The sequence below is a fragment of the Felis catus genome, chromosome B4 (genome assembly GCF_018350175.1).
Source record: "Felis catus isolate Fca126 chromosome B4, F.catus_Fca126_mat1.0, whole genome shotgun sequence".
NCBI classification, from domain to species: domain Eukaryota; kingdom Metazoa; phylum Chordata; class Mammalia; order Carnivora; family Felidae; genus Felis; species Felis catus.
This window is the reverse complement of record NC_058374.1, coordinates 38,209,052-38,442,969: the sequence shown is the minus strand read 5'-3', so window position 1 is coordinate 38,442,969 and position 233,918 is coordinate 38,209,052. Positions and strand designations below refer to the sequence as shown.

At 46.0% G+C, this 233,918-nt stretch overlaps 8 protein-coding genes, 4 long non-coding RNA genes and 1 other non-coding gene across 35 annotated transcripts; 6 read left to right on the top strand and 7 right to left on the bottom strand.

Annotated features, from left to right (window-relative positions):
* Positions 1-14,453: 14,453 nt before the first annotated feature.
* On the bottom strand, positions 14,454-79,039 carry TEAD4 (TEA domain transcription factor 4). 7 transcript variants are annotated; one of them, XM_023256677.2, is made up of 13 exons: positions 78,910-79,039; positions 56,437-56,565; positions 51,533-51,787; positions 37,830-37,894; positions 37,296-37,358; positions 33,444-33,572; positions 32,310-32,353; positions 31,736-31,791; positions 29,100-29,287; positions 27,828-28,001; positions 15,800-15,940; positions 14,870-15,022; positions 14,454-14,748 (listed from the first exon to the last, which is right to left on the bottom strand). In XM_023256677.2, the coding sequence occupies exons 2-13, from the start codon at positions 56,489-56,491 to the stop codon at positions 14,635-14,637; spliced, it is 1,437 nt and encodes a 478-aa protein (XP_023112445.1). In that variant the 5' UTR covers positions 56,492-56,565; positions 78,910-79,039; the 3' UTR covers positions 14,454-14,634. The 7 variants fall into 7 exon arrangements, with proteins under 7 accessions (XP_023112445.1, XP_006933476.1, XP_044917194.1 ...); XM_006933414.5 differs by lacking the exon at positions 78,910-79,039 and adding an exon at positions 78,099-78,293; XM_045061259.1 differs by lacking the exon at positions 78,910-79,039 and adding an exon at positions 61,735-62,119.
* On the bottom strand, positions 74,225-78,091 carry LOC109501426. Its single transcript, XR_002743755.2, has 2 exons — positions 75,326-78,091; positions 74,225-75,017 (listed from the first exon to the last, which is right to left on the bottom strand). It is a non-coding gene; the product is annotated as an uncharacterized LOC109501426 (long non-coding RNA).
* Positions 79,040-90,489: 11,450 nt separating the features above from the next.
* TRNAK-UUU lies at positions 90,490-90,562 on the top strand. The gene has a single exon. It is a non-coding gene; the product is annotated as a tRNA-Lys (tRNA).
* An 801-nt stretch (positions 90,563-91,363) lies between these two features.
* TULP3 (TUB like protein 3) lies at positions 91,364-157,837 on the bottom strand. 2 transcript variants are annotated; one of them, XM_023256667.1, is made up of 12 exons: positions 157,657-157,770; positions 140,528-140,594; positions 122,811-122,862; positions 113,179-113,338; positions 112,324-112,500; positions 100,069-100,196; positions 99,268-99,465; positions 96,562-96,674; positions 95,889-96,003; positions 93,017-93,115; positions 92,444-92,615; positions 91,364-91,531 (listed from the first exon to the last, which is right to left on the bottom strand). In XM_023256667.1, exons 3-12 carry the CDS (start codon positions 122,841-122,843, stop codon positions 91,398-91,400), a joined length of 1,329 nt encoding a protein of 442 aa, XP_023112435.1. In that variant the 5' UTR covers positions 122,844-122,862; positions 140,528-140,594; positions 157,657-157,770; the 3' UTR covers positions 91,364-91,397. The 2 variants fall into 2 exon arrangements, with proteins under 2 accessions (XP_023112435.1, XP_023112434.1); XM_023256666.2 differs by lacking the exon at positions 140,528-140,594 and having other exon boundaries at positions 157,657-157,837.
* Positions 157,838-157,902: 65 nt separating this feature from the next.
* On the top strand, positions 157,903-158,495 carry LOC111561315. The gene is made up of 2 exons (XR_002743753.2): positions 157,903-158,260; positions 158,405-158,495. It is a non-coding gene; the product is annotated as an uncharacterized LOC111561315 (long non-coding RNA).
* Positions 158,496-158,890: 395 nt separating this feature from the next.
* On the bottom strand, positions 158,891-166,355 carry RHNO1 (RAD9-HUS1-RAD1 interacting nuclear orphan 1). 3 transcript variants are annotated; one of them, XM_023256673.2, is made up of 3 exons: positions 166,224-166,355; positions 161,512-161,763; positions 158,891-160,235 (listed from the first exon to the last, which is right to left on the bottom strand). In XM_023256673.2, the coding sequence occupies exons 2-3, from the start codon at positions 161,677-161,679 to the stop codon at positions 159,639-159,641; spliced, it is 765 nt and encodes a 254-aa protein (XP_023112441.2). In that variant the 5' UTR covers positions 161,680-161,763; positions 166,224-166,355; the 3' UTR covers positions 158,891-159,638. The 3 variants fall into 3 exon arrangements, with proteins under 3 accessions (XP_023112441.2, XP_023112442.2, XP_003988326.3); XM_023256674.2 differs by having other exon boundaries at positions 161,512-161,783; positions 166,224-166,287; XM_003988277.5 differs by lacking the exon at positions 166,224-166,355 and adding an exon at positions 165,665-165,794.
* Positions 165,595-178,935, top strand: FOXM1 (forkhead box M1). Of its 4 annotated transcripts, XM_045061258.1 has the most exons (10): positions 165,595-165,669; positions 165,794-165,853; positions 168,639-169,187; positions 169,783-169,928; positions 171,029-171,220; positions 172,113-172,241; positions 173,143-173,187; positions 173,829-173,901; positions 174,049-174,224; positions 176,909-178,935. In XM_045061258.1, exons 3-10 carry the CDS (start codon positions 168,686-168,688, stop codon positions 177,932-177,934), a joined length of 2,289 nt encoding a protein of 762 aa, XP_044917193.1. In that variant the 5' UTR covers positions 165,595-165,669; positions 165,794-165,853; positions 168,639-168,685; the 3' UTR covers positions 177,935-178,935. The 4 variants fall into 4 exon arrangements, with proteins under 4 accessions (XP_044917193.1, XP_011282036.3, XP_019689916.3 ...); XM_011283734.4 differs by lacking the exons at positions 165,595-165,669; positions 165,794-165,853 and adding an exon at positions 166,400-166,589; XM_019834356.3 differs by lacking the exons at positions 165,595-165,669; positions 165,794-165,853 and adding an exon at positions 166,403-166,589 and having other exon boundaries at positions 173,832-173,901.
* Positions 178,936-179,506: 571 nt separating this feature from the next.
* TEX52 (testis expressed 52) lies at positions 179,507-185,155 on the top strand. Its single transcript, XM_011283735.4, has 3 exons — positions 179,507-179,641; positions 180,703-181,253; positions 184,690-185,155. The coding sequence occupies exons 1-3, from the start codon at positions 179,507-179,509 to the stop codon at positions 184,982-184,984; spliced, it is 981 nt and encodes a 326-aa protein (XP_011282037.4). The 3' UTR covers positions 184,985-185,155.
* On the bottom strand, positions 180,130-191,671 carry LOC111561314. Of its 5 annotated transcripts, XR_006600483.1 has the most exons (8): positions 190,711-191,631; positions 187,441-187,559; positions 186,035-186,113; positions 185,358-185,590; positions 181,633-181,760; positions 181,086-181,230; positions 180,529-180,651; positions 180,130-180,263 (listed from the first exon to the last, which is right to left on the bottom strand). It is a non-coding gene; the product is annotated as an uncharacterized LOC111561314 (long non-coding RNA). The 5 variants fall into 5 exon arrangements; XR_006600482.1 differs by having other exon boundaries at positions 180,529-181,230; positions 190,711-191,649; XR_002743752.2 differs by lacking the exon at positions 180,130-180,263 and having other exon boundaries at positions 180,515-180,651; positions 190,711-191,624.
* A 4,904-nt stretch (positions 191,672-196,575) lies between these two features.
* NRIP2 (nuclear receptor interacting protein 2) lies at positions 196,576-205,356 on the top strand. 4 transcript variants are annotated; one of them, XM_011283736.4, is made up of 7 exons: positions 196,578-197,578; positions 201,464-201,616; positions 202,717-202,799; positions 203,153-203,271; positions 203,502-203,519; positions 203,857-204,031; positions 204,125-205,356. In XM_011283736.4, the coding sequence occupies exons 1-7, from the start codon at positions 197,327-197,329 to the stop codon at positions 204,225-204,227; spliced, it is 903 nt and encodes a 300-aa protein (XP_011282038.2). In that variant the 5' UTR covers positions 196,578-197,326; the 3' UTR covers positions 204,228-205,356. The 4 variants fall into 4 exon arrangements, 3 of the variants coding, with proteins under 3 accessions (XP_044917192.1, XP_011282038.2, XP_004001561.1); XR_002159468.3 differs by having other exon boundaries at positions 196,582-197,578; positions 203,467-203,519; XM_004001512.6 differs by having other exon boundaries at positions 196,583-197,578; positions 203,467-203,519; positions 203,857-205,356.
* On the bottom strand, positions 200,798-217,889 carry ITFG2 (integrin alpha FG-GAP repeat containing 2). 3 transcript variants are annotated; one of them, XM_019834359.3, is made up of 13 exons: positions 217,652-217,888; positions 212,682-212,777; positions 212,084-212,125; positions 211,726-211,927; positions 210,876-211,015; positions 210,256-210,404; positions 209,767-209,864; positions 209,535-209,588; positions 209,351-209,442; positions 208,498-208,615; positions 206,693-206,866; positions 206,443-206,602; positions 200,798-201,047 (listed from the first exon to the last, which is right to left on the bottom strand). In XM_019834359.3, the coding sequence occupies exons 1-12, from the start codon at positions 217,745-217,747 to the stop codon at positions 206,499-206,501; spliced, it is 1,365 nt and encodes a 454-aa protein (XP_019689918.1). In that variant the 5' UTR covers positions 217,748-217,888; the 3' UTR covers positions 200,798-201,047; positions 206,443-206,498. The 3 variants fall into 3 exon arrangements, with proteins under 3 accessions (XP_019689918.1, XP_019689919.1, XP_044917191.1); XM_019834360.3 differs by having other exon boundaries at positions 211,726-211,897; positions 217,652-217,887; XM_045061256.1 differs by lacking the exon at positions 200,798-201,047 and having other exon boundaries at positions 205,636-206,602; positions 217,652-217,889.
* Positions 217,763-224,165, top strand: LOC123386511. 2 transcript variants are annotated; one of them, XR_006600479.1, is made up of 2 exons: positions 217,763-217,901; positions 221,723-224,165. It is a non-coding gene; the product is annotated as an uncharacterized LOC123386511 (long non-coding RNA). The 2 variants fall into 2 exon arrangements; XR_006600480.1 differs by lacking the exon at positions 217,763-217,901 and adding an exon at positions 217,908-218,294.
* FKBP4 (FKBP prolyl isomerase 4) lies at positions 223,905-233,160 on the bottom strand. Its single transcript, XM_011283738.4, has 10 exons — positions 232,856-233,160; positions 230,707-230,851; positions 230,085-230,227; positions 229,153-229,273; positions 228,486-228,642; positions 227,747-227,837; positions 227,571-227,654; positions 227,122-227,307; positions 226,328-226,567; positions 223,905-224,714 (listed from the first exon to the last, which is right to left on the bottom strand). Exons 1-10 carry the CDS (start codon positions 232,958-232,960, stop codon positions 224,607-224,609), a joined length of 1,380 nt encoding a protein of 459 aa, XP_011282040.1. The 5' UTR covers positions 232,961-233,160; the 3' UTR covers positions 223,905-224,606.
* Between the last annotated feature and the right edge of the window lie 758 nt (positions 233,161-233,918).

Here is a 233,918-nt window from a genome sequence, read left to right as displayed (position 1 = left end):
AAGAGCAGATGGTTGAGGCACACACACTGGGACAGCCTGAGAGGAGCCTTAAGATAACAGGGAGAAACAAAGTGACAACTCCATTTCCAGTATGAAAGGCAGAGGAGAGCCAGAAGGCAAAGATTGCTCCGGGAGAAAGGAGAGAGCTGAAGCTGACACTTTGAAATTGGAATCAAGCCTAGTGAATTCAATAGAGTTGGATGAAATGAAATTGTGTGACTGTCAATAAAATGACCAGAGGATGATGGTTGATAAGACACTCAAGGATCATAAAAGTGACAAGGAACACATTTGCAGCCCCGGACCAGGGCATCTGGGATCTAAGTCAATATACATTCATTTACAACATGGGAAGTTTCATTCATAGTATAATTAAAATATATATAGCATGACATATTAAGGTTGTTTTGAAAGAAGAAGCAGCAGCTGGTAGCTAAAAGCTGGTAGTTTAAAAGTGGGGGAATAAAATGAAAGCCTTTATAGAATATATATTTCTCAGGGACTTAGTAAGGTTGGCGTTAAATTGGATAAATAAGTGTGAACTCATTTTCTGGCTCTCTCACTATTGGACTGGAGGTGGAAACTCCTCCTCGCCTGTAGTCCTCATGTGGGTAATCTGATTTGCACAAGGAGTGCCCAGATATTGGCCCCTAATAACACTCACCACTTAAAGAATCCAGGGCTTCTTGGAAAGTAGCTGATAGTGTACCTTGTTGCAAGAAGAATCAAAGCAGGCCTAAATCCGCTAGATGATGCAAGAGCATGTTAGTTTCAAAAGATATTTCAGGAAAGGGACACAGCAAAGGAAGGAAGCATGGAAGCGAGGGAGGAAGGGGGGAAGGAAGGAAAGAAGAGAGGGAGGGAGGAAGGGAGGGAGGAAGGAAGGGAGGGAGGGAGGAAGGAAGGGAGGGAGGAAGGAAGGGAGGGAGGGAGGGAGGGAGGGAGGAAGGCAGGGAGGAAGGAAGGCAGGGAGGGAGGGAGGGAGGAAAAAGTGGGGAGGGATGGAGGAGAGGAAGGAGGGAGGGAAGGGAGGGAGGAAAGAGATGAAGGCAGGGAGGGAAAAAGCAAAGCTGCAACAGTCTGAGTATCAGAAAGGAAACGAACATCTTGTGAGAAGCCCAAGTCCATCTTGCTATTGAATGTGGGTTATACTAGGGCACCTGGGTGGCTCAGTCAGTCAAGTGCCGGTCTCTTGATTTCGGCTCAGGTCATGATCTCACGGGTTTGGGAGTTGGAGGCCCGTGTTAGGCTCCATGCTGACAGTGTGGAGCCTACTTGAGATTCTGTGTCTCTCTCTCTCTCTCTCTCTCTCTCTCTGCCCCTCTGCCACTCTTGTCTCTGTCAAAATAAATAAATGAACTTTAAAAAAAGAATATGGGTTATACTAAAAAAAAAAAAAAAAGGTCTATGTGAGTTCCCCAAAATGTCAACTATTCAATGTGCATACCATAGCCAAGTGGGTTAATAATTAAGCTGTGGATTTCTTGTACCTGTGTCAGGCAGTGAGACTTAAGGGACACCCAGGGATAAGAGATGCACTTTCTTTCTTTAAGTGAAGCTCTTACGGATGTTGTAATTGTGGCCAGCAAAATTTGACCACAGGAAGCCACTCCCACAGGTAATTGTCCAGCCCGGTGACATTCTTTAAGAAGGCACATCCAGACCCCGTCCCCAGACTGGTCCAATCTCCAGGTGGCTCTCCACATCTCTAACAGTACAGCAACTGCAAACATGAAGCTCACGACTCTAGTCCGTAAGTGTGTATGAGCCCTGCTTTCGCATCAGTTATCTCAACCCAACTGTGAGGCTCATTCTGCTTTCTTTGCCTGAGTAGAGGCTTGGAAATAAATATACAGATGGTGAATGACGCAGACATATATTAACACTTTTGTGAGAAGTGTAAGGGTGTGTGTGATAGTAACTGCAACAATCCTTGGAATAATCTGTGTTCTGTCTGTAATTTTATAACTTTAAATTTTTTTAAGGTTTTATTTATTTTTGAGAGTGAGAGTGAGAGCGGGGGAGGGACAGAGAGAAAGGGGAACAGAGATGACGCAGACTCCGTGCTGACAGCAAGCCCAATGCGATGCGATGCGGGCTCGGATTCACAAACAGGGAGATCACGACCTGAGCCAATGTCCAACATTCAACTAACTGAGTCACCCAGGCACCTGTATAGTTTTTGTAACTTTAAAAAATTAATTTAAAAATGTATTGCTTTATAAAAAATTCACAGAACATAAGTTAAGCATCAGCCATTTCAACGTTTACAATTCTTAACTGCTTTTTAAGGCGTGGGAAAAGTATAAAAGCATGTAACGTATTGGCGTTGTGATGTTGATTTAATAACTTAGGTGGATTAAATGATGATTAAATGCTTAAATAAATCTGATTAGATCTACAAGTTGAGACTTACTATGTTTAGTGTATGAATGTGAAACATGAATAGTGTTTAAGTTCTTAGTGTTAAAGTCTTAGTATCTAAGATTTGTTAGATTTGTAAGTCTGCCTTGTTAGATTTTTTTGAAGTGCTTAATTATAGCTTAAACAGTCTAAGCTAATTTAATCAATCGGGTTTGTAAGTGATATTAAATGTTACGAGAATTTATGAGCTAACTGAACATTAATTAAAGAATAAATGAAAGATTTAACATAAAACACTAGCTTTATGAACAAAATAGCAAGACTTGTAAGTTGAACTTGAGTTAATAAAATTAGGCCTCAAAATTTACAACTTTAATCAGTTGAAAAAAATTAAAATACACAAATAACCTTAAGTATTCTTTTCCATGCATAAAATGTCCCCTCCAACAATAAAAACTCAGTTGATAGTGGGTTAGTAGTTCACAAGCTAATATAAAGTATAGAATGATATTTATTTCTTGAAATGTTGACCATTGCAAATATTACAAGTCAAGTATTCTAAGTCAAATTAAAGAATTCACCCTTATTTGAACTTGTTTATTTTCTTTTATTCTTTTTTTTCCCGTATTTTATTTATAGCAACTAACTTTTGCAAAGAGTGGTGAGTATGTTACTCAAATGTATACATTTCCCAGGGAAGGAAGCCCTCCATATCCCACCCCACACTCCATCTGCAAGAGGAATTATTAGGAGTTGGTCACAGTCTGGTGTTTTTCTCTGCACCTGGTCAAAGTCCAGCCTGTTGCTTCTCCAACTTGAATGTGCACAGGAATCACCTGCAGACTTCAGAACAACTGGGGTGGGGCGTGTGGGGTGAGAATTTGCATTTTTACTGAGCTCCTGATGATGCCCTGCATCTAGGACCCATACACTAAAGCCCAGGAAGGGCATGCTCTGCACACGTGGACATGTGTGGATGTGGCTCTTTACAATGCTTACGGAGGGCACGCTATCCACCCCCCCCCCACCCCGCCTCTCTCAGGTAAGGCGTTTTCTCTGTAGATGGAACTGTATGCTACTACTCATACAGCAGCCGAGCCCCAGGGGCCCTCATCTACGGAGGCATTGAGGTAACTGCCCTCCCTTGTTCCTGACACTCCTGCTGCTCTCTGACATGTAGCCTGCCCTCCATCACAGAGACCAGATCCAAGACTGTTTGGGTATGGCCATGGAGGGGGTTCCGGGGTGGGAGGGGGAGTGGGGTGGGGGGGAATACAGAACAGGAGGCCTGATGTTATTTTCTTGATTTTTTTGTGTGATCTCCTCCTGTTAGCATGTAAGCTCTTCTAGGATTGGCACCAAGATTCTATTCAGCGTTGTATCCCCAGGAGCTGGAAGTGCCAGACACATCCTACGTGCTCAGTGAGTGTTTATGGGATGAACAAAGCCTTTTTTACCTCTAGGCCATTCAAGCCAGCCCTTCTAGAATTTGACATTAGGGCCCAAATCGTACCTGATGAAGACAGCTATAAGTGCCTTGTTTAGCCTCTTTTGTGGATACACCTCCCCCAATGAAGGGGAGCTGTGGCCAAGGGCAGGACTAGAATCTCTCAGACCCCTCTCCATAGTGCCACTTCGAGGCCACATCCATCTCTGGCCCAGACACGCGATCCGAAGAGCCCAGGCCAGAGGGTGAGCCCTCCTCGCCCCAGGCCAGGGGAGGACACTGAGTCGGAGGTGGACAGAGCAGAGGGCAAAAAGAAAAAACCCTGAGGCCCCCAAAGCTGCAAGGAGAATGTGAGGAGTTGCCAAACTCCAGACAGCAGAAGCAGATATCAAAGCCAGGGACTACAGCCAGGAACCCAAGGTCCAGGGAGATGAAGAGCCGGAGCAAGTGGGCCGCTTGGAAGTGGGGCGGGGCCGAGGCCTTTCCCTGGGGCAGGCATGTGAGGCTTGCTTTAATGTGCCTCCAGGAGCGGGGCCTCCAGGGTGGGTCAGTCAAGATTAAAGAGGGACGTGGGTGGGATGGACAGAATGCTATTTCCCCGAGGCCTCTTGGTTTTCTAGGGCCAAAGCTGGGGGAGCAGCATGTGACCTTAGAAGTCACAAAGCCAACTTCCAATCCCAGCTTCTACTTCCTGACTGCATAACCTTGAGCAACTTACTTAAAAGTAATCCCACCTTGCTGGTAGGAAGGTGCAAACCCTTAATCAGCTTAAAATCTGTGTATCCCCAGCAATCCCCAGATTGGTGGGGATTTACAGAAAGAAATTGGAAAGAAGTCAGCAAAGAAGTTACTGAAGAGGAAAAGCAGAAGGAGAGATTCATGCCAAACTTCAAAAGCTCCCAGACTGGCCTCTGAGGAAGGGAGACTGCAAAGAGAAGCAGATCCCTTTGATACCAAGAAAACATTTATATGGTCACAGGACACTCAGCAGACTTGGTCTGAACATCTGATTGCTACCTGATTACTTCCAAAATGGGATTGCTAGCATGCCACTGGCAGCCACACTTCCCCCGGGTGTTGATGCCTGTCTCATTTTTACCTCCTTTGTTCTCCACAGTCTCCTGTCCTCCACATCACCTTTCTAGAAATACAAGCATTTTCCTGAAAAGGCGACAAAGCTCTGATGCTCCACCAAATGACACCTTCTCCTGGCAACATGTTCTCAGGGACCTCTGGGGCCAGCTTCCAATTATCCCCCCCAGAATTGGGCAAACTCTGGGCCAGAACCTCCTGCACGCTCGTAACCTGCTCTCCACCTACGTTCATGAGCGCTGGGCAAGGAGTCAGATGACCCGGGTTAAAGTATAAGAGCTACAACCTAGTAACCTTGACTTAGTGGCTTCTCTGAGCTTCCGTTTCTTCATCTATAAAAAAAAGAAGTCTACAGAATCACAACGGAGCTGCAAACGTTGAGGAAGGCAGCATGTTTGAAAGTGCTTTGTAAACTGAAAAGTGCTATAGTCAGGGTGTTATTGTTGTCACAGCCATTCATACTTCAACCACTATGCCTCTATGTTTGTTGCCAAATCCAATGATACATCGGTTAGAATTAAGTTTGGCTGCAAATTGCAAACACACACACACACACACACACACACACACACACACACACAGTAAAAGTGATTTAAGGGGGATAGTTTATTTCTCTCTCATATGAAATCTGTCCAGGGCTGTTATGGTGCTCCATGGTATCAAAGACCCAAGATCCTTTTATCTTGTTGCCTTACCATACGTAACTTCCATTCCTCAGGTCATCTCATGGTCCAAAATGGCTGCAGGAAATCCAGCCATTACATGACAATCCAGTCAACTGAAAAGAAGAGGTAAGAAGAGCATGCTTCCTCCCTTTTAGGACACTTCTGGGAGGTGTAGTTCTCCTTACCTGCACTGGCCAGCCTAGACACATGGCCACATCTAGCTGCAAGAGAGACTAGAAAATACGGTACTTATTCTGAGTGACCAAGGGCCCAGCTATAACTCAGGAAGAAGGGGAAGCTAGGGAGTCTCTACCACAAATGGTCATTTCTCTAGTTTCATCCTAATCTACCTGCCAGTAGCATTTCAGCACTCCCCACAGAAACCCTTTCTTTCCTTCCCTACTGAGAAAACCATGCCCTCCTGGTTTTCCTCCTCCTCTCTTCTCAGTCCTGGGGACACCCCTTCCTTCTCCATCCACACGGTCCTCCTAGGTAATCTCATCTAGTCTCAAGGACCTAAATGCCAATCCAGGTGCCAGGAAATCCTAAATCCTGCCGTGGCCTCTCCCCTTAATTCCAGAATCATATATGTGGCTGCTACTTGCCCTCTCCACTTGGACGTCTAATAAATGTCTCAACCTCAACTCTTCATCTCCAACCACAGACTTACTCCTCCCCAAGTCTCTCCTGTCACATAAATGGCACCAGTGACTTAAGCCAGGAAATTTGGAGTTGATCGTAATTCCACTTTTCCCGTCCTGCCCACACCCCTGCCATCAGGAAGTCATAGTGACTATCTTCAAAACATCTCAAGGTCCACTTTCTTTGATGTGCGCCGCCATACTCTATGCTCTCCTCCAAAATACCACCAAGTCACCCCTGGATCTCCACAGCAACCTCCTAACTGGGTCTCCCTGCGTTCCCTCCTGCCTCCCATCACCTATCTTCACACAACAGAGTGATATTTTGAATAAGTCAATTGGGACAAAGGTGGTGATTCCACACCTGCATCTACTTTGTTCCCTGCAGAAACGTCTAAGACGACCATGAACGTATTTTTTTTAAAGCTGTATATCCTAAAGGACAAAGAGTACAGGAGAGGAGAGGACAGTAACAAAAATTCGGAAGCTGGAACACGGAAGGGCGAGCACCAACTGATTTAGCAAACCCAAGAAAGCTGAATCGTAGCCCAGAGAAAGCTAGCGAGGGGCATGATTTACAACCACCAAACTGCCCCAAAGTCCACACGTGATGGCACCAGCTTTCTCTGGAAGTGGAGGCTAGGAGAGGAGGGCTCAGGGTCAGTTCAAGAAGAGACAGAGCCCCCAGATGTTCTCCTCGGCTCCAGCCGCGGGACCACCACTTCGCAACCAGGCAGGGGCCGGGAGAGGGTAACGTGGAGGGGCTCTGGGGTGGGACACGAGGTCCGGCAGCAGAAAACAGGGATTGATGAATGAGTCCATACTGAGCCGTCCCGGCACTTTTCTCCCACTGGGTCCCCACACCGCTGCTGGCCAGACGGTCCTCCCCAGCAAGAAACTGTTGGAACCCTTCCCATGGGCCGGAGGAGGAAGAAATACCCTAGAGAAACCCACTTCCTCACACAAGAGCTGCCAGAGGGCACAGAGCGCAGCCCCGCCGGGACACGCGCCCTCCGGTGGGCTCCCGGAGCCGCTCGGAAGTATAGCCAGCCAGCCAGGGGTCACCGGCCCGTGAGGAAAGTCTCGAACGCGGACACCAAACACCGAAACACACCAAGAGAAACACAACCGGGAAGACGCGCGTCAGGCGGGGAGAGGAGCCACACCCCTGACCCTTGCGGCGCTGGGGGGGTGGGGGTGGGGGTGGAAACCGGTGAAGACCAGGCCCCCACACAACCCGGCAGGGAGGTGCTCCAGCGCGCATGCGCCGCCCCCCCCCCCCGCCCCCGCCGCTGCACACGCCCGCTTCCTTCCCGCCTCACCACCCTCGAGGTCAGGGTCTTCCCAGGTCCTCCTGTGTGTGTGTGTGTCCCACTGTCGCCCCAGAAGCCTAGTGCAGGAGAAGCAGGCTTTTCTGGAAAGGGCCAGATAGTATTTGGGCATCGCGAGCCGTGTACAGTCTCTGTGCCCCCCTCCTCCGCTCTAGGCGGTAGCGTGAGCCGCCACGGGCAGAGGCTGTGGCTGTGTCCCAACCAAATCCTGTTCGCACGCCGAACCTTGAATTGTGCAGATCATTCTCATGGGTCACAAATGTTGTTCCCCTTTTGATTTTCTTTCAACCATTTGAAACTGTAAAAACCATTCTTAGCTCCCCAGCTATCCAAAACCAGGCAGCCGGCCAGATACATCCAGACCGGTTCTAGTACATCATCCCGTTTTCTGGTCCTGAAAGCACTGACCACTTCCTGCCATTTTCTCGTTTATTTGCTTCTCCGTGTTCCCTGTTTCTTCTCCGCCCCACCCCACCCCCCAAGCCAAGATGGAAATTCCGTGAGAGCGCTGCCCCTCCCCCTCCCCTGCATTCTGCCTGGCGCCCTCGGCACCTAGGAAAGGGCCTGGCGCACCGCGTGTGCTGAAACGTGCCTGTCGCGGGCCAGGGTGACCATGGCGCCACAGCGGGACCAGGCGAGAGGACACGTCCCTGGGGTCCCTGGGACGGACGACGCTGCCCCGGCCCTGCCCTTCCCTCTCCCCCTTCTCCCTCTCCCCCTTCTCTCGCTTCCTGCTCCTGTTCCCCTTCCTTCCTTTCCTCTGGCCCAAGCTGCAAGCCCGTGTGTGAGGCCCAGGGGGACCCACAAACCTGGGAGCCAAGAACCGCTCTGCCTGTCCTCCGAGCCACCAGACCAAAGGACGGGGGAGCAGCGCCCAGACGCGGGGGCAGCCCACGGATCCAGAGGCTGACCAGCAGGCCCTGCCAGTGAGGCGAGGCCGCCCGCTTACCACCAAGAGGGCTTCAGAATGACCCCCGTGAGGAATGGCTGCACAAGCCCGCCAACTTTCAGCATGATGTAATGGGGCTCATGGTGACACAGAAGGAGCCATCTTGCACTAGTGTCCAGAGAAGAGGATTTCTTGGGAGAAGTCAGGTCCCCAAAGTGGAGATGGGGCACCAGACTCTCACATTGGTGCACACGTTCCTCGAAGCTCGCCCAGCTCCCTGCTTGAACATATGCACAAACCACCGTGTGCAAGTGGCCTCGTTTCCCGCCGAGGAAAGCATGCGCGACTAGCAGACAAGTAGTCCCATGACCTGGGCGTGGTGCTGCTCCAATGAAGTGGCACTCGGACCTATCAGTCACGCTGTTTCGATTTCGGTCAGCAAGCCGGTCCTGTGGGTCTGCATACTCTCGGGTCAAGGGCTAAAGTCACGTTCCTAACATGCCAAGCCAGGAACCACAGCCAGCCAGCCCCTGCCTGAAGCTCTCATTTTGACCACTCTTCAAATCCAGTGGTTTTTGTGTCCTTTTGTTGTTTATTAAGCACCTAACACTCTGCTTCTAAAACTGCAGTGCTCACAGAACCTGGCGCCAGAACCTCCTCACTTAGGCGGTGGTGAGGCATTTATGTAACGCGGCTGGCAGCCAAGGCTCTTGTGCTCTGCTAGCCCAACGGCACAGGCTTGAACTTTACCCCGTTTGCAGGCACCCCTAAGGGCTTTCTATTCTCTTGGGAGGGACTGGGCTGGCTGGAGGCGGCTCACGTGGGCTCTGAATTCCTGCTTCCACTGACACGGTTCAGTTTATGCTGCCTCTGTGGCCCCAACCTGCTGCTGCTGTTTTGGGGCTCTATTCACAGATGGGACTCTCTCAATTCCATAAAAAGAAATCACTCGCACAAAGGCCTTTGTGTATGTAGCAGACTTTACTGAAGATTTGGGGAGACAAAGGGGGGTTACATAGCAAAAATACAAAAAAAAACCTTAAAGTTGAATATTAGACATCCATGAGCTTAAAAATAAAAAGACCTTTAGCCATTTCCACCCATTGGACTCCAGCCTTCTGCAAAGGGGCCGGACCACCTCCCCCATCTTCTCTTGGGAAGTAAATCTAAATTCTGGACAGTCTCTTAGCCCACCATTTGTTCTGTGCTCCCTTTCCAGACCCTTCCCTGGGGTCTACTTCCCCTCATGGGCCACGAAGTTATTTTCCTCATTTAAGAACACTTCCTTGACCATTTCTGAGGCCTGAGGATGAAACTCTAAGCATTGTGTCTGTGCTGGACAGTTCCCACTAAACTAGGAGCCCGTGGCCTCCTTATGGGCTCTGGGAGACATTAGAACAGAGCTTTTTTTCCCCCCTAAACGCGAGTGCGCGCGCGTGTATGTGTGTGCGCGTGCGCGCTTTCCTGGTGGGAAGAACAGTCAGTGCAGGCTTTAATATACCTAAGTTATGACCACTCACTGAGTGCTCGCGTGAGCTAGGTACAGTGCTACTCCTTCACATATACTCTGTCACCTTTCTGCTGATAGCAACCTAAAGTCAGAGCCATTTTCTTCCCGTTTCACAAATAGGGTTATGAAGGCTCTGAGAGGGTAAGCTGTTTGCCCAAGATCACATAACTTAGAAGCAGTCAATTTGGCCCTCCAGCAACCTGGCTCTAGGGTTTTAGTTCTTAAGAACAACTTACATAGAGATTGAACTCTTTGGGGAAAAGCTCTTTGTTTTCATTTTTGGAGTGGACATAACAGACAATGTAAGAAAGAGTCAAACACAGTGGTCACTGGGCATAACTGCCCCTGGGGTAAAACACACCACTGCTCTTTCGCACATTCCCCCTCTGTGCAGACTCAGCCCAGGTGAGCACTGGTGAACCAGTGGAGCCCTGCACCAGGCCCAACGCTGAGGACTGTCAGGAGCTCCCTGCTGCCCCCACCCCTGCTTATATGAAATGCCTGCCCTCCTACTTCCAGCCCGTTCTCACCCTGCCCACTGTCCTCTGAAGCCTACAGCTGGTTAGAGGGCACAAGTGATGGATTAAGCACAAATAGTCTATGAGCAGCCTGATACAGCCGCCACTGATCCTTACTCCACTGGCTTTAGTCCCGAAAGGGCAGAGTTGATATCCACACGCACATGCATGCACATGCACCCTAAGGTCCTTCTGTGTGAGTTTCTCTCATTAGGAAGATCATCCCACTCTATGGAAGTTCACTGGGGGCCCCTGAGGCAATCTGCTCAGTCACTGTCAGACGCCAGGAGACAGGAGGTCTGTTTCCACGTCCCTATCTCAGTGACACTCCCTGCTAGCTCTGGATGTGTTGAGAGGGCAAAGGGGTCCACCCTAGAGGGCTCAGGGCCCTCACTCACCTCCCAGGCCCCAATGGCAAGGATCACATTGCCTTGTATGTGTGCACTCCTTCAGCACATGTTTACTGAGCACCTGCTATGTTCCAGATGTGGTGTTTGGTTTACAGAAAGCAACAGACCAAGGAAGCTACAGTCTCCACCCACAGAAGCTGAGTCTAAGAGGAAAGAGACTCAGAAGCAGACAATTACATGTGCTTCTCTGTGGTCCACAGCAGCTCCACCATTTATTTCTAAAAAAAAAAGCAAAGATTAAAGATCAAAAATATTTACTGCTTGTTTCAAACACTTCCAGGATCTCCCTTCACAAGGAGTAAAACCCAAAGACCTTGCCAAGCAAGGGGGTGTTGGGCTGCGGAGGAAGTTGGATTGCCTGGCCCCACCCTGGCCCCCACCCCAGTCTGGGCGGCTGGCCCGACCAGGATCTAGCCCCTGCTGCCTCCGTACCTTAGCCTGTGCAGCTCTTGCTCTCTGTACCTGGCACACACCTCCTCTCTGCACCTGCGCTGCACTCAAACCTCCCTGCCTCTACTCAGAATGCCTTCCCTCACCTTCCCCGGGCGGGAGAGGCTTTCCCAGTGACTCTCAGCACCCCTCACTGCCTTGAAAGCACTTGCCATGGTCTGCACATCCTGTTATGTGCTTTGTTTCCCTCCTCAATGAAATGTAAGCTCCCCAGGGACCGCATCTGTCTTGGTCAGTGATATGTTCCCAGTGCCTGGCACAGAGCAGAAATTAAGTAAATATTTGCTAACTGAATGAAAAAAATGCATTAATACTCTAAGCAAGTTAGTTTACTTCTCTGTGCCCCTTTCCTCATCTTTCAAAGGGGGACAGCACAATACCCACTGGGTGAGGATTAGAAGAGGTGACAGGGTGCCTGTGTTCTGGTACCATGTCACAGGTGTCCAAGGGGTCAGGAATGGAAGGCTTCTGCCGCATAAGGGCAGGTGTGGCTAACCCTTCTGCATGAGAAGGGGTGAGTGCACACCAGCTCCTGAAGAATGTAACAGTTCTCCAGTGGGAGAAGGGCAGGGCACAACTGGCCAGGGGAACATTTGGTGCCAAGACCGAAAGGCAGGGAAGGGCACCCACCTCGGGCCGCAGGGCAGTCAGTGTCAGAGATGCCTAGCAGGAGAGGCGGGCCAGGCCAGGGCTCCCACTTGCCCCCATGGCCGCAGTCTGCACTGCACCAGGGGAAAGGCACCTACGTCTGCATTCCTGTGGCTGACTAGCCTGGCACTTACGGCTGTAAGTACATGACTTTCCATTAAGCTACTGAGGTCAGGTCATAAAGAAAAGGGAAAATGCACAGCCAACACTTGGCCCCCACACCTGCACTGACTCCTTTCCACCCATAACACAAAAGATCATCTCCTTGACTCGTGCATTTGTGCCACGGCCAAGAGGCTGCTCACACATCCTTCCTGCGTATTTACCTAGAGGTTCACAGTCAAGCTAGAAGTGTAGGTATAAGGTGCCCCTTATCCAAATAGCCTGAGGGGAAAGGTGCGGGGAGAGGGCAAGGCTTGTGACAGTGACCAGGGGTGGGGTGGGACAGGCTCACACAAACCCGCACACGGACACGTGAGCACACATGGTCTGCTCAGACACTCCCGGACCCCAGGCCCCCCCCTCCACATCACATCTTTTGATGCGAGCCGGCCCCGGATAGAGTGCAGTTATGTAACTTGGCACGAGGTCTAGCAGCCATCCAGAGGCGTCTGCTTAAAGTTGCTTCTTGATGAGAAGAGGCAGTCCTGGCCTGTGAGGTAGGAAACTGGATAGCCAGCTTCTTTTCCCCATCTGGAGCACTGGCCAGCCCTCATCCTATCTGCTGATCTAAACATTGCTTATCTAAACCCTTTAAGGGGCAGCCCCTCTCAGTCGCAACCTCTTCCCTGGATCTTCCACACCCTGCTCTCTACCATCTCTGAACTCCAGTTTCTGTGAGGACCAGCCAACCCCACTTAAGAGTTATCCAATCTGGCTTTTTAGACTGCGAGCTCCTGCTAAGAATAATAATGTATATTTATCAAACACATTTATGTGCTCGGCACTATGCTAGGCACTCTACGTATACGAGGTAGGTACTCTTATTATACCCATTTTACAGATGGGGAAACTGAGGCACAGTGAAATTAAGTAACTTGCCCCCCAAGGTCACATAGCTAGTCAGTGGCTGAATGCCAGGATTTCAATCCTAGCTGTTTGACTCGAGCCCTTGATCCTAACCACCATAACACCTTCTAAATGCTATTTTACTCACTTTTGTATTCCCATAATATATCTCCCTGAGTGCTGGACACAAAGTAAACACTGGTAGTTTGAATCTTCTTCCCCTTCTGCTCCAGGTTGCTGGAATTGTGGTTCCTGCTGTGGATGATAACAGAGGGCCACTAGATGGCAGCAAAGAGCCAGGCCCAGGCCCCCCTGAGGGAAGGGAGGGATAAACTAATTAACACTTAATTAGTGCATCTTGCACCAGGCACTTTTATAGACATTAGCTCTCTTTCTCACTAAGGCCTTCTAAGGTAGGTACTATTGCCTTCCCTTTTAGAGAGAGCAAAGGACACTAAGGCTCAGACAGGTAGAGAAATTTACCCAAGGTCAGACAGCTAAAAAATACCAGGACTGAAGCCAGGACCACCAAAACCCTCAGCCCATGCACTTCTCAAAAGAGATGAACCAGGGAACCCTTCACTGGTTCCCTCAAGGCCCAGAGAGGGTTTCACCCCCCTCCTCCACCCACAGAGAGTACAGAAACTACTACTGTCTGGGGAGGGAGTGGACAGTCTGGACTGACTCCGAGGCAGTCACCACCCAGCAGGCACCCCGGCTGGGGGTGGAGGGGAGCCCAGGGAGGACTCACAGATCATCAGAACTGGGTGGTCTCAGAGACCACTGGTGCACTGCAGACCTCTGACCCATTTTCTTGGCCTTCACCCCCCACAAAGGATGCTGTGTGATACCAGCCTCACCACCTAAACTCTGCAGGCTGGCTTCCATGCCACCCCTCTCACCCTCCCTGTCTCAAGCTCCTATGATCTGCGACAGCTACTCCGAAGCAGCCAGCATGACCATAGAATCTATGCCCACTGGAGATGGACGGATAGAAATTATCTAGAGAGCTCTGGCTGTGTCCCCTTCCAACCTTTCCAACAACTGTCACCTCCACACCCCAAATCCAACCCCCGGGCTGGACCAAGCCTCCCTGCTAACTGTGCTGGGGAAGGGGCAACAGAGGTGGCCAGGGCCGTGCACAAGTCCCACACGTGCACACATGGATATGCACAGAACCCACAAGCCTATCCTCAGGCCTCCCAGGGTGGCCAGCAGCACAGTGCAGGGCTCGATGACAGCAGAGGAGGAACAGAGAACCCGCCAGCCTATCCTCGGGCCTCCCAGGGTGGCCAGCAGCACAGTGCAGGGCTCAATAGCAGCAGAGGAGCCATCCTATCTTGAGCTTCAGCATCTGGCGACGTTCCTGGCTGAGTCCACTGGGGATTTCGGGAACTGCTTCTGGCCTGCTTCCCAGTCGGTTCCCTTTCTCCCACAGTCCCTCCCGAGGCTCATACAGCCAGATCAGGTCCTCTGAAAATACACACCATCTTGGGTTTATTTGGGATTGGGCATTGCAGGTTCAGGCACAGTTTGTTCCTGGATAGGAAGAGTCATGACCTCTCAGCTCTCCTGGCACTTCAGGGGCCGCCCCCACAGATCCCCTCCCCATGTCCCTGCACACACGATGTCACTTCCCCCCTCCCTGCTCCCTGAGTCTCTTATTCTTTCACCAGCCGGTAGATATGGTGCTGAGCCCCGTGCTCGCTGGCTGACACCTCAAAGACATAAGCAACGCACAGCAAGGTCTCCTGCGTGTCTCTGTTGGTGACCACCTGCAAGTGATGAAAAAGATGAAAAAGGTGAGCCCCAAACGAGGGCATGCCATTTGCTCTACCTACCCATCCGCTCCCGCCCCACACGTGCGGGCCCCCCAGCCCCTCCACGCACACACACCTGCAGGATGGTGAAGTTCTCCAGCACGCTGTTCATCATGTATTTCTCGGGCAGGTGCTTCAGCTTATGGATGAAATTGATCATGTACTCGCAGAGTGGGGACCGATGAATGCGGTATGAGTAGTGGCCATTCTCATAGCGGGCATACTCGGTCTGCAGGACCCAGGGAGCAGCGGAGGCTTAGAATCTCTTTGGACCACCTCCAGCCCAGGCCCAACTCCACAGGGAAGTTCCATGACCCACTCACTCTCAAGTAGGAAGAAAAGGCAGGAGGCCTGGAGGCCCTTGAGAACAGAGCCCCCCTCCTCCCTCAGTGACAGGGAGGCCAGGTACGGGAGGAAGGAGCATTGAGTGTAGCGGCACTAGGCGAGATGGGACAGAGCAATGACTCAGTCCTGACTGCACACTAACACACGCTAACGTGCACAAATGACAGCATGTAAACAGGTGACACCCAAACCGGATTGCTGGGCTGCATCACTGTCAATTTTCTGGTGGCCAATATTATGCTCTAGTTATGCAAGATGTTGCCCGATGAAGGGTACATGGGGTTACAATTGCATTGCGTGTGGAACCATAATTATCTTAAAATAAAATTTTATTTAAAAATAACTGGAAGAGCATCTTATAAACTACTATTGCTGTGGAGTGGGGTTCAGGCACTGGTGTGTTTCCAAAGTCCCCAGATGACCAAAGGTGCAGCCAGGGCTGACAAGCCCTGGGATGGGGGGCACTGTCTCTTCCCTGGTGCCAGCCCGGCATCTGTGTTTGACATGAGGTGGGTTGCCAATAGGTAACAGACTTATTTATGAGGGGAAGAGCTCACTGACTCACACAAATCTGGGGAAAGAGGTGGGGGAGGGCAGGGATGAAGGCCAACCTGAAGCAGCAAGGGGCCTGGTTTAACAAACATATGGGGAGGGCTCCTACCTCCACTTTCTCTACCACCTGCTTGCCAAAGGAGCAGACCTTGGTGGAGCAAGTGATTATCATGTTCTCCGGACTCTCATATTGGCTGGAGACTCCGTAGAAGGAGCTGCCTTCATCCTCGATGTTGGTGTTGAGGTCTGCCTGGAGGAAGACACAGGGAAGACAAGCAGTGGACAGGTTAGTCAGCAGGGGCTCCACCAGGGGTGGAGTCAGAAAGAAGCCTGGGGCCACAGTCCAGGTTCTAGGGCCAGGGAAGACATCAGGAGGGCCTAAAAAGAACTTGAACAGTAGGATCTTGGAAAGCTTCCACCTTTCTCCATATCCAGGCCTGGTATAAGATCAGGTTGTGTTGTCTAAACGATGGAAAAAGAGAACACTGGCACCTGTGCTAGTTTCAGACCTCTGCTACCCATTTAGGCACCAACACGCCCAGCAGGTGGGGCCCCCAATTTTGTCCTTAGGACTTCAAGTCCTATAGTCTAAGGCTCTGCTCTTGTTAAACTGCAAACATCTGAATCTATATCAGTCATTTCTATTTTAGTATGAATTTATCAGATCCTCTCCAGAGTCCATCCTAATGGTGAAGTAAGCGTGGGAACAGAAAGCCAGAATGGGAGACTGGCAGAGCGGAGAGTGGGAGGGGGTGCTGGTACATGGAGGAGAAGCTGGGACTTGACTATGTCTCATCCTCCAGTCCAGCTGGCCACTGGACCCTGCCAATGCTCTTTTGGAAATGGCTCTGGGGGTTGGCCTCTCACCCATCTCTACAGCATTACTGAGTCTAGCTACCCTTGACCTTCTTACATCTCTGTTTCAGCCTCCAGACTAATCCCAACACCAGCCTTCTTCCCTCTGGTTCATTCTCTAACTTCTCAGAGTTCTCTCCGAAAAACAAGTCTGATTGCATCACCCCATAGTTAAAACCCTCTCACCGAGCCCCTTGCCATCAGAGAACACTGCTCTCACTCTCCAGCCTGGCTTGTGAGCCTCTGGTCCTCTAGATCAGCTTCTTGCTATTCTCCAACACACAGCTTTTCCTCCCCTCCTGAAAGCAGAGCCTGAAGCATCTGCTTGATGTTGGGGTGATTAGAAAAGGTGGAGTAAGATTCCTGATTTCACACACGGATCTCGGCCTCGGTGTGATCAGTGAGGCTCCCTGACCACAGGCCCTGCCCAACACCACACAGCTGACAAGAGATGGGTCCCAGGTCTTCAGACTCCAACTCCAGTGCTTACCCAAATCTGGCAGAGTTACAGGACAGGGAGGGAAACACTGGATGAGATAATTCAGTGCCTTGGAGACTCTGAGGCAGGAACTGTATTTCAGAAGCCCTGAACCACTTGGGGGTCCCTATCCCCAGAACTTAGGCCCCACATCAAATCATTCCATCCGAACCAGGGGTGCTAACAGAGCCACTTAAGACCCAGAACAAATGCACAGATTTAAAAAGGTTCATTCTGAGGGTGGAGCCTCTCGTCCCGCCTACACACTAATCTGAAATCACTGCCAAGCTGGACTCAGAGTGAGCCCTGCGGATGCAGTAGAAGCTCTAGACCCTTGGTGTCTAGATCCTGACACCAAGGACTCTTCCGCACAAAATAAGGGGATCCCCAGAACCCCAGGAAGCCTCTGGCACCATTTAGAGCCAGGCACAGGCAGTTCTGTTACTGGCCATTAGGGGAAGCTCAGTCATTATTTTTCTCTACTTTGGGGAAAGAAATTTTCCAAGAACAAGAACATTCTCTAGAATGGTGGAGGGCATTAAATGTCTTACGGCAGAATAGAAATATTATGTAGCCACAAAAACTGTTGAGAAGGACCTGTATTTACTATTGTGAATTGACTACAACAATTGTTAAGTGAAAAAAAAAAGCAGGTTATGGTTATGGAACAGAATGTGGATGTGTTCCTTTTATGATGAGAAAAAGAAAAAAGAGTGTTTTCATGTTGAATAAATGGCATATGTTTAGTGTAGTCTGTGATGGTTTTAATGAGGCCACTGGGAAGACAGGAAAAAAAGGAATTACGGCTACATTCAAGTCAATGCTCAGCCTCTGAAATAAACAGCAGTGTTGTGAACACCCCCCCCGTCCCACCCCCAGGCTGGCCTGTCTCAGTACTCTGTGGTGGGGATGGGGCCTGGCAAGAGAGAGGGCCCAAGTCCTGGCCGGGGTGGACCAGGCCTCGGTGGGCTGCACACTGACGGCAGCTGGGACTGGCCCAAAGCTTTACAGTTAAGTATAAGGTGAACTGGGCTCAAAATCCAGCTCTCTATTTTCCCTGCTAAGTCACATGCTCCTCCTGGGAGACGAAGTTTGCCAGACTTCTTTAAAAAGGAACAGTTTGCTCAAAGTATGCTGCAGCTTTTAGCGCAGGGCAGAAGTGTGAAAAAGAGCTGGCAGGAAGCCCGGCTGCCCAGGAGGGCAGGCACCCGAATACGGGATGATGGGTGCCAGCCAAGTGGCAAGGCCAGGGCATAAGATAGTAGCACTCAGACTATAGCCCCTGCCAGCCTCCTCTTGATTAACGGTGTATGTGTGTCCCACCTACCACAGGCCTTACCATGCCCCTACTGGTTTCTCTTAAATTGACTCGTTCCCTAACTCCATGCTAAGTAAGCAATAATACCCATGAAATCAGTCAGGGATTCTATTTTTTCTGATACGTGTAATAACAACAGCATGACTACTAAAGAAGAAATATTTATTCATATGTCACCTAAAAGAATACTGTGCACCACAGCTGGGCAGGACTGGTCCAATCCCTCCCTGGTTCTTCCCAGTACACAAAGGTCATGGCTGCCTAGCACCCCTGCAGTGTCCTGGACATGACATGCCCTTCATCACCTTGTGCTGGTAGGATCTGTTCAGATGGCCGTGGCCCCTTCCAGATGGTAGGCGCCCTGCCAGCAAGGACTAAGCTCTCCCAGGGTTTGGACCATACCTGGTGTGAGGTGCCTGTAACAAAGGCCACGTGTGGCTGTTCAACCTCTCACCTTTCGGTGGCACTGAGCGTGGAGAGAGATGAGCCCCACACCTCCCACCCCACCCCACCCCTGCCGACCTCCCCCTGCAACCTCCACACCCTCCTCCGCCCCAGGTCTTGGTCAGAGCCCCCCACTCACCTGGCCCTTCCATCTCTCAGTCACCCACTTTATCCTGCTCGCCGCCCCCAGCACAGCCAAGGGGGGTGGGGCTCAGAGAGGCTGAGACATTGTCTCTGCTGTCAAGGAATTTGGAACTCGTAGGACAGCAAGTAGGATAAATGCGATGGTGTTTTGAGTGGTAGAGAGGAGATAGAAAGAGGGAGAGAGCTAAGGAGGTAGTGGGAGAGAGATAAACATCCCACCAATGACCATCCAAAGTCTGCCCCGGGACCTGCCCTGTGATTATGCTGCACGGATCCTGGAGAGGCAGCCGGGGACACAGACAACCCACTCTCAGCACCCCCTCTAGCCCTCAGTGCCCCATCCTCCTAGTTACTACCCCACCCCCTCCTGCAGCCACACTTCAGGCACTTCCTGTCCACCCTTACATTCCCCCTTACTCTAATAAGCATGGCTTACCTTTCTCAGCCTAAGAGGAAGACTGCCCCCCCTCGCCCTCCTGCCCTCTGAGTGCCCCCATGCTCCCCTCCCTTCACCCTATTCATAGCTGTGATGCGGGTGGGCAGCCCAGGCGGGGCCTGGAACAGGTGTGGGGGATCGGGTGACTGACAGATGAGCCGAGACAGCCGCAGCCCAGGAGTGGGGGCCAGAGGGGCTCAGATTCATTGTCATGTGCTGGTATGTGCCTGAGAGAAATGTCAGGGCCCAAAGGGAGCAGCAGGCTGGGATGCGGACCAGTCTGGGGTACTCGCCTCCCTCCAAGGCCTCAGCTCACCTCTGCCCAACATTTTCAATTTACAGACTGGTGTTAACAACCATCCGTGTCTAAGAGTCCTCTCTCCCCCGCCCCAAGGACAGAGGTGGCCTCGGCTGGTCTCATGTGTTGTGGGGAAGGAGGGAGGGATTCAGCTTCTCAGTCCCTGCTCTAGACCGTGCATGTCACATCCAACAGAGCGCAGCCTCACAACTCAACCCCTCCTGCACCCAGATGCCAGCTCCAGCTGGAAATGATTTGTCCCGGCAGCCATGAGTAGGAACTAATACCGCAATCCCATCAAAGAACAGTAACTTTCAATGGGGGGTGGGCTAGGAGGCTGGGTTGGGGGTATTAAAGTCCTCCTCCAAGCAGACCCTGATCAGCTCCCCAGCATGCACAGTCAAGGCCTGGGCTGGACCAGAAGAACACTGCCAGGCTGGAGAAGAAAGGGAGGCTTTGGGGGAGGGGGCTTTGTTTCCTTGTCTGCTCAGCTCTCCTAACTGTGTGTGGTTGGTCTCACAGCAGCTCACAGCAGGGGAGGGAGCAGCCAGGCAAGTGGGCAGGAGAAGAGAGTTCCAGATGGCTGAGAACGCCAGAGCTGGCTGTGAGGACCCCATGGCTGACCAAAAGTCTCATGGTTAGCAAACAGGAGCATTTATTTTCCCCCATCACAGATTTGTACTCCCTGGTGGCTCTGCCCTCCCCACCCAGGAGGGACCAGATGGCTGCCAAGGTGCCCTGGCTGCCGCCATGCCCCCATCTCCGATTTCACCCATCCTCACCCTGACCAAGTGTCTGGCCTTCAGAGAGGGCCTGGCTCTAGGGGCTCAGGCAAGGGGCAGGGGCAAGGCAGGCACACAGCCTCCCTTCACTGCCAGCAGACCCCTCACACATCGGGGTCCTCAGAGAGACAGCCTCCTGCAGGCCCTCAAGAACAAAACTGCTGACTGTTCAGAGAAACAGGCCCAGGGAGGCTGAGATCTGCTTAGGTCATCACAGTTCTCAAGCGGCAGAACAGAGACAAGAGCCTCTACAGCCCAGCTGGGCCCCACTGCTGCCCCCCTGCTCTCCCATGGCACACTGGAAGGGCCCCACTGGTGGCCCACCATGCTCCCCTATATCCTGGTTACTGTCCCGGGACCCTGAGATCTGCTCTGGATTCTCCCACTTGGAAGGTGAGCTCTTGGAAGACAAGGTCCATGTCAGGTCCACACAGTGGGGGCTATGTGCACAGCCACAGGCACAGCGCAGAGGCCACAGGGGAACCTGCTGGATCAATTTCCACCCCTCCCTTCTCCCATCAATCCCTGCCTCCTACCTCCCCCAAAACATCAGAAGGAGGGGATGTGGGCCACAAGCCCATAAGGTTGGACAAGAACACTCTAATTCCTTTTCCCTACCCGCCTAACTCTCACCTCTGGCAGGACAATCTTCTTCATTTTCTGGAAGGGAAGTCTGGACTCTAGAAAACTCAAGAGGCCTAAGTGCCCAACTCTACAAGAAATGCGCAGTTAGGTCTGCCATCTCCACACCGCCATTCTCTGCTGTCCCTCAGGGCCTTGCGGATCCTTTCTTAGGCAATCCAGAGCCTTCTCCAATGGGAACAGGGGGAGCACAGGACCCTGAGCAGGGTACACCCCAGGCACTCTGTAAGGTCGGGCAGCTCAGTGTCATGGTTCCGAGCACACACCCTGGAGACACAGTGGGTGTGAATCCTCGTGACCCTGGCAAGCCATTTCACCTCTCTGTGCCTCGGCTTCCCCTCTATAGAGTAAGGCTGTCAACTGAACCTGCCTTTGGGGTTGCAGCCAGGATGGAACATGCTGATATATGTAAAGTGATGAATAGTGCCTGGTGTGATTGTCCACCGACTGCCCTGACCTACCTTACAACATGTAGATCACGAGAACGACCAAAGGAAAAGAGGCTCACCCTGGCTGGGTGTCTTAAAGCCAGGCCCCTGCTTACTCTATGCCTCAGTTCTCCCCTGCCTTTGTGAGATGGGAGGCTGAGGATGGTCCTCGTCTGGATGGTGGCTAGAAAAATACAGAATATTACGACTAAAAGACAGGAATTAGTGAAAAGGCCCCAAATATACCATTCATTCCTCCAGGATACTGTTCCCATAAATGCTTCCTGCCAACTAGGCCTTCCTCTTGATCCGAAATTGCAACCCCAGGGTGACTGAGCCAGTGCTGAGAAGGAGCCACAAATCACCTTCCCAAGCTCCTTCTTCCAAGTCAAGGCTAAGCCTGGACTGATGTGAGGGCCTGGGGGAGGAAGACTCAAGAGAGGGTGCAGCCTTCGCCAAAGAAAAGACCAGAAGCCTCCCTAGACACACAGCAAGAACAGGAGTTGCCTGTACAGTGACAGTGCTAATGGTAGCCCATGGCAAAGCCTCTTGGCCCCAATTTCCATGTCATAGCTGGAAAGGAGAGTAGGGAAAGGAAAAAGGGAAGTGAGGTGGACTAAGCCCCTCCTGAAAAAAAGGAGAACGGGTCCCTGGGTGGCTCAGTCAGTTGAGCATCTGACTTCACCTCACTCAGGTTATGATCTCACAGTTTGGAAGTTCAAGCCCTGCATCGGTGAGCACGAGCCCTACTCTGGGTGAGCCCTGCTTCTCTTTCTCCCACTCTCTGCCCCTCGTAGGATTCTCTGTCTCTCTCTGCCCCTTGCTCACTTGCACCCTCTCCCTCTCTCACAAAAGAAAAAAAAAAAGGGAGGACAACCTGCTATGTCAGCCTCTCTGGCTGAGGTCCTGAAGAGGCTGACACGCCTGCCTGACCTACCCTATTGGCTTCCAGTCTGGATGGCTAATTATTCAACTCAGGACAACTCTGGCCACTTCCCACCTGTTCAAAACCCTTCAATGATTCCTTATTACTAAAGAGAAGGGATAGCAAATCTTTCTCAAGTGTGCCACTATCTTCCCCCACTGCCTTCACCCATGGCAGTCGTTGCCCGTCAATCCAGAACCTTCTCCTTCTAGATCTTCTCAACCCAGCATGGAGGCGAGACCACACCACAAGAAAGTTCAGCAAACTCAAGACTAAAGGCTGGCCAGAGCTAGAAGGAGCCCTGGGGGGCAAAGGAAACAAAAGGAATTATAACCTAAAGCACCTCCAGAGGGCTTAGAGATAAGAAGTGAGCTGGTGTGCCTGAGAGAAGGCCTCTGTGGCTCTGGCCTGGAGGGACCAGGACAGTGGGGGCAGGGGAGGGACAGGCTTCTACACAAGGAACTGACTGAAAGGCAGTACCAAGGATGGTTAGGCCTCCGGGCCACCTCTCCCACCCTTCAGCAAAAGACCAGGGAATAATCATCTTCAGAAATTAAACAGGAGGGCTTTGGGCTTCAGGGACCCTGGGCAGGCCCGAACAGGGAAGACAGAATTAAGTGAAACCCGCATAAGAAATGTTTGGCGCCCCCCAGCCCTTCCTGCTGCCTCATGCCTCGGATGCAGTGACCACGTATACCCCTTCCAGGGGCACAACTCAAGGAGTCTTCTATGGAGAAACTGAGCCACCTCAAGAGAAAAAAGGTCTAACAAACATACTGACATTTATTGATTTCCTAAAAAAAAACAAAAAACAAACAAAAAAAACAGATGTCAAGTCCGACCTTGCACACAGAGCTCCCAATAACTATTAAATATGGGCATGGAGTAAACAACAAAAGAACTTCAGACTTCATCAAAATGAAAACCCTCTGTGCTCCAAAGGACACTATCAAGAATGTGAAAAGAGAGCTGACAGACTGGGAGACAAATCTCCAAACCGCACATCTAATAAGGGACTTCTATGTATAATATATAAATTCATGACTCCATAATAAAAGACAACCAATTTAAAAATGAGCAAAGGAGCTCAAAAAACATTTCTCCAAAGAAGATACAAAAATGACAAGCACAGAGAAATGCATATCAAAACCACAAGGAATCCCACTTCATACCCACTAGGATGAGTATAATCACAGAAAATATCAATTGTCAGCATGGGTCTGGAGGAACTGGGACCCTCATACAACTACTGGGGGGAATGTAAAATGGTGCAGCTGCTTTGGGGTACTGTCTGGCAGCTCCTCAAAAAGGCAAAGAGTTGCCATATGACTCAACAATTCCACAAGTGTCTACCCAAGAGAAATGAAAACCTACGGCCACACAAAAACTTGTCATGAAGTTCACAGCAGCATTATTCATAAAAGTTGGAAACAACACAAAAGTTCACCAACTGATGAACAGATAAACGAAATTTGGTATATCCATGCAATGGAGTCTAAGTGAGCCATAAAATGGAACCAAGTACTGATTCATGCTATAACACAGCTGAACCTTGAAAACATTATGTTAAGTGAAAGAAGCCAATCACAAAGGATCACATATTGTATGATTCCATTTACATGAAATGTCCAGAAAAGTCAAAGCTATAATGACAGCATTAGTGGTTGCCTAAGGCTGGGAGAATGAGCATAGGAGGTGGTAGCTAAAGGGTATGGGGCTTATTCTGGAGGTGATGAAAATGTTCTAAAATTGACTGGCAGCACAACTCCGTGAATATACTAGAAAACACTGAACTATACATTTTAAGTCAGTGAATTTTATGGCAGGTGAATTATATGACAAGAAAGCTATTAAAAAAATATGGACCAGGGGCACCTGGGTGGCTCAGTCGGTTGAGCATCCGACTTCGGCTCAGGTCACGATCTCCCTGTCTGTGGGTTCGAGCCCCGCGTCGGGCTCTGTGCTGACCGCTCAGAGCCTGGAGCCTGTTTCAGATTCTGTGTCTCCCTCTCTCTCTGACCCTCCCCCGTTCATGCTCTGTCTCTCTCTGTCTCAAAAATAAATAAATGTTAAAAAAAATTAAAAAAAAATATATGGACCAAAAAATATAACCATTTTAGGAAACTGTCCAACTTAAAATACAGACATCAAAACAGATATAAAAAGGGATTAAAAGGAAACAAAGAAAGGAGAAGAAACTTAAAAAATGATTCTAACTTTGTATCCCCAGAAAGGAAGAGAAAAACTGTAGTCATGAAACAAGATCAGGATGCACTCAAAGAACAAAAAGGAACTCTTAAAAATGTCATGGTCAAAGTTAAATATCTGACAGAAGGTGGTGCAGAGAATGCCACCATATTCCATTGATCTAATCCACCACTAACTGTGTGATGTGCCAAGATCTTTGGAATGACTAAGATAGGAAAATGCCACCAACTGAACTATGACACACTAGCAACTGAAAGACCCATCCATCTTCTTCTACAGTCACAGAACCCTAATTTTATTGAGAATGGCAGTTTACTCCACCAAAAGAGTACATTTCCCTGGCTCCTTTGCAGCTAGGTGCAACCATACAACATAATTAGGTGCTGTGTGGGACTTCCAAGAAGGCTCCATAGAGGGAACGAAGTTGGCTTCTTCCTTTCTGATGGCTGGAACTGGAAGATAAATATGATGGCTGGAACTCCAAAAGCCATGATCTTGAGGACAGAAGCCATGCACTGTGTATGGCAGACAGTTGGAAAGGAGACAGGCCCCAGTGATTTCAAGGAGCTGCTGGACCAGCCTAGACAGTCCATCTCGACTTACTTTACATGAAAGAAAAATAAACTACATCTTTATGCCACTGTTACTTTGGGTTTTATGAACTATACACTCAGATACACTCTTAACTAATTTAGAAGAATTAGAAGATAAAGTTAAGGAAATCTCCAAGAAGATGAATTGGAAAATCAACAAAAAAATTATAAAACTTATAGAGGATAGGTCCAAGAAATCCAACATTAGACTAACAGGGGTTCTTGGTAAAGAACACAGAGCAAACGGAGGGAAAGAAACAATATAAGTAAATTTCCCCAAATTGAGAAATACTAATGTCACAATTGAAAGTGCCTGGCTTAAAAATTAGAAAGTAAAAACACAGACAGCCCAAAGCTCATGAATGTGAAACTTAAGAACATAAGGGATAGAAAGGAAAATGCAAATTTTTCAGAGATAAAAAACAAAAACGAAACTCAGTGGCACAACAAAGGATAGAGAATTAGGATATAATGAAACTACTAGTGTTTGAAGACAATGGAGCAACACATTGAAAAATGATTCTTGCAAATCCTTTCTGGGAAAATGATTTATGACCTAGTTTCTCTACCCAAACTATTGATCTGGTCCCCAAAAACAGGCATTCAAACAGGCAAAGACTTAGAACATTTATCTATCACACATTTTTTTCTTAAGGAGGTACTAGAGAATGTTTTCCAGCAAAATAAGCGGGACACCAAACAGAGAGAAACAGGAGATCTGGAAAGCCATAGATTCAATACAGGAGAAAAGCGGAAGCAGTCTGGGTGTAGAGAATAACCAGTTCAGACTGGAGCAGAACAGAGGCACCCGGGAGGAAAATCTCCAGGAGAAAGGGTAAACTGATGAATGATCTGATAGGTTTGAGCATTTGGGGAAAAACTTAATAAAAAAAAAAAATTGTATGATGGTTATGATGGAACGATTTGTAAAATTTTAATAATAGGTTTATTTAGAAATATGCAAGTAAGAAAGCCATTTATTTGTAAGAAAAAAACAAGAAAGTTGTACAAAAAATAAAACGTGATCATAACACATAATTACATCATAAGCATTATTCTTGGCTCTCTGGTAGTCATTTTGCATGGTCAAAAATGTAAACATTTTATTGCTTTTATTAAGTTATACAACTTACTGTATATGATAGTACTGAGGTGATGAGGGGGAAAGTGATATAACATTGCTGATGCTTTTCTACAGTACTGGAATAAATACAAAATGTCTTAGTTGTGATATCAAGGTATAGCAATATAAAGGTAGGACTTTGAACTCAGGAGATAAAACCTAGAGTAAACAAGCGAAAATTTACATCAACTGCCTCTGGGAATCGGGATTGGGTTTGGGGAGGAGTGGGACAAAAATCTGACACTTTTCACTATAAGCCTTTGGTATTAGTTAATATTCACTGATTTAAAAATAAGATAAAGTGAAAGAAAATATAACCTATTTTTCATCCCAGGATAGCTTAAAACCCAGACCTTGTATGACCAAGACCTTCAGGATCCAACTCCCCTTTCCAGTCTTATTTTCTATTATTCCCTCTCACACACCTGTACCCATGATTTCCCCTCTAGAGCCCACTTCCTTATGCCTCCCCCAGGCTGTACCAGCCCTTGCCAGGCTCAGATCCTGATAGATCTGGCCCATCCCTAAAGGCCCAGGTCCAACTTCCATTCTGCTCATACAGCAAGCCTGCAGTGTGTAAAAGCCAAGCACCCTAAAGCTCAGGGGCCCCGAGTCTCAGTTCTAGCACTGTCTCTTCTGAAGATAGCCAGGCCCGTGGGTTTGATTATAGAAGCCCAGGCTGGAGATTCCCAGCCAGGGGCCTTTAAGCCACCTGGAATTATATGTAAAATACTCTGAAACTGTCCAAAGGCTCCAATCAGCATGCCTGAAGGACTTCTGCACTTCCTCACCACTGGCTTAGTGTGCACTTGTGTGACTCTCTTCCCTGCACCCCTTTTCTGCGTATACTGGGCCCCCAGAAGGTAAGCTCCCAGTGCAGGTACTACACCTCCTAGTCTTAGAGGAGATGTTTCAAAAGCAGGGGGCTCTCCCAACACAGAACCAGCAGAGAAGGCAGCAGAGGCAAAGCCTATGGGCTCAGCTGTTTGACAAGCTGGGTAGGTATTCCTCTTGGGGTGACCTATCCTAATCCTACGGCCTACTTCTCCAAGCCCTGCCCAGCCCAAGAGCTGCTCTGTTCCAGCCCTGAAACCAGCTCAGGAGTTGGCAAACATTCCACGTTGTCTCTTTGCCTATGCCCCCTTCAGTGTCTCCTGAAGTCTGTTTGCAGCACTATAGCCCCCTAGAGGCTGTATTTCCTGGCCAGACCCGGATGCCATCACCACCTCTCAGAAGAGGGACTGATTCTGCTAGCTCGGCCCTCCAGCACCACTGGCTGGCTCCCTGTCTCAGCCTCCCGCCACTGTGTGGCAGTTTTGTGCTTGCTTCCCCACTCTGCACTGGCCCTGCCTTCCCCGGGTTTCCACTCATGGAAAGGGCACCTTATGCTCACTCTTCCTCCATTCTCCTCATTATCATCAACGTACTAGGGACTGGAAGGAAGAGTTTATCAAAGGGCTTACCCAGAATTTCACAAGAAAAAAGGCATTGGAAGGTCCCCGTTCAAAGAGCTCCTTGAGTCCCCCCTTTTTCTCTGGGAATTTGTCATAGATCTGGCGGATGTCCACGGCTTCGAGGTAGGGGTCACTGTAGCTTGGGCTTGACTGGCCAATGTGTACAAACAGGTGCTTGTTATACTGTGGAGAGAACAGCTGGTTTCAGGGACAGGCAGAAGGTATCAGGGCAGACACAGCAGCCCAGAGCTCAGATCACAGCCATGCCACCTAGAGCACGTGACTTCACTTCTCTGGGCCTCAGTTTCCCAACTGGTAAAATGGAGACAGTAAAAGGATCAAATGTAAAGCAAAGTTAACGGGTATAAAGCATTTGGTGCTGTGCCTGCACCTAGTCAGTACTCAATAAATTGCAGTTATATGTATCATTCTTGCCCTGGCTATGTGGGCATTTTCTATCTTTGGGACTCTGTTACCTCATCTGTCACGTCAGACCACTGACCTAGATAAGCTGTTTTCAAACGGTGCTCCACCCTATAGATGGGGGCTAGGCTGCCTCTGTGTCCCTTACAGGCACCTGGCTACAACCAAAGTCTACTTCTTCTGTTGTACCCACTGGGCTTCTGAGTAAGAGTATGATTAATGGGTGCCTCAGCTGAAAAAACAAGTTTGAAAACATCAGTGTGAAATGGTCTGTGAAGTCCCCCAGGCTCTGGCACCCTGTCAGCCCAGCCTTCTCTAGCTCCTCCTCCTCCTCTGACCTTTGCAGGTAACGCTGGTCACCAGGGACACGGGACCCTGAAGGAGACAGGGTGGGGATGGGGCTCCTCTCTCTGCTACTGTCCCAAAGATATGGGTCAGACACAGGAGGCTCCTCAGAGCCACAGGGGAAAGGGGGGGTGGTGGTGGGTGGGAGGGCAGAGAGCATGGAGGGAAGAGTACAGATCAGAGAGGGAGCAGCAGAGGGAGAGGCCAGGAGAACCGGGATAGAAAAAGAAACCAGGGGACGGCTTTGGGGTGGGAGCATCAACAGTGTCAGGCAAAGAGGGAGGTGAAGTGAGGAAAGAAGAGGGAGGGAGGATGAAGGAAAGGGGGAGGGCCAATGGAAGGGAAGACTGGGAAGCAACAGGACATCTAAGTAAAACCCAGAAGTGGAGTGGGGCAGAAGGCCAGGGCAGGAAGCCAGAAGCAGGTGGAAAAAGAGCTGGAAAGACATGGGAGCAAGAACCTCCGGGAACAGGAGAGGGTGGGAGAGCCAGCCAGACCCAGGCCAGGACCTACCGTATCAGGGTCCTGCTGCTGCTCCAGGAAGGCAGAGAACTCCAACATCCAGAGCTTGGAGCTGGCCACACTGCGGCCCTGCCATGGGGGTGCCGGGGGCGCTGAGGGCGATGGGGCGGGTCCTGCAGGAGACTCAAACCCTGCATGCAGCAGGAAAGGCACATGGGGACGGGTCCACATCTCAGCCTCTGCGAGGATCCCAGGCCCAGCCATGAGACCCTGTGCTGGCAAGGGAATCATCTCCTGCCTCCCCTAAATGGGACCCCCTCCCCCCGGCAGGGGTGGTGGAGGGGAGTGCCTGGCCCGGTACAAGTTAGGCCCCTTGGGCCCCCCATACAGAACTGTCCTCAAGGGAAAATGGATGCCGCGTGGAGGGGCCGGGATGCCAGCTGGGCTGAGGGCTTCCGAGCAGCACAACTACGTTCTTGTGGAGGAGCTTCTGGTCCGGTCAAAGATAACCAGACACACTGACTGCTATAGTGATGGAAGCCCCGTGAGAACTGGAAGTTTCCGGATCTGTTCACTGCAGTCTCTCCAGCCCCTAGAACAGTGCCTGGCATTCCTTACAGGTTTGCTAATAACAGAAGTAATGAGTGTGATAAGAATTGACAAAGTATGCACTTGGGGGTGGGCAGGGAAGGTTTTTCCCAAGAAAGTGATGCTTGAAGGAAATAGTAAGTACAGGCAGGAGGGGAGAAAGGGGAAAGGGTGCTCCAAGCAGAGGACACGGCAGAGGCAAACTAGGGGCTGTGAGAAGCCCCGTCCTCAGAGGAACTGGAGAGTGGGTGGGTTTGTGCCAGTGGCAGGAAACGAAGACAAGAGATGAGCCGGACGGGGGAACTGAGCTAAGCAGCATGAATTTTAGCCTGAGAGTCTGAGAGGGACAGAGGATTTTAGGGAGGACAGTGAACTGATCAGACATGCATTTCTGAAAGATCCTACTCAGTGTGAGGGAAGGACTGGGCAGGGGTGAGGCGGTCAGAGGCTTGGTCCCAGGGATGTTTTCCCAATGGAAAAATGACGGCCTGAATGAAAGCGGTGTAGTGGAGGGAAGACTAAGGGATAGAGGAGGCACATCCTGGGCCTTAGTGACTGACGGGACGTGAGAAAGCAGTGAGACAGAACTCCAGACACCAGCTTTCCAGGCTGGGAAGTCCCACATGCTGAGGTGGGTAACTCGGGAGCATTCAAGGAAGGAGACAGGGAAGAAACACAGGGGTGGGAGGAGGGCCATGCTGGACACTGAACAAGTGCTATGTGCCAGACATGACTGGATACACAGAAGACACAGACCCGTCAGCCACAGACGTTGCCCCCCAACCCCAGATACTGGCAATAGAGTGTCAAGTGTCAGATGGGGGTGCAGAGCGCTCAGGATGCCTAAACTGAGTGGGGGCAGGGCAGAGGAGCTTCCAGGAGGCCTGAGCAACAGCCCAGAGGCAGGGCGGGGCTGGGGGCATGGAGGGAAGGAGGGAGAGGAGAGAAAGCTAAATTACCAAGGAGGTCCATGCAAGTCCTACTACAGAGTTTAGATTGTACCCAGAAGGCACCAGGGAGCCAGGATTGGAGTGAGTGAGTGAGTGAGTGAGTGAGTGAGTGAGTGATTATTTATTATTTATTTATTTATTTATTTATTTATTTATTTATTTATTTATTTATTTATTTATTTATTTATTTATTTATTTATTTATTTATTTATGGGTTGGAGTTTAAGCCTAGGAACCACATGGTGGGATTGATGCTTTATAAAGGTCCCTGGGGTAAATTACAGGGTGAAGAGGGGAAGCGAGATAAAACCGGTGTCAGGTTAAGAGGCTGCTGCAGTAATCCAGGCAAGAGTAGGTGGGCCTGAACCAAGACAGTGAGGCCAGGGAGAGGAGGGGACACACAGGAGGGTGGATCACTCGTGCTGGGAGAAAGTAGCAATAAGGACACCAGGAGGGTGGATCGCTTGTGCTGGGAGAAAGTAGCAATAGGAACACCAGGAGGGTGGTGGGCTGCTCTCAGAACAGAACCAGCCAGGCCAGAAGGTCAGCAGGGAGTCATTCCCCGAGCCAGAAAAGGTGGTTAAGGGGAAGGATCCTGTCTTGCCCTTCAGAGAGGAAGGAGGTAAGGGACCTCCATGAGAAAGAAGCAAAGACAGGGCAGGTTACCTGAGCAGTGAGAGGGAGGGGCCCTACCCATGCTCCAGGCCTCTGCCCAGGAGTGTTCCCTCTGCTAACAAGTGGCTCCAGGCAACAAAGCCACACTCTCCTTGGACCTCCCATTTTGAAGGAGACATATTAGCATCACCAAGAGGGAAGCCATCCCAGGAGCCAAGCTGCACAGGACACACATGCAGCATAGAAAGATGGCCGGGGGACAGCTGCCCTGGGGCGAAAGGACCGCCCCCTCTGACCCGTGTGCACCCCTGGAAGCCCTGAGTGTATCAAACAACCCGAGAGGCATGGCGGGCTTGGTGCACGGCAGAGGTGTGCGTGGCAGGAGTACAGAATGGGGTGGGGCCAGGAGACTGAGCACACGCCAGGGCAGCATCTAACAGGGGCATGAGGCATCCAGCTGTCGGGGGGCCGGGACCTGGAGGGCAGGAGCTGCAGGTGTGCGAGGTGCACGGGAGCTGTGCGCTGCCGACCCACCTGGCAGAGGCAGCGAAGTCTGGACAGCGTAGGTTTGTTGAGAGAAAGGTTTCACACTACGGAGACAGGAGAGAGGAGGTATAAGCCCTGGGCAGGTTGCAGCCCAGGAGTCTCTGGCAGTGTCCAACGCTGTGTGTGGCTGGCCCCAGTGGTCTGAGCATAAGTGGCCTTAATGGGCTCTGGCCACCTGCTCCCTCCCCTGCCAAGTCCCTCAAGTTTCATGGATGACCCACAGAAGCAGCATGTCTGTTGGGAAAATCCATTCCTCCCTCCTTCCTTCCCTCCCAAGCCAGCCAGAGGTCTGCTTCCTAGCCTCTCTCCCTCAGGGTCCCAAGCTCTGGCCTTGTTTCACCCTGGACAGACTGGAGTTTCAGCAAATGCCACCCCAGCGTGTCCACACCACAGACTGAGCTATTGCCTAAAAAGCAGGACAGCCTGATCCCAAAGCTCAAGCCCCTCCTGAAAGGCTGCCCCCAGACTGCTACCCTGTTCCATACTGGGAGCCAGGCTCAACAGCACAAGTTCACAGGCTCAAGTTCAGTTCAGAGAGCAACTGGTAGCAGGCCATACTCACTCATGGGATGTTCCAGCTTGGCCCGGCAAAGCTCCTTGCCAAAACTGAGGAGGCAAAAAGCACAGAGTCAGCACAGCCCCATGCACCAGGGCCGTGGTGTGGGAAGACCGAGCAGGGGCCTCATCTGGAAGGCAGGGTTGGGGGCCTAGACCCAGTGGGCAGTAAGGAGAGTCAGCACTGCTACACTGGGCTAGGTTACAGCAGTGTCCCAAAGTGTGTTTCAAGGAGCTCTAGTCTCTAGACACACTCTGCCAAGAAGGTGCTCCTTGAGAGAAACCCCAGGTTTAGAATTACAGCAACTGTATTCCTCCCTTAGAGGCCCACAGTGCTAGCAGCACATAAGGCCTGAACAGTCCAAGGTCAAGAAACCTATTTAGTTGTAAGCGTCCCAAACTTCCTTACGCACAGAATTATTTTGTTCCCTATCTATGCAATATTCTGACGGACTAGCAGTCTCTGGAGCACACTTTGAAAACTCCTAGATGAGAGGCTCACCGAGCATGGGGTGAGGTCCTTCCCTACACGCCTAGGGCAGTGCTATGGGTGCATGGTGAAGACCCATGTAGACCCTATAGCCAAGAAAACCTTGTGAGGACACAGCCCTAGAAAGGAGGAGCCTTTCTAGATCATTCTGAAAGGGTGACCAAGCTGGCCGTGGCCAAGAAATTTAAAACCCAAACAAGCGTTTGTTCCTGAACATCAGCTCTCCGACTGGAAAGAGAACAGTGCTGAGGAGCAGAGGGGAGGGGGGAGCCGGGACAGGGCCGAGTGGTGGAGAGCTGCTCAGGGGCATGCTGGTGTTACACCAAAGACTCAGGCATCAGCCCCCTCACCTGTCAATCAGGCCAACTCTGTAGAGCTCCTTGGTTGGTCAGCTAATGGGAGCTGCTTTGCCCCTTGTGGGAGGTCTGCTGTGTCACCGTCAAGGCCCCCAAGAAGGTGGGGCCGATGCCAGCAGAGCTGTGCCTCAGCGTGGCCCCTTGGCCCTTGGTCCCTCCTTCCCCCTGGCTCTCCTGGCCTTGGAGGACTCAAGTGAGAGAAATGTGGCCTGGCCAGTGCCTCTGGCTCCTCAGGAGGGGGAGGAGTGAGAAGGAGGGGCTGGTGTGGCCTCTGGCTCCAGGCAGCCCCACTTACCCCTGAGACTGCTGGGTGGCCTGGGCCCCGGGCGAGGGCCATTTTACTGTGGAAGGCTGTGGCGGAGATGGCCTGGGCGGGCGACATGGGAGCCATGCTCTGCAGGGCCTTGTCCTTAGCTGCCTGGTCCTGGGGAGACATTGGAAGGGAGGGCCTCAGCAGTGGTCACTAGGGCAGGCATGGGCAAGGCGGGGTCCGGGCTTGTGCTCAGGGAAGCTGTCCTATCACCAGTGGTCAGAGCCCTGGACAAGGCCCTGAGGGCTGAGGCTTACGCCCCTGCAGTGCTATTAACTTTGTTTGTGACTAAGTGCAGGTCACTTGGTTTCTCTGATCAGTTTCCTCATCTGTCAAAGGGGCAAAATACGTGTCCAGCCTATTTTATTAGAGCTTAAAGGGCCTTTTTGAGACCATCTGCCAGGCGGTGTCTCCACGGGGATACTCTGAGAACAGAAGCTTTTTAGTCCTTGCTCGCCTCCACACCACTGGCAGCTGGCATGGTACCTGGCTCATAATAGATGATACATAAATATGTCAGAGCCCTCCTCGAATGGACAGGAGGGGTCATCCTCGGTCACACAAACTGTCTAGAGGCATGGGGCGATCTCCTGTGGCCCCACCTGTCTCAGGCCTGCCCCAGGGGTCTCCCCTTGCACTGTGGACACCCAAGGCACCCCCAGACTTTTCCATGTCAGGATGTAAACACGTACGGTCTGCCCTCCCTGGGTCCAAAGGCCCCAAAAACGGGTTCACCCTGCACCGGCTCTGAACAAAGAAGTACTCAGGGAAGCATATGTGAGGAACAAACAGGCACTTAATGACATTAGTGATGATGATAATAATAGTAGTAACAATTTTTATATGTGTGTAAGCCAGCAGTTCCCATCCTGAGTGTCCTAATCCCACAGGTCTTCAAAAGTGATGAGACCGTATTTCAGTACTGAGATTTCTGTATTTCAAAAAGCCTGATGGGAACTGTGTTTTTGTCCAAAATAAGACCACATTTATAGACTGGAATGGCAAGTATTATTCAGCGTGTATAGCTTAATTGAGGCCAAAAGATTGGATTATGTCAACTCAGGAGCTCAGATTAGAAATTCTATCTTTACGATGAATATTTTTAAACAGAGAAAATAGATTAGCTGTTATTTGGTAATGAAGTTGGTAGACCCAGATCTGTCCTGAGTCATAACCGAGTCATCCCGGAGAAGTGATGGAGGTCCCTGCAGCCTACAGGTGCCGTTCTATGACAGTTTCACTGAGTCCCCACCGTAGCCCTGTGAGGCGGGCACCACCTTGGTGGCCCCCAACAGTATCCCAACACCTCGTGATTGTGGGGCAGGATTCCAAAGGCCCCTCCACTCAGCCTCTTCAGGACCATCTGCACTCACTTGGCACAAGGTGACCCACACGTGGACTCTGAACATCACAGCACTCCTGTGAGGCCAACAGGACCAGTAGGATCCCCATTTTAAGATGAAGAAACCGAGGCTCAGAGAATTTGTGTGACTACGGTGTTGACAGTGGTGATGGTTGGCCTGAGAGTTTGGCCCCGGTTGGCATTATCAATTTACCTCTGGGCCTCTGCAGGGCTGGGGCAGGGGGGTGGAGGACACTGGGGCAGGGAGCGAGGAGGATGGACACTGATATTTGCCAGCACCCAGCGCACACCACAGAACACACAGGAAACCCTTCTGAGTGGACGGGTCATCCTCAAACCACTGTCCTTTTGGGGTCAAACTTGGGCCTTGCTCTCAGAGGCTCCCTGATAACCAAAGAGGGAGCTAATCAGCATAAGGTGGCCTCTTCCCAAGGACACTTGCACTGTTCAGGAGGAAGAAGTCAAACACGCCCAGGCCAGCTGGCTCAGGCCTCTCCCTCCAGGAGGACATGTATGATGCAGCAGGCCACACCCTCCCAAAGCGTGCAGACCTCTGTGGTTAACAACTACATTATGAAGCCAGAGAGCTCCATCCGCTCAATGTCAGCCACTTACGTCCCTTCCCGGATAGCTGATCTAAACAAATGACTGGGACTCAGGAAACCACGTCCTTACCAGGGTGGGACAGGAATCAGGGGGAAGTAGGAAGGACATTATGAGGAGTGACATCAAATGGCCAGGCTATAAGGCCAGGGAGTCACTGAATTTTGGGGCTGGAGAGGACCTCAGATGTCAACTTGCTTAACTCTGTCATTTTACATTTTAAACCAAATGGAGCTTGAGGAAGGTCAGTGACTCATCCAAGTTCACATGGTACAAGGGCAGAGCATGCTACACCAAATCCCGGGTCCTGGAGGATTTCTATCTAATAGAAGTCTGTCCACCAGGGATTATGTTAGGTCACAGACCCCTTTGAGAATATAATATGACAAAATCCTCAAACCAATCTCTCCAAGAAAACTCATATAAAGATTTGCATATTATTTAAGGGGCTCATGGCTGCCTTGATGCCCATCGAGTGGTCTACGAAGGCTCTCCCTGGCCTCCAAGTTACAGCATGTGGACAAAGGTAGGTGCGATTCCTTGAAGCAAATGTGCCCATACAGATGGTCCCCAAGGGAATTAAAAGTTTCCCTGGATGGCTGTAAACAGAACACTGTGAAGTCTTGTCTCCATTCTGGCCCCCTGCCAGGGTCCCAGTGAGAGGCAGACTGGAGAGGGAAAGTGGGGCTCAAGTTGGACTCCAGGACCCAAGGGTGTCTGAGGGTACGTGTGCTGGCTTGAGAGGGAGTGACAGCTGAGGCCCAGCCAGCTGTCCCAGGGACAAAGGAACGAGGTGCCGGGCTGCAGCTGTGGGGGCTGGGGACAGCTGGGCTGAGTGGGCAGCGGGGTGCGGCTTCCTGGGAGTTCCCACCACTCATTTGGAGCCTCCCATGTCAGGATCACGGACAACTGAAGCCACACGGGACCTTCAAGCTCCTCTAGTTCAGGGGTTTTTAACTGGGTTATGAGCTACTTTGGGGTTCAAGAGCCACAGAGCATCAGAAGCAGATGGGAGCCGGGTCTCTGGCCTATTCCTCACTAACCTAGCTTTGACTGGAGTAGCCCCTTTGATAATACATTGGGGTGATATTTTGTTTGGGGGGGAAAGGGGGGACCCGGCTGCTTAAAAAAAAGTGTGTTAACTGCTGGACTCAGTCTGATTCCCTCAGATGTTAGCTCTTCCTGCCAAGTAGCTGGGCAAACTCTACTACAAGCGTGTCTATGGTGGGGTGGGGGCTCACTCCCTCTTGCCATTCACCAAAAGGGTCCCCTGGCTCCAGCGACCAGGAGGCCTAAGTCCTGTGGGGAACAGAGGGACAGGGGGAGTCCTGTGGGGCATGGCCCTGTAAGGTAGGGCTGACCTGGGGAGGGGAGAGAACTGTCCATCTCAGAGAGCAGAGTGCAGGAAGGAATTCCACCAGCTCCCACAGTACAACCCACCCCCACCCCACCACCCACAGCAGTGCCTCCCAAGCCTGACCACCCTGTAAGCTCAGCAGATGGCAAATAAGGGGCCAGTGGCTCAAGGATGTCCTCAAGGAAGGGGGTATGGAGGACAATCCCACTGTGATTCGGGAAGTACTCTGTCCAGGGAGGGGGGATGCTCTAGAGCCTGGTGGTCACACATACTTACACACACACACACACACACGGCTCTGAAGTCAAGTGTCATTCCCTATATAGACAGGAGCACGATTATAGGCTAAATCCCAGTCTTCTTAACACCAACAAGCATGCTGGCTCTGCACACAAACAGCCAGCCCCTGAACCCAAGGGAAGACTTTTCCTGCTGGAAAAGGAGCTCCAATTTCTAGGAAGCTGGCCCCACCCATGCCCTAGGTCCTCCCTCCCACTGCTGCTGTTTGCCTTACCTTTAGCTTGGCCTGGATCTCGCGGGCTTTGCGACGGGCCAGCACCTGGATGTGGCTGGAGACCTGCAGCAGGAAGAAAAGGCTCCTGTCCCTACCTCCCAGAAGGCCTGTGCTCCCCATTCTGGCTCCCTGACCCTCAGCACCGCCCTCCTCAGCCTCAATCCACATCTGTGGAATGAATGAATGAAAGGGCCAGTCAATGGTGGGCCTTTAGTCCCTCCATATCCAGCTAATCCAGACTTTGGCAATAAATACAAGTATAGTGCCAGTACTTTGTCCTCTGTTCTTCTGGTGTCCTGGAGAGGGGAGGGGGCTGCTGACTCCCCTGTAAGGTGAGGGATTTCCTCCCAGTTGATAGCAACAGGAACCACAGGGAAACTGAACTATCTGTGGCACACCAAAAAGACACAACCCCTCTGAACCAGCCCCACCAGGAATCCACACTGGGGCCTACAGAAGCCCTGGCCCACCATGGGAGCAGGCTGGAACTGGGGTACCTGCCCCTGGGACCCACACTCATCTTTCAGGGCCCACCTGCTTCCTGGTGCGGGTCTTGCCTGTCCGGAGCTTGATGTAGCGGGCAATCAGCTCATTCCGACCTACAGAGACACCAACAGCTTCTCAGCAGAAGAAGGACAAAAGGCAGGCACACAGGACGATCTGGGAGATCTCTTCCCTCATCCTCTGGCCACCTTGACTGGGTACTTGGGGTGAGGATTCTACAGGTTCCCTCCTGCCCTCCTTGGATCCCACAGATCTCCCAGCAGCAAGAGGAAGCTGAGGCCTTGGTGAGAGACTGGTAACCTGAGAGCAAGGAGGTGACAGCGCTGTGGGCCCCACATAAACTTGGGGAGCCCTCTCAGAGGCCACCTCCTCCCCTCCACTCTATAGCAGGCTGACAGTCCTGCCTCCTCCTGGGGCCTTCTGCACACTTGAGAGGCTGCAGGGAAGCGCTTGGGCTTTGGCCATCCCCCATGCAGTCCCCGCGGCTTCCACCACCTCCATATGAGCAGGGCCTTACAAGATGTCTTGTCTGGTCTGTGAGCAGCAGCAGGGATGGGGGACATACGTGCTGAGACACCGAGGGTCCCCAGAGAGGAGGTCTGAAGCGCTTAACTCAAAGAAAACCCAGACAGACCACAACTCCAGCTCCGTGGCTCTAACCAGTCAACAAGTAATACTGAGTGTGCGCCATGGGCCCACCCTGCTAGGGGCTAAAGCTGCATCTAAGGGATCTCAGAAAACTATGAGGAGCCACCTGTGTCCTCTACTACTATAAATGCAATTATGAAAAGAGGTTCCGTCTTCAAAGAAACTGCACCTAGCTGAGGAGAGACGTGTGCCCATGCTGTAACTCCAGTGCGTGCCACAGACAGGGAACACACAGTGTGTTCAGAGCACAAGGGGTCAGTTCAGGTTGGGTGGTCAGGTGAGCCTTCAGCTGGACCTTGACCACTGGGTAGGATTAAACCATAAAGAAGGACATTGGGCTGGGGAGAGGGAGGGCAAGGGGATTTCAGCAGGAGCTACCACCTCCCTGGTCCAGCTCTGGGGCCAGAGGGCACGGCCGACAGCCTGCCCTGTCCTGCTGGCCCTTGTTGAGCCTGGAGGACTGTGACTATGAGTAAGGAGACTGCTGGTGCAGGGGGTGGGGGTGGGGTGGTGGTGATGAATAGGCTATCCGCCACCCTGCTGTAAGCAGAGAACACAGCCAAGGCCAAGCCGGCCCCCCAGCTGACCTTTCCCCACTGCCAACGCTGAATTAAGAGGCCACCCTGAAGAGGTCTCATCTGCCAGAAAGACTAGCTGGCCTGAGCACTGGACTGTCTGTGTCAGGGAAAGAAGGGAGGGAGGATCAGACCCTGAGGATATCACCTGCCGGCTGGTCTGCACCTAAAACAGGGATCCAGCAAGATGGCTCTTCTCAAAGCTCTCCAGGGAGAGGTATTCCAAAGGCTCCTTTAAACAAATGTCTGAATAAAGTTCAACAGTCCTGCCCCCTGTCTAACTTGAGACACTCATGTTGCAGCTATGAAGTGCTATTATCACTTGCCAGAGAGTCTAAGTGATGTATAGTGGTGACTATACACGGGTCACAGAACTGGGATTTGGGGAGCCAGATGCTAGCCCAGTGGTTCCACAAATGAGCTATGGGACCGTGGCCAATGGGATTTTATTCCTCCATGGACCTTTACCCAGACTTCTCTTCTTAAAACAGGCCCTTTTAGGTGCGCCTGGGTGTCTCAGTCGGTTGAGCGTCCGACTTTGGCTCAGGTCATGATCTCGCAGTTTGTGGGTTTGAGCCCCGCATTGGGTTCTGTGCTGACAGCTCAGAGCCTGCAGCCTGCTTTGGATTCTGTGTCTCCCTCTCTCTCTGCCCCTCCCCCGCTCATATTCTGTCTCTCTCTCTCTCTCTCTCTCTCTCTGTCAAAAATAAACATTAAAAAATTTTAATAAAAATAAAATTAAATAAATAAATAAATAAATAAATAAATAAATAAATAAATAAAAAGAACAGGCCTTTTTAGGGTATTTTCTCAAGATTATTCCAACCAAATTTTTATAGACTTAGGAAACAGACCTTAACTTTGGCTCAGTTTTCTTTCCTGTAAAACAAACAGGCCTGTGGGAGTAGTGTAGTTCAGAGACCAGCCTGGGAGCAAGGAGAAGAGCAAGGGGAGAGAGAAGGTTCCTGAGAGCCAGGAAGCTGACTGCAGTGCTGGAGGACATGCTCTTGAGAAGGGCAAGTTGGAGAATCCCGGGTGGGTGGTGGGAAAGGCAGGGGGCACTCGTCTGAATGGCATCAGAGACCATTGTGTTCCCGTGCTGCTCCTCTAGCCCACACCTTGTGTGCAGGGAGCAACCTATCAGTTCTATCTGTCTTTTCTGTTAGATTCTCAACACCTCAGAGCAAGAGACTACACATCCCTTGGGGCGCCTGGGTGGCGCAGTCGGTTAAGCGTCCAACTTCAGCCAGGTCACGATCTCGCGGTCCGTGAGTTCGAGCCCCGCGTCGGGCTCTGGGCTGATGGCTCAGAGCCTGGAGCCTGTTTCCAATTCTGTGTCTCCCTCTCTCTCTGCCCCTCCCCCGTTCATGCTCTGTCTCTCTCTGTCCCAAAAATAAATAAACATTGAAAAAAAATTAAAAAAAAAAAAAAAAAAAAAGAGAGAGACTACACATCCCCATTCAGGTCGGCATCTCCAAAATCTGGCCCTGTTTGTCAAATAAAGGGTATATCAGCAAATCTTGACAGCCGACCCTTGAAGAACATGGGTTTGAACTGCACAAGTCCACTTACACATGAATTATTCTCAATAAATACAGCACAATACCGTATGTATTTTCTCTTCCTTAGGATTTTTTTAAATAACATTTTCCTTTCTCTAGCTTATTTTACTATAAGGATATAGTGAATAGATATAACATACAAAATATGTGTTAATCGACTGTTTATATTATTGATAAGGCTCTGATCAATAGCAGGCTGTTAGTAGTTAAGTTCTGGGGGAGTTCAAGTTATACATGGATTTTCTACTGTGTCTGGGGGGAGGGTAGCATCTCTAACCCCCACATTGTTCAAAGGTCAATTGTATAACTGGAATCTAGACACTTCTCACCACCTCACCCTCCGTGGTCCAAGCTCCCATCCTCCCTGGCCTCAACTATTAGAATAGCCTTCTACCTGGATCCCCTGATCAGCCTATTCTCAACACAGCAGCCACAGCAATCCTGTGGCTCAAACACCCTCCAGTGGCTTCCCATCTCCCTCAGATTATAAGTGTCCAAGCCCCTACAATGGCCTAGAGAGACCCACAGGATCTGTTCACTCCATCCCCAGCTCAGCCCCTCCCTGAACTTATGTCACCTGCTACTCGGTCTCCTGGCTGTTCCTAAGACCTGCCTGACCCATGCCCATCTGAAAGCCTTTGTGTGCCCTGTTCTCAGCCCAGTCACATGTGGCCCACAACCTCACCTTCACACCCTTGACACCTTCTTTGCTCAGATGCCATTGCCTTAGAGACCACTTCCCTGAACACTCCCCTGAAAACTGAGGTTAGCCCCCACCTACCCACCTTGGACTGCCTACTGTCTTTACTGTTCTCATAGCACCTTCTCACATGCCATGTGATCTGCCTACTTACTGAGCTGCCTGCCTACTCGGAGCACTGCCTACCTCCTCCCCACTCCCAGCAGAAGGAAAGCTCCGGAGAACAGGGATTCACACCCAACACCTAGAACACTGCCTGCAGTTTTCTATAGCAGGTTCCCACAAACATTGTTAAATGAATAAGGGATAATGTTAAATAGTGATATGATACTGGCCAAATGTCCCACAAGGCTCTTTAGCCTTCTATAGGTAAGGTACAAGTTATAGAAAAGCAAATACCCTTTTACTTCTGATTAGTCCAACATAATTTTTAAAGTGATTTCTTATCCCGGTCTCATTTGACCCTCTCCATGCAGGAACAAATCCAGATTTGGGGGGAGCCTAAAGCATCTAAAAATTGGAAGGCTCTCATTGAGAAAAAGAATTTAAAATATAAACCAAAATTAGGCTAAGATCATTTTAGGTTAGGATGGGTATGTTTATTCTCTTGATGATAGTAATTGGTTTCATAGGTGTATATGTCTGTCAAAACTCAACCAAATTATCCACTTCAAATATGTATGTATAGTTCACTATATGGCAATTATATTCCAATAAAACTACTTTACAAATTTAAATTAAAAATAAAAAGCTTAGAGGTGCGTGGGTGGCTCAGTTGGTTGAGCATCTCACTGGCTCAGGTCATGAATGATCTCACGGTTCATGAGTTCGAGCCCCTCATGAGTTCGAGCCCCTCATCAGGCTCTGTGCTCAGAGCTGGGAGCCTGGAACCTGCTTCGGATTCTGTGTCTCCCTCTCGCTCTCTGCCCCTCCCCCGTTCCCTCCCTCCCTCCCTCTCTCTCTCTCACCCTCAAAAATGAATAAATGTTAAAAAAAGAATAATAAAAGGTTTAGGGACATCCCATTACTAGTGATGGTCTTGAAGCATTAGCCCCATCAACTTCACGGTAAACCTCCCTACTGCCTGTAGAAAGGCCAGCAATTATACCTATTACCAAAGGAGAAAACTGAAGTCAGAAAATCTCACCCAGATTGTCTACCAGCAGATCTAGGACCAGCTGCCTGGGTTTGAGCACTGGTGCAGCCACTGTGGGCGGTACAGTGAACACCTGGCACCAAGAAGGTGCTGCTCAGTTAATGGGAACTCGCCTCCAACACCGGGCCAGCGTCCTGGCCCTTTACGCAGCGGCACATCCTCTACAGTACATGTCAAGCAGCAGCAGCAGCTAGGGAGGAGGCCTGTGTCCTCCATTGGCCAAGACCCTTACTCCAGACATTACAGATGGCTCGCCTCCTGTGAGAGCCCCAGGTCACGAAGACAGAGCCCCTCCTAGCCCCACAACTGCCTCTGCCCTCGGCTACAGAGTTCAGGAACGAGACAGGCCATCCTGGCCCTGGGCTAAGCAGTGGGGGCCATGGGAGCCAAATGCAAGGGGTCTGGGCTGGCTCAGCTGTCTTTTACCAACTTGTGCATCTTCCCTCTCTTTCTCTGGAACAGCATCCTCCCCTCCCTTACCAGCTCATCTCAGACCATTATTCCACCCGGCCTTGTTCTGCTTATCAGAGGCAATGCCAGGAGTCGAGAGCACTCCCTGGGTGGGAGTGAAGTGCTGGGCTTCTGTGGGTGTGTTGAGCCAAGAGGGGTCAAACAGCTTCCTTCCTGCCACTGGGGTGCTTTGGAGGTCACCCTGGCCATTCTGCCTCCAGGCCAGCTGGCATCTAATCCAGGCTCTACACATACATGGAGAGTTTCTACAGCTTCTTTCCCTCTTGTAACAAGAGCTACGATAGTGAACATTTACTTATTGAGCACTTATATGAGCTAGTACCTGTGCAAATACATGATGTGTACTGGGAGTTTTATTTGCATGCTCCTTGTCAATCCTCATGTCAACTCTAGGCAGCTGCTACTACTGTCACATTTAACAGACAGGGAAATCGAGGTACAGAGAGGTTTGGAAAGCTGTTCAGGGTCACAGGCCAACAGGTAGTTAAGACTGAAATCCATGCAATCTGGTTCTGTAGTCTGTCTCTTCAGTATTGCACAGAATTACTTCTATTTCACATGGGATCGAGGGCCGTCTCTCTGAAGGGTTGGACCTGGAGATCCCACAGGTCCAGTGTAGCCTAAGGAAGACAACTCTGTGGCCCAAGCAAGGGAAGTGATTTACTGAAAGTCACATAGTTTGTTAGTGTTCCAGGTGCCATGAGAACATACATTTCTAAGGCTTCATGACTATGATACAATGACTGCCCTCCCTTCGCCAAGCTGGGAGCTTCCTCTGCAAGACTACTGTGCTCCTCCCTCTGGATTGATCCCCCGATTCTCTGGGGCTCTGCATGAAATAAGTCCTTGATGATGTCTGACTGCCCGTCACCTGACCCAGGTGCTGGAGGAAGAGCCGACTATTTGAACCCAAAAGCCTGCCCACCTGTTTTCATTCTCTTATGGACAGTGGTACCCAAAGCTGATAGAAACCAATGTGCTTTGGATGATGTAGACGTCAGGAAGCCACAGAGTCAAAGGCAGAAGCGGAGAGAAGTAGGGAGCATGTGTTCAGAGGCAGAGCCCTGAAACTACAGCCAAGGTCAGCAAAGAGCAAGGGCCGAAAGAAACTAGTACAAAATCCAGATGAGTTAGTGGGAGAGAAAGAGACCTGCATCCTTGTCCCAGCTCTGCCACTTGCTGCTAAAACCCAGGCCTTTCTTCTCCCCTCCAGTTCAGAGACCACATGCTGGGGCAGCGGGAGGCCAGCCTGGAACTCGGTGGGGGCAGCTGGGCATTACAGTGTGGCAGGTGGCCTTGGCCAACCCAAGAGAGGGCCTGGGTGGGGCTGGAAAGGACACCTCCGCCAGACTGTGGCCCATCTGTCAGGGGACATGTGTCCAACAGCCCCCACCTCATGTCCACAGCCCCATCCCACCATGGGTGAGGACAGCCGATGGACAAAGGTCAGCCTTGGCCTAACTACAGGCTGAGGGTGGGGCGTTCTCGATGCAGGGTCCACATATCACCACCACTTCCTCCCAAACCCACATACCAGGTCACACGTACCTGCCAGCCACCCCAGGCTTTTCCTTGAACACACACTACCACTGAAATCGTTATCCCGTTTGCACAACCCTGTATGGAACAGGCCATTTCTGCATCTCATTTCCTCTGTATTGCCTCCTCTCTCTGCACCAGCCCTCTGGCTGGGTCATAAGGGTATTAAATGGCACAAAGGAAGTGAAGCACCTACCACCTAGCAGAAGGTCAGTAAGGTCAGTAAGGTCAGCTGTTGTTGTTCAGGTTGTTCATAAGGCCCATTATACTGAAAGCTATTAGTTTTCAAAATTGGAAAAGTTGAGAATCTGGGCACAGAGCCTCCCACCCAAGAGGAGACAGATCTGCACGTGTAGTGTTTTGGTTCACCAGAGGCCTCTCACAGGAGGGAGCCTCTTATGAGCTCTCCATTTCACCCTGGCAGCTTGGGACTGGCCGGGGGGGGGGGGGGGTGGTGCGGGGAGGCCAACCTTCCTCCACAACCAGCCCTAATCCCGATGGCCTGGGGGCCTCTCTGTCCAGGGATCGGCTGAAGCTATAAACACCTGCAGCTGGAGGAGGAGGCTATTTGTGGAGAAGAAACTTCTGCCCGAAGCCTGGAAGCCTGAGAAGGTAGTGATTAGGCCTGACATCGGAGCTATTACCACCGTTGTCCCTGGAGGGCTCTGAGGCTTCTGGTGAAATCCTACTCGGCCTTCAAGGCTGCCACCCCAAGAAGCCTTCCCTGATCCCCACCCAAGTGGGTGTGCCCACTCCCACCTCCAAGTCCGGGTGCACAGGGGTCTGTGCCTTTCTCTAAAGTCACTGGAGCGCCTGTCTTCCTCCCTCACTAACATCCAAGCTCCTTGAGGACAGAGGACATGTACCATTCAGATCTACACCCCACTGCTGCTCTCTGGGCACCTCCATGGGCTCCCATCCCTGCGGTAACACTAAAAGGTGATGTCTTCTTTCAATGAGCACACGAAAAGATGCTCAACATCACTAATCATTAGGGAAATGCAAATTAGAACAAGATGCCATTTCACACCCACAAGGATGACCATTAAAAAAACAAACAAACGGAAAGTAATAAGTGTTGGCAAAGACGTGAAGAAATTGGAGCCCCTGTGTACCACTGGAACGACATAAATGGTGCAGCCACTGGAAGACAGTTTGGCGCTTCCTCAACAAGTGACCTCCAATTACCATTCAATCCAGCAATTCCATCTCTAGGTCTATACCCACAAGAATTGGAAGTAGGGACTCAGATACCTGCACACCCATGTTCAGAGCAGCACTACTCACAACAGCTGAAAGGTGGAAACAACTTACTGTCCATCAAGAGGTAAATGGATATATAAAATGTGGTGTATCTGTGCAACGGAGTATCATTCAGCTATAAAAAAAATAATAGAGCTATGACACAGGCTACAACAAGGGTGAACCCTAAAGACACTGTGCTAAGCAGAATAAGCCAGTCACAACAGGACAAATATTGTATGATTGATTCTACTTCCATGAGGTACCAAGAATAGGCAAATTCATATGGACAGAAAACAGAACAGAGGTTACCTACGGCTGGGGGAGGGGGTTGGGGAGTTAGTGTTTAATGGCTGCAGTTTCAGTTTGGGATGGATGAGAAGGTTCTAGAGACAGATGACAGGGATGGCAGCAACAATGTGAATGAATTTAATGCCACTGAACTGTACCTTAAAATGGTCACAATGGTAAATTTTATGTAATATATATCTTCCCACAATAAAATAAATGAATGTAACCAAAACCAAACAAAAAGGTGGCTTTACTGTCATCACTCCTCGGTTGTACAAAATGAGGAACTGAGGCTGAGAAAGGTTAGACCACCAGTCCAAGGCCACACCAGTGCAAGTTTGAACTGAGGGTCACATCATCAGGCCTCCAAAAGCATGAAGTTAGCATTGTAAACCAGAGGTGGGGCGGGGGGGGGGGGGGGAACACATAGAAGGAGCCAGAAACCACAGAGCAACAGAGCAAAGGGCAGTGGAGGATCCAAGGAACATGATGGTGGCAGGGGGCAGAAGCTCGGATGAGGGCACTGACCGCTGTCCCATCACCTCAGTGACCAGAGCCTTGACCTGGGCCTAGTCCCTACTCTGCCTCTCCTTAGCTGTGTGAGTTATCCAAAACAGGGTCTCTTCACCTCTGACAGTGGTCATCGCAGCACCTGCCTACAACGCCCATCAAAACCACCACACAGAGTCCCTCCTCTGGGTGGATGCTCACTGTCTTCCCCCTTCCCTGAGCACCTCCCGCCTCTACCCTGCTCACGCTACACTTCCTTCCAGAAAACTTCTAAGATAGCCTAGCCCCCTGAGTAACACTATACACAACATAAGTGCCATGAGATTACTTTCTAAAGATGTTTCTCCTGACCCTCCACTGTCCCATACAGTTGTGGACAACAGAGGCTGCAGCCCTCAGCCCAGGCCTGGCTCAGGGCAGTGGGAGCTTGTTCAAGAGGAGCTGCCCAGGTAGTAACAAGAACAAGAAGCCTGGGCCACAGGGCACCCAGTGAGACAATGGAGAAAGCAAGGAGAGGAGAAGCAGAAAGAGGGAAGAGAGCTCGGAGATTCAAGAGCATGGTGGGCAGGAAGGAATGGACACACAGAGAAGACACAGCTGGCAAGCCAGCCCTCTTGCAGGCAAGGCAGAGACGGCAAGACAGCGGGGACCAGGGCAGAGCTGCGAGGGGGGAAAGACAGAGTGTGCGGGCAGATGGGGATGACAAGTTGCCCCACGCTCACCTCCCCACCACCTGCCCACGGGGCCAGAGGCCAGGCTGGCCAAAGGAGGTCAGAGTGACCAGCATGGGGATGCCAGGGCGAGGGTCACACAGTGACGGCGCACAAATGAAGGCAGTCGTGAGCGAAGGTGGCTAGCGGCCCCGGGAGCCTGTCTGCAAATGTGGGAGGCTCAGCTCAGAAGTCACAGGCGCTAATCTGTGCTGCAGCTCTGCATGCTATCCACATGTCTGCCTGGCCCTCTTCAGTGTCCTGCTCGGCTGCACTGGGGCCAGAGCTGGGAGCAGGCCTAATTCCTGTCCTCAGAGCCTCCAGCTCTAGATTCCTCCTCTGGGCGCCCTGGAATCACTCTGATGATCCTCAGCTCCCACCCTGTGCCCCACTGGGCTGGCCCACCTGGAAAACAACTGATGGCCTCTGAATGTGGGAAGCGGGGTGTGTATGCAGTGGGGCTCTCAGGGGCTCAGGCACTGAGGGATGGCAAGAGAGGGTCCCCAAGGGAAGATGAGAAGATGCAGGAGAGCAGCCAGAGTAAGGTGACGTCTGAGTCAGCCTGGCAGCCTGTCCCTCTTCCTCCACCTCCCGGGTCCCATCACACACACACACACACACACACACACACACACACACACACACACACACACGGCTGAGCTCAGAGCTATATATACCTCCCAGCTGGACGGCAGCCCCTGCTGAGTGAGGGCCCCTTCATCGACTCCCTGCGAGGTCCTGCCCTGGCTCAGCCCCCATGCCTGGTAAGAGGAGATGGGGATAAGCCAGCGTCTGGACCCCAGCAGGATCTGTAGTCAGGGAGGACAGGTGCTGTGGGGGCTGAGTGAGTCATCAGACTCATAGTGCCCCTGCCCAGAGCCTGACCCACCTGGAGCCCGGGCCAAGTAGAAGGGGGAGGTGGTGCAGGGAGGAGAGGAGCAGGCGGGGCAGGCTTCACAGAGCACACAAAGGCCGTTCAGGGTGATGGGGGAGCACTACGCTTGGGGGTAGGGGAACTGGTTCTACCCTTGGGGGTAGGGGAACTGGTTCTACCCGTGGCTCTCGCACTTACTACCTGAAAGACTCTGGGAGAAACTCTTGGCCTCTCTGAGGTTCTATCTATCTCTGCATCTGCAACCAGAGATTATAATTCCTCCCTCCTCTCCTTGAAAAGATTGAAGCGATAAAGGGTATCAGAGACCACTGAGAGCCTCTATCTTCCTTGGCACAACTACGAGGCTCCGGGACCCTGCACCCCTCCCCTCCCTCCCTCCCAGGTCCTCCCCTGTGTGATCCCCCTCCTGGTCTCTCTGCACAGGAGGGAACCACAAAAGGGACACCAACATGGCCAGGGCAGTTTGCCAAACACCATTTTCAGCCGTTTCCCCACCACTTAACAGCTCCCCTCCAGCCAAATAATTCCAACCCAAGGCCTGCCAGAGGCCCGCAGGCTTGCACTTCCCAAACTGGCTCAGTCACAATCTCAGGCTTGCACTTCCCAAACTGGCTCAGTTACAATCATCTGCTGACTGATAACAAAGTCTCTTAACCCAATTCCTTTACATGTGAAATGGGGAGAGAAATATCTACCCACAACCACTAAATAAAACTAAGCATCCCTCCCCAGACATCCACCACCAAGTGAACAGATAAATGAACTGTGGTCTATCCATACGGTGGAACGTTATCTGGCCTTGAAAAGGAAGTTCTGACATAGGCTGCAACGTGGAGGAGCCTTGAGGACATTACGCTGACTGAACTAAGGCAGTCACAAAAGGGCAAACAAACAACACCATATGATTCCACTTCTCAGAGGTGCCCAGAGCAGTAACATCCATAGAGACAGAGAGCAGAATGGTGGTTGTCAGGGGCTGGGGGGAGGAAGGGATGGGATGTAGTGTTTAGTGGGTACGAAGCTTCAGTTAGGAAGATGAAGTTCTGGGGATGGATGGGGCTGGTGGCCGCACCACAATGTGAATCCACTTTCTGCCACTGAACTGTACACTTACAAATGGTTAAAAGAATATACTTTATGTTATATATATTTTACCATACATGCACACACACACACACACACACACACACAAAGAAACATCTCAGCATTCAAAGTCTGGTCCACAGTGGCCCCCAAATAAATGTCTGCTGATTCTTCCACATTCTGCCATCTCCACAGGTACCCTCAGCTCTTGCCCTTTCTTGAATGCCTCTTAGCCGCTTGTGTTTGCCAGAAAACTTGTGCTTGTCCCGGGCACACATCACGGCTTCCCCACAAGAGACCCTGACAACTCTCAGGCTAAACAGTTTGCTCTCCCCTTCCCCCCAACCCCTTCATACCTTCACACCTCAGCTCTTGATCAATACTCATCCCATTCTCCACTAAAGTAGTAGAAAGAGCCTAGAACATCAGTTCTCCATTCCTCTCCAGCTCTATGGGAAGAAACTATGTAAAGTGCTTGATCCCACATCTAGCACCCAACAGGTGCTCCATACACATCCACCGTCTTCTCCATGAGGCTTCCCAAGGGGCCAAAAATAAGAAGCAACTACTAGAGCAGAAAGTGGTTAGAGCAGGGGTGGTACAGGGTGTGGGGAGGATGATGCAGGGCATGGACACCTACAGAGAAGTAAGACAGACTCTGTAGGGATCCAGCAAAGACACAGCGGTGGGGCTGGTGAGGAGGGATGAGCAGTTAGAACTTGTAACTGGTGCCCGAGGACAAGATCCAGGGTCCACCTTGCCCACCTTGCTTTCCCAACAAGTTAAAGAAAGAGAGGAATCACTCTGGCCTTGTAGGTAAAGCTGCAGGTAAAGAGTGAGTGCCAGGTGCTGTGAGAGCCCTATACTCCCCAAGGCAGTAACACACAGGACCCATGTTCAGTCCAGTTGAGCTCAGTTGAATAGTGTCCCCCCAGAATTCTTGTCCACCCAGAACCTCAGAATGTGACCTTATTTGGAAACAGGATCTTTACAGATGTACTAAGATGTACACTGGATTAGGTGTGACTAGTATCCTTACAAGAGGTCAGGACACACAGGGAAGACAGTCGTGGGACAACAGAGTCACGGACTGGAGTGATGCAGCTACAAGCTAAGGAAGGCCATGGATTGTGAGCGACCCAGGAGCTGAGAGAGAGGCTGGAACAGATCCTGCCTCAGAGCCTCCAAGAGGAACCAACCCTACAGACACCTTGACTTCAGACCTCTGGACCCCTTAACTGTGAGAGAATACATTTCTGCTGTGTTAAACCACCAGTTTGTGGTCGTTTTTCACAGCAGCCCTCTGAGGTGAATACAGCTAGCTCCCACGAACCCCTCACAGAGCGCCCTTTACTGTGTTGGAGGGAGGGGCACCAGCGTTGGGTGGGGGAGAGAGAACCTGAATGTAAACTTCTGGGGGTGGGTACCTGGCCTAGAACCATTTTGTTGGGAGCCAGGGCAGGGCCCTCTGTTGTCAAGGGTGCCAACCAGTTACAGAAATCCTCCCACCGCCTGCCCAAGACCAGTGTTTCAAGCTGGGGGTCCTGGGAGACTTTCCACTGGGAATGAAAGCCTGACCTGGGCCTTCCAACAGCTATTCAGTTTTTGGTTTTGTTTTACTTTTCCACATAACCTCTCTTCCATCCAAAAGTCAGCACAGCCCCAGGCAGACTGCTTGGTCCTTCCCACAGGGCTACTTGACATAAAGTATCTCTGAATGTTCTGAATCCTCAGCCACTCACAAAGATCAAGCCTTTCCAGATCACTCTGAGCTCAATGGGACCTTTCCTGAGGGAAAGGTCTACAGCACTCTGCTTGACTCTCTCCTGGAACACTCCACATCTGTCGTGTTGCACAGACATGTGTGTGCTCACCTCACCTACCCCCACCATATTGTGAGCAGGGTCCAGATCTTCCCCGCTTAGGCTTGGCACACAGAAGCCTCACGACTGAGTGCATGAATGAGGGAATGAGTGAGTCCAGTAACCACCTTCCTAACCTCCCTTCACAGTCAAGGTAGGGAGCTGGGAGCTCATGAAGCATTTGCCTGGGGAACAGCTTATGGGATTTTCCCAGCCTACTCTGGCGGGAGGGGGTTATTCTTCTCCTTTCCCAAGCCTTCTACCACAGCTTCCCTCCCACTCTAAGGCTTCTTCTCACACACCCTCCCACACTTTGGGAACCCAGGGCAGTGGAAGCAGCGTCCACCTGATAAATGCCTTAGCGGTCATTCCCCCGTGCGTTACTTGAAGAACCCCAAGGTTGCTGTGCCTGGCCCCTTGCCAGGCCCTATTTCCAGAGCTGGATCACGAGGGCAGGGGCCCACCACCCCACCCCAACAGGCTCCTTACCGTACATCTTGCCCTCATCCGAGAGGATGATTTTGCGGCGGCCGCAAGGCGGGTAGATGGCCAGGGCCTCCTGGAAGCTCTGCTCGATGTCCGGACTCCATACACCCTCTGCATCATTGTCGATGGGCTTGTCCAATGCCTGGCTGCCCCCAGAGACGTTGCTCCCCTCAGGGGAGTTAGGAGGGCTCCACTCGTTGGAGGTAATGGTGCCGGCCTTGCCCTCCAAGGCTCCGCTTGGAGGAGCGCCCGTTGGACCTGTTTAGGCAGAAACCTCCGCTTTGGTGGAAGAACACATGTCCGTGGGATGGGGCACCCAGGGGAGTGCCAAGCCCCAGGATCAGTTGCCCTTCCTTGCTTGGCCACCCACAGCACAGGAGCTCAGAGGGAATAAGGCCAGGGACCCAGGGGATAAGGAATGAACTGAAAGATCTGGGAGCATCAAGAGACCTGGAATCTGGGGCAGGTCATGTCCCCTCTGTAGACCTAAGCTTCCCACCCTGTTAAGCGAGCACAAACATCCCAGGCACCTGGGATGACCTGACAGATACAGGGAGGTTGGAACTCAGAACTAAATCTCAATCTTCAGCAAAAAGACAGAATACTGACAAAATATGACAAGACTGTCTGTCTGCCTAAACCCTAGGTTAAAAAGACAGTCTTAACCCATACTGCAGAAAATTCCCAAAGATAAAATCTTGCTAAAGAGGTTCTCAAAATCTAAAATTACAACACAGAAGAAAGAGGAAACAATCTACCATGATCAAAATTCAATAGAATTAGAGCCCCAAGAACTAGGGATAACTGGACTATCAGATAAAAACTATTATATAATGGTATTTCAAATAATTATCGACTTAAATAAGGAATTGGAAACATGAGAAAGAATTAGACACAATCAAAAAACACAAAGCAGACTGGAAAAAGAACCAAATAAATATTTTAGTCACTGAAGTTAAAACTCAATCGTTTGGGGCACCTGGATGGCTCAGTCGATTAATTGTCCTGCTACGGCTCAGGTCATGGTCTCACAGTTCGTAAGTTCAAGCCCCGCGTCGGGCTCTGTGCTGACAGCTCAGAGCCTGGATCCTGCTTTGGATTCTGTGCACCGCCCCCCCCCCTTCCCCACTCATGTCTGTCTCACTCTGTCTCTCAAAAATAAATAAATGTTAAAAAATATATATTAAAAAAACTCAATGGTTTAACTGAGATTAACAGCACATTAGATACAGCCGGAGAAAGAAGAACCTGGAAAAAATATCTTAAGATATTACTGGGAAATGTATTTTTGTAATGATGATAAAGAGCAAAGGAGAACAAAATAAGGCACTTCAACATACCTCCAATTAGCATTCCAGAAAGAGAGAATACAGAAAGTGAAGTAGAACAACATTTGAAAAGATAATGGCAAGGAAATTTTTCAGAAATAATGAAATACATGAATCCTCCAATTAAGGAACCATACTGAATCCTAACCAGGATAAATTAAAATAAAATGAACACATACTGTAAGGACACTGCAGAACACCAAAAACAAAGAATAGATCTTAAAAGCATCCAGAGTGAAAAAAGACAAATCACCTACAAAGGAAGGACTATAATGTTAATTGTATATACAGATAGTGGACTTCTCAACAGTAGCACAGGAGGACCCAAGTTAATGTCTCTAAACTGTTGACAGAAAAATAACTGTTAACCCAGAATTAAAAGCCCAACCAAAATATCATTCGAGAGTAAACATTTTTTAAAAAAAAGCATTTTTAGACAAAGATGGAGAGAATTTACTACTAACAGACCCTCACTTAAAAAAAAAAACAAAACAGTAAAGGAGGTATTTTTTTAAAGGGAGCTTCTAGGAAAAGAAGGCATGACACACATGGAAGAGGTGAGCAAAGTTATGGTAAAATAAAAATGAATCTAAACAATATTAACTATATAAAAACAATAACAATGATGGTGGCTACGTTTGGTCATGCAATACACACACGTGTATATATGTACATGCAAGAAAAACCATGTTTCTGAACCATACATTCTGAAGATGCATTTGCTAAAATTCCAGACCCAGTCACAATAAAAAATACTTATTAGCAAACTCTATAAACAAGGAAACTTCCTTAAATGTGACAAATGGCACCTTCCAAAACCCTACTGTGATGTTGTGATTTATAATAAGAAATGTGTATCTGGTCTTTGTCCCAGTTTCTAGCACAGAGCTTCTAAAACCCCTGGAATTTCCAAAGAGATGAGAATGATAAAGGTGTCTTATTATGTGAATGTGGTGACTTTTGGAATGCATCTATCTAAGGATGAAGGCTGGTGGTCAGGAGAACTAACCATGTAATTAGAGGGTTGGAACCTTCAGTCCCACACCACCACCCCTTTTGCAAAGTACAGGGAAGGGAAAGGGACTAGAGGTTGTATTAATTGCCAATGGCCAATAATTTAATCAATTGTGCCTATGTAATGAAGCCTCCATAAAAACAAAAAAGGAGGGGCTTCCGAGAGTTTGAGTTGGTGAACACATGGAGATTTGGGGAGAATGGCACATACTTGTAGAGGTTATGGAAGTTCTATGCCTTCCCCCCGACCTTGCCCTATGTATCTGTTTCACTTGACTCTTCCTGAGTTACATATTTTTTGTAATAAACCAGTAATCTAGTAAGTAAAGTGTTTCTCTGAATTCTATGAGCCACTCTAGCAAATCAGTTGAACTCAAAGAGGGGTTACTAGAACTTCCAATGTATAACTAGTGATAACCTGGGCTTGCCACTGGTATCTGGGGTTGGGGGGGCAGTCTTATGAGATAAGCCATTAACCTGTGGGATATGATGCTACCTCCAGGTAGACAGTGTCAGAATTGAATTGTAGGACACCCAACTGGTGCTAGAGACTTGTTGATTAGTGTAGGAATGTCCTCACCCCCAACCCCACTCACACACACGCACATTGGAACTGGTGACCAGAACTTTAACGTGCACAACACTTACTGATTAAACACTAGAAGCATTACCTTAAATTCAGAAATAAGATATCACTTTCAACATTTATACTCACACTGTACTAGAGTCCTAGCCAACACAGTAGGACAAGACAGATCTCAAGATTGGAAAAAAGGAAGTAAACTGTCGTTATTATAAGGAATTACAATAGAACCCTGAAGGGATTTCACAAATTACAATTACATTCTTTGATACCAGAAGTAAGATGGCATATCTTACTAATTTCTAAAAATATTCCGTCTAGAGGGGAGCCTGGGTGGCTCAGTCGGTTAAGCGTCTGACTTTGGCTCAGGTCAAGATCTCACAGTTCGTGAGTTCAAGCCCCACATGGGGCTCTGTGCTGACAGCTCAGAGCCCAGAGCCTGCTTTGGATTCTGTGTATGTCTCGCTCTCTGCCCCTCCCCAGCTTGTACTCTGTCTCTCTCTCTCTCAAAAATAATTTAAAAAATTTTTTTAAGAAAAATAAATAAATATTCCATTTAGAAACCAAAGTAGTAATTTACCTACTGATAAATCTAACAATAGGTGAGACAAAGGAAATCATAATGGTTTTGAAAGACATAAAATGCCTAAATAAATGGAGAGGAAAATTGTGCTCCTGGATGGGAAAATATCACAAAGATGTTGAATCTTTACCAAAAAAATAATTTCAATGAAATTATGATTAAAAATTCCACAAGGTCTCAGGGCACCTGGGTGGCTCAGTCGGTTGAGCATCCGACTTCAGCTCAGGTCATGATCTCACAGCTCGTGGGTTCAAGCCCCGTGTCGGGCTCTGTACTGACAGCTCAGAACCAGAGGCTTGCTTCGGATTCTGTGTCTCCCTCTCTCTTTACCCCTCCCCGCTTGTACTCTGCCTCTCTCTCTCTCTCTCAAAAGCAAATAAAACATTAAAAAAAAAAATTCCACAAGGTCTTCCACAAAATTTAACAAGCTGATCTCAAAATACATGGAAGAACGAAGACCATTCTCAAGTTGTCTTAACTCACTGTCTTCACCCTTCCTTTCTTCTCTTTGGTGTCATATTTTGCCAGACCCATTCCCTACATGTTTTCCTCAGGGTTCTGACCTGACCTCTCCTTTCAAAACCCCATACATTCCCCCCTGGGGGATCCCCACCCACAGCTTACATTCCCACCGTATATTTTTGATTCCCAAATCTGTACGTCCTTCCTGAGTTTGGGCATATATGGCAACTGCTTACCAGGCAGTCCTAATCAGCCTTCTCTGAAGCTCCTCAAACTCAGCATGTCCAAAACCAAATTTTCAGCTTGCCAGTGAGTCCTGGTCCTCCTCCTCCTCCTCTGTGTCTCTCAAGAAATGACACCGCCATCCACCCAGAGGCCAGAAATCTAAGAATGTATTGACTTTTCCCTCTTATCTCCATAAATAATTAACAACCACATCCTATCTCCTAAAAGTCTTCTTGAAGCCACATCTCTTTCTATCTCAAGCCCTAATCCAAGCTTCCACTAGTGCTCACCTGGATGACTGTGCCAACCCCATGTAGACTCCATAATCCGTCACTGCAGCCACAGTGATTCTTCTACAATACAAATCTGATCATGTGATTCCTCTACTTAAAATCTTTCAATGGCTTTCCCATAATCTTACATAAAATGATATGTCCCACAATAGGATTTTATAAGGCCCTTCATCAACTGATTCCTGCTCTCCTGCCATACCTTCCATGCACCTACACGGTCCTCTATACTCTCTTCTTTGCACCCGGCCCTAACCCCCACACTCAATTAACATAATAAGCTCTTTATACCTGGAAGGGCTGCCTGCAGCCTTCCTCCCCATCCCTCCCTCACCTAACTCCTGCGCATCTTTAAGGTCCAGCGAAAATGTCATTTCCTCTGGGAGGATGACCCAGACCTCAAGTCTGGATTAGGCACCCACCTCTGAGCTCCAACAGGTCCCCGTGCTTTACATATCTGACCCCTCCATCTCCCATGAATGATCGGCCTCCACCATACGTCAGACTCCACGAGGGTGGGGATGGTTGTCTTTCTCTAAGTCCTCAGCACACTGCACAATGCGGAGAACAAAAGAATGAATAAATGAGTAGAGATTTGCTAAGTGTTTCTTGTGAAGTAATGATTTCCCTGTGGGGAAAATGAACTGTTCTGTGTTTAGTGTCAGGAAACCAAAAAAATATCAGTAAATGTCCGGACTTTGGCACACCAGGGGGAGAGCTTCAGTTGTAGGTTAATCCCTTTGGGATTTATTTTGGAGGTTTGTAAAATGAAAGTGTGATGTCTGGGCATCAAGAGACTGGTTCTAGTTCCAGTGTTATAAGCAACCGTGTGGCCACTGTCAAATTCGTCCATTTCTTAGATTGGGATCTAAGGTCCTTTCTGTTCTACAGTGCCTGTGGCTCACATTCACTGCCCAGGTCCTCCACTTCTTCTGGGACTGCTCCTACCATGCAGACTTTCACCTGTGGCTTTGCTCAGAGAAGGCTGGAGAACTGACCTGCCACGGAGAGATATCCCATATGCTGGTCAACAAGATCTGATGTTAACTAGCATGGGGCATGACATAGAGTCAGTGCTCAGTAAGAGCTATATTAATTGTCACCATCATTATCTAAGCTACAAATAATGCCTCACGTGGAAGGTCTAAAGTCCTAAATGGACCTAACAGATACATATACCTTCAGCTAGTATTGATTAATGTTAATAAATAAATAATATTAATACTTAAAGTCTTGTATGTCCTAACTTCAGCCTGGATTCTCTTCTGGGACCTGGCACTAAACCCAAATGGTTACCCCAAGCCAGATGGAGGGTGCTATGAAGTCCAGAAAGGAGAGAAGGAAAGGAGGGAGGCCCAACCTCCCTGATACTATGTAAACCTTTCTGAGGAGTAGAGACCAGGGTTTCTGGGCCCTCTTTCACCACAGCTGAGCTAGACCAGCCAGGTGAAGTAAGCACGTTCAGCCCCTGTATTAGTTGGGCCCAGGGCAGCCCAGTGGACCACCAGACCTGGGGAAAACCAGAGAGTACTGTCAGATACTGCCCCACAAGTGAGGTTTCTGAGGACCTGCGCTTTGTGTTCCCAAGATTGGGTCCATCCCAGGGGAAGCAAGGCAGGGGGTCACCCAAGGCCCCAAGCCCTGGGATTTGTGACTGAAATGGAGTTGCTCCCAGCCCTGTGTGGCCCTGCTGCCCCCAGGCCATAGCTCTCATTGGCTGGCCTCTCCCAGCCTCACCGCCCACGGCCCCAGGCCTGGCAGCTGCCTTCCCTCACCAGGCAAACCTCCCACACAGCCTAGGCCCTGCAGCTAGTAGAATGGAGGGTAAGCCAACACCAGTCCAGAGAAGGAGCCCCACTCCCCCTCCTTCCCCAAACCCTCCACAATGACCCCATGAGCCTGCCAGGACGAGAGCAGGAGGGGAGGACAGATGGCACAGTTATGCCTGGGCCATGTGCCATGAACAGAGGAATAAAAATAATCCTTGGCTTAACTTCCAGGGCCCGGCCTGGAGGCCTCTGGTTCTGCCCCCAGCCCCACCCAAAAGCCCACCAGATGGCCCATCCAATGCCAGCTCTAGGCCCAAACAACACTCAGCTCCACCCTAGGGACCACAGATGCCAGTTACTCAGGAATTTTCAGGAGAATTAGAACTCACAAGCTTTTATTAAGATCTTTTTAATAATGAGAAGAATAAACTCCCCAAAAACACTTTCAGGAGAAGAAGGGGATCAGGATCCCCAGGTTACAAATGGAGAAACGAAGCCTCAGGGAGGGCAAATGGCTTGCCCTGAGAAAGTTGAAGAACCAGACCTCATCCCCTTTGGTCCTGTCCCCTGCCTGCTCCAGGGCCATATCCTCAATCAAAATCTCCATCTCCTGCTCAAAAGCCCACCCCTTCAGTACCCTTCCATGGCCATCAGGGACCACTAAGCTCTACCCTTCTCCCCCTAGCCTGCAGAACCCCCAAGATGCAACTCAACACAGGACAGTGCCTGATCTGTGTTCACCTACTTCCCCACTGGTCTGTGAGCTACCTGAGCACATAATTATTTCTTATACATTAGCACCTCCCCCAACTCTCCTGGCTCAGTGTTGGGAATTTAGATAGATGTCACCCTACTTTAGGTAGTACCAGTTATCCCACTGATTCCCTTTCCTCAGTCAAGAACAAATCTCCCACTCATTTCCTTTTATCATAGTATCTCTAACTTGTTGAGGGTCAAGGCATGTTATAACCTCCTCCCTGTGCTCCCGACCCCAAATCGGAAGTGATGGAGACTGAAACTCAAAGTTTATGACACTTGCCTGGTATCATCCAGAGTAAAGGAGAAACAATTCAGAGGGGCCCTGAGTTCCCTGCCCAATTATGAGGGTAGAAACGGTTCTCTCTGCCCCTTGTCTCCTGACTCAGATTCCAAGAGCTCTGGGATCCAGGCTAAAGGCTCCAGCTCCATCAGGGTCCTCATGACCCGTGGGCCCTGACATCCAGCACACCTGCCTCAGCTCTTACTCTGATGCTCTCCTGGGGCCCCTGGAAAGAATGGCCACTTTTATCCCAATGACTCTTTAAATAAGCTGAGAGGAAAGAGAAAATGGGATTTCTTTCCAGGAGAACCATCCCATCTCCCACTATATGAGTCTCAGAAGTATAAAGTTAGAGTAAGCAGAGGGAGCTGCTAAAGTAGTTAGCAGCTTCTCCCTCAATCTGAGAGCATGAGACCTTCTTCAGGCTGGTGGGCTTATCTGCAAGGCTTGGTAACCGAGGCCAGTGGAGTTATGTCTCTGAACCTCAGGTGCTTTGTTCAATCCACCATAGTTGTGGTTATAGAACATCTACGTTGGATGCAGTGTGGATCCTTTGTATCAATACATTTCAGAGCAGAGACAAGAATGAGCCCTCCCATCATTACGTTGGCTATTCCCACTGGACTAGACTCTGGAGACTGGGCCCAACCGTACGAGTGCCAAACAGTGCTACACACACTGAACCACAAGTACAAGATGCAGAGCTCTGTGCAAGCTCCCTGATTTGGGGGGTTGCAGTAGATCTCTAAGCCTTCACTGCCCTGACCTCATTTCTTAGTAAGAACAGGAAGGGAAATCAGGAACAGCGGATGCCAGACTCATCCCCTCTCCCCCCTCTAGCCCCCTTGGTCTCCTCAGCAACCCCTGAACCCCAAGTTTACTCACAATGACTTCCTGCTTAGGGTGGGCCTCCTTCCTGACACCAGTCCATTAACAACCATCTGCTGAGGGTAGAAGTGGGGGGAGGTGGTTCAACTACAAGCTGAATAAGGTCTGAGGATCTAGTGTAGAATGGGGTGACTACTGCCGATAACACTGTATCGTATCATTGAAAATTGCTGAGAATACAGCTTAAATGTTCTCACCAAAAAGAAAGACATGAGGTGACAGATGTGATAATTAAGCAGATGAGGGGGGATCCTTTCACAATGTGTATGAATATCAGGTCACCACAATGCACACTTAACATATCTTACAATTTTAAGTCACTTATACCTCAACAAAGGTGAATTTTTTAAAAAGAAAAATACATTTTTTAAAAACCACCTGCGTACCTATTTTGGGGACTCAACTCTGGAGAAATGGGTTCGGGCCCTCAGGGAACTTAGATGGGGGAGGGAGGCTGAGTGCTACAGAGGGTGAGTGGCTTCGGAGGAATCAGGTACAAGGCACACAGCTCAAGCCAGGGCCTGCCTTGGCCCCGGGCCCCACCCACAAAGTAGTTCAGGTCCGAACTACTCACTGGGCCTCCTCAGAGGTCTCTGTCCTGATTCTAGTTGATGTCTTCTTTACCAGTCAGCGATGTCTGAGGAGCAGGGCAAATTTACAGCCCCCAAGGTGCCTAGAAGACTGGCTGCTTAGTTGTAACTGCAGAGGCTGAGAGATGGAAGAAGAGAGAACCCAGCCTCCAGGCAGGGCTAGGCCATAGTGGGGACACACACAACACACAATGCTGCCTCCTCCCCTAGTGCACGGCCCCCATGCACTGGGCAGATAAACTGCAGGACAGGTTCAGGTGGCCCAACACTCGTGGCAGAGAGGGAGAGCAGTCAAGGAAGCACCGGGACACTGAGGGACTGACATTCTGCTCACCGAAGAGAGAACTATTTTCATATTAAGACTAGAAGGTACCATTTTTACATACCCATTCTGTGCCTGGCACGGGGCTAAGCACTTGACTATAATATCTCCTCCAATCCTCCCAACACCCCTTTGAGGAGGCTAGTACCGCTCATTTCAGATGATGATGCTGGGGCCCCCCAGGTGCAGTGCTATGCCCAAACCCCAAAGCTCCAAGTGGCAAGGCTCAGTCCCTTCCCCTCAGCAAACTGCCTCTTGCCCACTGCAATGCTGCTTGAACCTCTTTGCCAACAGTTCTGTGAACAACAGGATGCTGATTCTACACCATGCGGGATTTAAGTTAGTTGTAAAGCGTAACAGGGACAGGTACCAGCTCCAGGACTGACCAGGTAAGGGGAGCTGGAGGCATACGGGCCCCACAGCCCCCACAGCCTCTGACAAAGGTCCCAGGTGGGAGATGCAGGCATCCCAAGGTTTGTGTGTGTGAGAAAAACCCCAAAAGAGAAAGTTGCCCTCCATCTTACAGATATAGGGACTAAGGCCCTACGAGGTAAAACAACTTGCCAAAAGGCCCCATGGCTCATTAAAACGGGGACTAGAACCAAGCCTCAGCCCCATGCTTTCTTGCCACACAAGTAAAACTGCCATGCCCATCATCTGGATGCCTCTCAAAGAGGAGAAAGTTGGTTCCTAGGAAGGAGGGCAGCAGGTGACCCACATGTGGATAAGCAGGTTCCCCAGCCAAAAAGATCGTTCCCTCCTATTTTCATGCCCAACACCTCCCCATAAGGGATTTAGTCCTTTGAGTCTTTCATTCATTCATTTAAAACTATATATTGAACAACTACTATATGCCAGGCCTTGAGTACAAGGTCACAACTGACATGGTCCTGCCCTCAACATCCTTCAGCCTAGTGGGTGCAGGGGCCCAGAGTTCCCTGTGAAGCTCCTGATTATTCACAGAACATTCACAAATTCTGTATTGCAAATCCACCTACCTACTAAAATCTATAACTCCTACATCAATACTTGCAGCGCTTCTGTGGTTATTTGGAGAAATGTACACACTCTGCACAGCCAAAAATGTGAGTTACCATCATACACACTCCCACCTGAGGTCGACCAAGGCTGTACTCTGCTTTCCGGCTCCAGCTCTCACAGTGTACTCAAGTGTCCTTTTCACCGTCTATTCAGTGCCACTTTTTTCGCAATTTTATGCTTTTTGTTACTGATTTCGCAGTTTAAAATGGCCCCAAGAGCAGTGCTGCAGCGCTGGCTAGCGTTCCTATGTACAAGAAGGCTGCCATGTGCCCTATGGAGAAGACATGTGAGTCTGATAAGCTTCGTTCAGGTTGACTAATAATGCTGTTGGCTGTGACTTCAATGGTAGTAAATTGGTAACATATATTTTTTTATTGTTTATTTATTTTTGAGAAAGACAGCATGAGAAGGAGAGGGGCAGAAAGAAAGGGACACACAGAATCTGAAGCAGGCTCCAGCTCTGAGCTGTCAGTACAGAGCCCGACACCAGGCTCAAACTCACGAACCGTGAGATCATAACCTGGGCTAAAGTCAGACACTTAACTGACTGAGCCACCCAGGCTTCCCAAATCAGTGACACATATTCAATAAGGTGTCTTTGAACAGAAACACACATAAAACAAGGGTTATGAATTCATCAGTTGAAAACATTGCACTAGATGCTCATAGGGACCTAATAAGAATCAGGTGTACCCATGGAGGGTAACAGATTAAACAATTATAGATGAATATCTTAGGGGGTGGGGATAGGATTTTAATAGATGCTGAGCTCAAGGCCTTGGGAATACCACATCTAGTGGAGACAGAAACATCAAAAGGTAGAAACCACCCAAATGAGCATCAAAAGACAAAGGGACAAACAAAATGTGGCATATCCATACAATGGAATATTATTCAGCCTAAAAAGAGGAATGAAGTACTGACACAGGCTACAACATGGATGAACCCTGACATTATGTTAAGTCAAATAAGCCAATCACAGAATGACAATTCTATGCTTCCACTGATTTTACAACAATCCTTTTAAGCGCACCAGGAGACAGAAGGGAAAAAGATGAGGACAGAGAAGGGGATCAGGAGACACTTCAGGAGACGTGGGCCTAAAATATAGGAAACACAGGAAAAGGGCCTAGTTATAGCTAGAAATGAAAGAGACAAAGACAGCAGTATTTGGGTCATGGGTGGGGTGTCCCTGCGGATGAAAAGAAGGAGAAGGAACAGAAGAGGAGAAAACAATCCAGTGGACAAATGGGCCTACATGGCCTGAACTGAGCCATATACTCAGCTGAAAAAAACTGGTCCCAATGTGACTTTAGAAGGCTGGCTAGGGCTTACTGGATGTCCGAAGTAACACACACATATAATATTTTAATATTAATTTTAATTTTAATATTAATAATAAAATAATATTTTTATCATAAAAAAAATAAAACTGCACAAAACCTGGGTGTCCCAATTGCACCCCAGGAACAGCCTCCCTAGCTCTAAGGAATTCCTCTTCCTCTGCTGACACACACAAGGCCCTGGGGAAAGCATGACACGAGCCTGGTCCACTGTGAGCAGCTTCAGAGTGGTACAAGCTGAATGAAAATCCTACCAGCTGTGCAGCCGATCAGGAACTTCTTTAACCTCCCCAAAGCTTCTGTTTCCTAATCTCTCAAACAGGGATGAGAAGACTGGCCTGGCAGAGATGAAGGACTGAGACATAACAGGTAAAGAAGCTGAAACACAGCACACTGTGTGTGAACCACCACCACCCCCACTGACCTTTCAGTGTGAAGCTAACTGATCACACCTTGTTCCCTGACAGGACAGGAGTGGGGAGAGGTGAGAAAAAGGACAAAGGAGGACCCCACCACCCCAGCAGTGTAAGCATGCATCGGAAGGAACCAGTCACTGAGAGCCAACCCACCAGGCCAGGAGAGGGGTGCCTGCTTGGGCTCTGGAGTCAGAGGCCCAGCTCAGATCCTGGCTGGGCCTTGAGCAGGCCACTCAACTTCTCTGAGTCCGTCCCCCTGAATACATGCCAGAGGTAATAATGTCATCTCCTCATGGGACTGTTGTGAGGATTAAGTTCAATTGTATCCACAATGTGCAGGTACAGAAGCTGCTCTCGACAGGGCTCCTCAAACATTCGGGGTTCTTGGCAGGATGGTGGAGGGGGGCAAGAACCAGGGAGAAGGAATTTTCTCTGGGACACAGTGGACAGGAGAGAAGCAGGAGGAATGAGGGGTACAAGAAGAGGTAAGGGTGAAGAGGGAGCAGGTCGGTGGGAGGAGCCTCAACAGGGAGGGGCAGCGGTAAATATACGGATGTATCCCCAAGCCATCAGCCCCATTGGGCAGCACAGAGTCTGTGCTCAGAACCCTCAACCTCAGGAGGGGCAAGCAGGGTAAATGAGAACACGGATCCAGCTTCCCAGGAACTCAACCTGGGACACTGCCCCATCCATCCCTTCCAAGCAGCCAGGAATATGGGTGTCTATGGACCTGGCCCTAACACATCCACATCACAGCAAGTGGGTGTCCACGGCCCTCCACTCCCCACCCCACTCCACCCCAGCGCTGGCCCCAAAGCCACTAAAGACTCTGATGATGCAGTGATGGGGCTTTCGGTCCCGGCAACAGTGCCTGCACAGAAGCCCCCCCCCCCCCCCCGCCAAACAGGTCTCGAAGGAAGGTAAACCAACCTCGCTCCGAGCTCAGCCTTGCCACAGATTCACTTCCCCTATCTGGACCTCGGTGTCCCCACTCACACAAAGAAAAGGTGGGGAAAGAAAGTGGAATATCATTCAGCGATAAAAAGAAATGAACTATCAAGTGACTAAAAGACATGGAGGAACCTTAAAGGCGTATTGCTAAGCAAAAGCCAATCTGAAAAGGCTACACACATACTGCATGATCACAACCACATGACATTCTGGAAAAGGCAACACTGAGGGATATGCGGAGCACTGAAGTTTTTAGGGCAGTGAAACTCTTCTGTAGAATTCTATAATAGTGGAGAGAGGACATTCACCTGTCAAAACCCAGAGAAAGCACAACACAAACAGTGAGCCCCAATGTAAACTATGGACTTGAGGTAATAATAACATATCAGTACCGGTTCATCAACGTAAAAAATATGTTGCACCAGTGCAAGATGTCAATAATAGGAGTAAGTAGGAGAGAAGGGAAGAAACTGTACTTTCTGCTCAATTTTTCTGTAATCCTGAAACTGCTCAAAAAAAAAAAAAAAATACAGGGGCGCCTGTGTGGCTCAGTTGGTTGAGCATCCAACTCTTGGTTTCAGTTCATGTTATGATCTTGTCGTTGGCAAGTTCAAGCTCCGCACTGGGCTCTGTGCTGACGGCATGGAGCCTGCTTGGGATTCTCTCTCTCTGTCCCTCCCCTACTCTCTCTTTCTCTCTCAAAATAAATAAATAAACTTAAAAAAATTTTTAAATAATAATACTAATAAAGGAATGGGAGAGGTTAGGCTATTAATTTATTTTTTATTGTTTTCAGTATATTTATTTGAGAGAGAGAACGAGTAAGCAGAAGTGGGGCACACAGAGAGAGGGAGAGAGAGAATCCCAAGCAGGCTCTGCACTGTCAGCGTGGAACCTGACAAAGGGCTCAAACTCTCACAAACCATAAGATCGTGACCTGAGCCAAAATTAGGTCGGACCCTTAACCAACTGAGCCACCCAGGCACCCCCCCCCCTTTTTTTTTAAAGATAAGGAGAGTAAGGCTTGCACTTTTTTCTCCTTGGGGCCTTTCTTCAGGATTTTTTTTTTTTTTTAACGTTTATTTATTATTAAGAGACAGAGAAAGTCAGAGCATGAGCATGGGAGGGGCAGAGAGAGGAGGAGACACAGAATCCGAAGCGGGCTCCAGGCTCCAAGCTGTCAGCCCAGAGCCCGACACGGGGCTCAAACTCACAAACCGCGAGATCATGACCTGAACCGTTAAGTGGGACGCTTAACTGACTGAGCCACCCAGGCGCCCCTTCTGGATTCTAAAATAAAGCAAAGGTTATGAAAGTTCTGGAGAGGCAAAAGTACTGAACCAAACTAGCTGACTTCACCTTAGATAGGCCTACGAAAATTCAGATCAGGGTGCCTGGGTGGCTCGGGTTAAGGGTCCAGCTTCAGCTTAGGTCATGATCTCGCGGTTCATGAGTTTGAGCCCTGCGTTGGGCTCTGTGCTGACAGCTCAGAGTCTGGAGCCTGCTTCAGATTCTGTGTCTCCCTCTCTCTCTGCCCCTCCCCTGTTCATGCCCTATCTTTTTCTCTCTTTCTCTCTCAAAAATAAGTAAACAAGAAAGAAAGAAAGAAAGAAAGAAAGAAAGAAAGAAAGAAAGAAAGAAAGAAAGAAAGAAAGGATAGATTCAGATCTCAAAGTAGATCCCAGAGCTGGAGAGTCTTTGCCTAACAGACTGGCCACTGAATCCCATCAAACAGTGACTATCCCTGGGCACCGACAGAACCAATGTCTTTACATGAGCCCAGTGTGCTGCTCAACAAATGCTTGCTTTCCCCAGCCTTGGGTGGGTTTGCCCCAATCAGCTGCTTTGCCAAAGACAGACATGCCATACCTCACCCTGCCAGGACCGGAGGGTATGCCCACACTGGGCCCCCAAGCAGCACAAGGCACCATGGGTGGGGGCTCTAGGTGCACACCCCACCCACGCAGGAGCTCTCAGTGCTGAGGAACAGCCCTCCAAGGTCCAGAGCATCAGGGAGCCACGGGGAGCCTATAGGGCCATAGAGGTAACCAGGCAGCCAGCCTTAACAACCGCAAGAAAGCAGGACCCATCTTTAGCTCTGCCCCATTCTCCACCTGTAGGCCTCTGGAAAAGGCCTACCCCTGGGAAGAATGAAGGCTCTAGCATCTGGACAGTGCCATAGCTGCCAAGACACAAGAGCAGGGGACATGCTGGACTGGACTTGGCCAAGAGGCAGGAGGCAGCACCTATGCTACCATTGGTCATCTTTCACAGAAATGTTGTTCTGTCCCAGAGCTACCCCGCCTGGACAGGGACAGAGATGACAATCACAATGCTCTGGAGATTCTAATGGCCCAAAGCCCTCAGATCTTAGGCTGAGGTCACCATCACCGAGGACCCAGCCTGACCCAGAAAACTCACTGCACTGATTCTCTCTTGCACCAGCCACACAGCTACCTGGTGGCTTACCCCTGCAGGCCCAACAATCATTCCACCTCCCATTCCAGAATGCAGTGGTCATCCAGTTTGGAAACAAGGCCATGTAAATGGTTGGTACGCAGACTGGGCACAAGCAGTTGTTGTTCTGGATGGGGCCGGCCCAGCTTGAGCCAGGGGCAATGAGGAGTAGACCAGGCATAGCAGCCAGTCAGGGAAGGTCCTAGCAAATTAAGAAGCTACGTGCACCTCCTATTCAAAGTATACTCTACTGCAGGTGCTAAGCCAGGAACAGAACTTCATAGAAGGCCCTGTTCCTTCCTCCTTTCCTCTTCCTAAGTCATTCTGTAGGTGTTCCCCGCCCTCTATCCCCCTGGGCCCACCTTTGCCTCTGAAGAAAGGCCAAGGCTCAGGGCACCAAACTCTTTCCTTGCTTTCAGAGTCCCTAACACCCACCATCTTCTTTTGGAGATTCTCTCCTTAAATGAATTTTCTCCAAAAATTTGTAAGTCACACATCTGACAAGGGACTTGTATCCAGAATATTAAAGAGCTCTCAAAACATAACCATCAAGAGGAAAAATAGGCAAAAGATTTGGTAGACGTTTCATCAAAGAAGTTACATAAATGGCAAATTAAAAACACAAAAAAAGTTCAACATCATTAGTTATTAAGGAAATGCAAATTAAAACCATGCTGAGCTACCACTACACCTATCAGAATGTCAAAAAGACAAAAACAAAAAGAAAGCCAACAAGACCAAACGCTGTTGAAGATACAGAGAAACAGAACTCTCCTGCTTTGCTGATAGAAATGCAAAGGGTATATACACTTTGGCAGTTTGCCAGTTTCTTAAACCACTGCATGTATACTACCACGTGACCCAACAATCCCACTCCTAGGTGTTTAAGAAAGAGAAATGAAAGCCTGTGTTCACACAAAAACCTGTATAGAAATGTTGACAACAGCTTTACTCAAAATCAACAAAGGCTGGAAACAACCGAAAAGTCCTTCTGCCAGTGAATGGATAAACACACTGCAGTGTAGCTATAAAATGGAATACTACACAGCAATAAAAAGGAACAAACTATTGATACACACAACTGGATGAATCAAGGCATTATGCTGAGTGAAAGAAACAGACCCCAAAGCTCCATACTGTCTGGTTATCCATCTGATATTCTTGAAAAGGCACAATGACAGGAGTGGACAGATCCATGTTCTCAGGGGATGGGCATGGCGGGGGAGGGGGAGACAGATGGACAGCCCACAAAGGGTGGTAGCGTGAGGGCATCTTTTGGAGATGGAGCCCTTCTGTATCTTGACTGTGGTGGGGAATCCCATGCCTTGCATTTGTCAAAACCCACAGAACTGTATACCATAAAGAGTAAATTTTGCTGTATGTGAATTTAAAAATAAATTTTTAAAAAGTCCTCCTTACTCTGCCCAGAGGACCTGGCTCAAACCCACCTCACTTATAAAGCTCCACTGTCTCCTCTCCTCTGATTATTTCATGACCATGACCCTGAAATCACTACTTTTCCTGTCCTCTCACCTATATTTCTCCCTCTGTCCCTGTTTCTCTCTCTCTCACACACACACACACAGCGTGCAACCCTACCCATCCTTCAAAATCAGCTCAAGTGCCTCCTCCTCTGAGAAGCCTTCCCTGACTCCTCCCAGCCCCACCAGAATGAATCACCTTTACAAGACACCCCCTCAGCGCTAGTCTGTGCTTCTAACTAGCCCTTCTTTAATCTTGCAGGTGTTCAGTGTTTGCTATGCAGTCCGTCTCCCATGCAGATTGCAAGCCCCTTGAAGACACAGACCAGGTCTTCCATTCCACATTTCCCCCACTGCCCCTGGCACCGTGCCAGGCACACTGTGGGTGCTCTGTGACCACTGCGGGCTGGCTGGGGGCAGGTGCAGGCAGAGGGGGCTGATGCCAAGAGAGGCAAGCAGGCAGTGTTGGGGCTGGCAGAGTCCTGAGGAGGGTATCGGAAGCCACTAATACAGCTCTGCCTCCTCTCTTGCATAAGCAGCAAGACTACTGCTTCAACCTCCAAGTGCTGGAAGTGACCTCACCCCCCATTCCAACATGAGGTCACGCAATCTACGACGAAGCATTTCGGAGGATCCTTCTGTTTCTTCCATGTCACGCAGCACATTTCCAAGCCCCAAGCAGGACAGCTGCTCGGGACATACCTGTCAAAGGATTGGAGCCTATCTTATACGGGTGCTGCCATTTCTTCTCACTTCCAGAAGGCGGGCCCTCTCTTCAGCAATAGTAGATTAGGTCCATCTGATCTGAAGGCATTTCATTTTGTAGAACTACCAGATATAGGCACAGCCTACCAGTAACGTACAGGGACTCTCCACGACTGGGTTTTTCCCAGCGTATCACAGGCCTCTCCCTCCAGAGTTTAAGGACCATTTATGGGTCATTTATTTGATAAACACTTAGATGGTGTTTAGTATATGCCAGGCAAAAAAACTAAGTATATTACAAATATTAACTAATGTAATCTTCCCGTCAGCAAGAGGTTGGTCCTATTAATATTATTTTCCTCATTTTGCAGAAGAGGAGAATAAGCTACTGTGTAGTTAGATAACTTGTCCAAGGCCACATAGCTTGATAAGTGGCAGAAAAGGGATTCAAACCCAGGTAGGCTGGCTGTAATGCTATACTGTCTAAACATGAACCACTAGCCACACATGGCCATTCAGCACTTGAACAGCAGCTAGTCCAAATTGAGATGCACTATTAAGTGTAAAATGCATGCTGGAATCCAAACAGTTTGTATGAAAAAAATGTGAACTTCTCATGAACATTTTTTCACTATTGATGGTACATTTAAGCGATAGTATTTTAGATACAGCTGTTTAAATTTTTTTTTTTAATTAATGTTTATTTTTGAGAGAGAGAGAGACCAAGTGCAAGTAGGGGAGAACACAGAGAGGGAGACACAGAATCGGAAGCAGGCTGCAGGCTGAGCTGTCAGCACAGAGCCCGACACGGCACTCAAACCCACACACCATGAGATCATGACCTGAGCCAAAGTTGAGCACTTAACCAACTAAACCACCCAGCTGCCCCTAGACACAATTGTTTAATAAAATATATTAAAATTCATTTTACCAATTTCTTTTTACTTTGTAAAAGTGGCTCTAAGAGAACATAAAATGACATATCTGGCTTACATTGTATTTCTATCAGGCAGGATGGGTCTGGAGTCTGTGCTTATAGCCACTACCCCATGCTGTGCTCATCTTCCCCTGCCCCAGCCTCAGGGGTGCAGCCTGTCCCTAACACCTGCTCATTCAGCTTGTCCAAAGGTGATGGGGAGCCAGGCAATAACTTCCACATCTCCTCATTTGGTCTCCTCAAACTGCTGGGACTGGACATTCCCACCTCACATTTCTCAGCCTTGCTTCCAGCTTTGGAGACAGCTTATCTTTACCTCCCTCCAGCAGGGATCCCAGGTCAAGGTGGGAAAATATCTCCTTCATCGCCAGGGCAATCCCCACCTGCTGCATGCAGAGAAACTGAGGCCCAGGACCACATGGGGGAAACAGAAGCCCTAGAGGTCATCTGGTGCAATCTCCCACCCACTGGAGAAACTTCCTCCAAAGAAGCCCTAGCAAGTTCTACCTACATCGTTCTACATTATACAACTCCACATAGGTCTATGTAGTACTAGAGTGAAACCGACTTCCGATCCCTTGGACCTGATCTGCTATTACTGCAAAGAGGGACTAACTTCTGGCAATGAGAAATGACAGCACTCTGAGGACTGCACAGGTTCCAACCCCCCCTTCACCAAGACACTCACAATATCTACAAGCTCAACACTGAATAGATCGGGGTGTATCTACCCTCCAAAACCAGACATGGCTCTCAGTGTGACCAGAGCATCACAGAGCCTAGCAGACTATGGTTTTCCTTGATGCAGAGCCCCCGACCCCACTAGCCCACAGGCTCAGGGTTTAACGGGTGACAGGAAGAGTCAGGCTGACCTGGGTTCAAACTCCAACCCCAGCATTAATCTCTGGGTAACTTTTCTCCTCTTTTGTTAAAGCAAAGGTAAAAAAAAAAAAAAACAAGGGGCACCTGGGTGGCTCAGTCGGTTATGGGTCCGACTCTTGATTGTTGCTTAAATCATCATCTGACAGTTCATGAGTTCGAACCCCACCTCAGGCTCCAAGCTAACAATGTACAGCCTGCTTGGGATTCTCTCTCTTGCTCTCTCTCTGCCCCTCCCCTGCTCACGCTCTTTCTCTCTCTCTCTCAAAAATAAATAAACATTAAAAAAAAAAAAAAACAGGGGCGCCTGGGTGGCTCAGTCGGTTGAGCGTCCGACTTCAGCCAGGTCACGATCTCGCGGTCCGGGAGTTCGAGCCCCGCGTCAGGCTCTGGGCTGATGGCTCAGAGCCTGGAGCCTGCTTCCGATTCTGTGTCTCCCTCTCTCTCTGCCCCTCCCCCGTTCATGCTCTGTCTCTCTCTGTCTCAAAAATAAATAAAACGTTAAAAAAATTAAAAACAAACAAACAAAAAAAAACAAAACGGGGCACTCGGTTGGTTCAGTCAGTAGAGCCTGTGATTCTTGATCTCGGCGTTGTGAGTTCAAGCCTCATGTTGGGTGTAGAGATTACTTAAAAATAAAAATTTAAAAATTAAAAAAAAAAAACAAAAACAAATCAGCAAACCCTATCTCACAGGGCTGCCATGAAAATTAAATGAAGTGATGTAGACAGAAATGTCTAGAACAAAGCTTGGCACCTGGTAGGCACTTAATAAATGCTCATATCCCGGGGCACCTGGGTGATTCAGTCGGTTAAGCATCCAACTTTGGCTCAGGTCATGATCTCACGGTGCGTGGGTTCAAGCTTCATGTTGGGCTCTGTGTTGACAGCTCAGAGCCTGGAGCCTGGAGCCTGCTTTGGATTCTGTCTCCCTCTTTGCCCCTCCCCTGCTCACTGTCGGTCTCTCACTCAAAAATAAACATTAAAAAATTCTTTTTTTAACTTGTCAGAATGGCTAACATTAACAACTCAGGCAACAACAGATGTTGGCGAGAATGCAGAGAAAAAGGATCTCTTTTGCCCTGCTGGTGGGAATGCAAACTGGTGCAACCATTCTGGAAAACGGTAGGGAGGTTCCTCAAAAAATTAAAAATAGAACTACTCTACGACCCAACAATTGCACTACTAGGTATTTATCCAAGGGATACAGGTGTGCTGTTTCAAAGGGACACATGCACCCCAACGTTGATAGCAGCACTATCAACAATAGCCAAAGTATGGCAAGAGCCCAAATGTCCATCGATGGATGAATGGATAAAGAAGATGTGGTATATATGTATACAATGGACTATTATTCGGCAATCAAAAAGAATGAAATCTTGCCATTTGCAACTACGTGGATGGAACTAGAGGGTATTATGCTAAGCGAAATTAGTCAGAGAAAGACAAATATCATAGGACTTCACTCATATGAGGACTTTAAGATACAAAACAGATGAACATAAGGGAAGAGAAGCAAAAATAATAAAAAACAGGGAGGGAAACAAAAACATAAGAGACTCATAAATATGGAGAACAAATTGAGGGTTATGGGAGGGGTTGTGGGAGGGGGGATGGGCTAAATGGGTAAAGGGCATTAAGGAATCTACTCCTGAAATCACTGTTGCACTATACGCTAACTTGGATGTAAATTTAAAAAACCAATTAAATTAAAATTTAAAACAAAAAAAAACATTATTTTTAAATTTTTTTAAATCTTTATTTATTTTTGAGAGAGAGAGAGAGAGAGAGAGAGAGAGAGAGAGAGTACAAGCGGGGGGAGGAACAGAGAGAGAGGGAAACACAATCTGAAGCAGGCTCCAGGCTTCTCTGAGCTGTCAGCACAGAGCCCAACACGGGGCACAAACCCACAAACTGTGAGATCATGACCCCAGCCGAAGTCGGACACCCAACCAACTGAGCCATCCAGGCGCCCCTAAACAAAAAAATTTTTAATAAATAAAATAAATGCTCATTTTCCTTCCCCTGCTTCATCAACCAAAACCCCAAGTTTTTTTCCACAAGAATTGACAGTAAATTCCTATTCTATATATATCATATATTATATATATAATATATATATTAATATATATATATAGAATTGATGCTCTGACCTTAAATGCAGGATTTTACATTTATATCTATTAGAGTTCATCTTGAGATAAGTGTACCTATTTAACATCACTCAACATCAAGTAATTTTTACTGGCTAAAAATTGAACACAATTTTTAAAAATGTTCAGGAGTGTGCAGTTAAAGAAATTAAAGTGTATTCATATGAGGTAATATTATCCAGATCCTTACAATTACAGCTTTAAATTATTTATGATAGGGGATATTACTCACTACATAGTATTCAGTAGGAAAAAAACCAGGATAGAGTGTAACTGCAATTATGTTAAAATACACAGATTTATTTGCATGAACACAAATTTGAAGGGACATATACCAAAATATTAACTGTGCTCACCTGAGTTGTGGCATTATGTACCAGTTTTTCTTGTTTAATTTGTAAAAGTTGTCTACAATGAGTATGTGTTAATTTTAACAGAAAAAAACATGGTTCTTCATTTCCTATTTCTGCTTAATCTCAGCATTTAGTTAATTAAGATGACTTTGAATCCTGGTTCTGTCATCCAATACTCTTGCTATCCTAGACACGCACAGAACTGACAGGGGACAAAACCAAAACGAGAGCTCTGTGGCATATCACTAGAGACTGCCCACTCCATGGTGACAAGAGCTCAGTATGAGTAGCCTGGACAGCCTTGCAACCAGTTACAAATCCATCTTACTGCTGCATCAACCAGATCCTATTTATTTCTCTTGAACCCAAGAAACCTCATTAGACTCAAAGTCCTTACTAAACGTTCTTCCACCTAAACTAGATTGTTTTCCAAGACTTGGTAGGGTGACCCATGTGGGCTAGTAGTTATCTCAATGTCATTTTTGAAGGCCCCACATCAATAAGAAGCTTACCGGCCTGCCATTTCCTGGATCCCCATCTTGCCACATTGAAGAAATAAAACAGAACAACATTTATTATGTTGCTACCCTTACCTCCCCGCTCCCATTTGTCAGGGCTCCTCCCAGATCCTAGAGTGATTCTGTGGTCACTCCTGAAGCTGCTATCAGGACCCCAAAACCTGATCTGTAAGAACCTGGCCACCTGAATTCACAAAAGGCAACTCAGTGCAGTCTCTCACTTCTCCCAAAGCCTGCCTTAGCCCTCTTGCTTGCCAACTCTGTTCTTCCTTTACAGAGATAAAGGCAAGATAAGTGTGTTGTGCCTCCAAGAACATTCCACCACCTGCTTCAAGCAGGAATCTCCCCCTGCCTGTCCTGGTTGTCTTCTTGCTCTGAAGATGGCTTAAAAAAAAAAAAAAAAAAATCCCTTTATGTTGTCCAGCTGACCCAGGCCTGTTGCCTCCCCACCCAGAGCTCTGCCTACTGAACAAATTGCCTCCCTCGTCGACTATTACTCAAGGCTCAAAGCCAAGATGGAGACCAGCCAGGAAGAAACAAAACTAGCCTTTTATTCAAGCCAGGACAATTCACGCAGACCTCTGAAGGGCTTGAAGGGAAGGGGAATTCATGGTTCTGGCAGGGGTCAGCTTGGCATGAGCTGACACTGGCAGACACCACAATACCTTTGCTGGTAAGACACAAAGCAGACGGCTCCATCAAATAATGGGCTCTAAGCAGCTCAGGTTTCACTCTGAGTCAAGGGCCCCCTTGGAAGGAGAGGCCCACCCTATGTGTCATCGGCCCTACCCAGTGCCCTCTGCACTGCCCCCAACACCCTGCCTTTCCTTTCGGCCGGATATGCAACCCCATCCTGCAGGAGGGTCACCCTGCCTTAGCACAGCTCCTATTTCCTGCCCCTGGTGACTCCTCTGAAGTCCATTGTTCCCATGAAGTTTGGGTCAAAGGAAGCTGGGTCCCCACCCATGGGGGCCCGCCTACCCTCAGCTCAGCGAGGGCGCTGGCCCACACCACAGGGAGCCAGGACCCATCCTCCGGCCTTTCCAAGGGCCTGTATCTTAGGGACTGGAGTCCCAGTGGAAATGTTCCCAAAGATCCAGTGCTAGCAGCTGAAGGCTCCAGGACCGTATCACCCAGGAGATGACTCGAATCTCCCTAATATCTAAATGGAAAAACCAAAAGCAAGGGAAGAACTGTCATTTCAGAAGAGTTCAGGAAAAGCTCCAGAGTTGGAGACCGCACTGCCCAGTGACAAAGCCCTGCCCCCACCTCCACCTGGGCCCCTGAACTGGTTAAACCCCCGGGGGGGGAAGGGGGGGCAAGAGAGCAGCTGTTCAGCTCCAATTTCAGAGCTTTAAAGGGAGCTGTCCTCCAAACCCCTGCCAACAAAGGGTCATGGGGGGCAAAGCAAGACAGACAAGGTAAAGCCACCCTCACAAGCCCTGAATTTCCCACTGCCCCCAGACTGACCTCAACTACAGGAAAGGCAATGGAGCAGAGCTGGTGACCCGTGTCCTCCACTTCCACTGAGAAGGAGGAGAGGAGCCACGGATTAGGCAACAGGTATTGCTGTGTGACAGTCACCAGTACAAGACTCCAGAATGGAGGCAGAGGGAAGTTTCGACACTTGCATCCCAGAAGATCTAGAAAGATAAGAAGACCCTTCTCCACCTGGCTGAGTAATGTACAGACCAGAGAGGAAAAAGGAGGGTGCATTTAAAGACCCTCTGAGGGTCCCTTCCAAAGTTGGCATTCTCAGATTCTACAGTTCTGTGCTTTCTGCTGGGAAGGAGGGGAGAATTTCTGCTTCCTATCTGAGACACAGGATGGGAGACATTGCCAAGCCAGACTGTTCCAGCCTCCACACCTGTTAGATGAAGTGGCTAGGGGGTCTGAGCATTGGGAGCCACAGAGCAGGAGACAGAATGCAAAGTGGAAACAAAATGGACTCTAGTCCCAGCTCTGTGACTCACCAGTTGTGCAATCTTAGGCAAGTTACTGTCCCACTAGGGGCCTCGGTTTCCCCATCTTTAAAATGAGGGAGTTAGAGGCTAACACTAGAGTATCCAATAATGTTCAGCAGATTCACCCTGAGGTCAAGGCAAAACTGAAATTAGAACAAAGGTGTTGGAGGACTGCCTGGGTAGCTCAGCTGGTTAAGCATCTGACTTCTGCTCAGGTCATGATCTCACAGTTCATGAGTTCGAGCCCTGCATCAGGACCTGCACTGACAACTCCGAGCCTGGAGCTGCTTCAGAGTCTGTGTCTCCCTCTCTCTCTGCCCCTCCTCCCCCTTCTCAAAAATAAATAATCAAAAAAAAAAAAAAAAAAAGAACAATGGAGTTGGAGACCCTGTGCCCCTGTGACAAAGCCCTGCCCCCACCTCCACCTGGGCCACTAGCTACCTTGGTTCCTAAGGATGACGAACATCACACAGGGCCTGGTCTATGGTAAATGCTCAGTTCATGTTTGCTGAGTAAACACAAATGAACAGGGCAAGGTTTGTCAAAGGGTATTCAGAGAAGTTCTTGGGAAAAAAGAGGTTCCATGCTGAAATAAGCTTAGGAAACACTGGAGTCTGCAATATGCCATGCACTGTGCTAGATACTTGGCAAACAATGAATTTTCACAACAAACGTTTTAGATAGATATTAATTAACCCACCCTCCCATATTACTCATCAGGAAACTAAGCCCGAGGGCCTTAACAGTTGTGACTGTCGGGATTTGCACCCAGGTATGTCCAGCCCCAAGTCTGTACCCTTTCTATTCCATCAATGCTACCTTTAGACCCGGGGCCCTCAAAGCCCCAATTACACACCTGGTCAGGTGAGAGGGTGAGGTGGCTTCCACCAAAACATCTGCGTCCTCAAGGTGCATGGAGGAGCAGCAACCAGCCCCCACCCTTCTGAGAGGATCTTGTTCCTTCCTTCCAAGAAATCCTCAACATTATGCCCCCCATCACCTTGTTGTAGGAATGAAGAAAGAACTCTGATTCCAGGTGTGCCTGTGCCCCCCCCCCAAACACCATCACATGCTGTGTCACTTCTGCCAATCTCCCGGACATCTGTGGCTCCCTCCCCACCCAGCTCCCACCCCTAAGATATTTCAAATGGGTAAATCCCAACTGGAGTTGGGGGGCGGGGGGGGGGAAGCAAAGCATAAAAGAAGGGGTGGGGAAACTGAGACCCAGAAGGGTCTTCCCTAGCAAGTCAACTAGCAAGTCAGAGGCAGCCCTTCCCTCCCAGGTTGGTACCAAAGCATGCCTGCAGTTACCCCTCTCCCTTCCCACAGCCAAGTGCAGAGTGGTCTAGCAAGTTGTGAAGAACTAGGATTCTTCCATCTGACTGCTGGGGAGCTCCAAGGAGAGCTGGACCAGCAGAAAGTAGTTCAGGCTGGTATACATCCATTCTTCTTTGTCCTTGGGGCCAACTTGAAAAGCAGGGGCTACACACCCTTCAAGATTCAAAACTGTTTCCTCTGGGGGGGGGGGGGGGAATCCTCCCCCACGAACATCTCCAGTTCTGTCAACAACCTGTCCCATCAGGGAAAGACAAATATCTCCACTTCCTTTAGCCTTCTACCATCTTGCTCTGTGAAGTGTTTCAGGCAAGAACAGCACCCACTCTCCCTCAGAAAGACAGCTGCCTGGAAGAGGCGGGTGTGCACAGCTTCCTTCCAGCTCTGCCCAGTCCAGGGCGCATGCAGCCCGCGGACCGCACTCCCGAGCACCACGGTCCAATTATCCCTGCACACCTCACCAGAGACAAACTCTCTTGCCCACGGCCATGCAGGGAGGAAGAACAGTCATGCCCAGAACCAACATCCTCGCAGAAAAATACACACGCAGAGACGTAGCATTGCACAATGGCTCAGAGACACTCAGACTTCCAGATAGGCAGCACTGCTCTCAAGTGTAAATACACTCACGTTCAACACAAACAAGATGAGTCACATGTGAACAGATATCACCCTCACCTACACCCAAACCTAGGGAGACGGGACAGTCAGGCGGTCACATGAAATCATCAGACAGCCACCGTGTGTGCCCGGAATCCCCTCTCCACACGTGTGCACGGAGGCCGTGTCCCTGGGAAACGTGCGCTTCGGGTCTGGGAGCTCTCCTCCCTGGAGCTAGTCCCCACCACAGAATACAAGCTTCTCAAGTCCCGGGGAGCTGGGGACCCTGCGGAGGGCTCTCCTCTTTCGCAAAGCCTCAGCACTTAAACCGGCCAATACACTACCTCCAGGGCTCGCTCTTCCAAGTCGGAAAAGGGCCCGGCAGAAAAGAGGCATGGGTGCTGGGTCTCTCCGACCGCCGCTGCTCTCGGTTCTGCTTCTGGGCCTTTCGGCTTCCGGGACCCCCTTCCCGCGAGCCCCGAGCATCCACCCCCGGCCCGGCCCGAGGTCCGCGCCGCCTCCACGTGCCGGGAGAGCTCCTCACGCACCGCCGACGCCGGCCCTCGGGCGAGGTCCTGGAGTCCCCGCGCCGCGCCGCAGCCTTACCGGTCCCAAGGTGCGGGGGGGCGGGGGGGGGGGCGGAGGCGCTAAGCCGGCTCCACGGGGTCCGCGGCGCGCCAACTCCTCGCCGAGGTCCCGAGGGCGGCGACGGCGCTGCGGGACGACAGGGGTCAGCGCGCGCGGCCCCGCGGCGGCCCGGGCCACCGGCCGGGCAGGGAGGAGGGCGGGCGGCTGCCGGAGCCCACCCCGCGCCGGCCCGCACGCGCTTCGCCGCCGCCGGGGGGCTGGCGCGCCGAGCCGAGCTGAGCCGAGCGGAGCGGAGCGCGCCGAGGGAGGAGTTTTCCCAGAATGGGACTGACGGGAAAGCACGGGAGCTCCCTATTCCTGGAGGAGTGAGTCAACGGGAGAGAGGAAGGCAGCTCGGGGGCCGGCGGCGGAAGGGAGGGCAGCGGGGGCGCGGGCCGGGCCGGGAGGTCCGGGGCGGGAAGGGCGAGGGGGGGAAGAAAAGAGCGGCAGCGCACGCGGCCGAGGGGGCCGGCGGGGCGGAGGGGTGGGGGCGCGCGGCGGGGCGGCGGCGGGGCGGGCGCCACTCACCTGGGGGACGCGGCCGCGGGCGGCGGGAGCCGGGAGCTCGGGCCCTGCCCGCCCCCTGGCCTGGAGTTTGAAAGGAGGAAGCCTGGAATGTGCGGAATGAGGGCTGGTATGAGATGCGCGCAGCTGAGGGAGGGAGGGACCCGGAGGGAGGGGCGGCCCTGCCCCCGGCCCCTCGGGGAGGAGACTGGGTGGTGGGGGGGAGGGGGGAGCCAGGCGGGGGCGGGGCCGGCGGAGGAGGGGAGGGGCGCGCGCGGCAGGGCGGCGGGGCGGCTGCGGCGCGGACCCCTCCGCTGGGACCCGGCCCCCGCCGCTTCCCGGCACCCAGACTTTCCCTTGGATCTCTCCGCTGCGACTCTGTTCCTCCTCCCCGAGCCCCCCGGTTCCTGCCTTTCCTGGCCGAGTCTCCGACTGCCTTTCCCAGGAGCTGAAAACCTTCCCTGTAACCGGGATGGGGGGGTCCTGTAGGTGGCCCCGCCACCCTCGGCGTCCCCGGTTGCCGGCTGGCGCCTCTCCGCACAAGTCCCTGGGAGGCCGGGGGAGGGGCGGGCGCCCGACGCGCAGGAAGGGCTGCTCCCTTCCCCGCGGCTCCCACCAAAGGACACTCGCTCCGGGGAACCAGGAAGCAGGAACTCCCGGGCTGTAGTCCCAGATCCGCCGCCAGTGCCCCCACGCGCGCTCTCCCTTGCATTGGTCCTTTCGGCCGTTGTCCCGTAGCCCTGGCAGATCTGTCACTACCAAGAGCAAAGCACATGGGGAGAGGATATTCGATGTGAAGTACGTGTGGCGCGGGGAGCCACCTTTTGGGCTCAGTAACTGAATGAATCTTTATCCAACATGTATTATGTGGCCACCAGATGCTGTGAGAACAAAAATGAAAATACGACTTAAGCACCTGCCCTCGAAGAGCTTATAATTTAGCTGAGAAGACTCCCTATATAGAAGAGCATTACCACAAAGTGGGAGTCTGGGTTTGAAACAAACATGCCAAATAGTTTAGTCTCTTGTTGGGGAGAGGGGTACTGGAAACGAGTTGGGCTCCTGTTTGGCATTGGTTTAAGGCAGTGTGTTATCACATACCTCTGTCACTCACCTTGTTGGAAGGTTGAAACCAAAGGACTTTTGGCTTTTTCCAAAAATCAGATCCAACCTCTGGGGAACATTATCACTTAAGCTTGTATTGCAGTGTTTGCCCAGATCTTATCTCCCTTACCAAACAGAAACTTCTTTGAAGACAGAGTGAATGTCTGATTTATCTTATCTTTCACCCAGCACCAGTTTGGTGCCTGGGATAGATAAGCACATAATAAATGTTTAATAAGTGGAAACAAACAAAAAGCCACCACGGGGGAGATTGAAAAGAAAGTGCTACAAATGCCGAAGTTGTTTCCAAGAGAGGTGTTCCAGAGGTGTTTTGAACAATGAAAGCATGGCAGGACTAAGTATCCAGCCTCACAGGATGAAGACTTTGAAGGAAGCAGCTAAGCAGCTCTCATTTGGTTCCATAAATTCTGGTATGCTTATTAAGTAATGAGTCACATCACGGCTTGGTCACACCTCATATGTTTAAAAGGACTGCCATACAAGACAATATTAGGCACCAAGGGAAGTACAAACTGTAAACACTGGCTCTCTAATGGAATAATTATTTGTTGAATGTCTATTGACTTTGAGCACCATGCTAAGTGCAGATTCAGGTCCCTGCCCTCAAGAAGTTCACAGTCCAGGTAAGAAGGCAATTATACAGAGCTCAATGGAAGCCCAAGGGAAGGAACAGTGAATTCCAAGTTATAGGTGTTACATTTGCTCCAGCTCTTAAAGGGTAAATGAGAACGTACCAACTTGAGGGTGGAAAACCCACAAAGGTATAGGAGCATGTACACACGGGGTGTTTAGGAAAACTGGTGTGCTGGAAGAAGAGGTTACAAATAAGTGGGTGTCAGGTTGTGAAGATCATTATATACCATGCTGAAGAGTTTGGGCATCAGAAAGGCCCTTTACACAAAGGTGTGACACGATCAGTACCATTAGAAAGACCCCTCTGGCAACAATGTCCGGCCGGATTGGAGAGTCAGGATACCCTAAACTCAGGTAATGCTCCAGAGTTTAAGGATGAGGGAAAGGCTCTTAGAAACAGCCCAGAGGCAAAATCAACAAGAATTGGTAACTAGGCTGGCTGTGACGGTGAGAGAGGAAACCAGAATCACTAAGCTTTGTCAACTGAACAATTGGTGGTGCCATTCGCCGAGATAACAATTCAAACACAAGAAGAAATAGGTTAGTTGGGAGCTGAGTCCAGCCAAGGTTCAGAGGGTTTAGAGGAAGACAGGACAGAGTCCAGAATGGAGACAATAAAGCAACCTTGGAGTATCACATCCAACCCAGATTGCTGAGAGGAAATTCAGAGCTCAGACTGGCTTATTCCCCCCAAATCTTAACTACCCAAGACCCTAAGTGATCCAGGCTGGAATAGTGTACCTTCAGGACCTCAGCCTCCTGGTCCACACCCTTACAGGCTAGGGAGCTCTGTGTCTTCAGGAATCCCACTTCCCAAGCTTTTGTGGTCCCTTTAGGTAGAAGAAAGTTCTCAGACATGGAAATTCCGAAGATTCAAGACTAGCAGTGATTTTACATACATGCCCTGCCCTTACCAAGGGTATGTACATTTCTTAAGGGACAGGACCCTCTTTCACTGACCCTCAGGAATGAATCTGTTGGTGGAAGTATTGCATCTGTCTGGATCAAGCTAGAAGAGATGCATGTGACTCCCCTCAAACGACACCATATAATCCACAGCTCACCTCACTTCTTAGCAATCCAGGCCACTCTACCTGGTCCTACAAATGGCTCTCACCCAGGGCTTGATGTTCAGTAGCGCAGAAAGAGGAGGGCAGGGGTGTGGTCAGAGCTGGTTTTCACGTGGGAAGGCTATTTGTGTTGTCTGTACTCCAAAATTATAGTAAAAAATTTTATTAATTACTATTATCACATGTTTGGTATTATTTCCACTCCTTTAATAATTTTTGTTTTTCCAACCCACATGGTCATGGTTAAACAAATTATATGTGTTAAACAAATTCAACCACATCTATGTGATGGAATTCTTTTCAGTTATTAATAACAAGATTTTTAAAAATAATCCAGACAAACATTGGTCATGATATAATGAATGGAAACATGGATTCTAAGAGCAGTATATGTGGGATGATCCTGTCTTTGAAAACTAAATTGAAAAGTGTTGGAGAATGACAGGTTAAAGATAAACAGGATCTTTTTTTAATTTTCTCATTTTTATTCTTTATTTTTTTTTACTGAAGAAGACTTGACACACAATGTTACATTAGTTTCGAGCATTTTTTATTTTCTTCTTTATTCTATATTTTATTTTCTTTATTCTTCTTTCTTCTATATACAACAAATTTTGTAATCAGGGAGAAAAATGTGACTAGAACCCTTCCCTAGCTTCTCCACATCTTTTTTTTTAAAAAACACCCACTACTGGATTTAATGGCCTCATAAGAAGTTGACCAGGAAAAGATTGTTCCCGTGCCTTTAGGTAAGAGGCATCTCTACTGTTTTTCGGATATCTTCAAAGCATACCCTCACTCCCCTTCAACACTATCACGTGGCTGACCCCTACCGTGGTTGTGGTATCCATGACTCAGTTTCCTTTTCTTTTTTCACTTCTCCATACTACACCTCTATTTGCTTTCCCTGAAGAAGACTTTTCATTCCATGTCAGCTGGACTGCATCTTGTGTTTTGGAGAACAAAGCAGACCTTTAGCAAAGGTGTTTGGAGTCTTTCTCTTTCAATAGAATAAAAGTAGCCTATAATTTGATAAACATAATATTCGTTGCTATCTCTTGTCAAAGAGAAATGTGGAAGAGAATGGACTCTGGGTCTATCTAGGAAACAATGTACACTTATGGGCTGAATTGTGCCTCCCCCAGATTCACATGTTGAAGCCCTAATCCCCAGGATTCAAAATGTGAGTGGTTTGGAGATAATGTCTTTAAAGAGGTGATTAAGTTAAAAAAGAAGTCTTTAGGGTGGGCCCTAATCCCATCTGACTGGTGTCCTTATGAGAAGAGAGATTAGGAAGGACACAGACAAAGCACAGAGGGGGACCACGTGCAGACACAAGATGAAGATAGCCAACTGTAGGCCAAGGGCAGAGGCCTCAGGAAAAACCAAACATGCCAACCCCTTGATCTTTGTCTCCTAGCCTCCCTCCCAAACCTCGAGGAATAAATTTCTGTTTAAGCCACCCAGTCTGTGGTATTTTGCTATGGCAGTCTTGGCAAACCAATACAGTGTATTTACAGACCAAAACAAACCATTGGTTCCCAGAGACCAGAGGTTGGGGCCTTCCCCACCCAATTCTCAAGTGAGAGAGTTTCTCTGAGGTTCCCAAGGGATCTTTAGGATCAGATATCCAAAACTTCCAGGAAAAAAGGAAATAAAAGCTTTCTCCAGTGTTATTCAGCTAAAATTTTCATTTTCGGTAGCTATTGATTCAGTATCTTGAAATGAAAGTTAACATAAGTCATGTCTTATAACCTTACCCAGGGAGCTAAATAATCTGGGTTCAACAGCTGAGGCACATCCTGATTGTGACCTTGGGCATACTTAGACCAGGAGCCTCGGTGTCCTCGTCACTCATGTTTTCACTCCACATTTATTGAACATGGATGATGTCCTTGGCACTGTGCTAGGTAAGCACTAAGAAGAAACAGAGGAAAGTTCATCATCCCTTCAGATGATGACAGTCTAACGAGGGAGGTACAAGAGGAGCAACTTCACATGGCAGAAGGGTAGAGAGTGACCTTTAGACCTGAGGTTGAGATTTCTGTGCACCCGTGCTCTCCAACAGAACTTTCTGCAACAGTGAAGTGTTCTGTATGTGCCCTGTCTGATGGGGTGGTCACTAGCCACTTGCGGCCACTGAGAACTTGAAATGTAGCTAGTCTGACCAAAGAACTGACTTTTATTTTGATTATGTTAAATTTGAATAACTGAACAGGACAAGTGGCTATGGTGTTGGCCAGCATAGCCATGGACCACCCTCAAGGAGATGCTCAGCAAGCAGTCAGGGGACACTTGCAGAGCAAAGGGGAGTATTCAGGGCTGTGGGAGGCACCAGGTGTAAAGGGGTAACGTTGTGGTAGTTACTGAGTATGGAGAGTGAAAAAGAAGAAGATTACAATAGGTAACATGGTCCCTGGAACACTGCTTATGTTCAAAACACGTTGATAAAATTTCTTTTTTCACCTCCTCCCCTGATAAAATTTCTTAATGTGAAAATTGTCCATGTATAGGGGATTAGTTGAAAACACTGTGGTACTTCCCACAGTGAAATACTGTGGTGCACAAACAAGTATAAGGCCTGCATTTACTGATCTGGAATTATCTCCAGGGTTAAGTAAAAAAAAGCAAGCTATCGAACTGAGTGTATAGTATGCTACCTTTTGTGCACAAAGATCGGGGAATTACAAATGCGGGGTTTTAAAAAAATTTTTTTAATGTTCATTTATTTTTGGGAGAGAGAGACAGAGCATGAGCAGTGAACGGGCAGAGAGAGAGAGGGAGACACAGAATCTGAAGCAGGCTCCAGGCTCTGAGCTGTCAGCACAGAGCCTGACACAGGGCTTGAACTCATGAGCTGTGAGATCAGGACTTGAGCCGAAGTTGGATGCTCAACCAACTGAGCCACCCAGGCACCCACAAATGCATTTATTTTTGCATAAAGATACACTAGAGGGAAATTAAAAATAGTTAACTACAGGAGGAAGGCAGGGCAAGGGAAAAAGGGGACAGATATGGGAAGAGGTTTTAATTGTAATTTTTATTTTTTTTAACTATAGTGTTTAAAGTTTCTTTTGGACCATATGAAATTATTAATATTTAAAATTTGTGTCTCTATATATCTGATATAGAACATAAAATTGACTAAAGACAAGATCAGGACATATTTTTTAAGGTCCTATTTCTATCATATGTATGTATTTTGTCCTTAAGTGTATTTGTGTCCTAGAAATTGCATATTCACCTCATTTTTCTTAATTTTATTTTTTATTTTTTTAAATTTACATCCAAATTAGTTAGTATATAGTGCAACAATGATTTCAGGAGTAGATTCCTTAGTACCCCTTACCCATTTAGCCCGTCCCCCCTCCTATAACCCCTCCCATAACCCTCAGTTTGTTCTCCATATTTATGAGTCTCTTCTGTTTTGTCCCCTCCCTGTTTTTATATTATTTTTGTTTCCCTTCCCTTACGTTCATATGTTTTCCCTCTTAAGGTCCTCATATGAGTGAAGTCATATGATTTTTGTCTTTCTCTGACTAATTTCACTTAGCATAATACCCTCCAGTTCCACCCATGTAGCTGCGAATGGCAAGATTACCTTCTTTTTGATTGCCGAGTAATACTCCATTGTATGTATATACCACATCTTCTTTATCCATTCATCCCTCGATGGACATTTGGGCTCTTTCCATACTTTGGCTATTGTGGATAGTGCTGCTATAAACATGGGGGTGCATGTGTCCCTTCGAAACAGCACACCTGTATCCCATGGATAAATGCCTAGTAGTGCAATTGCTGGGTCGTAGGCTAGTTCTATTTTTGGTTTCTTGAGGAACCTACATACTGTTTTCCAGAGTGGCTGCACCAGCTTGCATTCCCATCACCTCATTTTTAAAATCTTAATCTAAATCCTAGCCCTCCTCTACCTGCCACTCTCTCTCGGACCATTCTTCCTCCCTAGTCTTACTGTCCCCAGACTACAGAATAAAGAGAACTACTGGATTATTCTTTGAATCTTTGAAAATCATGATAAGGGACAGAATCTAGGTAGATAGTAAGTACTTAACTCGATGTTAACACTCTGAGGCTTGAAAACCACTATATTAAACGAAAATGTTTGATAAAAGGTGGTAATAGGCCAGAAAAAACCCCACTCCCACATGGGCCCCCGCCACCTTTGTGCTTTCTGGGGCTTATTCTTTTCTTGCCCTCCAGATGCCTGGGCCATAGCCCTAGAAGGTAACATGCAAAGGAGCTTGGGCCCAATGGACCAAAAGACTAGGCAGAGCTGTAAAAAACGTTGGAGGCCCATTTCATATTTGAAGTGTTTCCAAAATTTCCATTAACATCAGGGTTTTTTGTTTGTTTGTTTGTTTGTTTGTTTGCCTAGGCTGTTCCTTCAAGTAGAAATGGAAAGATGGGTACAAAGAAAGGAATGTAAGGTAGGATCAGGGCTGAGACTTGAACCTGGATGTTTAGTTTCCCAGTTAAATCATGTTTTTCTTTCCTCTCCTCATAGTCCCTAGAAAACCATCTATAGTCTATGATGCATAGACTATATGCAATCTATGAGTGCATATAAACCATTTTGTATAACTGCATGGCTAGCAGAATTATCTGGAATGTATTGCTCCACTTTGAAAGGATATTAATAGAAGTGATATTGATACTTATGTGCCAAATCCTGGGCATTTAAAAAAAATTTTTTTTACACTTATTCATTTTTGAGAGACAGAGCACAAGCAGGGGAGGGGCAGAGAGAGAGGGAGACACAGGATCTGAAGCAGGCTCCAGGTTCTGAGCTGTCAGCACAGAGCCTGACATGGGGCTCAAACTCACAAACCACAAGATCATGACCTGAGCTTAAGTCAGACGCTTAACTGACTGAGCCACCCAGGCACCGGCCCACCCGCCCCACCCCGCTCCTGGGCATTTTACCTGGAATACCTCTACGGCTTCTAAACTCCGGAAATATTACTGTTCTCAAACCTTTAAAAGACTCACACCGTATCACAAGGGTGCTTAGTAAATATGTGGTAATAGGGACTAGTCGTTACAGTCACTGAGCCCTTTGTAATTTCCTCTTCTGGATTACAGAATCAGTTTTAGTCATTTTAATGTACTTGTAATGTACATCCTTGGTCAGTAGGTGGTGCCATGAACCCATCTGTGGTTTAAGGCTTGCCTAAGTTCTGAGCATCAATGGCAAATCCTCCATTTATTGTGGTTTCCCTGGCTTTTGGTGGATGAGAAGAGTGTGTGAGACTTTTAAGGAATGTACATTGACCAGAATAGCTAGGTGAAAAGCGGGAAGAAGAGGCAAAACAATCCATTATGCAATTGGTCAAGAAATGTGTCTGAGGGGGTGGGACAGGATCTGGCCAGTCCTTGGCAAGCCCCTAGCTGGGAAGATGAAAGGAGGGCTATAGATGGGAGTAAAGCAGCTATTAGACATATGGCATGAGTACACAGGCAGGAGCCATTCTATCTAGAGGGGGATCTGGAGGCTGAGGGAAAGGGCAACTTGCAACACCCCAGGTTTTCTCAGTGGAGCAAGATGTCTCCAGTGGCTAGGGAAAAGCAGTTCTGAGGTTTTGCACTTCCTTAGCACCCGACCCTGTCTCTCCCACATCATGTACCCCTGCCATTTCAGAATCTCTCACCAAAGACACATTGAGAATCTCCCCTCTCCAGTTCCTTAGTTTGAGCATCCATGGTCCTTTCCTGGGGTATCTGGCACTCCTCTCAGAAGTATCATCAGCTACGAAAGGCATAAAGCTGTCCAGGAGGTAACCAGAGTTCAATTCAAAACACAAGTAGATGGACCTCCACACTGTTGCCAGATGAGTGGGGGGAACCATACGCAAGAATTGAAGATCATATCAAAATCTCTCAATCTATAGATGAGGAAAGGGGCACATGGCAAATCATTGGCAGAAAGGGGGCCAGAACCCTGGGATTTGGCCTCAATCAAACCATCCCTTCATTTCTGTACCTGTAATGCTATCTAAAGGAAGTGAATTGATGCTAGTTGTGTGATCTACTAAACTTCTGATTAAAAAGAACCTTTTGGGGGCACCTGGGTGGCTCAGTCAGATAAGTGTCCAACTTCAGCTCAGTCAGGTCATGATCTCGTGGTTTGTGAGTTTGAGCCCTGCTTTGGGCCCTGTGCTGACAGTGCGGACCCTGCTTGGGATTCTCTCTTTTCCTCTCTCTCTCTCTAAATAAATACAACTTAAGAAAAAAGAACCTTTTAAAGGCCTGTTTTAGAGTTTTTAAAAACACTTGCTAATATCTTTCATGTCAGTGACCATTGATATTATTCCTGGTCACTGAAAAGTACACAAAATTGTGTCACAAATGATGTTTAGCTAGCCACGCACTTTAACCAAAAAGAACCACGTGAAAAGAAAAACCAAGCTCTAAGAATTAAATTCTGACTCCAGCTCTCCTCCTAATTTTTAGGCACTTCCTGCTTCCTTCCACATGACTCATTTTCACTATGACACTGATAAGATCAGGAAGGCCTGGTAAAGATTTGTGAGCACATTTTTTTTCAAATTGTCTCTATAAGGTGGCTCTAAAATGTGAACATGCAGAGGCAAGAGATAGGGTCTATTTCGGTTTTAGATATTTAATTTGTTTTGCTGCTGAATCAGTAAGCAGTACCAATGAAGAAGATCCAGGAGGCCGACTGGTGCAGGTTATCTACAACAATATAAAATCCCACCCTTCTGTGGCCCCCTCTTTGTTCAGTTCTTGGCTCCATCATCTATCTAGAAAATTCTTGGTGTCACGAATATGATGAGTCTAGACAGTCTCTAGAATACAAACTTCTGAGTCTGCAGACTCCTGCTGTCCTGGGATGAGCTGATTTACATGATGAAAACGATTATTACAGGGGCGCCTGGGTGGCTCAGTTGGTTAAGCATCCAAATCTTGATCTTGGCTCAGGTCACGATCTCATGGTTTGTGGGATCGAGCTCCACATCAGGTTCTGGGCTGAGTGTGGAACCTGCTTGGGAATCTCTGTCTCCCTCGCTCTCTGCCCCTCCCCCACCCATGCCTTCTCTCTCAAAATAAATAAACTTAAAAAAAAGAAAATGATCATTATAGAACATGGCTGCAAGAACTCTGTAAGGGATAGGACTTTGCAAAGAAGACGATGACACATTTTTATATAAATTATCTTTATTTCTGTAGCATACAAAAGGTATAAATATGATTTATGTAAAACCAATCAGGTGCACGCTTAAGCAGAAAGTACAAGGAGCTGGGGGATAGATGTCTCTGAGCTGAACAGAGAGGAGGAAGCAGGATTAGATCCAGTAGTCCCATCAGGCTCCCTTTCCCCAGACACTGTCATATACGCAACTGGAGAGAAGTGAACAGCTTTCTGTTTTCAACAAGGGTTGATCGGACAGCCCATCAGGACGGTGGTGCCAGAGGCCTGAAGGGCTTTAGGGCACTTCTATGAATGAGGCACTTGATAGGAAGAATGCCTGAGATGGAAACCAGCCATGTCAAAACCAAGCAGATAGGATTTGCCAGCGGGGGATGAGTAAAGAGTCTTTTCATCTCCCACATCTCTTTCCTTCCCATTGCTATTTGATGTGGAGAAAGGAACAACAGGAAGCAGGGACGAAAAGGAAGTCCACAGAAAGGAAATATGATGGATCAAGAGCCACTGATCCCTTGCCCCACGCTGGCCAACAGCTCAGTGCACACTGGGAGTTGAACAATGCTGAATGTAGAACTCACAAAGTTCTTGGATTCTCAAGATTCAGATGCATTCTGAGACTGGTGAACTGGTAGCAAGCAGAGTCATATGGTTTGTTGGGAGGTGCTAACAATCTGAAAGACTTGGCAAAACTTTTATGATCTGTGAGGAAAAGTGACAGGAGTGTGATCTCTACCAATGAGCCAGGCTTTAGGGAGCTGATAATATTTAGGTTAAGAAGAGAGGCCCAAAGCTCCACCTAACAAGGTCCACAGAGCTCAGAGTCAGCTAGCTGGTCCTCACCAAAGCCTCCCTGCCACCTCTCTGCACAATGACAACAACAAGTTTCGAGATATAATGTTCTCTTACCTCTTACGTGGTCTATAGGTGTGTGTGTGTCCCTTTATACTAATGGCTCCATGTAATAGAGCTGTAGGAAGCACTCCTGGATTGGAAATGAAGGCAACTGTCAAATCACCCTGTCTTAACTAGACTAAGTCACCCCTAGACTTTATGCTTTCAGCCTAAACTGAAATTAAGACAACTGCATACGTTTCTCACATCCCTAATCACAACAAGTTTGGCCACAGCCACTTTGAGATTGCTGCTGGCCGACCTACTCTGAGGGAAGAAAGGGAAGAGGGGGACTGTGACATCAGTGCCTTCCAAGCCCCAGGGGGAAAGTAAGCTAGCTCCACCAAAGAAATACCACACTCCCTCTGATAAAGGCAGTGCAATGCCCGATTTGTTTCCTAGTGAGCAGAACTTCTTCCCATAGGGAGGGTAAAGTGGCTGGCACTGGCTTCCCCCATGGGTACTTCAGGTAGGACAGCAGAATTAAGCCACCTGTGTGGACTCAAAATGATCACTGATGGGGGGTTTTCCCAGTTCTGAGGGTAAATGATGCTCTGGAAACCACTGTCACCAAAACAAGGTAAAAGCAAGGCTTACTTAATAACAACAACAAAAGGTAAAATAAAAAAAATTTTAAGTCCCACGTTGGGCATAATACTTATTTGAAAAAAAATTTTTTTAAATAAATTTTTAAGGGGTACCTGGCTGGCTTAGTCGGTAGAGCATGTGACTTTTGATCTCAGGGTCATGAGTTTAAGCCTCACGTTGGGCGTAAAACTTACTTAAAAAATAAAAAATAGAAAAATAAAAAACAGGTAAAAGCTATATGGATGTAGCCTTTTCAGATCCAATTTATGGGACCGTTGCTTCCCAGAGATATGCATTTCCCACTCATATGGCGTCATGACCACAGGCCCATTCTGGAAGATGCCCAGGTAACTTACAGAAATATACCTGGAGCAGGGGTCAGCAAACTATGGCCCACAGGCCAAATCTGGCCTGCTGCCTGTTTTTGTTAATGATGTTTCAGTGGAACACAGCTGCACTCATTCGTTTATGAGCTGGCCATGGCTGTGTTTGCAATACAACAACAGAACTGAGCAGCTGTGAGAGCCTCTCTGACCATTTACAAAAACAGTTTGCAGACTGAAGACCGAAGGCAATTTAGGGAACTATCCCACTCAGGAAAGGTCTTCAAGAAAAAAGACCCAAGTATTTACTCATTAGAACCTGATTCTAGCTGTACATTTCCAAGCACAGGAAATCGGACTCTTGAGGGCACAGAATCTGTTGGGCAATAACTTCCGGAGTCGCCAATGTGCCCTGAACAAGAAGCTCTCTGTGCTTTGAAAAGTCTGTCCCCCACGTTAAGCTGTGATCCCTGACCAGGTCCGTGAAACCCAGAGAAGTTGGGTGCATGTGTACATATACGCAAGTGTATGCACATGTACCTATGTACACTTGCACACGTGTATGTACACATACATACATACATACATACAGGGATTACTCCCAAAGGGGCAGGCAGTCACTCTTCAGTCCTGGGGCAAAAGCAAAGGAAGTGACTCAAAGCTGTGAGTGAGAAAACTCAGCCCTTTTTCTTTCTCTTATTCACATGCTAGCTTGCTGTCAAAGCTGGAAAGTCCAATGGCAAAGGCCTGAAGTGCACACAGTGGGTAGTTGTAGTCCAGGGTGAACACATCATCTGCCACACGTCCAAACTGCATGACTATGTAGTCAGCTAGGAAAAGAAAGAAATTAGGACATTAGAAAATAGTGGGGCTGTACTGGGGGAAAAGCCTATGAAAGATACAGGGAAAAAAATCCTTCAAATCGATAAGTTAATCACCAAGTCTCTTTAAAATGGGAAACTTTGAGAAGGATGGAAAGAGGCATTGACAAGAGTATCTGCTAACCATGAGCCAAGCTTCTATTACTATTCCTCTCAAATACAGAGAGCAGGAGACCACTCATGACTAGCATGACAGGACAAGAGGAGGGAACAGTACAAGCTCCACGGACCAGAGTTTGAATGAGGGTCATTTGCATCTGCTTCCCAAACAGTGGTTCAGAAGTTTTACTCTAAAGGGCTGCCTGGGTGGCTCCATCGGTTAAGCATCTTCTGACTGTTGATTTCAGCTCGGGTCATGACCTCAAGGTTCATGAGATTGAGCCCCACATAGGACTCCAAGCTGTCAGCATACAGAGCCTGCTTGAGATACTCTCTCGTGTGCTCTCTCTCAAAAATAAACTTTTTTTTTTAAAAAAGAAGTTTTATTTTAAACTACACTTCAATCTTTCCAAAGAAATCATTTCTTTCTTAAATAATTTTCCCCTGGGGGGGGGGCACCTGGGTGGCTCAGGCAGTTGAGCAACCAACTTTAGCTGAAGTTATGATCTCATGGGTTGTGAGTTTGAGCCCTGCATCAGGCTTGCTGCTGTCTGCACGGAGCCCACTTCAGATCCTCTGTCTCCCCTCTCTCTCTGCCCCTCCCCAGCTCATGCTATCTCTCTCAAAAATAAACATTTAACTAATAATAACAATAATTCTCCCCTGGGCAGAACTTCCTGTTAATGATAGGAAGTGCTCATTTCCCCACCGTGTAAGAGCATCTTTCCTCCTATTCCCACCCAACCCTTCCTGCAGGCTCACGGTCATTCTCGTGGACTATCTGAAAGTTCTTCACAGATGCCTGAGTGACCCGGCCGTGGAAGTTCAGGACATAAGACTGTGTGTCGTCATTCCAGACTGGGGACTTGTTGTGCAGTTCAATCAAGTTTTCCATGGTTTTGTTCTGCCATTTGGAAAGCAAGCTCTCGTGGTCCTGTTTGAAGAGAAAAATCACTGCTTTGTACTGAGAACCACAGGAAATCATTCACTTTCAGCTCTGTGAAGTAGAAGGTAGAGTAGGAGAGTATTTCCTCCATTGCAGAAAGGGTACAACAGAAACAAAGAAAGCCCACAGTGAAGGCAGCTTTTAAAAATTGTGGTAGATTATCTAGCATTGCTCTTGGCAGACCAAGCGGTTTCAAATCAACCACTTTCACAATTCTGCTGCAACGGCCCTCATCCTGAGGTTCGGGACTGATCACTCTTGTGAAGAACGGTATGAGCCACACTCCACTTTGGGATTCTGTAAGAATCAATACTTTTTTGTATTGATCTCATCTGTACTGTATTCTTGTCTTTGAGGTTCCTTTGTTGATTAAATACGTTCTTACTTACATTTCGTGGCCGAAATGGGATCCGTTCATGATTCATATTCATTCCTGGAATGATCACAGACATTTTCCTAGGACCTTTAAATCCAAGTACATTTGTTTCCTGGAAGACAGAATAAGGCAGGAATTTGAAAACGGAAAGGAAAAACACATGACTTTCTTGGGCATGTAAAATGTCCAGTGATGATGTCAAAAACACTAAAAACTATTTTATTACTTTACTGTAGGTGAACAAAGAGACAGAGTCAAAACAAGGAAGGTAATACTGTACTTCCTTTTAAACCTAATTTGAACACTTGAATTTAAAACAGATTCTATTGGCTTGAAACTTTATTCTCTTTACTCTTAAGTGAAACTTGAGACAACTGTGAGCACTTTCCAATTTTGTCCTCAACACAGGGGCGCCTGGGTGGCTCAGTCAGTTAAATGTCTGACTCTTGATTTCAGCTCCACTTATAATCTCACAGTAGTGAGATCCAGTGCAGAGCCAGCTAGGGATTCTCTCTCTCCCTCTCTCTCTGCCCCTCCCTCATTCATGAGCACATGCTCTCTCTCAAAATAAATAAATAAACTTAAAAAAACTAATTTTGGGGGCGCCTGAGTGGCTCAGTCAGTTAAGCATCCAGCCCTTGGTTTCAGCTAAGGTCATGATGTCACAGTTGTGAGTTCAGGCCCCACATCAAGCTCTGTGCTGACAGTGCAGAGCCTGTTTGGAATTCTCTCTCTCTGCCCCTAACCCACTTGCTCTCTCTCTCAAAATAAATAAACTAAAAAATATTTTATTTTTTAATTTTGTCATCATCAATAAATATTTATTTCCCAATGAGGACATATGATATACAATGAGAATTACAGCTTAAATTATATAGGAAATGTACCAGGAAGTAAAAACTTCAAATGCCTGTATCCACATTAGGAATATAATCAGTGGTATTGTAATAGCCATATATTCAGGACAGATGGTAGCCACATTTGTTGTGAACATAGCATAATGTATAAACTTGTCAATCACTAAGTTGTATACCTGAAATTAATGTAACATTATGTGTCACCTATATAAATAAAAAATAATGATCATAATACTATACTGTATATTTGCAAGTTCCTAAGAGAGTAGATCTTAAAAGTTCTTATAAGAAAAACAGCTGTAACCATGCGTGGTGATGGATATTAACTAAACTTAATAACTAAACTTATTAACTGAATGTGATGATCATTTTGCAATATATACATATATATAAAATCATTACATTATACTTATGAAACTAATATGCCAATTACACCTCAATTAAAAAAAAAACAATAAACTTAGGAGCACCTGGGTGGCTGAGGGTACAGCCTGCTTGGGATTCTTTCTCTCTCCCTCTAACTCTCTCTCCCGCTTTCTCTCTAAACACATACTTTCTCTCTAAAATAAATAAAACATGGGGCGCCTGGGTGGCGCAGTCGGTTAAGCGTCCGACTTCAGCCAGGTCACGATCTCACGGTCCGTGAGTTCGAGCCCCGCGTCGGGCTCTGGGCTGATGGCTCAGAGCCTGGAGCCTGTTTCTGATTCTGTGTCTCCCTCTCTCTCTGCCCCTCCCCTGTTCATGCTCTGTCTCTCTCTGTCCCCCAAAAAATAAATAAACGTTGAAAAAAAAATAAAAAAATAAAATAAATAAAATAAATAAAATGAAAACTAAAAATGAAAAAAAAAAACCTAAAAAACCTTAAATGCTGTCAGGCCAGGCAGATTATATATTAATAAAATAAGCACATTAAAAAGGTAAATATACACGTTTGTATGTATACCTATACATATATACATGTACACGTGTACATACATATATTTGGAAGTTATGCATAGTTAAAACATGTAATGGAGAAATGAAGCTAGGAGAAAAAAACACTATACATTATAAAAATATTAAGTTAGCCATTTAATTTCACAACATTTCATGGAAAATGATGAGATTAATTCCAATTTATGAAAAAGTTGTGACTTTGGGATCAAAGCAACAGGTTAAGTCAGGTTAATTGCTTCTTATTTTCTTTTACTCAATGACTTTTGAGTGCTTACCATGCACCGGGCCCTGTGCTAGTGGGGATGTAGCAGAGAATAAGAGTTTACAAGAGAAGGTTCGTGTGGCACAAGCAGTAACAAGTATAACGTGTAAGTTACTAGAGGAAGCACAGGGGCCATGGGGATGTATACATACAAAGGTCAACTCTATCAAATGGTCAGAAAAGACTTCTCCGATGGCATCAGTTGGTTAGACAAAGGACAAGGAGGGGGAAAGGAGAGGCTCTTGGGTAAGGAAAGATCACATGGTGCAGCAAGGCAATGACGGGGCTGTTATGTCTCCCATTATGGGAACAGGACAGGGCCAGGGCCGTTAGAAGAGTCTGGAGGAAAGGCCAAAGCATTAGGGCTTTATTCTGTATGCAGTGGGTAGTCACTAAATGCTGTGAAGCAAGAGAACCACAGGATTTACTGGCACTGTGTTTTAGAAAGATCCATCTGGCAGCAGTATAGAGTGAATCAGGGAAACACTAAAAGTAAGGAGAGATCAGTTTCTACTTTGTTGTAACCTCTGGCCAGTGGGTAAGAGATAATAAAGGACTGAGTTAATACAATGGCATTAGGAAATAAAAGAGCAGACAAGAAATGTTTTTAAAAAATTAAAAACAACCAAACTTGGTAATTCATAAATAATTAAAATGAATACACAGAAAAAACGATACCAGCAACAGAAAAGGGGGATCATAGAGATAGAAACAAGCTTGGGAGGGAAGATAGTGAGTTCAGTATTGGTTAGGTTTAAAGGGCCAGCAGGACACCCAGGAGATTAAGGAAAAGACTCAGGAAAAGACTGCGTTCCGAGACTGGCACGTACGTAACAGATGGCTGCCAGCTCCTGCCGGGTATAGGCCTTCTCTACCAGACCCTGGGCCTTGGCTGGGCTGACACCGTGATCGTAAACTGTAAACTTGGTCCCCATGAGGTTGGATCTAGAATCAAGAGGAAAAAGTCGCCATTAATGATCTATATTTTTGCTCCTACACAAATACAAATCTAGGACAGGTATGTAACAGAGTGGAAGCCCATTTGCCTGTTCTCCAAATGTTCATCACTACTTTTTCAAAGATAACTCATTAAATAAGGAAGGGACTTAGATTTTCTGTTAACTTCTATGTTTTTTTAAGATTACAACATCAGTACATGCTCATTGCAAAGAAGATATGGATTGTTTTGGGTCACCTGGGTGGCTCAGTCTCTTGAGTGTCCGACTTCGGCTCATGTCACAATCTCACAGTTCATTGAGTTCGAGCCCTGCATCAGGCTCTCTGCTGTCAGCTCAGAGCCTGCTTGGGATCCTCTGTCCCCTCTTTCTCTGCCCCTCCCCTGCTCATTCTCTCTCTCTCTCTCTCTCTCTCTCTCTCTCTCTCTCTCTCTCTCTCAAAAATGAATAAACATTTAAAAAAAAAAAAGAAAAAAAGAAATTGTTCTAAAACAACAGGAATAAAAGTATCAGAAAGAATAGATCAGTAAAACAAGGCTGCACTCACCTGAGTTTGCCAATGTAACTTTCCCCTTCACGAGATAAATCTGTTGGATCAGTGGAGATAAGATAGTTGGATGTTTTGCTCTTTTTCCGCTTTCTACCTGCAAGAAGAAATATCTGGAAAAAGAAAAAAATGTCAGTCAAAAATGTCAAGAGAACCACCGTGGCTTATTCCTTTTTTTTTTAAGTTTGTTTATTTTTGAGAGAGAGACAGCATGAGTGGGGAAGGGGCAGGGAGAGAGGGAGACAGAGGATTCCAAGCAGGCTCTGCATTGTCAGCACCAAACCTGATGCAGGGCTCGAGCTCATGAACCATGAGATCCTGACCTGGGCTGAAGTCAGGCACTTAACCGACTGAGCCACCCAGGTGCCCCATCCCATCCTTCCAATTCTTTACTGCAGCTGCTTTCCTCATATTCCTTTTTGTATCTTCAGTGATATGAATACTGTCGTATTTATGCATCCTTCCTAAATCCCACTAGACTTGGACAATGACAGGGAAGCAGGAGAATGGCAGTAGCTAAGGAAGGGACTTTGAAATCAAACAAAGGTTTGAGTCTGGCTCTGCCACTTATTAGTGTGACTTGAGGCGGGTATGTCACTCTCTATGCCCCAGTTACTCATCTATGAAGCAGGGATAATAAATCCTATCTCACAAGATTGTGATAAGGATTATAGGAGATATTATATACATGAAGCATTTAGCACATGCCTGGTACAGCATAAACAATAAATAGTGGTTATAACAACAATGATATAAATCATCATCTCATTTCTGTGCTGTTAAAATCATCCACTTAGACCTGGCAGCAGCAATACAAAATACATTGTTCATTAGCAAGTATTAAATTGCCTCAAATTTGTATTTAAAGTAAATTAGAATTCCTAAAGTGAGAAATAAGACATTTCACTTGCATGCTGTTCTGTATTTCCACTTCCTCCTATCCCCTAAAGCTTGCTCTTTCTTCCACAATGTCATGTTCTACCATAATTAAAATAAAAACCAAAGAGCACACAGTAACACCCTCCCCCTGCCAAAAAGTTGGATAGAGGTGCAAATAATTACATTCAAATATTCTCCTCTACTTTCTTATATTCTGAATAAAACTTTTTTCTTTGGGGTGGAACAGATTTTGCCTATGAGACTATGAGCTCTTTCTTTGAAGACAGAACACAGCACCTGGGAGTTAGGAAGTACAATCTGCTTCCAGATGACTTAGTCTGTTACCAGTGCTATTCCTCTATCCTAAGGCCCTTCAACAATCTATTCCCACAACATTCTTCCCCTCTATTTCAAGGTTTGTCTTAAGAATCAATTCTTAGGGTGGCTAAAATGAACAAATCAGGAGACTATAGATGCTGGAGAGGATGTGAAGAAATGGGAACCCTCTTGCACTGTTGGTGGGAATGCAAACTGGAAAACAGTGTGGAGGTTCCTCAAAAAATTAAAAATAGATCTACCCTATGACCCAGCAATAGCACTGCTAGGAATTTACCCAAGGGATACAGGAGTCCTGATGCATAGGGGCACATGTACCCCAATGTTTATAGCAGCACTCTCAACAATAGCCAAATTATGGAAAGGGCCTAAATGTCCATCAACTGGTGAATGGATAAAGAAATTATGGTTTATATACACAATGGAATACTACTTGGCAATGAGAAAGAATGAAATATGGCCTTTTGTAGCAACATGGATGGAACTGGAGAGTGTTATGCTAAGTGAAATAAGTCATACAGAGAAAGACAGATACCATATGTTTTCACTCTTATGTGGATCCTGAGAAACTTAACAGAAGACCATGGGGGAGAGGAAGGAAAAAAAAAATTAGAGAGGGAGGGAGGCAAACCATAAGAGACTCTTAAAAACTGAGAATAGGGGCGTCTGGGTGGCGCAGTCAGTTAAGCGTCCAACTTCAGCCAGGTCACGATCTCGCGGTCCGTGAGTTCGAGCCCCGCGTCGGGCTCTGGGCTGATGGCTCAGAGCCTGGAGCCTGTTTCCGATTCTGTGTCTCCCTCTCTCTCTGCCCCTCACCCGTTCATGCTCTGTCTCTCTCTGTCCCCAAAATAAATAAACGTTGAAAAAAAAAATTAAAAAAAAAAACTGAGAATAAACAGGGTTGATGGAGGGTGGGAGGGAGGGGAAAGTGAGTGATGGGCATTGAGGAGGGCACCTGTTGGGATGAGCGATGAGCACTGGGTGTTGTATGGAAACCAATTTGACAATAAATTTCATATTTAAAAAACAAAGAATCAATTCTCAGGGTGCCCAGGTGGCTAAGTAGGTTGAGCGTCCAGCTCTTGGTTTTGGCTCAGATCATGATCCTGGAGTCGTGGGATTGAGCCCATGTCAGGCTCTGTGCTGAGTATGGAGTCTGCTTGGGATTCTCTCTCTCTCTGTCTCTCTCTCTCTCACTCTCCCCCCTGTCCCTCTCTCCCACACTCACTCTCCCAAATAAATAAAAGAAAAATATTTTAAAAAATGTTTTTAGTGTTTTATTTATTTTTTGACAGCGTGAGCGGGGGAGGGGCAGAAAGAGAGGGGGACAGAGGATCCAAAGTGGGCTCCATGCTGACAGGCTGACAGCACCAAGTCTAATGCGGGACTCTGAGATCAGGACCTGAGCCAAAGTCATTCACTTAACCAACTAAGCCACCCAGGCACCCCTAAACAAAAAAAAAATTTTTTTTAAAGAATCATTTCTCATACCTTCCGATTTTCATCTTTTTCCAAGTGCATATAGTAAGTGGGGAAGAGACCCCGATCCATTCCTTTTTTATCCCTGGTTATCCGACACTTTACTGTAATACCCCGAGGGGCAGGACTATATGCAAAGTCCTCCAAATTCTCCACTTCTCCCAGCTGGTTATCACTTTGTTGGGCTGCAGTACCATAAGCTCCTGTATCCTGAAAGAACAGCCACACGTGAGCGATAGAGGTTGGATCAGAAAACTTGTTATTCTTGTCAAGAAACAACATACAAAATAATTTAGTGACTTATCCCTATGTCTCTAGTCTTCTGACAAAATAAAGGGAAACTCTGAGAAGTGAAATAGGCATATGAATATTGGGAATAATGAAGGAGCCAAGTACAAAAGTGGGATATAACTTCACAATAGCTGGCTTGAGACACAAGAAATTTAGGGGGGGGGTCATGAACTTTAAGACTAAATTTGAGCCTAAATCTTTTGAAAGAGGGGCACCTGGGTGGCTCAGTTGGTTAAACATCTGACAGGCTCATGTCATGATCTCATGGTTCATAAGTTCAAGCCCCGCATCAGGCTCTCCACTCTTAGCACAGAGCCCACTTTGAGTCCTCTGTCCCTCCCCTTCTCTGCCCATTTCCTACACGCGCATGTGCATGCACTCTCTCCTTCTCTCTCTCAAAAATAAAACATTTTTAAAAATCTTTTGAAGGAACCCTCATTCAGTAATCCTGTTTAAATATTAGAGATGCATTTGGGAAATAGTTAAATAAGTTCCAAAGGAAGAAGTTTCAGAACTACGTACTGTGGTTGATTTCTGGCTGGATGCAGAATTGGGTCTCTCTGCATCTGAATATGGCGAATGACATAATTTCTTTCCTTCTTCTTCCCCATCAGTCTCCTCTTCATCAAAGTTCAAACTACCTGAGATACCTGGAAGAAAGGAAGAACTGTCAAAACTGCCAACACTGGTTTAAAAACTAAATCTTCAAATCAAAATAATTTTAATTTTCTTGCTTAAAACATCCCAGCTATTCTGACTTAAAATGTAGCTATTTTATCCAAATTTTGACAGCTCGTTCTTCATATTCTCACTCAGATCTATCCCTTGTTTTCCGTTTCCACTGTTGTCATGTATCTGATACAGAATTAATATCCAGAATACATAAAGCACTCCTACAACAATAGCAAAACAAACAACCCAATTCAGAAATAGGTAAAGAACATGAATAGACATTTCTTCAAAGAAGATATGTAAGTGGCCAATAAGCCCATGAAAAGATGCTCACTGCTAAGTGAAATATGCCAGTCACAAAAGGACAAATATTAAAAAAAAAAAGGACAAATATTTTATGATTCCACTTATATGAGAAATCTAGAGTAGTCAAACTCATAGAGACAGAAAGTAGAATAGTGGTTACCTGGGATGCAGGGCATAGAAGAATGGGGAGTTATTATTTAATGATATAGAGTTTTATGGGAAGATGAAAAAGTTCTGGAGATGGATGGTGGTGATAGTTGCACAACAATGTGACTGTACTTAATGTCACTGACCTGTACACTTAAAAATGGGTAAAATAATAAATTTTACGTTATGTGTATTTTACCACAGTTTTAAAAATTCAATGATCTAGGGGCACCTGTGTGGCTCAGTTGGTTAAGTGTCCGACTTCAGCTCAGGTCATGATCTCGCAGTTTGTGAGTTCAAGCCCTGTGTTGGGCTCTGTGCTGACAGCTCAGAGCCTGGAGCCTGCTTCAGATTCTGTGTATCCCCCTCTCTCTGCCCCTCCCCTGCTCATGCTCTGTCTCTCTTTGTCTCTCAATAATAAATAAACGTTAAAAAGTAAATAAAAGAGGGGCATCTGGGTGGCTCAGTCAGTTAAGCGTCCGACTTTGGCTCAGGTCATGATCTCGCGGTCCATGGGTTCAAGCCCCATGTTGGGCTCTGTGCTGACAGCTGAGAGCCTGGAGCCTGCTTCAGGTTCTGTGTCTCCCTCTCTCCCTGCCCCTCTCCCGCTTGCCCTCTGTCTCTCTCTCAAAAATAAATAAACTTAAAAAAATTAAAATATAAATAAAAATATATATAAATAATCTATTGTTCTCTACTACACCAGTTACTTTTTCATTTTCCAGAATTTTGTTCATCTCTAAGTCTAGTTAACTAATTTGAGTTGGGAATGTTTGAAATGCCCTAGATTTATGAAGCATCTTTTTTTAATTTTAATTTTTTAATTTTATTTTTTGTTAAGATGAAATTTATTGTCAAATTGGTTTCCATACAACACTCAGTGCTCATCCCAACAGGTGCCCTCCTCAATACCCCTCACCCACCCTCCCCTCCCTCCCACCCCCCCATCAACCCTCAGTTTTTCTCTGTTTTTAAGAGTGTCTTATGTTTGGCTCCCTCCCTCTCTAACTTTTTTTTTTTTCTTCCTCTCCCCCATGGTCTTCAGTTAAGTTTCTCAGGATCCACATAAGAGTGAAAACACATGGTATCTGTCTTTCTCTGTATGACTTATTTCACTTAGCATAACACTCTTCAGTTCCACCCACGTTGCTACAAAAGGCCATATTTCATTCTTTCTCTTTGCCACGTAGTATTCCATTTATTTTTATTTTTTTATGAAGCATCTTTTATGAAAAATTAAAAACTATTTGATTAAAAACTATTTTCTCATTTTATCCTCACATTTATATGAGTTCAAAGAGGAGATACTGGTAGTCTTTCTTGTTTTGTTTCTTGTTTATGGATCATATCTAGGGAGGAACACAGACATAAAATAAAGTGTGATGTGTGTTGTAAGAGAAGTATAGTACTCAAATTTATATGTGATAATATCAGGCTGAGGAAGAATCATTTGCCCAAGAGAAAGACGCAGAGCCAAGACTGAAACTAAATTCCCTTTTCTCTTTAGGATAAATATCCCTCATATCCAAATTATGAATTTACAAGTAGACTTAAAAATAAGCAGTGTGGCTTTTTTCTCAAACCATTTCTGCTTACATTCAACCATCTCAGAGGACGGACAACTATGATCTATTCAGTTCGCATTATGACTTTCAGTGGCATGTTGAATAAAAGTGGTGAGAGTGGATATCCTTGTCTTGTTCCTGACCTTAGGGGAAAAGCTCTCAGTTTTTCCCCATTAAAGATGATGTTAGCTATAGGTTTTTCATATATGGCCTTTATTATGTTTAGGTATGTTCCCTCTAAACCTACTTTGTTGAGAGTTTTTATCATGTTGAGAGTTTTCTGCATCTATTGAAATGATCATATGGTTCTTATTGTTTCTCTTACTGATGTGATGTGGATTGATTTGCAAATATTGAGCCACCCTTGCAACCTAGGAATAAATTCCACTTGATTGTGGTGGATCATTTTTTAAGGTGTTGTTGGATTTGGTTTGCTAGTATTTTGTTGAGGATCTTTGCACCCATGTTCATTGGAGATACTGGCCTGTAGTTTCTTTTTTTGTGATATCTTTATCTGGTTTTGGAACCAGGGTAATGCTGGTCTCATAGAATGAATTTGTAAGTTTTCCTTCCTCTTCTGTTTTTTGGAATAGTTTGAGAAGAATAGGCATTAACTCTTCTTTAAATGTTTGGTAGAATTCGCTTCTGAAACCATCTGGTCCTGGACTTTTGTTTGTTGGGGAGTTTTTTTAAATTACTGATTCTATTTTCTGGTAACCAATCTGTTCAAATTTTCTATTTCTTCCTGTTTCAGTTTTGGTAGGTTATATGTTTCTAGGAATGTACCCACTTTTCTGTCCAATTAGTTGGCATATAGTTTTTCATAATATTCTAATTGTATTTCTGTGGGGTTGGTTGCTATTTCTCCTCTCATTTATTTGAAATCTTTGTCTTTTTTTTCTTGATAAGTCTGGCTAGAGGTTTATCAATTTTATTGACTTTTTTCAAAGAACCAGCTCCTGGTTTCATTGATCTGTTCTATTATTTTTTTTAGTTTCTGTATCATTTATTTCTGCTCTAATCTTTATTATTTCTTTCCTTGTGATGGTTATTAGGCTTTGTTTGTTGTTCTTTTTCTAGCTCCTTTAGGTATAAGGTTAGGTTATTTGATACTTTTCTTGCTTCTTGAGGTAGTCCTGTATTGCTATATACTTCTCTCTTGGAATGGTTTTTGCTGCATTCCAAAGGTTTTGAACCTCTCCCTCTCTAAAAAAAAGAAATGCACGGTATGACTTCAATCTTTTTGAATTTGTTGGGGTTTGTTTTGTGGCCTAATATGTGATCTGTTCTGGAGAATATTCTATGTACACTTGAAAAGAATGTGTATTCTGCTGTTTTAGGATGGAATGTTTTGAATACATCTGTGAAAGCCATCTGGTACATTGTGTCATTCAAAGTCACTGTTTCCTTATTGATTTTGTTTGGATGATCTGTCTATTGATATAAGTGGGGTGTTAAAGTCCCCTACTAGTATTGTATTACTATTGATTAGTTCCTCTATGTTTGTTGTTAACTGTTTTATATATTTGGGTACTCCAATGTGGGTGCATATTTACAACTGTTATATCCTTTTTTTTTTTTAATTTTACAGAGAGGGAGCACAAGCAGGGGACGGGGAGAGGGAGATAGAATCTTAAGCAGGCTCTACGCTCAGCATGGAGCCCAACATAGGGCTCAATCACACGACCCTAGGATCATGACCTAAGCTGAATTCAAGAGTTGGACACTCAACTGACTGAGCCACCCAGGCACCCCTACAATTGTTATTCTTTTCTTGTTGTACTGTCCCCTTTATGATTATATAGTGTCCTTCTTTTGTCTTGTTACAGTCTTTTTTTAAAAGGATTTTTTAAAAATGTATTTATTTGAGAGAGCACATATGAGTGGGGGAGGGACAGAGACAGAGAGAGGGAGAGTGAGAGAGGGAGAATGAATCCCAAGCAGGCTCTGCACTGTTAGCACAAAGCTTGATGCAGCACTTGATCTCATGAAAAGTGAGGTCATGACCTGGGCTGAAATCAAGATTCAGATGCTTAACCAACTGAGCCACCCAGGCCCTTATAGCCTTTATTTTGTCTAAATAAGTATTGCTACTCTGGCTTTCTTTTGACATCCATTTGCATGATAAATGTTTCTCCATTCCCTCACTTTCAATCTGCAGGTACCTTTAGGTATAAAACGAGTCTCTTTAAACAGCATATGGATAGGCCTTTTTTTTTTTTTTTAATCTATTCTGTCACCCTGTCTTTTGATTGGAGTGTTTACTATTTATATTCGAAGTAATTATTGATAGATTTGTCTTCATTGCCATTTTATTACTTGCTGTGTAGTTGTTCCTGAAGATTTTCTCTGATCCTTTCTTGTCTTTCTTTCATGGTGCTGGGGTTTTTAATAATATATTTGGATTTCTTTCTCTTTATTCTTTGCATATTTATTAGTGGTTTTTGATTTGTGGTTAGTATTAGGTTTGCATATAACCTCTTCTGCATGTAGCAGCCTATATAGTCTATATTTAAAGTTGATGATCATTTAAGTTTGAACCCATTCCTTACTCCTCTCTTCCCCACTCTAGGTATATGATGTTATATTTTACATCATTTTATTTTGTGAGTTCCTTGAATAATTTTTTTTCCAGAAAAATTCATCTTTACTGCTTTTAAATGTTTCCTACCTTAATATTGTCATTTTTGGTCTTTCCTTTCCATTCAAGGAGTCCTCTTTAATATTTCTTGCATGGCTGGTTTAGTGGTCATGAGCTATTTTAGTTTTTGTTTTTCTGGGAAACTCTATCTCTCCTTCTATTCTGAATGATAGCCTTGCTGGATAGAGTATTCTTGGCTGTAGGTTTTTCCCATTCATGCCACTCTTTTCTGGCTTGGAAAGTTTCTGCTGAAAAATTCACTGAATATCCTTATGGGGTTTCCTTTGTATGCAACTGTTTTTGTCTTGTGGCTTTTAACATATTTTTGTTATCACTATATTTGCCATTTTTTAATTAAAAAAAATTTTTTTAACGTTTATTTATTTTTGAGACAGAGAGAGACAGAGCATGAACAGGGGAGGAGCAGAGAGAGAGGGAGACACAGAATCTGACACAGGCTCCAGGCTCTGAGCTGTCAGCACAGAGCCCGACGCGGGGCTCGAACTCACGGACCATGAGATCATGACCTGAGCCAAAGTCGGACGCTTAACCAACCAAGCCACCCAGGCGCCCCAATATATTTGCCATTTTAATTACAACATATCTTGGTGTGGATCTGCTTTTTGTTGGGGGATCTTTGTGCTTCCTGGGTCTAGATATTTGTTTCCTTCCCCAGATTAGGGAAGTTTTCAGCCATTATTTCTTCAGATAAATTCTCTGCCCCTTTCCCTCTTTCTTCTTCTTCTGGGACTCCTATAATACAAATGTTATTATGTTTGATGGAGTCACTGAGTTCCAAAGCCTATTCTCATTCTGCATAATTCTTTTTTCTCTCTTTTGTTTATTCTGTCTTCTAGGTCATTAATTTGTTCCTCTGCTTCTTCTAGCCTGCTTTTCATTCCAACAAGCATGTTTCTCATTTCATTTATTGAACCCTTTATATCTGCTATGCTATTCCTTATCTCTGTGTTAATGGTCTCACTGATGTCCTCCACTCTTTTCTCAAGTCCAGTGAATATTCTTATGATCATTGCTTTAAATTCTCCATCAGGCATGTTACTTACACCTATTTCACTTAGATCTCTTGCTTGGCCTTGTTCTGTTCTTTCATTTGGGACAAATTCCTGTCTTCTCATTTTGTCTAAATCTCTGTGCCTGTTTCTCTGTGTTAGGAAAGTCATTGATGTCTCCTGTTCTTGAAGGTAATGGCTTTATGAAGAAGAGATCCTCTAGTGCCCTGCAGTGTACCGCCCCCTCTTCCCCAGGGCCTGGTGCCTCTAGGAGTGTCTCAAATGTGTCCTACATGTGCCCCACTGTTGTGTCTTAGCCATTTTATCCTCTGGCCAGTCCTCTGAAGAGGCTCCTGTTGTGGGCAGTTTGGTCCCTGGCCTGAACGAGATGCATCTTAACTAGATATGCTCTGGTCTGCTTGTGAAATGAGTCCTGTTGCCACCACTACTGGAATCAAAGCCTCACCAAACTTCTGGTCAGGGAGGTATGGTGTGGGCAGGGTTTGGGCTGGTCTTCTGGGGGAGGAGGCTTGTCATGCCAGGACTGAGGCATGCATGACTGAGAAAGGCAATGCCACCCAAGCATGGGGGCAGGTGGGGCTTAGTGTAAGCAAGTTAGGTAGTGAGTGTCAGCGCTGCACTGGTTCCTGCAGGTGGCTGTGTGCTTTTGCTGAGGGACGGGGGAGAGAATTGGTGCCTGCCAGTTCCTTTGTTCCTGGAGGGGGTCTCTCTGTGAATGCTGTCTCTCTGGGGCATGCTCCAAGATGAGCAACTAACCTCCCCACTGTGTGTCCTAGGCTCTCTTCAGATCACTGCTTCCATACTCTATGTCCACAGGTTGTTTGCCTGCCTTCTCTCCAAGAACAGTGCAGTGCCCTCTGGGCTCTCCCTGAGCCAAGCCCGCTGACATTTAGAACTCTAGGCTTTAAGCCCCACTGGTTGCAAAAACACGCAATTCAGCCCCTCTCACTTTCTAAATCAATCACTATGGGGATTTATTTTCTCCATGCGCTTCCCTCTGTGTTAGTCTGTCTCTCACCCTTCTCTGCAACTGCAGCTCCCTCCCCACTGTAGCAGCCATGATTCATTTTCTTCCCAAACTTTATCTCCATACTTCCTAACTTCTTCAATATGGCCTCTTCTCTACCTTTAGTTGTGAAGTATGTTCTGCCAGTCTTCAGGTCCATTTCTGGAGTATTCAGGATGATTTCATAGTTATCTAGTTGTGTTCAAAGGGCGAAGTGAGCCTAGGGTACTCCAAATCCACTGCCATCTTCCCCCTCCATACCCACTGTTCACTTTAAATGGGCCAATAGTATGGCATGTTAAGTATATCTCAATAAGGCTATTATTTAAAAAAATTCTTCAGTTTGTGAAGGGGATTTTTTCTTTTGTTTTCTAAAATGTTAACCCTTTTTCTCTTTTGTAGCAAAAAGGCGTAAAACTCTTCAGATCTCACCATCATATGGATGTCTTCCATTAGTACTATGTTTGCAAATTCCATTTTTATAGAAAGAACTCAGCTTATATGAACATAAGTCTGGTCTATATGATCAGAGCCCACTTACCCCTCCTCCAGGCTCACCTCTCTAATCCCTCTGCCCACATCTTATCCCCTCATACTCTGCTCTAGCCATTCTGAACTGGCCAGTACCTCTTCCTGCATCATGCTCTAGCTTGGACATCATTTTCTCTGGGAAGCTTTCCAAACCTTCAGCTCTGGGTTAGGTACCCCTCTCAATGCTCCGTTGGCTATTTATGTACATGATGCCTCAATTAGAATACACACTTCAGGAGGACAGGAACCTTGTTTACTATTGTAGCCCAAGTGTCTAGAACAATGCCTAATATATAGTATATACTCAATACATGTTTCTTAGATGAGTATGTGAATTTGTTTGCGTGTACATCTGTTCTACTACTGTGTGGTAGAATCTCCTGCTTCACACATCCCAGGACCTACGATGTCCATCTATTACAAAATAGGGACCTGATAAACATGTATTCATACCGATTTCAGTCTTCTTAGCAGAAAAAAGGACACTTAATTCCTTCCACTATAAAATTATTTTTCTAAGAAGGAAAATAAACTACAAGAGATCTCCAAAATGTATGGGAATATCCATGGAAATGATAACTCCAACTAGCAGAAAGTAGCCTCTAGTAAAAGTATTGGCTCTAGTAAGGTATTAGCTTAAGGATATTTTTTTTTTAATTTTTTTTTTCAACGTTTATTTATTTTTGGGACAGAGAGAGACAGAGCATGAACGGGGGAGGGGCAGAGAGAGAGGGAGACACAGAATCGGAAACAGGCTCCAGGCTCCGAGCCATCAGCCCAGAGCCTGATGCGGGGCTCGAACTCACGGACCGCGAGATCGTGACCTGGCTGAAGTCGGACGCTTAACCGACTGCGCCACCCAGGCGCCCCTTAAGGATATTTTGATACAATTTGTATTTCTGCTCAGCTGTTACTTGTTTTTCCCCTTATCACTAGATCAATATAAACTGAAATGGAGGCCAAGTAGGGGTGCTGAGTGGCAACTTTGTCAAAAGAAGGGAGTGGGAACTACAAATAAAATGTCATGTTGCCTGGCTGGCTCAGTCAGTAGAGCATGCAATTCTTGATCTCGGGGTTGTGAGTTCAATCCCAACACTGGGTGTAGAGATTACTTAAAAATAATATCTTAAAGGGAGCCAGGTGGCTCAGCTGGCTAAGTGTCTAGCTTCAGCTGGCTAAGTGTCCAGCAAGATCAAGGTCATGATCTTGCAGTTCGTGGGCTCAAGTCCTGCATCCGGCTCTGTGTTGACAGCTCAGAGCCTTGATCCTGCTTCGGATTCTGTGTGTGTGTGTGTGTGTGTGTGTGTGTGTGTGTGTGTGTCTGCCCCTCTTCCACTCATATTCTGTCTCTCTCTTTCAAAAATAAATATTAAAAAAAAATTTAAAAGGGGCACCTGGGTGGCTCAGTTGGTTAAGTGTCCGACTTCAGCTCAGGTCATGATCCTACAGTTTGTGAGTTCAAGCCCTGTGTAGGGCTCTGTGCTGACAGCTCAGAGCCTGAAGCCTGCTTCAGATTCTGTGTCTCCTTCTCTCTCTGCCCCTCCCCCGCTCACACTCTGTCTCTCAAAAATAAATAAACGAAAAAAAATTCCACACTTCCAAAACTCAAACAGGAATAAATAGAAAATTTGAACAGACCCATAACTAGTGAAGAAATTGAATCAGTTATCAACAATCTCCCAACAAATAAGAGTCCAGAACCAGATGGCTTCCCTGGGGAATTCTACCAGACATTTAAAGCAGAGATAATACCTATCCTTCTCAAGCTGTTCCAAAAAATAGAAAGGGAATGAAAACTTCCAGACTCATTCTATGAAGCCAGCATTACTTTTATTCCCAAACCAGAGACCCAGCAAAAAAAGAGAACTACAGGCCAATCTCCCTGATGAATATGAATGCAAAAATTCTCAACAAGATACTAGCAAATCGAATTCAACACATATAAGAATTATGCACCATGATCAAATGGGATTCATTCCTGGGCTGCAGGGCTGGTTCAACATTCACAAATCAATCAATGTGATACATCACATGAATAAAACAAAAGATAAGAACCATATGATCCTGTCAATTGATACAGAAAAAGCATTTAACAAAATACAGCATCCTTTCTTAATAAAGACCCTCAAGAAAGTCGGGATAGAAGGAACATACTTAAACATCATAAAAGCCATTTATGAAAAGCCCACAGCTAATATCATCCTCAATGGGGAAAAACTGAGAGCTTTCCCCCTGAGATCAGGAACACGACAGGGATGCCCACTCTCACCGCTGCTGTTTAACATAGTGCTGGAAGTTCTAGCATCAGCAATCAGACAACAAAATGAAATCAAAGGCATCAAAATTGACAAAGATGAAGTCAAGCTTTCACTTTTTGCAGATGACATGATATTATACATGGAAAACCCGACAGACTCCACCAAAAGTCTGCTAGAACTGATACATGCATTCAGCAAAGTCGCAGGATACAAAATTAATGTACAGAAATCAGTTGCATTTTTATACACTGATAATGAAGCAACAGAAAGACAAATAAAGAAACTGATCCCATTCACAATTGCACCAGAAATCATAAAATATCTAGGAATAAACCTAACCAAAGATGTAAAAGATCTGTATGCTGAAAACTATAGAAAGCTTATGAAGGAAATTGAAAAAGATACAAAGAAATGGAAAAACATTCCATACTCATGGATTGGAAGAATAAATATTGTTAAAATGTCAATACTACCCAAAGCAATCTACACATTCAATGCAATCCCAATCAAAATTGCACTGGCATTCTTCTCGAAGCTAGAACAGCAATCCTAAAATTTGTATGGAACCACAAAAGACCCCGAATAGCCAAAGTAATATTGAAAAAGAAAATGAAAGCAGGAGGCATCACAATCCCAGCCTTTAGCCTCTACTACAAAGCTGTAATCATCAAGACAGTATGGTTTTGACACAAAGACAGACACATAGACCAATGGAATAGAATAGAGACTCCAGAATTGGACCCACAAATGTATGGCCAACTAATCTTTGACAAAGCAGGAAAGAATATCCAATGGAAAAAAGACAGCCTCTTTAACAAATGGTGCTGGGAGAACTTGACAGCAACATGCAGAAGAGTGAAACTAGACCACTTTCTTACACCATACACAAAAATAAACTCAAAATGGATGAAGGACCTGAATGTGAGACAGGAAACCATCAAAACCCTAGAGGAGAAAGCAGGAAAAAACCTGTGTGACCTCAGCCACATCAATTTCTTACTCGATACATCTCTAAAGGCAAGGGAATTAAAAGCAAAAATGAACTATTGGGATCTCATCAAGACAAAAAGCTTCTGCACTGCAAAGGAAACAATCAACAAAAATAAAAGGCAACTGATGGAATGGGAAAAGATATTTGCAAATGACATAACAGATAAAGGGTTATTATCCAAAATCTATAAAGAACTCACCAAACTCCACACCCAAAAAACAATCCAGTGAAGAAATGGGCAGAAGACATGAATAGACACTTTTCTAAAGACATCCAGATGGCCAACGGGCTCATGAAAAGATGCTCAACGTCACTACTCATCAGGGAAATACAAATCAAAACCATAATGAGATACCACCTCACACCCGTCAGAGTGGTTAAAATGAACAAATCAGGAGACTATAGATGCTGAAGAGGATGTGGAGAAATGGGAACCCTCTTGTACTGTTGGTGGGAATAAAAACTGGTGCAGCCACTCTGGAAAACAATGTGGAGGTTCCTCAAAAAATTAAAAATAGATCTACCCTATGACCCGGCAATAGCACTGCTAGGAATTTACCCAAGGGATACAAGAGTGCTGATGCATAGGGGCACTTGTACCCCAATGTTTATAGCAGCACTTTCAACAATAGCCAAATTATGGAAAGAGCCTAAATGTCCATCAACTGATGAATGGATAAAGAAGATGTGGTTTATATATATAATGGAATACTACTTGGCAATGAGAAAGAATGAAATCTGGCCATTTGTAGCAATGTGGATGGAACTGGAGAGTATTATGCTAAGTGAAATAAGTCAGGCAGAGAAAGATTTAACATATGTTTTCACTCTTATGTGGATCCTGAGAAATTTAACAGAAGACCATGGGGGATGGGGGAGGGGAGGGGAGGGGGGAAAAATAGTTACAGAGAGGGAAGGAGGCAATCCATAAGAGACTCTTAAATACTGAGAACAAACTGAGGGTTAATGAGGGGTGGGGGAGAGGGGAAAGTGGGTGATGGGCATTGAGGAGGGCACCTGTTGGGTGTTGTATGGAAACCAACACTGGGTGTTGCATGGAAACCAATTTGACAATAAATTATATATGAAAAAAAAATTTTTTTAATAAATTTTTGTCACTACTCTAAAAATAAATAAAATCTTAAAAATAAAATATCAAAAAGAAATAGTCACATATAGTAGCTAATGCTTCTAATATATATTTAATTATTTTATTTTTCTCAAGCAACAGGATAAATACTATGGTTGACAATGGTCAGTTCTCAGAAATTACCTCTGTAAAGCCAGAAGCCACATTCCAAGCAATTTTGTTTTTTGTTTTTTAAAAAAATGTTTATTTATTTATTTTGAGAGAGAGAGTGAGAGAGCATAAGCAGGGGAGGGGCAGAAAGGATCCCAAGCAGGCTGATGACCATCAGCACAGAACCCAACGTGGGGCTTGATCCCATGGCCCTGGGATCATGACCTGAGCTGAAATCAAGAGTCAGACACTTAACCAACTGAGCCACCCATTCGCCCCCCAAGCAGTTTTGAATCATGTAGATTGTTAACCAACAATGAAAAAAAGGAAAGGAAAAGTTATACGTGGCTAAGGTGATTGACTGCCTTACAATCATTACCAATCCTCACCATGTTTTTGGAGAATCTCCTGGAGATCTGGCTTAGGCGCAGTATCCATAGTGCTTTCCCCATCAACACTTCCTTCGGTATCCTCTTCTGTAGCAGAAGAGCCTACTGAAAGAACATGAAGTTTGGTTTCCAAATCTTGAGCATCTGGCTTCAAAAAGGCAGCTGGACCATCAATGCCTATGGTCCAAAAGAAAGGAAAAAAGAGGAAAATAGTATCCATTATTCAGCTGGTGGTTTTGGTGTATGTGATCGAATTAAGAACCACCAAACCATTTTGCTTCTCCTTCCTTAACATTCACACAGATATTTGTTAATAAAGTAACTCAGGCCTGGTGTTCAAGTTATTAACATTGTGACTGTCACTAAATAAAATGTACTTGGTTGTATGCTTTAGAAACTAAAGAACGAGACCATGAAAACAAAGTAGGTCCTCCAAAGTTCAGATCCTGTCCAAGTCACCATCTCACCATCTCACCAGCTCACCATCTCACATGGTCCGTTGAGTCCTATCTATTGGAAGAATGGATGGTCTCTACTACTCCTGGCTTCATGGTTAACTCTGTCATGATGCAACAATCAAGACAATCCCTTCCTCAAATAGGCCATTCTGGACTAATTCATTTGGCAATGAAAGCAACAGTTCTAGGGTAGACACGAACTTCAACATATCTTCCACTGATTAATCTATGGCTTTTATTTTAACTCAAAGATCCAGAATGTAATTAAAAGATTTATGAAGGTACCTAGTAACGATGCTAATAATTGTCCCTCTGGTCCATCTGAAAATCCTCCTGCCTTCTCCTAGGTTTGTGAAAACTATACCCTAGTGGGAAGAGGTGCTGCCTAAACACACACCATGTAGGATGACATCATTCTGTGGGGTATGAGGTTCCACCAAAGGAGTTTGCTCCTCGCTACCTCTTGGCTTTGATCGACGTAGCCTTGCTTCTGGATTTGGCTGTACCATGAGTGGCTCAAGGCGCTTTTTTCTCTGCTTCTTCTCCAGCAGTGCTCTCTAGGAAAAAATTGTGATATTATAGCCAGAAGAGTTATGACAGGACCTAGCTGCTTCGAACATTTACAGTTTTTCACTAATCCTCACAAACCTCTTGTGAATTAATTTCTCCTGCTTGAGACATGGCAACACTGAGGCACAGAGAAGGACAATGAGTCACTCATTTTGTTTACTATATATTTACCAAACACCTTTAAAGATCTATTTAAAATGATACAAATGCATTTCTAGCCAAGCTGAGGTGGTGATCCAAGTCTATTTAAAATATTTATAGTAATTATGGGGCACCTGGGTGACAGTTGGTTGAGCATCCGACTTCAGCTCAGGTCATGATCTCACAGTTTGTGGGTTCGAGCCCCGCATCAGGCTCTGTGCTGACCACTTGCTCAGAGCCCGGAGCCTACTTCAGATTCTGTGTCTCCTTCTCTCTCTGCCCCTCCCCCACTCATACTTTGTCTCACTCTGTTTCTCAAAAATAAATAAATATAGGGGGCGCCTGGGTGGCGCAGTCGGTTAAGCGTCCGACTTCAGCCAGGTCACGATCTCGCGGTCCGTGAGCTCGAGCCCCGCGTCGGGCTCTGGGCTGATGGCTCAGAGCCTGGAGCCTGTTTCCGATTCTGTGTCTCTCTCTCTCTCGGCCCCTCCCCCGTTCATGCTCTGTCTCTCTCTGTCCAAAAAAAAAAAAAAAAAAAAAAAGTTGAAAAAAAAAATAAATATAAAATATTTACAGTAATTATCATATTATTATCAAAGCACGATCACAAGTTTAAAATACATAAACGTGCATAGGAGAAAAGATAAAGAAACATAGTAATGGTGATTTCTTTGGGTGGTAGATTATGGATTTTTTTTTCCTTTTTCTAGTTTTTGTATTTTCTAAATTTTCTAACTTTTATAATTGAAAAAACATAAAACTTCGTATCCTCTAAACTTCAAATTATTTCCATATTTTAATCAACTACGGAGCAGTGGCTTTTCCTTTCTTGCTCATTTTTACATAATTAGAAATAAAACAAATCAGAACCAAGGATAAAGAGGGGGAAGAAAACTTTCAGTCGGGACATTCTAAATAGAAAGCAATCAATTTTATGGATAAAAGTGATAGAGAATATGGTAGCAAGGAAAGTCAGGAAAAAAGTATGAGAAACTCTGAGAAAAAAAAACCCAACATGATGAAAAGGAAGATACTAGCACATATATTATTTTTAAGCTTTGACAAATAAGAGATTATAATACCTGGAAATTATTATGGATCTGGGATATCTCAGAATAGGAAAGTGCTAAGCCCCAAGCTAAAAAAAAGTAAACCATGATTTTAAAGCAAAGATATTATAACCTACTTTATTGTTTCTTAGGCAGAAAGCTGTCTATTTACTTTTTTTCACTGATACGCTTTTAAAAAGTGCCACGAGGGGCGCCTGGGTGGCGCAGTCGGTTAAGCGTCCAACTTCAGCCAGGTCACGATCTCGCGGTCTGTGAGTTCGAGCCCCGCGTCAGGCTCTGGGCTGATGGCTCAGAGCCTGGAGCCTGTTTCCGATTCTGTGTCTCCCTCTCTCTCTTCCCCTCCCCCGTTCATGCTCTGTCTCTCTCTGTCCCAAAAATAAATAAACGTTGAAAAAAAAATTAAAAAAAAAAATAAAAAGTGCCACCAGAAGAAGAGTTACTCCACGGGGTGAGACAATCAGTAGAAAAGGATGTATGTTTTCCCTCAACTGGGCTGATGAAAGCTTGTAGATAAATTCAGAGGACACAGAAGAAACAGAACTACTCTTTACCCAACCCCGTGAATAAGAAAAAAGACTAGGGAGCGAAGATAATGTGCCAAAATGGACTATTCCATCAAGAATGAATAAAGGTTAGAGCAAGCTGGGAAGGAATAACTGAAGTTTCTCAGATTATTTTGAGACTCATGAATTGATATGAATAGATGGACCTTAATGTAAAAGGAACACTAAATACATAAAAGGCCCTAATGAGCTGCTTCTAGCAACTGAGAAGTCTTACGTAGTGGATCGGAAGTAAGCCGGCTGAAGAAATGGGACATGAAACATAACAGACATGAGAAAGTGCCGCATCTATGTGGCCACAGTTATCTAGTCTCATATAGTCTCATAACTGGCAACAATTGATGAAGCAAAGATGCAAGCCACAGCCAATCCATTCTGTTAACATATGTAAAGAAAAAATGCTCTACAGGAAAGGGGTATTCTGCTGGTGGTCCAGAAAAGAGCAGCCAAAGACCAAGAATTTGAAAGAGGTTATCCAACCTGTCCCAAGACAGAGAAATGTTGAATCTGGTAGACAAGAGTATCCAATTTCCTGGGAGACCTTAGTCTGTTTGTGGACAGGAAACCATATAAGGGCTTCTTCATGGCCTTGATGAAATGTCCCTTGGGACTACTAATTTCATTTCCTCAAATTCCCTTCTTACCAACCAGCATTCTAATTTTCAATTAATTTCTTAGGTATCATGTTCCCAGAGCAGGGAAGCATGAGCAGCAGAGATGAATATACACTGGAAGAGCTGGAGTTCCCATTGTATATTAATAAATTGGTGTCTGGTTTCATACCTGACTGTTGCGAGTTTGACCAGTGTGAGTTTGTGCCAAAGGACCTGGTTATATTAGGTTCACTGACAAAACCCAGTTTTTAGACCTGTAAAGGGCAGACCAGACTCCTGGCCACAGTGATCCTACCAGTGTATCTGGTGAAGCCTTTCTCTATCAACTTCAACACAAGTCACACTTATTTAGATCAGCAACTTGAGGGAAATACACCAACTGTAGATTGTAGTAGCCACCACTACTACATTATAGCACTGAATATAACCTACTATTGTCCAAATTTTTAGTATATGTGCTGCCGAAGCGAGCACTTGTCCAAATTTTTAAACGAGAAAAAAATCATAAAATATTGGCGGGCAAATTGCTATTTTGGTGAAAAGTGTCTCCTGATTTAGCATTCTAATCATCCTCACACAGTTTGGAGGAGGGAGACAGGTGTTAATTGAGCTTCAATGCAACAATGTCAACTCATATTTCATTTGTTTTACCTTCCCTAAAAAGCTGTAAATGAGGCTGCATAAACAAAGGATTCTTTACAATATTAAAAGAAGGATGGGTAGTCAGGAAGAGAGCCACAGGTGACTGATTGATACCCTATATGCAATTAAAATACGTTGCTTTCAGGACCTTCAGTGTCACATAAGCCAAACCTTTAAATTTCCCAATTCCCTTGGAAACTGAAGAATAACTCAAAGAATCCATCTTTTCCAGAATGCAGTGGTATGTCCTATTATCACTCCCTGGGAGCAAAATATTGGATGGTAATTCCAAAATAAATGAGGAAATAAAGGAGATTAGATGGAGGGGGGATTCCGTCAAATGGCTTCATGCAATAAAATAATAAAGCTCAGGCAAGCCTCAAATTAGTAAGAGTCTGACTTCACTGATGCTCAATTTTCCAGAAAGACTCCCTAGAAGTGATGGGCTGGTTACAGTATGACACTTCTGGAACAGACCAGCTGACCACAAGGGGCAACCAGCAATATCAGAATGGTTGCCTGCAATCTAACAGTTTGGCTAAACATAACTAATCTCCCTAGCACACAAAGTGAGATCAAAAGAAGACGAGACTAAAATTTTTAAATCACACTTCTTTCTTTTTTTTATTTTAAAGAGAGAGAGAGAGAGAGAGAGAGAGAGAGAGAGTAGGGCTAAGGGGGAGAGTGAAAGAATCCTAAGAAGGCTCCATGCTGAGCACAGAGCCCAATGCAGAACTAAATCCCATGACCCTGGGATCATGACCTGAGCCAAAATCAAGAGTCAGGTGCTCAACCAACTGAACCACCCAGGAATCCCTAAATCACACTTCTTAAAATATCAATTCAGTGTGCGAATGACCACCTCTGTTATAATGATAGGAACAAACAGATGAGCAACCTGACCAAAAGGGACTATGTTGTACTTCAATCCCTTGTCCACCAGATGGCATAAATGTTCTCCACCTAATGTGCATCCGTGGCTGAGTAACATCCCCGGAAGAATCTAAAAATCTTTACAATCTGTAGCCAGCTAAGGAGTTCACATACCCTGAAAAAAAAAGTGAGTACCCTAGAGAAACAAGTAAAAATAAAAACAAAATATACTCAATGAGAAAGAATACCTTTTCAATAAATGGTACTGGGACAACTGGATATCCACATGCAAAAGAATAAAGTTGGACTCTCATCTTACACCATATATAAAAATTATCTCAAAGCAAATCATAGGAAGTGTAAGACTCTTAGAAGAAAACATAGGAGCAAATCTTGGTAACCTTGGGTAAGCAATGGTTTCTTAGATATGACACCAAAAGTGTAAGAGACAGGAGAAAAAATAAATGAAAACTTTATGCTGAAACCAATACCATTAAGAAAGTAAAAATTGCAGACAGTATTCACAAATGATACTTCTGATAAAGAACTTGGATCTAGACTATATAAAGAACTCTTATAATTTAACAACAAAAAGACAATAACCCAATTTAAAAATGGGTTTTCTCCATGTCTCCAAATGGACATACGAAGAGCCACTAAGTACATTTTAATGCTCAACATCATTAGTCATTAGGGAAATGCAACTCAAATGGCTGTAATCAAAGACAGAAAATAATAAGTGCTGACAAGGATGTGGAGATGCTGGAGGCCCCAGACATTGCTGGTGGGAATGTGTAAAATGGTTCAGTGACTTTTGAAGACAGTCTGGCAGTTCCTTAACATGTTAAACAGAGTTACCATATGACCCAGGAATTCTCTCACTCCTATTACCTGAGGTATATCAGACAAGAGAGATGAAAGTATGTCTGTACAGAAACTTAGACACAGGTTCAGAGCAGCATTATTTGTAATAGCCCAAGAGTGAAAACAATGCAAATGTCCATCATCTGATGAATAGATAAATGAAATGTGGAGTATCCACAACTAGGAATGTTATTCAACAATAAAAAGGACTGCAGCAGTGATACATGTGACAACATGGATGAACATTTTCCTAAGTAAAGGGGCCAGACACAAATGACTACATATTATATGATTCCATTTTATATGAGGTCTAAAAATCATTTGTACACTTTTTTCTCAAAGTTTATTTATTTTGAGAGAGAGAGGGTGTGTGTGAGTGGGGGAAGGGCAGAGAGAGCAGGAGAGAAAGAGAACCCAAGCAGCTCCATACCACCAACACAGAGCTCGACACGGGGCTTGAACCCACAAACCGTGAGCTCATGACCTGAGCCAAGATCAAGAGCCAGATGATCAACTGAGCCACCCAGGCAACCTTCATGTGTACACTTTAACTGGGTGTATATTTACCGTGTGTGAATTAGACCTCAATAAAGCTGTTCAAAAACCTATATAGGACAAAAACAGCCATGTGTAAATTATCTGTGAATCTAGGATTTTCAAACATTAAATACTAAGATTATACTATCAGGGAAAAAAGACAGATATGAAAGAAGCAAACCTGCTCAGTACTACTGAAACATGGATGATGAAAGAATGAGTTAAGAGAAGGAAAATGGTCAGTGTGGAAATAAGGTAGGATAAAACTTAGAGCAAGAGTTACCTTGTTTCTCTCGTACTATACAAGGCAGCGAGTGGCCTGGCCAGATACTCACATATCTCATTCTGTTGGCAGGTGTATCCCTTTAGTAGAGATGAATTAATTATACCTTCACACAATGATATTTACTGTAGATATCATTTTACAGACTCCACTTGCTCTGATTTCAAACTTACCAGGCCACTTTAATAATTGCAAACCTCCCGCAGATAGGAATGTGATGACCAGCTGATTCTGGTATATAGTTCATTAGAAATTAATAAATTAATCCCCTGGCTTAGGTTCATCACTTATGAAATTGGTTAGTATGAACCAATCCTCATGAGACTTATGACCTCTGGCTGCTCTTATCAAACTATCTCTCATCCTACAAAATTCATGACCAATGACTCAACCATGGGAACATTCCCAAAGCAGGACTCCTAAGAGGTTAATCTACTGTATACTTCAGGCAGGTGTGGGGAGAATAAGGTTCCCTAGGCTCTCCCACCTCCACTGATAATCACTGCCACAGTAAGCCACTCTCATGGATGGGAGCACATGGTACACCTCAGGTAGGTTGGCAGGCCCTGGACTGTGAGCCATCAAGATCCTACCAGCCTGTGAGGCCCAGACCGAGCAGCAACCTAGCCTTCCTCAATGTACTTCCATCTCAGCTCTAACTTAGTCTAAGATCCTATCTAACATTCTGTTATCCAGTCTGACCCCACTCTACAGATAAAATAGTGGGCCCCAGAGTTTAAGAATCTTACCTAAAATCAGGAGCACCTGGGTGGCTCAGTCGGTTAAGGGTCCGACTTCAGCTCAGGTCATGATCTCACAGTTCGTGAGTTTGAGCCCCGTGTCAAGCTCTGTGCTGACGGCTCAGAGCCTGGAGCCTGCTTCAGATTCTGTGTCTCCCTCTTTCTGCCCCTCCCCTGCTCATGCTCTGTCTCTCTCTTTCTCTCTCTCAAAAATAAACACTAAAAAAGTATTAAAAAGAATCTTCTCTAAGATTACATAGCTAATTAATGGCAGACTAAAAACTAGAACCAAAGGCTTCTGATTCCCAGCCCTATGTTTTATTCATTCTGTAGTGCTGCCTTTGTTACAGGCCATTTGAACACTCAGTTTGCATTTGTGGAAATTCCCTTGCCCCCTGCTGAGCAACCTCCTTCTTATGCCCAAGGCAGCATTTCAGGCCCCTTACAGTATTCTCGCACACTATTTAACACCATTTGTACATCAGGCCTGGACATTTTTGAATTTTAAAATACTTCTACAAAATTTTATGTCTTGATATTCATTGACCACCTCTGGAAAGATACATTAGAAGTTAGTGACAGCCTCTGGTAAAGAACTAAGCCATATAGAGAGGGAGAGACTGTTCATGAAATATCTTTTCTGTATTACCGGAATCCATGCTTTTAAAATAAAAGAAAATATATCTCTATACAAAATTCAAAAACTTCAAAATTCAAAAACTTACATCTACTATGTTATTTCATAGATGACCATAGATTTTAGATGCTAGCACAGTATGTACCAGTTAGCCTTATAAAAATAAATCAAACAAAGATCTACAATTTTATGGGCACATCTCCCTAAATAGAGTTTGCTACGCAATGGAATATAGAAAATAAAGGGCCCATCTCAAGTATTTCAATCTCTTTTGTGTGTGGTGGGGAGGTAAGTATAAGTAGAAATATATATATATAATCAGAATTTTCCCCATGATCCCAGTTAGATTAGTTTCCTTCCTAGTTTTAGTTTATGTTTTCCCAGTATTTGAAAGGATTGTTTATTTCACACCCTTTACCCGGCAACTTTACAGATGTGTGCACAACACTCGATGGGTCTCTGTTTAGAGGCAGCCTGCCTCGCAAAGGAAAATGCTGAGACAACCACCTGTAATTGCTGAGAAGTTTTTTTTGCCATTTTCCTGCTTGGCTGTGCAACACTAGACTTGCTTAAGATGTCCCTGTGTCTCTTTAAAGGAAGCAGGTTGGAGGGAGGATACAGCTGGTATATTAACCTCAGCAGAGGTTTCAAGGAAGCCTACTTATAAAAAGTGCTACAGCCAGGCTCCCCCAGGACAGGTCACTCATGTTGGGGTCCCCAGCCTTCCAAGCCCACGTGCCCTGGGGATCCCTAAGCCCCAAAGTGGATTTCACCGACACATGCCAAGATACAGGTGCCAGGCTGTTGGGGTTCACTTGGCCCTCCCCACGTGGAGGGTGGGCTTGAATATCAGGCTGCACAAGCACTCCCACAATGGCCCAGGGACAGGCAAGCTCTGTCGTGTGTTCACCTGGGTGCAGGGAGAGCCCAGGACAGCTGGGGCCCAGAGCGCTAGGCCCAGTGGTACTTGTCCCTGCCAGCCAGCCCTCTGGGGCCCTTGCCAGGGGTGGAGAAGCTGTGGTTGTCCTGTGCCTAGCCAGGTGGCTCCAGACAGGCCTCTGTTGCTATTTAGACCTTGAAGGTGACAGAACTAGATGGGTGGAGCCACAGCCGGGCCACCCTGTCCAAGAACCGTGGCTGCTCCTCTCTGCATACTTCACGATGCAGCATGTGAAGAGGGCTAGGGCCTAAGCAGGATGATGGCACAGCTGATGATGGAGGCCACCACGGCCACCTAGAAGCCAAATGTCTCCTATGGTGGCACAGGCTTGCATACAGGGGGTCTCTGAAGACCACTGGGCAACATTTCCCTTCCAGCTGCACGTGAGGAGACTAGACCCCAACATTTGGTGACTTGAGTGTCAGTGGAATGTGATGACAGTTTCTGCCATCACCATGAAGACTCAGAAGGTGCCATTCAGGGGTGGCCACACATGAGCACAAGCACCAGTGCCGTTCCTGGGGCCAGCGTGGCGTTCCAACCCACAGGGGCCTTGCCCTATGGAGAGTAGGCCTGCACATCCCCACATGCCCCAAAGAGACCTCTTCCCCAGTTTTTAATGAGTCCACCTTTAAAGCAACTTATTACACTAGAAGTCCCATTATTAATTCCAACATTAACATAAATAGGCAAAATTTTAGAGGTATGTTTAGTCACCTAGAGTCTAGACACTACATGGGAAGACTAGAGCTATAGAATGTCCTAAATTAGAAAACATGCTCAAATGAAAGCAAAATATGTTGGGCATAGGTTCTAAGCTGACTAACAATGATGATCATAGCATATAACGACACACAAGTGTCCATTTATTCCTTCCTTCCTTCAAATATTTAACGAAGGATTATTATGTGCCCAGCCCTATGCTGGGAACTTCTGGTCATCATAAACAGACTTGACTCCTATTCTCATGGAGCTTAGCGTAGTGGAGGAAACAAACATAAATCAAATCACTGAAGAAAAGAATGAATGTGTAACTGAACACTGGGACCAGTGCTGTGAAGAAAACTGTGCTGTAAGCAATCGGGGTTTTAAGCAGGCACAGCAGCATGCTCAGATCTGTATTTGAGAATGAGAAAAACATTGTAGTTCAATGAAATTGAATAAAATTCCGTGAAATTGTAGTTCATTCTTGTAGTTCAATGAAAGTACAATGTAGAGACATATTTAAGGCAGCAGGACCAAATTACTATACAGAAATACAATGTTAACATTCTTCTAATTCTTAGGAAAGGTGCCAAGGAATTTCCAGTGACTATAAATCCAAGGCCAGTTTTATCACTGTGCTCCTGAAGGCAGTTGGGTCTTGCCAGAGCCCAGGGCCTTGGTTCAGCACTGCTTAGTTACAACATCAGAACCTTTCCCTTTCCTGTCTTCTTTCCATGACCCTGCCAAGACTTCAGAGTTCAAGACTCTGCATCAGCAGATGCATCATCATCATAGTCAGTATAGTTGTTCACTTATTTCAAAACAGGAGGGAGACTCCTGATTTGCTCACCTGATTATCTAGTTTCAGCTGTCGAAGCTTCATTGTCTCATCTTCAAAGGCACTATTTAAAAAGGAAAAAAAAAAGCATGTAAAGAGAAAATTCTGTTAAAAACATGTCAATTTCGTATTCTCCATGTATCTACTCCCCTGGGCTATTTTCAGCCAAATGATTCTGCCTTAGGGAAAGTTTCTAGATGTTACCTGACACTGGCTTCAGGAGGACTTGCCAGGCTTATTCTATGGAAAACCTCAGGAGACTGAAGTACCCAAAGAGTAAAAAGAGAAAAAAAAAAAAAAAAGATGTAGAACATAGACTCACATGCATGCAGGAATTTTTTTTTTTTAAACCGTATGTTGGGTACTAACTATAGCCCAGACACAGTGCTAAGTATCTGACATGCATTATTTTATTTATTCCTCAAAACAATCCTACAAATTAGGCACTATTATTCTTCACACTTTGAACATGGAGAAACAGACTTAGAGGGCTATGCATAAGGTTAAACAGAAACAGACTCTAATCCAGGTCTCTTTCCAGAGTCTAAATTCCACCTAAAAATCCAATATATTTTTCTTCTTTTTTGGAGCTAGTTTTAGGAAATAGAGAATTAGACTAGATGGGGATTGTGGCAGGCTGCCCCCAAATACGTCAAAGTAGCACACTGATAATTCTGAATTAAAGTTTACTTGAGAAACAGCCAATGCAAGCACATTCTGACCCTCCTTTCTGTCCCCCAGAAGCAGGAAGTCAATTTCCCATGTGAAAGGTACTCTTCCTGTACCAGGAGGTAAAAAAAACATTTATCACCAGAGATAGAGAATTCAAGGCCTAGAAGTCAATGTACACAAACTCTGCTTAAGTTCTTCACTAATTAGTAGCCAAGACTAAGGTTCTTTGTCTTGTCATTTCTTCACAAATTTATTGTTTCTTTCTCTAAAAGGTATATAAACTGCCTGCTTTGGTCATTTCTTAGGTTCCATATCTATGAGACCTCCATATGTACAAAATTAATTTTTCTTCCCATTAATCTATTTTGGGTCATTTTAATTGTTAGACCAGCCCAAAGAACCAAGATTAGTAGGGGGAATTTTCCCCCACCCCCAACAACTGTGTATAGCATCTGACTACAGCCTACTGATTTCCTTAAGATCTAGGCAAGTTGGGCACCTGGGTGGCTCAGCTGGTTGAGTGTCCGACTTTGGCACAGGTCATGATCTCATGGTTCGTAAGTTCAAGCCCCACATCGAGCCCTGCATTGGGCTCCTCCAGGCTCACTGCTATTAGAGCAGAGCCCACTTCGGATCCTCTGTCCACAACCCACCCCCCCCACCCCCGCCCCCGCCACCCCTTCCCAGCTTGCACTTTTTCTTACTCAAAAATAAAAATAAACATAAAAAGATTTAGGCAAGTCATTTAACTTACTTTGCAAGTTTGCCATTAATAAAATATGATGCCAGTCATGGAAGGAGACTATAAGTACAGTTGAACAGACAAGACTTAACACCACTAGGAGTCAGATTTGTTTGATGGAAGAAAACAACAACAAAAATGGAATCCAATGACTGTTTTCAACTGATAAACCAAATGCTTTTGAACTTTAAAAAAAACTCTCTCTGAAGCCATTTCTATTTTTGAAAATTTTCTAACTTAAGATTTTATTTTGGGGCGCCTGGGTGGCGCAGTCGGTTAAGCGTCCGACTTCAGCCAGGTCACGATCTCGCGGTCCGTGAGTTCGAGCCCCGCGTCAGGCTCTGGGCGGATGGCTCGGAGCCTGGAGCCTGTTTCCGATTCTGTGTCTCCCTCTCTCTCTGCCCCTCCCCCATTCATACTCTGTCTCTCTCTCTGTCCCCCCCAAAAAAGAAATAAACGTTGAAAAAAAATAAAAAAAATAAAAAGATTTTTTTTTGTGACTCAGAATTCTTGGAAACAGTAGAGAATGAAACAAGGCAGAAATGGTTTTCAGTTATTATTATTTATAATAATAGTAATTATTATTTAATTATAATTTTTTCTGGAGCTTACTATCAGAATCTATTTGAGAAGATAAATTCCATGGTTACCAAGGGAAGCATGGCTTTTCCTACATTTGAGGTAAAAATACCAAAGCATCTACCCACACCTTAGTGGTTTACCACTACCTTCACACATTTTAGGTTTCATGCATTTTATTATTTATTTATTTTTTTTTTAATTTTTTTTTTCAACGTTTATTTTATTTTTGGGACAGAGAGAGACAGAGCATGAATGGGGGAGGGGCAGAGAGAGAGGGAGACACAGAATCGGAAACAGGCTCCAGGCTCTGAGCCATCAGCCCAGAGCCTGACGCGGGGCTTGAACTCACAGACTGCGAGATCGTGACCTGGCTGAAGTCGGACGCTTAACGACTGCGCCACCCAGGCGCCCCGGTTTCATGCATTTTAATAATGCATAACAACTTGGAATTTGTGTACTATCTCCAAGACTCCTCCTGCCTACTAACCTGTAAGCAGATTTTTTTTTAATGTTTATTTTTGAGAGAGAAAGAGAGAGAGCACATGCGTGAGCAGGGAAGGGGCAGAGACAGAAGGAGACAGAGGATCTCAAGCAGGCTCTGCGCTGGCGCAGGGCTGGAGCCCAACAGTGAGATCACGACCTGAGCTGAAGCCGGACACTTAATCGACTGAGCCACCCAAGCTTACAGCCTGAACCTGTAAGCATATTTCATAACCCCTAAGATATAGATGACATCCTGGTTCTCTGACAGTTTCCCTCTATTAATTTCCTTCTAAACTATATGCTTAAAAACCTGTTGGGTATTTAAAATAAATCATCTCCTTTATCCCCGTTCAAAAGAGGGAGGGACAAGCAAACAAACAAAAATGTCAGATATGATGTATTCAGGCCTTGACTTTGTAGGTCCCTAACAGTTCTCCTAGACATGTTCCTGTTTTCCTTAATATTTTTAATATTCATTCACATATTTTTAAATCCTAGCTTTATGAGTACAGTACTAGAATATTATTAGTATTTAGTGGATATTAGCATAAATTTGAAAAACTCTATAAAGCAACTAAGACAAAAAATTAAGAATATTAGGATATATAGGGAAAAAAGTATGAATACACAGGAACAGGTAACATGGTAAAAAAAATGCACTGTTACGTGCTGGTATTTTCAACAGCTACTGCTATGAATCCTGCTTCTCCTCTAACTCACTTTGCCTTCAACACTAAACTAGAATTGCAAAACCCCCTGGCATAGAAAATAAATCATCCTATCCCACCCCCAACCCCACCTCTACACACACACACACACACACACACACACACACACACACACACACAGCTAAAATCTCGCTCATGCTAAATTCTCACACACATCTAAAGTCCTCAAACACTTCTGTTAAAGACGCTAAGAGTGAGGAAACCAGGTGTATCTTCAATGCCAATCTCGACACCACGTAATTCCTTTCATCAAGCCTGAGCAAGCTGAACAGGTTTTGTTTTGACCTTAACAAAAGAAGCACTAAAAATATGCTATATAATTATAACATTTAGATACCTCCTATACATCAAGAGCTATGCTTCCTTTGAGCTCTAGTTTTAAATTGTAATTTACCAGAAATAACATATTTTATATACTTACATTAATCTGAACTAGAATTTCTGGTCTAAACTGGAACATGATCTTACTAAATTTGCATTTTTCCTTCAATACTCTCGCCTTCCTTTAAAACAAAGTTGTTTAATGGCAGGCCTAACCAAGCCTGGTTCATAAATCAACATAAAACAAGAAGAATTCCTACAGTGTAAAAGAAATGGAATTACGTACTATATTTCCTCCCATTTTTCTCATGGAAAATTTCCTATTTACTGGATACAAACAGGGAAAACCCTAAATATACATCTTATAAAAACAACATAGATCCAACATTGAAGTGCAATATAGAATAATACCCACAGACCGCCATTCTCTTGAACTACTCTCCATTATATATATGTGCATTATACACACACACAATGCTCCCACAATAAGTGTAGTCACCATATCTGTCACCTTGAAACATGATTACAATATTATTGACTATATTCCCTGTGCCATACTTTTCATCCTCATGACTTATTTTATAACTGGAAGCTTAATGCCCCTTAATGCCCTTCACCTATTCACCCTATTATTTCTTTAATTGAAAGAATTTTTGAGATAATATATGTGTTACAAGAAGATTGCTGGTAACAAACTCTTTTTGTATGATTTTTTTCTTTCTAGTTTTTTTCTTCATTGGTTGTAAAAATAAAGCATATTCATCTTATAGATTTTGTAAAAATTTATAAAGAAAAAGAAATAGTCTCTTCATAATCCTACCATCATGAGATAATAATCCCTGCTAACAAGAAAATATCTTTACAAATATTTCTAGTAATTTTTATATATTTGAAATAAAATTTATGATTTTTATATCATTTTAACTCAAGATTATATCATAAGCATCTTTTATGTTATATAGATTTTTGAAATATAATATTAAATGGCTGGTATTCTAAAATATGGACATTCCATAAATTTTTTATTGTGGTAAAAACATGTATCATAAAATGTAATACCTTAACCATTTTTAAGTGGACAGTTCAGCAGTGTTAAGTATATTTACATGGCTGTTTGCATACAATTTTTTATAGCAGCATTATTCACAAGGGCCCAAAAGTAGAAACATCTCAAGGGTCCATCAACTAATAAATAGGTAAACAAAATCTGATTTATCTATACAATGGGATTTATTCCGCCATAAGTAGAAGAGCTTGAAAGCATTGTGCTACATGAAAGAAGCCAATCAACAAAAGACCACATATTATATAATGCTGTTTTTATGAAATGTCCAGAATAGGCAAATGCATAGAGGCAGAAAGTACGTAAGTGATCGCTTAGGGCCTTGTGGGGATCAAAGCTGAGGGATGATAGCTAAAGGGCATGGGATGAAAACGTCCTAAAATTCACTGTGGTGATGATTGCACATTTCTATGAATATACCAATAAGCACTGAAGTGTGTATAATTTAAATGGCTGTATTGTATGGTATATGAATTATATTTCATTCAATAAAGCTGTTATTATTAAAAAATTCATGAGTCTATACTAATTCTAAATAAATGGCACAACAAAGATCTTTACAGAATAACCAACTAATAAATATAGAATGAATAATGGAAGTAGAATGTCACCATTTTATAATCACCATATTAATAATTGACTCTTGCAAGAAACATTGATGGATCCTACAACCATTGAGTAAAATAAGATATTCAACACAATCTCAAGTATCTCCCCACAGATTATATTAGTTACAAAGAGGGAAAGGTAACCTTACAATGAGAAAATCTAGCAGATATCACCTTAACCAAATGAACAGATTCAGCAATGATAGGACAGACTGACATAAGGTATTTCCTGATGTGATGTATCGAGAAGAAAACAATATCACGTATGCAATATTCCTGCCAACAATGTTTGTCTTAAATCTATTCAAGAGGAAACAAACCAAATGGAGGGAAATTCTGCAAGACAACTCTCAGAATTCTTGAGAAAAACATCCTTATTGAGAGACCAAAAAAAATTTTTTTCTAGATTAAAGTGGAGAGACTTAAGAGATTTCTGGCAAGAAAATATAACACATAATCTTTGAATATTAATCATAACATACACACAGTAAAGACTATTATGGGTGCACTAAGGATATTTGACTCTGAACTGTGCTTTAAATAAGTATTAGCATATTAATGTGATAATAGTATTGTGGCCATGTAGGCGTGGGAATAAGGTGGAAATAATAATGGAACAGGGTAGTATGGATGGGGGGAGCCACATTTCTCTGAGTATCCATGAGTCCATAATGATATGAATCAATGAATGAATGAATAAATAAATGAAGAAGGTACACCTCTTCCTTGCAGAAAAAAAATCCAATTAAAAAAGATAAAAGGGAGGCACCTGGGTGGCTCAGTGGGTTAAGCATCCGACTTCAGCTCAGGTCATGATCTCCTGGTTTGTGAGTTCGAGCCCTGCGTCAGGCTCTGTGCTGACAGCTCAGAGCCTGGAGCCTGCTTTGGATTCTGTGTCTCCTTCTCTCTCTGCCCCTCCCATGCTCATGCTCTGTCTCTCTCTGTCTCTCAATAATAAATAGATGTTAAAAATTTTTCTAATAAAAAAAAGATAAAAGGAATGATGGAAATAGAAAGTCACCAAAGGCAAACACAGTAATAACCATTGCAGACAAGAACCATAAATGGACACTAAAATTAGTAGCTCTAAGTATGATGGGAACTAGATATTTGCATAGTCTCAAAGTATCTGTCCACAGGATAATTACTGATTGCAAAGGGAAAAAGAGTAACTTTATAATGGAGAAACCTGGAAGACAGCACGTTAACTAAATGATTAAGATTAACATCAGCAGTAAGAAGACACAGCAACATCACGCTCCTCCTGATATGATGTGCTGAGAAAGGTACAGCATCATTTTTTTGTGGCACTCTCGCCAGAAGTGCACAGCCTTAATTTAATCATGAGGAAACAACAGAGGAGCCCAAACTGAGAAACACACTACAAAATAAAAGGCCAGTACTCTTCGAAACTGTCAAGATCAGAAGGGATGAAGGAGAATGGGAGGTTTGAGCTTCCAATTATGTGATGAATAAGTCACAAAGATAAAAGGTACAGCATAGGGCATGTAATCAATGATACTAGAATAGCCTTGTATGCCAACATATGGTAGGTACACTTATGGTGAGCATGGCATAAAGTATAGACTTGCTGAATCACTATGTTGAACACCTGAAACTAATGTAACACTGTATGTCAACTATACTTTGATTTTTAAAAAAGGAAAGGCAAAGGGGCACCTGGGTGGCTCAGTCAGTTGAGTGTTTGACTCTTGATTTCAGCTCAGGTCATGATCTTGCAGTTCATGGGATGAAGTCCCACATCGGGGCTCCACTGTCAGTGCAGATCCTGCTTGAGATTCTCTCTCCCTCTTTCTCTGCCCCACCCCCACTCGCTTGCTTACCATCTCTTTCTCAAAATAAATAAACATTAAAAAAAAAAAAAAGGAAAGGCAAAGAAAGACTGAGATACTAAGCAAGTTGGAGAACACTAAAGAGATATGATGACTAAGTAGACTACAGGATCCTGGATTTGGATCCCAAATTATTAAGAGACATTAGTGGGAAAACTGGTAAAACTCCAAGAAGACCTGTGGATTAGCTAATGGTACTGAATCAGTATTAATGTCCTGGTTTTGATAATTTACTATGATTATGTAAGATATTAACATTAGGGGAAGCTCAGCCAGGGAATTCTCTTACGTTTTTACAACTGTTTTTTAAGTCTCATTCAAAAGATTTTTAAAAGTGAGATATTAAGAGATAATGTTAGTAAGTAATGACTCTAGGTGAAAGTCATAGGTTATCGGTTTATTTTCCTTGCTTGATTTCAGTATATTAAAATTTTTTCAAAATAAGAAACTTGAGGGGAAAAAACAAAAAACCAGACATTTTCCTAAATGTGTACACTTAAAAATCCACATGCCCCGGGGCATGTGGTGGCTCAGCCAGTTGAGTGTCTGACTCTTGATTTCAGCTCAGGTTAGGATCTCATCATGGTTTGTGAGTTTGAGCCCCACATTGAGCCCCGCATTGGCCTCCATGCTGACAGTGAGGAGCTTGCTTGGGATTCTCTCTCCCTTTGTCTCTGCCCCTCCTCCTCCCTCAAAATAATTCAAAAAAAAAATCCACATGCCCCTTAGTCGAGGGTCTAATTTACATGCACAGTATTTCTAAGGAATGGAGATGGTATGAACAATAAAGAAATTTGCCCAAGATCAAATATCTGAGACACTCAAGAGCCCACCTTAAAATGTTATTCACTGAATTGCTAGTCTAGAGCTGTACCCAAAGACCATGTTGCCAAATAGTTTGAAGCATTTAATAATGTATCAATGACATGCTAGATTCTATGATTACACTTTTAGCATTCCTGTCAAGTTCTCTACGCATACAAAAAAAAAAAAGGATAATTTTTTCTACGCATACAAAAAAAAAAAGGATAATTTTTTCTAACACAAAATCCATTGCTGCAATACAGTCAGGGAGTGCTTCTTGCCGCCTCCTACACGGTGCCAGATAATAAGGATGCTGTAATCAGCACTTCGCTGCAACTTGGCCAGGGATGCAGGTGGCTAAACAGCTCCTTCTGTGGTGCCGGAGGGAGTAAACACCATTCTTGCCAGGAGCACAGCAGGCTAAGACTTGCAAAAATGAAGGCTATGAACAGTCCATGGCTCTTCTAATAGTAACTTGAGTGAGTACTTCCTTTACTGATTGCAATATTGCTTCATAACATCACAAATGATCATTTTTAGTCTCAGGAATTAGTTAAGAAACAAGGAAAGGCTTACCCTGCTTTATTACATAAATTCAATAAATGCCAATGGGGATTGATAAAGGAGACAACTTCGAAGGCAATTTATTCATTTTAGTTAGAGGAATTCATAATTGTAAATTGTTAGTAATTAGCTGCCTGTGTGAAGTTACAATAAAGCAATTTATGAAAATCTGGTTCAACTCAATCAGAAATAAATGTACTATGTGTGACAACGAACTATTAGATGATATTACAGGAAAAATGAAGGAAAAAAGGTTTACCTGAAGACAAATAACTACATAAAGCAATGTAATTTTTTAATTCTTAAATCTAGTCCATTATTCATACTTAATAAAAGATCTGACTCCTACTTCTGGGAGAAAAACTGTACATATTATTATGCCTTTCACTTAAATACACATACTAAAAATCAATAAAATCAACAAATTAGACTTCATCAAAAAGAAACTTCTAGGGGCGCCTGGGTGGCTCAGTCGGTTAAGCGTTTGACTTCGGTTCAGGTCATGATCTCACAGTTTGTGAGTTCGAGCCCCGCACTGGGTGCTGTGCTGACAGCTCAGAGCCTGGAGCCTGCTTCGGATTCTGTGTCTCCCTCTCTCTCTGCTCCTCCCCCACTTGTGCTCTGTCTCTCTCTCTAAAAATAAATAAAATGTAAAAAAAAAATATTTTTTAAAAGGAATCTTTTAGAGTGAGTACATCAAACTAAAAAATTTCTGCACAGAGAGGAAACTATAAACCAAATCAACAGGTAACCTACTAAATGGGAGAAAATATTTGCAAATCATATATCTGATAAGGCGTTAAAATCCAAAATATATAAAGAACTCATACAAATCAATAGCAACCTCCCCCCAACAATCCAATTTGAAAATAGGCAGAGGATCTGAATAGACACTTTTCCAAAGACAGATGACCAACAGATACATAAAAAGGTGCTCAATATCACTAACCATCAGGGAAATGCAAATCAAAACCACAATGAGATATCAGAATGGCTATTATCAAAAAAAACTAGTGTCGTTGAGGATGTGGAGAAAAGGGAACTTGTACACTGTTAGTGAGAATGTAAATTGATACAGCCACTATGGAAGACAGTATGGAGGTTCCTCAAAAAAATTAAAAATAGAGCTTCCATATGATCCAGTAAAGTCTATTTCTAGCATTTATCTGAAGAAAACGAAAACCCTAACTTGAAAAGATATCTGCACCCCCATGTTCACTGCAGCATTATTTACAACAGCCGAGACATGGAAGTAACATAAGTATCCATCAATGGATGAATGAATAAAGATGTAATATGGAATATTATCCAACCACAATAAGAATGAAATCTTGCCACTTGCAACAACATAGATGAACCTTGAGGGCATTATGCTAAGTGAAGTAAATCAGAGAAAAGACAAATATTGTATCTCACTTATCTGTGGAACCAAGCTTACAGATTGGTGGTCACCAGAAGCGGGTGGGGGCTAGGCAAAATGGGTGAAGGAGGTCAAAAGGTTATAAAATAAACCAGTTACAAAATAAGTGATGGAGATTTAGGGTATAGTTAATAATAAAGTATTGAGTATTTGAAAGTTGCCAAGGGAGATCGTTAAAGCTTTCATCACAAGAAAAAACAAATTTTATAACTATAGTTATGAACATTAACTAGACTCACTGTGGTGTTCATTTCACAATATATACAAATATTGAATCATTATGTTGTACACCTGAAACTAATATAATGTTATATGTCAATTATACCTCAATAAAAAATATGTTCTCTTCATCTGTGGCTTTTGTTGTACAAAAAGATATTGTTATGAAAATTAAAGGACAAGGCTCAGATGAGGAGAAAATTTTTGCAAAATACATATCCAACAAAGGATTTATATTTAAAATCAAAGGTAGTCTTACCAGTTTACTCAGAAGACAACCCAATTAAAAATTGGACAAATGTTTCAACATTCATTTCATAAAATAAGATCTACAAATGGTCAATAAGTATTTGGAAAGATGATCAATATGAATAGTCATTAGGAAAATGCATATTCAAACCACAATGAGATTGGGGCGCCTGGGTGGTTCAGTTGGTTAAGTCCCCAACTCTTGGTTTCAGCTTGGGTCATGATCTTGTGATCTCACGGTTCATGAGCTGGAGGCCCACAATGGGCTTCGCACTGACAGCATGGAGCCTGCTTGGGATTCTCTCTCTCCCTCTCTCTTTCTGTTCCTCTGCTGCTCACTCTCACTGTCTCTCTCTCAGAAATAAACTTAAAAAAAAAAAACCCAAAATGAGATATCAATACATAACCACTGGAAAAGCTAAAAATTAAAAGACAGACCATACCACGCGTTGGTGAAGATGTAGAGCACCTTGAAGTCACATTGCTGGTCAACCAGTATTTGTGTGCAAAATGTGCAACCACTTCCAGGTAATTTTTTAAAACAGCAAATGCCAAACTGGGTGGCTCAGTCAGTTAAGTATTCGACTTCGGCTCAGGTCCTGATATCCTGGCTCATGAGTTCAAGCCCCATATCAGTCTCTATGCTATCAGCACAGAGTCTGCTTCGGATCCTCTGTCCCCCTCTCTCTCTGTCCCTCCCCTGCTTGCACTCTCTCTTTCTCTCTCAAAAATAAATAAACATTAAAAACAAAAGTCAAATTATACCAAGTATTTAATCCAACCACTCCACTCTGAAATCTACCTAAGAAATGAAAGCATATGTCCACAAAAAATATCTACATATGCGTGTTCATAGCAGCTTTATTTGCAATAGCCAAAAAGTGTAAACAACTCAAATGTCCCTCATCAGATGAACAGATACACAAATTTAATGTGGGATGCCGTTTGGAAATAAATAGGAAAAAGCTATTGACACACAAACAAAATGGATGAGTATCAACATCATTCTGCTAAGTACAAAGAAGAGAATATACTATAAGATGACATTTACATAAAATTCTAAAAGATACTAGATCAGTAGTGACAAAAAGGAGTGGGTTTCTGAGAGTGAGAAAAATTGGATTATAACAGGGCAAAAGGAAACTTTTGGGGTTCATTATCTTGACTGTAGTGATGGTTTCACAGGTGTATACATATGTCAAAACTCATCAACACATACAGTTTAAATGCGGGGTTTGACGTATATCAATTATACCTCAATAAAGCTATTTTTTAAACCCACCTACAAAGGGAATTAAACAAGTAAATAATTCACAATCCAGTTCCAACTACAGTATGAGTATCAATAGAGTGTTAAATCAATGCAAACCATATATTTTAAGCTTTTGCAAACTATCATGATGAAAAATCTCCAACATATTAAATATATCTCCAATATATTAAATGTGTTCCCATGCACATACTTCAGACATTTTATAAATATTTGGACATAAAGATCTAAGGTCAGGCTTGCCACAAAAATTCACACAATAAATAAGCATGTAAATTGGAGGCACGCCTGGCTGTCTCAGTTGGAAAAGCAAGCAATTCTTGATTTCAGGGTCAGGAATCGAAGCCCCACGTTGGGTGTAGAGATTACTTAAATAAATAAACTTAAAAAAATTTTTTTTTAAAGCATGTAAGTTGGAGAATGAAACATACCATGTGAATTAGGTTTCAGCCATTCTGTTATTCTTCTCCCAAGAGGGCCCAAGGGCCACATAGCTCCTCTTTACTTAGGTGAGGTAACAATTTGAGAAGCAAATTTTCATCATCTTCTCCAACCTTACTCATAAAAACACACTTTCTCTTCCTATCACAGAGGAAGATGTTCTTCTCCCTAAAGTGAACTCTGATACTGGTGAATTGATTCTGTCCCGTTTCCCCAGAATTAACAATGCATATTGCTCCTGTATCCTCCGTCTTTCGATCTCTAGTAGTGCCTTTCCTCAGCTCACAATCTTTCTTTAAAAAGGTACCTTCCTAGACCTTATATATCTATAAAGCTATGAATCTATCTCCACTTCCCATCATCATTAAATAACTTCAGGATTATCAACACTCACTGTCACTTTTTTAACTATAATTCATTTCTCAACTCGCTGCAGCCTGGCTCTATTCTCTCATTTTCCTGAAACTCTTTCTCTGATTGCCAAAAATAACACTTTGTTTTCACCCTTCATTCCTCCTTGATTTGCCTAAAGTATTTGACAAAAATAACCACAGGCTCCTTACTGAAACATGTTCCTCCCTTGTTTTCTTGAAAACTCCTTGGTTCCACCCTTACCTAGCTGCTGCTTAGTCTCCTTTCATTAAATTCAGTCAGCAAATATTAAGCATGTCCTACGTATCAGGCACTGAGAGGTAGGCACTAAGGATACAGGAATGAACAAGGACTTCACCTCAGCCTTCACAATACTTTCACACCTGTATTTTTCGTCCTCTTCCACTGACCATTATTGTAGTCAGGATTACATGCTGATCTACACCAATCTATTCTCCACTGTTGGATAGTTATGTTGTTTTAAATTTAATAACAATAAGTGTTACAGGTATGTATCCAGGAGAAATTAGCAGATACGTCCTCAAAACGACCTATACATGAATGTTCATAAAGCCAAAAACTAGAATCATGTATCTATGAACAGGAGAACAAATAAGCAAATTGTAGCATATTCATTTAATGGAACACTAATCAGCAATAAAAAGAACAAACTGGTAATATACACAACAACATCGTTAAATCTCAAAAACATTATGGCTGATTGAAAACAGTCCTGCACAAAAGAGTATACACTGCATGGTTTCACTTATATTAAGTTCAAGAACCAGCAAAAGCATATATGGTGATAGAAGTCAGAGCAGTGGTTACCATTGTGGGGTGACAGGTAGAGTATAACCAGAAAGAGGGCAAAGGAAACTTTCTGGGTGACAGAAATGTTCTATATCTACATAGGTAAAATAGTCATTGAGCTGTACACTTAAAATGTGTATTTTACTGTATATAGATTATACTTCAATAATAAATAAATAAATAAATAAATAAATAAATAAATAAAACGTACAGTTTACCTCTGCATTTCAAAATTTCTTTCTCCTTTTTAAAGTAGGCTTCATGCCCAAAACAGAGCCCAAGGCAGGGCTTGAACTCACAACCTTGAGATCAAGACCTGAGCTGAGACCAAGAGTCGGATGCTCAACCGACTGAGCCACCCAGGCACCCCTCAAGGTTTCTTCTTTTTTTTTCTTCCTCAAGGTTTTTTCTTGACACAGATTCCAAGAAATAGGCTTACTAAGTTACAGGGTGGATCTAAATCCTTTGTGGAATGAGAAGACTGGTCAAAAGCTATGACTAGTTTTATTGCCAAATAGCTTCCCAAACAAACTACATCAATTCACGCTCCACCAGCAGTGCACTGCGGATCACACATAAAGTGAAAATTATCTTTCTTGGTAGTCCACATTTAGATAACCTGTTTACAGGTATAAAAAAAAAAAATACCTTGACCATATGTATCCTAACACCATAGATATTTTAACTTTACCTTTAAAAATAGTTTTAAATTTACTTAGCCATCTGGTTCTTATTAAGTCTACTATAACTTCACAATTCTCCTTAAAATAAAAGTAAAAAAAACCTGTCTATAATTTTAACCAATGCCCAACCAATGCCAAGTATAACAAAAGCCTATCAACAACAGAAATACAATAATAATAATCACATGTCACTGGGGTAAAGGGTAAGACAGAGATTCTACTATTTGCTAGGGAGAGTGCTAAGGGGCTTTATACATATAAACCTTATTTACTATTCATCTGAACCATGAAGGTTGATATTATTTTATAGGTGAAAAAACGGTGGCCCAGGAGATTAAGTTACTCACTAAGCCAAGCTTAAGGTCATATAAATTAGAAAAAACAAAGCAAATTTTAATGCAAATATGTCAGACACCAAATTCCATGTTCTTTCCATCACCCTGCTTTTCAAAAACAGGCACACATCAATAAAGTAAAAAAAAAAAATTGATGTATAAAAAGCATTTGACAAAATTCAAGATCCTTTCAAGATAAAAACACTCAACAGAATAAAAATAGAAGGAAACTACCTCCATATACTAAAAGCCATACATGAAAATCTACAGCAAACAATACACAATGGTGAAAGCATTTCCTCTAAGATCTGGGACAAGGCAAGGATGCCCCTTTCATCACTTTTATTCAACATGGTACTGAAAGTTCTAACCAAAGCAATTAGGCAAGAAAAAGAAATAAAAGGCATCCAAACTGTAATGAAATAAGTAAAATTACTTCTGTTTGCAGATGATATGATCTTACACACCGAGTATTCTAAAGACTTCACACAAAAGAGACCCTGTTAGACCTAATAAGTGAACTCAGCAAAGTAGCAGGATACAAAGTCAGCACACACAAATCAATTACATTTCTATACACAAACAATAAGCAACCTAAAAGGAAATTATAAAAATAATTCCATTTACAACAGCATCAAAAAGAATAAAATATTTAGGAATTAACTTAACCAAAGAGGTGAAAGATTTGTACAAATAAAACTACAAAACATTGCTGAAAGAAATTAAAGGAGACATAAATAAATGGAAATGCATCCCATGTTCATTGGTTGGAAGACAGTATAGTTCAAATGTCAATATTACCCAAAGTAATCCCTGTCAAAATCACAATGATGTTTTTTGCAGAAATAGAAAAACCCATTCTAAAATTCATAAAGAATCTCAAGAGGCTCTGAATAGTCAAAATAATCCTGAAAAAGAAGAACAAAACTGAAGGATTCACATTTCCTGGTTTCAAAACTTACTACACAAAGCTAACTAGTGTGGTATTGCTAGAAGACACATACAGACCAAAGGAATAGAATAGAGACCCCAGAAATAAACCCTCAAATATATAGTCAAATGATTCTGACAAGGGTGTCAAGACCATTCTAGTGGAGAAAGGATAGTCTTTCAACAAATGGTGCTGGAAAACTTAATATCCAAATGCAAATAATAATAATAATAATAATAATAATAATAATAATAATAATAAATTTGGACTTACCTAACACCACATACAAATATTAACTTAAAAAGATCAAGAGCCTTGGGGCGCCTGGGTGGCGCAGTCGGTTAAGTGTCTGACTTCAGCCAGGTCACGATCTCGCAGTCCGTGAGTTCGAGCCCCGCATCAGGCTCTGGGCTGATGGCTCAGAGCCTGGAGCCTGTTTCCGATTCTGTGTCTCCCTCTCTCTCTGCCCCTCCCCCGTTCATGCTCTGTCTCTCTCTGTCCCAAAAATGAATAAAAAACGTCGAAGAAAAAAAAAAAAAAGATCAAGAGCCTAAACATAAGACCTAAAACAATAATTCTTAGAACAGGACAAAATCTTCACAACATTGGACTTGGCAATGATTCCTTGGATGTGACACCAAGGGCACAGGTAACAAAAGAATAGACAAAATAGACTTCACGACAAATTTTTTAATTTGTGTATCAAAAGAGACTATACACAGAATAAAAAGTCATCCCACAGAATAGGAGATAACATTGGCAAATTATATATCTGATAAGGGATTAATACCAAAAATATATAGAGAACTCCTAAATGTCAACAATTACCAACAACAACTCAACAGTCTAATTCAAAACTGGGCAAGACATTTCTCCAAAGATATACAAATGGCCAATAAGCACATGAAAAGATCTTCAACAGCACAGATCATTAGGGAAATTCAAATCAAAACTACAATGAGATACCACTTCCTACATATGAGGAGGACTACTATCCAAAAAGCAGAAAACAAAAGTTGGCAAGGATGTGAAAAACTCAGAACCCTTGTACACCACTTGTAGAAATGTAAAATGGTACAGACATGGTGGGAAACAGTACAGACATTCCTCAAAACATTAAAAACAGAATTACCATGTAAACCAGCAATTCCACTTCTCAGTATTTACCCTAAAGAAGCAGGGTCTTAAAGAGATATTTGTACATTCATGTTCACAGCAGTATTATTCACAATAGCTGAAGTGCAGATGCAACCCAAGTGGTCATCAACATTCGAACGGATAAGCAAAATGTGGCATATACAAACAGTGGGATATTATACAGCCTTAAAAAGGAAGGAAATTCTGACACATGCTACACAAAGTTATAGAAAGACAAATACTATATGACTCCATTTATAGCAGTTATCTAGAATAGTCTAAATTATAGAGACAGAAAGAATAGTGGTTGCCAGGGGCTGGGGGTGGGGTGTGTGGGGGGAGGGGAGAATGAGAAGGTACTGTCTTACAGGTAGAGTTTCATTCAGTTTTACAAGATGAACAGCGTTCTGGTGATGGAGGGCGGCCGGGGGTGGCTGCACAAGAACGTGAATGAATATAATTCCAGTGAACAGCACACTTAAAAATGGTTAATGGCAAAAAAAGAGAAAAGCTTAATGGTAAATTTTATGCTATATATATATTAACACAATAAAAAAAGAAAAAAACACTAAACATAAATTTGAGAAAATATAGGCTAATGTTTTTATAGTGTGAACTATAGAAAAGTCACAGCAAGACATAAAGCCCAGAAAGTATCAAGGAAACACCTGATAGATTTTATTACATAAAAATTTTAAACCTGAATGCTAAAAATTAGTAAATAAAATAAAAGCCAAGGACTACTGTAGGGGGAAAAAATGTAACAGGTACAACCAGCAGCTCTTTAAAGTGTCATTATTTTCTCATTTTCAAAATAATACTGCATTGCTTTTTAATTCAAGCAATGCTCCATGACACCACAATGGCCAAATAGCCCAGATTATCCAAAATAATCCTGATGCTTTCCACATCTTATATTTGAGGAGAATAAAAATCAATGGTTTTGAAGGATAATAGTAGTAGTAAAAGCTTAGTGTCTGAAGTCTGAAAATCTGGGTTCAAATTCTGATTCTGGTACTTCCTCACTGTTTAATCTTCAACAATCAGTTCATACACCTAAGTCCTAGTTGCCTCCATTATGAAATGTGGACAGTAATATCTACCTCACGTTGTTTGTAAGTATCAGATAGTTATGTGTGAAAGTATATGCAGACATACATAAAAGTGCTTTGGAAATTGGCTGCTAAAGCATCCACTTTGTTCACTGCTATGAAGGTAGGCCACAGGCCAGTACAGTGAATTCACTCTTTAATTCTGACAATACTGAGCATAATATAAAAAAAGACCATAGAGTACCCTGGTGATACAGAGGAAAGAAGACCAGTGAGTCTGGTGAGACCAGTCTACTGAGTACTGACTAGTCAAAGTCTGATGAGAGTACCAAATATAGTTGGATGGTTGCAATACCCTGTGAAAAATACATTAACATAGGTACAACCTACCCAGTAGAAGTTTAGTGGCATTTCCTCCCCTTAGGCGATTAGACAGGCATCCTCAACTTTGGAACATCTATACATACAAATGACAAAATCATTCTCAGAGTAGGTAATCCTAGATGAGTAATGTAAAAAATGAACAATATGCCTTTATCTACCATGATCTAAGTCAATTATAGAACAATTTTCTCCATAAAAATTCTCAAAAAAAATTTTTTTTAATGTTTGTTTATTTTTGAGAGAGACAAACAGACAGAGAATCCAAAGCAGACTCCAGGTTCCAAGCTGTCAGCACAGAGCCGACGCAGGGCCCGAACCCAGGAACCATGAGATCATGACCTGAGCTGAAGTTGGACACTTAACCGACTGAGCCACTCAGGTGCCCCTCTATAAAAATTCTTGTAATTAATGTTTAGGTTTCCAGTCAAGCTCAGAAAGGCCTCAAACCATGGTAAATAAATAATCAATTGGGTTTTTAAGTTTATTTATTTCGAGAGAGACAGAGCAAGTGGGGAAAGAGGAGAGAGAGAGGGAGACAGAGAATCCCAAGCAGGCTCCGTGCTGCCAGCACAGAGCCTGATGTGGGGCTTGAACCCACAGAACCATGAGATCATGACCTGAGCTGAAACCAAGAGTCAAAAGCTTAACCAACTGAGCCACCCAGGTGCCCCAATCACGTAATTGTTTCATAAACTTGAGTTGAGTTATATTTACTTTTATGTATTGCTCTGGAAATCCAATTTCATTTGAAAGATTTTTCTATAGGAAAACATCCTAAATGCCAAACAACCAATTCATGCTAACATTTGGAACATAAATACGGCTATAAATTGGGGAACTATCCGTATATCCTTTTTTTTTTTTTAATTTATTTATTTATTCTGAGAGAGACGGAGAGAGCATGAGCAGGGGAGAGACAGAGAGAGAGAGAATCCCAAGCAGGCTCTGCAGGGTCAGCACAAAGCCCAATGCAGGACTTGAACGTGTGAAACTGTGAGATCATGACCTGAGCCGAAATCAAAAGTCGAATGCTTAACCAACTGAGTCACCCAGACAACCCTACCCGTGTATCTTTATAAACTCACCTGAAGTACCAAAGTTCATGCTTAAAAAAAGTACCAGAGGCTACAATGGCAATACAGTCCACTCCAGACAGCATCAGCATTTACAGCAAGGACAGGGTGTTAATATAACAGTAACAGTAATTCTAATGGATGTGACAACAGAATAGTGAGTAGAGAGAAGAGAGAGAAGAGAGCCTCTTTTCTACTCTGCTATTGACAAAGTGAGTTGTTTCCCACAATCTTTCAAAACCTCCATCTTACTAATAAAAGAAACACAAAAATATGGATTTCTTATTTAACTAGCTAAGAATATATGAAAATAAATTTTAAAGGTGGCAAATTGTTGTGGTAGCCTCAAAAGATCATCAAGTTTACTACTTCCCATATGGAAAAATGAAGAGAATGCAGGAAAAAGAGGAGATATTAGAATTGGGAGTAACCTTTCCTTTTTTCTTGTTCTTCTGTTATATCGGGGAGGGGGTGGATATTAGAAAAAGGAAGTTTACAACTTCCTATATATCCTGTGATACATATGTGAGGATTTTGCTAGGAAGCCTAATGTTAGTATCACCACTTGCTGGTGATATGGAGCCTCGCTAACCAACAGTATAAGGCATTGTGTAGCCCTGCCAACTAGGAAATCACCATAGAAAAGCAGAGGCCAGGAGAGGTGAAAAATAATGCCAACTGAGAGAAAATATTTACAAAACACATATCTGATAAAGGAGTCATATCCAAAATATACAGAGAACTCTTAAAACTCATCAATAAGAAAACAACCCAATTAAAAAATGGGCAAATGATCTAAACAGACTCCTTGCCGAAGAAGATATACAGATGTCAAATAAGCATATGAAAAGATGTTCCACATCTTATGCCGTTAGGGAATGGCAAATTAACAAAAACAAAACAATGAGTTGCCACTGCATCCCTATTTTGTAATGGCTAAAATCCAAAACACTGACAACACCAAATGCTGGCAAAGATGTGGGGCAATGAGAAATCTCGTTTATTGCTGGTGGGCATACGAAATGGCACAGCAGCGTTGGAAGACAGTTTGGTAGTTTCTAACAAAACTAAACCTACTCTCATCATACGATCCAGCAATTGTGCTCTTAGTATTTACCCAAATGAGTGGAAAACTTTTGTCCACACAAAAACTTGCACATGAATATTTTCATTGTGGTTACAGTAGCTTTATTCATAATTGCCAAAAACTGGAAGCAACCAAGATGTCCTTCAATAGGTGAATGGACAAACTGTGGTATATCCACACAATAGATTATTATTCAGTGATAAAAGGAAATGAGCTATCAAGCCACAGAAAAAAAAAGACATGGAGGTCTAGTGATAAGTGAAAGACACCAATATTTTTTTTTGTTATTACATTTCTTTATTTTTGAGAGGCACAGAGAGATAGAGAGCAAGCAGGGGAGGGGTAGAGAGAGATGGAAACACAGAATCCAAAGCAGGCTCCAGGCTCTGAGCTGTCAGCACAGAGCCCAACACGGGGTTCGAACCCACAAACTGTGAGATCATGACCTGAGCTGAAGTCGGATGCTTAACCAACTGAGCCACCCAGGCACCGCTAAAAGACACGAATCTAAAAAAACTGTATATACTTTATGATTCCAACCACATGAAATTCTGGAAAAGGCAACACTACAGAGATAGTAAAAACAGACCTAGAGGGTATAACGCTAAGTGAAGTCAGCCAGAGAAAGACAAATACCATATGATCCCATTCTTATGTGGAATTTAAGAATCAAAACAAATGAACAACAACAACAACAAAAGAAACAAACAAAAAAACCAGACTCTTAAATGCAGAGAACCAACTGGTGGTTGCCAGAGGGGAGATGAGTAGGGGTATGGATGAAAAAAAATAAGGAGATTAAGTATACATATCTTGATGAGCACTGAGAAATGTATAGAATTGTTGAATCAGTATATTGTATATCTGAAACTAACACAACACTGTATGTTAACTATACTTGAATTTTAAAAAATAAAATAAATAACAACAAAAAGATCAGTGGAGAGATGAATAAGTAGAGCACAGAGGATTTTTAGGGCAGTGAAACTATTCTTACGATACTGTAATGGTAGATACATGCCATTATACGTTTGTCAAAACTCACAGGATGCACAATACAAAGAGTGAACCCTAATGTAAACTACAGACTTTAGTTAATAATAACATATCAATATTGGCTCATCAATTATAAAAAATGTATCACACTAATGCAAAATGTTAATAACAGTGGAAATGGGGTGAGTGGGTGAGGGGCTATATGGGAACTCTCTGTACTTCCATTTATTTTTCTATAAATATAAAACTGCACTAAAAAGTAAAATCTATTAATTAAAAAAAATGATAGTATCAATACTGTGCTTTTAAGTTCCTGCCTTGCCCAAAATAATCCCCTATTTCTGACAAGACTGGACGTCTGGAACATGTTTATACGGCTTATTATTCTGTATAGGCCTGTTTCCACAGCCATAAACTGACAGACTGGAATACACACAACTGATAAAGGCTGAAGTAATCAGCCTCTCCTGGGATTTTTAATTGGCTCTGAGAGATCTGAGATCTGAGTTCAGTATAGGCTATTTTGTTGTAATTCAACCTTTCAAAAAGTAATTCAACCTTTATTTTACAGTTGGAGAAACTGAGGCACAGCTAAATTATGTGGTCCCACAATCAGTAAATGAGAGTGCCAGGATCCAAACCCAGGAAGCCTAGTTCCAAAGCTTATGCTCTCAACCCTTATATGAAAGAATATTTTACTTTACATTTTATTTGTAACCAAGAATACTAGGACACCTAAAACTGGATCTGACACAAATTGATAGGTCAGTTACAACTGCCATCTCTAATTCAAACTTTCTTTTAGAAAGGACACAGAATTGAGATCTAAGAAAAAATATGGATATATATAAACATTCATAAACAGGTAATTTTCTTTAGGAGAATTTATACTGCCTTTTACCCTCTTGGCATTACCTTCAATGATACCATCAACCAATGCAAAGTAAGGTTTTGTACTCCATATTTTTAGACCCTTTCAAAATACAATTCTCTCTAAATTTTTTTTCCTTTAGAACTCCTTTGAAAAGTCTAAATTTCCCATATGCCTTTCAAATGAAAGCACCTGATATTTTAATACATTTATTCCCAATCACTGAGTCATAATATTTTGTCATATTGTGACATCCTTCGCTTCCTTATTTCCCACTGCCAAGGAATTTTGGCATGTGTACCTGTGAGATTATACACAGCATTTGTAACAAAGAAATCAGAATAATTTTAATGAACTACATATAAGTTATTTTCATTGTTTTATATGCATATGATAAACATTTTTAAATGTGAATATGGATGTGAATTGATAAACTTCTGAAAAGATGTAGATGAATCAGGGACTAGGAAAGTCAATGAAAAGGGAACAAGGAAGCATTCCCTCCCCGCTGCCGTATCCACCCCCAAGTCCCCATTTTACCCACATCCCTAGAGTTGCTCCTCAAACATTTCCTTTAATAAATATCAGACCTTTACTAACACCAATGAAGAGATCCCTTTTTCCCCCAAATGTAGTGCCTGGTCTTTGTTTCTTGAGGCTTCCTTCTCTTTTTTTCCTGACCAATTCTTTCTTTTTTTTTTTTTTTTAATTTTTATGTTTATTTATTTTTGAGAGACAGCGCAGGGGAGGGGCAGAGAGAGGGACGGAGGGCGGGGAGACACCCAGAATCTGAAGGCTCCAGGCTCTGAGATGCCAGCACAGAGCCCAATGTGGGGCTCGAACTCACCAACCACTGAGATCATGACCTGAGCCAAAGTCAGATGTTTAACTGACTGAGCCACCCAGGTGCCCCTTGACCAATTCTTTCAATGATCAACATCATACTGAATTTTACCCCTTTGTATGGGACATCAAATGACAAAATACCAAAGAGAAAGGGCATTTCAAGACTGCAATATATTTACAAGAATCCCAAAGTTGAATTTAAAAACCAGTGAAATTCACAGACCATAATTCTCATGACTCCTGGAAAGTTCCTTCTGGAGCTGTCATAGAAACATAAAACAATTCCTCTCTACAGAGCAGAGCGAATGATCATTTCTTGTTTCCCGCTACCTCAATTCTATTATATTTTTAAGCCACACACCCTTCCTTGTGAATTGTTTTGTTAGTGTAAATATAAAAAAGCTTCTTAGTTGACAGATAAACAGAAAGGACAAGAACAATCTGTTTAAACATATAAATTGCTGTCTTAGCCATAGTCAAACCAGTGATTGCTCAACAGCTATGCTATTCAAAGTCCAGGAGGAAAAACCTATCATCTTCCCCCTAGGATCTTTACCTATCAATACTCTTCTTTTTTTTAATTTTTTGAACATTTATTTATTTTTGAGATACAAGGAGACAGAGCACGAGCAGAGAAGGGGCACAAAGAGACAGGGAGGCACAGAATCCAAAGCAGGCCCCAGGCTCTGAGGTGTCAGCTGAGCCTAACGTGGGGTTTGAACTCAGAACTGTGACATCATGACCTGAGTCGAAGTCAGATGCTCAACCAGATGCTCAACTGACTGAGCACCCAGGTGCCCCACCTATCAATACTCTTAAATTGAAAGCACTAACCTTAGGCCTTCCATAAACATGGAAGCAAACAATCTTACTTTTCTACATTTTCTTTCCCTAATAAAAGGGATAATAATAACGATCTCATAAAACATTTAAGAATGAAAGTAAAGTCAATCAGCTTTACAGAAGAATACACTAAGGACAGGCTCCGGATCCAGACTCCAGATTCCCTGGCTTTTTAATATCATGGCTCCTTACTACCTCTGATATTATTTCACCTCTGCCCACCTCATGCACACCATAAGGATAATAATAATTTTTATCTCATATGACTATATAAAATTTAGACAAAATAATAAATAGAAAATGATTAGAATAGTGTCAGGTACATAGGAAGCACGCATTAAATCTGTATTATTTTCTGAATCTCTAACTTGCCTATGTGTTTTGTTAAGAGTTAAAGATATAGTTAATGACACTAACATTATTAAATGTTAAAGAAAATTTTTGTGTTAAAATAAAATGGCCTACTACTTATAAAAGAATAATGGGCACTCAATAAATTCAAGCAGCTACAAATAAAATGTGTGGCCTCTGTTAATATAATGCATCAAAGAGGGAGCAGTGATTTTTACTCTGAACCTTCCATAAGGAATTATCATAGTGTCAATGAAGTAATTTTTTTTTAATGTTTATTTATTTTTGAGACAGAGAGACACAGAGCATGAATGGGGGAGGGTCAGAGAGAGAGGGAGACACAGAATCTGAAGCAGGCTCCAGGCTCTGAGCCTCAGCACAGAGCCCGACGCGGGGCTCGAACACACAGACCACGAGATCATGACCTGAGCCGAAGTCGGACGCTCAACGACTGAGCTACCCCGGAGCCCCTAGTGTCAATGAAGTAAGAAAAAAAAAGTAACAGACACAAGTTCCCACTCTTTCCCTCCCCCCACTCGAACCTTCCAATAGCTCCCACAGTTCCATTATTTCTTTAACAAATAAGCTCAACAAATAAGCTCAGCTGTGGATAATGATTACATATTTGTTCTAACATTAGTTTTTGAAATATTAAAAAATATGTTGGTATGAAATGTAAAATTTCTGATCACTAATGAATTCAACTTATACTCTTAGAGAAACTCATCTTTAGGGAAATATATGCTCCTTATTAACTTATTATTTCCCAACTTTAGCCAACTGTCCAGTATGATTATAAACTTTACATGACTTTGCAGCACTATTTGTAACAGCAAAAGATAGCACAATCTAATGTTCATCTGTAGGGACTAATTAGATAAAGTATACCATATCCATACAATCAATACCATGCAGCTGTTTAAAAAAAAAAAAGCACTGATATAAATAAAATATGGAAATATATAGAAACATAGGGATTCTAACTTGGAACAATTTCCAAGAATGTTTTATTAATTGAAAAGGCAAGGTGCAGAAAATTGGGGAGTATTTACCATCATTTATGAAAGAAAAATATATATACAGATATTTCATCTGAAATGCAGAAAATATCTGTGGAAGGATACACAGTAAGCTGGTTTCGGTGTTGCCTTCAGGGAGGAAAACTAAATAGGCAGGGGATGGGAAGTATTCTTACTTTTCATTATGTGCTCTTTTCCTCCTTTTGAATTTTGTACCTGTGAAGGGCAGATCACCTGGTAAGAAGCTTGGAAAGATCAAGCCCTTATAAGAAGCTTGAAATTTTCAGCTCGGCTACTCATTCTCTTGAAGAGGAAGGGCTGAGAATGGAATTCATGACTGATAATGCCTATCTGATGAAGCCTCCATTAAATTCCACAAGTAGAGAGTTTGGAGAGCTTCCAGGTTGGCAAACACATCCACACTGGGAGGGTGATATACCCCAACTTCATGGGGACAGAAGTTCCTGCGCTTGGGACCCTCCCAGGCCTTGCCCTACGTATCTCTTGATCTGGCTGTTCTTCCACATCCTTTATCATATCCTTTAATAAGCCGGTAAATGTTAAGTGTTTCCCTGAGTTCTGTGAGCTGTTCTAGAAAATTAATTGAACCCAAGGAAGAGGTCTTTGGAACATACAGTCTACAGCCAGTTGGTCAGAAGCACAGGTGATAACCGGGGCTTGTGAATGACATCTGAAACTAGGGGTGGGGGGGACAGTCCTGTGGGACCCAGCCCTTAAATCTGTGGGATCAGACACTACCTTGGGTAGACAGTGTCAGAATTTAGTTGAATTGTAGGGAACCCACCTGGTATCACAGGGAAATTGCTTGTTGTACGGACAAAACCCCCCACATTTGGGGATCAGAAATGTCAGAAGTGTTCTGTGTGAGTAGCTGAGGAGACACAACAGGGAAGAAACACACAGTAGGAAAGGACTGGGTTTTCCCCTACCTGGAAAGGAAAAAGCTGAATTTTTCTGTAACAGTACCATGTAAAGGCATTTTAAAAATATATATTGTCAACTTTTTTTTTTTAATGTTTATTTACTTTTGAGAGAGCACGTGTATGCACAAGCGAGGAAGATGCAGAGAAAGAGGCGGACACAGGATCTGAAGCAAGTTCCCTACTAACAGCAGAGAGCCTGACGCAGGGCTTGAACTCACAAACCGTGAGATCACAACCTGACTAAGCCACCGAGGTAACCCTATTAAGTCAACTTCTTAGCTCATTAGGTGTAACTAAGAATAAAACAATTTGAAACTATAAATGGTTGAAATTAATATAGGATCCAGCAATGTTCTGCTATGTATTACTCAACCCCATGTCTCAATTATAAGCACACTGGTCTGATCTCCACTAATTGCTACATGTGTTCACTCAAAATATGCCTGAAGGCTCTTAAATGGCTGCATTTTAAAATGAAAGAAAAAAAAGGCTGTAAATGTTGTTATTTATTTTTATTTTTTAAGTAATCTCTACATTCAATGTGGGTCTTAAATTCACAACCCCAAGATAAAGAGTTGCATGCCGGGGCGCCTGGGTGGCGCAGTCGGTTAAGCGTCCGACTTCAGCCAGGTCACGATCTCGCGGTTGGTGAGTTCGAGCCCCGCATCGGGCTCTGGGCTGATGGCTTAGAGCCTGGAGCCTGTTTCCGATTCTGTGTCTCCCTCTCTCTCTGCCCCTCCCCTGTTCATGCTCTGTCTCTCTCTGTCCCAAAAATAAATAAACGTTGAAAAAAAAAATTTTTTTTAAAGAGTTGCATGCTTTACTGACTGAGCCAGCCAGTCAGCCCTAATTTTTTTTTTTTTTTTAAAGTAAGCTCTATGCCCAATGTGGGACTTGAACTCATGACCTTGAGAATTTTTGTTGATTATTTTTCAACTAGAAATCAAAACTGATGCCATTATCCCAGTTAGCAACATGAACCCCCAGAACAACCACAGGAGCACCGTGCTCTGTTAGCAATACAGTTGACGCTTTTAGGAGAGATCTGTTAAGGGAATGTGTGCATACTTCTGGTTCAAGTGCAAGCTTGTGAGTACTGAAGCTAAATTTATCCACATCAGTGTCAATTATAGGGTGTTTATGCTATGGCTGTGCTGTCAGGAGACGCACTCTACACTTCCCTGGGAATTCTCTTGTTTTCACCACAACAGAGCAACTGCCAAAACAGTGCCTCTGCTAAGCTAAGTGACACCCACAGTAATTTCTTTTATGACTTTTGAGAGACCACTTCGAACACTCAAAAGAAAAGCAAAATTACAAAAGAAACTTAATGAACACCAGTACTTTCTAACATTACTCAACATTGGCAATGGCACATGATGTCTAGAACATGGAAGGCGTGAAACAGATGTTTATAAATAATTTTAAAGTTAGATGAAAAAACTCCTTTTAAGTATGCCTTAAAGAAATATTCTAATTCATTATCTCTTACTTTTGGACTTTCCAAAGTAGGTAAAAATTAGATACTACTGTCCCCATTTTATAGTTGTATGGCTATGGAAAATAATTAAGAAACTGAGAAAGGATCACTAAGTTACCCTGCCTAACCATGAGAAATATTCTGAACAGAAGTTACTGTAAACTTAAAATCATTTTTAATGAAAAAAAAAACCTTTATTTTTAGTTTAAAACTGTGTATGAACTTTTCACAGACTTAATAAAATAGTACCTACCCTATTGGCTTTACACATTACCAGAGATGATAAAGACTTCTGCTCTATCCTTTGGTTTTCTCATTTAAATTTCCTCTTAGTTATGTGCTTAAATAGGACAATATGTCTAGCACATAGCAGACCAAGATTACTCAGTCTGAGATCATTATTCTATATCAGAAAAGCTGGAAGCAGTTATTTTTTTTTAATTTTTTAAAAATCTTTTATTTCTGAGGGAGGGAGAGAGACAGAGAGAGAGACAGAGAGAGAGAGAGAGAGAGAGAGAGAGAGAGCGAGCGAGCGAGCATGAGCGGGGGAGGGGCAGAGAAAGAGGGAGAATGAGAATCTAAAGCAGGATCCAGGCTCCGAGCTGTCAGCACAGAGCCTGATGCGGGGCTTGAACTCACGAACTGTGACACCACGACCTGGGCCGAAGTCAGATGCTTAACTGACTGAGCCACCCAGGCGCCCCTAAAAAATTTTTTTAAAAAAGAAAGTGAAAAGGCAATCCACTGACCAAGAGGTAATATCTGTAAATCATTTATTTGATAGGGAATCACATCCAGAATACATATAAAGAACTCTTACAACTAAGTAATAAAAAGACAACCCAATTTAAAAGTTTACAAAGTAAATGAACAGATATTTCTCTAAAAATATAGGAATGACCAATAAGCACATGAAAAAATGCTCAACATTATTCATCATTAGAGAAATGCAAATCCAAAAAAGCACAATGAGATGCTACTTCACATCCACTAGGATAGCTATAATCAAAAAGATAGCAATAACAAGCAATGCTGAGGATGTAGAGACATTGGAACCCTAACACACTGCTGGTGGGAATGTAAAATGTTGCAGCCTTTTGGGAAAACAAGTCTGATAGCCCCTCAAGTTATAGAACATAGAGTTACCATATAACCCAATAACTCGACTTAGGTATATATGCAGAAGAAATAAAAATATATGTCCACACAAAGACTTGGACACTAATGTTCATAGCAGTATCATTCAAAACGGTCAAAAAGTGGAACAACTCAGCATGCTAACCCACACCCCGACCACATACACTCAAACGGTCGAGTCTGGAATTTCACTACCATGGTATTTCAATAAGTCTGCCAAGAATCTTTTCAGTCAAAATGCCAGTTCATTTGAATTGTTAGGTAGCAGAATTTCCAACCCAGTGTATGCACGCTGAAGAAACCCATGGGAGGAATGGATTATAGTATATACAAGTGAAAAAGAGTCATCAGATTTCATGGTCTGAACTGATTACGGTGACAGGTAGTTGGGGCAAGAGCTATCAATAAAGTAATTTTCTCTAAGTCAACTGACAAATAGATTCGCCTTGTCCAAATCCCAAATGTTAATATTGGAAGGCCATATTTTCACATGTACTGAGACACCAAGAATACCTCTGGCTCTAACAAAACATTGCTTCCGGGGAAAGGTATGTAAAGGTCAAATTAGAACTGCTAGAAAAGACTCCTTTGAAAGCTATCCTTCCTCCTCTGAGGACGAATGTTAGTATTCTAGTCTCAGCTGTCTTCTACTTGAATGACTGCCACAATCTGGAACTAACTTAATTGAACCTAGGGAATGAAAATCCATTTCCTAAGAGGCCCATTTAGTGGGGCCCATTTCTTTCCTTCAGAAAGAAGGGGGAATTGTTTGGGGATAGAGGCAACGAGAAGGAAAAGTTGGCAGCTGATTAAATCATCAGTTTGTCCCCAAATAATGCAGCAAGGAAAATTACTTCAGAATGAACCCTCTCCGTTTGCATGTTCCACAGAACAAAAGCAACAACATTCTTTCGAGTGAACCAATCAGAAAGGTTATTTTATTTTTTTTTTTAATTTTTTTTTCAACGTTTATTTATTTTGGGGACAGAGAGAGACAGAGCATGAACGGGCGAGGGGCAGAGAGAGAGGGAGACACAGAATTGGAAACAGGCTCCAGGCTCTGAGCCATCAGCCCAGAGCCCGACGCCGGGCTCGAACTCACAGACCGCGAGATCGTGACCTGGCTGAAGTCGGACGCTTAACCGACTGCGCCACCCAGGCGCCCCCAGAAAGGTTATTTTAAATGCATAATTTGATTCAGAAGTCAAAAAACTTCATTTCTTCTTTCTAGATTTAAAAAGGCATGTTACTCAGAATCTAAGTTCATTCTACCTTTTGCCTGATTCTCCTTTCCTCGGGGGTTACATTTCTCTCTTCAGGAATGTTACTTATTTCCCTTCTATTTCTTGGGTAGAGATGAAAGTGCATTCGTGTGTGTGTGTGTGTGTGTGTGTGTGTGTGTGTGTGTGTCTAACAATACCAAAGAAGTATTTCTATTTACAATGGATGAAATTAATACTCATTTGTACTTCACTAAAACATCTGATTTCAACTGTTCATCCTAAAAATAATCAGAATGTAGGGAGGCCTGGGTGGCGCAGTCGGTTAAGCGTCCGACTTCAGCCAGGTCACGATCTCGCGGTCCGTGAGTTCGAGCCCCGCGTCGGGCTCTGGGCTGATGGCTCGGAGCCTGGAGCCTGTTTCCGATTCTGTGTCTCCCTCTCTCTCTGCCCCTCCCCCATTCATGCTCTGTCTCTCTCTGTCCCCAAAAATAAACGTTGAAAAAAAAATTTAAAAAAAAAATAATCAGAATGTAATCAGTATCTGTTGTTATCATTTATATGTAAAAATGGTATCCAGAATATTTGGAATAGATATTTTGAAAAGTGGTGGGGGATGGAGGGTGGGGAGGGAAGAGGAGACTTCCCTCAGGGGCACCTGGGTGGCTCAGATTGAGTGGCTGACTTCAGCTCAAGTCATGATCTCACAGTTCATGGGTTCCAGCCCTGCATCAGGCTTGCTGCTGTCAGCACAGAGCCTGCTTCTGATCCTTTCTCCCCCTCTCTCTGTCCCTTCCATGCTTGCTCTCTCTCAAAAATAAATTAAAATATAAAAAAAAAAAAGAAGAAGAAATCAAAAGCCTGGATTTTACTTCTGAATTTTACCTTTGACTACATCATTTACTGGTCATGTGACCTTAGGTACATCACATCCTTTCTGAGCCTAAACTTCCCCATCTATAAAATGAAGATAACGACAGCCCTGCTTTCTTCAGGGCTATGAAGCTCAAAAGAGATCAAATGAGTGAAACACTATGAAGGCTGCAAAGGCTACCCAAATGTAAGCCCTTATTACTGATAATTTTATCTTGACAGATCTTCCCTTAATGCACAGCTTAAGAACTTTACTCAGCCAAAACACTCTTTTCTACTTTGTCTCTGGCTCATATGGCATTGCTGTAACAAAATTAAACTGTTAGAATAAGGAAACAGGTCAATCCTCTATTAGTTTCATTCTAAAACCTAAAATCAAAGGCAAACTGCAGATTTATTGAAGTTTCTTCCTGAAAAGCTGAATAGCAATGATTTATTCTTCCTGAAGACTGAAAAATAATCTTTGTTTTCTTCTTACAGTTCTATTTTCCATACTTTAATTACTACAGGAAAAAAATTAAAACTTGCAGTAACTATATAGTTCATATTCTTTTTTTTTAATGTGGTCATTTTTTTAAATTTTATTTTAGTGTTTTCATTTATTTATTTTGAGAGAGAGAGAGTGTGTGTGTGTGTGTGTGCAAGCAGGGGAGGGGCAGAGAGAGAGGGAGAGAGAATTCCAAGCAGGCTCCACCAACTCGGGGCTCAATCCCACAAACTGTGAGATCATGACCTGAGCTGAAATCAAGAATCAGATGCTTAACCGACTGAGCCACCCAGGTGCCCTGCTATAGTTCATATTCTAAAAATACATCTTGCCCATGATGAAAGTAGAAATCTGAGTTTAGTTAATTATATTTTACCCTAAAACTCAAAATCATCCAGTATTAGCAGTGGGGAAAGAATATTTGAAGATTTTTTAATATAATATCTTTGAAAGGTCCCATAAGACGCCCATCAATGAACTAGGTGACATGAAGACAATAAGAAAAGACACATTTTTCACTGAAAATCATTTTGTACCTTTTGAAATTTGAGCCATGTGCTGTTAAATATATGTATATTTGCTATTTATTAATTCGTTATAAATCACTTAGGGCATCCAAGGAAGCCCTCATTTTCCAGAGGAGAAAACTGAAGCCAAAGAAGGAGATGTGCGGCTCAACATCACACTGCTAGAGAGGGAAAAGGCTGGGATTAGAACTCAGGAACACAGAGGAAGTTTCCAGTGCCTCCCACAATACCATGCGGTCAAACAGCAAATGCCATCTTATAAAAAATAAAAGCATTACTCTAACCCTCTTCAGAACTGTGGTCTTCCAGGGGGTTCTGGTGACGCATATGACACAATGCTAATCATTCGTGTTTTCACAGAAGTTCTAAGGCAGAGACAGACATGGCAATCTTCATTATCAAGCCTCATACCAGGGATTAAAGTAAGTGAATAAAGACAGCACATCAATCGGCATGTGGATAGGGCGTCTTTTCTCAAGCATAAGTGGATTTAAGTTGTAACCAGGCCAGGAAAATTTTGCAGCTTTCATTATTACTAACAGTAAGGATGTCTGATGAGGCAGAACAGATTCAGTAGAACAAAGAGCTTATTTCTAGTGAATTGATTCAGAGAAAATAAAGCAAAAGCAGACTGCAAGAAATTCTAGTTTTAAAGAAGCCATAATAATTCCACTATTCTCAAACAGGAGATCTAGGGGAATTATCAAGTCCCCTTCTAGTCCTAAAATCCTCAAGCAAGCAACTTCAACTCCTCCTCTGAGTAATTTCAAGCATACTTTTCCCCTTAGTAAGCAGAAACGTTACCATTTTCTTTCAACAGGCACAAATGCAGGGAAAACAGCAGAGTTTCCATAGGAAAAAATAAGAGAAATCAGAAATAAAAACTATTCCAAAAACTGTCTGAATTGTTTGCTTGGAACAGAAGGATCTTAGAAAAAAGAGAATTTACTGCAGGGATTATTCTCTCCTTTCTAAGTCTGTATTTAGCTTTCACATTTGGAAAAATACATTCATGATTGATATCGGGAGCTTTTAATATTTACCAAACATACTGCAGTCCTGTATTAGATAATCTGAGTATCTTTAAGCCCTGAGTAAGTCTCTTTATTTGTCAACAAGTAGTTGATCCGATGAAACATTTACAAAAGAAAGAACATGAGAGAGGATACCAAGCCTGGATGATACATCACCTCCAGCTACTACTGTTCATATTTCTAAAGAGAAAGCATGGCGTGTGGATAAACCACAGATGACTTTCTAAATCAACAGGGCAGCAACGTCACATCACACCAAGAAATCTCTTGCCATACCTTCAATTATCTATCAGGAATAAAAGGCCAGAAAGAGCTCAAGTTCTAGCACCAACCAACCACAAGCATCTCCAAGGAATCTAGACTATAAAATGCCTCGCTTCACCAAAGGTCCTGAGTGTTGTTTCAAATTCCATCTCCAATTTTCACTAAATATTTCAGAAATAGGAAATATTTGGGGTTAGTAATTTTTCCATTTTGTTGGAAAGAAATCTTTAAAAAATTTTAAAAATAAAAGAGGGGGGGGGCCTGGGTGGCTTGGTTAGTTGGGCATCCAACTTCAGCTCAGGTCATGATCTCACAGCTCGTGGGTTCCAGCCCTGCATTGGGCTCTGTGCTAACAGCTTGGAGCCTGGAGCGTGCTTCAGATTCTGTGTCTCCCTGTCTCTCTGCTCCTCCCCTGCTCACACTGTGTGTCTCTCTCTCTTTTCAAAAATAAATGAACATTAAAAAAAATTAGAAAAAAAAATCTGTTTCATGGGAAAACAGTCACATAATTCAAAGAAAAAAAAAAAAACACAGGAAACTTAAAAGTCAGATGTTATACTTCACACTGAAATGTATTAATACCAAAAACTCATTGAAACCATTAAACACACAACCTGAAGCCAAAATAGAAGAGATGTTCCACTCCCTCTCAGCAACAACTGAGTTAAGTAGTGATAGAAACTGCACTTAAAATTACCTAGGGCAGGAGACACATTTGGTGACTCACTCTCCTTTGATGTCTGCTTTTAAATTAAAGAGCTGTTTTCTTTGGGAAGAAAAAGGAGGGAAACTTTAAAATTATCCCTTTAAACTTCAGGTCCAATAAATTAAAAACCATTTTGCCTCATGGTCTCGGTTTCTAAGTCAATTCCTTTTTTCCCCCCAAAATCATGAGTCATATATCAACATCTGGTACCCATGAAATTTATTTCCGTAAATTCATTTAACTAATTTATTGAATGCCCACAAGTGAACAAATACCATCTGAATTCGACGAAGACGCTGATTTTTAGCTCTACCTCCTCCTAGCACTTCCATATTTATGTCGGAAAACGTGGGTTATTTTTCTCTCATCTTGAAAAAAAGAAAGCGTAGCAAAGAAATTTCTCAGAGAGCAGCTATCACGTAAATAAAAAGATAAAAGAGGAAAATGGGCGTTCTCTATCCCCAACGCCTCCTTCGTGACTTTTTAAATGATTTAGAATTGCTTAAATATCTACTAATCTAAACATCAGACTAAATCATTACACGCTACATCTTTATTTGCTTTGGTAATGGAATAAAAAGCAGGGAATACAGTTGGCGTGTATGATTTCAATCCTCAGACAATACCAAAGTTTGAAGCCAATGATTTCATGCCGCTCCCTGTTAACTTTTCATTAACCTAGCTAACAAGAAATTGACAGACTGAGATTTCAGATTGTTGTATTTCCCAGGCTCTCCCTCTGGCGGAGGCAGGAAAAAAGGGCACCGCAGAGAAAAAAGCACAAACAAGGGGTATGGTAGATGACAAATAAGACGAACAATCCTAAATAAGAATTACTGTAAAGCAGATAGATAAAAGCTAAAGAACAGTTTTGCACTTTCAGTTCTCGGACTCTGTTCTAGAATTCAGCACCGCCTGCCAAAAACAATGGCATTACAGCAAATGATTAAATATCACCCACAGTCTTCCCCTGCGACACCCCGAGAAAAGACTTCATCCACTTCAATTATGATGACACTGCTCGGCAGTGCGTGAGAAGCAATAATACCGAACATTTTGAGTAAGCGAGGCCCACAGAGAGCAAGGCGAGCTCGTAACCAAAACTCAAAGAGTTTCCCAAGCAGGGACCAGAACACAAAGTCTTTGCTCTCAGTACCGGCTGCAGAACCGCTGCCTCCTACCGCCCACCGATAAAAAGGGGATCCTCCACCGTCGAGTAGAGGATAGGGGATTCGCCTCCTGCCGCCAAATCTGTCCCTACCTCCCCAACCCAAGCCCACCGCCTTCTCTCTTCAGAGCTCCCAGAGAGGAGCGCCACAGTCTCACTCCATTCTTCCGCCCCGCTCGAGACGAAACCAGCCACCACCCCTCTCGGACCTGTCCCCGCGGGGTCCGAGTCGGCAGCGCGACGCCTCCATCCCCGCAGCTCAGGAAGTGGCGACCACGTCCACAATCCCCGACTCCGCTGCTAGGGTGGCAAGCCTGGCAGGCATCCGGGCCCCGCCCCCTGGCAACCACACTCTGCACTGTCGCCACCGCCTATTGGCCCTCGTGTCCACCGCTCTTCTCTCATTGGCTATTGCTGCCGCCCTAAGATGCGGGAGGGTTTCTAAGGGGCGGAGGCGCTAGGAGTTAAAGACGCCTGCGCGGGAGCTCTGGTGACGCGCCAGTAGGGCTGGGTCCATGGACCGCGGCACGGGGAAGGGGCCGAGGGCGGAGGGATGTGTTCGCTTCAGCAGTGTTGGCTTCCAGCTGCGAAGTCACTTCGTCGGAGGAGCGGCCCATCCCCCTAACCGCCACCCACGGAGCGGCTTCCCCACATCCCAGCAGTGTCTACCCAAAGACCACCCAGAGCGCTTCCAGAGGTCTATGTAATGTTAGGACTCATAGACCTCCGCCGACTCCGTCACAGTCCGGCCCCTCCCTGACACCAGAGCCTTCCGGGAACCACACTTGTACCCACTACGGCAGTCATTCCCGGGTAAATGCATCTTTCATAGTTACCTGGTCTCTCGCTCCAATTGAACAAAACTTCAGCCCCCCTTCCTCCAGCCCAAACTTTTAGAGCATTGCTAGACCGACTCTACAGACTCTAGGAACCTTTCCCATTTATCTTTCTCTACAGCCTATGAACGATCTTCAAACATTCACATCCCGTGAGATCCGCTATCTAAATATGTACTCTCGTTTCCAATAAACGTTGTCGCCAACCGTCACCTCCTTCTCACCACCAACTTATACATATCATTATAGCCTCTACAAAAATATCCTGGCAAAAGTTATCGCATTTTATAGCATTGCGAGGTCAGCTGTTTCCACATCGGGTTCGCTTAAGAGGCACAGGACTTGGCACAAGCCGGGAGAGCAGAGCATCGCCTTGATGTGTCAGCCTCCACTCACTGTGTGACCCTAAACACAGTTCATTATCTGGGCTTCAGATCCCCATCTATAAAATAAAACGAAATAATCCCTGCTTGTTTAGCTCGGGCTGAACAGAGTAGGTTCTTAAAGCTGAATGGCTGCAGTTGAAGGAGACGCTATCTGTGTTGGCGAAAGGGCAATGGAGGCAGTTTTTGACTGGGTAGTTTCGCATTAGTTATGGTAAGCAGTCTTCTCTGAAAAGTTTCCATATTTAATTACATATTTTAAACAATCATTACAAGAAATCATTTTCCCACCCTGTGTGGTATTTTCAGATTTGTTTGAATGGAAATATAACCAAAACACAGCAAGCTTAAGTAACATTTCTGTCCCCTTTTTTTGCCCCTGATCCCACTGTATTCACTAACACAGGGCTTGGCACCTTTCCTCATCCTGACTTTTTAGCAGATGAGCAAGGTTGCAGAGGTCTAAAAAGGTTGCTCAGCTCTAAAACGGTTGCTTTGATTTTTCTATCCACCATGCCACAAAGGAAGCTGCCGCTGGGCCTGACACAAGAGTTGGTACTCAAAAATGTGGAATGAATTAGGTTGAATGGGGTGATTAGAGGATTAATTAGTGGCTTAAAAAAACAATGAAGACCTTTTGTGGAGAAGGCAGTATTGCTGCATGATCAGTAATCAGGAGCAGGGTTCTCTAAAACCTTTCTGCAACCATTTATTTACAAACATTTTAAACAGTTACTATAAGATACTTTAAAATTTTAAACAGTTAATAGAATAAAAATTTGAAGAGAACTGTTTATGACACTAAAAACTTTTTAGGAAAAGACATTTTAAAAAGCAAAGCTGGGAATCAAATTCCCTTATGACTCCAAGTCTCTAGTTAAACTATCTTTTTTCTGTTGATGTTACTGGCAGTATTTGCATTTTATTCTTCTGACATACACTTCTGTGAGCCAGAAAAGTAATTTAGCAACTCTATGAAAATTTCTTGAGATTGCTGCTGTCTGAGAAATCCAGTGAACTTTTCACAAGGAATTGGTTTTTATTCAGCTTCCCTCTCTCCCTGAGGTAAGTAAACAAGTGGCGTCGTCTCCTCCATGTGACCTTGATCCCATACTTCTCCTCAGGAGTGTCTTTAACTAGAACAGGCCCAGGCCCTGGGGTCTTGGGAGTACTGGTGTGAAAGGAGCCACTTGGAAGGCTATCTTCCCTCTGATCTGGGGGAATGGGCCCCTCCTTCACAAACGAAGACTCTGGGGTCTGAATATCAGGTGGAATGAACACGTAAGGTAAGTTTTGAAGTGTATGTGTGGACAGCTCCCCACAGCTTTGAGGACTGAGCATTGGAACTAAGGGCCTTCCAGAAATGTACTTTTCTGACTGATTGGCGCACTCCCTGGTTAAGGAGATCCCAAGTGTGGCTGAACTGGAAGACGGGGGGCTCTCAAATGTTAGATGTGGAAACTTGGAGGTGATGGATTTTCGACTTGAAAGTCTTGCCTGGTTTCGGCGATGGTGTTTCTGGTTCATTGGGAACCAGCTTTCTCCTGTTGTATCAAACTGAGGTGAAACCTAAGTAAGAATCAAAAACAAAAAACAAAAAGAAGTGAGGAGGGCTAGGTACCAGGTATGAACCTGAAGGAGGAAACTACATCCAAAGACCAGAATCTAAATGGGGGCCCATGATAGTAATGGACACAAAACAAAACATCTGTCTAATGGGACATTAAGAGAAAGGGATAGGAGCTGTGGGCAAGTTACTCAATCTGGTTTTCCATTTCCTCATGTGTAAGAAAGGGGACAATGCCACCTTCACGTTATCACACCACATGGCTGCAATTTGCTTAATTATCTTTAAACCTTGAGGGCAGAGACAGGCAGTGTTCTTCGCCTTTGATCCCCAGCACCCAGCAGAGTGCCTGGCACCAAGAAGGCCCCCAGGAAAGTGAATGGATGGATGCAAGAATAGGGAGTAGATCACATATGGACAGCAACTGGCCTAAGACCTGGCACGTGATGAGTTCTCCATAAATGCTCACTCCTCTTCTCATCCACAAGATTCTAGCATTTCAGTTTCTTCTACAATTCCGAAGCAAGTATTATGGTTCTTCCTAGCAATCCTGAACAAGTTTTATTAATCAAGCACTCTTACGTGGAGATTTTTGCTTTTGTCTGGCCCTTGGCTATACCACCTCCCTGAAATATAGTAGTTCTGTTCTCTTCCCAGCGCTTCGAAACTGTCAAAACACAACATGCCATGGTGCACCTGGGTGGCTCAGTCGGTTGAGCATCCAACTTTGGGTCAGGATAGGATTTCACAGTTTGTGAGTCTGAGCCCCAATCAGGCTCACTGCTGTCAGCACAGTGCCGGCTTCAGATTCTCTGTCCCCCTCTCTCTCTGCCCCTCCCCTACTCATACTCTCTCTCTCTCTCAAAAATAAACAAATATTTAAAAACAAAAAATAGGGCACGCCATTTTCTATGAAACAGTAAACATAGTGCCTAGCTAAATATTTTACCTCTCACACGAAGCTCAGGGAATAATCTCATTGTTTACTCATTCTGCCATTTGTCTGGCTTTTTCACCCAGCTACTGGTTAATGAAACTTTTATACTGAACTCTTTAAGAAGAATGTGGGGGGAAAGACTCCAATTCCAACCAGCCCTCAGCTTGAACTTAGCAAAGATATATACCAGAGAAGATGGCTGATGACAAAAAGAGTACATTGCCTCCTTGTCCCTGCCCCATAAATCTTATTCTTTGGAGGCCCTGGTTCAAGGGGCAGAAGAGTCAGCATCCTGAGAAGCCTAAATGAGCAAAAGTCAAAGTTAGAATCCCATGGCCTACCCAGGAAGTGATGGTGTTGTGGTCAATGGGCTTGCTGGCCACCTGTCTAGTGTGAGTGATGGGAAGCTGTGCAGATCCATAGTGGTGTTTGGGGCCCTCCAGTGGTAGTTGTTGGAATAGCAGCTGGGCTTTCTGGAACCCTTGGCAGCGTTTTTTTCTGGGAGGCATCAATAGGTGAATGAAGAGCGGTTAATAACCACATCATGCTAGCTGTAGTCAGGTCGGGGTACAGGCTCCGATTCCAACCCATGCCTGCAGAGAAGAAACAAAAGCTGGGAAAAAATAATTCCGATGATTCCGTCCCCAGCTCTTCCTCATACTCTGCCAGCCAGTTCTATCAACCACCATTCCTACCTCAATACTTTGGGAGGCACAGCTTCCTATTCCTACACCAAGTAAAAACACGGTAGTTCACATTCAACAACATTCAGTCAATGAACAATTGACCAAGCACGTATTGAGTGCCATGCTGGGTGCTGAGAATTTAAAGATGAAGAACCATTGATTCTACAGGCACTTATCAAGTGCCAAGTACTTGTAGGGACTCATAGGTGAGACTGTCCCTTTCTTCAATGAGCTGAGAGTCCAGCAGGGGGAGAGAGACAATTACAATAATGAGGAGAATGCTTCCACTCATCCCAGAGGAGGCTTTTAGACTTTCTAGAGAGGATGATATCTGACCTAGTATGAAAGGGCTACAGAAAGCCAAAAAGCAGAGAGGGCAAGGCCCTCTGGGCTGCAGAGCAGCACATACAAAGGCCCAGAGACTTGAAAGGGCACTGTGAATTCAGGGTATTGCAGACTATGTAGCCAGACACAGGGTATGAAAAGATGAATATAGGAACTGAGAGGCTAGACCTGGTGTCAGGGTCAGATAAGAAAAGCCAGGAGTGCCACAGGAGTTTGGACGTTAGCCTAAGGAATCACCGGAGATTTTCAAGCTGATCACACCTGGATTTTTTTCTTTAACTTTTTACTCCAGATAATTCTGAACATACACAAAAGCAGAATGAATAATATAATGAGCCTCCAACAACCATTAAGCCATAGCCAATCTGGATGCATCCACACCCTTTATCCACCTCCCTACACCTGTATTATTTTGAAGAAAATATGACATTCCCAGTCTTTGTACCATTCCCATGAATAAACCTTACATATATGTATTCTTTAACATTATTACATATCCAGACATGTTCAATTTTTTCAGCAGTTTCATAAATGTCACAGTTGGTTGTTGTCTTTTAGACAGGTCATCCTGGCAACTGTGGGAAAGGAGAGAAGTACCCTGGAAATACAGGGACCAGTTTAGGAGGTTTTGCTATGTTACTTAAGTGAGAAACAATGAGGCCTGAATCTGGGCTGTGTCAGTGGAGATGGGAGGCTAGAGACAGAGGCAGGATCAAGGATCAAGAGGACCCACAGAGTAATAAAAAGTCTAAAAAAAGTGTCCACGGACTCTAGTAACCAGATCAACTTTAATAAGAACTTCATCAGTGGAAGAGTGGGAAAGATGTTTGAATTCAACAGAGCAGTGAATGGGAGGAACAGCCGGGCATCCTAGAAAGTCTGGCAATAGGGCAGACTGGCCATTCGTGATGCATTCATACAGCCAACAATCAAAAGTAACCTGCTCTGATTTATGTCACTAGGCCGTGGAAATATAGGGAAAGAAAAAAGGAAGGACAAACTCTCTACCTCAGCAGCTAAACATTTTTAGGGAGAACACAGGTAATACACACATCTACTTGTTCATTCATTCAGCCACTCAACAAATATTTACTGAGTACCAACAGTGCTCCTGGTGCTGGACATATATGCCAGAGAACAAAATGAAATCCCGCCCTCATGGTGCTTACATCCTAGTTGGGAAGTGACTATGGAGAAAAGTCAAACAGGATAAGGGGTTGAGCCTACTTAGTGCTCCTTTAGACAGGGTTGTCAGGGAAGGAACTGAAAAGGCGATATTTGAGAGGTGCCTGGGTGGCTCAGTCAGTTAAGCGTGCAACTCTTGGTTTCAGCTCAGGTCATGACCTCACAGCTTAGTGAGTTCAAGCCCTGCATCGGGTTCTGTGGTGACGGTGCGGAACCTGCTTAGGATTCTCTCTCTCCCCATCTCTCTCTGTCCCTCCCCTATTTGCACTGTCTGTTTCTCTCAAAATAAATAAACTTTAAAAAAAAAAAAGGTGATATTTGAGCAAATGCCTGAAATGAAAAAAGGAGAATAAGCAATCAATAGAAAGGCAGAGTGAAGAATACTGCAGGCTTCGAGAACAGTAAATCCAAAAATCACAAGGTGAGAATATGTCTGATTTGTTCAAGAAACAGTAAGGTCAGCATGGCTGAACTGGAGAGCAGTAACAGATGTGAATGGGTTCACAGGCAAGGTTAAGGACTCCAGATTGAATTATTCCTAGAGTGATAGGAAGCCACCACAAGGCCCTGGACAGGTAAGGGACATAATGTGATTTATACTTTTCAAAGATAACGTGAGGTGGTTTGTGAGAAAAGGTGTGTTGGGGAGTGCGGGCATGGAGAAAGGCAGCAGGACAACCTAAAGAGTTGCTACAGGAGTTCAGGGGAGAGTTGACAGCAATAGCAACGGCTCCAGTCAAAAGTGGTAACATTAGCCAGCCTGCAATGGACACTACGGTGCTCAACAGCAACCCTATTATGTTTCCTTCATCAGCTCATTATCCGCAATGATTATCCTAAGATGTTTCCACTTTCAGGGGCACTTAGGTGGCTCAGTCGGTTGAACATCCTACTTTGGCTCAGGTCATGATCTCGCGGTCTGTGAGTTCGAGCCCCGCATCAGACTCTGTGCTAACAGCTTGGAGCCTGGAGCCTGCTTCGATTCTGTGTCTCCCTCTCTCTCTGCCCCTCCCCTGCTCATGCTCTTTCTCTGTTAAAAATTAAAATAAACATTAAAAAAAAAAAAGATGTTTCCACTTTCTTAAAACTTCAGAACTCCCATTCTCTTTAAAAAAAAAATTAATGCTTATTTATTTTGAGAGAGAGAGGACGAGAGGGGGTAGGGGCAGAGAGAGAGGAGAGAGAGAGTCCTCAAGGAGGCTCTGCACTCAAGGGCCCCATCAGGGGGTTTAATCCCAGGAACCATGAGATCATGACCTGAGCCAAAATCAAGAGTCGGGTGCTTAACTGAGCCACCCAAGTGGCATTTCCCTTCTCTCTTAACAAATGACCTTACTTCCTACTTCCAAGGAAGCCGGGAGACACCAAAGAAAATATTCTCACTTTCCAGAAACCAAACATACAAACCTATATAGATCCGTATCCATCCTCTTTATGTGACAATCACAGATCAGTCCCTTCACTATCTAACACCTTGCCCTCTGGCTGTGCCTCAGAGCATTCCTTACTCTACACCTTTCTTAGGCAATCAGTTCACACCTAAAAGTAGGTGACTTAAGTATTTATATATTCAGCCTAGAGTTCTCCACGCTCAGGACCCATATACCTGCTGCCTACTTGACAGCAACCAGAGGACTCAAATGCACCTCAAAACCCAATACGTTTAAAACTGAATTCGTGATCATTTCCCCTGCACCCGCTCCACAGGTGATTACCTTCCAAGGCCCTTGCTCAGGGAATGGTATCACCGTTCATGTAGTGATGCAGCCAGAAACCTTGACATTTCCCTCCTGTCTCCCCATGCAACAGCACCAAGCCCTGACGATTTTACCTCTTAAGTAGGTCTTCAATAATGCCCCTTTCTCCCCTGTCACTCTTTCTCTCCCCACCACCCTTCAATTCCAACAATTCGGATCCGGAGTATTGTAATAGCCTAAGTGGTCTACCCTAATCCACTCCAAAATGCCCTGAAAATGCGTCATCTGATCTTGACTCACTTCTGCTTAAAATGTTTGATTTCTGGATAAGGACCAAATTCCCCTAGTTACAGCTAAGGTCCTACTTCCTGTGGCTCCAGCTTCATCTCACACCACACTCCACTCAGGCCTCTTAGCTCAGACTCCTCAGATGGTCTTCAGCCTTTGTACCTACCAATCTTCCTCCCACCACCTCCTTGCACACCTTAATCCTTTTGCTTTGAGGGTTTCACTCCTTTCTTTGCACAAAGACATCAGATCTCCCAACAAGCTTCAGTTCGGAAAAGCCTTTCCTGACCTACCTAAGGTAAGATCTTATTGTAGATACTCAGTTATCAGTGACCTCTAATTTATCCCTTCACAGCTGTAATTCTCCTTTGGCTTATTTGATTCTTCACAACCGTCTGTTCTGTCCTCTCTTCCCATTACAGGTACCCAGAGTAAGAAAAGAATCTCCGCGGCCACTGTATCCTAGCAGGTCCTGGCACATAGTAGGTGCTCAACAAAATTTCTTGACTACATTAGTCAAAGAGCTTTATGGTGTGGAATTTAAGATGTTGGAAGCTGAAACGAGATGATAGGCTAGGCGACTAGTCGAGATAGCTAGCCGATCGTTAGGTGGAGTACGGTGTCCCCTGACACCGCGGAAGCCAAGGCCTCAGAGATTTTGGAAAAGGCCAAAGGGAGGCGGGAGGAGCGGCGTCGGGGGCGGGATCAGGGTAGGGACCGGGAACACGAGAGGGAGCGCAGGCCGAGGGCCCCGGCCGTCGCCGCCCGCCCCACGCCGCGGGAGCCCCCCTGAGCCCTCCGGGCCTCCCACGGCCGCTCCCTCCCCACGAGCCGGTAGCCGTGCCGCCTTACCCGCCCGGCGGCTTCCCGGCCTCAGCTCCCCTCCGCCGCCGCGACGTTCGAGCCCGGAACGCGGAGACAAGGGCGGCCGCCGATTGGCGACGCTCCGTCACGTGACCGCAACGCTCCGCCGGCGCCAATTTCAAACAGCGGAACAAACTGAAAGCTCCGGTGCCCGACCCCACCCCCGGCCCCCCGGCCCGGGACCCCTCCCCTCCCGGGATCCCCCGGGATTCCCCACCCCTCCCGCACCGCCGGGGACCCGGCCGGCCTGGCGCGAGTCCCTGTCCGGGCCCCTGGCTCGGCCCCCAGGTTGGAGGAGCCCGGAGCCCGCCCTTGGAGCCACAGCCCAGCAGCGGCGGCGGCTGCAGTCGGGAGGTGAGCGGGGGACGGAGGAATGGAGTCTGAGGCCCGGCCCGGGCAGAGGCACGGAGCCCGGGCCCGGGCGCCGAGGTCAGGGGGTCTAGTAGCAGGGCACGCGACCCGAGTGGAGGTTTGGGGCCACACGGAAACCAGGGCTGAGAAAGGGTGCAAACTTTTTCTGCATCCAACCTCCTGGCCTAGTCCTCACTCCTTTCTCAAAGCACCTTTTGGCCTTCCCTGGAAGTTTGACCTCTGCACCCTGCCCACAACCTTGAGAGGGCTGCTGGGGTGGCCTACCTTTCTAGGCAGACTGGCTGGGATGAAGACTGGCTTTATTCTGCATTAAGTCAAAGACAAACCTGTCCACACCCTCCCCTGCTCCCAGGCGCTCTCACCACTAAGCAACACTGCCTCCGCTCCACCCTTTTCCAGGGCCCTTCTCCTGGATCCTGAGAACCTGCAAGATTTCTCTGGTCCGGATGGGCAGTGGTGTCGGAGGGGTCACTCTGGAAGTCCCCTAGGTTAGATAAAGTGTTGGCAATGATAAGAAAAGACTGGTCAGAGAGTAGGAAGCAAAATTAAGCCTTAGACCAGGAAGATATCTTTTGGGGATGGGGAAGGAATAATAATATCTACTGTTTGGCAGGGGGAAGAGGGAGGCCTGAAGAGATAGGAGGTAGAAGTAAAACTGAGATTTTAAAGTAGAGGAAACCTGGTTATAAAGGAAAGGGAGGGGGGCAGAGCGGAGAGGGCCTATGAGCTCTAAGCAGACAGCAAATGTCATAGGGGTGTCACAGTCATTTTCAGGGAGATAGATGTCCTAAAACAACCCATTCCTCTGTCAAAGTGCCTGTAAATAGGATTGCACAATGTTACATGATAGCAGAGTATCCTGTGTATCTATCTATTTTCCTTAACATTGCAAAATCACCTTAGCATATTGATGATAGCGCATTCTATCGGTCAGGAGATAATGGATTATAGTCTTAGTTCTGGAAGAGAAATTAAGCAATACAGTTAACATGCTTAGAAAGTTAAAATATGAATAAGCACATGCAAGTACTAAAATGTCACTATATAAATAATTTGTAAATTGGTACAACATGGTGGTTATATGCTTAATAATACTATATTGTATATTTGAAAGTTGCTAAGAGAGTAGACCTTAAAATTTCTCATCACAAGGAAAAAAAATTGTAACTGTGTGTGGTGATGGATGTTAACTAGACTTACTGTGGTGATCATTTCAGAATACACACAAATATCGAATCATTATGTTGTGCACCTGAAACTAATATGTTATGTGTCAATTCTATCTCAATAAAAAATAAAAGTACAATAAATAAATAAATAAATAAATAAATCGTAAATTGTGAAAGAGAGATGAACTTTTTATAAATGCAAGGATAATGGCCTGGGAAATGAATAACACCATGGGCCTTGAATAGAGCAGTTTCGTCTTGAGGTTTTGTGAAGGAGGTGATGGCATGAGAGCAAGATTACAATCTGCCTTTCTCTCCCCTCCCCTCCCCTCCCCTCCCCTCGCTTCCCCTCCTTTCCTCTATGGGCACTGATCCTTTTATTTATAACTAAGATACTATAAACATATACCGGCTTTATCAACCCTAAAATAGATTATGGGAGCAGAGTTTTGTCAGGACTCCTAAAATTGCCAATGTCCTCCTATTCCAGCATTCCTGTCCCTACAGTCGCTACAAGTGATCTGTATTATAGGAGGCAGTGATAGAAACTTCCACATTTTTGTAACTGTCCCACTTGTTTCTGTAGCCAAACATTCTTAAGCTTCCAGAAGACTTTTGGCCATGTTGACCTACATTCAACCCAATCCCACTTTCCCCTTTTGAAATGCTTCAGTTTTAGCCTTGTTTTGTCGTATAACTCATCTCCTCGTTGTCTGAGGTCTTTATGAGGCCCAGAGATCATTAACCTGGGCACATGGGCTCATGTTTTTCATCATGGAAAGAGGAAAACGCCTTTCTCTAACAGAACCTCCTTCTCAGCCTAACAAATCTCTGACATCCTGCTGTTCCTTGCACTTTCCAGGGTCTATACTTGTGATTCTCAATGGAGAGTGAAAGCACAGATTCATAATGAAAACCAGCCCCCGTCGGCCACTGATTCTGAAAAGACGGAGGCTGCCCCTTCCTGTTCAGAATGCCCCAGGTGAAACATCAGGAGAGGAACCTAAGAGGCCCCCTGCCCAGCAAGAGCCTGGTCAAGCACAGGCCTCCAAGGGGGCGGCAGACTCCAACTCTTGCAAGTTTCCAGCTGGGATCAAGATTATTAACCACCCCACCATGCCCAACACCCAAGTGGTGGCCATCCCTAACAATGCCAATATCCAGAGCATCATCACAGCATTGACCGCCAAAGGAAAAGAGAGTGGCAGCAGTGGGCCCAACAAATTCATCCTCATCAGCTTTGGGGGAGCCCCCACGCACCCTTCAGGACACCAGCCTCAAGCCCAAACCAGCAATGATCCCAGGAGGACAGAAGTGGTCACTGAGACCCTGGGACCAAAGCCTGCAACTAGGGATGTGAATCTACCTAGACCACCTGGAGCCCTACCTGGGCAGAGATGGGAGAGCTGTGGTACGTGTCCTGCAAGGCAAAGGAGTGAGGAGCCCAGCCTTTCCTTTCTGGTAGCAAGGACCGCAGTCCGTCACATTGATACCTAACAGGCACCTAGCCTGAACCAGGGGACTGTCTTGTCTTTCTTCATCTCGAATCCTTGACCCAGATCCTTTGGGCGCCATTGAAAGTGCCCCCAGTATAATTTAGCATTTCTACTACTTTCTTCATATTAGAAAAGGATGTTTATTTTTGCTAGTTATCTTTCCCGTTGACCATATAAGGAAATAAGAATCTTTCTCCATTTTAATAAAGGAGAAAACTGAAGCATGAGGAGGAAAAGTGACTTTCTTTGTGCCAATACCCAGTAACTCTTTTGTAAGGTTACCTTGACTGATCGTAAGGCTCACTGAAATGCAGCTGGAGCAATGCTCCTGAATTTCTCCTGAAATCCATAATGGGGCAGAGTATCTGAGGGCCACATTAGATTGAGCATGTGTTCCCTGTCCCTAAGGATAGAGGTTTTAGAGAGCTGCTCCCTAACCACCGATTTCAGTGGGCCTGCCAGGCAGTGGACCGGGCAGCTAAGTGGCATTTCGGATTGTTTCCCCTCTAGCTGGCGGTGAGGCAGCAGGCTGCACTCTCGACAACAGCTTGACCAACATCCAGTGGCTCAGAAAGGTGAGTTCTGATGGACTGGGCTCCAGCAGCATCAAGCAAGAGACGGAGGAAAAGGAGAATCGTCACCTGGAACAGAGTCAGGTAAAGGTGAACAGTTCTGTCACTCACTAGGGAAGTCAGGGCCAGTGCAGGAAATTTCTAAGAAGGGAAATGGATCAAGTGGCCTGTGGAGGAGAATTTCCAGGTTCCGGTATTAGCACTTCACTTACTGTGATTCTGCATAACTTTTCAGCTACCTACCTTTCTGCCTGGAATCTTTTTTTTTTTTTTGCCCGGTCTCTGAAATTTCCTTGAGGGCAGATTCCCCTGGCTCACTCTGTATTCCATTAACACGAAGTTTAGTACTCTGCCCTTAGCAGGTACTTAGTAGGTATTCAGGAAATGATGAAGAGATCTTAGTGTGGAAAGCCACTTGAACTTTAAAGAGACACCCCCAACAGCATGAAAGGAATGGAGCCATTTTTAACAAGATAGATTTATTCAAAGATACAGTAAATAGCAAATAAAGTGACTGAGGTGTGAATTTTAAATACTTCCCCAGCAATCAAATTTGATTTGGCCCAGGCTTGTTTTTCACAGTTACCACATTGTTGCATACATCCTTAAATCATTCATTCAACAACCTTTATGAAAGTGAAAATTTGCATGGATGTGTGCATAAGTAAAAACTCAGCTGTTTGCTTCAAACTTGTGCACTTTCTAAAGTTAGAGCTCCATTTTTTAAAATGTAAATGATCAGCTCTTTGCCTAAGACTTAGCCAGATGTGTGTTTTGCAGACGTTTGTCTGTCCCATGCTCTTGGGAATATGTCTCTCATAGAAACACTGAAAAGAGACAGTTTTATTCACATCACATTAGTAGAATGCAGATGAAGACCTTGGTCTCCTGACCCCCCAGGTCTGAAAGATGGGTACTGGGCTTCCACTTATTATTGGACAGTATGTTCGACAAAATGAACAGTGACAGAGAAATGGCTCCACATTGTCTAGGGACATCGCTACCGTTCCTAATCCTAAAATTTGATTCTATGGAATAGTGGTCTCAGATGAGTTGGTTTCTAGTATAATTCTGCAGGTTAAAGTTTTCTCTAGGGAATGTTCTTAAGGGGCCCCGGGGAGGTCTTATGAACTCTTCCATGTCATTCCTTTTTCTCCTTGCCTTTGGCTTCTCATAACCCTCAGGTTGAGGAGCCCCCGGGAGCATCAACTTCCTGGCAGGACTCTGTGTCTGAGCGGCCACCGTATTCTTACATGGCCATGATACAATTCGCCATCAATAGCACCGAGAGGAAACGCATGACCTTGAAAGACATCTATACTTGGATTGAGGACCACTTCCCCTATTTTAAGCACATTGCCAAGCCAGGCTGGAAGGTACATAACAACCCATGACAACCCATAGCAACCAAAGTCAAGGTCACTCTGACCCCGCAGTTTGTCTACACAGATGTGCAGCAGTTCTGTGTCTGGTACTCTGAGGAAGCAGTTAAATGCAAAGGAAGCTGGAATTATAAACAATTGCATCTTTTAGACTGTGACTTGATCCTGCTGAATCCAGGCAAAAAATGGTCAACAACAGCTCTGCAAAGCACTTCATTGGTCCCTACCTAAATGGAGTCTCTCCAGTGTAACACTAAGCCTACTTTTGGGCTACATTGAAAGGCAGCTGGAGTGACTAAGTAGCAATGAAAAAATGCTGTCTTTGAGCCTCGTGACCTGAGATTCACCTCCTATAATGTCACATGTCATCTCCAGAAGGCAGGGACTTTCTCTTCATTGTACTTGTGGGAACACTGAGGTCCTTTGGAGTTGCTGTAGCTCACTCCACACTGTCAGAGCTACAGTGTTGATTTTCTGACAGGTGGGCAACTCCAAGCAAGGGTTTTTTGTTTTGTTTCCTCCACAGTAGAATTCTTAACTGCACTGTCTTACCTCAAAGAAATTTCCTAGTTTCTTAGTTGCTTTACTTACCTATCTTGCTACTGATTGCTTCATAGCCTCCGTACCCTTTCCTTGCTGCTGACAGCCATCCAGTTCTTTCCTTTATCACCAGCTGATGGCTTTATGGACTGATGGCTTGATGGCCCAGCTTGCCAGCTCTGCAGTGTGGAGCGGCAGGGGAGAGAGTTGCCAATAGGCGAGATCATGAGGATCCTGCTGGCCACAGTGGGGGAGGCCTGAGGCTGCTCTCAGCCTCAGGAAACATCAAAGGTGATAATTCAGAAGCTGAAGTAGCTGGTAACTAGTTGCCTTTCTCTCCTTCCAGAATTCCATCCGCCACAACCTTTCTCTCCATGACATGTTTGTTCGGGAGACATCTGCCAATGGCAAAGTCTCCTTTTGGACTATCCACCCCAGTGCCAATCGCTATTTGACATTGGACCAGGTATTTAAGGTGAGTGTCCTGGCTTCCTCTCAATAGGGCCAGAGTTGGTCATCATAATATCCATCTCAAAAGGAAACAAGTCCTCCTTGTGATGATCTTACCCGGCCAGGGCCGAGTTAAAAGCCAGCCAGCCCAGAGATGAGCTGTATAAAACTAGCTGAATTCAGTACAGTTGACAGATACCAAATGACACACTTCTGTGCCAGACCAGGCCGTAGAGGAGACCGCTTTGATCCAAACAGAGGACTACTCTGGGCAGTGTTTCCCTAACTGCCTTGCAGATAAGAATTGCCTGCCGCCTGTTAAAAAAATACAGCTTCCCAGGTCCCTCCCTGGGGGTTTCTGACTCAGTGGGTCTGGAACGGGGCCAGGAATACATATTTTTAACAGGCATCTTGGGTGATTCTTACAGAGAAAGTCTGGAAAACCATTTTTTTTTTTTTCAACGTTTATTTATTTTTGGGACAGAGAGAGACAGAGCATGAACGGGGGAGGGGCAGAGAGAGAGGGAGACACAGAATCGGAAACAGGCTCCAGGCTCTGAGCCATCAGCCCAGAGCCTGACGCGGGGCTCGAACTCCCGGACCGTGAGATCGTGACCTGGCTAAAGTCGGACGCTTAACCGACTGCGCCACCCAGGCGCCCCTGGAAAACCATTTTAAAAGAGCCCTTCTTTAGCCTGGAGACCAGAAATTGAGCCATCAGAACCTCTTTTCAGAAATGATTGTTTGGGGATTTCAGGGTGCCCATAAGGCCGCTATCAGCTGTAACTGTTCTCCTGGGAGGGGAAGTTGTCCCGGGTGGCCCTCAGCATCAAACAGAAATAGTTGTTTTTCCCGACCTGGTCAGATTGGCCACGCTGGTGGTAACTTCATTTCATTTCTTTCCCACAATGCCTGACCGCCACCAGCCACTGGACCCAGGGTCTCCACAATCGCCTGAGCACTTGGAATCAGTAAGATTCTTTTCCTCCTGGCTCGGGGCTTGGCCTTGTTTTCCTTTCACTGCTCAGCATGACTTTAGTGGACAGGGGAAGGGAGCCTGGGGCTGTGTGACTTCCAGCCCTGAAGGCAGAGCACCCCTGAGCTTCTGGGAGTAAGGAAATTTATACTGCCACCTCATTTCCCCACCAGCTTCTGCCCACTTCCCTCCCCTCCCCGCACCCCACGCTCTGGGCATGACGAAGGTTCACTGAGCAGAGCGGGGTGTGGCAGCAGGACATGCCACGGGCTTCGTGCGAGATGGCAACCACAAGTGCATGGCATGGGCCTGGCAGGTGGCAGTTTTCTCTCTTCCTTTTCTACCTAGCTTTTCTTTGTCGCTCCTAGAACAACACGCGTTAGCATCCCCTGGGGGTGGTGAGGACACCCAGATGAGGTGGTAGGACTGTCCTGCCATCACAGATCTGTGTGCCGTCCACCTCTTCCCACTAACCAGGCTTTGGAGACAGTGCTCACCTGCATCTGCCCCAGACGGCCTTTTCTTTCTGGGCCATCGGTTAGCTCGGTGCACAGTCCCAGAGCAGCTGGTGGGTTCTCCTGCCTTCTCCCCCTGCCTTATTAACCCAGGTTTCTTTCTCTCCCCATCTGCCACAAGCAGCAGCAGAAACGACCCAATCCTGAGCTCCGCCGGAACGTGACCATCAAAACTGAACTCCCACTGGGCGCACGTTAGTATGGGAGAGTGGGCATCAGGCTAGTCCTTGCTCTGGGGGCGTGTTTTGAGTCTGAGCCCAGAGAAGGAGAGCAAAGCTCCTGGGATTGAGAAGGGGTTTATCCCTGGACCCCTGCTCCTGATCTCCCCTGTTTCCTCTTAGGGCGGAAGATGAAACCACTGCTGCCACGGGTCAGCTCATACCTGGTACCTATCCAGTTCCCGGTGAACCAGTCGCTGGTGTTGCAGCCCTCAGTAAAGGTGCCATTGCCCCTGGCAGCTTCACTCATGAGCTCAGAGCTTGCCCGCCATAGCAAGCGGGTCCGTATTGCCCCCAAGGTGAGTGGCTTCGGTTTTTCTCCAAGGAGAGACCGCAGTCAATTAAAAGTGTTGGACCTCTAGTTTGCAAAGCACTCTGCTAAGTGTTCTTTGAGAAGTTTATAAATCTATATGGGTAGACAAGGCATAAATACAAAGGAAAATTCAAGAGCATTAGAAGAGCTAAAAAAGAACTTGGATTATAATATGAGTGGTGTCAGAAGACCCATGAATACCTAATGAGTTTATAAGAATTCAGACCAGGGGGATGATGATAGATGGGCTGGGATGGGTAAGGAAGAGTTCACACAGGAAGTAGGTTTTAGAAAGACGTACATTTGGATAAACAGGTGTAGCAAGAGCATTCTCATTGGCAGTGCCATGGAGGCAGGAGATGCCAGTTTATACCTAGTAACAGCAGAGTGATTGGGTCAGGTTTTCATCCTTGGTACTATTGACATTTAGGTATGGATCATTCTTTGTTGGGGGTGGACAGGCGTGGTCCTGTGTGCTGAGGGATCTTTAGCAGCACCCCGTGTCTCTCCCCACTAAAATGTGTCTGGACATTGCCAAATATCCCATAGGGAGTGGAAGAGTGCAGATATGGCCCCTGGCTGAGCATCAGTGGACTAGCTTGAGGAGAAGGTGAGGAGCCATATCTTGATGGGCTATCAAGTGTGGACATAGAGAAGGATTTGTGAGCAAGAGCTCTCCTTTAATAGAGCAGAAGAAAAGGCTCTCCCTGCCTCCTCCACTGAGATGGCAACAGCATGGGCTCTGGAGTTCAGAGGGACTTGGCTTTGCTTTAGTTTTGTTTTTGCTTTTTTATTTTTTTTTAACTTTATTGTGAGAAAGAGAGAGAGAGGAGAGAGAGAGAGAGAGAGAGAGAATGCATGTGCGAGCGTGGGAGGAACAGAGAGAGAGGGAGACTGAGGATCCCAAGCAGGCTCTGTGCTGTCAGCGTGGATGGAGCCTGACTCAGGGCTTGATCTCACAAACCGTGAGATCGTGACCTGACCTGAAATCAAGAGTCAGACTCCACCAACTGAGCCACGCAGGTGCCCCTATTTTTTTTTATTTAAAAAATGCTTTTTAAATATACATAAAATTATACATACTACCATAAGTCATTTTACCTAAATGTATCCATATGACTGTAGCACATAAACTGTTCTTGTTTTTTTTTTTTTAATTTTTTTTTTCCAATGTTTATTTATTTTTGGGACAGAGAGAGACAGAGCATGAATGGGCGAGGGGCAGAGAGAGAGGGAGACACAGAATCGGAAACAGGCTCCAGGCTCTGAGCCATCAGCCCAGAGCCCAACGCGGGGCTCGAACTCACGGATCGCGAGATCGTGACCTGGCTGAAGTCGGACGCTTAACCGACTGCGCCACCCAGGCGCCCCAAACTGTTCTTGTTTTAATGCAGTCTTTTTTTCTTCACCCACATCCCCCCTGCTGACATCCCCCCCGTTGACAATTTAGTATGCTTGCTTTTATAATTTATCCGTGCTCTTAGTGTACCATACATACATCTTGCCATAGCCATTTTATATAGGCACATACAACACGCAGAACATTAAAAACGGGACCTCATTGCACTTTTCTGCCACATGGAAATTCTTCCAATTCACTTGGCATTGGCTCTAATTCATTATTTTTTAATGGCCACCTAACATTCCACTGTGTGGCTATGCCAAAAATTTTCCAGCCATTCCACTTTTATGGGTACATTTTGCTTCTAGTTTTTTTTTTGCCCTATGGACAACACTGCAGTAAATATCTTTGCAAGTATCTTTCTTACAAGTGCTTGTATTTCCATGGGATAGAAAACCAGGCACAAAATTCCTGAGTGGAAATGTGTTACCAATTTTATTAAATATTGCTAGATATTGGTTTCCAAAATCATATACAGTATTTTACATTTCTACCAGCAATATATGACAAGAGCTATATCTTTGCCAGCAGTCGGTATAGTCTTTTAAATATTTGCCCATCTGCTATATATAAATGATATCTCCTTGTTTCATTTTATCTTTTGTTGCTTATCGGTAAGTGTGAGTACCTTCTTATTATGTTGGGTCACTTGGAATTGTTCTCTATCAGATACTTATTTATGGGCTTGGCCCATCTTTCTATGGGGTTTTGATAATATGTGAAAATTCTTTGTTATTAAAATACTAACTTCAGTCTTTTATGCTGAAGATACTTCTTTTACTTCTGTTGTTTGTTTCTTTGTTTATGGAATCTCTTGCCACAGTAAGATTTTAAGTTTTTATGTAGTCAAATATGTCTCTCTTCTCTTTTACAGCTTCTGGGTTTCCAGTCTTGCTTAAGAAGGTCGCACCCACCCTCAGATTGTACATGTAGTCTCCTAGATTCTCTTTCAGGATTTGTATGGTTTTACTTCTTCTGTTTAAGTCTTTGTACATGGTATGAAACAGGCATCCAATTTTATTTTCTCTCCGATGGGTACTTATTATACCAGCACCATATTAAATGCACTTTTACTCCCCGGAATTGAACCACCGCCTTCATCCTATATTCTCCTATTTAATAGTCTGTAAAACTTTAAAAAGACAAAAAAGAGGAACAGCACCAGCATGTGGCTTGCTTTAGCCAGGATCTTGTGTCCCGCCTGGTGACCGGGTTGAATCTCAAGGCCTGGAGAGCTCTGTCTCACCATATCCCTGCTTCGCTTGCAGGTGCTGCTAGCTGATGATGGGGTGGCCCCTCTGCCCACCGCAGGACCTGTGCAAGAAGACAAATTCCTGCTTGGAGAAAGGCTGTCTCCTCTGCTTCCAGTTCAGTCCATCAAGGAGGAAGAAATCCAGCCCGGGGAGGAAATGCCACTCTTGGGGAGACCCATCAAAGTAGAGAGCCCGCCCTTGGAGGAGTGGCCTTCACCATGCCCATCTGTCAAAGAGGAACTGTCGCACTCCTGGAAGGGTTCGTCCCACTCTCCCACCCCGAGGCCCAAGAAGTCCTACAGTGGGCTCAAGTCCCCAGCCCGATGTGTCTCGGAAATGCTCGTGATCAAACGCAGGGAGGGACGGGAGATGAGTCGGTCTCGCAGAAAACAGCACCTCCTGCCTCCCTGTCTGGATGAGCCTGAGCTACTCTTCTCCGAGGGCCCTGGGGCTTCCCAGCGAGCCACAGAGCTCACTTTGCCCGCAGTGTCCTCCGAGCCCACCTCCCGGCTTGGCTCCTGCCAGGAGGAGGGAGGACCCTTTAAGACACCCATTAAGGAGACACCGCCCATCTCCTCCACCCCGAGCAAGTCTGCCCTCCCTGTGACCCCTGAATCCTGGAGGCTCACACCCCCAGCCAAAGTAGAGGGCCTGGATTTCAGTCCGGTACAAGCCCCCCAGGCTGCCTTTGGCCCCCTGCCTGATTCCCTGGGGCTAACGGATTTTAGCACCACCCCGCTGAAAAGTATCCCACTCTTTGACTCACCCAGAGAGCTCCTCAATTCAGAGCCCTTTGACCTCACCTCTGACCCCTTCAGCAGCCCTTCCCCCTCAGATATGGAAGTCCCCAAGCCGGGCTCCCCCGGGTCACAGGTTGCCAGCCTTTCAGCCAACCGTTCTCTGACGGAAGGCCTGGTTCTGGACACAATGAATGACAGCCTCAGCAAGGTCCTCCTGGACATCAGCTTCCCTGGCCTGGAGGAGGACCCTCTGGGCCCTGACAGCATCAACTGGGCTCAGTTCATTCCCGAGCTGCGGTAGAGGCCTGACCTTACCCTTGCTGCCCAAGCCCTCCGCACTTCCAGGAGCTCGTGCACCTGGGCCATCCAAGCCCTCTGAGTGAGGACAGCAGGCAGGGACTGTCTGCTCCTCTAGCTCCACTTTGCCTGCTTATGCCAAGGCAGATGTCACGCCGTGGCCGCCACTGGGCCCTCTGCAAGCCGCGAGGGCCTGGTGACTGGTCCCTGGGCCACCTGATGCTCCCCAAGAAAATCTGACTCCTCACTCTCCCTGCTAGGAGCTGAAGGGTGAGAACAGCAAAAGAAAGGGTGAAAGAGATTAGGAACCCCACCCAAACTGTGCCTGTGCCCAGCAGTCCCCCACCTTCCCTGCTCCTTGTAAATAGTGTATATTCTCCAAATTAACCTCTAATTATAAATATAAGCTTATTTCCTTAGATCATTATCTAGAGACTGCCAGAAGGTGGGTAAAGTGACAAGGGGTTTCAGTTTGCTTCTGTTCCTTGCTTTTAATTCCCAGAGAAGGGAGGACCTGCAGTGCATGGTTTCTTCCGGGCCTGGGGTACTTGCTTCAAGGGCTCTTTACTGTAGGCACCCAGACAAGCAGATCTGCTTCCTAGGGTCCCTCTTATTGCCCCTCCCTCCCACCTTCCCACATTTCCAAGTCAGCTTTCCTGCACAAAGAAATCCTGGTAAAAGGTAAAAAGGTCTCGTAATGGGTCAAGAGTTGAACTGGGGGTGGGGGAATGGATGCATTTGAAGCAAAGAATGGGTGTCCAGAAGTGCTCCCAAGAGATGTTTCTCTGATAATATCCCTAATCACGCCAGAGAGACTAGCATTGCCAAGAACTTGGCCCAAGGCTTGAGAAGACTAAAAGGGCCCTGTCCTGCCCTGCCTAGCTTCCTTAGCTCACTCACACCTCAGCTTTGCAAAGAGCCACCCTAGGCCCCAGCTTGACCACATGCATGTGAGCCAGCTCAAGAACACTACCATAACTCAATAAAATCCAGGGTGGAAGTGTGGTCTCTGGTGCATCGGTGTCTGGTCCCTGAGGTGTAAGGAGGGGTTGGAGAACGTGAGAAATATTGGACATGGTGGTGACAAAGAAGAGGTAAGGCCTGAAGCTGAGAAGAAGCAGGTGAAGGAGAGTGCTAAGGGCTTTGGCCTGGACTGCCTCCCACACTGCACAGGCACACATTTTTAGCACAGAAACTGCCAGCTTTCTCTTTAGAACCCCTGAAACTGATGGTTAACTTAGGCCTTTTAGAGATCCCTGTAAGGGAAAGGCCTGCAGGATTAGGGAAGGATGAGCACAGTTTTAGATGCCTCATGGCCACCTCCACCCTAATCCAGGGCCTGGAAATCAGCCGGCTCTGCTTCTTTTCTCTTCCTGCCCTTCTAGGCAAGCCCTTCCCAGAAGCCCCTCTGGTTACCATCTTTTGCAATCAAAACTTAGGAGTCCTTTCCCATGCCTGTCTCGCCTGAAAGGCAGCCAGGGCCCAGGGGACTGATGAGTGCTCCCAGGGAGAGGTAAGGGCCTCCTCCTGCAACACCATCCAAGAAACATCACCATAGCAACCCCAACAGCAAACAATGCTGCCAGGAAAGTCTTCCCTTACCAAGCTGCTCCTCCTGGCAGTCAGGCCCAGAAGAGGAATGGCCAGTAGCCCACAGAGACAACCCAGAGGGCGGAATAATCCACTCCATGTCCAAGAACCTTTCTTGCAGGTAGGAGGTGGGGCCCCATCTCCACAGCCTATCTGTTTGCACCCTGCTGGACTAAGGCTTCCCCCTGGGATGGGCCATACTTTCCTCTGGTCAGTAGATTGGCCCAGAGCTCTCCACTTCCTCTCTTAATCCTGTACTACTGTGAACACAGAGCTCAGAACAGAGGAAAGGAGGTGCCTGGTTATTACACCTCCCAGCCCCACCTACTAGGGTGATGCTGTGGAAATGACAGAGGAGTGGGCCCAAGAGACAGGTGAGCTTTTAGGATCAATAAAGTCCTAGGGTGGAAAGGAGGGAGAAGCACTTTAGAACATATATGATAAGCAGTGCAGACAGATGGCTCAGGTCCCAGCTCTGCCACTTGGGTGAGCTATTTGCCCTCATTGTGTCTTGCTTTTTGCATCTTTGAGATAGGACAGTAACAACGCTTGCTCACAGGGTTATAGGGTTAACTGAGTTGTAGATGTATTTAGCACAGTGTCAATACATATTTGCTACTGTTTATTTCACGGGAGGTGGGACACAGAAAAGGGAAGGAGGCAGCCTTCTAGATGTTTTCCATACTTGCTTGCATTTGGATGAGAAGTGAGGGAAATGCACCAATGACAGTAACAGGTCAAGTCTGGGAGAGAAGAGCACCTGGGCTGCATTCTCCCGAGAAAGCTTTTCCTTCTATGCGCGTTGCCCGGTAATGGGCACTACCTCTCACTCCACCCCCCCCCCCACCCCACCCCCACCCCCACCCCTCAGTATCCTCAGGCTTAGGAGCACCAGCTCCAGGCAGGGGCGCGGGAGAGCCAGAGCGCGGAGGATGTGGAGTAAAGAGTGGAGAGGAGGGAAATCAAAACCCAACAGACGGAGAGAGAGCGAAAGCTGAGGAATCCTACAGAGCGGACATAACTTCTGACGGCAGGGCAGGCGCGGAGAGAAGGGTTCCGGCCAGGCCACCGTGTCCTGATGAGAGTCCGGGGTCCGAGGAGGCCGGCAGCTTGTTGTCTCTGCGGCTGCTCCTGGAAAGAGAGGCCGAGCGGTCCCCCCGGCACCCTTTTGTCTCTCTCTAGATGGCCCACGCCCGAGAGCCCCTCCTGACCCACCAACCGCTGGCCCGGCGTGAGTTCCTCCTCCCCAGTGAGCCCGGGGAGTGGCCCGGCTTCACCCGGCAGGCCTACCACCGGCTGGCCCTGAAGCCGCCGCCTTGCACCGAAACGAAATCCGAGGTGCGCCGCCGACTGATCCGCCCTTGGAAGGACGCGGCGCCGCACACGTGGGGCTTTCACACGTGGCTCGATGTGGGCCGTTTGCCAGCCACCTTTCCCACCAGGCCCGACAGGCCCTACGACAGCAACGTGTGGCGCTGGCTGACGGACTCCGGGGCCCACGGCCGCCCCCCAGCGGAGCCTCCCATCCCTCCTCCCTCCTGGATGGGTCCCAACAGCTTTCTGACCTTCATCTGCTGTACTCCCATCTTCGCGGACGACAACAGGAAGAACCAGGTGACCGTCAGGACGGTGCAGGAACTGAGGGAGCTGGAGAAACTCAAGCTGAGGAGTGAAGCAAGGGCACCTCCCCTCGACGCCAAGGGCAACATCCTGCCCTCGAAGAAGTTCAAGAAGTAAGAGGAGCTCCTTCCTCTCTCTGATTCCTGTTTTCTGATGACGCCTACCTTGGTACTCTGACCTTCATGCCTTTGGGCATCTGACAATTAAACTCTGTTCTGAGTGTAGCTGGAAGGAAGGTGTGGGAGCAAGAGAGGGGACAGCCAGGGGAGAGGCTTAACCGTTTAACTAGAATGCAGGGGATACAACTAGGTGCTTAACACCTGCTAGGCCCTGGCAGTACAGAGAGATGTCATCCAGTCCCTTCCTACAGGGAGCTTATGAAAGGCAGAGACCTACCTACATGCATGGAAAGGCAGCTGACCATTCAAGCCCACGCATGCTACGTGCCCAAAATGTGACACGGATAGAGAGTGTGGTAAGAACATCAATTACCAGTGGAAAGTCCTGAGATCTGGAGTCAGAGGTTTAGGTTAAAGTCCAGACTAGGCAACTTGTTTCGTTTTTCCAGACTCAATTCCATCCTTGATAAAATGGGGACAGTAAACACCATGTCTTCCAACCTCGGTGAAGAGAAAATGGGTAATGAATATATGAGAGCACTATACAAAAAAACATGTTACTACAGAAATTCAGAAGAAGGAGGGGGTGCTGTGGGCTGGAGCATTCCCCCAGGAAGGCTTTGTGGGGAAACCAGGTAAAGGCTGGAAGGGTAGGAAGCCCTCAGAAAGGTAGAAAGAAGGGGGTAGAGGATTGACTGGTCTGAGAAGAGACAGCAGTGTGGAAGGAGTTACTGGAGTACCCAACAGCCCTCCCTCCCTGCCACTGTGGGAGCACACACAAATCTCCAGTCTAGTCAAGGGGATAAGAGTCAGGAAATGGGGTGGGGAATAAGGACAGAATATCTCAAATTCCAATCCCAAGGGCATTAACAGAAGCACTAAAGGGTTGGAGGGGAGGCTGTGGAGATTTTTGATTTTTTTTTTTTTTTAATGCCAACAGTTGGTGATTTTGAGAGAAGATTATTCAGTACCTTGGCTTCTCTCTGCAGCCCTCGCAGTACAGATTATTGGTTGCTAGTATGTGCTAACACTAGGGATACAAAGGTGATAAGACTTAGATCACTCCTCAAAAAATAAAAATAAACTTCAGTGAAATAATAGCGCCAGATGTTCTAATCACTTGAGTTATATTACTTATACCCTCCCACTACCCCAGATAGAAACTATTACTATCAACTCCATTTTACAGAGGGGGCATCTGAAATGGAAAGGTCACTTATTTCACCCAAGTTCATATGGCCAGTAAGTGCCAGAGCTGGGATTGGAACCTAGAGAGCTCAGTTTCAGAACTGTGTTCTTAACCTCTGTGCTCCACTTCCCCTCCTGTCTACCTGGGGAATCAAACAAGTTCACAGCTACTCCTGATGTGATATAATGTTCTATAAAGACAGCATAAGAGAAATACAATTATCCATATAAAGAGCTTAGCACAATGCTCAGCAAACAGGAAACCTGTGTGTGATGGTGGAAGCCTTGTGGGTTCAAGAGCCAAACACATCTTAGGTTGCAGTCTGCCAGCTCAATCCCAAACTTACTATACAACAAAGAAACTTGACTTTCTTTAAGCCTGACTTCCTCAAGTCTGGATTGGAGATGTACCTGGTACCTTGCAGGATTGTTAGAAGACAAAAAGGCACAGTGCCTGGTGTAGAGAAGGGGGCTCAGTAAATCGTGTCATTAGTACACTGTCCCCGTGAGAGAAGGATCCTTGTTTCCCTCTGTTTGCTGCTGGAGGCCCAGTCCCTGGAGCCAGGAATGAAAGAGTCCCAGGCAAGGTTTTGCTGTTCACGGAGGACATGGTACCTGAGCTACGTGGACCTTGAAGAATGTGTACAAATTCACCAGGTGGGAACCAGACAGGATGGTGGTAAGAAAGGCCCATCCAGTCCTGTTATTCCTTTCGAGCAGTTCTCTAAGGCATTAAAATATGGTTAAAAATGTCTCTAGATCAGCGACCTAGCACATTTTGAACATGAGAGACCCAGAAAGGACTTCAGACTAAGCTTCAAGAAGTCCATGATATTGGTGAGAAATAGAACATTTATACATAAACTCATGATGTTGCTGAGAAATAGAACATTTATACATAAACCCATGATGTTGAGAAATAAAACATTTATACATAAATAGAACATTTGTACATATACATAAACCCATTTATACATACATCAACTCTGGTTAATGGTACATACAATCACCTGGGTCTTTTAAAAAAATGTGTGAGACCCACCCATGAGATTCTAATTTACTTGGCCTGGGGGGTGTGCAGCTTGAGCACCGGAATTTGCAAAAGGCTCCTAGGAGTGATTCTAATGTGCAGCCGGGCCTGAGAATGTCTGATGTAAACCAAAGACAGTAAACAGGAGGACATCTACTGGACGAGGTGCAAAGCATGTTGAAACAGGAAATTTGCCACTATTCAACTATGTTTTTTAAAAGGTCCATTTCTCTCAGTTGAACCTAACACTACAGGCCTGTAGAAGAGGGAGCCATCAGATCAGGTGTCATATGGCAGCAGGTCAGAGCAGGAAGGGCTCTGAGACATCATCAAGTTCACCAGATGAGAAGGGGCCCTTGTGTTTCATTCTCTCTTCCTGCTGGCACTGTGTTAGCAGAGGAAGTGGGACTGAAAGACAGAATCTGGATAATGAGATACAATATGTAAAAAGGATAGGAGACTGACCATCTAAACAACATAATTTCACCATCTTAACACCAAACACACACACAGGGTGCATGCTATCTGGATAGGCCAATATCCAATCAGGAGGAGAGACAGAAGTGATTCCCTACAACCTGATCATTCGTTAGCTTGTGTTAGCTTAATAGAAACATATTGGCAAAACATGGCTTTATACCTCAGTCTCAGGATGCGCACGACAAATATACTTTCAGAATACAAATGCATTATTTTCTTGTGGCACTCACATCAATGACAACAGTTGGTCACCCTTTGCCACCATCAAAAATCTAACAGGATCCCAATGATGATTCTTTCTTATTTTGAATGATTTCAGTTTGGGATCATGATTGGTTAGCATTTTATCATTGTCGTAAGTTGAAATGATTCAGATTTTTTAAAAAGCCTACGGAATTTTTAAAAGTATTCTCTACATCCAGTGTAAGGCTCGAACTCACAACCCTGAGATCAAAAGTCGGATGCTCTACCGGCTGAGCCAGCCAGGCTTCCCAAGTCCATAGAATTTTTAAGCATGATTTGATATTTAATACTAAGGCTTTTCAAAAATATTTTTTTTTCAAGAGGAACATGAAGAATTATAAATTTGGGGGCTTACCTTTGTAGCATTGTGAAAATAAACTTTGAGTAAGCTATGAAAAAAGCATCAAACTTTTCCTTCTTACTCCTTCCACCATGCCTGCATCCCTCTTTTGACCTCTTTGTTCTCTCCACACCCCTTTCCCCCAACAGGTACCGGCACATCTCAGCTGGTGGAAGGTTTGAGCCTGGAGGCCTCCAGCTCATGCCCAACCCACTTCCCAATGCTTTCGCCAGGGGCTGGCCCTGCCCAAACCCTCTGCCTCATTACCAGGAGAAGGCGCTAAAACTGGCCTTCCTGCCTAGTGCACCCCTGAGCCAGGACCTCCTAAGGAATTACCAAACCCTGTTAGAGAACCGGGTTGCCTTGCCCCTCTATCAACTCTCCAAGGCACAACCTGGTAAAACCTTAGTGCGGAAGACCAAGAGAAGACCTGGACAGAGCTAGAAAAGCCTCCAGCTGGGCAGGGACCACTGTGGGCTACAGCGTTCTCAACCAATGCACCTTCAACAAGAAGCTTCTGCAGAACAGAACCTCTGCACCATCCCTCCAGCTGCAGGCCACCTCTGTCCCCCAGGCTCCTAGAGACTCTACTTAAACTCTAAATGATTATCTGTCTTCCTTGGAGGATGCTCTCATAGCAGGTGGGAGGATTGAATCAGGTAGAGCAGAGAGAACAGAGGAGAATACAGTTTTTAGGGACAGAATGAGGAGTGGGGAGGAAGAAGGTGTGTGTGTGTGTGTGTGTGTGTGTGTGTGTGTGTGTGTGTGTGTTGGGGTGGGGGGAAAGGCACTGTAAGAAATGTGAATAAGAAATTACCTTTACTCCCATAATCCATTTGGAAAAAAACTGGGATTGGTCAGGGTACAGGAAGCTTCTTAGACAAAATAACCTCAATTCCACACCTCCCTAGACCATTTTAATGTTGGACAGAGACCAGAAGCAACTCTGCTGGGTTGCAGTTCCCATGCAGGGTCTGGGGGAGCAGAGGTCAGGCCAAGGCTGGTGCTGGAAGATGGAAAAGTCAGGTCTGAGGAAGGCTGACCAGGTCTCTGTGGAGGAACAAGAGTACAACAAAGTGGAGATTCAAGGCAAAATAGTAGTCACCCCAGAGCATAATGTCAGGGCCTTGGGCCTATGTTGTGGTTGACCCCAAATGCCTCAGCTTTTGTCATGGGGGGCCAGAGACAAAAGGCCTAGAGTAGAGACAGGCAAATCGGGTTGGTCAGAAATGTGCTGACCCCAGCTGGGGTGGAGATTGGGTATGGGAAACCCAGTAGAAGGGGCAGCAGGGAGGTGGCTGGAAGGGGAGAAGTTGTATGGTGGGGGCCTACCTCACCTCCTCTTGCCCCTGTGACACCCCAAGTTGGTCGTCTTCCTTGGCTGGGATTCTCCTAGCCTTCTGGCCACTGCCCTCTCACCCACTTTTCTCAAGCCCCCTAGGTACCTGGGAATCAAAACCCCACCAGGGTTCTTGCCCTGGTTTAACAACTGACCAGCTATATGACCTCAGGCTTTCAGTTTCTTCTTCAGCATCGTGGGAGCCATGGCACAGTGGGAGTTACGAGGGTACAACTAAGGGGAATAAATAAAATAAGTGAAGTACCCGCGAAGTGTCTGAACATTGGAGACCCTCCATAAACGAAGTTATCAACCAATCATTACTCATGGGATGAAAACAATGGATGGGCTATTATTCAGTCATAAAAAGGAATGAAGTACTCATACCTGCTATAGTGTAGATGAACCTCGACAATATCACACTGAGGGAAAGGAGCCAGACACAAAAAGCTGTATATGGTATGATTCTATTTACATGAAATATCTAGAATCAGCAAATCCATAAAGACAGAAGGTAAATTGCCAAGTGCTGGGGGTGGGGGAAATGGGGACTGACTGCTCAGTGGGTACAGGGTTTTCTTTTAGGGTGGTGAAAATATTTCAGAACTAAATAGAAGTGGTGGTTGCGCAACATCACAAATGAACAAAATGCCACTGGATTGTATACTTTAAAAATGGTAATTGCTCAGGGAGCCTGGGTGGCTCAGTCAGTTAAGCATCCGACTTCTGCTCAGGTCATGATCTCACAGCTCCTGTGAGTTCGAGCCCCGTGTCAGGTTCTGTGCTGACAGCTCAGAGCCTGGAGCCTGCTTCTAATTCTGTGTCTCCCTCTATCTCTGCCCCTCCCCCACTTGTACTCTCTCTCTCTCTTTCTCTCTCTCTCTCAAAAGTAAATAAATATTAAAAATAAAATTAAAATGATTACAATAAATAGGGTGTGATATAGTGAGTTTCCAAATTTTCTTCTAGTTCCAAATCTAAAGTTCTATTAATAGTTCTTCTCCTTAACACTTCTCCCCCTGATATGTATGGGGGATGGGTGGGGGCGACCAGAGCCAAAGGGTGAAGGAGAATTCTCTCAGTACTCCAGGGGCTTGCCAGAGCTCTGGGAATGTGCCCATTCTCCCCACTCTGGGTTAGGAATAATGGTGGAAAGCAGGAGGTCCCCTCACCTAGGATCCTAACATGTCAGAGCTGGGCAGGCCATGAGGACACAAGTCGAATCCCCTCAGTGTTTAGGTGGCCAACCGAGGCCCATGGGCAAGTGACTTGCTCGGGGCCACAAAGCCAAGCAGTCCCTGCCCCTCCTGGCAGTAGAAAGGAGGCTGGTTGCTAGGACTCGGGGGCTTGTTTTCTCATCCAGCCTCTCTTCCGTTATTCTACTTCTGCCCATGATGCATGGATTTTGTCACCTCCACAATGAAAGGCCCTGGGGAAACTTAGAATGTTGGTATGAAGGTTTGGGGGGTGGGAGGAAGTAGGCCATTGGCATTCTTCAGAGAAGGCTACCTACCCCCTGGCCTGGAAGGTGCAGGAAAACAGAATGGTAAGGTGCACTTACACAGACTCCTGCCTTGGCCGACCAAGACCACTCAAGAGGTTGCTAGCCTCATGTGAGAAGGACTTCCACCCTTCCCATCAGCTGTTTGCTCTGTTCTCTGGATAGCAGTCTTTTTCCTGCTGGCAGGGAGACCACAGCATTATCAGAGGCCTTCTTGTCCACTGGCCACCCTAAACTGCAGAAGCAACACCCTGGAAATTCCTGATGCGGTGGGCTGTGGAGATCTGAGGGACAATGATAGCATCCATACACCCTCCTGGTCCTGGGGTCTCTTCCAAGGCAAGCCCCAGCTCAACCTGCTGGCAACCATGAACATCCCTCATCCCCCAACCCCACATTCACCAATAAATATGGCATCCTCGAAAGCCTCTGTTGGGGTGGAGTGGGGGATTCCTGTAACCCAGACCTGCCTTAGAGATCTACTGTCCTACCACAACTTTTGACGGGAAGCAGGGTGAGCATCCCTCCCTCGACATATCACCAACCCCATGGGACACCTTAAGACCTGCTGAATGCCACCAGCCTCATGGAAACTGATTAATCTCACCCAGCACAGAGGCCTCAGAGCCGCTTCTGGGTCAACACCTCCCCTTCCTCAACCACCCTATCCGTAAGCCAGGTATAGTCTCATGAGCTGGATGGCCAAGGCCAGTTCAGGTCCCTGAGTTACCAGGGCCTGAGGGATGGTTGGAGGTCAGTGAGTGCTGGAGGCTGTGGGGCTGGGAACCCCTGAAGGAGATGCAGGGGTTTTGCCAACCATGGTCTTCAGTCTTCATTCTTCATCTGGCTCTCTGCCATTGTTGTCCTGTCTAATTGCCATCCCTCAAAAAGCCCCATTGCTGCTCCCCAATGTGACACATCGGACATCCTCTCTCCAGGCTTCCCCAGATTCACTTCCCACCTTCCTCAGGGTCCTCTGCCCTGTCATTTCTACTCATCACTGACTTGCTTACTCCAAGCCCTTTGTCTTCTTGCTTCTCTTCCACCTCCAAGCCCTCTCCTATTTGTACTGTCTGCTGAACCACATATATGTATTTATTTACAATGTAAATAATTGCTTCTTCCTATTTATCATATTTAGTGGTTTTCTGTGGCCACTCATACAGTTCCCCATCTCATGGTAGTCTCAAGCCAACACACACTCTGTAGGTCCCAGGACAGAACCTCACAAATGCCTCCATGCTTGTAAGCTAATGCTATTGCATCTTGCCATTGTTCAGAGGCAAAGGTTTTGCTGGGTGGGTCCCCTCGGCCCACCATCACTCCCACTGGATGTCCACTGAACACTGACACTAGGTATCATATATGGTTCTTAGAGAATAGTCGCTGACTTCGTTAGCATGAATGTCACTAGGAAATGGAGGTCATGTCTAGGGGTGCCAAGGGCAGGCCCAAAGCTTAGGCAAGGAGGAAGGGGGAAATGGAGGGAAATGGAAGCAAGAAAGGAAGCAGATAAACACAAGAGGGAGGAAGAGAAATATTGAAGCCAGAGGAAAGGCAAAACAGGAGTCTCTGAAGCTCAGAGGTCCAGAATATTTGGTGGCTTTGGGCAGCTTGGTCAGATTCTCTGAGGTTATTTGCAGGATCCAGATTTTGGCAAAGACCCCCGTGGTGAGAAGAGTTGGCAAATAAATTCTATGGGTGCAAAGGAAAAAGGGGATGAGTAGAATAGGGTTTTGAATGATCCCCTAGGGCATTAGTTGGATTCTGCGGCTGAAAAATTCAGGTGGGGAACTCGACAGGCTGTTCTGGTGTCTCATCACCTGCGTAGATGGGGTAATAACAACATGTTTCCTCCTGTGTCCACTGGAGTCCTGCTGCCCAATGCATTCAACTAATGTCTTAGCCTGGTAGTTTTTGGGGTGGAGGTAGGGTGATATATTTCAAAACTGGTATGACCTCCTGGGACCTTTGCTGGACAGGAGAATTCTGGAAAACAGCTTCATTCCTGTCCTCAGCAGATCTGACAGGGCCAGAGGATAAAGACTGAAATAGAACTGGCTGCCTTTAACCTTCCACGGGCTCAAGGGAGCTGTTTGTCTAGCTCTGAATAACCCATTCTATGAAGAATATTCTGGGAATTTCCTTATGTGGCAGAGCAATGTCTGGGTGATTTCACTGTGCCAAATGAGCTCTCCTCCCCATCCCTACCATCAGAGATAAGAATTGGTACTAGTCAGCCTTGAAGAAAAAAGGTTACAAGAAGAGGTATAAAGATATTCAGAGGCATGAAAGTGTATCACAAGGAAGGTGGGAACCAGTTCATCTCCATCTGTACTAAGGCTTGGACAGGAAGGCAGGGATTCTGAATATAGGTACAGGGATTTAGATTAGATATAAAGAACTTCCTGAGTCAGTGAGGAGTTGCTGGCATAGATTAGATCAGGTTCAAGGAACCAGCTGTGAATCTATTTGGGCCAGTGCCATCCAATAGAAATATAATAGACCAGTATATGTAACTTTAAATTTGTTAGTTGCCATATTTAAAAAAGTAAAAATAAACCAGTGAAGTTGATTTTTATAATGTACTATATTTTATTTAATATGATAGATCTGAAATATTATGAATATAAAATAATGTAATCCATGTAAAAATAGTTGAGATATTTCACATTGTTATCTTGTATTGTTTTCAAAATCTGGTGTATATTTTACACTTACAGCAAAGCTCTCTTCAGCCTAACCACACCTCAAGTGCTCAATAACTGTATGTAGCTGGTGACTGCTATATTGGTCAGCACAAATCTAGACTTGCTAAGGGTTGTCTGACACCCAATGGCAAGTATAAGGTGTGATCTGGTTTTATCTGAAGGCAGAAAGTTCTCTAGAGACCTGAGAGCCTCTGAGGGTAAAAGTCAAGAAAGCCTTAACTTAGGAGCCCCTCTCAGCCTTCCTCATTGCCAGAAATACAAAGACCCATCGCCCTCTGGCTGTTCTTAGAACCCACACAGCAGTGTTCTGGGTTCTCTTTCAGTAGAGGGAATCCCAACTTCCTCAGGTCTGTTGGACTTGGGGTTTGGCGGCTAGTCAACCCAAATGGGAAGAGCACTGCGCCAAGCAGGGCAAGGAAAAGGGTTCATCCTGGGGTAGACAAGGTAGCTCTATTCTCTCCATGGCCGGAGACAATGCTCCATACCTCAGTCAGTCTTCCTGGTGCAAGTGACTGGTCACCAGAGGAGCCAGGCTGGACAGAAAGGATGGACAGGTGTAAATCTACCCTGTCTGGGGTGTATGTGGGGACAAGCAATGTCTCAGCCTACCTTATCTTACCTGCAATATTCTGAGTTCTCTGTCTGAGACACCCTTCCTCCAGGTATGTGCACAGCCTTCTTCACCTTGTTCTCATCTCGGCACAGTGTCATCCACCCACCACCCTACCCCCATCACTCTCTCTCCTCTCATCCTGCTCTAGTTTTGTTCAGCATTTACCACAACCTGACATCATAAATGTCATTGTTCCTTGTCTGCCTTCCACGTTACAATGTGAACCCCATGAGGGTGGGGCCTTCATTTGGTTCACCATCCTAGGCCCAGAGCCTACCTCGGTGTCTGACACATAGTAGGTGCTCAATAAATATTTTTTGACTGACTGAAAGGAAAACTTGCTATAATTCAGAGGAGAACCAGTGCAGTGAGGGAGCCAAATCTCACACTTCCATTTTTCTCCTCATGAAATTTCTGAATCTGGATCCATTCACTTCAACATCTATGTGAACCACAAGATGAAATAAATGAGAGAAATTACAGATATTTCCCAAGTATCTTGGAAGGGAATATCTCCACTTCCTCTGTTCCTCACTGTAGAAGACTGGTTTAATCTTCCTGAATAGTGCTCCTGGAAGTTTTCTCCCCCTGTGTCTCATCATTAGAGCTCAATGTAGTTATCCCTTGTTAATGAATTGGTTTGTTGAAGTCTATAATCTTTAGGTTAAAAAAATGACCAGGGGATGAGCATCTGGCTGGCTCATTGGAAGAGTGTGTGACTCTTGATTGTGGGTTCAGGCCCCATGTTGGATGTAGAGATTACTTAAAATAAATAAGCTAAAAAAATGACCAGGGGAGGGGAGTGAGGTAAATTATTGGCAAAGACACAGACCACCCAGCTGAGGATACAAACTGCCTTCAGAGGTAAGTTATTGGCAAAGACACAGAACACCCAGCTAAGGATACAAAGTGACCTCAGAACATTCCCTGGCACTCTCCACCATCATTTTTTTTTTAGAGTTAGACGAGGCTAGATTTTTTAAGCCAAAGTATAGTTGACATATACTATTAGTTCCAGGTGTACTACATAGTGATTTGACAATTATATACATTATGCAGTGCTTGCTATTGTGAGTGTGGTTACCATCAGTCACCCTACAAAGTCTTAAAATATTATGGACTATATTCCCTAGGAGATAATTTTCACCCTCATGAATTATTTTTTATAGTTAGAAGTGTATCTCTTGGGGTGACTGGGTGGCTCAGTCTGCTGAGCGTCTGACTTCAACTCAGGTCATTGTCTCATGGTTTGTGAGTTCAAGCCCCATACTGGGCTTGCTGCTGTCAGCACAGAGCCCGCTTCAGATCCTCTGTCCCCCTCTCCTTCAGCCCCTTCCCCCTTGTACTCTCTCTCCCCAAAAAATAAATAAAACATTTAAAAAAAGTTTGCACCTCTTAATCCCCTGTACCTGTTTTGCCTATCCCCCTAATTCCTTTCCTCTGGCAACCATCAGTTTGTTCTCTGTATTTATGGGTCTGTTCCTGCTTTTTGTTTATTCACTTGTTTTGTTTTTTAGATTCCACATACAGATGAAATCATGTGACATTTGCCTTTGACTTAATTCATTTAGCACACTACCCTCTTGGTCCATCCATGTGGCTGAAAATGGCAAGATCTCATCCTTTTTATGGCTGAGTAGTATTCCAGTGTGTGTGTGTGTGTGTGTGTGTGTGTGTGTGTGTGTGTGTGTGTACTACATCTTTATTCATCTATGGGTAGACACTTGGATTGCTTCCATATCTTGGCTATTGTAGTTAGTGTTGTAATATGTATAAGGGTATATATATCTTTTCAAATTAGTGTTTTCATTTTCTGTGCATAAATACCCAGTAGTGAGATTTTATACCACATCTTTATCCATACATCTATTGATGGACATTTAGGTTGCTTCCATATCTTGGCTATTATAAATAACACTGCAATAAACATAGAGTGCATATGTCTTTTTGAGTTAGTGGTTTTTTTAAAGTTTATTTATTTACTTTGAGAGAGAGGGAGAGAGTGAACATGCAAGTGGTGGAGAGGCAGAGAGAGACAGGGAGAGACAAATCCCAAGCAGGCTCCACACTGTCAGCACAGAGCCCGATGCAGGGCTCAAACTCATGAATGGTATCATGACCTGAGCTGAAATCAAGAGTCAGGCGCTTAACTGATGCCCCTTGAGTTAGTGTTTTTATTTTCTTTGGGTAAATACCTAAAAGTAGGATTACTGGATCATATGATAGGTCTATTTTTAGTTTTTTGAGGAGACGCCATACTGTTTTCAGACTGGCTGCACCAGTTTGCATTCCCACAAACAGTGCAAGAGGGTTCCCCTTTCTCCACATCCTCACAACATCTGTTGTTCTCGTACTGTTGATTTTAGCCATTCTGACAGGTGTGAGGTGATATCTCATTATAGTTCTTATTTGCATTTCCCTGATAATAAGTGATGTTAAGCACCTTTTCATGTGTCTGTTGGCCATCTGTATGTCTCTGGAAAAATGTCTATTCGGTAGGTTGCCTTTTTGTTTTATTGATGGTTTCCTTTGCTATGCAGAAGCTTTTTATTTTGGTGTATTCCTAATTGTTTATTTTTGCTTTTGTTGCCATTACCTTTGGAGTCAGATCCATAAAAGTGTTGTTAAGGTCGATGTCCATGAGTTTACTGCCTTGTCTTCTTTTAAAATTTTAATGGTTTCAAGTCTTACATTTATGTCATTAATCCATTTTGAGTTTATTTTTGTGGATGGTGTGAGAAAGTGGTCCAGTTTCATTGTTTTGTGTGTGGCTGTCCAGTTTTCCTAGCACCATTTGTTGAAGAGACTGTCTTTTCCCCATTGTGTGTTGTTTCCTTTGTTGTAGATTCACTGACCATGGGTTTATTTCTGGGCTCTCTCTATTCTGTTCCATTTATCTATGTGTCTATTTTTGTGCCAGTACCATACTGTTTTGTTTACTACAGCTTTGCAGTATAACTTGAAATCTGGAATTGTGATGCCTCCAGCTTTGGTTTTCTTTTTCAAGCTTGCTTTGGCTATTCAGTGTCTTTTGTGGTTCCATACAAATTTTAGGATTGCTTGTTCTAGTTCTGTGAAAAATACTACTGGTGTTTTGATACGAATTTCACTGGATCTGTGGATTGCATTGGGTTCATCATCTTACCAAAGGGAGTTCTTTAGCTCCTTAAAAAACTCGGCTTTCCATTGCCAAAACATTCTCATTCTCCCTACAATTTGAGGAAAAGCAAATTTACAAAGAAAGAAAACAAAGAATACAAAAAAGGCAAAAGAGAGTTTTTTTTACCCCTTAGCCCCACTCAAAGATGGTGTGCTAGATAATGAATGAGACAGTATTAGTTTTGGTCACAGAACACAGGGACCAATTTGACTCTTTTTGCACAAGTATATTCCAAAGAATGGCATTTCCTGAGCACTAGTGGTTCTGAGCGCCAGGCAACAAAAGCCTTGTCAGAACTGGAAAAGAGGTGATGCCGTCCCCAACCTCACTGCATCCAAACTGTAAACTCCAAAGGCTCCATTCTACACCACAGTTATGTTTACTCCTCCCTTGGGTTTTGTCTGCAGACCTAAGTGCACTGATGAGTTTGGAGACATCCCATCCATGTCATCAGCCTGGCCCAACGCAACTTTGCTAAGTGCTCTGGAATCATCTCATTCTTGTTCATCGATAGCATTACTTTTCCAAGAAATGGATTAATGAAGGACTCTTGAAGATGTTGAAGGATTTTTCAAACCTAAAGAATGAATTGCCAAGAATAAAGTTGAAGGAGATACCTTTTAGTGTTGGCCTGCCCAGCATCATAGTATGTAGGCCACTCACTCATCTATCAATGCGTACAGTTGATCCTATCAAAACAATCACAGGAACCAGTGCAACATGTCAGTGGCCCCTCCTCGATCTCTATCCCAGGCAAACGTGTGGTGGTAAAGGATGCCAAGGCATGGGAAGGGGCTGGAATAGTCCACTGAAACTGTGTTTAAACGAAGCCAGGTTGTGGGTGGTCCAGAACTCAATCAACGGAATCATACTATAGCTTAGTTTTCATTCCATGATTTTCACCTCTGTCAGTCTTCTCTTTACGGCATAGTGGACACTGAGCAGGACTTGGGAGACAGAACATAAGGGGCTGATTCCTGGCTCTGCCATATAGTAACTGAATGTTAGGTGAGATTTCTAAGTCTCAGTATTAGCTTCCCAGGGGTGCCATAACAAAGTATAACAAACTGGATGGCTTTAACAATAGAAGATTATTGTCTCACAGTTCTGGGGATTAGAAGTCCAAGATCAAGGTGCTGGCAAGGTTGGTTCTTTCTGAGGGGGCTGAGGAAGAATTTGGCCTAGGCCCTTCTCCCAGCTTCTGGTGGTGCTGGCAACCTTCGGTGTCCCTTAGCTTATATATGCATCACTCACACTCGGCCTTCATGTTTACATGGCGTTCTTCCTGTGTGTACCTCTGTGTCCAAATTTCCCCTTTTAGCAAGGATACGGTCATATTGGATTAGGGTCCACCCTAGTGACCTTATCTTAGCTTGATTATGTCTTTAAAGACCCTGTCTCCAAATAAGGTCACATTCTGAGGTGCTGGGAGTTGGGACTTTAACATACAGATTTATGGGGGACACAATTTAACCTGTACACCTTAACTACTTTTCCCATCTGTAAACAGGGATCACAACGCAATTCTTCCTCATATAATTGTCATGGCTGTGAAAATACCTGAAAAAGGCTGGGTCTGCAGGAGGCCAGAGGACATCTTGCCTGTCTGAACGTGTGTGTGCCTCGTGGATGTCTGGATCAGACTATGCCTCTAAGGAGCAGGGCTCAGTCGGGGCTCCCAGCCTGTAAGTGTCCAACACAAGTAAACAGGTGCTTGACCAATGCCTTTTGATGATGGTGAAGATAAAAGGCTGGAGAGAAATATCTGACGACAGGTGAGCCCGGGCTATAAAAAAGTTTGATTCCAAGTGCTGGTGAGGAAGGGGAGGGCGTGGAACCCCTGGACACTGCTGCCTGGGGAGCAACCCTGGTATAAATCCTCTGGAGGGCAAGGTGGCATTATGCCAAAGGGGGAAAGCTGTGAGCTGATGCCCTGGGCATTCCACACCTAGGTATGTCCTCTAGAGAAATGCTCATATGTGTGCCCGGGACACAAGTGTAAAAATGTTCAAAACACCATTGTTTGTAGAAAAATAATCTAAATTTCCTAAGTGTGATGTATTCATATAAAGGAAAAACATACAGCTGTTAAAGAGAATGCATAGCTCAGGGATGAATCTCACGAATAAAGTATTGAGCAAAAAAGAACAAGCTGCAGAAGGTCATATATAATGTGTCAGGCAAAACTAAATGATATGTTGCTTCGGATACACATATACGTACATGCATAAAGAGTGAACAAATGTGGGAATGCTAAAATGCCAAATTGAGAAAAGGATGTTATCTGGGGAGAAGGAGTGGTGCAAGGGGCGTTTCGATTATATTTACAATAGTTTGGTTATTTTTTTTAACTGGGGTGGCCAGCAAAAGGTAAAGGTTATTCTTTACAACTTTCTGCATGTTTGAATTGTAATACTTTTTAAAGAGCCAGGACTCCAGAAGCCTTAAATAAAGAAGAGGGAGGGGCGCCTGGGTGGCTCAGTCACTTAAGCAAGGGCTCTTGACTTCAGCTAGGGCCTTGATCTCACGGTTGGTGGGTTCGGGCCCCACATGGCAGTGCAGAGCCCGTTTGGAATTCTCTCCCTTTCTCTCTGCCCCTCCCCCGCTTGTGTGCTCTGTCTCTGTCTCCCAAAATAAATAAATAAATAAATAAATAAATAAATAAATAAATAAACTTTAAAAAAGAAGAAGAAGAAGAAGAGGGAGATGCTGGGGCGCTGCTTGTGGGGAGATTCAGAGCTGCTCTTGCTGCCCCCCTGGAATCCAGAACCCAGAATAAACAAGACTCTGAATCTGCCACATCCGAAAGGTCGAGACCCAGAAGGGTGAAGCCTCTCCTGTTGACAAGAAGGAGAGGGGGGAAGACCATTTTGAGGCCCCCCTCTCTGTTCTGAACCTGGCTGTTGGCCTGCCCCCAAGCCCAAACTGCAGAGGGCCCCAGGGGAGAAAAGAGCGGGGCAGCCCAAGAGGAGACGGGAGGGCACACGCACAGGGCCGCACGTGCCCGCATCCCACACGCAGGCTGACTCCCTCCCAACACCCACGCACTGCCTTTCAAACAAGCTGGCACGGACACCCCGACAGTTTACAACACCGTCACACCCCTCGTGCTTGCAGGCGCCCGCGCGCGCGCGCGCGCACACACACACACACACACACACACACACACACACCCCTTCCACCGACCGCTCCCACCAGGACCCTAGAGTTGGACGCGCTGCAGAACCTACCACCAACCCCCCCCCCCATCCCCGCCCCTCCTCCTGGAGTGCTGGGTTTTTCCAGCCGGAGGCTCACTCCCTCTACTGCAATCTCGGGGAAATTGGTGTCTGACGCGGCTGCTCCAGCACGTTATTTATTGATTTACTCTGTCCCCCGGGGAGACCCTCCTGTCAGGAGAGCTGCGACCCGGAACTGAGGGAGGCGGGAAGCGGCGGGGCCACGGGTGGCGGGGCAGAGGGGATGGAGACGAGGACGGTTCAGCAGCCCCCGCCCTGCTCATCAAGCTCCGGGAGCCCCGCAGGGGCCACCCGGCAGGAGGCCAGAAGAGTGGAGGGAGACTCCAGGAGGAGGGGACAGGAGGCAGCGCTTCGCGACCGAGCCCCCCTGAGCCAGCAGCGCCGGCTCAGACAGGCCACCCAGTTCCTGCACAAGGACTCTGCCGACCTGCTCCCCCTGGACAGCCTCAAGAGGCTCGGCACCTCCAAGGACTTGGTGAGGCAGCCCTCTCCCCACCCTTCCCCTCTCTCTTCCTATATCCTGGGGAGGGGGCGGAGGGCCGGAAACTGCAGACCCTAACCTTCAGATCCCCCCTCCCTTGCTGAGAGTGGGGCAGAGGTAGTCCCAGGTGGAGGGGCCCCACCCCAACCATCCTCAGACTCTTCACTGGGGGTGCTCCCGTGGCTCGGTGGCTCTGGGGGGGCCTAGTCTCCTTGCTCAGTCAGCTTCTCTCACACAGCCCAAGACTTATCTTGGGGGTGATGAGGAACTGTGCTCTCTAGGAGAAGAGGCTTACAAGGACACAGGAACCTTCTGGAGCAGTCATTTACTGCTGGGAGGGCCTGGAGGCCTGGCCAATTTAGGGTTATGGTTTCTCTCCTGTCCCTAAACAACCGATTCCTTCCTACCAGCTCTGATCATCCATTTGCCTTTTCCCTCCAGAATGGAAGCACTAAGGGCCTCTGTCCTTTCCAGAGCCTCAGGGTTTCATATGGCTCTTGCCTGGGCCACCAGCCCCCTGAGTGCCCCCTTACTTCCTCGTAGGGGCAATGGCCCTTCCAGGCTTCTTTCTTTCCATCTCCCTGCAGCAGGGCCTCTGTGGCCTCCAGAGGGAATGGGGTGGGGGTGTAACAAGGAGGTGAGTGGGTCAGGGGCAGCTGCGAACACTCATCCCTCCCCCGCCCCCACCGAGACAGTGGTGAAGAGCATGGGCTTTGGAGCCACGCTGCTTGGGTTCAGATCCTGGCCCTGCCACTTACTACCTTAGGCAAATTGCTTGATGTCTCTGAACCTGTTTCTTCATCTGCTAAATGAAGACGAAATTAGTAGTATCTCCCTCATGGCGTTGCTGTGGGAGTTGCACGAACTAATGCCTATAAGGGGCTTAGAAAAGAGCCTGGAAAATAGAAAGCATTATCTAAGGTCTGAGTATGATTGTTCCTCCAGCTACGACTCCATTTAGCTTGAGGGAGAAAATAAGCTCTGTAGGGCCCAGAGAAAATGGAACCCTCTGTGGCCTGTGGCTCTTCTAGAAGAAAGGAAGGCTTTTGCTTGGAAGCACTCTGTTCCCTCACCCATTTCCTCATCAGAAGGTCTGAGAGGAGGACACTCTTCCAACCTGAAGGGCACGAAGTCAACTCTAGGGGCCTCAGCCAATGCAGCCCCTCATTCCCTTTCCTGACCCAGCCCTACCAGATTCCTCTCAGACGAAATGTTCCTCCTCCAGGAACCCAACCCAGAGGCCAGCAGATTCCCAGCCTCATCCCAGCAGCTCCCAAACAGGAAAAGTGACCAGACCGAGATCTCAGTTCAGGGAACTTCGGGGCTGCTCTTGCACACACACAGAGAGCACAGCTGAGAAACAGGGAGAAACGGGACAGCAGGGAAGCTGGTGCTTTGGCTCCCGGTGGCTAGGACCTCTGAGCCTCTATGGTTTGGAGACCACCCTACATCCATCTGGCCCTGGATTAGAGGCTCTGTTAACATTACCATCCCAGCGTGGCAGGTCCAGCCTTCTGATAAGTCCTGAGCTTTTCACCTCACCCCACTGCCTCAGGACGTCCCAAATTGATCTCAAGCAGTTACCTTGTGTGGCTTTGGCAGTGAAGACACAACAGGTTGGGGGGACCCCACCGTCTCCCTCCTTAGGATAACTCTGGAGCAAACCTCACAGCAGTGGGGACCTGAAGGCTGTGTCCATCGTGGGAAAGGTGGGAGGAGAGCTGGGAACCGCAGAGCTGCTCTTTCCGGCCTGCCCTGGAGTTCACTGCCCTTTTCCCAGACCTGGGTCTCCTGCTGGCAGCCTTGCTGGCGGGAGCAGCAAGTCTCAAGGGGCTCATTAAACCAAGGGTAGAAAAACAATCCCACGTTCCCAAGAAGAAAGGGCAGGTGGAGAAGGATGTGTGGAGCCTGGACAGATAGAGTCATTCTTCAACAAGCATTTATTGAGTGCCTACTATATGTTAAGCTAAGCCTTGGGGTATAAAGATCTGATGTCACAGGCTCTCCAGGCTAATGGGAGAGTAAAAGCCACAAATAACAACTGTGAGAAGCATGACAAAGGGAGCTAAGAGAAGGGATGCTGGCCCCAGCCTGGCGTGTGGAATGAAGAGTACAAAGAGGTCAGAGAGGGCTTCCTGGAGGAGGTAAACCCTGTGTTAATTACAGGACACACATGGAATTCCAGACTTAGATAAAAACCTCTCTCCCAAATAAAGAGTAGCTCCGGAACAAAGTACGTTGAACCAGTCATCCAGTCTGGCCCACAGAAGAATGAGAGTCGTCTCAGGAAGGGGGTTGAACAGGAGCAAATGTGTGGAGGCCAGGAGCAAGCAGCCTGGTACAAGCGGTACAAGTAGGGTCAATGGGGGCAGATAGGCAGGCGAAAGACAAGGCTGAGGACGAGGCCGTGACCAGGTCATCTGGGCTGTGCATCCCCTGAAAGTTTGGGCTTTATCATGCAACAGGAAGCAGGCATGCTTTGATGGGAGTTTAAACAGGAGTAATATGGTTAGTTTTGTTTTCCTTTTCTGCTTCTCAGACTCTAACATGCACACGAATCATCAGGGCATCTTATTAGAATGAAGCTTCTGATTCAGTAGGTCATGATTCTGCATTTCTAACAAGCTTCCAAGTGATGGCAAGTGATGTTCAAGCTACATATCTGAGGACCACACTTTGAGTAGCAAGGGCTTTATTTTTCTTTTTTTTTTTTTTTTTCTTTTTTAAATTTTTTTTTCAACATTTATTTTTTGGGACAGAGAGAGACAGAGCATGAGCGGGGGAGGGGCAGAGAGAGAGGGAGACACAGAATCGGAAACAGGTTCCAGGCTCTGAGCCATCAGCCCAGAGCCCGATGCGGGGCTCGAACTCACGGGCCGCGAGATCGTGACCTGGCTGAAGTCGGACGCTTAACCGACTGCGCCACCCAGGCGCCCCAGGGCTTTATTTTTCTTAAGTTTATTCATTTATTCTGAGAGAGAGCGTGAGCTTGAGCTGGGGAGGGGTAGAGGGAGGGGGAGAGAAAGAATCCCAAGCAGGCTCCACATCGTCAGTGCAGAGTCTGACATGGGGCTCGAACTCACGAACTGTGAGATCACGACCTGAGCTGAAATCCAGAGTTGGACCCTTAACCGACTAAGCCACTCAAGCACCCGAGAAGCAAGGGTTTTAGATAATCACTGGCTACAAGCAGGTGTATCTGAGAGACAGCAGTACTGGAGGCCAGTTCTTAGGAACTTCGGGAGGTGGTCCAGTGATCCAGGACAGCTGAGGTGAGGCTCGAATAAAGGCAGTAGTACAAAGCAGGGTTGGACTCTATAAATACAGGAGACAAAGCTGGCAGAACTTAGTAAATTGACCAGATGGAGTGAAGGTGGTTTCAGGCGAGAGATGGTTCAAGCATCCTAGTTTTGAAGATGTGACTTTTTTTCTCTGACTTCCATCACAACATCAACTCTGGGATCTGCAGCCCATTGAAGGATGAGGTCAGAAGGGGAAACAAAGGGGAAAAAAATGTTAAAAATGTGTTGTAGACCTGAGACAAAAAGTTCCCCAAGCATAATACTAGCTCCTGAGAGGTCTTGGCAGTCAATAGGTTGGTCTAAACCTAGAATGGACTGTTCTTTTCTCATTTCTTCATTGCTGAGCAATCTATTGGGGTCTCAGCAAAATGGTATGATTTGATACGAGGGTTCACTCTGCTATAAAGATGTGACGGCTGGGACTTGGGTAAGATACTGCCCCTTTCTTACTCCCATGAGACGCGGGACTGGGGTGGGGTTAGGTTGAACATCGTGGGAGATCTAAGGTGGGAGAGCTGAGTGGCCTGGATACTTGGGTTTAGACCTGTCTGCCTTCTTTGTTTTGTGACGGAGCCAGCAGCCGCACAGTGTGATCCAAAGACGCCTGGTGGAGGGAAACCAGAGTCGGTTTCAGGGGGAGTCTCCCCCCGCGCAGGCCCCGATTCACAGCCAGGAGAGCAGGAGGAAGACCAGCAAGACACAGATTCCTGCTCTTCTGGTGAACTGCAAGGTGAGAGGCCTCCCAGGGCACTGGCTTTCATGAATGATCCTGTGAACGGCTCACTTCCGCCACTCTCCTTCCTCCCCTGGGTGGTGAGGGAAGGAGGGAGGGAGAAAAAGCACCTCTCCCCCGAGGCTGGACCTAAAAATGGGATCCTGTACATTCTCTACTTTCTACCTCAACCCATCTTCCCTCCGTGCAATTCCACGTGTCCGTGCCAACCCTTTTATCAAATGTAATCTCCAAATGCGCATGTGTAAATACTTGCCAGTGTTTCCCGATGACAGCATGGTCCTCTCTGGAGCCATTTGACCACCCCAGCGGTACTGAACACCCACCACTCCTCTGCCACCACTTTTGTGTGGCATTTCCTCTTCCTGCTCTCCAGTCTCTGGCCACATTCTAGAGCCTTTTAAAGCCTCAAATGTTACCTCCTCTTTGAAACCTTTTCTGATTTCCCCAGGGGAGAAAGAGCCTCCCCTCCCTCTCAATATCCAGGACACTTTATTGACAACCCTTTCATAGACCTTAAAACTTTCTACCATGCATTAGTTACATGTCACTTCCCTACACCCGAGCACAGCATTCATTGATGTGCCTTCCAGCAACATCTCTGGCACATAGCAGGTGCTCAGCAGAAGTCTGGATTGAGAAAATGGCATGCATTTGGGATGTCCAAGTGTACCCACAAATGTCTGTATATATCCAGAAGAAAGTGAACCCGTCTGTTTCCGTGGTAAACCTGTCGCTTACCCCCATCTGAACTTCCTGGCGAGACAGCCTGGTCTTCTCACCCCTCCTGTATCCCTCACCTAGACCTCTCTAACCTAAGCCCCTGGCGTCCCAAGAATTCCTCTACACAAACAGATCTCCATTTCTGGTCAAGTGGTTCCCAAGTGTATGATCTCCCCATAGACAGCTCTACTTCCTTTTTTGATTCCTCCATCTAAGAGCCAGTTTTGCCTCGATTGCATGAGTGCCATAAAGATCACTCTGAAAGGCTTGGTTCATTCCCTTCACACGTTTTTGAGAGGGAGTCATCAAAGGGCTGGGAAAGGTGAAGGATCCAAGCCCAATCCATTCTGACTCCCCGCGACCCTCTTTCTCAGTGCCGAGACCAGGAGCTTCGGGTGGCCGTGGACACAGGCACCCAACACAACCAGATCTCAGCTGGGTGCCTCAGCCGCCTGGGGTAAGAGTGTGGCCTAAAAGAATGGATGGGGGATGGGGTTTCTTTAGGGGGGGTGATGAAAATATTCTGATATTAGATAGTAGTGGTAGTTGCATAACTCTATGAATATACTAAAAGCCTCTGCATTTATAAAAGGGTAGCTTTTGCGGTATATGAACTATATACCAATAGAGCTATAATTGGAAAAAAAAAAAAAGATTGGATGGGGGCTCTGGTAGAGAAGACAAGGATTCAGACCCCACGTGGGGGCAAGGGATTGGATGAGAACCCACGTGTAGGGGGAGGGGCGTCAGCTGACAAAGGCATTGGGGTTGGGGGCTGTGGTGGCCATAACCCTTACTTCCCAACCACAGGTTAGGGAAGGTCCTCAAAGCCCCAGGTGGGGACGTGGCACCTGGGCCCCCCACGCAGGTGGAGCAGCTGGAGCTACAGCTGGGCCAGGAGACAGTGGCCTGCTCAGCCCAGGTTGTGGGTGAGTCCTCCCTTCATTCACAGCCTCTTCTTCCTCTTCCGCCTTCCTCTCCTGGCACCATATGAGGTGCCCCCAATCTCTGGGCCCAGATCCTCAGAGCTGGGGGTGGGGAGGCAGACAAGGAGTGAGTGCTCACAGGGCACCGTGACCCCTGGGTGCCCTCCAGCCTCTTCTGTTTTCAAACGATTCCTGCAGATGTTGAGAGTCCTGAATTCTGTCTTGGACTGCAGACTCTGCTTTCTCTCAAGGTAAGAAGGATGCGGGCGCTTGACCCACATTTGGGGCCTGACCCAAAGGGCTGGGATAAAGAGGTAAAAGGCACAGGTGAGGAAGCGTGGGCCAGCTTCTGATGAGAATGACTCAGAGTTGTGGGATTTCACCTTGCTTCCTTGGAGGTTCCTTATTTGCCCACAAGTGAAGCATAAGAACCAGGTCCCACTGCCCACAACCCCAGAGTTCCAGGTGAATGGAAACAGGGGGATGAGCAAGGAGCAGGGGGCTGGGGGCTGTGGAAAGTGGGGGGGGGAGGGCTGAGGGAGAGGCTACCTGCTGAGAGAAGCACACATTTCCCCCCACCCCCCACAGTGCTGCATCGACCTCGAGCATGGAGTGCTGCGGCTGAGGGCCCCCTTCTCAGAGCTGCCCTTCCTGCCTCTGTACCAAGAGCCTGGCCAGTGACTGATGAACCAGCCAGTCCCCGGGGGAAGGACCTTGCCTCGGGGAAGAGCCATGTTGGGGAATGGGGCATTACTAGAGCCAGGTACCTGGGACTACCACGTCTGTCCCTTCTGTCACCACCCTGACCCTGCCGTCCCATTGGCCTCAGTCAGCCACATTCCTCTCTGCTTCTCAGCAACTGCTCAATCCTCCAGAAGACTTCCAGAAAGAGGGCCCATGATCTCAGGGGACTGGCCTCCCCGTTCCCCTCCAAATCAGGACTGTGGAAAAGGATGTAAGCGTGGCGTGGTAGGAACTGGCCCAAGTCAAAGGCTGCAGCCCATACTGTCCTTTACCTGCCTCCAGATCCACCCCACACACCCCTCGGTGGCCTTCACTCCCATGCCTCTCCCTTCCCCTCCTGGGGCTTAGTACCTCTTGCAACTAGACTGCCACATCTCACCCACCAGGGGTCCTGTCCCTGCTGCCGCCTGCCTTTCTGATTCTGCGCACATCTGCTCACAGCTGAGTGGGGGAAGAAACAGGAAACAGAATACTCCGGTACAGTAGAAAGGCGAGTTGGCAGAGGAGCTTCAGAAGCTTTCTCAGTTACCTTTCCTGGGGTTGCAAATGTCAGAAGTCAGTTATTATTTGATTTCCCTGTGCGAAACCTTGGGTGTACCTCTAGCATTTCTCCAGGTGTCTCTCGTCCTCCACTTGCTTTTTTACACTTCAGGGGGATGGTGAGGAGCCCTGTTGGGAACTGCCCCCACAAGGTGGACAGGATGGCAGGGCCTGGCCGTACTCAGACTTGGAACCTAACCAGTAGTCTTTCTTATTTCTAGAACTACTCACCTCATTAGACGTTCTTCCTTCCCCTCATCTCTGGCCTCCTGAGCTTGAGCTTGTCTTATTTTGGAATCTTATTTTGATCCCTTGCCAGGCTCTGAGCCAAAGCACAAAAACAAGGAGGCTTTTCATCTTCACTGTAAAGAGAGGAACCCAAACCTTAAGGAGCCAGACACCCTGAGCATCTTTCTGGCAGGTTTGAGTCTCTCAAGTCACGGACGAAGGGCAGAGGAAGACAATGGTGTAACTAACCTCAGCTAGGGAACTAGGACCTTGGGGTGGAAACAAGATTGTGAGCCTGGGGTAGACTAGAGGAGAACCAGCTGCCCTGTGACATCTGGTCTTGCCTTTCCCAGCTGAGTCCCCTGACCTCAAGAGAAGAGGAGGGGGCTCACTACCACACGTGTAATGTGGGTACCCTTGGTCCCTCACTGCCTTGCCCCATAACCTCTGCTTTCCTGGCTCTGCCTGTTCCTTCCTGCCTCCTGCTGCTTCTATAACCGCAGACCCCAGACCCAGTGGCAGGCCTTCAGCCCAGCTGCTTCTCCACTTGAATAAACACCTGTTTCTCTATGCTCATGTCCTTCTCTGGTTTCCCTCCATGTCGATCAGAGTCCGAATTGGTAACTCTGCCCTTATTCCCTTACAGAAAGGTGATGTGAATGTGGACCTTTCCCCAGGTTGACCCGTCTGGCTGGGTTAATATAATTGAGAGCAATGGCTTTCTGACTCCTCTGAACACAACTCACAGCAGGAAATACATTTTACGGAGCAGTTAGCATACACACGCACATGCACATGCACATGTACAGTTATAACAAAACAATACTTCCCTATGCTGTGAGTATGACACTCTGATATTTTTCTTTCTATTTTATTCTACCCCATTTCGTTTATTCAAACAATGCTGACCACAACCCACCAAAGAATCGCAGCCTGTAACGTGAAAAACACTAACTAACGGTGCACAGAATCGAGAGCAGAAGGAATATAAATGGTCCAAGATAGAATTCTGATTGTGGTCTGGATCATAAACCCGCATTGGATTCTAAAGGTGTTTTGGGGGGATGTGGGTGCAAGGCCCACAAAGTTGCACAAGCAACATGGCAAAATGAGAAAGTGCTAGCCCAGTTTCTTTGGTAAAGACAATCATCTCAGCGTTGCTGGGAACAATTAAGACCAGACTGTAAGATGATTAAAGACCCCCCTTCAAAAGCAAAACAGTGTGCCATTCCTGTAATAATACCTAATGTCAGTGACTTGGAGCTGTGCCATGGAAGACGGAGCTTGGGATGCAGGGAGCCCTTATCTCATAGCCCTACTGGCTCCGAAGCCTGGTTTCCTTATAGGCATCGGAGCCATGCAAAGGATCTGTGCTCCCTCCTCATGAACAAGTCTGTTTTCCACACAATGAGAGTTGGGGGGGGGGGGAGGGCGGGGTCTAGGAAGGGGGCAGTCCCAGATGATGTGGAATGAGGCTGGGGTTCTATGATTCTGCTGATGTGATGGGTGAGGTACATAAGGAAATAGGGCCGAGGGCCAACTCGCCTCTTCTTTCACCAAGGAGACCATGAAGGCTATAGTTCACAGCTTCCCTAAGGTTGCTGCCATCTTTCCACGCTCCTCTGTGATGTTTACTCCCAATCCTGCCAGCACTATGGATACCTTGGGGGGTGGGTTGGTTCAGGAGGCTCCTTCTTCAGCTAAGAGGGCAAGTCCAGCTAGGTGGGATCGTGGAGGCTTGCAGGAGCACACTGTGGGGGCTGGTCTGGATGGTAGAGGGTTTGGTGAAGCAGGGCGCGGACAGCTGGGAGGTCATCGGGATCTGAGGGCAAGAAAGGGGCGGTTCAGAGGCTGTGGATCTGTGGGCACCTGGCACGGGGCTTCTCGGGCCTGAAGCACTCCTGGGACTCACCCACGCCCAGCTCCTGCAGCAGGCTCTGGAACTCTGGCTCAGCCTCCAGCAGCTTCAGCAGATTGGTCGACTCCATCCGCTCAAGCTGCACCTCCCAGTACACATAGATCTTCTGGTTGAATGTGACGTACACGAGGCAGGGGCTATTGCGGCCCTCCTTGCAGGCATACAGGCCTGCAGGGTGTGGGGGTGAGACAAAGGTCAGAGAGTTCGAGTCCCAGTGGGGAAGGGCAGAGAACAAGATGCAGGCCTTGGAGTCAGCAGTTTGACCCTCCCACAGACGTCAAGCAGAAAGCTAAAGGCCCTCTTTTTTTTTAATTTAAAAAAAATGTTTATTTATTTTTGAGAGACAAAGCATGAGTGGGGGAGGAGCGAGAGAGAGGGAGACACAGAATCTGAAGCAGGCTACAAGCTCCAAGCCTGTTGCGGGACTCAAACTCCCAAACTGTGAGATCATGACTTGAGCCAAAGTCAGATGCTTAACCGACTGAGCCACCCAGACGCCCCTGAAGGCCCTCTTTCTAATCCATTTGTGTTGGGAACTCAGTAAAATAGGTAAAATACCTCCCCATTTCAGATATGAAAAAACACCATGGGAAGCACCTGGGTGGCTCAGTCGGTTAAGCGTCTGACTTCGGCTCAGGTCATAATCTCACAGCTTGTGAGTCTCAGCCCCGTGTCGGGCTCTGTGCTGGCAGCTCAGAGCCTGGAGCCTGCTTCAGATTCTGTCTCCCTCTCTCTCTGCCCCTTCCCTGCTTGCACTGTGTCTCTCTCTCAAAAATAAATAAACATTAAAAAAAAAATAGGTATTGAGTTATGGTAAGATGGCTTAATAAATTAAAAAAAAAAAAAGAAAAAAAACCCACAAGGCAGAATGGCCCCACAAAAGTGCTTTGCTGATTTTCCCATCTTAGTGATAGCCTTGGAGGAATGAAGGACAGTTTTGGTAGTCCAAGGGGTAGATTAGCAAAACACGATCAGAAACTAAAGCTGGGCACCTGGGTTGCTCAGTTGGTTAAGTGATCCAACTCTTAATTTCAGCTCAGGTCATGATCTCACAGTTTGTGAGCTCTCTCTGATAGCATAGAGCCTGCTTGGGATTCTCTCTCTCTCTCTCTCTCTCTCTCTCTCTCTGAAAGAAAGAAAGAAAGAAAGAAAGAAAGAAAGAAAGAAAGAGGAAGAAAGAGAAAGAAAGAGAAAGAAAGAAAGAAAGAAAGAAAGAAAGAAAGAAAGAAAGAAAGAAAGAAAGAAAGAAAGAAAGAAAGAAAAGAAAAAAGAAAAAGAGAAGAAAGAAAAGAAAAAGAAAAGAAACTAAGGCTTCTCTTTGGTGGCAGTCCCTTCTTCAAAGGCATTTTAACCTTCTGGGTCACTAGAGTATGTACACCAGAGCGCTATACAATTCTTACCATTTCAGCAACCAAAGATCTCCCCATGTCACCTGAAAAAGCCAGGACTGCTTTCCAAGTCCCTGATTTGTAACAAATGCAAATTGTCTGGGAGAATGCTCCTCACAGAGTTCTGACATGCTCAGATGGGAGAGAACTTTCCCATGCCTTCACACATCCCAGACGGGCAGATGCTAAGAACTCATCCCATTCTTTAAGATATTGAAAGATGAACCTGTCACTGTCTCTCATTCCTTATTTAAAACTGTGCAGACGGTAATTCAGTACCCACCATCACCCTCTAACAAAAGTGCTGAAGAGCTCATTTGTTTATGAAGACGCACGTTAGGGGACACAGAGAGAGTAGAAATGAGAGGCATACAAGTGTGGTTAGAGAGGGTCCATGGGGTGGGGTCCCACCTGCACAGAAGGCTCGGATATTCTCATCCACTTGGAAGCGGACGACGGTGCGGTTGTGATCAATGATATACGTCTGTCCATCCCAGGCACAGGCAACCACCTCCTCATGCCCATTGCCCTGAAAAAGGCCAGAGACAAGGATGCAGGGGTGGCAGGGAGCTGGTAAATAGAAGAGCCCGAACAATGGGTCTGGATAGCACATAAAGGACTTGTGGACCTAGTTCTGGGTGACCAACAGCCAGGAAGGAAAGGAGCCCTAAGTTTCTTACTGAACTTCCTCCGTGCGCCAGTCACCAAACAACTGGTGAAGGAGACACCATTATTCCCAATTTTATATGGAGGAAACTTCAGCTTATAGAAATGAAGTCGCTCACTCGTGGTCACACAGCATAGAAGGGAGGCAGCACAGAATCAGGACTCAAACCCAGGCCTGTTCTACCGACTTCAAAGCCTCGTGCCTTTTTTCCTACCATCACACATGCACAATGGCAAAGTATGCCCCCGGTGTCGCAGATTCTGGGGCTGCAGCCTTGGTAAAGAGAGGCTCATAGATAGACGAGAAAAAAAATTACAGAACATACATCTGGAGTTGAGGCCAAAAACTCACTTCTGGACCCTAATAAATTATTTCTCTTTGGAGCCATTACTCCTGGAAAAGTTGCCGCCGAGAGATTCCGCGGCAGTGCAGAGATGGTACTAAGCCCTGAGAAGTTAGGAAAAAGACTCACTTGAGACGCAGTTAAGAGTCTGTCTGAAGAGACTTAGATAAACATCGAGAGCGAACTGTGAAGTGAGAATGGACTCATTTGCATCACATGTTTCCACGTGAAGAAGGTAAGAGTGTTCCTCTCACCGTGACATCCAGTTTCTCTAGGGCAAAAAGCTGATGATCCACCTGCACCGACCACAGCAGCTTGTCCGCTTCCTCCATGAGCTTCAGCGTCCCTGCAGGGTGACAGGCAGGCTGGGGTGGGCAGGACAAGGACCCCTGAGCACACCCCACAGGCACATAGCCTCCTGCCCCAGCAGGAACTCACCATCCAGGGTGCAGAGGGCAAAGAGGCCGGAGCCACCCATCTCAGAGTTGTGGCCTGCAGGAGGGACAGAAGGACAGGAATAAGAAAATGTGAAGGGTAGGGCAAGGTCAGAGCATACAGGGTGGGGTGAGAGGCGGCCCAAGGTAGGGAGAAGGGAAGGCCCAGCATCTTCCCTCTCCCAGGATTGATGCTTGCCCCTCAGCTCCCTCCTGTGTCCCCACCCCACCTTCACCTCGTTTGATGTTGCCAATGAGGTGGGTGGAGACATTCTTGTTGTGGATGCGGCCGGAAGTCTGGTGCAACATGACATCTCGGGCAGCCGGGGCCTCCCTGTGTGGGGGTGGGGTGGGGTGGGAGGGATACTAAGTGGGGACCAAATGAGCCTAGTTCTGCAGGATGTTTGTGGCCCCGATCTCTGTACGAGCTTCTAGGATGTGAATCAGCCTGGAAATCTATTGCTGACCCTGTCTGGCCCATGTGGTGAGTAGAAAAGAGAGGGACAGAGCTGCCAAGTTAGAATCTTGGAATCTTTTCCAGGTGCTACGAGGTTAAAGCCCAGGATTTCCTGGGTCCTGAAATCATTTTCCTTAATGGGGCAAAGGTGCTGTGCCAGGACCCAGCCAAAGCAGCTCTGCCCACTGCAGTCCTGTCCACTGCCATTGCATCCAGGAGCCCATCTAGATTCCACACAACCACACCATCCACAGGTCTGCGCCCTTACCTGCTGCCCTCCGGGGCCCCCTCAGAGGTGGGAGGGGGCCCGGCGTCCTTGTTCCAGGTACACAGGAGAATGGCGTAAGCACAGCCCGGCTGAGACACCATCAGTTCAGGAACACCCAAGGGCCCTGGAGTCACTGAAAGACTGTCCACCTGCACCAGGGAACAAGGCCTTAAAGGGGGCTGGGGACAGAAATGGGACCCTGCCGAGAGCATGGGAGAGAAGTGGGGCAGGGGCCCTGGGAACAGCATCCCAGGCTTGGGGGGCAACAGCAGGAGGAAGAATTTGAGTTTGTAGGGTTCCTGCCTCGTGCCATCGTCTCCACATAGCCCATCTGCTTTCCACTGTGCATGCCTCAACCAGGGTCCACACTCTGACACAAAGCACATCACACCCTCAAGCACACTCTTAACTCTTAGCCTGGTGCTCTTTGCCTCTTATTAGTAATTTTCCCCTAAGACCCTGATTTGAAACTCTCTTCTTTGGATTTCTCTCAACAAGGAGATTTTCCCTTCCTCCCACTCTAAACCCTGACCCACGACTGTTCTCTCAAGAGGGCCCCTACAGGAGGGCTTCTTCCCTGCTCCCTGGTCTCCCTGAGCACCCCCCGCTCAGCCTCTCACCTGACCCTCCAGTGTCCACTTCTTGAGTGACACCAGCTGCCCTGTTGGATGTTCAGTGCCTTCACCCAGATCTTCCCAGCGGAAAGCCCGTACCACACGGTCCGTGTAACCGACCACCAGCTCACAACACCCATCTCCATCTGTGGGTCCAGAAAGTAGGACGAGTTTGGAGCCACATGCGTGTTCATCAGCTTGAATCCTACACACATGTCCTCTCCGCCCCCTGCTAACATCACCAGCGTTTGCGCCGAAACCCAGTACAACTTCAGACCCCAAGAGCTGCGCTAGTCCCCTCACACACTTTGTGCTGTGCTTCTTCCCTCAGACACAAAATTCGGGTGTCCTGATTCATGCCACATACCATCACCTTCGTGACAGCTTCTGGCCGAAACATCAGCCCTATATCTGTACGACTCACTCCCTTGCCACTTTCAGTGTCTGATCAAATGTCACCTTCCCAGAAAGGACTTTCCAGATAACTCCATTTAGAATTGGTAGCTCTACTTCTCTACCCTGACACTCCCTAGCCTCTTTCTGTGGTTTATTTTCTCCACGGCACTTACTACATTCTAATATACTATTTAATCTTCTTAAAATATTTTGCACTGTTTATTTTCTGTCCTTCCTAGGAAAGGTCCAAGAAGGCAGTGATTTTTGTCCATTTTATTCACTGCTGCAATCACAGTGCTTAGAATGATAACTAGTTTATAATGGGAGCTTAGTAACTCAACATAAAATGCATAATAATTGCACCCATGAATACTAACTACCTCCCTGAATCCCATGACATCTGCTCTACTACCCATTGACTCCTATTCCCCTGGCTGCCTGCGGAGACAGCCATGCCCACCGATGTCGCTGATCAGCATGACCTTGGTGTTGGCAGGGATGTGCTGCTTGAAGACTGGATGCTGCTCCTCTCCCATTAGGGTCTCGTGGTGCCCAGAAGCATCCAGGGCCTTGGTAGGCGTCAGGTCACACAGGTGAAACCATCCCTCAGCACTCACCGCCACCACCAGGTTCTGGGAGAGGCAGAGGCATAGGAGGGATGGCTGGGGAGGGAAGTTTGGGCACAAGCCTGGTCGTTAAAGGACAGAAGTGAGGGCTAAAGCCTTTAACTCTCAACTGATTTCCACCAGGAGAGGGGGAGCAATCTAGGCAAAGCCTTGGAGTTCTACCGAAGTCCCAACGTCCCCTAGAGTTCTTACCTTTCCTTTATTACAAACATCTCCAACCCCAACACAAGTCAGCTGCAAAGAAAAGGGGAGACATGCTGAAGGAGACCAGTACTCTCTAATCTCAGTGAAGCAAGGAGAGGGTTTGCTAACTACCATCATTTGCTGAAAAGTTGTGCCACATGACCTACACGGATAGTTCATGTTAATCGCGTTCTTGTGCTCTAAGTCTGGTTTACCTAGAGCAGTAGGGAGACCTCAAGTAGTTAAGTCTGTCTGGGCTGAACAAGACAAAACAAAAGATACATCTAATACAACCAGTCTATCATATTTCTAGACTTATGCAAAGTATTACCCCCATTTTGTACTATACTTTATGAGATCAGATGACCTTGGCAGTTTTTAAAGTACTGAGAGCCACGCGGAAACAGAAGATAAAAAACAACCCACCAGCTGGAGGCGCACTGCCCAGCAGCTTCCCTCCCTGAATGGAATGAACCCTGAAGCAGTGGCTGGCTGAATAGCTGGTGAACTGGGACACACTGGTGGGTTTCTGTATGGCTCAGCCTTGATAGTCCCTGCACAGAAAGGATCCTTCTGCCCCTTATGCCCCAGGAAGTTGAATACTGACCATGCCCTGGCAGGAACAGGTGAGCCATGGCCGGCTGTCATCATTCTTATACACAAACAGCTTCCCGCTGGTGTCCCCCACCACCAATTCATTTAACTTCAAACGGAGAGAGAAGACAGTGTTAGGATGGGATCCTATGGAACCACCTGAAGCTTTTCTCTAGGCCCATCCTGGGTACATCATAAGACCTTAATTTGTATCTTCGCCAACTTTAGTAAAAATCTTTTGCAACCAACAAAGCCACAGTTTTCCAGTTTCTTTTTTTTTTTTTTTTTAATTTTAGGGATAAGCATTGGGTGTTGTATTGAAACCAATTTGACAATAAATTTCATATTTAAAAAATTTTTTAAAGTTTATTTATTTTGAGACAGCAAGCGCGGCCTTGAGCAGGAGAGGGGGAGAGAGAGGGGGAGAGAAAAATCCCAATCAGGCTCCACATTATCAGCGTGGAGCCTGATAAGCCTGATGTGGGCTTGAACTCACGAACCATGAGATCATGGCCTGAGCTGAAATCAAGAGCCGAAATTAACTGAGGGAGCCACCGGGCACCCCTCCCAGAGTTTCTTTTTTTCCCTGTCGGGGTGTGTGTGTGTGTGTGTGTGTGTGTGTGTGTGTGTGTGTGTGTGTCAGAGGAGGATAGCAGAATGGGGCAACACGGAATCTATGACTCTTCCCAGAAAAGTCTGACAAGTGAATAGCTCCATGACCTGCTTGCCCGATTTCAGCTCTTCCAATCTGTCCATTGCCAATGGGACATGTTTTGAAAACAACCTAGAACATTGAACTTTTGGAAAATTGAACTTCAGACCACGTACTTAATCAAGGGCCAAATAAAAAGACAAGGTCAGCTCTGGGGTCCCTCCTTCCTCTACAAACATCTCCAACCCCAACGCAAGTCAGCTGCAAAGAAAAGGGGATCTTTTGAACTTGGTGTGTATGAGTGAATATATACAGGGGATGGAGGTGCTGGAGGGGACAGCACGAAGGGGTTGCTGGTGTCAGCCTCCTCTGTGCTCTGGGCTTCTGGCGCCCCCAAGTGGTGGCCCAACTCTCAGGAGGGGGGTTCCCTGAAGGGAGTCTCTTCCTATTTGTATTTGGGTACTCCATTTCCCAGTCATTTGGCAAAGGCTGCCTGCCTTTCTAGGGGTAAACAGTGATAACAAGGTAGCACCAAACCCTGTTTCCACAAGTAGCTTTCTGATTTCCCCTGTTGAGGAGTGGGAGGGTGGTGGGGAGGGAAGGGGTGGAGGGGTGGGCAGCCAACACCCCCTTCCTATTCTCAAAATAGAGTGAATATCAGATTCTCAAGAGATTTAATTCTAAAGGCAACAAAGACGTAACAGATCACAAGTAAAGTTAAAAATGAATTGGGATTTATCAATGATTTACTTGATTTGAATCTTCGATTTATTTTTTTAATAGTTATGGGAATTATATTATATTATATTATATTATATTTATTATATTATATCTGGTGGGAATATTAGATCACAGAAGCATAAAACAAGTTTACTGACATTAAACTCTCTCCACCTGATGTTTCCATTTCGGCTGCTCCAGAGGACTTTGGCAGACACACCGAGGGCAGGCTGCATAGCACAGAGGCTCAGTGCAGCTGCCTGGATTTGAACCCAGCTCTCTATGCTTAAATTTTGTCATCTATAAAACAAAGATCATAAGGGTATTTACTGAATAAAGTTGTTCTAAGAACTGAGCTAACAGAGGGAGGCCTTTAAAACAGTGACTGGCAGAGGCACCTGGGTGGCTCAGTCAGTTAAGTGTCCGACTTTGGTTCAGGTCATGATCTCACAGTTCATGGGCGCTGTGCTGATGGCTTAGAGCCTGGAGCCTGTTTCAGATTCGGTGTCTCCCTCTCTCTCTGCCCCTGCCCCACTCCCACTCTCTCTCAAAAGTGAAGAAACAATACAAAACAAACAAACAAACAAACAAACCAGTGACTGGCATACAGTAAGCACTAATACCAGGTGGTTTTCAGCCTCTAGTTAAAAGGCCTCCATGGCTAGGGACCCTGGTATCTTTCACACAATCTATTCTTTTTTTATACATCCATTCAGCAAATGCCATAGTCCATACCAGCACCTCAGTAAATGTTTGCTTTTCTTTTAAATTAAATTTGATTTAAAAAAAATTGTTTTTTCATTTTTGAAAGAGAGCGTATGTAGGGGAGGGGTAGAGAGAGTAGGACAGAGGACCTGAAGTGGGCTCTGTGCTGAGCACAGAGAGCCCAATATGGGGCTCGAACTCATGAAGCATGAGTTCATGACCTGGGCTAAAATCAGACACTTATCTGACTGAGCCACCCAGGTGCCCCAAATTTAATTTAATCTGAGAGAGAGAGAGAGTGCGAGTGGGGGAGAGGGGCACAGAGAGACAGAGACAGAGAGACAGAGGGCGAGAGAATCCTGAGCAGGCTCCATGTTCAGTGAGGAGCCCAGCACAGGGCTTGACCCCATGACCCTGGGATCATGACCTGAGCCGAAATCAAGAGTTGGACACTCAACTGACTGAGCCACCCAGGTGCCCTGATAAATGTTTAATTACTAGACAATTAACAAAAAAGATTTTAAGAAACAGAGAAAAATCAGAATGAAAGGGAATGCTCAGTCAGCCCTTGAGTTTCCAGGTAAAGGTAGATAGTGAGTTAGGGGTACAAAGATAAATGCCACACACTCCCTACTGAGGGGGACCTTACAGTTTTAACAAGGGCACAGACATGGGTATGGTAAGAGCAGTGACCAAGTAGATGTGGCCCAGCCAGGCAATGACAAGCAAGACCAAGCAATGACACTGAGGCAATGGCTGGCCTCCTGGAAGAGGACATTTCCAAACTAGCCCATCTGCTTCCCGGCAGCTATAATGCTTCCCAGCAGTTCTGCTTCCCTGCGGCTGATCCTGGCTCTGGCCTCTGGAGGTCACTCACGGACGCTAAGAAACCCCAGCTAGAGGGTACAGTCGCCATATAATACTAAAGGAGGCAGGAGGAGAGATCTCTGGTCTGCTATAGCCTTCTAGAGATTTTCCCCTGGTGTAGCCAGGCTTCCATGGGCAGTCCTACAGGGTGTGCATTCTATTCGTGGCTTCCCCTCCCCCACCACTTACCAGGAAACAAATTAGTTTCAAAGAACTTTAGGCTAATGATTTATGAGCATGAAATAAGTCTTTTTCCTGCCCCAAATGCTGAACTAATAACAGCGTTTCTATCCACACTCATGCAGGCTGAATGTACCACGTGCATACATACATGTACCACTAGGCAACGATCTCAACTACTTGCCCTTCTTTCAATTATATTTATCAATAACATGCAAAGCACTTCAAATTGCTTTGAGACAAATAATCACATTTGCTTTCCATAACAATCCTCATTTATTCAACAAACATCTGAGTACCTACTATGTGCCAGGCACAATTCTAAGTGTTGGGAATATAGCAGTGAAAAAGCAGATAAATCCCCAGCCTTATGGAGCTTACAAATCAGGGTTAAAAAAAAAAAAGTAGTACAATATATCTAATATTGTAGAACTGAGTGTACTGGTGCAATCTACTCAGAAAAGTACAATTTCCAAAAAAGCTGATGCCACGAAGCTATGAAAAAAGGCAGGTATTTTTCCCTTTTAAACAAAGAAGACCATCAGATAACACGGAAAATCATGTACGCCTAAAGTCACTCTGTTAATTTACTATTTGAAAATGCCTCTCTTGATTTTCTCATAAAATTGTACTGCTTGGCATATTACGAAATGTGAAAGTCCAAAAAACAATACAAATTTATGAGAATAACTCCTTCCTCCCTACAGGGAGTAGAGCCAAAAGAGGCTTCATAAAATATCTTCTCTATCACAGCACAAAGGAGGCTGGGGGCAGGGGTATGTTTTAGCCCTTTTTTCCCCCAGGGAAGAGAGCACAAAACATTTAGGGACGTGAGGATGAGAAGCCGGCAGAATAGGAAGGTGGGGCAGAGGGTAGGAGAGGATGGCAATAAGGTGCTTTGCATTAAAAATAGGGAATAATGAATGAAAAGAGTCTGTTAAGAGTGTCTCACACCAGCAACAGCCCCCATCCCCTCTGATGCTCCACCTCAAAACTCTACATATTTTCATCAGTGCACCTCCTTACATTTCGTTGTTCTGGTGACTATCACCCTACCTGACTGTGAGCTAGCTGAGGGCTGGGACTGTCTTGTTCATTTTGGAATTCCCAGAATATAGCAGAGTCCTTGGCGCACACAATGGGCACTTGAATAAACATTTGCAGAAACAGAATCAAATACTAACAACACTAACACTTGGTGTTAACTGTGGGCCAGGCATAGTTCTACCTGCTTTATCTGTATTAATGCATTTCAACCACGAGAAAAAGAACAGCTGCGGAGATGGTAGATGTCAATTGTTTTTGTAATCCAACCAAGGTGTAGCGCTTTCAGGTTGCCATACGCTTGGTGTACTATGCAGCAGGCATTACAGAAACCAGGCATTACAGAAACTCGGCATTAGGAATGGGGTGTTGGGGTGGAGAGGCAGAAAAGTACAGCAGTGTGTTCCGGCGCAAGGAGCCACGTGTAAGAGCAGCAAAGGCGGGTTTTAAGCTTCTATGGAGGCTTCGAAAGGCAAAGTGATTTGAGGTGATGCCCCTGCGTAAGGAGGGAAGCAGTGAGCCGGGATATCTGGCCACCGGTTTACCAGGCTCCTACTGTGAACCAGTTACTGACTTAGGCAAAGGATCAGTTATCTATGTCCCTAAAAGAACACCAGGGCAGGGAAGCAGTGCAATTCGGGCCTGACTTCCAGGCACGTAAGCTATCTGCCAAGTTCTCCTTAGGTCACCGCGCAGCCCCACCGCGCACGCGCTCCGCTCCCCCCGCACGCCTAGGGCGGCTTCTCCATTTCCCCGGCCCCGCCCTACCCTGGCGCCGAGCCAGGTCGTGTCTCTCGCAGTGCGCATGCACTGACCGTATCGTTATCGACGTCTCCGAGGCAGATCGCGTGCGGGAAGAGGCTCCCGCTAAATTCCAGGGCCACGCGTTGCACGTAGCTAACCGACCTCATCGCACTTGCACGGGCCGAGGGACCGGGGAGGCCCGCTATATGTTCCCCGAGCCCCTCCTGAGAGCAGCCCAAGCGGAAGGCCAGCCAAAGCGGAAAGTTACGTCACCGCTCAAGCCTCCAATTGCGGCCTTTCTCGCTTAACCTGAAAGAGGAGGTGGGTCTTCCTAGCCCTCTGAACTTGGGGGCGGGCTTATCTGATGTGAGTGACAGGGGCATGGGCCACTCCTAGCCTGGGTAGACCAATCTTGATGGGGGTGGGGGCGATCTGTTCCCCAGGCAACAGGCTGTCCGGGGTTAGACCTAATAACCTTGACCTCTTCCTTTGTTGCCTTAGCATTGAAGTCTCCAGGCCATTAGACTAAACCAGGGAATCATAATAATCGTAATAATTGACAACTGTATGGTTTCCAACAGTGTTTTTGTGTTTTTGTTTTTTTTTTTGAAACAACTGTAAGTTACCTGTTAGGAGTCCTGCAAACAATGTAGTGAATTGAACCAGCATTTAAAAAAAACAATAGAATAGAAAATACCAAGTGACTCTAGAGTAGTAAGTATTCTTTTTGTGAAACCTTTGTTTCAATTGTAAATATTTATATATGTATATTTTATATACTGGCTTATCACGTGAAAATGACTTTTTAAATGGTGTGTGTATGCTTTTGTGGTCCTTAGTTAGAAAGGTCCTTAGTTACACTTGCTGTAAAGCACATTTCATGTATATTGTTTCACGTAATGAGCACAACAACCCTGAGAGCTTGTATTATTATTCAGTATTTTTGGATGAGAAAAACAGGTTCAGCAAGATTAAGTAAGTCTTTCTTTGGGGTGCCTCATCAATCAGGGCATCAGAAGTATTATTTGCAAAATTCTGTAGTTGTTCAATACACTTTAAAGTTCAGATCTGCAGCTCTAGGCCAATTATGCACTGGTTTTTCAGGAGCCAACATTGTAAAAATAATATCTACCTCACCTGGGGATGTTGGACCAGGGGCTGGTCCTGCTTTCTATATCTGAGCATGATGGGAGAAGGCACTGAAAAGCAGGACATTTTTGCCTGGGAGTGTGAGAGGGGGATGACACATTTTGTCCCAGAGGTCCCAATGGATCTGACAGCCAGGTAAGATGAAAACAAGGAAGAGCAAACAAAACGGTAAACAGGAGGCAGTCTAGACAAACTCTGGGGACTGCAGAAGCAGATACATTCATGTTTCTGTTTTTGGTGATACATATACTGTGGGGTTGGCCGGGTCTATTCAAAGGTACTGTGTCACACAGGTGTACCTAATGCTTTAAATATATTATCTAATTACGGAGGGGCTGCATGCAACCTCCGGCTACCATGTCTCTATCCTTCTCCCATTGTAGCTGAAACCTTAAGCTTCATTGTTGGTTTTAAGGGGTAGGAAAATAAAAAGCCAATTTAAAAATGTTTACCTCTCAATGTAAAGTTAAAATGTTTTGGGTTCTGTTTCTTCTCACTGTTATTTCTTCATTGTTTTCTCTTCTTCCAGCCTTTTGAATGAAATTGTAAAATAAATAAATAAATTCATAAATAACCCAGGACAAAACTGCTTCTGCCACCAAGTGCCCTGGCCTGACCCAGTTCTCTGAAATTATACCCTGACCCAGCACTTTGCAGTGCCTCAGTTTTATCTTCTCCATTACTTGAGTTTCTTGTTCTTGACCTTTCTGTGCCAAGGGGCGCCTGCTAATGTTTGTCCTGTAGGTCATGTCATTATGGTATTATGTTACATGGCAACTTGGATACCATGCCTTTTAGCTTTTGTCAAGAGAACCAAATGAATTTAGAAAGGGAGGAAAGATAAGTCTTCAGGAAATATGACATGGACCAAGTCCCTCTCCCCACTGTGTGTCAATTACTGTAACTGCCTTGTGTTATATTCACAGTAAGTGGAACACAGGGGTTGCACAGCCATGTGGACAGAGCCCTGGTTCCACAAGGAGCACCCATGTTCTTGACCCTTTCTAGGGGGATGGTTGGTGGGTCTCCACCGGCACCATCTAGAGCTCGCCTTTTTAAAGTCAAGCACTCTTCCAGTATCAGTTTTGGCTTACTCCCCAGAACTGCCTAACCAGGCCATCTTCCTGGTTAGATGACATGGTACAGTTGTGTGAGTAGTGGCTTAGTCTTTACCAACCAGCCAAATGGTAGCTTCAGTAGAAACCTGCTATGGGAGTGGGGAGTGGCGGGGAGGTGTTAGGTGGGAAGGATTTCTAGGGAGATTCTTTGTCCACTTCTTCCTCCAGGAGTAGACCCCAGTAGAGGGGTCCAAGTTCTGTCTGCTTAGGAAGGCCAGGTAAGAAATAGGACCTTTAAAACTTTCTACACAGCTTTCTATACGTGAGGTCCAGAGTCATTCACCATCCTGGGGGGGCAGGGCCTAGGGCTTCCTAATGGGCTCAGTTTGAGACTTCCTCATTCTCCTTCGTGATCTACAGTGCACCTTAGCATACTAAAGGTTCTGAGAAGTCCTCAAAGACAGAAACCTGTTTCTCAGACTGACTTGACCCAGAAATTAGGTAGAATTAACAGTGTGGGCAGCCCTGCTCTGAGTGAAATGCTGTTATTTGCTGCTCTCCTTTTGAGTCCCACCCCCTCCCTCACAAGTTTGGCCCGTTAGAAGGGACCACCCACTCTGGGAAGCTTTGATCCTAGAGCCTGACTGCGTTGTTGTCTGGTTTTTGTTTTGTTTTGTTTTTTGATGTTTTAAGTAATCTCAACACCTAACATGGGGCTCACAGTCACAACCCTGAGATCAAGAGTCACATGCTCTACCAACTGAGCCAGCCAGGCACCCCAGGGTTGTTGCCTGTTAAAAGACTCTTCTGGCCATTCACTTAAGGATGAAGAGTGGTCCTTCATGGTCTCTGAAGTCAAAACATGAGGACATGGGCTTCAAACACAAAGGATGATGAAAATGTTTTAGAACTAAACAGAAGTGGCAGTTGTACAACATTGTAATTAGACTAAATACCACTGAATTGTTCACATTAAAATGGTTAATTTTATATTATGTGAGTTCCACTTCAATTAAGAAAAAAAAAAAATATATATATATATACAAACAACAATTTTATGTGTGAAGCACTCCTAACAGGGGCACAGGAGACTGGTGATCCTGGAGCCCACATGTCTTGGGGGAGGGGGAGGGGGTATGGCCAGTCCTCTCTTCTAGCCAAAGAAGTCTGAAAGTTCATGAAGTCATTATTAATATTATTATTATTTTATGTTTATTTATTTTTGAGAGAGGGACAGAGCATGAGCAGGGGAGGGGCAGAGAGGGAGACACAGAATCCAAAGCAGGCTCCAGGCTCTGAGCTGTCAACACAGAGCCTGATGTGGGGCTTGAACTCATGAACTGTGAGATCATGACCTGAGCCAAAGTTGGACACTTAACCGACTGAGCCACCCAGTAGCCACCCGCCCCTACTATTATTATTTTTAATGTTTATTTATTTTGAAAGAGAGGGACAGCAAGCAGGGGAGAGGCAGAGAGAGAGAGGGAGAGAGAGAATCCTAAGCAGGCTCCATGATGTCAGTGCAGACCATGACTCTGCTGTGGGGGCTCTATCCCACAAACTGTGAGATCATGACTTGAGCAGAAACCAAGAGTCGGAGACTTAACTTACTGAGCCACCCAGGTGCCCTGGCATTGTTTTTTTTTCTTGATCATCTCTCCTCAGAACCACTTTGTGAATCTTTCATTCTTACTTTGCCTCCCAAATTGGTGTATTTAGTGTTGTGTCATTACACGCTAAACAAGGTTTTATTATGAGCCTTAGATTTTATAGTTGAGGATAGTGGGTGCATCCAAGTTATCTGAGGTTGGCAAGCAGCTGGGGAACTACAGCCATAAAGTCAGCAATAGTGATTTCCAGAAAGAGGACAAGTTCTCTTACGTAGATCTTTCCTTTGGCTTTATTCAGCACTGCCCTTAGCCTCTTTCATTTCAGCTTAATGGTTACAAGGCTCTGAGATGATCTGCGCTTGGAAAGGGAATGGAAGAAACATGGAAGACAGGACTAAGAGGTGAGATTCCACTCTTGTAAGTGAAGTGACATGCACAATTTCCCCCTTCTACTCTTCAGGTGGTGTGGCCAGTGTAGAGTGAAGGAGTCCAGTGCTCTGATGCTGGTGTAAGGTTGGCAAGGTTGTGCTGGGTCCCACAGTGGCTGTGGACTACAGTAAAGTTTGTAACCTTCAGACTAAATGGGATAGGAAAGAATTTTAAGCAGTTGGAGAGGTAGGATTTGGATGCAGTGTAGAGTCAAGTGCACCTGGGGCAAGAGAGGGTGCAAGACAGGAGGAACCTTTTGCAGGACAGGAGAGTGGGCTGGAGGTGCCTGGTGACGTTGGAGAGGGGCTGCTGGAATGGAGATGGGAAATACTCAGGAGATAAACTGTATAGAACTTGACATTAGGATCAGCAATAGGACAAGATGAACCCTATCTTACATTTTCCAGAGACTGCAAATCTGCAGGAACAGCTAGCAGTGCTGGTCACTACTGGTTTTCCTTTATTCAAGCACATTGTCTCCGTATGGGAAGATTTTAAAGGTTGGTGAGGTCAATGGACTAGGTTATGAACTTTGAACGTGGGTCAGAGCAGAGTGTAAGTACATGCTGGATCTGTTTTTAATCCTAAAGACTTCTGGCCACTTAAACATCTTCACAAGACAGTTTTAATGTTACATAAAAGACTTGTCCAGTTCCATAGAAGTGCAATTGTTTGAAATTCCGGGAATCCCACAGAACCATTCAGGGGTATTAGGAACCTCAGGAGTGCATTTCATCCACTCCTCTATTTTTGCAGATAAGGAAATCTCAACTTGCCCAAGGTCACGTAAACCTCATATTTAAGAGTTTGGGTTTGTTCAAGAGAGCTCCTATTCCAGGCAGACCCCTTTCTATTTAACTTGAGCCTTGGTTTCCTCTTATGTAAAATGGGGCATTAACTCCTTTGCCAAGGATTAAGGTTAATTCACATGAGGGGCACTTGGGTGGCTCAGTCAAGTGTCTCACTGCAGCTCAGGTCATGATCTCCTGGTTTATGGGTTTAAACCCCACATGGGGCTTTCTGTCAGTGCATAGCCCACTTCAGATCCTATATTCCCCCCCACCCCCTCCCCTGCTCGTGCAAGCACACGTGTGCTTGCTCTCAAAAACATTAAAAGAAAAAAAGGTTAATTCACACGAGGTTCCTGGTTTAATGCTAGGCTTATGTTCCTAGGTGCTTAGTGAGTTAGCTACTGTTGTTGGCTATAGGGGCATGACAGATCTTGAAATGTCAAAAAGACCCAGAGGCACAGGACTGTGTGAACTCAGCAAGAGCACTCAGGAGACTAAAACAAATATTAGTTCTGGCTCTGCCACCAACCATGATGTAGGACTTGGGTGAAATCTTCACACAGAAATGAATCTTCCATAGAAAAGCATGGAGAAATTTCTTCTGGGAGAAACTGTATAGGCATGTAGGTAGGCAGACTACCTCCACCACTGTGCAGGCCAGCATACATTGGAGAGAAGAGGGTAAGGCTATAAACAGAGGTTCTAGCCTACAAGCAAGATCATCTGGAGAAGACAGATTTGTGCCCCCTGGCTTCTCCGAGGGCCCCATAATGCTATAGGAGCCAAAGGTCAACACATAGTTAGAAGCATAAGCATAAGCTTTTTTCTATTAAGGTCAAGGAGGAAGCTGGAAAGCGGGCCTGAGCGCATGTTCCCTGGCTTTACTGTTCTTCACCTTAATCGTGTAAAAGGTGTCTAACTGGAGGGATGGCTAACAGGAATTTTACCTTGATGAGAAACCAAGAAAGCTGTGCTTTCTGCTAGATCACTTACGCAGAAGTAGACAAATCTAACCAAAACACACACAACTGGTCCCAGTATTTTACATGTTTATATTTTCCTAAGTGTTAGGGAACAAAAGCAGAGCTATGAAAACCCACCAGGCTGTGGGGGTGGGGGGTGGAGTGGGGAGTGGGGTGGCGGTGGTGGCAGTGGTCTGGGCAGCACCCAAGAGGCCCCGTATGCGGGCACCACTCCATGCTCAAAGAATGCTCCTCCATCGTTGTTGCACTTGCACAGCCACCATGCCCACCCTCTGAGGCCAAACAGAAAAAGGTTGCCTGACACTCAGGTTTCGTTTCCACTTTATTGCTCAAGCACAGAACTTGAGGCAAGCCTGGACCTTCAGCAACGTGCAGAGAAAAGGCTGAGGGGGTTGGGGACACAACCTGGCTGAGAAGGGAAACAGATCCAAAGGGAAATATTGGGGGGGGGGGCAGCAGAGGCGGTCATCAGGACACCAGAAGACATCTCAGCCATACCATCTGGGGTGAGGACGGGAACAGAGAGCAGTAGCGGGCACAGCAGTGGTTTTCCCCATGCCCCTAGCACCCACATGGAGGCCACATGTTTGGGAACAGACCGGGAGGAGGGAAGGACAAGGAAAATGGCTGCCCAGGAGTCTCCCTCTCCACCCTGGTTTCACATCAGATCCCGCAAGTATCCCTACCACTCACTCCCTTCTACCATTTGAAAAATGGACATAGCAAACAGAAGCAGCAAAATAAATTAACATTCTGATGAGTGTGCGTGTGGATGGACATTCGTTCACATGTAATGGGGGAAGGGGGAAGGGAAGAGGGGGTGACATCACCTAAACCGATCCCCCAGCCTACTCCTTTCCCCCTTCCCCCAAAGCCACCATCTAACCAGATAGAAAAATAAAGGTCTAATTCACTCAAAATTCTTCAGTTTTTACAAAACTAACAGGGTGGAGGAGGGGAGGGAGCAGGGGAGGCAGGCAGCCGCAGGAGTAGGGCTGGGTAGAGGCTATGCTTCCGTCTCCACCTGAGGCTGGCTCCCTGCCACATCATTCTTCTGGTCATCCTTCATCTCCATGTCAGCATGATGGTTTCCTGCAGCTACTGCTGCCTTGGCCTGCGGAAAGGAAGACAGGAAGGGGATGAGTTCCAGTTCTCATCTGGCCCAATCCCTCTGATGACAAAGGGGACTTTTACTTCATGTCCCCACTCCCACTTGCTTGCACTGATCTGGGGACACAGCTATATTCACCTACCACCATGCTGACACTGTGTTGGGTCTGTACCACAAAGACTCATCCCAAGTTAAAAAAAACAAAACAAAACAAAACAAAACATGCTAGCTTCCAACAGAATTACCCCAACACAGCCAACTCCCTTTCCAGGTATGTCCTAAAGGCACACACACATGAAATTGTAAATTTACAAAATCGTTCACTATGGTGCTACTTAGAACTGTACTCATCCAACATGGCAGTTACTACCACATTGGCTACTGAGTGCTTCAAATACAGCTAGTTCAAATGGATGGGTTTTAAGTATAACAGAACAGTGGATATTTAAGAGATTTACTTAGTCTGGAAAAAAAAAAAAAGAAAAAAAGAAAAAACCCAAACAAATGCAATTAAAAAAATTTACCCACTGCTATATTTTTTCTGTTCACTTTAACATGGCCACCAGAAAACTTAAAATCGCTGTGTAGACTGCGTTATATTCCCATCAGACAGAGCTGGTTTAGAACACTGGAAGACTAATCAGACTGGGTAAGAGGATATAGGTTATGTGTCCAATGCTACACCATGTTAAGAGCAGCGAAGAATGTGAAAGCTATTTTTTATGTTGGTACAAAACAATCCTTTACATATGATCTGAAGACAGCATAATGCAGAAAAGAGGTGGAACATGTGGCCTTTTATTTAGGGAAAAAGGAGAAAACGGTCTACTTGTGCACGTACGAATGATCTAAACACTGGTAATATCAATTGCTTCTGGTGGTGGCAGTCTTTTTACTACATGTTCTTTTGTGCTGTTTAAAGTTTTTTTGTTTTTTTTTTTTAAGTTTATTTATTTTGAGAGAGAGAGAGAATCCCAAGCAGGCTTGGCAATGCCCGTGCAGAGCCTGAAGTGCGGCTCGATCCCACAACTGTGAAATCATGACCTGAGCTGAAATCAAGAGTCAGATGTTTAACCAGCCAACCAGGTGCCTCTGCGCTGTTTAAATAAAACTACGTAACTGTATTATCTATTTAAACATAGGGCTTTTAAAACCTAGGTTTAGCAGGTGCCTGGGTGGCTCAGTTGGTTGATTTCGGCTCGGGTCTTGATCCCATGGTCATGCACTGAGTGTGGAACCTGCTTAAGATTCTCTCTCTCTTTTTCTCTGCTCCCCCCCCCCCCCATGTTCTCTCTTTCAGACAGACAGATGGATAGACAAACAGACAGATAAAACCTAGGCTTTAAAAAGGTACAGGTTGGGAAGCACACACAGAGTAACCAACTCCCCACCTCTGGGGCTTGTGAGTGGGTTTTTAGCCCTGATCACTGAGGAAGTGTGGCCCCCACAACAGGGTTCTGTGCTGAAGGAACATACATGTTCTTCCTCCAGAGACAAGGGTAGCTTCTGGTTTCCAGGAGCGACCCATACAACCAGAGGCATGAACAGCCACGGCACTTGGGTTAGACCTAGCCTCCTCTTCTGTCTATCCCAACTGTTCCTGTCCCAATCCTTACCTTGCTCTCCTCCTCAGCTAGCCTCTCAAACATGTTGGCATAGAGCTTCTTCTCCCGAGCGAGCTGCTTGCGGATCCGCTGCTGGCAGATAGCCAGCTGGGCCTTGGCGGCTTTGTTGCTGGGGTAGAGCTGCAGGACCTTCTGGAAGTCAGCCCGTGCCAAGTCAAAGTCATTCACCGCCAGGTGGGCCTCTCCCCGGCGGAAAAGGCCCTTCTCGTTGTTGCTGTCCAGTTCCAGGGCCTAAGGAAGCAACAGTGAGACGTCAGTCCCTGCAGCCTGTGGCCAAGACTGGGTTCCAAAGGTAGTCCTCACTCCGCAGGATGAGGCAGAATGGAAATGGCTGGCTCCACCCCAGAAAGGAGTTTCGGGGCACTAAATGAACAACCCAAGGTTTAAGAAAGAATCCCAGTTAGTCCAAGAAGCAAAGGGAAAACAGAGCTTTAGGTGAAAGAGGAAGACCTGTGACAACATTTTCATTTTCTCTAGAATAAAGCAGGTATAGAAGAGGGACAGACTAGGAACCAGGGCCGAGAAAATGCCATAGCGGTTTTTCCCATCCAGTGTTACCTTCTACCTGTGTCAGCTGCCTCCTACCACTAAAGCCAAGGTGCTTGCTTCTCCTACCACTAAAGCCAAGAGCCCTTGCCTCTGGGCCCTTCATCTCTGAGCTTCCACTAGCCCACTTACTATCCTACCCCTACCCTAGTCACTGAGACCAAGTTTCAGACCTGCTGGCAGCTCACCCAGCCAAATCCGTGAACATTGCTCCCATGCCCTCTCTAAAAGGGCCTCACCTTGTTACAGCTTTCGATGGCAGCCGAGAAGGCCTGTAGTTTCAGATGACACATGGCCAAGTTGAGGTGGGAGGCCAGGCGAAGGGCCTGTGCCTTCTGTGCGTCCTCATTAGAGAAACTCGACTCATATTCCAGCCAGGATACAATCTTCTTGTACTGCAGTAAAGCTTGCTTGTACTTGCCTTCCTAGAGAGGGAGGGAGGCTTAGGCAATAGACACAGGTTCAGGGGCACCAGGCTGTCAGACTCTGTAGACATCAGTGATGTATGGGCATGAGAAGTCCTGCCTCCCCTCCTCCTCCAGCAAGAGCAGCTAGCTTAGATCTACTAGGTGAAGATTATAGGCATTCCCACCACCGCCATCCTCTCCCTGGCAGAAAAGGACTTCAGGCATCAGGAGGAAGGATGGGCCCAGAGGGGCCTTCCCCCAGGCCCCAGATGCTGGCTCACCTTGAAGTACACAGTGCCCCGCTCTTTCACTATGGTGCTCTGTTCCAGCTTCTCCTCGGAGTTCATCTCCCAAGACTCCTTGGCCTAACCCCAAGACAGAAACAAAGCTGTGAGCTACCTCAAGGCCACCTACTGCGACCAGATTCCGGGACAGAGAAGACCTTGAGCAAGCTCACCTTCTCGAAACTCTTGAGGTGTACTTCGTATTTCAGCTCAGCATTTGGTGGGATTTGGAATTTTTCCTTCCCAACACTGCCAAAAGCATAGCTGGGGGGAAGGAGGGGGGCAAAAAAAATCTAGGTCACCGCTGCCATCCTTAACCCGCTCCCTACTGAAAAGGCTTCCTGTCTGTTTCCTGCAAAGTAACTTCCCATCCCTTGAGACTTGGTTCAAATGTTTCCTGTTTGGCAAAATCTTCCCTGACCTCTTCACACAATTAGCTGGTCTCTTAGCATCTTCCACATCCTCCTCACGCACACTACACACTGGGATGATTACTCAATTACTAATTGCTAAAGCTTACTGAGCAATGAGTCACTAGAAGGCAGGAATAAGGTCTTTGAATACCTGGGAATTTTCAGCATTATACCTGGCACATAATAGGCATGTTGTAATAAATATCACAATGATGGAGAACATTAATGGAAAATAAAAATTTTGACATTGGTAAAGGAAGGAATCTTGAGCAGCCTTGACTGAAAAGGTTAGCCTTTGAGATGTGGACAACTGTGACCGTGCTCCTAATATGGAGATCACGTTTGCTGTGCAGAGTTGCAGGGCCCTCTACTGAGGCTGTGGGAGTAGTGAACACACACAGAGGAAAAGATACAAGTGTCCAGTTACACAACTAACTGTGGACATGTGGATCTCGGACTTTTGATCACCCATCTGTTATACAAAGCACCCACTCCTCACCTGGGCTTGAGGTACACAATGGAACGTTCTCCTTTTTCCATGCGCTGAATGGCTTTCTCCAGCCCACAAGGCAGGTCCAGGCTCTCCCCCTCACCAACCTCAAAGCGGAGCTCCCGCTGGTCGAACATCTGGTCCTTATAGTACCCTTCCAGTGTAACTGGCATGAAAAAGAGGCAATGTGTCAGGGATGTGAGCAGGCAGGGGATTGAGGAAGGATGCCACCGGCTTCCCTCTATCACCTCATCACTTCCTGCCCCCAAGATGTCTTTGTCGTGTTCTCAGAGCTGGAGGGACGTTAAGTGGAAATGGTCCAATCCCTCGTCTCTCAGACAAGAAATTAGGATCAGAAAAGGAAGTGACATGGGGTGCGTGGGTGGCCCAGTTGGTTGAGCATCCGACTTAGGCTCAGGTTATTATCTCACAGCTTGTGGGTTCGAGCCCCACTGTCAGGCTCTGTGCTGATAGCTCAGAGCCTGGAGCCTGCTCTGGATTCAGTGTCTGTCTCCTCTGTCTCTCTCTGCCCCTCCCCCGCTCACGATCTTCTGTCTCTTCCTCAAAAATAAACATTGAAAAAAATAAATAAATTAAAAAGGAAGTGACTTGCCCAGAACCACCCAGGGCCTAAGTACCAGAATCAGAACGGAAATCCCAGACTATACTGTCTCACCCTCCACGATAGCGCCCTCATTGGGCCTGGCATAGCCTTCACCCCGAGTCCGTATTCTCCGGATGATTCCGCCATCTTCTTCTTCTGTCAGGTCCTCTCCCCTGAACTCAAAGAGCTCTACCTGTGGGACAACACATAAGGCAACACGACTCCTTTGGGCACTAACTCCATCAGCAGTGAGATGCAACTTCTCCCTCAGAACAGTCCTTAGTAACTGCCAGACCAGGAGTGGACAAAGTGGCACTTAGCAAAAGTTCTAAGTCCCGGGGGCTCTAGTCTCAACTCTGGTAGGGGTGGGCCCGTGCCACGGCTTTTGTTGACCTCAGAAGATCCAGCCTATCCTATCCACGTTCCAGCCTATCCTAATCCAGCTACTTGAGAAGGCCAATCTGGTAGGCATTGGAAATGACCCAATATCTTTCAGTAGTCTTCTGAACATTCTCCAAGTATCCACTAATGAGGGCTAAGCCATCCTCGGAATGAATGAAGTTCCACCTCTCAGTGAAGGCTTTCCTCATCCCCTTGACCCACGGGGCGCATCCCTCCCCTCCTCTGATCCTAAAGCACTGGTATTCCATACTGTCATTTAGAATGTATAGATCTCCTGACCTCTTCCAGTCAAAATTATAACCAATCTCTGGGCGCTGCTCCTGACATAAAATATGCCTCAACCCTCACCCTGCTTCAGGTCCGAAGAGGGGTTTGTGGCCACCTCTCCCCACCCGAGACCTCCATCAGCTGCTGCTCTCTGGCAGCAGCATGCTGTGTGCACAGCAGAGTGAGCTGCCCTCTCCCTGTCTCTTCCTCCTCTAAGGCCAGGCCCTTAGCCTTGGCTACATTGTCTCCAAGCGGCAGGAAGGGCTGGAGGGCAGCCAGGACCCAGGCGAGATAAGGCTGGTTCTTCGCCTTGCTCTCTGCTCCTGGACACTCACCTCAAACACAAGTGTGGCATTGGGGGGGATTTTTGGAGGGCTGCCTGCTGAACCGTAGGCATATTCGGGTTTGCACGTGATGTGGCACACTTCTCCCACCTTCATGGTTGCTACAGCAATGTCCCAAGCCTTAATGACCTCCCCTGTAGGTAAAGAAAGCAAATAGGTCCTCTTTGGCAGGGATCCGACTCTGGGCTCAAACACTGGCTCCAAAAGACTTTTATTATACCACGCCCAAGGGGAGGCTAGACACTCTTTAGAAAAGTAGAAAACTTAGTTGCAATAAGTGCTGTCAGGTCTCAGACCTCTTAAAAAGAGAAAAGTAAAGGAAAAACAAAACAAAAAAACCCCCACTCAACTCTGGAACAAAGGAGTTTAAGGAATAAGGCAGTCCATCCCTGAACAGGAACTGAGGTGTTCAGAGATGATCAGGGAAGGTGAGATAGAGATCAGAGATCGATAGTTACAGAAGAGTAGAAGAAAAAAAAAAAAAAGAGTAACAGAAGAAAAATTAACAGTGTAACAAACCATTCCTCCTTAAACTTCTGAGAGTATAGTTTCTGTTTGTGACAGCTTATACCCTCCACAGAGCCTACACTACCAACCCACTAACCATGCCTACCTTTGCCCAGGTCAAAGGAGAATTTGTCCTTGCGGTCCAGACTGGAGTCAAACTTAGTGCCATCTAACAGCCAGCCAGTGTAGTGGACAAAGACTCGGTCCCCAATCATGGGCAACTCTGTGCCCATGCCCTCTCGCTTGATGACCTGGGAGGAAGGGGGAGAAGGTGAGTAACCAGGCATGGGGGCAGAAAGAGGCACCCACACTACCTGCATACTTCTGATGGAAACCCAGAAGGAATCGTCTGCTTCCTTGTGAGCCAAGGGACTAAGCCTCAAATGATTCTGATACGGAGTTTGGCTAGAAGTCAACTGACCTCCCACCCCCTCCCCCCATTTTACTTGAGGTGGAACATAAAACGACTTGGTTTGAAAACTAGAGCCAAAAGACCCGAGGTTCAAGTTTTTGCTGTATGATCTTGTACAAGTCCAACTCTCTAGACCTTCTTTGTAAACTAGCAATAATAATCCCTATCAGGGTTGGAGAATTACATTGGTAAAAAGTTAAAGATGATTATCAGCAGCAGCAAAGAAATGCCAGTGGTCGTCAGATCAAGATCTGGTTTGCAGATAAGACAAGGATGAGAATATGAATAATGAACAGGATAGCAGCAGTCCTAAAATACCAGGTCACTGATAAGCATAGGGGCGCTCACTCGAGCCCTTAAACTGACTTGGGACACCACCATTCCTGACTGGTAGGCTAATTAAGTCTTTTATTTCTGGGCTAAGAGCATTTCTCAGGAACTTAAGTTCTGCTCCTCTTCTTTAACACTTAAAAGAGGTGACAAGGAGACTCCATGGATCACCTGGGTAGGTATACCTTCTAAGGAAAAGGACAAATGACTTGAGGAATAGAAAGGCAAAGGGGAAGGACTGGAGGAAAAAAAGGGGAAATGGCCCTTCTGGGATGAATAACCTTGTAGAAATCACCAGAATGCTGGAAAGAAGGGGAAGCCACATGCCCACTGGGAGAACAGCTTAAGATTCGAACATGTGGGGCAAAACCAGGAGCGTTTCTGGACCAGATAAGGGCTCGCCGAGATCTCTAGCTTTGCTCAGGTCTCTCTCTCTCTCTCTCTCTCTCTCACACACACACACACACACACACACACACACACGTGGAACTGAGCAGTGGGAGGCCAGGACGAAAAGAGACACTGGTTGAGGAGGAGGTATGAAATCCAGGCTGATTTCGCCATCCTGTACTCTGCAAAACCTGCTCTGAAGCACCATCAGTCGTTCAGACCCAGGTCAAGATGCCCTTCCCCGAGTGCCAGATCCCTCCCTTTCCCTCCTCCGAGGCTCCCAGCAAAGCACCTCCTCCCGGCCCCACACCCCATGCCCCAAATCAAGACGGCAGAGGGCGAGGTGGGAGGGGAACTACAGGTCCCGGCATGCACTGCTCCCTGGTTTTCCCGGGGCCGGGGGGAGGGGGGGCAGCATGGCCGAGCGGGTGACCTAGCTGAGTCCCAGCCTTTAGGAAGAGGGTAACCAAGGGGACGGAGGGCACCAGAACCTCTTTCACGGCGAGGCCCCGGACACCAAGTCGTACAAAGGCCTCTGGGCCAGGAAATAACTCTGGTGACCCGCTTCAGGTCCTAGCTAATGTTTAACTGCCCGGGGGGTGGGGTGGGCGAGCTCTCGCAGCACCGCCAGCGAAGGCGGCCAGGGACTTCCCGCTGCGGCGGGCGGCCTGGCCGGGGACGCAGGGTCGCGGAGAGCTGAGGGGAGGGAAAGGAGCCGGAGCGGGCCCGGGTGCATGCCGCCCGGGGCCCTCTAGCTGCAGCTCGCGTGCAGCGTTGCGGCCCCGCCCCTCCCTCCGCGCTGCACCGCGCACGCCGGAGTTGGCGCTGCAGTCCCGGGCCCGGGCGCCGCAGGGCTGGGGGGCCGGGGCCTCACCCGCATCGCGGGCCCCCCCTAGGGGGCCGGAGAACGGCCGTGGGGAGGCCCGCGCACATCGGCCACCCGCTGCGAGCGTGCGGCGGCCCTCCCAGCCCGAACAACGCAGCTAGATCCAGGAAGGCGATGCAACCGGCCGCCGGCCCGGCTCAACGACCCGCCCGGACGCTGCAGAGGCGGCCCGGGGCTCCCAGGCTCGGCGGGAAGGGCGGCTGCGATGGGCGTCTGCCGTGCCCCCCATCCCCCTACCTTCAGCACGCCTTCGTCTTGCTTGGGGCTAATGTCTACCCCCTCGAGGGGCAGCGGCGCCGACTGCGCCCCGCTCTCGGCCGCCTTCATCTCCTCGGCGGTCATCGCCACTCGGTGCGCCGTTTACTCCGGGAGCACTGGGCGCGAGCCAAGCCCTCTCGTCCGGGCCTGTCTGCACGGGCGTGCGGGCGGGAAGGCGCTAGCGCGGCGGCCACCCAGCTGCGAACCGGTCGAAGGCTCGAGCACCTCTGGCTACCGGCGCGCTCGCAGCCCGCGGCGGATCGGGCGCGGGAGCAGGAGTAGGTGGGTAATGAGCGGCCGCGGGGAGCGATTGGTCCCACCCCGCCGCGGAGGGAGGGGCTGGGAGGAGCTGGGGCGGGAGCGACGGACGGAGGGGGAGGAGGTGGAGAACTTTCTAGAGACGGCGGCGTCTAAGCCCGTTCGGGCTGTAGTACTAAGGGTGCTTATATTAATTTTTTTTTTTTTTTTTTTACGGGGGGGGTCATTCCTTCTCCTAGCTGCTTGGCTCTCCCCTGCCCCCACTCCTGAAACTCTAGGACTCTGGGGGTTTCCCCCGCTCACTACTCCTGCTCCCCTCCGGCCCAGCGCCCTTCCCCGGCCCTCCCCCGTCCGTTTCCCGGTCTAACCGGATTCTTCCAGATCCTTCTCCATCCCCCTACATCACTCCAATACCGAGCCTGCCAGCCGCCCCAGATCCGCCCTATACATTGCATCTTGCAGCGTGGTTTGCTTAGAGCCTTGTAGCCGGATGTGAGTGGCAGCGCGTCCGTCTCCCCGGGACCCGAGACGCGCATTTTTATAAAAGCCGGTCGTAAGCGCGGACGGCATGATCTCTCCATCTTTACTCGGTGTATATACTTAACGAATTGGGGAGAAAGTGAAAAGATGTAACCCCAGCGCACAGAATTGGGGAAAGCAGCCTTGATTGCCCCAGAGCCGGCAACACGTGCCGCCTTCAGCTCTTTAAAATGCTACAAGCAGCAGATCTGCAAGAAATGACCCGCTGAGCTGAGGGCTCTTTAAATGGGGCACATATTAAAGG

What these genes read in the sequence shown, in the direction of transcription:
- FKBP4 (XM_011283738.4), bottom strand. Translation starts at nt 232,960, where the DNA reads ATGACCGCCGAGGAGATGAAGGCGGCCGAGAGCGGGGCGCAGTCGGCG. An exon ending in AAGACGAAGGCGTGCTGAAG is followed by an intron (nt 230,852 to 232,855) that starts GTAGGGGGATGG and finishes CCTTCCTCCCAG; the next exon opens with GTCATCAAGCGAGAGGGCAT. An exon ending in GGGGCACTGTGTACTTCAAG is followed by an intron (nt 227,308 to 227,570) that starts GTGAGCCAGCAT and finishes CTCCCTCTCTAG; the next exon opens with GAAGGCAAGTACAAGCAAGC.
- TULP3 (XM_023256666.2), bottom strand. Translation starts at nt 157,697, where the DNA reads ATGGAGGCGTCGCGCTGCCGACTCGGACCCCGCGGGGACAG. An exon ending in CCAGCCAGAAATCAACCACA is followed by an intron (nt 99,466 to 100,068) that starts GTACGTAGTTCT and finishes CTGTTCTTTCAG; the next exon opens with GATACAGGAGCTTATGGTAC. An exon ending in TCCCATTTCGGCCACGAAAT is followed by an intron (nt 92,616 to 93,016) that starts GTAAGTAAGAAC and finishes CTCTTCAAACAG; the next exon opens with GACCACGAGAGCTTGCTTTC.
- TEX52 (XM_011283735.4), top strand. Translation starts at nt 179,507, where the DNA reads ATGCTGCCAGGAAAGTCTTCCCTTACCAAGCTGCTCCTCCTGGCAGTC. An exon ending in TCCAAGAACCTTTCTTGCAG is followed by an intron (nt 179,642 to 180,702) that starts GTAGGAGGTGGG and finishes GTCTCTCTCTAG; the next exon opens with ATGGCCCACGCCCGAGAGCC. An exon ending in CCCTCGAAGAAGTTCAAGAA is followed by an intron (nt 181,254 to 184,689) that starts GTAAGAGGAGCT and finishes TTCCCCCAACAG; the next exon opens with GTACCGGCACATCTCAGCTG.
- NRIP2 (XM_011283736.4), top strand. Translation starts at nt 197,327, where the DNA reads ATGGAGACGAGGACGGTTCAGCAGCCCCCGCCCTGCTCATCAAGCTCC. An exon ending in GGGTGCCTCAGCCGCCTGGG is followed by an intron (nt 202,800 to 203,152) that starts GTAAGAGTGTGG and finishes TCCCAACCACAG; the next exon opens with GTTAGGGAAGGTCCTCAAAG. An exon ending in TGGGGCATTACTAGAGCCAG is followed by an intron (nt 204,032 to 204,124) that starts GTACCTGGGACT and finishes TCTGCTTCTCAG; the next exon opens with CAACTGCTCAATCCTCCAGA.
- RHNO1 (XM_023256673.2), bottom strand. Translation starts at nt 161,679, where the DNA reads ATGCCTCCCAGAAAAAAACGCTGCCAAGGGTTCCAGAAAGCCCAGCTG. An exon ending in ACAACACCATCACTTCCTGG is followed by an intron (nt 160,236 to 161,511) that starts GTAGGCCATGGG and finishes ATTCTTACTTAG; the next exon opens with GTTTCACCTCAGTTTGATAC.
- FOXM1 (XM_045061258.1), top strand. Translation starts at nt 168,686, where the DNA reads ATGAAAACCAGCCCCCGTCGGCCACTGATTCTGAAAAGACGGAGGCTG. An exon ending in GTCACCTGGAACAGAGTCAG is followed by an intron (nt 169,929 to 171,028) that starts GTAAAGGTGAAC and finishes CATAACCCTCAG; the next exon opens with GTTGAGGAGCCCCCGGGAGC. An exon ending in TGAACTCCCACTGGGCGCAC is followed by an intron (nt 173,902 to 174,048) that starts GTTAGTATGGGA and finishes GTTTCCTCTTAG; the next exon opens with GGCGGAAGATGAAACCACTG.
- TEAD4 (XM_006933413.5), bottom strand. Translation starts at nt 78,240, where the DNA reads ATGCTCGGGGCTCGCGGGAAGGGGGTCCCGGAAGCCGAAAGGCCCAGA. An exon ending in AGATCCAGGCCAAGCTAAAG is followed by an intron (nt 33,573 to 37,295) that starts GTAAGGCAAACA and finishes ATGTCTCCCCAG; the next exon opens with GACCAGGCAGCTAAGGACAA. An exon ending in GCCACCCAGCAGTCTCAGGG is followed by an intron (nt 32,354 to 33,443) that starts GTAAGTGGGGCT and finishes TTGCCTCCTCAG; the next exon opens with TTTTGGCAAGGAGCTTTGCC.
- ITFG2 (XM_045061256.1), bottom strand. Translation starts at nt 217,747, where the DNA reads ATGAGGTCGGTTAGCTACGTGCAACGCGTGGCCCTGGAATTTAGCGGG. An exon ending in GAGACGTCGATAACGATACG is followed by an intron (nt 212,778 to 217,651) that starts GTCAGTGCATGC and finishes CTCCGTTTGAAG; the next exon opens with TTAAATGAATTGGTGGTGGG. An exon ending in CATTGGCAACATCAAACGAG is followed by an intron (nt 209,589 to 209,766) that starts GTGAAGGTGGGG and finishes TCCCTCCTGCAG; the next exon opens with GCCACAACTCTGAGATGGGT.